The 254,362-nt window shown below is 40.4% G+C and overlaps 18 protein-coding genes, 1 long non-coding RNA gene, 1 other non-coding gene and 2 pseudogenes across 36 annotated transcripts; 11 read left to right on the forward strand and 11 right to left on the reverse strand.

Annotated features, from left to right (window-relative positions):
* Nucleotides 1–8,129: 8,129 nt before the first annotated feature.
* LOC115754735 (myosin-2) lies at nucleotides 8,130–19,221 on the forward strand. Of its 3 annotated transcripts, none has more exons than XM_030693874.2 (25): nucleotides 8,130–8,493; nucleotides 8,682–9,589; nucleotides 10,033–10,134; nucleotides 10,229–10,372; nucleotides 10,454–10,604; nucleotides 10,697–10,724; nucleotides 10,872–11,043; nucleotides 11,193–11,256; nucleotides 11,392–11,405; nucleotides 11,485–11,569; nucleotides 11,763–11,866; nucleotides 11,975–12,113; nucleotides 13,305–13,423; nucleotides 13,544–13,696; nucleotides 13,786–13,875; nucleotides 14,401–14,478; nucleotides 14,783–14,941; nucleotides 15,608–15,808; nucleotides 16,155–16,360; nucleotides 16,505–16,640; nucleotides 17,284–17,413; nucleotides 17,568–17,684; nucleotides 17,756–17,871; nucleotides 18,015–18,248; nucleotides 18,395–19,221. In XM_030693874.2, exons 2-25 carry the CDS (start codon nucleotides 9,125–9,127, stop codon nucleotides 18,854–18,856), a joined length of 3,669 nt encoding a protein of 1,222 aa, XP_030549734.1. In that variant the 5' UTR covers nucleotides 8,130–8,493; nucleotides 8,682–9,124; the 3' UTR covers nucleotides 18,857–19,221. The 3 variants fall into 3 exon arrangements, with proteins under 3 accessions (XP_030549734.1, XP_030549735.1, XP_048130061.1); XM_030693875.2 differs by having other exon boundaries at nucleotides 9,049–9,589; XM_048274104.1 differs by having other exon boundaries at nucleotides 8,130–9,589.
* On the reverse strand, nucleotides 16,396–35,713 carry LOC125313796. The gene is made up of 3 exons (XR_007197410.1): nucleotides 35,479–35,713; nucleotides 29,397–29,401; nucleotides 16,396–16,410 (listed from the first exon to the last, which is right to left on the reverse strand). It is a non-coding gene; the product is annotated as an uncharacterized LOC125313796 (long non-coding RNA).
* LOC115754793 lies at nucleotides 20,236–26,372 on the forward strand. Of its 7 annotated transcripts, none has more exons than XM_030693965.2 (7): nucleotides 20,236–20,424; nucleotides 21,231–21,295; nucleotides 21,395–21,424; nucleotides 21,523–22,366; nucleotides 22,679–22,930; nucleotides 24,686–24,762; nucleotides 25,416–26,372. In XM_030693965.2, exons 1-6 carry the CDS (start codon nucleotides 20,386–20,388, stop codon nucleotides 24,758–24,760), a joined length of 1,305 nt encoding a protein of 434 aa, XP_030549825.2. In that variant the 5' UTR covers nucleotides 20,236–20,385; the 3' UTR covers nucleotides 24,761–24,762; nucleotides 25,416–26,372. The 7 variants fall into 7 exon arrangements, with proteins under 7 accessions (XP_030549825.2, XP_048130066.1, XP_048130067.1 ...); XM_048274112.1 differs by lacking the exon at nucleotides 25,416–26,372 and adding an exon at nucleotides 20,567–20,718 and having other exon boundaries at nucleotides 20,287–20,424; nucleotides 24,686–25,261; XM_048274109.1 differs by lacking the exon at nucleotides 25,416–26,372 and having other exon boundaries at nucleotides 24,686–25,261.
* Nucleotides 33,991–44,003, forward strand: LOC115754720 (cyclic nucleotide-gated ion channel 4). Its single transcript, XM_030693848.2, has 7 exons — nucleotides 33,991–34,669; nucleotides 38,799–39,014; nucleotides 39,953–40,266; nucleotides 40,626–40,734; nucleotides 41,834–42,070; nucleotides 43,106–43,192; nucleotides 43,434–44,003. The coding sequence occupies exons 1-7, from the start codon at nucleotides 34,073–34,075 to the stop codon at nucleotides 43,947–43,949; spliced, it is 2,076 nt and encodes a 691-aa protein (XP_030549708.2). The 5' UTR covers nucleotides 33,991–34,072; the 3' UTR covers nucleotides 43,950–44,003.
* LOC115754723 (dynein light chain 1, cytoplasmic-like) lies at nucleotides 43,964–44,831 on the reverse strand. The gene is made up of 2 exons (XM_030693851.2): nucleotides 44,439–44,831; nucleotides 43,964–44,313 (listed from the first exon to the last, which is right to left on the reverse strand). Exons 1-2 carry the CDS (start codon nucleotides 44,574–44,576, stop codon nucleotides 44,113–44,115), a joined length of 339 nt encoding a protein of 112 aa, XP_030549711.1. The 5' UTR covers nucleotides 44,577–44,831; the 3' UTR covers nucleotides 43,964–44,112.
* Nucleotides 44,832–55,330: 10,499 nt separating this feature from the next.
* On the forward strand, nucleotides 55,331–58,191 carry LOC115754721. Its single transcript, XM_048274115.1, has 2 exons — nucleotides 55,331–55,914; nucleotides 57,588–58,191. The coding sequence occupies exons 1-2, from the start codon at nucleotides 55,492–55,494 to the stop codon at nucleotides 57,942–57,944; spliced, it is 780 nt and encodes a 259-aa protein (XP_048130072.1). The 5' UTR covers nucleotides 55,331–55,491; the 3' UTR covers nucleotides 57,945–58,191.
* Nucleotides 58,192–58,381: 190 nt separating this feature from the next.
* On the reverse strand, nucleotides 58,382–58,992 carry LOC115754724. The gene has a single exon (XM_030693852.2). It carries the CDS (start codon nucleotides 58,782–58,784, stop codon nucleotides 58,512–58,514), a length of 273 nt encoding a protein of 90 aa, XP_030549712.1. The 5' UTR covers nucleotides 58,785–58,992; the 3' UTR covers nucleotides 58,382–58,511.
* Nucleotides 58,993–60,674: 1,682 nt separating this feature from the next.
* On the reverse strand, nucleotides 60,675–61,301 carry LOC115754725. The gene has a single exon (XM_030693853.2). It carries the CDS (start codon nucleotides 61,159–61,161, stop codon nucleotides 60,895–60,897), a length of 267 nt encoding a protein of 88 aa, XP_030549713.1. The 5' UTR covers nucleotides 61,162–61,301; the 3' UTR covers nucleotides 60,675–60,894.
* A 3,489-nt stretch (nucleotides 61,302–64,790) lies between these two features.
* Nucleotides 64,791–71,925, reverse strand: LOC115754781 (diacylglycerol kinase 5-like). 7 transcript variants are annotated; one of them, XM_048274105.1, is made up of 14 exons: nucleotides 71,530–71,921; nucleotides 70,981–71,037; nucleotides 70,652–70,862; nucleotides 70,093–70,215; nucleotides 69,840–69,968; nucleotides 69,195–69,280; nucleotides 68,573–68,696; nucleotides 67,940–67,988; nucleotides 67,693–67,775; nucleotides 66,531–66,598; nucleotides 65,857–65,931; nucleotides 65,594–65,681; nucleotides 65,347–65,463; nucleotides 64,791–65,196 (listed from the first exon to the last, which is right to left on the reverse strand). In XM_048274105.1, exons 3-14 carry the CDS (start codon nucleotides 70,847–70,849, stop codon nucleotides 64,993–64,995), a joined length of 1,344 nt encoding a protein of 447 aa, XP_048130062.1. In that variant the 5' UTR covers nucleotides 70,850–70,862; nucleotides 70,981–71,037; nucleotides 71,530–71,921; the 3' UTR covers nucleotides 64,791–64,992. The 7 variants fall into 7 exon arrangements, with proteins under 7 accessions (XP_048130062.1, XP_048130063.1, XP_030549805.1 ...); XM_048274106.1 differs by having other exon boundaries at nucleotides 68,600–68,696; nucleotides 70,652–70,872; XM_030693945.2 differs by having other exon boundaries at nucleotides 70,652–70,872; nucleotides 71,530–71,920.
* An 889-nt stretch (nucleotides 71,926–72,814) lies between these two features.
* LOC115754780 (tRNA (guanine(37)-N1)-methyltransferase 1) lies at nucleotides 72,815–79,018 on the forward strand. Its single transcript, XM_030693943.2, has 10 exons — nucleotides 72,815–73,802; nucleotides 73,910–74,005; nucleotides 74,247–74,366; nucleotides 74,451–74,617; nucleotides 74,937–75,007; nucleotides 76,336–76,478; nucleotides 77,143–77,254; nucleotides 77,356–77,468; nucleotides 77,615–77,972; nucleotides 78,877–79,018. Exons 1-9 carry the CDS (start codon nucleotides 72,927–72,929, stop codon nucleotides 77,765–77,767), a joined length of 1,851 nt encoding a protein of 616 aa, XP_030549803.2. The 5' UTR covers nucleotides 72,815–72,926; the 3' UTR covers nucleotides 77,768–77,972; nucleotides 78,877–79,018.
* A 1,453-nt stretch (nucleotides 79,019–80,471) lies between these two features.
* On the reverse strand, nucleotides 80,472–80,553 carry TRNAS-AGA. The gene has a single exon. It is a non-coding gene; the product is annotated as a tRNA-Ser (tRNA).
* A 191-nt stretch (nucleotides 80,554–80,744) lies between these two features.
* LOC115733898 lies at nucleotides 80,745–90,816 on the forward strand. Its single transcript, XM_048273526.1, is given in 15 exon segments — nucleotides 80,745–82,176; nucleotides 82,260–82,352; nucleotides 82,436–82,650; nucleotides 82,729–82,939; nucleotides 83,041–83,278; nucleotides 83,400–83,547; nucleotides 83,732–84,039; nucleotides 87,424–88,766; nucleotides 88,843–88,944; nucleotides 89,029–89,243; nucleotides 89,328–89,538; nucleotides 89,631–89,819; nucleotides 89,822–89,867; nucleotides 89,976–90,123; nucleotides 90,288–90,816. Coding segments are annotated over 15 exon segments (5,103 nt in total). The 5' UTR covers nucleotides 80,745–80,849; the 3' UTR covers nucleotides 90,597–90,816.
* A 396-nt stretch (nucleotides 90,817–91,212) lies between these two features.
* On the reverse strand, nucleotides 91,213–107,349 carry LOC115754738 (G-type lectin S-receptor-like serine/threonine-protein kinase At4g27290). Of its 2 annotated transcripts, none has more exons than XM_048273941.1 (7): nucleotides 105,797–107,349; nucleotides 105,521–105,661; nucleotides 104,958–105,115; nucleotides 104,631–104,841; nucleotides 104,229–104,466; nucleotides 103,993–104,143; nucleotides 91,213–91,433 (listed from the first exon to the last, which is right to left on the reverse strand). In XM_048273941.1, exons 1-7 carry the CDS (start codon nucleotides 107,106–107,108, stop codon nucleotides 91,263–91,265), a joined length of 2,382 nt encoding a protein of 793 aa, XP_048129898.1. In that variant the 5' UTR covers nucleotides 107,109–107,349; the 3' UTR covers nucleotides 91,213–91,262. The 2 variants fall into 2 exon arrangements, with proteins under 2 accessions (XP_048129898.1, XP_030549742.2); XM_030693882.2 differs by lacking the exon at nucleotides 91,213–91,433 and adding an exon at nucleotides 103,585–103,898.
* On the forward strand, nucleotides 99,603–100,748 carry LOC125313775 (G-type lectin S-receptor-like serine/threonine-protein kinase At2g19130). The gene has a single exon (XM_048273943.1). It carries the CDS (start codon nucleotides 100,074–100,076, stop codon nucleotides 100,560–100,562), a length of 489 nt encoding a protein of 162 aa, XP_048129900.1. The 5' UTR covers nucleotides 99,603–100,073; the 3' UTR covers nucleotides 100,563–100,748.
* LOC115754766 lies at nucleotides 101,613–103,133 on the forward strand (annotated as a pseudogene).
* Nucleotides 107,350–110,557: 3,208 nt separating the features above from the next.
* LOC115733500 (G-type lectin S-receptor-like serine/threonine-protein kinase At4g27290) lies at nucleotides 110,558–166,573 on the reverse strand. The gene is given in 7 exon segments (XM_048273942.1): nucleotides 110,558–111,051; nucleotides 111,132–111,282; nucleotides 111,361–111,598; nucleotides 111,897–112,104; nucleotides 112,613–112,770; nucleotides 113,578–113,730; nucleotides 165,769–166,573. Coding segments are annotated over 7 exon segments (2,007 nt in total). The 5' UTR covers nucleotides 166,562–166,573; the 3' UTR covers nucleotides 110,558–110,745.
* On the reverse strand, nucleotides 119,975–124,091 carry LOC115732765 (annotated as a pseudogene).
* An 11,847-nt stretch (nucleotides 166,574–178,420) lies between the features above and the next one.
* Nucleotides 178,421–182,409, reverse strand: LOC125313923 (G-type lectin S-receptor-like serine/threonine-protein kinase At4g27290). Its single transcript, XM_048275149.1, has 7 exons — nucleotides 180,989–182,409; nucleotides 180,699–180,842; nucleotides 179,942–180,096; nucleotides 179,503–179,710; nucleotides 179,106–179,343; nucleotides 178,871–179,021; nucleotides 178,421–178,801 (listed from the first exon to the last, which is right to left on the reverse strand). The coding sequence occupies exons 1-7, from the start codon at nucleotides 182,256–182,258 to the stop codon at nucleotides 178,511–178,513; spliced, it is 2,457 nt and encodes an 818-aa protein (XP_048131106.1). The 5' UTR covers nucleotides 182,259–182,409; the 3' UTR covers nucleotides 178,421–178,510.
* A 19,757-nt stretch (nucleotides 182,410–202,166) lies between these two features.
* Nucleotides 202,167–202,968, forward strand: LOC115732982 (calcium-binding protein PBP1-like). The gene has a single exon (XM_030663661.2). It carries the CDS (start codon nucleotides 202,271–202,273, stop codon nucleotides 202,790–202,792), a length of 522 nt encoding a protein of 173 aa, XP_030519521.1. The 5' UTR covers nucleotides 202,167–202,270; the 3' UTR covers nucleotides 202,793–202,968.
* Nucleotides 202,969–222,057: 19,089 nt separating this feature from the next.
* LOC115727552 (G-type lectin S-receptor-like serine/threonine-protein kinase At4g27290) lies at nucleotides 222,058–226,162 on the forward strand. Of its 2 annotated transcripts, none has more exons than XM_030657779.2 (7): nucleotides 222,058–223,514; nucleotides 223,623–223,739; nucleotides 224,208–224,374; nucleotides 224,472–224,682; nucleotides 224,786–225,023; nucleotides 225,099–225,243; nucleotides 225,417–226,162. In XM_030657779.2, exons 1-7 carry the CDS (start codon nucleotides 222,227–222,229, stop codon nucleotides 225,720–225,722), a joined length of 2,472 nt encoding a protein of 823 aa, XP_030513639.1. In that variant the 5' UTR covers nucleotides 222,058–222,226; the 3' UTR covers nucleotides 225,723–226,162. The 2 variants fall into 2 exon arrangements, with proteins under 2 accessions (XP_030513639.1, XP_030513640.1); XM_030657780.2 differs by having other exon boundaries at nucleotides 222,060–223,514; nucleotides 224,217–224,374.
* A 4,706-nt stretch (nucleotides 226,163–230,868) lies between these two features.
* LOC115727554 (NAD(P)H dehydrogenase (quinone) FQR1) lies at nucleotides 230,869–234,619 on the forward strand. The gene is made up of 4 exons (XM_030657784.2): nucleotides 230,869–231,027; nucleotides 233,127–233,220; nucleotides 233,712–233,974; nucleotides 234,065–234,619. The coding sequence occupies exons 1-4, from the start codon at nucleotides 231,005–231,007 to the stop codon at nucleotides 234,294–234,296; spliced, it is 612 nt and encodes a 203-aa protein (XP_030513644.1). The 5' UTR covers nucleotides 230,869–231,004; the 3' UTR covers nucleotides 234,297–234,619.
* A 3,160-nt stretch (nucleotides 234,620–237,779) lies between these two features.
* On the reverse strand, nucleotides 237,780–241,229 carry LOC115727553 (transcription factor bHLH123). The gene is made up of 7 exons (XM_030657782.2): nucleotides 240,576–241,229; nucleotides 239,836–240,358; nucleotides 239,564–239,674; nucleotides 239,346–239,411; nucleotides 239,123–239,188; nucleotides 238,953–239,003; nucleotides 237,780–238,479 (listed from the first exon to the last, which is right to left on the reverse strand). Exons 1-7 carry the CDS (start codon nucleotides 240,908–240,910, stop codon nucleotides 238,330–238,332), a joined length of 1,302 nt encoding a protein of 433 aa, XP_030513642.1. The 5' UTR covers nucleotides 240,911–241,229; the 3' UTR covers nucleotides 237,780–238,329.
* Nucleotides 241,230–254,362: the final 13,133 nt, after the last annotated feature.

The following is a 254,362-nucleotide window of genomic DNA, read 5'->3' on the forward strand; positions in this document are numbered from 1 at the left end:
GAGTTCTCGGAAGTGAAAGTGACGCCCGATGCGATGAATGAATCCCAGGAAAAAAAACCAACAAAAATTCATCGCACGACCCTTCGGACATGCTTGGCTTGGGCTCGATCTCCTTTGTCGGATCAGCTCATGTGCACGTGACTTGGGAATGAAGCATCCTCGTCAGTTCCCCAAAATTGCTGTCAGGCTCTGGCCAGAAGCGAGAGAGGACCGCTCCGAGTCAATGGATCGAATCATGGCTGTCAACTATTTCCAATGAGAGCTGTGATGGACCCAGTTGCATCATTCTGCACGGACATTCTAATGATCGCTCACCAGCCAGAACCAGCTACATTCTTGTGTGCTCATGTTTTTCCAAAAGGTGTGCGGATCCAAAGGAGAGGGAAAAAAAAAGGGTTCAACGGGCGATGATCATTTTGATGAACTAAAGCCACCCAACTTGATCTAGCTTTTGGGAGACAAGATGCTCGCTGATTCCGGGCATAAATTCGACGATTAGACTCGATAGCAATTGATCTCCGAGAAAAGAAGGAAGCTGATTGACATGCTGTTAAATTTTAACTCGAGATTTGAGGGGATGTACTATGAAAGAGAAGATGACACAACAGCAGAAGCTTGTGGAAAAGCTAGCGTCCAAATGACTTGATTTTATTGCGCGATGGAGAGATCTTCTAGTATTTTTGTAAATCGCTTTAGAAACGACACAATATCCAGCATCAAGAGTACGTCTGCTTCACAGAAAATAAAGGATTTGAAAAACATTTTGACAAAAAAGTGATGGCTTCTTGAAAAAACCAATGAACGAAAACTATTCATCGCCAACGATTATATAAAATTTGTTATTAACGATAAAAATATTATTTACTAGCTAATTATTTCAAGCGACATGAGGTAATATTTTTTGAAAAAAATATTTTTCAATTTATTTATTTTTCACAAAACAAATAGAGTTTAAGGGCGTGCATGGCAACACTTTTGTTTCAGAAATCAACTTCTAGCAAGAAGTGGGTTTTTCTACTTCTCCTCTAGAAATTAATTTCTGATTAGAGAAATTTATTTGATAACACGACAAAATTTGTGCTTCTAGAACAGAAATTCATTTGGTAACGATTAAAGATTTATACTTCTAGAACATTATTAATGCCAAATCTTTTGCGAAAAGTGATTGATCCCAAGCTAAAGTGTGTGTTATTCAAGAAAAGTAAAATGCAAATAATGACGGATTTACGTATAATTTATTATGTAATTATTTTACGTAAATGGGGGCAATTTTATGGGAAAAAAATCTTTTAATGAATGTGATGGATAAGTTGATATATCAACGCTAAAAGTGTGGGTAGTTTCGGTGCTTCCTCGCCTATGTCTCTAGCGTGGTTCGCATCGCATTGAGCACGAGTATATAAACTTTTTGTGCCTAAACTATCTCTAGTTCGGAGGTAGATCATGATACATTCAATAAATCATACCATTGAACGAGTTGGTTTATGACAAACAACAATGCTTTCCAACAATTTGGTCTGATACTTATTGAGAGCCTAAACAGAAATTCCAAATGAGTGCATTTAAAAATGACATTCATAAACCCTATATAGTGCTTTGAATGGTGTGAAGAATATCGACAAAAGAACATGCGTGCATTTTGCCTTCTCAACATCAAATTTCCTTACTTTCAAAAATCTTAGAAACAGGACAGATGACTTGAGAAATCCAAAGATGGCAACAACAATAGTATAATTCTGTCTCTGTCGTAGTGCTTGGTCCACTTTAAAATATTTGCGGGATGCCATTTAACCAACTTGGGTCGATTGCTCGATCCACTTTGCCATGATTGTGTCTTTTCGAAATACGATAAAACCAAATCATGGAACATTTATTTTTTTATAATTTGTTAAAAAAATGATATTGTTAAAACACTTTCATACAGTACAAAATTTAGTAAAAAAATCGTACTAATTTTTCTTTTAAAATTTTATTATTTTTATTTAACGGTCGGAGGAGATCGGCGGCGGCAGACGGCAATCACTAGTGGTAGTGGACGATGATCACAGGCCTCGGATTGTCTCTTTCTGATTTTAACTTTTCGAGAGAAGTAACTTTTTTTTTACTTCTAAAAGTTGCTCAAAAATAACTTCTAAAGCAAAAAGTTGCTTCAAAAGTAGAAAAATAAAGTTGTATAACCAAATGAATTTCTACTTTAGAAGTTGCGTTATTGAACGGATTTCTGCTTCAAAAGCACTTATGGAGCAAAATTTATACTCCAGAAGTGTTACCAAGCGTGCTCCAAGAGCGCACATGACAATACTTTTGTTTCGGAAATTAACTTATGATCAGAAATTAATTTTTCTACTTTTGCTTCTGAGTAGAAATTCATTTGGTATCGGAGAGCATTATTAACACAAAATCTTCTACAAAAAATTATGGATCATAACCTAAAATGCATGTTGTTCAAGAAAAGTGAAATGCAAATACCGACGGATTTACGTATAATTGGTCATTTAATTATTTATGCAAATGGGGATCAATTTTATGATGAAAATAGTATTAACGAATACAATGGCCGAGCTCATATATCCACGCTAAAGTCACGGGTAGTTTCGGTGATTCCTCGCCCGTGCTTAGAAGTGTCAAATAGGTGGTTTGGGTCGGGTTTTTGTCGGGTTGAATATAGTTCAACCCATATTGATCCATTTAATCCGCTTCGACCCATTTTCATACAATACAAATTTAACTATCTATACCTGATCCGACTCATATTACTTAAATACTTTTATATTTAACCAAATCATATAATATTTATTTCTTATAATTTATTGGAAAAAAGATTTTGCTAAAACATTCTCATGCAATTGAAATTATTTTATTTTTTTAAAAATAAAATTTTAATGTTAGAACATATTATTTATTTTTTAAAAAGAAATTATTTATTTTTTACTCCAGTAGTTGGAAACGGCAACCTAGCGACGATGGGGGGTCGGCAGAGGCCCGCAACGGTGGTGGTTGCTAGCGATGTTCGGCGGTTGGCGGCGATGAGCGGCGGCTACGGAAGTGTGGTTACGAGTGAATAAAGAGAGTGATTCGCAGCGAAGAGAAAAAGAGATGCGCTTAGAATGAAAGGAGGCCGAAGTAAAAGAGACATTGATGTCGAAAGATTTTTACTTTTGAAAGAGAAGTAATTTTTTTTTTTTTACTTCTGAAAATGGGTCAAAAATAACTTCCGAAGCAAAAAATTGCTTCAGAAATAGAAAAATGAAGTTGTGTAACCGAACGAATTTATGATTCAGAAGTTGCATTACCAAGTGGATTTCTATTTCAAAAGTATTATCACGCGTGTCCTAAGCAATTAGTCAATTAATTACTTCCATGGCTATGCTCTCCTTTTAGCTTACCTGGATCTATTAAAGCTTAGTTCAAAATACTGGTCCCAAAGTCCTAAGGACATAAATGCCAATGATTGCCGCCCTTGCTGATTGGCGCTTACCAACTTCCTTCTGCCAAATCTCGACCCAAAGAAAGATTTTTAAGGCTAGTAAACAAAACTTGCACAATCCGAGGGTTCAAACAGGCTGACGAGGTCGAAGATGATTTATACAGTGTGCTTCGTGGCGCGAGCAATGACACTAGGCTTAAATTACGAACGTGATAAAAAATACAGCGATTTTCTTTCCCAAAGCCTCTCGCCGACTGAACTATATACGTTCACCACGAAAAATTACGTGTCTAGACCCGAAATTTACACTGTAGAGTTAATTACAATCGATGATCGATCAGGTGGACTTCACGCATAGGCATGGTCCGAGAAGCATTTGCTTCGTTTGCATATGAAAATGTCCTAAGACAGATTTCATTTTCGGACTAGTCTGAAGTAAAACAAAAAAAATAGCTCGATTCGAGGACAATGTTCTCTTCTTTTTAACTGATTTCTTTGCGGGCGCTTGGTGACGACCCAAAAAGTGTCTGTACACATACGATAAAAGATTAAAAAAAAAAAAAAGTTACCTCTCTTACAAGACATCACCACCGTTCGTGGCTCAACTAGTTGGATACATCAACCGTAACGTATCCCCGTAAATACTACAATCGTTAAGGCCGACGGATCTCGCAATAAGTATCACTTGAAATTTTTCAAAGAGAAAGCACAAAACAAAAAGTTGTCTTGACCATGGGTCTCTTTTATGGCTACCGATCATGTAAAAAGTTGGACATGCCCTGGTTGAGGCGCTCTTTGAGTGGGTCGGAAAGAACGACCAGTGGATCTACCAATCATTTCAGACATCACAGTTCTCGCTGCTAGTATTTTGATACAAAAAATTATCAAAACAGTCATAAACCTTTTACACTTGTGCCAATTCATTCTTAAATTCTTTTTCTGTCCATTCCGTCTTAGACTTTTTGTATTTGTATCAATTCAATCAATGGCAAATTTTTAATAGTATTTGTGCTCTTTTAGTGGTCGGAAGGAGCGACCGGTGAATTTACTTATCATTTCATAGACGTCATAGTTCTCAACCTGTGTATGCTAACATTTCAACGTCTTTATATGTTCACATGAATGACGTCCCAAAGATGTCAAGAAGTGGTAGCAAATTTTCTCTCGCCTGATTACGCGGCATCGAGATATGACGTTTCGAGGATTGCTCGGCTCTTAATAATTCGGTGTTCGTCCTCAGTTTTTATTGCCAAGATGGCGAAAGCTCCTAATCTCTAGACGATTGGATTGGGGCATGCAAAAAGAAATGCCTTGAAGGAGACCATCATGACCTTCTAATCCCAAAGACTATCTTATAGCTTGCTGTTAGGTTAATATAATGCTGGATACGAAATGTTCATTCACATGAAGTAATCATAAGACTTTTCTAAAAGACACGTAATAATTACTCTTTTTCGAAATTTAATTCTTGGATGTTTTTACTTCGACTTTCCCTAAAGCCGATTTGCGTAAACTTACTCCTTATTTTTTTATTCAATCGCTACCCATTTATACATAGGATAATCGCATAAATGATATCCGAACTTTGGCCCATTGTGTGATGTGATTCCTGAACTTAAGTTCAATGTGCAATATCGTTCCCGAACTTTTAATTCATTCAATATTGAATATTTTCATACAGTTTATGGACTAAAATTAAACATGTACCAAAAGTCTAGAGTTACATTAAACGAATTAAAAATTCGGGGACGACATTGCACATTTGGCTAAAGTTCAACGACATATTATGTTGTTTATTATATATATAATAATAATAATAATAACCATCATCAACTGTTCTAAAAACTTAATTAAAAGCGGGGATGATCGGTTCCCTGGCGATCTAATTATTGGATCGGTCACATTTTTTTCTGTGATTTGTCGTTAAATTTTTCTTGTTAACGACATATTTACTAGACCACCTTTCGCTAATTGCATCGCATTGTTGCTAAACCCGAAAGTCATACTAAGTATCATAAGCATATTAGGTTTATGTTTACATTTATGATTTATTTGAAAATAATATTATTATTATGTCTGGTCCGATCGATTCGATTCCTCTTGAAATTGGGAACCAATTCGACCATAACCAGTTTCAATTTTATGAAAACAGGAATCAGACTGGAGCCACAAGGAATCGGACCCAATCGGCTAGTTTGGTCTTGTTCGGACGATTTCCGATTTGGCGACCTATGACGGGCCAAAACAAACCCTACCCATCATTATTATCAACGACCATTATAGATTGTTTGGAGGATAGAGAGGTGACCCCTCTCGTTGGCGATGATTGAGGGGGACCCTTTTGCGACCGAAGGGAGCAAACCGGGGTCCCCAACTCACCATGCCACCACCCTTTTTGAAGCTTTGCGAGTAGGAAAATACAAACGACTAAAGTTTCGGAAAAAGGAAAGAGGGAAAAAAGAAGACCCTCGAAAGGATTAGGTTTCGATGGATTAGGAGGAGGTGCTGGGGTCCTGATCGTTGTGGCCTACAACTATCTTGTTGACTCTTGTGTGCTTCTTCGCCTTTTCTCCCCCATTAGCGCGGGCCACGTTACCGTTGGGACTTTGATTGACACCTATATTAAACTATATCTATACTCTATACCCCTAGTTGAAAAAAATATCACATGTTTACTTTAATTAGGAACCCCGTCGATACGTACCTGTATAGATATATCGCTACGCTAGCCATAAGAACCGATCGGCTCTCGACTCGTACTCTGTTTCAATTTGAGGTCTAAATGATAGGGATAACTTTTGCTCTCTCTTTTTACAAAGAATGGGAATTGAATCCCACATCTATGATACGGGGTATCTCCATCCTTGATATTTTTACTGGTAGAGCCGCATGTCTATTGGATGAAGTTTTGTACTTCACAAATGCAATAATAAGTGAAATCGACATATAAAGATTCGTTTTTCGCTTTTTAATGTAAAACCTCGTGTTGATAAAGCAATTGGATATTATATCTTCTTATCCGTAGGATACGTCACTTGCACTGGAAATCGAGATTTTTTTTTTTTCCGTAATTGCTACGCATAATTTAGACAAAATAGGATTTTTTTGTTTGTTTGTTTGTTCGACATCGATTAAAACACGAAGTATTTTGTTAATTGTCCTATTAGAACTGTACTATCCAAAGCTTTTATGAAAAAATTCGTGTGCGGGTGTGATATGTCAGATGCTTCGGGTTTGAAAAATTTGAACGTACATCTGTCACGAATTCTAGATCAAGCAAAGAATAAACAAAATGAAATCTAGACACGATCCTGGACAATGCAATATTTATGTGGGGCCGAAGACGGAACATGTAACTTCAAAATATTTCAAATTTCCCTCCAACATTGGTAGTAGGTTGGAAAAACAAGAAGAAAAACGTTTTGACTAGAAAGATCACAGCCACGTCATGCTTTCTTTCGGAAAAAAGAAATATAAAAAAATTCTGGTTTTAGATTTTTGTTTTTTTTTGGGGTTTTAGTATGACTGTCCGAAATAAATCTGAAAAAAAAATTATGGGCTATGTCGAGTCTATTATTTGATCTCATGAGAGAGAATTAAATGATAGGAAATATATGATATTCTTCGCGGCACGTCCCATCTAATCACTCAGGCCATTGCATAATTTTGAATAGCATCGTAGATATGCCTTCAATAGAAAGCTATTCACAGATATGCCATCCATTTAATCACATAACACTCACACAATTTCCACGGTCTGGAAATTAGTTGAATACACCAATTGTTTAGTGAATTAATATGACCAAGATCATATCTTTCGAATGCCCATTGAAGATTTAGCTGTAAAAAAAAAAGTTGTCTCATGTTGTTTGGAGTTTTTTCGAATTGGGTGGTTTTAATACGATGTAAGATAATCCAAACACGAGTTCTTATCTGCCAAAAACAATTTAAAAATAAAATATAAACTGAGTTTGATATCTCTTGATCTTTATTTAGGAATAAAAAGAAAGGAATCAAATATAAGGCAAGTTACCTTAAATTACTTCGTACTTATCCTTAAAATTATTTGATTGTTTTTCTCGAAGAATTCAAAAAGGAGCATTTTGATTTCGATTGCCTCCTTGACATCTTAAGTTTAAAATAATAATTTCAAGCTCAATTTCGAGGAAATCAAAGAAAGGGAACGAAGCATGGTTCGAGAGCTCGGAGGGCATTACCAACCGTGATTAGCTCAATTTATCTTTCACCATAGGAAAAGTTTGATCGGCGTATTCATTACCCCAAAAATTAACTATTTCTAATGATTTAGCCAATCGAAAATAGTCTCTATCATGGGTATCAACATAAGCATGAATATTTCCTTGTGGATAATTTCAATATTTTTCACTAATTCATTTTTTAAGCGACGCGGATGATCAATTTCAAGATAGCGTCTTTTCTCAAAATTGCTGATTTTTTAAGAAACAAACGCGCTGGTGGGAATATAATTTGGGAAAAGAATGGAAATAAAAATCTTGGAGGGAGGTAATGCAATTGAGCTTAGAAAATTTTGTTTTCTCGTCATAATAATAATAATAATCTGGAGAAATTTTCAAATACGAGAATATTCCGACATTCAAGATTACCACCAACGATGTTTTTTTTGAGCGGATGGAGGACCCAACACCCAAGTGTCAGAACTTCACTCTTTTTCCTCGTCTATCGTTTCATTTCGTGCTCCTTTTTTTTTTGTTTGTTTGTTTTGTTGTGGGTGTGTTCTCTTTAAGCGCCCCCATCTTCGCTTTTGATACATCTCGTGGTTTGCCACATCCACATGCCACCACCCTCCCTCCATCTCGATCTTCGATCTTCTTCTTCGTCTCTACACTTCGACCTCTTCTTCTTCTTCTTCTTCTTCTTAGTCTCGTCGGATCCGCGCAACTGAAAACCGCTCCGCACGGAACGAATGTGGAGCGCCAGCCCACCTGCGAAGCATTCGAGATTTCCTTCGACAGAAAAGAAGGGGAGGATAGAAATCGAAGGTTCAAGCAAACCACAACGAACCCCGACGTCTCTTCCTCATCGAAGTAAGCTCTGCCTCTTCTGCGTTTCGTGTTCTCGCCAAAGAGAAATATCTAGAAGGAGCCAAAAGCAACGGCTTATTTTTATTTTTATTTTATTTGATTTTTCGGGTTTTTTCGTTTGAAATTGTTTTGGCTCTTATTAATTCGTCGTGCTCGCAACAACCTTAGCCTCCTCCTCCATCCCCGTGCAGACTTGACGTCGTAACTCGCGCTCTTCAGTTACAACAAAGGAAAAAAGGAATTTTGCGGAGCTCCTCGTTTTGGCGAATGCTCGGCCGGAGTTTTGGTTTTTTTTTTTTTTTTGGGTTGCCGTAGCTCCGTTGAAATCTCAGCTACAATTCTCTTTGAGTTTTAGACGCTCGGATTCAGGGGATTTGGAATCAAGTTGAGGCAGGTTTCGAGGGGCTTGAATTGGGGTTTTCCTTGGCGAGCTTCGGAGAGCGCCGTGTTGTGGCTTTTTCCGTGAAACTCGTAGGACGAGTTGTTGGGTTAAGTGCCCGTGATGATTTTGTTGGAGAAATCTGCTTAATGTTGCATGAGGGCTGGTGTTGTTTTCAGGAAGTTGGACAAGACACCTTGAGGAGAACTGCTGTCGGAGGTATTTCTGGGGTTAAACTGAGCCTGTGCTTTCGAAATGATGCTTTCTGCATCGCCCAATTCAGTGGCACGGAGCTCGCTGGAGGAAATGCTTGATTCGCTCCGCCGTCATGACGAGGTCGAAAAGCCCAAGGATTTGCCACCAGCATTGCCTGCTCGGCCCTCTTCGAGGGCCCGGTTACCATCGGCTAGGCGTTCTTTGCCGGTGAACTTCGCTGTTGGCACTGCTCCGTCTCAGGAGTGTACATCGAGCCAGGTAAGTACTGGAAAGGAAGATGCAAAGAGAAAAGAGAAAGATTTTACACCCAATAGAAGCAGTTTTGGGAGCAAGAAGATTAAGAAGGACCAAAACTTGGATTCGCCATACACAGCAGTTGGAGAACAAGAGGAGAAAAGTTATGAAGTTAGCCATTCTCATTGTGGTATTACCTCTCAGTCAGGTGTGCCACCGAAAGTGTGCGAGCCAGAATGGGGTGATAACATCGGTTATTTCATAAAAAAGGTAATTCTTATGGTCTAATTAATATTTCCTGCTTTTGAGTTGCTTTGGTGTCACTGGGTATGACTGGGTTGAGTTTTAAGTTTCCTGTGTCTATGCGTGCCTTGGCGCCTAAGATCATTTACTCTGTAGCTGAGCAAGATAAATAAGAGCGTTTAAATGGTAACCTGTCAGCTGATGCAACTTTTTTTTTGTGATAGTTACGGAATGGAAGGACCAGGTAAAATAGAGGTTATGCTGTAATGTACACGTGTTCCATGACTAATTAACTCGCTCGCCATAAAAAAACTTTATGTCAATTCATGCCAAAGTGACCTCTTCTCATCATAAGCTCAAGTATCAGAAATGGATGCTATGTATATAGTTCTGGTATTTATGCCTATTATCGGCATGTGCATTTTTTGTGGTTGTGTAATAAATTTTAATCTGATTGTATGATGTCTCAGAAACTTCGAGTGTGGTGCCGACTGGTCAATGGGCAGTGGGATTTGGGAACGATACTTTCAACTTTGGGGGAAGAAGCTGTTATTTCACTCCCAAATGGAAATGTGAGTTCTCCGTCATGCCTTAGGCTTATAAGACAAATAGTTTGGCACCTGAGTCAATTTTTGTAAATACACTGACCTGCTGTAATCTGCATAGGTTGTTAAAGTGTCTACAGGAGAACTTCTGCCAGCAAACCCTGATATCCTTGAGGGTGTTGATGATCTGATCCAGCTTAGTTATTTGAATGAGCCATCGGTTCTTCACAATCTTCAGAACAGATTTTCTCGTGATATAGTCTATGTGAGTACATATTCTTGAGCATTGATGCAGATTGAGGATTCTTCTTTAGCTTCTATTCATTCATGTTTTTTTATTGTATAGAGTAAAGCAGGGCCTGTCTTGATTGCAATCAATCCTTTTAAAGAGGTACAACTTTATGGGAACAGTTTAGTAACTGCTTACAAACGGAATGCTGCAGAGAGTCCTCATGTGTATGCTGTGGCAGACACTGCTTATAATACAATGATGAGAGGTTATGTCAGCTTTATTGTCATGTTTTGTTCTTATCAATCAATCTTTGGTGGGGTAAAAGTGTTATATTTACAGTGGACTTCTATTTTGCAGACGAAGTAAATCAATCTATCATCATAAGGTGGGTTTGATATCTTCTTCTTCTTCCCCCCCTTTTTTTTTTGTGGGACGCCCCTTTAAAGGGTCTGCTCTTGTTTTGCACTTTTATACTTCGATGAGATCAACTTGAGATGACTAGTTGACTGTAGTAAAAAATTTTACCTTGCAGCGGTGAAAGTGGGGCTGGGAAGACAGAAACGGCAAAGATTGCAATGCAATATTTGGCTGCTCTTGGAGGTGGCTGTGGTGTCGGGATAGAGGATGAGGTTCTTCATACCAATGTTATACTTGAAGCATTTGGAAATGCAAAAACATCTAGAAATGGGAATTCTAGCAGATTTGTATGCCTCCCTTACCTTCTCTTCATTATACAAATTCATATGTTCTGCGCAGTCTTTTACCATCATCATGAGCTGATAGTTTCCTAGATCTTTGTATTTTCTTATGCACTTCAAGATTGTGATTTTTGAGAGTCAATTGGTTCTTTCAGGGGAAGTTTATTGAGATTCAATTTAGCAAACCAGGGAGGATTTGTGGTGCTAAAATCCAAACCTGTAAGCATTTTAAATTGATCGAAGCCAGTTGATGAACTTCTAGTTAGCTGATTAAACTGTTGTAACTAACTTATTGTCCTGTTGCAATGTCATGTACATGTCCATTGCCAATTCTCGATCATTCATGCGGAACAGTTTTACTAGAAAAGGTGCTTTTCTGCAATTTGTCAACTTTTAATAATCATGGTTATTTGCCACTTACTGAAGTAAAAGCTTGATATCATGCAGTCCAGGGTGGTTCAGGTGGCAAATGGAGAAAGGTCTTACCATATATTTTATGAACTTTGTGCTGGCGCTTCACCAGCTCTTAAAGGTGCAATATACTCTTCCAAGGTTAAGCTGAATATGCCTTTACAGCTGTGATGGATTAATCCACCAAAGTTAAACCTATTTTGTTAACTTTGCACATCTGTTGTGTTGCTACATTGCCTAGAACATCAGTGCAGTCCTTTATTATTTCATTTTTTTAAACTTACATAATGTGTTGGTTCTTCTATTATATGCAGAGAAGTTGAATTTAAAAGTGGCCTCTGAGTACAATTATCTGAGGCAGAGTGACTGCTTGACAATTGATGGCGTTGATGATGCTAAAAAGTTTCAGATGCTTCTGGTAATGCTTCTTTTGCTACATTTACTTCTTGTGGGGTGACTTAGTTTACTTTTGCCCATTGAGGTCCTATTGATGGTTGCATCTTTCTTCTTTTTCCTGGATGTCCAGGAAGCTCTAGAGATGGTTCGGATACCTAGACAAGATCAGGAGCATGCTTTTGCAATACTTGCTGCAGTACTATGGCTAGGAAACATATTGTTTCGGGTTACTAGCCATGAAAATCATGTGGAGGTCGTAGTTGATGAAGGTACTTTTACATGCTTACTTTTGGAAGGCAGCAATATGATGATTTTATACTAAAGATATCATAGATATGCTAGTCGTTGATTTTTCCACATGTACTATTAATTCCTCGTTTCTTCTCATAAAGGTGAGAATGAAAGGAAATAAATCCATTTCCTTTTTCACCACTTCTTTTTTATTCCAATTGCTGTGGGCATGCTTTAGGGCCTTACATCTAGTTATTTGCTTTACTTCTATATCTGTAGATTACATTAGGGCAATAGTGAAAGAAAGTTAATGGAGACAGATATCATTTGCGGATAGGGTGCTTAGCTAAGCTGTTGACCTATGCAGCAAAACTAAGTTGAAAAGTTTGGAGATGAATGGTTGAGAGTTGTAAGGTGGCTGGGAGGCTTGCCCTGCCCGTGGTGAGGACCACAACTACCTCCTTGGAGTAAGTGATATTTTTATAGAACCTATAGAATACCCTACCTGGGTAAGACAGACTATGAAGAAGGGTGACTTCTTAAGACCATTATAATCACCACACTGATGCCATCATCAGTTCCCTATTTAACGGACGTACTTGCATTTTAGGGCAGCTGAAGGGAGAGCAGGAGGGGGTTGTCTTTGGAGGTTTAGTGATCTTCAGTAGGTTCTGAAGTTTTTTACTCTTTTGTTGCGACTCCTTCAACTTTCGTCCTCTTTCCATTTCCAGCATCATTAAATTCCATCAGCCAATTTTGTTGCCTGTAGTCACAAGAAGTGAAGACATAGCAACAATCAGTAATAAGAGAACTGATGCACATGATTCCCGAGGTGAGATAATATGCAGAAAGAGAATTATAGTAGGGGTCTAATGAAGTTGTTTCCGCATTTGCCCGCAACTGCTAAAATTGGCCATAGAGGACTTAGGTTTGTCAGTTTTCTTGCAATGAAAAGATGCGGACTGTTATGCTCACTGGTTTAATATACTGAAGATATGTGGACAATGAACCAATCTGGATTACCTACCTTGCACCTTTGTTTCTTTGTTTTCTGTTAGATTTATCATTGGAAGTGAACTTCATGTTTTCCCTCTATATTGCATTTACCTCCGTTGCTTCACTTAATTGAGATTGCTTGCTTTACAGTCATTTTGTATCCTTTATTAGAAGCTGAATATTTTAACTTTCAATGTGGAAACAGTGTCGCTGATTCTCTTTCTTCTTAATAGCTGTCACCACTACTGCTGGCTTGCTGGGCTGTAGTGCTGAAGATCTTGCAGTAGCGTTATCTTTTCGTAAAATTAAAGCCGGCAAAGACAGTATCTCTAAAAAGTTGACTTTGCAGCAGGTCTGTTGTCGAGCTTGTTTTTGGGTTCAACTTTATTTCTGCAGTTTAATCTAATTTAGCTTCTTGAACAATTTTTTTGTAATTGCTTTTGGGAATTATGACCTTAACTGTGTATTTCAGGCAACTGACACAAGAGATGCATTGGCTAAGTTCCTGTATTCAAGCTTGTTTGACTGGCTCGTAGAACAAATAAACAAGTCACTTGAAGCTGGCAAACCAAGTGCAGGGAGGTCCATAAATATCCTCGATATTTATGGGTTCGAGTCATTTCAAGTATGTATTAATATTCTATGCACATGTCAGCTAATTTTTGAAGTGCGTCATAATTTTGTCTCATACTCCTGACAATCTATGATTTGCAGAAGAACAGCTTTGAGCAATTCTGCATAAATTATGCAAATGAAAGGTTGCAACAACATTTCAATCGGCATCTCCTAAAACTGGAGCAGGAAGTGAGCATCTCACATGGACTGTGTATTTAGTTTTGTCTAGTATTTATATGATGGGTATTGTGCATTGCCATACTTTTCCAAGTGGTTGCTTTAGATGCATTGAGCATATCATCTTCTCCAGGAGTTCATATACCGTTATCGTCATTGTAGCTTCTAGAAGATAGAAGGATATTCTTTTTTGATTCATTTTTGTTGTTATCGCTTCTTTCTGAAGTAATGGAATTGAGATTTCATTTGATGAACCATGATAGAGATAAAACATTTGCATTATTGTGGCTTCTGCCTCCTAGATTATGCAAATTAAAACTCTGGACTTTTGTTGAAATCAATCAGTTTGTTTTGTCTTGGTCGCCCTTATATATTTTCTTCTGTTCCCTGAACCTAAGTCCCTAGGTGTATGTGCTTATTTTGTAGCTGGAAAAGTACTTATTCTAGAGTGTGGATAAACCTTTCTATTTGCTACTTATTATTATTATTTCTGCTTTGATCAATTCTGAAACTTATTGCTATATTCTGTGTGTCCAGGAATATCAGCTGGATGGTATTGACTGGACTAAAGTAGATTTTGAAGACAATGAGGATTGCTTGACCCTAATTGAAAAGGTACCCTGAGTTTAACCTTTTCTTTATTTTTAATTTCTTTCTTCGAGATGTGTATAATTGATAATAATGTTGGAGCAGCAGATTATTGGCTCGGTATTTACTTCTATAGATAATGTTGTTTTTCATGTATATCAATATTTTGTTCATCTTATTTTTTTCCAGATCAACTTTTATGCCGTGACTCATCACTTTGGGTCTCTATGTACTGAGGAAAAAGTTTTTGATAAAGTTGAGGCAGTCAATCCTTAATTATTTTTTTTCGGTCGAAGAAGTCGATCCTTATTTGCATGCCAACTTTTTGCAGAAACCTTTGGGGGTGCTCTCTTTGTTGGATGAGGAATCAAACTTTCCCAAAGCCACTGATTTGACATTTGCCAATAAACTTAAGCAGCATTTGACTTCTAATCCTTGCTTTAAAGGAGAAAGAGGTGGGGCTTTCGGCATTCGTCACTATGCTGGAGAGGTTTGTCTTTTACTCTCCTATAGCAAATGTCTTGCTCTCAGTCTTGCTTATTGGGATATGAATTAGAAGCCACCTTAAAATATCTTGATGATTTCTGCTTATACCCCTTTTGGATTCGAGCTAGTATAAGCAAATGCTACCTAAACAGTTCAAACTTAACAAGCCCTTAGAATTGCCTTTTTCTTTGGTTTTTTGTGCTAAAATCTTGGACTTGGAAAGTTTGGTACTGTTTAGTTGTAAGTCAGGCCAGGACCCTGGACCAGTGTAAGTTCATAATGCATGAGTTGCTTTTCTTAAACCATTATTATTATTATTATTTTCTTTTTGTGATTTTCTGCAACATCACCTGTTATTGCATCTTTAAAGGTTCCATAGGTCTTGAAGATGTTTAAGTGAGATAGTTACTGGTCTTAAACCGACATTGTTCTCCGACGATGTCCCCTGCGTGGCCCCTTCAGCCAAAACCAGATGATGCTTTCTTTTTCCCCTTTTCTTGGCAACCCTTACTTTTGTTTCATTACTGCTGATTTGACCATAATAAGCAACTAGAATTAATCCTCCAGAAAAGTTATCTTCCGTTACGGGCTTGGTAGTTTCACTCTATACATGTGTCTAAGCAGGAATGCTTATTACCACGACTTTCATTGACGGAGGATGTTTTGTCAGGTTCAATATGATACAAGTGGCTTTTTGGAGAAGAACAGGGATGCTCTTCCTTCTGATTCTGTCGAACTCCTCTCATCTTGCAGTTGCCAATTGCCTCACTTATTTGCCTCGAGAGTACTTGAGCATTCGACAAAATCAGCAATTCCATTAAATCGCGGTGCAATGGAGTCACAGAAGCAAAGTGTTGGTACAAAATTCAAGGTAAGCAAATTGTTATATAGACACATGTATCCTGATCTAGTGAAATAAAGATCATAGGAAGCTGTAATCTAGTGATATAAGTGCGCGCGCGCGCGTGTAAATTGGAGTCGGCCATTTCTATTAATTTGGAGGGAAGGGAAGTCCTTCTTGTTCTCTCTATTTCTATTTAATTTGCTAAATTATCTGGGTCTATGCTATCTGAGGCAAGGATGTAATTTCCATTTTATGTCCTCCTCTTCTCTCTTAGATATACATAGATATGAAACACTAATAACTGCCTCATTTTGAGGCGTTTAATGGGCTCTTTGAATGATTGATTCTAATCCAAGTTTCTTTACCGTTATAGGGTCAGGTTTTCAAACTAATGCATCAGTTGGAGAGGACACAACCTCACTTTATCCGATGCATAAAGCCAAATAGTAAGCAGCTTCCTGGTCTTTATGAAAAGGATCTTGTCTTGCAACAGCTCAGGTGTTGTGGAGTCCTTGAAGTTGTCAGGATTTCCAGATCTGGATATCCCACGCGAATGACTCATCAAGAGTTTGCAGAAAGGTAAGCTTTCTTTTTTCTTTCTTTCTTTTTCTATATGAAAAGGATCTTGTCTTGCAACAGCTCAGCTGTTGATTTCTCCCTCTTTGTTTCCTTTTTATTTGGAGAACCTTGAGTAATTTACCTGGTCTGTGGCCTTTGTTTTAGGTACGGGTTTCTGCTTTTGGACGATAGTGTATCAAGGGACCCCTTGAGTGTATCTGTTGCTGTCCTACAACAATTTAACGTCCATCCGGAAATGTATCAAGTGGGTTACACAAAACTGTATCTGCGAACAGGGCAGGTTAGTTCTGAAGTAAGCCTGGAATGTTTTTTATTATGCTAGTCCACTGCATCTAATTTCAAGAGATGATGCTTCTATCAGATTACCATATAAAGGTCTTACTTCTTAGCGAGAAATGAACTCTAAAAAGAGATCTTCTATCTCTATCATCGTTGGTTGTTGCTGCTTATTGACTGCACAAAGAAGCAATGGCAGTTTAGCATTGTAGTTATTTGGACATTTTGGGTGGGATTTATGTTTTTAGTCTGGTGCAAGTCCATTTTAGAAAATAAAAAAGCCTAAAGAAATGAGCTAAAGGGGAGCGATCCTTTTCTTTATTCCAGATCTCGTCTTTCCCTGAAAAGGGAGGCTGTCAACTTAACTGATTGTTGTTTTCTTCCACCTGTTATATGTATGTTTAATAGTCACCAATATATATATATTGGGAATGGCACCAGTCCATGCGATATGTCGTTATTATCTTTGAGGTATTTCAAAGTTGTTTATATTGTTCTATTGTAAAATAAAAGCTGCTCAAGGGGGAATTTTTCTCTCTTTTCCTTTTTTTCTTCTGACTCCTCAAGCTCCAGTTGACCAATGACATTGTCCTCTTTTTCATGGCGATATTTTCTCTTCTTGAGTTTTGTGATGTTGTGACTCACAGATCGCCGCATTGGAGGCCAGGAGGAAACAAATTCTGCAAGGCATAGTTGGGGTTCAAAAATGTTTCCGTCGTCACCTAGCTCGTCATCAGTTCTATGAACTTAAGAATGGAGTGACTACTTTGCAATCATGTATGCTTTGCTTGTTTCTGTGATTTTCAAATTTCAGGTCTAATATTCTGTTTGCATTGGGTCCTTTTACTGCCTTACAGGCGACATTTTGCATTTAAAAATGCTTGAGTTGATTCTCTCTCTCTCTCTCTCTCATGGAGCATGTTCTGTGTAGTTGTTCGCGGTGAAGTTACTCGAAGAGAATATGGTACCGTACGGGATAGCTGTTTAGATGGTGCTTCCATGTTAGGGACCGATGAGGAACTGAGGGTAATCATAGGTTTACAGTCTGGTAAGTCTATGCTTCTGATGATTAAAAGCGAGGCCAGATTATTCATCCTCTGATACTAAATTGTCTTACAGTAATCCGTGGGTGGTTGGTTCGGAGAAAGTTCAATGATTTGCTCGAGGTGAAAAGATCAAGTTTGGAGACTTCAAAGTCTACACATAAGTCAGGCAGGAGATTTTCTGGAGTGAAGGTACTGTAAGCATCATCTTTCATGGAAAGAAAACCATGTTAGCTGACTTAGAGAGTGCATATGATTTTGGAGATTCCTTGCAGGTGAAAGTTCTGAATGCTAATTGCATCTACGATGAACTTAAAGTAACTTCTTCTTGGCAGGACAAGCCACAAAAGCGGGAGGAGAAGCCTCAAAAGCAGATTGAGGTCATGCCTGCAGTGTTGGCAGAGCTTCAGAAACGGGCTCTAAAGGCAGAATCAACACTGAAGCAGAAGGAAGAGGAAAATGCTGCACTGAGGGAGGAACTACAGCAATTTGAGACTAAATGGTCTGATTACGAGGCAAGGATGAAATCAATGGAGGAAACATGGCAAAAACAGATGGCGTCATTGCAAGTGAGTATGCATGTTTTCTGGTGATTTTACTTAAATGTATATACAGGGTCAGTCATCTGAGAGAGAACTCCTGCTTTGAGCTAATGTCTCGATTTTGGTGATTTGAATGCCCACATTTCCTAAGAGGGGTGCATGATATGGTGCAGATGAGTCTAGTGGCTGCCAGGAAGAGTCTTACGACGGATGATAATGGAGGTCCACCCAGAAGACCCGATGTTGCCTTATCGCCTCGGGATTATGACTCGGAGGATACCACGTCTATGGGCTCTCGAACTCCTGGTGGAAGCATACCTGTGAAAGTTTCTAATGCCATTACAGATGGCAGAGCAGGGAGGGACACTAATGGAACCCTGAATGCTGTCAGTGATCTTATAAAGGAGTTTGAGATCCGGAAACAGACATTCGACGATGATGCCAGATCGCTTGCTGAGGTCAGGTCGGAGTTGGCTCCCAATACAAGTCCTGATGAAGAACTTAGAAAACTGAAAGTTCGGTTCGAGTCTTGGAAGAAAGAATACAAGGTGAGGTTACGAGAGACTAAAGTAAGGCTGCGGAAACTTGGGCACTTTGATGCTGACAAAGGCCGTCGAAAATGGTGGGGAAGATGAGACGGTGCTGCCAGGACGTTTTGTTTGAAGTGATGCTCTGGTGGTCAGCATAAGGCCAAGCTGGAATTCAAGAATTTGGAGAGGGGCTGAGTGGCTCTCCCAGTTTCAGCGGCGGGGGACCACCTAGATTTAGATTTAGTAGCGTCAGCTCAGTGAAGAGAGGGACGTGTTTATCAAATCTGCCGATTTTGTCACTTGGCAGTGTTGCTGAATGTGTATAGCTAGAAACAAGAATGTAGAGACTGGTGAGACTTTTTAAAGGTTTTCCTTATCCCCCATTCGTAGGTGTATATTCTCCAATCTGTTATCTGTACTGTGTATTCCCTCACATGAAGTAGAAAATGTTCATACAGCTTTCCATCGAATTCTTGACCTGTTTCTTTTGACCTCATCCTACCTGTTGTACCCTGCCCTATGCTCTGTTCTTTTTGGGTCAAAGTATACTCTGTTCATTTCTTGCAATATCATGGGAAAAAGGGTTTGACATTATTGGGATCGTGGCAAGTTGCCGTCTACATGTCAATTTTTCAAATTTGCCCTGTCCTTTTGAGATCTTTGGTAACGTGCCCCTTAGCATTGACTCCAGGTAGATTTTTCTCACATATATTCATGATAAATGCTCTACGTAAGTGAGAATATTTATTTTCAAGAACTGTATATCGATGTGCATTTGGCATGAATTCTGATTAAATTCTCCTGGAAATTTGAGTCAAATGCTTCCACATGTAAAATATTTGTGAATTATTTTTGTATGTACATACGTAGATGATAAATTAGTCACGTGATTAGAGCTCCAAGTAAGCAACATTTGATCAGTGTCGACACCAAGAGAGAACGTCTCAGTTTGATTCCTCATATTTATATCTAATATTTACACGGCATATCGAGAAAATAAAAACTTCCGAGGGTAATATGCTACAACAACTAAAATTTGGTCCGAATAAATGTTCTCTTATCTAACATGTTCAAAATAAAAATCCAACCATCTCCTCATTCATCAGTTACCAACTTGACGTATCTGGGTGACTTTTTTAATTATTTGCTTCTTGCTTAATTTATATTTCGCGGTGGACGCAATTCTCACATTTTCCTATCTTGACGATGGCATTTTCACAATGTAAATGCAAAATTTAAATATTTATAAATATTATTTTATAATTTATTGGAATTGATATCATGCTATAGAATTTTGACGAGAAAATGAAAAAGTTGCTTTTGACTTTTCAGAAAACTTGAACAAATGGAGCCATTCTTAAAAGAAAAAAAAAAGGAGAAATAGGGAAGTGAAAAGTTTTAATCTGTACCGGAAAAAAAGTTTGAAATCCAAAAGGGAAAAATCACCCGTATGAAGGTCAACGTTCCACAGCTCCATCATCCGACGTCGTCTCCATCGTTCGCGACCCTCACGGTCACTGCAACGCCTAGTAGGAGCAGCAGAGCCAATCTCAAGAGGGAAAGGCCAATGGAGATGGACAGTCAAAACCTCGTTCTGTGAACAGCGCGCTTTCAAAAAGGTTCGGAGCGAAGCAATGATCCGCCGCGATGTCAGTGATCACTGTTCTTTTCTGGTAATGCGTCCTCGCTGCATTTTCTCAGGTCTTATCGGTTTCCAGATGGATTCTTCAAGCACGTTAGATCAGCATTTACGGCTCTTCGTTTCTCGTTTTTGTCGGGCGCCGCGATAGCTGGTCGTTGTTTGGTTTCGTCTAGCGAGGGTGTCGTGGTAGAGCGATTCGGGTTGCGCATTTGGGAACCGGTTGTGTTGGACTTGGACTGCGATTGATGCCACGGTTTCGGTAACACGAATGACTGCATTTTAGTAGCTCGATTAGTGTGCCTGAGTTGTTTGTGCATCCTTTCGGGTGACACTGAGATATTTTTTGTCACTCATGTTAGCTCATTTTGGTGATACGGAATTGGGTTCTGCATTTGGGTTGTTTGGGGACTGACAGGTTTCGGATGCTTTGATATGGCTGTGTGTCGTTTGAATGACGGCTTGTCGAATTGGTATTGTAGATCTACTCTCAACTGATAATGAACAATTCTTAAAGCTTTTACCCCCAGCTGCGTATGGCATTTTGCCACGATCTGTATGACTTGGAACAGAAGAGATGTCTTGTGGCCAAAAATTTGAAAAAAGAGAAAAAGAAGGAAGTCGGAATATGTCATGCCATGTCATGACAAAAACTATTGGAACTTGAACAATCCAAGTCAAATTAGGAATTTCTGTCTATGTCTCTCCTGATTTTGTCCACCCAGCTAGCAATGTGGTGATGAAGGGGTTGGATACTCATTAACCTGCATACATTCTGCTGTTTGAGATGATTGGTTTCATTGGTTTGTAACATGCCGGCCTCCTTTTACTTTTGTGCAGGAAGAAATTGAGGCACCCATGTGGGTGGATCTCACGTTAGAAGTTAGCAATAATGACCAAGAAAGGTGATTATTGCAACATCAGTTCTGATGTTGAAGATTAGAGTGCTTTTGATATATGCAAGATCCAGGATCTCGCTAGTAAAACTTCTTTTGCTATTGCAGGGCTGAGGAATGGTTCAATGAAAGTCACCTGTAAGATCATCTGATCGTCTATAGTTTCATTCTGTTAAAGTTCCACGATAGCATATATTTTGTTGTTTAAATCTTGTGCACTCAAATACTCTGTTCAGGTTCCACCAATATTCCTCTCGCCAATTGAAATCCACTTTCTCTCATTTTTCCGAGGAAAATGGGAGCTCAGACTTCTGCCTTCAAGGACCCTCTTCACCAAAGCTTCCGTCCACAGTGTCCAAATCAAGAGGTAAAGACTACAGGGGCAAGAAATGGGAGAAGCATAAGTCTGATCCTTCAGTTCATCAGAGTCATCCGGTAAAAGTTCTAAGTGCAACATCTTCAAGTTCCAATGAGTGTTCCTATCTGCAAAGCAAACCAAAGTCGAGGTTAGTTGATTTGAGAGGACCCTCTGGCTTGAAGAAGAATTTAGTAACAGAAAGGAATTCTGACAAAAATGGCAGCAGGCTTTCTTCGAAACCCACACTCCCTGGCTCTACATCAAACAACACGAGTCAAACAAAGCAGAAAAGTGGCATTTCATTTGAGAGCCATCAACAAGAAGAAAAAATGGTTGTTCATGTTTCGGGGCAAGTTTTTGGTAATTCAACTGGACTTTCTTCAATTATTAGAACGAGCCTCAGGAAAAGTTGTGTTACAAGACAAGCATCAAGGGTGGAGATTACTGGTGATACGGGTCATAGAAGTGGTCATAAATCTTCTGGAAAGTCCAGCGTTGGTTCATCTTCACACCCCTTATATGATGCAAAGCTCTCGACGTCTAGTCAAGTTGAGGACAGGGAGATTACTCCTAATAGCAGACACATGGCGAGGACATATCAAGCACTTCCCAATAAAAAAGAGAGAGTGATCTCGGGCGTCTCAAGTACTATATCTAATAGATATAAGAGGGGTAAAAGCCACCTTGCAAAACCAGGCTGCCCAGAAGTTGCAAAACCTGAGGTAAGTAACTTTACAAAAATCGCTATGTAATATTTTCTGATGTTTCTTTTCGACAAGGAAGCATGATTGTTACATAGATAAATATAAAATAGTCTGCTGAGCTGGATGTTGGGGCCTTTTCAAATATCTGCTGATACTTGGCCCTTTCAGTTTACCCTTTTTCCTCAATCCTCTCTCCACCGTCAAGATTACCTGTCTCTCATTGGTAACTAGACTTAGCTTATGTGTAGTTTGGATATTGATCCAGTGTTCATATTTTGTAATCTTTACTTGTTGCTTTTGGCACAATAAATTGACTCGGAAGTATTTTAGGTACAGCATCGAAATTGTTGTTCAAAGGCTTCATTGCCTCTTCGAGTTAATGCACCAAACTCTTTCGCCAAGGAAAAGCCTAAGGGAATGCTAGAGGTTTCAAGGCTCAATAAATCTGTATCCAAAGAAAAGGAAAATTTAAGGAGGAGGTCGCCTGAGAGTCGGACTAAGGGCAACACGGGCAAGTTTCAGAGAGGGATAACGGGCAACATGTCACAAAAGGGAGATCGAAGAGTATTAGTTGGTTTGAAGGTATGTCATGTCGACAATTTTCCTTTCACTTTAATTCTTGAAAATCATCTCCTGGTGAGTAAGGGCGTGTATGGCAATACTTTTGCTTCAGAAATCAATTTTTGGCCATAAGTTGATTTTTCTTCTTCTCCTTTAGAAGTTAATTTCTGATCAGAAAAATTCGTTTGATAACATGACAAAGTTTTTGCTTCTAGAATAGAAATTCATTTGGTAATGGTTGAAAATTTCTACTTCCGAAACATTATTATCGCAAAATCTTTTACAAAAGATTATTGATCCTAACCTAAAATCATGTTATTCAAGAAAAGTGAAATGCAAATACTGATAGATGTACGTATAATTTGTCATTTAATCATCTTATGCAATGGGGACCAATTTTATGGGGAAAATTCTATTAATGAACGTGATGGTTGAGCTGATATATTCACACTAAAAGCATGGGTAGTTTTGGTGCTTCCTCGCTTGTGCCTCTAGCGTGGTTTATGTCGTAATAGACATAGTATATAAACCTTATTCGTTCTTAAACCGTCTCTAGTTCAGAGTTGCTGCATGATACGTTTAGTAAATCATACTATTGGACGAGTTGGTTTATGACAAGTAACAATGTTTTCCAACAATTTGGTTTGGTACTTGTTGAGAACCTAAGGAGAAATTCTAAGTGAGTGTATATGAAAATGACATTATAAACCCTGCATAGTGCATTGAAGGGTGTGAAGAATATCGACATATAGAAATATAAATGCATTTTGCCTTCTCAATATCAAATTTCTTTGCTTTCAAGAATATGAGAAGCAAGACAGATGACTTGAGAAGTTCAAAGACGGTAACAACAATAGTATAATTGTGTCTACGTGGGATTGCTCGTTCGACTTTAAAATATTTGCGGGATGCCATTTAATGGGCTTGGGTCGATTGTTCGATCCATTTTACCATGATTGTGTCTTTGCGGAATGCCATTTAACCAAATCATGGAACATTTATTTCTTATAATTCGTTAAAAAAAATGACATTGCTAAAACACTTTCATACAGTACAAAATTTAGTGAATAACTATAGTAATTTTTCTTTTAAAAAACATATATTTTTGTTTTTTTTTAATTATTATTTTTATTTAATGGTTGGAGGAGACTGGCGGCGGTGGATGACAGTCACCGGCAATGGCGGATGATGGTTACCGGCGTGAGATTGTCTCTTTTTTATTTTAACTTATGGAGAGAAATAATTTTTTTTTTTTTTTTTTTTTACTTTTGAAAGTTGCTCAAAAACAACTTCTAAAGAAAAAATTGCTTCAGAAGTAGGAAAATCAAGTTGTGTAACTAAATAAATTTCTACTTCAGAAGTTGCGTTACGAAACGAATTTCTGCTCCGGAAGCACTTCTAGAGCAGAAATTCTGTTTCAGAAGTGTTACCATGCATGTCGTAAATGTGCATCCTTCTACATACATTCTTTTGTATAGTGTCCATCTTTCAATTCGATCATATTACAATAGAATAAGGAGGTGCATTGGGCATTATCCCATATCTTTTCTGTCTGTTGCTTTGCTTTTACGCTTTGAAATGGTGGCCCAAATCTAATTAAGTTGTTTGGATAAATATCTTTTCCAGTGCCACACTTCCATTGAGACAGTAATCATGCAAAGCTCGAAGAGATTGCAATGCATACATGTTCTGCTAACATTGCAGTTGCTCATCTTTAAGATTTCCTGTCCCTGATTTTTTTTCTCTATCCTTTATTGGGTTTCCCAAATTCTGCAGCTTGGTGATGTCCGTGGAAATGAAGGAAAAGCTATCAAGAATGTTTCTCAGAAGGGTCTACTCTCAATGAGATGATGGTACCTGAATGCATTTTCGGTAATTTGGCCCCTTCTCTGTTTTTTGACTGGGCATTATCTTTTGGTTCTTTTGCCCTGCATGGGCTAACCAGTTAAAACTCTTCATACCACCATCGTCCTGTGTCGCCAGCCTCTCTGGCTAATCCTGAATATATTGCTTTTCCTCAGAAAAGTTGGTTCTTTGGCACTCCCATATCAGGGTGAACTAATGATTTAGTTTTTAAACAACCCCCATTATTTAGGAGGCTGAGTGATTATACATGTAATAGATCATAAGTAAAGCTTTCCTTGGTACGGCCAATTCAACCCCTGGCTTCTAAGACACGTGACATGAACATTGACAAGCAAATTCACCCTCATGCACATAAAATGTATGTTTTGGTGCTCACTGCGTAACAAGTGATGCACTTGGTTCCCCAATCTGAATGTGTCTGGGTTTGTAAAAGCCCAGTACCTGATGGACTTAAGCAGTAGATCGGGCCTAATGGTCACAGGAAAATGAGCTTAAGGCTCGTTCTTCCACTTTGCTTCTTTTCTTTCTGATATTGGTCTTTCATTTCTTTTCCAAGATAGAGCAACTCAGTGAGTCCTCTTTATGGTGTCACGAAATGCATTCAACAATAATTGATTTCTTTTGGAGGGGGCATGTGCTGATTCTTAATGCCAGTGGTTTTGGAGTGGGATTCTTGGATTGAAGTTCACAGCATGTATCATATGCATCACTGAGTACCTTTTATTTCAATAAAAGATTACCTATGGTGATAGCAGGAAATTGCTCTAAACAGACTATCCATTGCGGACTCCTAGATAGCCATTTTCCTTCTTGTTTTGATTATATTCATTAACTTAACAAATTGCCCAGGCATCTTTTCTTAATCAGCTAGGAGTTTAGGACTAGAGAGAGAGCTTTCTAGTGGAACGCGAAGTTTCTTCATGTTTGTTTCTTTCCGCCCATTTTTGGTTTTCTCCTGGCAACTTCCACATAACAGTGTAATTGGAAACCAGTCCTGCAACCATTGCCACATGCGGCGCCAAAATAACTTTGGACCACATACCACTTTTTGGCAAATCTATTTCTTGAAAGATTTGAAGAAAGATTTCCCCTTCGCTTTTTGGTTGAGCAGAAAACGAATTCAAAGGAAAGGTTATGTGATCATAAAGAAATTACATTCCTAGTAGGACCCGTTTTCATCCTACGTATGGATAAATCAACAGCTCTTGTCGCACGAGATTGAAGATACTGCTTCACGGTACCACAAGCAGCTTTTCCAGGAAATTACCAATGTAGATGCAGCGAAAATTGCAGTGGCTATGTACAACAATGGAAACGCCAAGCCAGCCTTCTTCTGTGGTCGTGCATGCTATAATCCTCTTCTGGCGGTCCTATTGTCCATGGTATCTTTGGAGTTCATTTCCCCGTGTAGTCGCATGGACTCAGGAAACAGCACATTAGAATAATCACCGTTTGAACTGGCTTTGCACAATCATTTGACCACGGTCAGGCAGCAAGGACATCATATGTCCGATGTATCGTTTGTTTCAAATGTCAATGCTGACTGATATCAACCCTGTAATAGCATCTTGTGATCAAATCATTGATCTTTGTCCAACACGCTACAGACGAATGAATTGCCAGCCCCTAAATGGTGCAAGGTGACAGCTCAAGATTGATCGAGTCAGTCATTGTTGATCCTTCTCAAGCCACTAGATGTGGGCAGTCCGACCAGTCACCACTCTAAGAAACGAATAGTACGGAGTTCAATATGACGAGACCTGTGTATGAAGCCCGGAGTTAGGTTTTGCCGTTCAGGAAATTGCATCAAGTTCATATGTTCTAATCTTTTCTTTCTGTGGAATTCTTGCGAAGGGGAAAAGAGATAAGGAGATTATCCTGAACAAGAAATGGGGCATCACAAGATCTGTGTACACACGAATGATTTCATCGCGATTGGCTGATTGCGATTACTCTCTTTACTCTTTAGGACTGCCACATCAGTACATGCGACTCGGGAAATAGATCAGAATAGAACCTCAATAATGTTGAAGCAGGGAAAGGCCATCGCCTTCCCTTTGTGGCTCCTAACCCTCAACAGCTGACATTCGCATTGTGAATTTGTGGATGTGAAGAAAGTAGATTCAGAGTCCACGATGATACGCTTGTGACTCCACCAAAATGTAAAGCCAGTCGAGACAAAAAAATGTATTGGGATGTATGCGAAATATGATTGTGGTCTGAAACGCCATTTCTTCGGCTTTCACAGCAGTTGTCCACAGACTCGAGCTTGAGCTAACCAGTTATAGAAACCACATCTGTACATTAACCAGTTATGGGAACGGGTCTTTAAAAATCAAAGTAGACCACACAAATTTCGTCAACACCATTCTGGTCTTACACCAGGAAGTAAATTGTACAAGGTCATTTCAGATTCCCCTGTCCGGATGAATATGCCATCACCCTGTATAAATTTTTCGTCACGGGCCATTGCTTTCACGCAGTCCTGTACCATGGATCTTCTTCACATGGGGGGGACTTTCTGGCACAGTCACGAGCCATGGAAGAATAAGGCCGAAGGAGTCCAGGAGGGTCCATTAAAGAGTTGTCGAGGCCCCCCTTCTCGATGGTGGACCACAGTTTAAGCAAAAAAGCACAAGGGAAGTCTCTCAAGGAGAGGGGGATTTGCTTGTCTACGTTGTCTTGAACGTTCGAAAGAACAGTTCAGCCACGAAAAGACAAAGCCTTCTGAAATTAAACAGCGTGTTTTGTTCTTTGTTACTTAAACCGTGAGATTAGTTTCTCTTGTTTTTTGTTGTCTTTCCCTTTCGTGCTTTCCTTGGGACAAGCCCCCACTTCTTCCATGTCGGGCTTCAGACTGCAAAAATTTAATCACACGAAGCTATCCACCAGTGCCTTTTCCCTCTCCCTGCGGACTAGAATATTCAGCATCTTTCTTACGTTTTTCTTGGAAAGTTTTATATTTTGTCGGTGAGTGAAAGTATAGTGGCAATGTACGTTCGTTAAGCAGATGACTAGTCAGATAGAGCAAAATGAAACACACCCATCTCTCCTATCGCTTCAAGGGCCGCGGTCCTTGAACGAAATCGCGGGCCATTTCGGTACCGACGTTGTATCTCGATCAAGATGGGATTTTGTCGTGAAAGCAACTGCCGCAAAATGCCAACGTGGGGTGTAACTTGTAAGAACTCCATGTCCTTGTGTAGGCTCTCTTTCTTTGGTTGCACGTTCTTTCTCTGATCACATCACCCCTCCCCCAAATGAACAGTATCCAGCCGTGAATCTAGCATTAATTGGACGCCCGATGCAAACGACAAGCGATGATTAATGCGATCGACCAAGATCGAGATCGATGCTGGGTTGCGTATGGGGCAGATGTTGGTAGCGAGTGGCGAAAGAGACTCCAGAGGTCACGCTCGACAGGGAGGGGGGAAGAGCAAAGATCGAAGAGAATCGAGAAAAGGGTTGGGGTGTATTGATATGATTGCTGCATCAATGATGAACAAACCAACAAAATGGAACGAAGCTGCATGGAACCTCGGTTTTTCGAACTTATTTGCGAATCATGCCTCTTCCCTCGTCCCTTTCCCTTACCTTCTCTCTCTCTCTCTTTCTCTCTCTCTCTCTCTCTCTCTTTTTTACGAGTGTGGAAAAAAGGACTTTTGACCTGAGGACTGCAGATTTTATTGAATCGTGATTTTAGAAACGAAGTGACAATCAAGTTCCCAACTCGCCATCAGTGGAATTTAGAAAATTGGGACTGGACACGTGGATATATATATATATATATATATATATATATATATATATATATATATATATATATATATATAGACACACCCACTCAATTGATCAACAGCCAAAGCCTTAAATCTCCTTCATGAACTTATCTCATTTTTAGCTAAATCAAACATTCAAAATAAAATTATGATAGAATATATCTCAGTATTCTTATCCACGTTAGTGTCGGTCGCGCCACGTAGGACTGCAGGTTAGTGATTTCTATCTAAAATTAGTCATATGGATCGAATCAACATAAACACAAAATGTTTAGGACTCAATTGACAAAATAAAAAAGTGACACAATTACAATATCTACAAGATTTTTTTTGGGAATTTTCCCGGAGCATGACATATGAGAGCGTTTTGTATCCACGGGTAATGGAGATTATTGAACTTTAAAGATAAGCGGTCTAGGACTACTCAGCTCCTCTTGCTTTTTTTTTTGGTCAAAACTCTTCTCTGTTTCTCTCTCTTTCCATCTAAAAACACCTATGTATTTTCTCCGGAGAGAAATTGATAATTGTATCATAAATTTTTTAATTTTTGTTCATAAAGTGATCCGGAAAATTTTAAATTGGCTGGTTAATATGCAAAACAACTTTTGTATTTCCTTCAAATTTTTGAAAAAAAAGGAATGTTTAAAAGTACTATAATAGAATATGTCTCAGTATTCTTATGTTATGTGTTGAAAGGTTTTTTTATTTTTTTAAATCTATATAATATAAAGTAATGTAAACATAAGATGCTAAAAGACTTTGATCAAAAAAAAAAAAAAAAAAAAGATGCTAAAAGACGAAAAAAGTGAAAAAATAGGAAATAAAGGTAACTCCGAAAGAACAAAAGCTAGGACTATTCTTTATTATGTGTGCATCTTTGGCACAAAAAGCATCAAGGCTAAACAGACTTAATTCATCGTATGTACGTTATAATAGCAAAATATCATATAGACTCATTCTATACGTGACGTGGTTATCGGGACCACATAGAATACAATGGATGCATCAGAACATGCTATTTTCGCGGCATTAGTATTGGCATGAGCTTCCCCGGCTTCTTGATATGTCGCTAAACCGCTGCAAAAAAAACGGGTTCAGAGGATAACTATTTGATATTATCGTAAACCCTACCTTTCGTATGTGCTCAGCAAAATCCCAGTGCAGCTTCATAATTACACAGCAGCGAGCAACTGAACATGTTACTGATTAACTACGAAGCCTGAGCAGGAAAACTTCGAGCTGAAAGTTGTCTCTCTGGTCATCAACCTTTTGAACAAATCCCTCTTCACTATGTGAGAATTCAGTCAACAAGAGCGTCGCCCTGCAACGCAAAATATCTAGAACAGGTGAGGAGTACGTGGTTATTAGCTTCGGCTTCACCCAAATGATTTCAGTGGATGCCACAATGAGCCAAAAAATCTTTTCAAAAAAGGGAGCTGATGTCCCGTGCATGGAGCCAAACATCATGACGATGGGAAGCGGGTCCCGCGATTGAAAATCTGCAGTTTCTTCGCCAATGGTGCTATCGCTACTCCTCCATCATGCATGTGGTGCTGTACATGCTGAGATTCGAAGCTGAAGCTGAGCTTTGCTACTTAATTCACTCCTCCAATCATGGTCCATCTCTGCCAACTTTCGGTCCGCGGCAGATGTTTATATCATTAGAGAGCGTTGTACTTACTCGCGACCACCGTGTTCTTGATTGATATTATCGATAACTTGACTTCCTCTCTCTCCCTATCTATTCATGGTTGGAATTCACAGATAGAGTTTATGTACATGTAATGATATGAACATATTTTGACATTCATGGGCCACCTAATTCATCAATTGCTTTCATGATTATCTTTGCCATAGGCACATAGCATGATGCATGGGAGCTCCCAAAGGGTCATGATGGGAGGATGCAGAATCCAAGTCTTGTAGGGTCATGACAAGACGGGAGTGCCAAAATCTGCAACTTTCCAACTCTTCAAAGCCAATCAATTTCTTCACTCGAGTGTCGTTTGGACAGTAACGTTTGCTCATCATCATTTCACCACCGCTAACCTAGGCGGTTTTGTCGAACCGTGTGTTTGCAATCGCACACTTTTCCAGGAAATTGATTTACCGATATCATCATCCATGATTCTTTAAATAAGGACAAGTGAAGCATGATTACGGAAGGGCTTGTGCATTGAGTATAAATGCAAGTTTTGGTATCTCGGAAAGCATTACTACTAGCTCTTTGGGCAGTGACAACTTTTTTTTAATTTTTATATAACTCGAAGCTGACGAAATTTTCACTTCATTCAGCGCATTACCTATTGGATTTTCCAGTAGACTTGTCTGGAAGAATCTGCTGTTATCAATGCTATATGTCTCATGTGCTTGAACAGGTGTTGGAGACTCTGGCAGCTGCAGATGATGATAATCCTCGATCAACTTTTTCTTTTGGCCTCAGTGATTTCATTGTCCATAGGGAGAGATTACGAGTAGGGCCGTTAAACGGATGAGTCGGGGTCGAAAACGGTTCTACCCAAATTAATCAATTTAAGCCATTCTGACCTATTTATAAGTCATATAAATTTAGTGACTCATACTCGACATTACTCATTTATTAAAATACTTTCATAAATAATCCAAACTATGAAAATTCATATTTACCTAATTAAATTACTTTAAGCTCTTTATGTGTATATGTCATTGGATAAAATTGCTATTTTGACTATAAAATGCTAAAGAATTGGCTTTCAACATTGCATATAATTTTATGATTTAGTATTGATTCGCAATGAAGAATAAGAGAAAGTTAGTACTTGATAGTGAATTTGTAAAATTACAGCAACAAATAACGGGGCCGAATTGAATGTAAGATATTAAAGAAGATGATTTATATTGATTATGGATTACAATGACAAGAGCTAAGATTAGAATATCACGTGAAAATAATAATGCCAAATGCAACCAAAGAAAGATATACTCAAATAACTAACAATGGGAACTTACAAAATTAATAAAAATAAAACATAACTGGGAAAAGGAAGCCATCTTGATTTTTTTTAATAAAAGTGAATTCAGGCTAATCTTGTGGGTTCACCAAGACTTCTCTAAACTTGGAACAGTCTAAGGAGTCCATTATTTTCCAATGGAGAATAAAGAGAGTCACAAATATGGGTTGAGTTTGGGTAATTTGTGAACCTTTTTGTGAACTCATTTAATACCCATGTAATTTTAGGCTCTGCCATTATAAACTCATTTATAACGCATTTACTAGACAACTAACCAATATAATGACTCAGCCCATAAAATATGAGCTAAGAAATGCGTCTATAACCCATGTTGACAAGTCTAATTACGACCCTATGTTTATATTAATATATCACACAAAAAGGCGAACATTACAGAATCAATCAAATTAAGTTTTTGCTAGCATAACAGTTTTTAGGTGACTGTAAGAGTAACATAGTCTTTGTTAGCATAACAGTTTTTTGCTATCATATTGTGAGCTACATAGTCTAGAAGGATTAGACCCCACAACAACTTCTAATTTCTTTGTTATTTATTTTTTTTGGGATCAAAATATGTATTAATCTCACAGTACATTAACAACAATCACATAACCCTTTCTCGTCAGACTACCATATGAAATGGAAACATTTTTTTTTTTTTACAGAAGGAGGTGAACAGGATACAACAGAAGTCTGTAAACTTCCTCTCCTTATTCCCGTCCAAATGGTTAAAAAAAGGAGGACATCACGTTGATCCTCCTATTCTCCTCTCTCTCTCTCTCTCTCCCCTTATAAACAAAGTGAAAAAATTTACCACACGTCGAACCATGCAAAACCCCGTTAATCTGACTTTGAAGCTTTCACGTGCAAAACCAAACAGTTTCCCGTAGGCAAATGGCAAATGTTTAATGGTATTTTAATTAGGTGGATCACATGCAACATCAACAGTGATTACATCACTAACTATATCTAAATCATATAAATAATTTAATACGCTTAACATTTATCTTTGCATTCCAAAACATACATTTTTTCTATTGTAAACATCAGATTCATTCAAAAGGTTTAAGGCTCTTTTTTCATGCCGTGCGATGGTTATATATAATTACCGGAAAAGATTTACTCATAATTTCTACAGTTATTTTGCTATCGTTTCAATTATTTATACAATAACAGATCATATACACCGCTTGCCTAAAAGAGATGTTACATAAACAACCTTATTTATTAATGTTTAGATCTATCAAATGGATGGATTGGGTCGGATCATAAATGGTTCGACCCAAATTAACCCATATATTTTTCGACCCATTTATTACGATACAAGTTTCTCGACCCATATCAAACCCAACACATACTTGATCGACCCAACTCGACCCATATTGCTAAAACACTTCCATATTTAATCAAATCTGGGGATTTTTTTAATAAATTTTTAAAAAATTATATTATTAAAATATTGTTGACAACTTTTATAAATTTTAAAAAATAGATAATTAAAAAATTTCAGTTTGGCAAAGGCTGCCCAACCCTTGTTGACCACAAGTGAGGGTCGGGCCCTCGCACATATCTGACGAGGGTCACGGTCCTTGCCTTGTGGCCGGTGAGGGTCGGCCGGCTTTCTGAGAAAAAGAAAAAAGAAAAGAAAATAAATAAAAATAAAAAAAATGATATGTATATTATAACTCACTTAAGATAATTAGGTAACATATTTATGATCTATTTAAGATTTATTAAGTAACTCATTTATGACCGGCTTAAGCTTATTTTACAAATTTAAGGCGACCCATTTTGACTCACACTATTAAATATGTATTAAAATAGGGTTAATACCACGAAAAACTCCAAATTGGTACACTTGTGATAAATTTACTCCAAACTATTTTTTTGACTACGAAAAACCCCAAACTGGTACATCTGTGACAAATTTACCCCAAACTATTTTTTTTACTATAAAAAACCTAAACTAATACATCTGTGATAAATTTACCTTAAACTAATTTTTTTTACCACGAAAAATCCTAAATTGGTACCCCTATAATAAATTTATCCTACTTTAAATTGGATTAATATCATGAAAAATCTCAAATTGATACATCTATTATAAATAGAGGGTAAAAATTTCCAACTGGTACACCCGTGAACTGCATGTACCATCCAACCTAGTAATTTGATTGTTAGATTTAACGAAAACCAACAAATGATAAATTTGTCACGGATGTATCAATTTGGGGTAAATTTGTTACAAGTGTAGCAGTTCAGAATTTTTTATAGTAAAAAAAGTAAATTAAGGTAAATTTATCATAAATATATTAATTTGAGATTTTCCGTGCTATTAAACTATTTTGTGGCCTCTAATCTTGTTACAACATCCCCGCCCCCCCCTCTCTCTCTCTCTCTCTCTCTCTCTCTGCATATATGTTCGCCTCGAGTGAATTCAGCCCCCGGCTTCCATTCCAATTTTCTATTTAATTCCCCAACCCAACGAAACACGCTCACACTCTCTCTCTCTCTCTCTCTCTCTCGCCATGTCAACCGAGCAAGAAATGTCGGATGCATCACACATCCACAACTTTACGAACGACAACACAGACGAAGATGATTATGAAGAGGACGAACTCCAAGGCGTAGAAGAGGAGGAGGAGGAGGATGAGCAAGAAGAGACATCATCAGGGCGTGACTGCAACATCCTCTACGGCGCGTGCCGAAGGAGGCCGAGCGGGTGGTCGCTAGGGCAAGTTTTGGACCCGAGGTCCAAGTGGGTCCAAGAATGGAGCAGGGTCTTCCTCCTGGTGTGCGCGACGGGCCTCTTCGTCGACCCCCTCTTCTTCTACGCGCTCTCCATAAGCGACACCTGCATGTGCCTCTTCATCGATGGGTGGTTCGCCATCACCGTCACGGTGCTCCGCTGCATGACCGACGTGCTCCACGTGTGGAACATGTGGCTCAGCCTCAAGATGGCCAACCGGCGCTTCTCCCCACACGACGCCGCCGTCAGTTCGGGTGTCGGCGGAGGAGGCAGGGGCAAGCTCCACGACGCGAGCCATCGCGCTGTGGCTCTCCGGTACCTGAAGGCCCGGAAGGGTTTGTTCTTCGACCTCTTCGTCATCCTCCCTCTTCCTCAGGTAAATTACACTCGACCTGCGATGAAGTTTGTTTCTCTACGCATAATTTTCTTCTCCTACAGTTCCTTCCATATTCAATCACCCACAAAACCCGAAAATCAAAACTTTCAGCGGACATCATCGACAACATCTTTCTTGAGTAATCTGATGATGAATCCCGCTCCGGTTAGACGCTCGTCGCGGTAGGGGAGAGAGGGGTAGGCACGTTTAGATTGCTGCAAAGTGTACGGTGCCGCGCGACATCGTCGGTTGCTGTCATCACTACCTTACAAAAGACTTAAGAAAAAGAGTTACGGAATCGAAATGATTCGTCGTTAGCTTAAGGAGGCTGGCTTTGTACACTAGCAAGGTTGGTTCTGTTCGAGGAAGGTGACCAATGCATGTCCTGTACTTGTCCTTTTGCGCTCTCGAAACGTTACATGGTATCGGCGAAAACAGATGATGAACATATGGTATGCATGTGAATCATCTCTTGTCTTTTCCATTCGGTCAAATCGGGAACGGATTCCTGGTTGCGTATGGCACTTTGAGGTGGTGAGAGGTCGAGCGAAGGAATCAAATGATGTCTCTTTCGTAACTTCAAAGGGAGTGTTTGTGTTTCTGAAGCAAGGAGATCTCTGCGAAGATTTTTCCACCTGGACGGATCCCTTGTGATAGAAAATTTCTTACGTCGACTCAGGTTCCTTCTTCTTCTTTTTTTCCCTTTCATGTTCCCCACTCAATTTTTTTCAAGACATTATAATTCGGTCTGTCGAAAGCGAATCACTGTTACCTCTTAACAGATATATATCTACGTCATGCTGTTTAACAAGTAAAGGATTTTGTTAGTACACATTGGTCAATGTGGAAGTTTGGTTTTTTTAATTTTTCTGAACCGTATGTGTTTGGATGCAAAATTGTTAATCGTGCTTTCAAGCATGATTTTCAGAATATGGAAGTTCATGTTTCTGAAATGATTCTTGTGAACAAGATGTACAAACTAGAAGTCTTAAACTAAGAGCTGCACGAGATGGCGTGCACCTATCACGTTATGCAATTCTTGGTGTAAGGAAACTCTAATAAACATGATTAATTTCCTTACCAAAAAAATAAAATAAAATAAACATGATTAATTTGATTTGTTGTGTTGCTCTGTTTTCCCTTTATCCCTCCTGTCTCTATCTAGTAACTTTTTGTCTGTCGTCCTTACAATATATGGAGACTTTTCATGCCCTTTTGACGCACCAACTTTTTGGAACCGAATTGGGTGAGAGATGTACCTCTTTTTTTGGGTGCTCTCTTAGAGTAAGTTAGGGTGGTGAATAAAGGTGTCGAGTGCCATAGTTATTCGGATCTAACTAAGTAAAAAAACCTCGATTCCAATGGCGTAGAAAATGTCCATTCTCACAAGTCTTTTCTTTTGGAGCACTTACCATAAGACCTATGCAATAGTTATTCCATAGAAAGAGATATTCATATAGGTTTCTATGATATATTTTGTGTCAATAGAGTAATACAATAGCTACTTTGATCTAACAAGAGAAAGTGAATGACCATATTCTATATTGTCTTTGCAAAGGAGAGAAAAATGCACTTTCATCAATACATTGATCCCATTCGTTTAGAGGGTAGTTGAAGATCAATTTACCCTATTTAAATAGATTATTCATAACCTATGCTTCCTTAGCTTGTGTCCTCCCTTTGACAATAAACTGATTTTTATCCGCTTCTTCATTAACAGAGTGATGATATATCCGTGATAGCTAAGCTATATGATCTAACAGTGTAACTCTAAGTTTTTAACGACTAACGTTTTTCGAGGACGAAGGCCATGGGAGAACATTCTATAGAAGAGATTTTTCAAAACACCCATCTTACTTATAGAAATTACCCTTATATAGGCGGAGCCCAAGGCTATACCTATAATAGTACTGGCATACTAGTACAATAATATAAACACGCTAGGATCACTGGACAAAAAGTATCTGGTAAGATTTTTTCAGATGTAAGGACGATGTAAATGCATCCAAACTTAAGGACAATGATAAACTCTTTGGCCAAACACAAGGACTACACTTTGGCCAAAAGTAATGATACTAACGAGATGGCTTCTAGTGGTCTTAGTGTGTTCCTATTATTGTACTAGTGTGTTTGTATTATTATAGGTATTACCCTTGGCTCTGCCTATATAAGGGTAACTCCTATAAGATTTTGGAAAATAAGACGAGTGTTTTTTTTTTTAAATCTCTCTTCTATACTATGCCTCCATGGCCGCCTAAACACTTTCCTTCTTCCCTGAAGACTAATGTCATTAGAAGCTTAGAGTTACCTTGTTTGTTCAATATGATAAGCTAGATTTGTGAGTATGTCTTCATTTATAAATAATAAAAAAATTCTAAGACTTGAGAGTTTTATGCTATAAATATTAATTTACACATTCATTCTACAATTAAGTTTTTAGAATAGTTAGAAGTGGTCATACAAAATCTCACATGATATTAGAGTATGGTATTCACATGATATTACAATATGGTATTAAAGTAGGAGATGCTGGAGTTCAAATCTTTCTAAACCCATGTTTGCCTCTCCTGTTACATTTTGCCGATCTTTAGTCTTCGGCCAAAGTAACAACATCAAAGGGACAACTCAACTAGTTAAGGCTAGGAGCGTATCATTGGTAGAAGAGATGAGCCAATCGGTGCACACCGCAAGGAGGACCGATTGACCCAATCCAAGGTTCAACTACGAGTTCTAATATCCGTTATAAAGTTTAATCTAAAAACTTAAGCTACTAGATGAACATATGATTTAATATTCAAATCTTTTAATAAAGAGAGGTGGAGGCACAACAAGCTTAGTGATTGATGACAATAGAGCTGGGAGATTAATGATGGAGGAATTGGTCTACAGAGTAGAGAAATAAAATGAACTCAGGTAGGGTTTTCGAAGGATGAAGTCAATTTGATTAGGGGTTCTTTTTTAAACCCTTAGATAGATTTTGCTATCATGTCATCCATTTTAGGAGGATAAAGTAAATCATCTATTTGGAGAGAGGGTAAACTCAAGAAGGCAATACCCCCCTAGATAAAGAGGATCCTAATCTGGCCTTCAACAATCTATGCTATAGGAGCTTTAGGGAGCCCTAGGCTGGTCGAACAACTTGTTTCTACCCTATCCAATATTCAAGTGAAATTATGAAAACTAAATCATGATAATATACTCTATCAGTGGAAAACATTGACAGTTAATATACTTGTATAATGTATATCTTGTCGCGTATGTGGTTAAGACTTCTTTATGAATTGGAGTATCTCTTGAGTCTTAGACAAATCACAAAATATGTGATTTTCGGGTCCTGGAACGACTTCAGTTAGGGCACCAGAAGCTCTAGAGAGATGATCAATATAGGTTTGGTTGGGAACTAGCATTCGATCAAAGCGGGACATCCTGGAAAGGTCAGGAATTGTATGAATATTGCTCTATAATGTCCAATGTCCGATAGGCATAGAGTGATACTTCATTTGCTGCGAATGTGCAACCACTTGGGGATGACATCCAGACATGCTTTAAGCGTAGGTTTTACGGGATTTTATGTCAATACATGTTTTTTTTTTCGTCTCTACGGAGTGATTAGCGTCCACAAACTTTCCATGAGCATTGAACGTTTTAAAGTAGGACATCTAGCTACAGCTCTCTTCCAGGGACCAAATGGTTGCTAGAGGTGGACCACCTAGCGACCAAAGACCTACTTTTGGTGATACAATAAAAAATTTGGTCGCTAATAGTTATCGGGACTAGGCTCTAGCGACCAAATAGGGACTTCTCTCGACCAAAATAAAAGGTTGTGAGAAACTATTTTTCTATTCGTGTGTCGTTAAATTCATTGCAATTTCTATTTTGTTTCCAAGAAGAATTGTGTTGGTCTGTCGTTAAATTCTTCTTGTTAACTATTACTTTCGCCCTTGCAATGCATCACGGAGTGAGAAGAGATTGGCCTGGATTTAAATTGCAACGTGTGACCACCTTTTATTAGACACCACCTCCCCACTGATAAACGATGAATGGAATCAAAAGACAGAAAAGCAAATCGATGCGGTGAATCATTCATATGAAAGGATTTCTCATAGCGAAACAAGAAATGTGATCGCAGGTGGTGCTGTGGGTGGCAATCCCGTCTCAGCTGGAGAGAGGGGAAACAACGAGAGTGATGACGGTGTTGTTGATAATGTTCCTCTTCCAATACCTCCCCAAGATCTACCACTTCGTTTGCCTCCTTCGCCGCATGCAAAACTTGTCCAGCTACATCTTCGGCACCGTTTGGTGGGGGATTGCTCTCAACATGATCGCCTATTTTGTTGCATCCCATGTAAGCTTACTATTTTTCTATGTCTCTCAATCATTTATTGATTAATTAGAAGTATATCCTTTCTCTGCCTTGAAAGCTATATCCCTTTTGGCTCCTAAAATGATCCGTCATTTTGTTTTATCACCTTTAAGGACGGAATGTACTGATGGCCAGAAAGAAAAAGGAGAGAATGTTGGGATAAAAGTGTGGAGTCTCTAAATGTGCTTGTGAAGTCGGCATACGAAGATCTTGTTTTTCTTCTTCCTTTCTCCCAAAGGAACACAAGGATCTCAAATTCTTCTTTTTCAAAAGTTTATGCCCTCCTTCCCAATCATGAACATCCAGATGTCATCGTTGAGCTTGAGGGACTTCAATTGACATAAAAGAAGAAAGAGCTTGCTTTAACATTTGCGCAACCGACAAGAAAACAAGATAAAGATAGTATAAGCGATTTGCAAGTTCAAATTTTCAACAAGGTGGGGGTGAAAACTACAGGAACTTGTCACAACAGTGATCCATGTGGGGGCTATATAGTCTTCTTTGTTGGTGGGATGGATTTAAAGAGAGATCAGATGATGCTTGAACCTTCTGTTCTAAGGAGAATGGAAATTTGTGCATTATATACAATAGCCGGCCCCACTAAAAGACGTCGCTTTGCATATATCAGATTGATGTTGTCTTCTTTGTTTTGATTTTGTCATAAAGGTTGTCACTTTCCATTTCCAATGGGTGTTGCAAATTTCTTGCTGCATGAGCTGAGAGCTGATAGGAATGCTGCATTAAGGTCCAGTGTCGCTTAGTAAAATAAATGAAAGCATCCACAATTGTATTTACTAGGTGATAAGAAACATTTAAGCCCCTGATCATCTTGTTATTAGCTAGTGGAGCTTTGCAAACGGATCACAGGAGTAGTCATTCATCACTTGGTAACTAAGAAATTCATGTCATGACTTGATTAGGCAGCGGGAGCGTGCTGGTACTTATTAGGGATCCAAAGAGCAGCAAAATGCCTGAGGGAGCAATGTGGATTGATGGATGGGTGCTTCCCAAGAGTGCTGGCATGCAAAGAGCCGATCTACTATGGAACCACCACCATGGTCCGAGACCGAGCCAGACTCGCCTGGTGCGAGAACCGGCAAGCCCGGTCCATGTGTTTGGACTCCTCCAATAACTATGACTATGGCGCTTATAAGTGGACCGTCCAACTTGTCACCAACGACAGTCGCTTGGAGAAGATCTTGTTTCCCATCTTTTGGGGCTTAATGACTTTGAGGTACACATAACTAGTCTCTCTTCAATTATTCTTGATTGAGCAGATGAAAGGTAACCGGATTCTTGAAAGTCATGTGATGGCTCACCCAACTTTTTATGCCTAACACACTAATCTTGCGTGATCAGTAAAGTTGTCACGAAGTCTTCTTAATCTATTTTCTCATTATTGGAGGTAGTCGGAAATCAGTGATCTCCACTGAAATGAATATAACAATACAATAGTACAATGGAAACAAGCAAGTAAAAGGGTTCGTGATTAACTTAAGTGTGCCTGGCTCATCGCATGAAATTCATAACTCCAACGCTGCATCACATGGCCTTTATGTCTTAAGCTTGCATTAATTTTTGTCCAATGTGCAGCACTTTCGGGAACTTGGAAAGCACGACAGAATGGCTAGAAGTTGTCTTCAACATATTTGTTCTGACTAGTGGCCTTCTCTTGGTCACTATGTTGATTGGAAACATCAAGGTAACTCTACATTTTCTTACGCTGATTAATTTTCCCTGTGACATCAACTTATTTAAAGAGATCAAATGGCACTTTAGAATCATCTTGGGCAATATTGATATGCATCCAAACGAAAGTTTGTATGTCATATCGGGCAACTGATTCCCGATTTGATGAAAGTGAAATTCAATTTCAAAAGATATTGTGTAACTATCTCATTAAATCTTGTGCTAGCGGCTTATCGTGGAATACCATCTTAAATGGTCAATCCTAAAATACTATAAGAATGGATCGATAAAAGCATCCGATTCATCAAGTCTTATCTTTATGTCGGTGCTAGGCAATTTAGGCAATCAATCTCAATATTTACCATTGCTTGTTGAGCCCACCATTTCGGTCAATAATACTGTGCATAAGCACATCAATTGGAATCATCTTTAAGCTTTTGAACTTGGGCTATGCAGTCGTTGATCAAATCTAGCCTAAAGGCCAATAATGGTGGTGAAAGCAATCGATCTCTGTCAACAATTTACGGACCCACAATAGATCATTAGGCACCCAGGGAATCACTAAACTAATGATTATGGTTGTCCCCATCATGCTTTAAAGCTCACTGTACTCTAGGATACAGTGTCCGACTTTTGCTGCATTGTAGAGGAAAATTGTGAGATTGATTGGCTGAATTGCCCAGCACCCAGAACTTTTCACTGTTCCTCATTTGAATTGCTATATGACTATTCATTTTGCAATTGCATTATTTCATCGCAATTATGAATTGCAATCATTAAGCTGATGAGGGATAGATGAGGTGGTTATTTGCGTGAAAAAACCGTTGTTAATGATCCTAAACGATTACTTAAAGCTTCGTAAACTCTAAATTCGAGCAATTCTAAAATTGCAAAATGACAATAGTTAAAATTCACATTGACTTTTGTTGGGTAGAGTATAATTTAGTTGATGGCACGAGGAGAGATTAAGATCGAATCTCATGACTTAAATAGATGGAATTGTGAGCGTATACGAATCAAATTGTCTGATACACATCTTCCTTTTTTCCCAAATTCCGATTATGCCTCTTCTTCTATGACTGTGTCCACTTGTTTTTGGTGTGATACGAAAGGTGTTTTTGCATGCAACAACGTCTAAGAAGCAGGCAATGCAACTGAAGATGAGGAACATAGAGTGGTGGATGAGGAAGAGGCACCTCCCTCCAGGGTTCCGGCAGAGAGTGCGCAACTACGAGCGGCAGCACTGGGCCGCCATGCGCGGCGTCAACGAGTGTGAGATGATCCAGAATTTGCCGGAGGGCCTTCGAAGGGACATCAAGTACCACCTTTGTCTGGACCTAGTCAGACAGGTAACAGCAATTCTAATTATTTTTTTCCCCATGTCACATTTCAGGCAATACATAAGAATCTTCCCAAGCTAGGCCCACCATATTCTTCTCTCATCACTTACTATTTGCCCCTTGTGGACCCACCTTTTGGCGTTCTCAAGACTACCACGTGAAGCTATAATAAAGTTTTACTCACATCACATCAACTCATTTCAAATTTTTCCCGAATCTAGTCCTGAACTTGTTGGCATTTTGTTCGGATTTCAAGAAGAGGCTAGGGCTTGATATAGGGACCACAGAAAAAGATGAACCCGTACTCCTTTTTATTTTTTTTGGCAAACCCTCAAAACTAGTTGATCAGTTCATGAACAGCATAAAGCTACAACCAAAATCAACATGAATAGAGGATTAAATAGTTCTTCCAATAAAAGATTACAGTGAACATAAAAGCAAAGACTATGGATTAAAAGCTCTCTTGAATTAGATGGAAGAGTTACTGATCTACTTTTTCCATGCAGAGCTTCACGTGTGACTTATCTGGCCTGACCGAATTTTCATTCAGTTCTGGCCAAAAACGTAAAATGAAGATCTTGCACTCCAATCTTGAAACAATTAATTTAAGCCCAATGAGTATCTACCTCTTTCTGAGTTTATGGGCTGCTTCATCTTGCTTCAAGCTAGCCCGCATGGATACTAGTGGAGCTCGAGGTTTCCCACACTAGTAATTAGCATCGATTAGTCTTAATATATCTAGCATTACTCGGTGTCGACATGAGTAGGAAAACCTTGGACTCCACGAATGCCCGTGCGAATCGGACCGGTTTGAAGCACGGGGAAGAAAGCCCATGAAATGATGAAGGGTTGGTACTTATTGGGCCTAAATTAATTGTTTAAAGATTGGAGCAAAGATATGAACAGACCCAACTCTACAATATGCAGATGTCGGGAAACATGTCAGAATCATTTCGATTCTAACTACTAGTTCATTTTCTCTTCGCATGTAGCATCTCTTGACATATATTGACATATATTTCGTGCCGTATGCTTAATTTTCAGGTGCCGCTTTTTCAACACATGGATGATTTAGTCCTCGAGAACATTTGCGATCGCGTGAAATCCCTTATATTCACGAAGGGAGAGACTGTGAGTGCCTAATTGATAAAATTCTTTCTTTAAGGGTAGTTTTCATCTTTATCTTCATTATCATTGTCTACATTGATTATAATTAGGAACATTTTTTCTTTCGATGAAAAAGAAAGGAAAAAAAATGCTCGCTTGGATAAGACTTCTCATGGAACTTCTAGACAAAATAGACTACCTTTTGCCCACTGTTGGATTGAAGTGCAAACCCTAACTCTCTCTCTGACTCTCATGCATGGCGCAGATAACAAGAGAAGGTGACCCAGTCCAACGCATGCTCTTCGTAGTGAGAGGCCACCTCCAAAGCAGCCAAGTCCTCCGCGACGGCGTTAAAAGTTGCTGCATGCTCGGCCCCGGCAACTTCAGCGGCGACGAGCTCCTCTCGTGGTGCCTCCGGCGGCCTTTCATCGAGCGCTTACCGCCGTCTTCCTCGACCCTAGTCACCCTCGAGACCACGGAGGCGTTTGGGCTCGAGGCCGAGGATGTGAAGTACGTGACTCAGCACTTCCGGTACACGTTCGTGAACGACAGAGTGAAGCGGAGCGCGCGGTACTACTCGCCCGGGTGGAGGACATGGGCCGCCGTGGCGATCCAGCTCGCGTGGAGAAGGCACAAGCACCGTCTGACGCTGACGTCGCTGTCGTTCATACGGCCCAGGAGGCCGCTGTCCCGGTGCTCCTCGCTAGGGGAGGATAGGCTCCGGCTGTACACGGCTTTGTTGACATCTCCGAAGCCGAACCAGGATGATTTCGACTTTTGATGAAGCGCATAAAATAAGCAACGATAATAATGTTATGCTGGGCTTTCATTTGTTAACTACTTACATAGATGTCTAATTAATATTCACCAGATGACCAACTAAGGGAGGATATGTAAGATTGGACATCAAAATCATGAAAACTAAGAAGTGATGGAACGCATCATCAAGCTGTGGCAACACTAGTCTCTAAGGCCGTCATGAACTGGTTAGGCTCGGCCTCTGGTCCAGATGAACCCCTGAAGAGCAAGATTGCGAGGCTTCCGACGCAGAAGTAAATGAAGCAGCCAGAGCAGTGGGTGACGAATGAACCAAAATCTGTCCCCACTATGCATTGCCATCCCCCCCCATATGTCCTGTCAAATTCCTGAGCAGCACGCAAGAAGAGAACCTCAAACAATTACCTATCACAAGCTAAAGCCTGAAACATCAAGAGAACTTCGATTTTCCATTAAGGGGCTGTTTGCAAGAGTTAAACCCTTTTGACGATACCGTTTTGATGAAGCGCGCGATGTCGGTGGGCTCAGTGATGTCGAAGGAGTCGAGCGCCTTGGATGCCAGATTGAGAGCCTCCTGTTGCATCGCCTGGAGCATGTCGGTCTCGCCGACGACGGCCTTCCCTTCTAGCATATCTGAAAACAAATAATCGCCGGGGAAAGAGTACTCGGAAAAAGATGCGCCAACTTAGGGGACAATTTAGAACTGAGAGATAAGTAACTGAGGAGGGTGAATAGAATAATGATACAAGGGAGGAAGGAGGAGTGCTAGAGAAGCCAGAAGACAAGTAGATGTGAGGAGATGTGGATGATGTTGAAGAGTTGTGGTTGAAGAGGGAGAAGGAATACTACGTGGATTTGATCGGATGGGAATAAAGGGGTGTGGTGGAGAATTAACTGATGGGTTTCCTGGAGCCTTCGAATCGTATCAGTCGGCACTGTTTTTCTTGTTTGTTTGTCAAGAATAAGATGTGCAAATAAAGCCATTTTGAGAATTGGAAAAGTTGTCTCTTGGGAGAGAGAGAGAGAGTGGGCTTTGCGATGCCAGGTTCTCTTTGGCATTAGATCCACTGTCGTCATATGAAAATATAGCTGGATAAAACTTGCAAAGCCTTAAAAAAAAAAAAAACACTCCGCTTAAATCTCGTCATGTGTACCGACGGGTCCCCCTGCAGAACGCACTCTGCGAAGGATCGTCAAAAGAAAACCCAAGTTCGATTCTGTCAATATATTCAATTGGACTCACTTTTACTCAAAAGTTTAAGTTAATGAGTTGTGGGCCAATAATAATATATCAACTATTTAACACCACACCAATTATCCGATGTGAGACTGTTGTAATATAACGTGCGGAAGCTAACCCGGATCTTGCAAATAAGTCAATGCGAAAAGCCACGAGAAATAACGAGGAACGATAAATGACACCGGGAATTACGTGGTTCGGTCCGAATATCGGTACCTACATCCACGGGAGAGCCAGCAAGAACAATCCACTATAATCGGAGAATCGGAATTACAATCGCTCAATACGCTCGTGTTTCCCGCACCTAGATTATACTCAAACCCAAAGTGTTTACAAATAAACAACTTACTTGGATATAACAAAATATAAAGCTCACGAAGCACAAATCCGTCCGCGTGTTCAAGCCCAAGCAACAGCTCGCGCACGGCCAAGAAACTAGAACGTCTCTTGCTTTCTTTCTCGCGCGGCTTTTCTCTACTTGGTCTTCTCTTCTTTGTACGGCTCACTCCATCACTCCTTTTGGGTGCTCATTATTATATATGAGAAAACCCCTTCCTTCCTTCTCTTCCTCCTCATCTTACGAAGGCTTCTGCTAGGGATAGATTAAAAGAAAGAAAACCCTCTTTCTTTTACTCCATGGGCTCCACAACAAAATATATTATTTAAGCCCCTCTCTTGATCTACCATTACTCTCTTGATCTATCATTACTCTCTTGATCTATCATTACTCAAGAGAGAAGTGTCGAACCAAAATCTTGAGCAATGATCAAACGTGGTCTCCATATTATGTCTTGTGGTGCCAATAACAATTTTAAACTCGAGACATATTTAACAATTCTCCACCTTGGCTCGATGTTTGAAGCCAAGTTAATAATGCTCATCATCCATGTTGCTCTCCCAACGCCCCCACGGGCGTTCACTCTCTACAGACGCCAATAGTGCTCAAGCAAAGCTTGAGCTTCGCCAAAGGAACAGGCTTAGTCATCATGTCCGCAGGGTTCTCTGCTGTAGCAATCTTTTTCACAACAACCTTACCCTTCGCTAAGACATCTCGGATGAAGTGGTACCCGATATTGATATGCTTCGTTCGCTCGTGATAAACCGGATTATATACCGGATAAATCGCACCTTGGTTATCACAGTGTATATCAACACTTTTCTGTTCTAACCCAAAGTCCATGAGCAAACCTTGCAACCATATCGCCTCTTTCGCTACAAAGGTCGGTGCCATGTACTGCGCCTCGGTTGACGACAAGGCCACGTGATCCCGTAAGGACGCCTTCCAACTAACCGCACCACCTGCAAGCGTAAACACGTACCCGGCTAAAGACCCGCACTCATCCAAGTCACCCGCATGATCGGAATCCACAAAACCAGTGGTCTCACTACCATTATCGTCCCTCCGGTATACTATACCAACGTCGATGTCCCCTTCAAATATCTCGAGGATCCATTTCACAGCCTTCCCAATGAGTTTTACCCGGACGCTTCATATAACGACTAACCACACCGACACTTGTGAAATATCGGGCCTAGTGCATACCATAGCATACATAATACTACCCACGGCACTAGAATAAGGAACACGAGACATATGTTCCTCTTCTTCCTCGGTTGCGGCGATAACTTAACCGAAAGTTTAAAGTGCTTTGCTAATGGCGTACTCACGGACTTCGCTGATCGCATATTAAAACGTGCAACAATTTTCTCAATATACTTCTTTTGAGACAGACGTAATAATCCTGCAATCCCGTCACGCAAAATCTCCATACCCAATATTTTCTTCGCAGCACCTAAATCTTTCATCTCAAACTCAGCACTCAATCGCCTCTTCAAAGACATCAATATCGGACATATTTTTCATTGCTATCAACATATCATCAACATATAACAGAGATATATCAAAGACCCGTCCTCCAATCTCCTAAAATAAACACGGCTATCCATCTGACTCTTTGAATAGTCTTGACTAGCCATGAAAGCATCAAACCGCTTGTACCATTGTCTAGGAGATTGTTTCAGCCCATATAAAGATTTCTTTAATAAGCAAACATGATCTTCCTTACCCGGAATAGCAAATCCCTCCGTCTGCCTCATGTAAATCTGCTCCTCCAACTCACCGTGAAGAAACGCCGTTTTCACATCAAGCTGCTCCAACTCGAGATCCTGTGCAGCAACTAAGGCAAGTAAAACACGAATAGAAGTATGCCTTACCACGGGAGAAAACACCTCACCGTAGTCAATGCCTTCCCATTGGGTAAACCCCTTCGCAACAAGCCTCGCCTTGTATCTCGCCGCCTCGATACTAGGAATGCCTTCTTTCCGTTTGTAGACCCATTTACTTCCGACAATCTTCTGGCTCTTGGGTACTTTAACTAACTCCCATGTCTGATTTCGATGGAGTGATTCCATCTCTTCGCTCATAGCCCCTAGCCACTGCGACGACTCAGAACTAGCCATCGCCTCAGAGTAAGACGAAGGCTCATCTGTCTCCACCTCGTCACCTACAGTCAAAGCATAAGCAAAGTCTGTATAAGCATAACGTACCGGTGGTTTAATTTGCCTTCTCTGTCTGTCTGCGGCTATACTACGCTGCTGTATTGGTTGTTCATTATCACCGATTTCGGGAATTGCGGCCTCATCTCTAGGTCTCAACATCCGTTACCTCCGAGGTCTCCTGAGTCTCCACCGAAGCTCCACCTCACTACTAACACCATGATCATGCCTTTCCGCTGGTTGTGTCTCGAACTCCTCGTCGAAGCATTTCGGTCTCGTCGAAAATCACATCTCTGCCGATTAGAAAACCAGGTGATCCGGGATCGGTGCACCACAGCCGTAGGTAGCCTTTCACCCCATGTGCATAACCCCGAAATATGCACTTCTTCGACCTCGGCTCAAGCTTACCATCACTCGCATGAGCATACGCGGAGACATCCGAATATTCGCAATCCGGAGTAATCAACGGGTTTCCTCGACCATACTTCCTCGGGAGTCTTCCACTCGATAGCAGATGATGGAGATCGATTAATCGGGTAACATGCCATGTTCACTGCTTCGGCCCAAAATTCCTTGCCTATTCCAGCATGCGAAAGCATGCTCCGAGCCCGCTCAAGTAAAGTTACGTTCTTCCGTTCTGCCACGCCATTCTGCTGTGGTGTCCCGTGTATTGTGCGGTGTCTCACAATCCCTTCTCTCTCGCAGAACTCGGTAAAATCTTTACCACGGAACTCCATGCCGTTATCGGTTCTCGGGCACTTGATCTGTTTATCCGATCGCTTCTCAATCAATGCCTTAAATTTCTTGAACCGATCAAACACATCAGATTTGTGCTTGGAAAGTATACCCATACTTTCCTGGAATAATCGTCGATAAATGTCAGCATATAACGAGCACCTCCTTTCGAAGGAACAGGAGACGGGCCCCAAACGTCTGAATGAATATATTCTACTGGTTGCTTGGTCGAATGAATACCTGTAGCAAACTTAATCCCGCGTTGCTTCCCAAAGATACACGAGTGCTCACATAAGTCTAACTTACTTGTCTTCTGACCCTTTAACAACCCTCTATCACTCGGCATCGTCATACCCGCCTCACTCATGTGCCCTAGACGCATATGCCATAAACGAGTTAGATCAGAATCTGACTCACCTGATGAAACTGCAGCAGCTCCTGTCACGGTCTCTCCCAGTAGATGATAGAGAGAACTCACTTTCTTCCCTTTCATTACCGTCATAGCACCTCGAGAGATCTTCAGCACTCCACCTTCAGCAGTGTACTTACACCCGATATCATCAAGTGTCCCCGGAGAAATAAGGTTCTTCCCGAGCTCTGGTACATGCCTCACGCCTGTCAATGTGCGCACCACACCATCGTGCATCCGAATCCGAACTGTCCCTATCCCCACAACCTTGCAGGCTGCGTTATTCCCCAACGTAACTCTACCACCATCTGCAGTCCGGTAAGTAGTAAACCAGTTCCTATGAGGCGTCATATGATAAGAACATCCCGAATCTAGCACCCATTCATCTCCCGATGAACCTGCGGTCACACACAAAACAGCCTCTGCATCACTAGTGCTCTCTTCAGCAACATTCGCCACACTGGTTGTGGCTTTCTGCTTATCACCTCTATTTCTCAACTTAGGACAATCTCTCCCGATGTGCCCCTCTTCGTGACACTCAAAGCACTTCACGCGTCCCTTGGACTTTCTATGGCGTGACTTAGATCCGCTTTTACCTCTATCGCTCTTGGACCCTCGTTGTTGCTCTCTACCCCGAATCACTAGTCCTCGCGCTACATCTTGCGCTGGACTGTCATCTCGCAACTTTCTCTGCCACTCTTTAGAAAATAAGGCGGACTTTACCTCTTCCGAGGTAATCGTAGTACGCCCCTGCAATGATGAATCGGTAAAGTGCTCCCATGACTCTGGTAGGGAAGCTAACAACATCATGCCCTGCTCTTCATCATCAAGTGTCTTACCGACGTTCTTCAAATCCATCATGAGTTTATTAAATTCATCTAGATGGGTTCTAATAGACGTACCTTCGGTATATCCGAACCGGAACATCCTCTTCAACATGTATAAGCGATTGTTCAAACCCTTCGTTACATAGAGCGCCTGAAGTTTTGCCCACATTGCTGCGGTATCCTTCTCCTCACCAACCTCTATTAACACTTCATCCGATAAATTCAACAGGATTAAACTTCTAGCTTTCCTCATTACCACATCCTTTTCAGCATCTGTCATCGTTTCGGGCAACTCGGCCTTGCCCTCCAATGCTTCTGCTAAACCTTGAGTTGTCAATATCGCCTCCATCTTGAGGCTCCATAACCCAAAGTTGTTCCTCCCGTTAAACTTCTCAATTTCAGCTTTCCACTCAGACATAATTGCAATAACAGGATATCCCGGATAATAATCGGACAAGCAAAAGCCCCAAATCACAATCTAGAATATCCGAACCTGGTGCTCTGATACCAATTGTTGTAATATAACGTGCGGAAGCTAACCCAGATCTTGCAAATAAGTCAATGCGAAAAGCCACGAGAAATAACGAGGAACGATAAATGACACCAGGAATTACGTGGTTCGGTCCGAATATCGGTACCTACATCCACGGGAGAGCCAAGAAGAACAATCCACTATAATCGGAGAATCGGAATTACAATCGCTCAATACGCTCGTGTTTCCCGCACCTAGATTATACTCAAACCCAAAGTGTTTACAAATAAACAACTTACTTGGATATAACAAAATATAAAGCTCACGAAGCACAAATCCGTCCGCGTGTTCAAGCCCAAGCAACGGCTCGCCGCACGGCCAAGAAACTAGAACGTCTCTTGCTTTCTTTCTCGCGGCTTTTCTCTACTTGGTCTTCTCTTCTTTGTACGGCTCACTCCATCACTCCTTTTGGGTGCTCATTATTATATATGAGAAAACCCCTTCCTTCCTTCTCTTCCTCCTCATCTTACGAAGGCTTACGCTAGGGATAGATTAAAAGAAAGAAAACCCTCTTTCTTTTACTCCATGGGCTCCACAACAAAATATATTATTTAAGCCCCTCTCTTGATCTACCATTACTCTCTTGATCTATCATTACTCTCTTGATCTATCATTACTCAAGAGAGAAGTGTCAGACCAAAATCTTGAGCAATGATCAAACGTGGTCTCCATATTATGTCTTGTGGTGCCAATAACAATTTTAAACTCGAGACATATTTAACGGAGACTTCTCTAACATAACTTACACGTGTATCTCAACATCCTCCCCCTCACGTGTGAGTTCAATGTTAGGTGTGCTCCTCCTTAATGTTAAGCATCATTCAGCATCAACATATCTCAATTTGAATATTCAAGTTATTGCAATGCACCCACAAATATGCACAGCAAACAACAAACATCAACCGCTAACTTGGGATTGCATTACCCACGGTCTTATCTTGCGTCACCAAATTAACCTATTGTCCATGGTCTCTTCTCCCCAAATCAACAAGCGATAGCAATTTTCACTCGACGTAAGCATTGATCGTGAGATTTCTTTCTTGATATATTCATCAAACATCAGAATACCTTGGATGTGGAGCAAGAATAAAATATTGACTCTGATACTATTTGTTGGGAGCACACAACAGAAGACCGATACCTTTATCGGAGAAGATCGCCAAGAGGGAACCCAAGCCCCAGCCCGTCAATATATCTAGTTAGATTTACCCTTACTCAAAAGCTTAAGCCAATGAATTATGGGTCAATAATAATATATCAAATGTTCAACACCACACCGATTATTCGACGTAAAACTTCTCTAATACAACTCATACGTGTATCTCAACACTCTCCTCTCTTTCCCTTACTTATAGATAAGAGCTACAAATTTCATGAGCGACGTGGTTAATGAACTGCTTCTCATTCCCGATTCAAGAACCAGACAACCGAAAACTAATTTGCTCTCGTTGGACCCCGAAAATAGATCGGAGCCACCAAGAGGTGACGGCGGAAGTAGGGGCAGCGACGTGGTTCATCCGAAGCCTTCGCAATATTAAGAGGGATGAGATAGATGCATTCCTTCTCTGAAAGTTTTTAGAAAAAGAAAAAGAGGAAGACAATGGAAAAGTAAGGGAGAGAGAGGAGAGATGGAGTTTCGGCAGAGTGTGCCAGAACGTGATGGAGGCGATGAGGCAAAAGTAATGGAGCGAAGGAGATTCGAAATTTCTGCAAAGTGGGATCCATTGGCAAACATTGGGGGATTTGAGTGGAGTGTTCTTTTGGCAGTGGTAATCGCGTCGGGCCCTCTTCACTTGATGTTTATTATTACTTTTGAAAATTATAAATCTTACGTGAATTTTATTTATCTCGTCTTTCCTAATATAAGCATTGCAAATCATTTAAAAAAATTATCAAAAAAATCCTAAATCTATTACAATTGTGTTAATTGAGTCATAAATATTTTACATTTGTGTCAATTCAATCTTTTCAATCAACTTTAATAAACCGGCGTTGATATAGACATTAGCGCTAACATTGATAATTTTTAACAATATCTTAATATTTTAAAATTTTCCCTTTTTTTTTGCTTTTTGTTTTCTTCTCCACTTTCCTCTGACAACCGGCCAGAGCTAGTGAGGGCGAGGTTAGCCTCGCCACTATCGCTAAGCGACCTTGCCGGGAACAGCGAGGCTCGGCCTCGCAAGATTTGGGTGAGACCGAGCCTCGCCATGGCCGGGGGACCTCGGGCTCGGGCAGTCATCCAAGGTTGACCTTGCCTAGATTTGGCGAGGCCGAGTCTAGCCATCACAAGGGCTTCCGAAGAAGCCACGGTTGCTAGCGCAGAGCCTAGCACCAATGCTCTTTCACTTGTTTTCTTCCCGGACTGTCAACATCTAGAACTCAACCTTGCCTAACCATTGATCTACAAGTCTTACTTTGCGAGGGTGAATCGAGGAGCCCTTGCGACAGCGAGGCCGACCTTGCCATAGCCGGGCAAGCTCGGGCCGCCATGGCTGCCCGTTGCCGGCGAGCCCGCCCATTGACGATGGTGAGACTCGGCGAGGGCGAGGCCAACCTTGCCCTCGCCGCTCTAGCTAGTTCCCGGAGGAAAATGGAGAAGAAAACAAAAGCAAAAAGAAAAAATAAAAAAATAAAAAAATTTATCTACATCGGCGATGATCGGTCAAAATTAGCCGGAATGACTAAATTGATACAAATGCAAAAGGTTTAATACTGAATTAGCACAAAAAAAAAGATTTAGTACTGAATTAAGTTTTAGAACTTTTTTTGGTAATTTTTGCCAAATCTTTTTGTATCTCGTTCCGAAGCTAGGTTTTTGAATCTTTCACTAGAATAATATTCGATATTCTGCACATTAATAATGAGGATGTTGCATTTAAATCGGGAACACAACTAAGGCGATTTCTACAGCTAAAGTACATTATAAGTATTAAAATTTGTGTACGGTGCTCACTTTAGTGCCAAAACTTTTAAAACGATTACTTAAGTGCCAATTTTTTTGAAAAATGTTCACTTCAATGCTAACTCCGATTTGAGCTAATGTGGCTCACAGGAAATCCAGCATGACCTATTTTTTTTTATTAATATTTGAGCCGACGTGGCTTGCTAGAGTTGGCATTGAAGTGAGTATTTTTCAAAAAAATTTGGTACTTAAATGATTGTTTTGAAAGTTTTGGCACTAAAGTGATCGTTTTTCAAAAATTTGGCACCGAAGTGATCGTTTTGAAAATTTTGGCACTAAAGTAATAGTTTTTCAAACAGTATACAAGTTTTAGCACTTATAGTGTACTTAAGCCGGATTTCTACACTAATTAACTCCCCAATTCACTTTCTCTTCTCCTTCTTCATCTTCATCCAAAGAAACCCAATTTCAACAATTGGTTTGTTCTGGTAATACGTTGATTCCTCTACTTCGTATCTATTGTTCGTCCAATTCTTGATCGGAACATGCTTAATTTGGCAATGTTCGTCCTGCTCCTGTTCTCATTTAATTTTGCTCCAATTTCTTGATTTAAATTTGGGGCAAATAACACACATAGACGACATCGTTAGGGCAATTCACGTCAACTCATTTTGTCGATGAGCCACGTTAGACGGAAAAATATTAAACTATTATCACGTCGGATTTTCCAGCAACTCAAAATCCCCGTCATTTTTTTTACGAAAGTGGCATTCAAATGATCACTAGAAAAGTGTTCACGTCAGATAATGAACAAATGGTCAATGAACCTTGACTCAATATGTAATCCAATTCATGACTTTTAACTCAATGTAGCCCATGAACTTGCTATTTATTCAATATGGTCCCTAAACTTTTGGTATATGTTTGGCTTAGTCTTTGACTTATATAAAAATGTTCAATATTGTCTTTCTATTGATTCAAGTTCAGGGGCAATATTGATCATTTTTATATAATTTATGGACTAAATTGAACATGTATTGAAAATTTAAGAATCGCACTGAACACATCATAAGTTTAGAGATCACGTTACATGCTTGCTGGGCCAAAATACACAGATCATTTATGCTATAATCCCGGTACTGTATCTCTTCTTCCCTTGAAGAGAGAGAACCTCAAAAGAAGCACATGCACCCAATAAGGAGCCAAATGTTCCTGTCCCATTGTACCGGGATCGAGTCATGGAATTTTGTGCTTTCTGATGATACACGTCACGGATTCCGCGTATTGTTAAGACAGTTGCGATGGAGGTGGGAAGTGACCGCCGGACAGATCGAGAAAGCCTCCATCAGATCTGGACTGAGGCGACATCATTTGGATAGGGGCCCCACTATGTGAACGTGGTACCAACGGAGAGGATTGATGAGCTGAGATGAGATTCCTTGTCAAACCTGCCGTTTCTGCTTTAGGTGAGATGCCGGTGGCGGTGACAGCATAACCCGTCACCGACTTCCAACCACACCACCCCCCGCCCGCCACCTGTCCTTTCATATATACATATATACACATATATACATATACATTATGTATATGTAACAGACACTTTTTGCTTTCATTTTTACCGGAGAATGCTAGAAAAGATTTACAAATTCAAAAAAATAAGAGTAATTATCTGTGTGTTCCGCCAGAAGTGGTGTGCGTCGAGTCGTAGGATGTTCGGCTTTCGGAGTGAATCGGGGTTCAACGGAGCTTCGGACAGAATGTGATGGATAATAGTTGCGTTAAGAGTCAAATAGATAAAGTAAATAAAGAACTTAATAAAAGAATTTGTAAGATAAATTGCTGAGAAATTAATAAGTATTAGTGATTGCGAATTCGTTATAAATATTCTTCTTCAACTATTTATAGTCAATTACATAAAATAATCATCCGTAGCGATTACTTTTTAAATACTAATCTATTACTAGATATTTGAGAAGAGTACCCTCTACATGCTTTATATCTGAGAGATTCTAAGGTCCGGACGAGATCTCAGACGAAGCGGTTTAATGATTTATTTAGGTTTAAATTTGCCTTCAAGCGACCAAATTACATTTCCATCATCTTTGTTTCCTTTGTTTGTTCTTTAATCTTATTGGCCACAAAAAATAAATGACAAATTATTTAAAATAAACTACGAGTTTCACTCCTTCAAAAAAAATTGCGGCCTATGGATATATTGTTACTTTCAGTCATTGATCTTTCTTTTTTCTCTCTGCATCTGCCTCTGCCTCTGCCCCTGCCACCTCTGTCTCTCTCTCGATCTCTCTCGATCGAGACCTTCAAACACCAACGCAACCGCCCCGAAATAACCAACCGCTTCTCCCCTTCTCAGGCGGAGGGACACACGCACACGGCCCCCCACAATGCCGCCTCGCCTCTTCGCCTGCTTCGGCAAGCCCCACGTCCACTCCTCCGCCGCAACCGCGTCGGCAGAGGATCAGAGAGGGGCGGTGCTGGTGGAGCTGTTCTCGTCGCAGGGCTGCGCCACCTCTCCCGAGGCGGAGCTGTTGGTGTCGAGGCTGGGGAGGGGGGACTTCGAGGTGGAGGCTCCGGTGGTGGTGTTGGCGCACCACGTGGACTACTGGGACTACATGGGGTGGAAGGACCCGTTCGGGTCGAGCCAGTCCACGGTGAGGCAGAAGGCCTACGTGGAGGCGCTGAGGCTGGACACCATGTTCACGCCGCAGGTGGTGGTCCAGGGTCGGTCCCAGTGCGTCGGCACCGACCAGGACGCCTTGCTCTCTGCCATCGCGTCCGCCCCTAAATTCCCTTCGCCGGCGCTCCAGGTTCCTTTTTTTCTTTCTTTCTTTCCAGAAATATGCTTGATATTCACTGATTAATTGATTGGCATTGAAGATGTTGTAGAGATCGAATGATGAAGTTTTCAATCAATCTCGATTCACGAAAACCTTAGGGACCAGTGCTAGTACTATTAGCGTTGATTAGTGGGCTGTGGTGTACTAATTGAAGTACTTAGGCTGCAGTGGCGGATCTTATGATCTTTTAGCTTTTGCAAGGGACGGTTTTCTTCTAGATTAAGGAATTTCTATACGTGGATTGATAACCCAGAAAGCATTAGATATATATGGACTTCGGTTTTCGTATCGCAGCGTATGTTATTCATCATCCTGTTCTCAGATCACAAGAATTGTCAGTTGGAGAATTTGTAATGTTAAAAGTTAGATAGGGTCCCGCTTAAATCAAGAATGGGTTCTGTGAACTTTTGTCGGATAAGGCTAAGTTGATGTTGCTGTAGTTTTTAGCAGCACAGGGATTAATAGTTCCGAATGTTGATTAAATTTGGAAAACTAGGGTAATAACTTCAACGTCGTAGGAGCAAGTTTATCACACCTAGCGTGAGTAAAGATTAGGATTTGAATGCTCTTGAAGAATATTATGTTAGAAAGAAATGACCAAAAACCCTGAGGAGTCTGTGGTGTAATACAGTGTGATGTAGACAAATCTTTGTTACCAGAGAGAGTAGTTCAGATCCGTTCTAGATTGGTTCGCTCGCTTGGATTTGGTTTGATCTGCGGAGTCCTAGCCATTCTCAGTTATGGTGCTATCACTATACATGAACTTTGGTTAATTGGTCTGGTTTTGAGTGCCTTCTGATTTATGTTTTCGGAAGATGAGGAGGGTTGTCTGCCAAAGTTAGTGAAACTTATAGGCCATTATCTTTTCTCTGCCCTTGACAAAATCCGCCAGTGGCACATAGATCTGAGAGGGACCAAATTACGGAACAGGTCTGAAGGCAACATTGACATTAAAAAAGCAGAGCTACAGAAGGGAAAAGATAAAGAAGCGAAATAAATTAAAAAGACGGTTCAACAGAAAGAAGATAGGTAGGTGGGAGAGATCCACTCCACCAGCTACAGAACCGTATTCAATTCCTTTTCCTTTTCCAAGGCATGAAGAAGCAAAGTCATAAGCAACCTGTCAGTTGATCTTTATCATTCGTATTCACTTACACATGTTTGATGCACTAAAAGTAATAATCAGTTGCTAATTTTCCGTGGTTGGAAGTTGTCGTGTTCATGGCACAACAGGATATATTCTATGACTTCGATAACATCTAACACCCACTTTCTCCTGACTGATGTTTTAGTGGAGAACGAAATCAGCTCTGTTCTTTCCGTTTGAAGAAAGGAAGGATCCCAAAGAATCGATATTCTTTTAGTTGTTTTAGTTGTTCAATCTCTCTCTAATTGATCAATAGATGTAATCGGTAGTATGAAGAAAGTTATCTGTAGATCTTGAAAGTAAGTCCTGGGAAAACCATATTTCTTGCCTAATTTTGCGATTTTTCTGGTAATACTGGGAGTGCTTAATTCAATGGCGCCGCCATTTCTCATCGAGAACTTCAGGATCCTGGAATGATGTCATTACCTTTCTTTTGCATTGAATTCTGGATTAGCAAATTCCAATTAATTGAAGATGCGTATGTGCATCTACACAGGCAAATTTCCAGAGGCCGTCACCAGATTCTTTACAAGTGTTGCTATCCGGAGCATTGAAGATGAAGGTGGAAGGCCAAGCTAATGTGATGGTGGCGCTCTGTGAGAATGGATTGCTGACCGACTGCTTGAAGGGAGAGAATAAAGGGCGGGTCTTATCGAACGACTTCGTCGTGAGGAAGCTGGAGAAACTGTGTACCGTCAAGGATATTTCGGCAAAGAAGACGGTTTCGGGAACTGTTAATTTCTCATTGTGGCAAGGTTTCACAAGCAGCAAATGCGGGATTGCGGTCTTTGTTCAGAACAGTGCTCACCAGATCTTCGGATCGCAGAACATACTACTGCCAGATAATATGTGAAAGTCGGACGAAATCTTTCATTCTATGTCGCAGCATCAGGGCCTCGAGTTCTGACTATCATGTACAGGGTGTTGTGGTGGTTGAGCACCATTTTTTTTTTCACCTCTAAGTTTGCTCCTTTGTTTTCAGCTGCTGGTTGGACTTTGTTTTGTCATTGATTCTTTTAGGAGATAGAGCATATCCGACTTTCATTCTCGAACCATTTGAATTCTAAGTTGAGGATCCTGCGATTCTTCAGTGTTTGGAACTCAATACATACTGTGATGGTATTGCTTCTCTTAGTGTTCTGTCATCAGGATTTGAAAAGTCTACTGGACTTGTAGGATTATTGAATATGGCAGAACTACCCATCATCCGTTGAATTATTACCCACCCGTTGATTATGATTGTGCAAGAACGCATCCGCATTGAGTCAAATTAGTTTAAGAGATCTGATAAAGAAGTTGGATGAATTGGAGTGCCTTGAGTGAGCATCCATCCACTGTAAATCTGATATCGCTAGGAATGCATCCAATATCTGTATTTATAGTCTAACTACACTCCTCAATCAAGATGGAAGGAAGCGACTCAACAGGGTCCCCAAGAACTCAAGTACAAGACTTGTCTGAAGGACTCCTCAGATTGCCGCAGCTTCTCTTCACCGATGGCCCTGTTGACCGCAGAGGAAGCAGCGGGGGAAGAGAGCTTCCTGGCCTGGGAATAAGATCCGAGATTGGTGGTCTTGGCATGGTGGTGGAGGGATCGGAGAAGATGGTTCCATCTGCAGAAGCCTTGGTCCTTGAGTGCTTCCACAGTTCCAATGCTGGCCGCAACGATCCAAGCTCTGCTTGTCGAACTCATCGTCGTCTCTGGTCCTTTTCGGTGGTGATTTGCTGTAATGGAGATGTGGTCTCGAGATTTGGGTGTAGAATAGACTAGTGGGGTTGAACTCCAATGGTGTTGGGGAATGGATTGGAGGGTATTGGTTAATATAGTGAGGAGGGGGGAAGGTGAGGGAGAGTGGAATCTGAGAAGAAGCAAGGAAGGGCAGCCAGAACCCAAAACAAGAGGCAGATTTTACCAGGGACTTGGGAGACATGCCCATGGTTTGAGGTTTGGCAACACCTAAAACCACAGGCTTCCCCTGTTTTGGCTGCTTCCTGGATCCACGAGCTTGAAAGTGGAGAGGAGAGACAAATTGGCCCACCAGGAAGAGAGAGAGAGTAGGGGAGGACCCGGCAATCTTAGACTTTATTTAAATCGATCCCGCACATGACAGATGAAAGACCAGGCAAAAGAAGGTCATAATCTATACTAGGATCCAAGCCAACCTTGCCTTAATAACCGAATTAACATTGATTGAACCACAAATGGACGTAATAGCTTAGATGGATCGAAAAAGCTGGTGAGGTGAAGGGCGCGCGGTCTGACAGAAGGATCTCATTGGTAAAGACTAGTTACCGCCCCGGGGGTCCTGTTCAAACCATCGAGCAGCACAGGAAACATCTAAACATGAAGGGAAATATGCAGCGGTCTTGTCTGCCATAGCTTTGGCAAATTGGCCAAACTTCCCGTAACTCCGAGTGCACTTGTTGTTAGTAACATTTTATAACAAATTGGGACGATGCTTTATACTTTGGAATTTTAGGATTTTCGTCACTAGTAATTATGCGGTAATATCATCCTTTTAATTGAACATTTGTAACTGGTAGTTCATTATGGTTAGCAAGTTTCTATCGTTAATAGTAACTTCTTTTCATATGTCGCAGCTTGATTAATAATTATCTTAACAATATCGTAATGTTCTCCCATAGATCATAACTTATAATTCCTGTTCTTAGTAATTACACCTATAGAAACTGTAATTTGCCTGAAGTCGTTGTAATTATACCAACAAAAGCTCCTAATTATCATAACTAGAAAATTCTATTTATGGTAACTTTATTTTCCCTTATTTTTAGTAAATTTGTTTAAATGGTAATAGCATTCCTTTTCAATTCATGAACAAGTTAATCAATTGTAAAATTTACTATCATATTTCGGTCTCCGAGTATTTCGGTCTCCGAGTTATGGGTTTGAGAGATCGAAAACTCGAAAGGGATTTTTGAATTTAATTCTTATGAAAATGGAATCCCAATCTAAATACAAACATGATCGAAAATATCCATGAATCATAGTCGAAAAAAAAAAAAAAAAGATAGACCCATCAGTTAATTCATTACAATTCATTGATTAAATTCCGTTAAGATAATATCATATTTTCATGAAATTTTTTTTATCTACAGGAAAGGTTTTTGATGAAAAGTTTTTATTTTATTTTAGAATTTTATAATTAATTGTCCACAACTATCTAAGAATTGAGTACTAAATGACTCGGTATTTATTCGGTTGCCGGGACATAATCATAATATAGGAGAGATGGCCGAGTGATCTAAGTCATGGCTTTGAAATTGATATTTAGGCTTTTATTTACCGAGGGTTTGAACCCCTCTCTTTCCATGCCTTTAAACTAATTTGACATCCGACCCAAAAAAAAAAAAAAACTAATTTGACCTAATGGATAAATGAACTACAATGTCGAAAATGAATTGGTCTGTGTATTTTTCTCCTCTAAGTAAGGATAACACTTCCAATATGTGATTTACTCTAATTCCAATGAAAAAGAGAGTTACTTCTATCTGCTAAAATGAATCTAAGTGAACCAACTTTGCTTTTGAGGTTAGCAACACCAGAATTTGTTCACACCATCCGATAATTTTAATCTCTGTAGTTGAATTCCAACCTCATTATCAGCAAACGTTACAGCCGTAGAATCAGAGGCAAGAAATTGACATTCATTCAGGCTTCTCCATTCAAAGGTTCCAACTTTAAACCCAAATTGCCATTGCCAACATTTTAGCAATTCAAGAATGCAAATCTCTCTCTCTCTCTCTCTCTCTCTCTCTACTGCAATGACCAGAGTCCCCAATTCCTAAAACCTTGTAGACTCAGGGCCCCAGGAGTTAAGATGCATGATCTTGCCGTGGGACTCCTCCAGGCGCTTCAAGCCCCTGGCCACCGCCGCCGAAGAAGAAGGGGAAGAGAGCTTCTTCGCCTGAGAATAGGACCTGAGGTTGCTCTTCGCGTGCTGGTGGGCCGACCTCATCGCGTAGTTCCACCTGGCGAAGCCCTGGTCCTTCAGCGCCTCCACGGCCGCTATGCTCGCCGCCACGATCCACGCTTTGCCTGCTGAACTCATCTTGCACCTCGATTCCTTGGAAGAGGAGCCAAGAGAAAGAAAATGGGGTTTCCTCTCTCTCTTGTGGGGTTTTGGAAGGAGGGTGCGGGTCTTGCTATAGAGCTTCGTGGAGGATCTGAAATGGGGTGCTCCTCCTTATATAGCACGGAGAGAAGAAAACCAGAGGCCCAGTAATCAAGGAAGGAGCCGTGGTTTTGCTATGACCGGCAGCGATTAGCTTGCCCCAGATTGACGCGTGAAGGGAAATCAAATCGTGACCTCCAGAAAGGCCCAAAAAAAAAAAAAAAAAGGAAAAGGAAAAGGGGCCAGCCATGTGTAAAATTAACTAAATACAAATATAAATGATGTTAGTGGTTGTAGTTTATCAAATGACTGTTATTAGCAAAATCGCTTTTAAATTAGTTTATTTTGCTTCATGTTTTCATTTTCACAATATTTATTCCGATATTGTGGTACCTCCATTTTTTCAAAACAAAATAATAATAATAATTGTTGATAAATTCTAGGTTTCATTTCTGTAATTTCATGCCTCTCCCGACGAAGTCCTTTTAATTTCAATTTATTTAATCACGTTCTTTTACCATCACGTATTTTTTAATCAAGCCTATCTGACGCCGAATTCGGTACCTTTAAAAATTATTCCCCGCATAGACATTGACATTGCTAAATTTTACTTACACCATATTCCTATTTTGTGTCGCCTACATTATTCTTTTTGTGGTGTCTATGTCGCCTTTGCCTTGACTAAATTTTATTCATACCATATATATATATCGTACAATAGCGTCGTAGGTTGATCTCGTCAGCTGAAACTGGTCAAATGGGTTTTGCTGAATTTCTTGTGAGTTGAAGAACTTGAATAGAAAGGGAAGGAAAGGTGAAAGTGCAAGAACCAAATATTATTTTCCCGAATTTTTTTTCCTTAATTTGAAAAAGAGACATTGGATAGAAATTGATGAGGCAGGCCGGACTTTCTTGTTGTCTCGAGCCTGCCTGTGTGAACCGTTGGGCTTGGAGGGATGAGCAGGAGGCTACTGGCCCAATGTCAAATTCGAAATAGGTGCGGTCAACGGTCGTTTCTGAAAGTAGAGACAAAGCTTTTTTTTTTTCGAAAATGAGAATTTCATTTCATTAAACCCGAGTCCACCTACAAGAGTAGGGGCATCAAAACATAGGATTTCTCAAAGAGGGAAAGGGGGAGGGTGGTTAAAAACCCAGTTAAGAGGGAGAGCATGGTATCTAGAGGCCTTTACAACCTAATCTGCCAGTCTATTTGAGACACGGGGATAGTGAACAAAATCTAGATTCTCAAAAAGGGCCAAGAAGCTCAACATCCCAAGGACAGAGGGAAGAATCTTTCAGACAGCTTATCAAGATTGAACAATTGGACTCTAGCATTGGTTTCATTCGAGGTTGATCAACAAAGTGGCAGAGAGCATGGAGACAGGTTAGAATTTTAGCTTGAAGGGTAGATGATGCTTGGATTGGGCAGGCGATACCTTCAATCAATCTTCCTTCTGAATCGCGGCACATGCACGCAATTGCCCCTTCCGTGGTCCTCGAGAGGTGTGATCCATCTATGTTTGTTTTCAACAATCCCGGGTTAGGTGGTCTCCATCTCGGTTGAAAGTTCACCGATACTTCCTTTCGCTTTAAGTTGCTTCTATTTCACTTCACATAATTGTGATGCATGTCTAGAGTAGGGTGGATTATGCCGATTGGGTTCAACTACTTGTGTTGGAAGACGAGGGAGTTGTGCGCTAACTAGATATTCTGAAGGGTGACAATGATGATATTAAACGGTATGCTCTTCTGAGTTATATCATTATAGTTTAGCAATAATTCCTTAACTCTAGGGACTTGTTGGTAAGAAAATTGGATATTGACTTCGGAATTTGGCTAAACCTATTTTGTCTTATCACAGAGGAGGAATAGATGCTCGACTATCACATGCTCTTTTTGACATTAGGGGCAAAATAGCTCAGGTAATACCTTTCTCTTGAATAAATTTACCCTAGTTGTTAGTGCATCCTGGTAGATGTTCCATACAAAAAGTTGGACTTTTGAAAGTATTTTCAGCCTCCAAATTTTACTCCAGAGAGCTTTGGGGGTTTTAAAAGCAATTTATTGCGTTGCAATTAAGAAATAAGTTAGAGGGACCATTTAAGGAACGTTTGTTTCCGAAAACTAAAAAATAGGAAAATGTTTTTGGACAAATAATTAATTATATCACCTAAAAAATTAGTCAATGAAAAATACTTTTATTATTGACAATAATTTATGACTAACTATCTTCGTGAGTGATGGAAATATTTTTCATTCATTCTTATAAACGGTATAAACAATCATTTTTCAGAAAATATTTTTCAAATTTTGAATTTTTATTAAATAAATGCACCCTTATTATCTAAACATTGAAACGTAAGAAGATCATCGACTCATGTTCAAAGCACTTCTTTGAATAAATTTATTGGCCCAATACACAAAAAAAAAAAAAACTTTAGAATCTGTCCCAATTATATTCGAACTTTTTTGTCTAATAAAAAATCTTCAATTTTTACTTTTTTTTTTCAATTTTACCGGCTTAATACCCAAAATCCTCAACTTTAGCGTCTATCCTAATTATATCTAAAACTTTTTTTGTCTCATAAAAAATCTCATACTTTTACTTTTGTCCCTGTTTTAACACCATTGACCTTCTGTCTATAATCACGTCCATAATCATTAACATTTTCACATTGTTAATAAATTACACGTCAACAAAACTGGCATGAGAAAAAAGCCCCAACTTTTCTTCTTTTGTCTGCTTCTTCTACACATTATTGGGAGATACATAGCCACTCAAGATGGCACGTTTCATATTCTCTTCGGTACTCAATAGCTCAAAAAATGACTAGATGTGGAGATTTAATTATTTGGACGAAGAATCTTAAATCTCTCTTTTCTTGAAACTTGTTCCCAAATTTCAAAAATTCATTGGTAAGTTCAATGAGAAAGTTCGAGCTACGAAGAATTAATTAACAGTGATTATGGATGAAAGGCCAACATTGGTATAATTGGAACAAAAGTAAAAGTTGAAGATTTTTATGAGATAGAAAAAATTTTGAATGTAATTGTGACATATACTAAATTTAGGGTTTTTTTTGGATATTAGGCCAATAAAATTGGGGCAAAAATAAAAATTATGAATTTGTTATGAGACAAAAAATATTTTTGGATATAATTGAGACATATACTAAAGTTGGAGGTTTTTTTTTGGATATTAGACCTAAATTTATCAACACAAGCGACATAGACATGAATGGTTGTCACAGTGATTCCCACGCCTTCTGATCCTAGCAACATAAACACAGCAGAGAAGACAAGCCAGCAGAGAATGTCTCGGTTTGATCTGTATGGTTATTAAGGTACCTCCTAGTCGCAGACTTTTCGGAAGAGAACTCCTATTAATCAATCAGACGAGAAAAGATGGTAAACGATCGGCACACCGACTTTTCTTAATCGTACTTGCTAGCATATCAAGTCTGTTTGAAATCCGGCGATTCAGCATCGCGTTACAGCTCATACACGTACATTGCCTTCACAAGAGTTCATAGCTTAGATATATAATCTAATCCGGTAGCAGGTTCTGCCGTAACGCTTCTTCCATTGGACAGGACTCGGCTAGACAGAACAGGCTCCAATGCATCAATCTTGAAGTTGAAGTTATTCTAGAGGTTCAGGCTCATCAAATAAACTTACCAGCAAAAATGTGAACTCTGCCGACATTATGCCTTCTCTTCTTTTCCCACTTTCCTGAGCATTTCTTCAACCATTGCCCCCTGCATTCTGTTAACTACCCGATGAAGAAGGTTCATGTATACTTTTAGACCGGCAAAATGGGGTCGCGAGCATTTTCACTTGACCCGCATGGGAAATCTCCACAGTGACACTTCCATCATCCACTGGCAATGGTTGTTTCCAGGGTTCCCCATCAATTCTCATGGAGGTATGATCTGCTGCTCCTTTTCTAAACTCGAAACGAACTGCATTTGTCTACAAGGAGAAGCAAGAATTTTGGAGGGAAAAAATGAGGCACATCCACACAAACACGGGTTGACCTAGTCCAGCAGGTAATAGCTTCCCAATGCAGCCAATCAATGTCGAATAGTTTGTGTAATTCGAACATATATATGAAATTTCTACCTGTGCAAGGCGAGTTCCATGTCCTTTCGGGAGTAGTAATATTAGTCCATGCCAAGCATCTCTAAAACCAACGATCTCAATTAGGCCATCATCAACATATGGAGGTGTCAAGTCTCTCTACAAGTTCAGGCCAAAAAATAGTCTTTCTATGAGAATTAGTGAATCCAGAGCATAGAATGCACTGCAAATGAAATTTCTGCAAATCATGCTGTAAAGTAATAGAGATAGCAATAAACTGAAAACCAACCTCAAGTGATTTTTTAGGGTCTGGCGTTCCCCATGGATCAAGTCCTCCAGAAAAGCTGGGCAAGTTGAGGCACACAATGGACCGGATACTGCAATTTATATGGTAATACACTAATATGTTGGTATTGAATGACGCAGTAAAAGTTCAGATATAATTTCTAAAATCATTTGACTGAAAAATGAGTACAAGCTCATAAGAGTGCATGAAAGTGCATTTTGGGCATGTAAATACTTCCATGCTACAGGTAGGTAGAGAGGAATGACCTCCGAGGTACATAGAGATCCTCCCACTGACCTTGTCTTCTCATTATCCTGACATTTGCCAGCTGTGCTATGTTCCTGTATAAAATTAAATTATATTGAATGGCATTGGCAGTAACCAACAAAGGGGAGGAGAGCAATCAGATAAGCAGATAACTAGGTTCTAAAAGTCATATGATACAAATTCACAGAAGTGCTGGCTGTTAAGGTATGACCACGATTATAAGAGCAATGTGAACAATGTCAACAAACAGAGTAGAACTTTATTGGTAAATAAATAGTAGCCATGGCTTTCCAAAAGAAGGTGGATGCATGATACCATCGCATGGTTCCACCTAGCTAGAATTGTAGTCTAGTACGCAAAAGGCCGGCCTAGCTAGAGTTATAGTTCAGCAAGCAAACGTAAGGCCAAGTTCCAGGCAAGACAGCCACATCTTCAATAGACACATGCCTCAACGTTACATCCTCAGAAAATCTTGCGCTTTCAATCATTCAAAACAGTCTCGAATCACTGAAAGGAAGTACCCTCCATTTTTTTTTTATAATGCCATCGGGCAGGTGTTTATGTTGAACTCCAATCTTTAATCACTCAAAAATCAAAGGCAAATGGGAAATGGAAGCAGACAGATGATATGAAACTGTAGAGCATCTCTACAGAAACTAACTAAAAGACTCACCGTGAAGAAGGGTGGAAACAAGATGTGCAAAACCATCCCTGAGTACATCCAAGCTTTAAATAATTGCTCTGCCAAGCCAAAAACAGAAGCAGTAGGCAGTAAGTCTCACCATTTGCTCCTTGAGATCAAGAACGGAAAAAATAACGTAAAACTAGTTTCAAATGCTTTCAAATTGAAACATTCTAGCTTCAGTGCCTTGTCTGTGAATGATCAACTCCTCGTTCATGCATAGGGGACCTTTATATTTGAAGACACCATCAAAAGTGATTACAGGCAAATAGATCATTATTTCTCAATGATACCAACTAAAATAGGAAATGGTATCTGAATCAGTGGTTGGACTGATGTCCATCGAATGTATTGGAAGACAATAAAAATCACAACACAGGGAGTTCTTCCACGTAATTTCAATCAGTAACGGTGGCAACTGGTAGGTGACATTTGACCCCCAATGTGGCAAATTAAGCGAAATTGGATAATGGGAGTTGCTTAAACTGTAGATACACTTTCCAAACTAAACGGTTTCTAGTCCTTGAGCTTGACAAAGAAAACGCATTGCCTTTATCGTTACCTCAATCTTATGCAATCCTTTTTCGGTCAGAGTAACAATATTGGAAAGATTATACCAGAGAAGGAACTCTACAGCCAAATAAAATATAACAACTGGGATCGAAAACTAGATCTAGTACGGGGCTGAAACAAAATTGGATTCATTACACCGTATGGAGTAAAAGGTCGCGCATCGAAACTTGACAGCTAGCTTTGAAAATGGCTAATAGAGCAGTAAGGTGGATCAAGCCACATGGTTTCATGCTAATACCATATGTGCACTTCTACAGGTGAAGCTTGAATAAATGGATTGCTAGAACAAGAAGAAGGCTTCACTGAGAAAAAGGCAAGACATGTTGTATCGTTTTTCAGCTGCTTACAACAAATGTTTGTCTTGAGGATTGCATTTGAGTGTCTAGTGAAATAAGTATAATCACCTCCAACTGTCGTGAGACAATCAAGTCTTGAATTCATAAAAAAAATCACTGTGAACTCAAAACTATTCAAGAAAAAAATATGTCCTTCAAAAAGAAAAAAGTGCAACATATCCGAAGATTTCGCATGCAAGACAAACGGTGTCAGTTTATATACTAGTAACAAGTGAGAAGAGTACTTGATTAACTAACTGGTTCTTAAACTTCTCTGGGTGTAACTTCCGGTCTGAGTGAAATGCATATGATACTTGTGCATCCATTCCTGACAAGAAAAATTAGTTGCTAAAGAGATGAGTAGCTATATTCATCTTTTACTAATACAATCAAATAGGCAGTCAATCTATACTCAAGGCCTCGGATGAGGGCTAGCATTTTTTATTTAGCTATTAAAGAACTATAACATTTTGATGTAATTCTGTTTCTTACCCATGCTAAAGTAGTTCCAAAATCTTCCACGAAATGTGTGGAACCCATCCTGATAATCATCAGTGAAATATTAGCGAGTAAATAGCAGCAAATTATCCAAATGAATCCAGAAGAGCAGGATAGATGAATTAGGCAAGCAGAGAGTCAGTGATAACCTAGCCTGTTGACCTACCAATTTCATAAAGGCAGAAGCTGTCCTGCTTTAAGCAACTCATTCAGTTCATACTCTTTTGACTAGCAAACTTATCAGATCAAGCTATCAAAAATCTCGTGTTACCTCCGTTACTTTGAGACTATTGCTAAGCACCTCGTGTAAAGATTACACATCAGGAATTTAGGCAAAATATGTCTATACACCTATGTTTTTCATCTACTATGCAGTAAGTTAAAGTCTAGCAAGAAATGCTTGATGATGCAATCAACAAGACAGTCAAGTTGCATGGTGAAAAGGAATTCAGTGAGATAAATTCATAGTCTGGAACGGTACATTATACAGAATTTTTCTTTATAAAAAAAGTAAATTCAGTCCGCATATACTAGTATACATTTAACAGGTGGAAACTTCTAATATCGTTTACGCTCTGCATCATCAATTAGGTCATGGCACAGCTTATAGTATAGACAGAAACTTGCCATGTATAAGGTATCTGGCTTAAAGACCTGTCGGAATGCATTCAATGACTTGGTTTGTCCACTTGGTGCGATTGGATCATATGAACCTTCCTTAAGAGCCCTCATTCGCATGACCAAATACCAACTGAAATTTAGTGAAATTCATTATTAACATAATGCAGTTCTGAGGATGTGCCAAGTGGCAACCTCCGAATATAATTTTTATCTTCTGACTGGGCAAATCAGTCCTTCAGGAAAGTTCAAAAGGAAAGAAAACAGACAAACTTTCTGTGCACTTCATTTCTCAGGCTCATGAATCTGTTAATCGGCTCTCCACTAACACAACTCAAAAGTTCAATGCAATGCGGCTTGATTTTTTGTTTTAACATGTGACATATTGCCCAATCAAGACTTCATAGGATGACAAAGCATACAGCATCACAGCTTGAGAAGTAAGAAGCAAGGGAGTCCAAAGACGCAATGAAGCTAAAACAGCAGGACACGAGATTCGTCGACACAATATTTCGGCCACACCAGGAAAAAAGGATACTCATAGTGTTGTCTGATGAGCTTGCCTAAATACATCCGCCGCTACTGTTCTCTTGTAAGTCAAATACAACATATATAAACTCAAAACATTTACCCATCTATCTTCATCTCTTTTGCAGTCTTCACTTGATTGAGGAAAGACATCACAGATTGCCTATCTATCCCGGGATTTTTCTTTCCCTGTAAATTAGAAAAATAAATGTCATGAATTCTCAGAGTCACAGCTCCTACAAGAATGCTAGATATCACAGTTCTTTCAGGGTGGGTGCAACAAAAAAAAAAAAAAAAAAATCAGCGAGGAACTTTCAACCCAATAGGTAGGCAATATGTGCAGCCCATTTTAAAGTGAAAGAAAAATGATAATTTTTAAGGTCGTATCCAGATAATGCAATTTCAAATGAGGTCACACGTAAAAGCAAACAAAGACCTAGAAGCATGCCCATCCCTACACTCTAATACTATGTTTGGGAAGCTAGAGAAAGGTGGGTAAAAACTTCAAGGAGAAAATTATAAATTCCCCTTTCTTCCTCTCTCACAAAAACAAAATCTCTGCCATTTATCACCCCAATTCCCTTCCCTTCCCATTTCTTTAGCTTTCCAAACGGAGCTTAATAGAAAGTTATGCACCATATCCAGAAGGACGAAAGCAGGCAGTTGTTTCTGAGACTTGAAAGGAAAGACATTTCAAGACTAGGAAGTCCATTTACTTGCTCCAATAGTACTGAACATGAAGTCCTACCCAGCCAAAGGAAAATGGAAGGTTATTTCCGGTTCCAAGAGGCACAGTAGCAACTGGAGGTGGTGGAGATAATTTGAGATCAGAAACTACCCCAAGAAGCCAGTTAGCTGTGCCGTCCCCACCTGCAACCTAGACATTTAGCAACACCACACTATCATCCAATGGGGCAGAAAGGACAAGGTACGCGATGCCTCTGCACAAGGAACATAAAACATCTTTGCGCATTGTGCTTGGAACTGAATAAGTGACTTACAATCAGTTTCAGTCTTTTCTGGATTTCACTGGCCAAAGGATCACCATCCTCTTTCAGATTTTCTATATTTTCATAAAGCTGTTGTAGCACCTCTTCAGGAGCTGTCTCTACCAAATCAAAAACCTGATAAACCGTACACATCCCACATGACCACAGGGAAATAAGTAAATTCAATTAAACAAGGGAATAGATGGCCTTGGAATTGACTCTCTTCTGTAAATAGTAATATAAGCTATTATGACCTGTCTCATAATAGATTTTTTGTTCCATTGATTTTTGAAGGGATATATATCGACACAGCTTATTGCTAACTCAGTAAAATCAAGTAATGCCGAGCCTTTTTCAATTATCTTTCCGTGATTGTCTTTAGAGCTGCTTCTCATGATTCCGATTTATTCATCTTCCAAAGTAACTTCATGTAACTTGTGCAATGCTGTGAATCTAAAATATGATTTGATGAGCACAACATCGACATCCTTGTGCTCCATCTGTCCTTACTAGCGATGAAGTGTAATGGTGACACTAATGAATTTAGCCATAGAGAAGGCACGAAGATTACCTGCTTTTTATTAAGGAGAGTCCTATAGGTAATAATAAGATCTCCACCTCTCTGACCACCACTTTTGGAGTTTATGAACACTATGACTGGACAAGCAGGTACATGGGACAAATCCCGGACCTTTTCTGATCCATGTCCTAGGATGTAATCTGGCATGTAGAAGTCCTTCAGAATATCCTCTGAATCGTAGTCGCCCATGACAAATTTGCAACTGCAGGTAGCTATAAACGAAAAATCAAATTCCAAGTTCAAAACAACACTAAAGAGACAACTGACGATAGGGACAAGCAAATAAAAAGCAACTAATATTATCCCAACATAGAACTCATCCGAACTGACATTCACCAGCAGTATGGAGACGAGCAAGACATGCTTGGACAATTTTTCTAAACCACATACTCACGAAAAAAGAAAAGAAAAGGAAAAGCGAGAGAACATCAGAGGAGAAGATGTCAGAATCGCAGTTGATGTTTCAAAAGCCAACAGCCCTTCGCTTAGCTTATTAAATTCAGCGCCATTAGCAAACTACAACCGATTTCAGTAAAATGTCCCGGTATATCTAAAAGAAAAGAGCCAAACAACAAATTTCCCAACGCATGAAGCCAGCTCTAGCGACTGAATCAGGCGACACCAACCGGACGATCAATATGCTTGCGCGTATCAGCACCAACACCGAACCAAAACTACGGGGCACGAAATTGCAACGTTGTCCAGGCATCCTCCGCGTTGGTCCCCGCAGGAAATCAAGAAGAAGAAATTATCCACGAACGCGACATGGTGCAAGTGCAACATCATGAACGCGAGAGACAGCCGATGATCCGGTTCGATAGAATGCTAACAAGACGGCGATGTCAAGGCTGAGCGAGAGATGCTTTCACCTGGGAGCCGAAGATGCTTTGAGTGAGCGGACTGGAGAAGATAGATGCTTTCAGACGTCGCACAGCTTGATCAATACTGAAAGGACGTCATCGAATTCGAGACCACCATTGTCAGCTAGATTGAATCGCATAGTGGTTAAAGCTTAATCTAGTGGTGGGAAAGAGAGAGAGAGAATGACAGGTTATCAAAGTTGTGCCACGTAACGAAACACGCGGCAACTCCCGCGCTGCACCTGAATACGAAAGGGAAGCAAAACTCAGCTTTTTGAGTTCGGGCAGGCGCCTAATGAGTAGTAATGGCTATGAGCACTCCCCAAACCGTAAATTCTTTTGTTGGCTCCAAGGGGTCTTTGGATGAGATCGAGATCCTTCTCGAATGGAAATGGGATATTAGGTTTAAAGTAGAACTGAGCAAAAAAATTGAGATACATCCAAATCGGATAGGACCGTACCCAATTGACTGATTTCGATTCCCGATTCAAATTTCTTTAAACCGGTGGGTACCAATTTGGTTTTCGATTTTATGTAAAAACCACCCAATCTTACAACCGGATTGAACTTATTATATAATACAGATATATATATTTTTATTTTAAGCTATCTCACTTGAGGCCCACTCCCATGTCCAGCTCGGTATTCCCAGTTCTCACGATGATGAGGTTTAATCCATAGGATCTAATTTGCCATGAAATGACATTTTATGTTATTAGGAAAAAAAAATGGAGAGAAGCAGTTTTACTTTTACAAGATCTTATTTTCCATTTCATGGCATTTTATGTTATTAGGACCAGTTCCATGAATTCAATTGGGAATCGGATCGGATTGATTGTTCGATTCTTGGATGAATTCATAAAACGAGCAGGTGGTTTACGGTTTTATTTTGCGAAGCCAACCATTCTTAGAACCCATCACCCTTATTTTAAAGGGCCAACGAAAATCAAACTCGAGATGGACCATGTTTAGAGTATAAAAATGATTAGTTTGTAGGATTATTTTCGAAATTAGCTATTAATGATGATGACATTTACCCAGTTTCATAATGTGATCCATTTTGTTCGCCAATTGATTTATGAATTACTTTTTTAAAAGAAGATGATTTAGGAAAATTGAACTTCTCGTAAATATTAAAAAATCTCCAATTCAGACAAATTAGCTCCTAATTTTTATTTTGCGCTTTTCTTTTATGTTCGCCTGTCACCAACATATTTCCTTTTTCTAAACTAACCCGTTGACTCAGGGTAATAGTCAACGCCAGCAAAGGCTCTGGCAATAGCACTTTCTTCTCCGTCTTCTGCTTTGCCCACTCTAGCCGTTCGTTTGCCTACAATAAAATCTCCATCTCCAAACCCGTCTACTCTTCGGACGCGACGACGACGACGACGACGACGACGGCGACAATGGTCGCTAAATTCTTGCTTAAACCTTATCACCGCCTATCCTTTCCCATTTTACCGTCCACAATCCGCCTCGCTCCTCACTCTAAACCTAGCTCAATCCTCTTCACTATCACCTCACGCGCCGCCGCCGCCGCCGCCACAGATATCACTCAACTCCACGCTGCCGGATCACCTCTCCCCTACGGACCTTCTCTCCAAAAAGGCACCATACCCTCCCAATCCTTCAGAGACTTCAACCAGGAGGAAGCATGCGAAGATTCGCTCGACGAAGAGAGCTTCGCTCGTGTTTTCAGAATTTCCGCGCTGCGTGTGCCGTCCAAGGACTGCTTCGCCCTCGAGAACCGCCTCCGCGGGCACCTCCTCAACTGGCCTCGCGTCTGCAACGTTGCCCGGGTTCCAGGCGACGAAGTCGAAGACGATGTCGCTGAGCTCATCGGAAGCCGAAACGGATCCCGGGAATCCGGTGAGGTAGAGGGTTTTGAGACGTTAGGAAGGAGAATTTATGGGAAAGCCGAGGGTGATGGTGAGCCATTGAGTGGTGTCCTGTACAGGGAGAGGCTTGCGAAGACGTTCAATTCACAAGGTTTCGTGAATTTTAGGAACTTGGCCAAGATTTCACGGCCGAAGAAGAGGAAGAAAAGGGAGGCTAATGAGAACAGAGATGAGAACAGAGATGGGAACAGAGAAGGTGGTGTTAAGAGGAATAAATTTGCTGTGGTGGAGGTGATTGAGGATGAAGAAAGAGAAGGAGAGGATTTGAGGGGGTTGCTAGGGGATGAATTTAAGGGGAGAAGGTGGAGGGGTTCGACCAGATTGTTGCTTCTGGATGACAGTTATGCCGAAAAATGCTTAGAGGATTTGCCTGAAGCTGTCAAGGTGGATTCTTTTTGGTGCTTAAGAAACTTGAAGTCAGTTGAAGTTATTTAGTTTCTTAATTGTATTTCTCCCTTCATAATGAAAACATCATTGGATTTTTATGCCAGGCCGTGTTGAAAGAAGGCCAAAGAGATGGCACCAGCTCAGTCGAGCTTGTGTCATGCACACTGACTTTGTTCTATGATTACTGGTCGATGAATGAGGTGATTATACCAACACCGTTGCACGTTCCTGTTTGTGCAAGGAGTAAGGCTATATAGCACTTCTTTGTCCTAGCCAACAGTTGGATGCCTTTTTTTTTTTTTTGTGTAAGAATAGGCTTTTATTTTGATTTAAGTGATTTGGTTAATACATGCTAGTAGCTCATTATTTTTAAAAAATGGAGGACATATGGTACACGTACTTCGAATTAGTTTTCCTCTCATTCTATGTTAATATAAGCAGATTTTGGAGGCCTTGCTACCTAAGGGGATGATCGTTCCTTCAGCTTTTGAAACTGTAGGACATATTGCACATTTGAATTTGAGAGAAGAACATTTACCATACAAGAAGCTCATAGCAAAGGTGTTTCCTGCTCAGTCTCGGATATTAAGGTTACTATGGGTTAATATTTGGGATATGTAATAACAGTATCATGTTCTCTTTCAGGTAATTTTGGATAAAAACAAGCCGAAGATTCAAACAGTTGTCAATAAGATTGACATGATTCATAGTGATTATAGGACGATGCAGCTTGAGGTTTTGGCTGGAAACTATTCCCTAGTGACTACTGTTGTTGAAAATGGGTTGAGATTCAGTGTTGATCTTGCAACTGTGTATGTTCTCAAGTCCTTCTAAGTCGTTTGTTTAGATTGAGCTTCAGAAGTTGAATGTTAGCTAAATACAATAACAGCTACTTCTCAGTGAGGTTTCAATAACCTTTACTAATTAAAAGTTAATGAAACTGTTGAGAAGCTCCATCTTGTGTCCCGGCAACTATGACCAGTACTTTTATGTCAGTCAATGTAGATAAACTACTAGCTTCCGTTCAACAGCAATATTCCTGCATTTGGCAATGATACCTGGAGTGGAAGGTAGAATTTTTCAGTTTCATTCTGGCACTGGGGGGACATTATCTTTTCCTAACTCATGCAGTTACTGGAATTCGAGGCTAGCGACTGAAAGGCAGAGACTTTTGAGTGGCTTCACCCGCAATGATGTTGTTTGTATGTTCTTTTTTCAGTTGCATTTGCTGTTTTCAATATTTGTGATGTTACACTTGAGTCTACACTGTAATGATAGTTCAGATGCAATCATGATTTTGGCGTGTGTTATCTGGTTACTAACTCACGTATTTTGTTGTCACTTATACTTTCAATGGTGAAAGTTCATATAGAAGAAGATGCAATAGAAAATCTGAAGCAGTTATAAGTAATAAGTGGGTCTTGATGTAATTATGTGTTGCCATTTCTTTATTTTCTGGCTGAGTTCCTTTGTCCCTGGTCTGATTCTGACTTTTTGACGTATAAATGACTGAAATGTTCAGGACTTGTTCGTTAAGAAAAAAATTTAGAATTAAGTCTCCCCTTTAAAAAAATTTTAAAAAAAAAAAAAATTTTGGGGGGTTTTTTTTTGTTAAAAAAAAAAAAATTTTTTTTTTTTTTTTTTTTTTAAAAAAAAAAAAAAAAAAAAAAAAAAAAAAAAAAAAAAAAAAAAAAAAAAAAAAAAAAAAAAAAGGTTTTTTTTTTATTTATAAATGTTGAAATGTTCTTATGTTTAGGACTTGTTCCTTAAGAACTAAGTTTTAAGTTAAAAGTACTTTTTTCCCTCAAAATTTAGAATATAATAGAAATTTCAAAAGATTACGAAAAAATAATGTGAACCTATGTGTCAATAAAATATTGTGAAAGTTTCAGGTGTTTAGGGTTAAAAAAACAATGTGCGTCTGCTGCAAGATTTAGATCCAGCAAAAAGTATAAGTCTATCCAGACACGACGCTTGTTAGCCACCACAATTAATCTTGCCTGGGAAAAGGAACAGTTCATTTATATGTAGATAATTGGTTGAGAAGGTTGGAAGTTGCCTGCAGCAAGGAAAATGTACTAGTGTAGCTGCTTGTCAATAATGGATTGCAGGTTGCACTTTCTCTATGGATTAGGGCAATGCATCTTCTAGGTTCTACCATGCCTTGTCAACTAAAGAAGTATCTCACATCTCGACTATAGTTTGATTGGACAATAATTGAAGCCAGAGTGTGAGTCCTTTGTATTGTTTTGTGAAAAAGAAGTATCTCACATCTGAACTATAGTTTGATTGGACAATAATTGAAGCCAAATTGTGAGTCCTTTGTATTGTTTTGTGAACTGTCGTGGTATTTCTGGAGCATTTTATTTTGTATACTTTTCCCTTCATACTCTGTAGTAAAATAAAATTTCTTTTCTTGATTTTGCTTTCTGTGTTGCCCTGCTGGGGAGATCTTCACATTTGTGACTACAGGTCTGCTGATAATCTCCCTATTCTTGGTGGAAGTGCTTAATGATTTTTTTTTTTCCAGGTGATGTGTTTTGTGGTGTTGGACCAATAGCCATTTCTGCAGCAAAGATAGTCAAACGAGTCTATGCCAATGACTTGAATCCTGATGCAATTGAATATCTGGAAAGGAACATTGTACTCAACAAACTTGACAGGAAAATTCAGGTATTAAGCCAATGACAAATACTAGAGCTGTTGAAAAGCCTGAAAACAGATTTTACTAAACAAATTCAAGCAGAAAAAGTCTGTAGGCCTAAACTCAGATAGGAAACCAGTTTTAATAATCTTGTTTGTCAGTTTACCCTGGTATCTTTTGAGATCTAACTTTGTTTTGTGAGTCTAAATAGAGGTGTCAGATAACTTGACATGTCTAGCTTATCAACATGATTTCTCTCAGAAACTTGGGTTTAAGATTGCACGAGGATAGGGATGTCAGATTGCATCAGGATCCTTCTTTCTTGATCTTTGACATCTTGCAACAATTGTCGGCATTGTTGTACATGTTGTACTCGATGATATAATTAACTGTGGTTTCACATATCTTGTTTTTGTTATCAAACCTTAGTGTATTATTGATGATTTACTTTTGTATTGTCAGTATTACACATAGATAAATAGGTTTATCATGCTAACATTCACAAGGAAAGTTATATTAAATGGTGTTGAATGTGTCCATAATTGTCATCTCATATCATCACCGCTGATAGAAGCCACAACTGGGCGCGCACTGGTACTTGCTGAATGCACATTTTAGTTCACTGCCAGATTAACCAATGTGTTTCTCAAGGTAAAATTATGAATTTGCAGCATTGACTTTGATGCCTTATAGGTTTTCAATATGGATGGAAGAAGGTTTATCAAGTCTTTGTTTGCAAGCGAGAAAGCTTTGTCCATCACACAGGTTGTTATGAATTTGCCAAATGATGCTGCTGAATTTTTAGGTATGTGATTTAGTGTCATTAAAGTAATGGGGAAAGGTTTCCATACTATGCAGGCATGTTTCTGGTAGTGTAATTTTTATTATTCCTTGTATCTCCAACAGATGCATTTAGGGGAATATATGGAGATAAACCAAAGGGAATGATGCACGCCCTACCTGTGATCCATGTGTATGGATTCTCGAAAGCTCGAGATCCTGAGTTCGACTTCCATGAGGTTGGTGCCTCTCAGATATCTCTCTTACGGTTGCCTTGCAAAAGGGCAAGGCGTACGCATCTTTACTTGTTGCTTGCTATTTTGTCCATCTTTTGTTCTCTTGTTCAATGATTCTTTTCCTTTTCGGTTTTTTAATGTGAATGCAGAGGATAAGAATTGCATTATCGGAGGTGGCAGTTCAAGTAGAAATGCGTAGGGTTCGCCTTGTTGCGCCGGGTAAATGGATGTTGTGTGCGACGTTTACTCTTCCTCAGAGTGTAGCATTTGCGAGAACAATGGCATTCAAAGATCAAATTTAGACTGAGAAGCTGAAAGTTCTCACTGCATGCACTTCTTTCAAGGGTGAATAGTATAAGATGTATATAACACACCCATACTTGCACAGTGAATTGTGAGTCACACCAAAGGAAGGTAAGCTATGTCGAGGATGACGTGCGAATAAATTATATCGAGGTTTCTGTGTATTGGCTGGCCAAGATCTGGAAGGACGTCGAGTAAACTAAGGTTCCGTTTGTTTAAAAAAAAAATGTTGTGCATTTGGAATTTTTTTTTTTTCAGAAAATGATAATATTTTTTGATATTTGTTTAAAAGGAGTGGAAATTTTATTTTTCCGTTGGGGTAAGAAAAATCAAATTTTACCATACATGTCTTTTAATAGTTTTTAAATTTATTTTTTTAAAAGTTTATTTTTGTCATTATTTTCTTTTATCCTTTTTTTATTTTATGTTTTGTCTTTTTCCTTTCTTCTTCGGCTAGCAATTGGCCACGGCAACTAGCCGCCAAGCCTCGTCATCGGCCGTCGAGCTTGAGCTTGCCAGATTTTGACAAACGAGCTTTGCTGGCCTCATTGTTACTGTGACGGTGGGCGGATTCGTCCTTGGCTGTGTGGTTGCCATCCTTAAACATCTTCCTTGACTAAATGTAAGGGGGAACGCCAAAGCGAAGTGAAATCGAACAAAACAAGGATCGTGAAGCAAACCTGCGAAGAGCAAATAGAGGTTGTTGGCCACAGGTGAGCTTGCGCCCTCGCTAGTGACCAATCATTGGAGGTGTCAAGAACGGCGATTGACAGAGGAAGGAAAAAAAAAGAAAAATTAAAAACTGAAAAAAACAACAATTAAAAAATAAAAAAGTAAAAGAAACTCGAAAATAAGAAGAAATAAAAGAAAAGAAAAATAAAAAAAATGATTAAAAGAAAATGAATGTGGAGGAGTGGAGAGAGGAAAGATAGGAAAAATGTTTTTATCTTTTCAAAAAGAGGAAAATATTTTCTCCATTTTTAAAGGTATTTTTTTCATGGGTGGAAAATGTTTTCTTTGTGTAGCTGAGTTTCCGCAAACCAAACATCGAAAATTCCTGAAAATAATTTTTTAAAAGTTATTTTTTGCGAAACAAACGAAATTTAAGGTTGCTTTTGGATAGCTTTGGCAATGAATTTGGCAACTTGTCCTTCACTCCACTTCCTTTTTAAAGGGGTTGTCAAAGGTTTTACCAAGCGATCTCTCGGGCATGAGGCATATCGGTTGCCCAAAAGGTTAAAAGTTTAGAATTTCACGTGCTGGTGCTTACTGCTTTAGATGGACATCGCTCGCAAATTGTCTTGTTTTATGGATAATCTTTGCGTTTGTTCGATGTTTACCTACGCCCTTACAAATGGCATGGGTTATCATGGCTGTTGAAATTTCTTGTCCGATAAAGTTGCTTGAATTTCTTAAGCTCCTTTGATCTCTTTTCACCTCCATATGTAGTGCGGAAAGATCCAGGGGTCCAGTGCATCAGATCAGACGCTGTGCACTCTGCGTGCATTTGAGCGGTGTGCTGCCTTCTCCAGCATCACATTGCTCTCGATGGTTAATGCGTCCCCTCCAGATTTAAGCTTTTCGAACCATTCAACTGATGATCCTAGAAAAAGCTCGATTGTGTCCGAAAATTTTGAAGGTTTGCATTGGAATTACGATTGAGAGAGTTGACATTTGGTCCTGCGAGGTAACAAGATCCTCCTAGCATATATGGACGTGGTCGAGAGATTGGTTTGGCAATCCTCATCATTTTATGAAAAAATTCTAAATAAGAGCATGAAGTGCCCTCATTTTTTCAAATGAAAATCTATAGTAGACCTTGTTTCAAAGAATGGTCTAAAATGCTCCATTTGTTTCAAAGAAATGCCTAATCAAGGACATTTTCGTTATTTATTATTATATTTTTCTTTTTTCTTTTCTGTTTTCTCATTTCCTTTTTCCTCTTTTTTTTTTTTTTTGCCCTTCTCGAGTGGCTAATCTCAAGCAATAGCTGGTCACCAACAAGGGCCGAGGGGGCTAGGCGAGACAAGGGCCGCCCTCGCTAGCCTTGCTCGACCCTCGCCTAGGCAAGGCGAGGACTATGAGCTAAAATCGCTGCTCCTTGATTCGTAGTTTCGAATCTCGGTTGGATCTTCATAGTTTTGGTCGTACCTCCCCGTTTGATCTCTAAGGCCTACTATTGAGAAGTTCAGTGTGAGCATGAAGCGAAATTTCAGATTTGGAAACACACATGCACAAGATTGGCAATCATCAAAGTTAAAAAAAAAAATCATCGAATGCTAAAGTATAGGATTGTTATGTAAGTTGACCCTCACTGGCCTCGCGTAGGCGAGGAGGGGGAAAAAAGAAAGATAAAAAAGGAAAGAAAGAAAGAGAAAAGAAAAAAAATGATAAATAAAAATAAAAAAAATCAAATGACGAAAATGTCCTTAGTCGGGCTTTTCTTTGAAATAAGTAAGGCATTTCAAGTTATTTTTTGAAACAAACTCCACTTTAGACCCTTAATTGAAAAAATGATGACACTTTAAATCATTATTTAAAAAAAATTTACCCTCATTTTATTTGATTCACTAACTTAATCATGTTCAGCATTAAATACGAAGAATGTGATGCTAGAAAAGGAGAGTGAAAAGTGGAGCCATTAATTATAATTACTTCGTAAGGTTTGAAGTAGTAAAAGAAAACCAAAAAAGAAAGAATGGCCGTGAACGGCAGGATTCGAACCTGCGCGGGCAGAGCCCACATGATTTCTAGTCATGCCCGATAACCACTCCGGCACGTCCACAAGGTTCAATAGGTTCCGCTAAATTATTTATATATATATAATTTCACGTATGCATATGATTTTCTTCTAGAGTGCCGTGTCTTTGGGACGACGTCTAGCTCAAAGGCTAAAATAATATTATTGGTTGGTCGGATTGCGGAGCGCATCCAATCCATTGATCTTTTCAGTAAAGAAATATTCTAAAGTGTGCATTTGTTGACTTGGGACTCTGCAGGTGTTTGGATCCGTCGGTCATCACTTTCCATGGAATTGTCGCCAGAAGAAGACCCTCTTTGTTTCTTTGGCAATACCCGACTATGAAGCTGATCCTCGTCCTCCTGTCCTTGTGGATGTTCTCGTGCCGCTGCATTCGATTCTCTGTTGTTCTTGCTGCTGCCACGAGCACAGTTTCAACGGGGCAGAGCCTCACGAGCTCAGACACTCTAGTATCTTCTGGTGGGATATTCGAGCTGGGTTTCGTTTCCCCAGGGAATTCTTCTTACAGATACCTCGGAATATGGTACAAGAAGATTGAGGTAAGGACCATTGTCTGGGTGGGTAACAGAGACCTGCCTCTCACCACCTCCTCTCCTGCTCTCGCCGTGGACGGAGCCAATCTTGTGATCCTGGATGGCAGAATAACCTACAAGTTGAGCAATAATTCCGTCGGCGGCAACGCCAGCGCCACGCTGTTGGATTCGGGGAATTTTGTATTGAGGGAGGATAGCTCGGAAGCGATCCTGTGGCAGAGTTTTGATGAGCCTTCGGATACTTTTCTGCCTGGAATGAAGCTTGGATACAGCAGAAAGACTGGAAAGGTATGGGCGCTGACTTCGTGGAAGAACGCCACGGACCCCAGCCCTGGGGATTCCTCCCTGAGGATAGATTCCGAAAGCCCAGATGAGTTTGTTATCCTGAAAGGTAGCCAGAAATATTGGACTAGCGGGCCTTGGGATAGAGATTCCCAAACATTCTCTCTTGTTCCTGAGATGAGATTAAACTACATTTTCAATTACAGCTTCATTAGCAATCCAGATGAGAGTTATTTCACATATTCGCTTTATGGTTCGTCCGCTGATATAACCTCAAGATTAGTTATGGAACTGTCTGGACAGATTCAACAAATGACCTGGCTGGAGTCTTCAAAGGCATGGAATCTGTTTTGGAGTCAACCACGGGACGGATGTGATGTCTTCAAGTTCTGTGGATCGTTCAGCAGATGCAGTGAAAGTACTGATGATTCTTGCGAATGCTTGGTTGGGTTTAGGCCCTCCGATCCGGACAAGTGGCCACAGTATGATACATCTGCAGGGTGCGTGAGGAGAATACCGCTGCAGTGTGAGCAAATGGGATATGGGAATGGTGATAAGGACGTTTTCCTCAAGATGGACCATGTGACATTTCCGCTGAATTACAAAACCTTGGAAAAAATATCCAATGAAGCATGTATATTGGCCTGCTCAGGTGATTGTTCTTGCACTGCATATGCTTATATTGCCGGTGGCAGTGGCAGGTGTTTACTGTGGCACGGAGACCTCTTAAATCTGAAGCAGGTCTATGACGGTGATTTCAGAAGTGAAACAGTATACATCAAAGTTGCCGCTTACGAGCTCCAAAACAAGACGCGCCAAAGCTCCACCCCAGGTAGAAGCATTATTCTAATCCTATTGATATATGATGTTACTTTTCTGCAGAAGACTTTATTTTCTTCAAATGCTTGTTTTCAGGGACGCTAAAGGTAACCCTGGCTTCTGTAGTTCCTCTCACTGCTCTCGCCCTAACCACCTACATCTGTTGCCGATGGAAAATGAAACAGAAGGGCAAGTCCCCTGATCCTTTTTCCCTTTTTATTGTTTTGAGGTCTCTCAAGGTATCAAAAGCATTATGTGGCTTTGGTGAACAGGTAAAATGGGACCGACTCAGGACATTTTACTGTTTGATGTAGAGATGAGCATTGCTGCTAGTGCGGGTGAAACTTCTCGAAAGGGAATTGGAAATGAAAATCATAAGAAGGATGTTTGGTTGCCTTTGTTTAGCTTTTTGAGTGTAACTGCTGCGACAGAAAACTTCTCAAATTCGAACAAGCTAGGAGAAGGAGGTTTTGGACCAGTTTACAAGGTAGCAACTTTAACCGTCTTGCGAATTCCATTTCGGAAATGGCAAGTTCGCATTACTAAAGGCTGTGCAATTGTCCAGGGTAAATTACTGAACGGCAAACATGTAGCAGTGAAGAGGCTCTCCAAGAAGTCTGCCCAAGGGATGTTAGAGTTGAAAAACGAAACAATGCTTATAGCCAAGCTACAACACAAGAACCTTGTTAGACTCCTGGGCTGCTGCTTAGAGCGAGATGAAAAGATTCTAATCTACGAATATATGCCCAACAAAAGCTTAGATTCCTTCCTCTTCGGTACGCTGTTTTGCTCCCGTCAGGAATTTGCATCATGACTCAATGCAACTTTTATATTGATTCACTTGAAATTATTTCTTGGTAATATCAAATTTGAACAGATCAAACAAAAGGACATCTCCTAAATTGGGAAGTGCGTGCACACATTGTTGAAGGAATCGCTCAAGGGCTTATTTATCTTCATGAGCACTCCAGATTGCGCATTGTCCACAGAGACCTCAAGGCTAGCAATATTCTGTTGGATAGTGATATGAACCCCAAGATATCTGATTTTGGCCTAGCAAAGATGTTCGGGGGAAATGAATCTGTGGCAAACACAAATCGAATTGTGGGAACATAGTAAGTGCAATATTTACCTACCAAAGCATTTTTATCAGACCTTGTACTGACTATGCGTGTTCTGCAAAGAAAGATGCTCTTGTGGTAATTAGAGAACCTGACCCCATTGATTGATATCTAGTGGCTATATGTCTCCGGAGTATGCCTTGGAGGGAGTCGTCTCCACAAAGTCGGATGTGTTCAGCTTTGGAGTGCTGCTTCTGGAGATAATAAGCGGCAAAAAGAATACTGGCTTTTATCAGACCGATTCGATGAATCTTCTTGGATATGTAAGAAGCTTTGTGCTCATAGTAAAAGAAAAGAACCAGCTTTGTACTTCTACTCTTTATATGCATTCGCTTCTCTAGTTTGGCTATTCAATTGGGTCAGGTGCCTCTTGTGTTTCATCAGAAAGCAGCTCTCGCTAAGCATTTTCTTGACAACATTAACACATCCCCATCTCTTGCTTTTCAGGCTTGGCAGCTGTGGCAAGAAGACAGAACTCTCTGCTTGGTGGATTCGGTGTTAGACCACCATGAATCAGATACTATGCTTATGAGACATATTAATGTGGCTCTTCTGTGTGTTCAAGAGATTGCAGCTGATAGGCCAACTATGTCAGAAGTATTGACGATGCTCACGAATGAGCTTTTGATTCTACCTTCTCCAAAGCAGCCAGCTTTCTCATATATAAGGACTCAGAATATCCCAGAACCTCCTCTTTACAGACCTGATCTGGATTCAGTAAATGATGTTACGGTCTCTCTAATGGAAGCTCGATAGCTTTTCAGACACGACATTCATCTTGTTTCGTGTGATTCTATGCTAAGGGCTACACTTGAGATTTGTATGTGCAAAAGCAAAAAGATTTGAGCTTTATTGCATAACTGATTTATCAAGAAACGGGAAGTTCAATTAAATTACGGTTGATTGTGATCACCATAAAAGTAATAGAGCTGGAGCTTTCTCTGTGTTCTGGAGTCTCAAATTTTTTGGCCATTTAGCCTCCTATGTGCCGTCGTGAGCGAGCTGGACGTACAATTGCAAAAGGGATAACACTGGCTCTGATACCATGTTAGAAAGTCCAACCCAAAAGCTTAAATCGATAGGTGAAGGGAGACTACATGAATATATATAGCATATAGGACCCATTGTCAAGCAATGTGGGATAATAACTTCAACAGTAATGTTGCAACGGAGAGCTCAGTAGCATTGCCAGCAAAGATCTAAACTCACATATATAGGCTTATGACTTGAGATGCCACAACTTGCAAGAACCTTCAATTAGTCAGCCTTGATAGACAGTACCAACTTATAGTGCAGGAACACTATTTCCCGTTCCTTTGGAATAGGGGAAACATAAGGATTACAACAGATAAAAGGGCCTTGTTATGTGCTTGTTCTCTCTCTAATGAAATGCTTATTTACATTGGAACTACCAATAAATCTCTTCCAATCTGTGAATGTCAACTATTTAATTGTGATCAAAACAACAAAGCATTTTGGTGCATGGAGCCTTTGAATTTTACCTGGCCTCTATTAAAGTAACTGTCATTGTATTGTTTGAAGAAAGGTCCTACTTGTTTGATGAGTATTCCATATCAGACAGATCTCTTTCATTGAAGAAGCTGGGCTCTTTAGGTGGAGGCAATGCTATGTCGCTACTCAACAGCAGAACTACTTTTGACATATTAGGCCTGCCGTCGGGACTTTGTTGCACACATGATAGAGCCACATGGATTGATCTTAGCACTTCGGATTTCTTGCACGAGTCTGCAATTGATGGACCAATCACTTTCACAATATTTCATCTCCTTGGACAGTCTCCATGCCTGGTGGGGGGAAAAACAAAACAAATAATCGCAGGCTACATCTGTTTTTCTAAATTTGAATGTATAAACAGTCTGTTTATCCGTGCAGATAGTGCAGAGATACTCTCATACTACTGCAGAAGAAAACTAATTCCGTATATTTGGTTCCAAATGGGGCTCATATGGCGACAGTCAAAGTGAAAATCATTCAAAACACATTCAGAGGAACCAACAACTGACTGGAATTTTAAAAAATGCTTACCTTCTCTGCTTTACCTCTTCTTCCTCCTTTTCTTTAAGATATTCAAGATCAGGCATGGGCCGATGAGAAGTAATCCTGAACATTATACCGGGATAACTATGATCTGAACTCGTCTTCTCCCTTTTGAGTTTCTATTTGCCATGGCATAGTGACAATAAGTCCAGATCAATCAGCATCAGACATCATACTCAGAACAGCTAAATGATCTACAGTGTTAATAATACATGCATTTATAAAGGATGTCATAAGCACAAAAGGCTCGAGTGATCTAGTATGATAATCGAATCTTTACATAATTCAGAGGCAGCTAAATATCTTGCCCATCGTCAGCATAATCTCTGATATCTATCAGGTCACCGAACCAAAGTATGCATCCAGCGCCACCTCCACCACTATTCATATTCGAATACGCAGTGCTAAGAGCAGTTTTTCGAGCAGACCTTCTCGCTCTCTTCGAGATTCATCACCTTGTTATATCATGAATGCTGTGTGTCTGGCAGTTTCAGGCCAGAGTATTTTAGAAAAAAAAAAACCTTCTCCTTGCCGGCAATCCAGTGACATCTTCCTCACGCACCCTTCCGACCAGTCCGACATTTGCCCATTCAAGCATCCACAGGCTGTTGGTTGCAACTTCCATAGGCACCTCACACTGAAAGCCTATCAAAATTATCCATCTGAGCCGTCAAATACAGGTTCCACCCTTGAGTGCGGTCGATCCACGCGAACGTTGGAGGACGCCATCCTAGTTCAAAACCATCATTGCGTCGGCCGAGCTATCCGTAAGATCATAGCTGAAATAGACCTCCTCCTCAATGAATATGAACTCCAAGGTGTCAACTGGGTTCGGTTTGAGATTCGGCATCCAAATAAGAATATTGACGAAGGCTACTAAAGGCGCATTTGTTTCGCGAAAATAAATGTCATCGAATATATTTTTCTTGAAAGAATCACTTGTATGGCTTTTAGAATTTCATCCACGAAAATGTTTAGAGATAAATGAGAAAATACTAAAAAAGGGCTTCAAGTGCTCTCATTTTCTCAAATAAGAGCATGAAGTGGATTTTGTTTCAAATAAGAGCACGAAATATCATTATTGTCTCAAAAAAGGCCTGAAGTGGCTATGACTATTTCAAATAAGGGCTTAACTTTGCCATCCGGTTGGCCAGCCAAATTTTCCAGCCTATTAAAAGCATTTTTGTAAAAATATAAATTTAATATAATTTTTTGTTAAATTAAATTTAAAAAAACAGAAAGTTAAAATAAAAAAAAAAAGAACAAAGGTAGGAGGACCTTGGCCGGACACGGGCGAGGGCCGGCGACCCTCGCCCGGATCCGGGAGGGAGTTGCGGCCCTCTCCTAGCTCCAGCAAGAGCTAGCGGGCCCTCTCCTACCGGTCGCCGGACCTCACCGAGGCACTGATGACCGCAACGGCCACAACTGCCACCCCACCAGCCGTGGGTGGCTACCACAGGTGGGAGGTCACTCCCCCCCGCTTGTATTCTTTTTTTTTTTTCCTTCCGTTTTTGTTCTTTTTCCAAAATATCTTAAAAGCAGAAAATGGGAAAAATAAAATAAAATGGTAAAATACTAAAATTCCCCTATCTAGAGTAACTTAGGCCATTTTTTAAGGCTAATATAGTCACTTTAGGCTCTTATTTGAAACAATGTGCACTTCAGGCTCTTCTTTGAGATAATGATGGTACTTTAGGCCCTTACCACTTCAGTCCTTTATTTGAGAAAATAATAGCATTTAGGGCCTTTTTTTGAAATTTTCTTGAGATAAATTATGGCTGCAATGAAATATTTTTAGATCAATTATTTTTTGTAAAATAAATGGAGCCTAAAATGATATTCGTAAGAAGTAAACCGTGTCGTGCTGAAGAAAAGTCATCGGGTGCCGAAACTTGGGACTTGGAAGTCTTTGGACGTCTCTCGCTGAATAGTATTCGTAGGACCAGGAGAAAAGTCATAGGGTGCCAATACTTGGATTTGCAAGTCCCTCAGTCATCACTTTCCATGAAGTTGTCCGTAGAAGAGGAAGTTATCTTTGTTTCTTTGGCAATCCCCCAACCATTATCAGCCTGAACTGCATGCAGTTCAATGGATTCACCATGCAACATGAATTTGTGGACCATGAAACTGACCCTTGTGTCCTTGTTGTTGATGTTCTCGTGCCATTGCATTCGATTCTCTGCTGTTCTTGCTGCTGCAAGGAGCACAATTTCAACGGGACAGAGCCTCCCGAGCTCAGACACTCTCGTATCTTCTGGTGGGGTATTTGAGTTGGGTTTCTTTTCCCCAGGGAATTCTTATACATACCTCGCAATATGGTACAAGAAGATTGAGGTAAGAACCACTGTCTGGGTGGGTAACAGAGATCTGCCTCTGACCACCTCGTCTCCTGCTCTCGCCGTAGACGGAGCCAATCTTGTGATCCTGGATGGCAGAATAACCTACAAGTTGAGCGATAATTCCGTCAGTGGCAACGCTAGCGCCACGCTGTTGGATTCGGGGAATCTTGTATTGAGGGAGGAGAGCTCGGAAACGATTCTGTGGCAGAGTTTCGATGATCCTTCGGATACTTTTCTGCCTGGAATGAAGCTTGGATACAGCAGGAAGACTGGAAAGGTATGGGCGCTGACTTCGTGGAAGAACGCCCTGGACCCTAGCCCTGGGGATTTCTCCCTGAGGATGGATTCCGAAACCCAGGATGAATTTGTTATCCTGAAAGGTAGCGAGAAATATTGGACTAGTGGGTCTTGGGATAGAGATTCACTAAAATTCTCTCTTGTTCCTGAGATGAGATTAAACTACATATTCAATTTCAGCCTCATTAGCAATCCAGATGAGAGTTATTTCACATATTCGCTTTATGGTTCGTTTGCTAATATAAGCACAAGATTAGTTATGGAACTGTCTGGACAGATTGGACAAATGACCTGGCTAGAGGCTGCAAAGGCATGGAATCTGTTTTGGAGTCAACCATGGGACGAATGTGATGTCTTCAAGTTCTGTGGTTCATTCAGCAAATGCAACAACAGAACAAGTCCTCCTTGTGACTGCTTGGATGGATTTAGGCCCTCAGATGCGGAGAAGTGGCAAGAGCATGATACATCTGCAGGTTGTGCGAGGAGAATACCATTGCAGTGTGAAGAAATGGGATATGGAAATGGTGATAAGGACGGGTTCCTCAAGATGGACCATGTGACATTTCCGCTCTATTACAATACCTTGGACGGAATATCCACTGAAGCATGTAAATCAGCCTGCTCAGGTGATTGTTCTTGCACTGCATATGCTTATAGTGGCAGTGGCAGTGGCAGGTGTTTGCTGTGGCACGGAGACCTCTTAAATCTAAAGCAGCTCTCTGAAGATGATCCTACCAGTAAAACAATAAACGTCAAACTTTCTGCTTATGAGCTCCAAAACTCCCAAGGTAGAAGCATTATTCTAATCCTGTATGTTAGTTTTCTGCAGAAGACTTACTACTTCCTTCGAATGCAAGTTTTCAGGGATTAACAAAACACTAAAGATAGCCCTAGCTTCTGTTGTTCCTCTTGTTGCCCTAGTCCTAAGCACCTACATCTGTTGCCGTTGGAAAAAGAAACAGAAGGGCAAGTCCTCTGATCCTTTTTTCCCTTTTTGTCGTGTTGTGGCCTCTCAACGTATAAAAAGCATTATGTGGCTTTGATGAACAGGTAAAATGGGACCGACTTGGGACATTTTACTGTTCGATGTGGACATGAGTATTGCTGCTAGTGCGGATGAAATTTCTCAAGAAGGAATTGGAAATGAAAAGCATATGAAGGATGCTTCATTGCCTTTGTTTAGCTTTTCAAGTGTGACTGCTGCGACAGAAAACTTCTCGAATTCGAACAAGCTAGGAGAAGGAGGTTTTGGACCAGTTTACAAGGTAGCAACTTTTATCCTCTTGCAAATTCCATTTCGAAATGGCAAGTTCGCATTACTAAAGGTTATGCAAGTGAATCCTCTCCAGGGTAAATTACTGAACGGCAAACATGTAGCAGTGAAGAGGCTCTCCAAGAAGTCTGCTCAAGGGATTTTAGAGTTGAGAAATGAAACAATGCTTATAGCCAAGCTACAACACAAGAACCTTGTTAGACTCCTGGGCTGCTGCTTAGAGCGAGATGAAAAGATTCTAATCTACGAATATCTTCCCAACAAAAGCTTAGATTCCTTCCTCTTCGGTAGGCTGTTTTGCTTCCGTCAGGAATTTGCGTCATGACTCAATTTAACTTTTATGTTGAAATTATGTCTTATTGATATCAAATTTGAACAGATCAAACAAAAGGACATCTCCTAAATTGGGAAACGCGTGCACACATTGTTGAAGGAATTGCTCAAGGGCTTATTTATCTTCATGAACACTCAAGATTGCGCATTATCCACAGAGACCTCAAGGCTAGCAACATTCTGTTGGATAGTGATATGAACCCCAAGATATCTGATTTCGGCTTAGCAAAGATGTTTGGGGAAATGAATCCGTGGCAAACACAAATCGAATTGTGGGAACATAGTAAGTGCAATATTTACCTAACATGTTCTGCAAAGAAAGATGCTTTGGGGTGCTTCATAGTGTCTCTTGTGGCAATTAAAGAACCTGACCCCATTGATTGATATGTAGTGGCTATATGTCTCCGGAATATGCCTTGGATGGAGTCGTCTCCATAAAGTCGGATGTGTTTAGCTTTGGAGTGCTGCTTCTGGAGATAATTAGCGGTAAAAAGAATACTGGCTTTTATCAGACTGATTCGATGAATCTTCTTGGATATGTAAGTAGCTTTGTCCTGGTATAATAAGAAAAGAAGCCGCTTTGCGCTTTATCCTTTTTCACTCCTCTAGTTTGTCTATTCAAGTCGAATAAGGTGCCTTTCAGGCACTCTTACTAAGCATTGTCTTGACAGATATTAACACATTCCCTTCTCTTGCTTTTCAGGCTTGGCAACTGTGGCAAGAAGACAGAGCTCTTTGCTTGGTGGATTCAGTGTTAGACCACCACGAATCGGATACTATGCTTATGAGACATATTAATGTGGCTCTTCTGTGTGTTCAAGAGATTGCAGCCGATAGGCCTACTATGTCAGAAGTATTGACGATGCTCACGAATGAGCTTTTGATTCTACCTTCTCCAAAGCAGCCAGCTTTCTCATATATAAGGACAAAGAAAATCCCAGAACCTCCTCTTCACAGACCTGATCTCAATTCAGTAAATGATGTTACGGTCTCTTTAATGGAAGCTCGATAGCTTTTCAGACATGAGATTCATCTTGTTTCATGTGATTCTACGCCTAAGGGCTACGTTTGTGATTTGTAAGTGCAAAAGAAAAATGATTTGAGCTTTATTGTATAATTGAATTATGGTGGAATTTGTCTTCATCAAGAAACAGGAAGTTCAATACGAGCTCAGTTAAGTTACGGTTGATTATGATCGTTATTAAAATAATAGAGCTGGAGCTTTCTATTGTCATGTGGCACTTTCAAGATTTTTTGTGTTCTTCGAATCTCAATTCTTAGCCATTTAGCCTCTCTGTGTTGTTGTAATGTCGCAACGGAGAGCTAAGTTGTTATTCTTCACAACTGCTCAAAGGGCCTTGTTATGTGCTCATTCTCTCTCTCTCTCTCTCTCTCTCTCTCTCTGTAATGAAATCCTTATATACATTGAAACTGCAAAAAAATCTTCCAATCTGTGAATGTCAACTATTTGATTGCAAGATTTCTGGTAGTATAACTGTGATTCAAACAACTCAGCATTTGGATGAATGGAGCATTTGAATTTTATCGGTCCTCTAGTAAAGTGACTGTCATTGTATAGTTTGAAGAAAGGTCCTGCTTGTTTGGTGAGTATTCTATGTCAGACATATCTCTTTCATTGAAGAAGCCGGGCTCTTTAGGCGGAGGCAATGCTATGTCGCTACTCAAACAGCAGAACTACTGTTGACATATTAGGCCTGTCGTCGGGACTTTGTTGCACGCATAATAGAGCCACATGGATTGATCTTAGCACTTCGGATTCGTTGCACGAGGCCGCAATTGATGGATCAATCAGTTCACAAGATTTCAACTCCTTGGACAGTCTCCATGCCCGGTGGGGGAAAACAATAAAACTACATAATTGCACGCTGCAAAAATGACAGAATTTGTATAACAGAAGGTTGCGTGGATAATGAATGCATACATGGCCAAGTAGGTTAAGCTTGTGATCAGGATGGCTGAATTTCCTGTTTCTCCTCCCACTAACAATCTCTAGCACCAACACACCAAAGCTGAACACATCGGATTTTACCGAGAACAGGCCATCAATTGCATACTCTGGAGACATGTAACCACTGCACCATGCATTTCGAGTTACTCCACGATTTTTTTGTATGTTTTAAGTTGAAAGAAAAGAAATTTATGAGCGCAAGTGCTTACTATGTCCTGACAACTCGGTTAGTATTTCCTTCACTTTCATCTCCTCCAAAACTTCTAGCCATGCTGAAATCTGAGATCTTTGGGTTCATCTCGTGATCTTGTAGGATGTTGCTAGCTTTCAAATCTCTATGGATAATCTGAGATATAATAGTCCCCAGGCAATGCCATTTATGATCTGAAAGCGCTTCTGCCAATCCAGTAATGTTCTTCGGTTTTGATCTGCACATGTTTTCTCATGCAAGTCAGTCAGTTGTGGTGCCGCTGGAAATTGTGCACGTCTAGTTTGACGTGAACCTGTATCTAGACTGGAATCTAGAAGCTCAATTTGGTGAGGGACATGTCAGAGGTTTATAACTACCTAGGCTGTCTGACAATACATTGGCCTCATTGAGTTGAGTTTCTATAGGTTTTAAGGAGCCTACCAAATGTGAAGGAGTCCAGGCATTTGTTCGACATGTACTCATAAATCAGCATCCTTAAATGTGAAGGAGTCCAGGCTTTTGTTCGACGTGTACTCATAAATCAGCATCCTTTCTTCTTCTTGAATGCAACACCGTAAAAGCTTTACCAGATTCCGGTGCTGAAGTTTGAATATGCCTAGTACTTCACTCTTGAACTCATTGAGTCCTTGTCGAGAACTTTTCGAAAGCCTTTTCACAGCTATTTCTTTTCCATCTTCCAATAGACCCTGCAATATTTTGGCAAAAGTTTGCACGTTGATCTAACTTAGCAATTCAGTTTTCTTAACCAGATAAAAAGCATCAACATATGCTAGGTAGTGTTTTGGTATTAAACATGTTAATACCGTGTAGACTGGTCCAAAGCCTCCCTATCCCAGCTTATTGTCAATAGAGAAATGGCTTGTGGCAGTAATTATTGTACTGAAATCACACAACGTTAGTTCCAAACCTGTGTTCTCATTTACATTAGTTCTGTCTTTCTCCGGATTCGGTGTGCCAATTCCTGCAGAGGAGAAAAATCAATTCCTATAGCAATTTCAGAGTTCTTAATAACAGCTATTGGGACATGAGAATAAGAATACAGAATGGTTTTTATTCTTGCATTCCCTAAATAACAAGAATTCAATTGATACTATGGATAAATATTTCCGCTTCAAGTCTTTCTTGAGCCAAAAGAGTTCTAGGAAAATGTATAAGACAGTTATTCATGCAGATAGTGCAGAGATACTCTCACACCACTGCAAAAGAAAACTAATTCCGTCTATTTGGTTCCAAGTGGTGTTCATATGGAAAAATCATTCAAAACACATGCACAGGAGCTAAAAACTTAATGGAATTTTCAAAAATGCTTAGCTTCTCTGCTTTTCCCCTTCTTCCCCCTTTTAAGATATTCAAGATGAGGCATAGGCCGATGATAAGTAACCCTGAACATCTCTTCTCCCTTTTCGGCTTCTGTATGCCATGGCATAGTGACCATAAGTCCAGATCAATCAGCATCAGATATCATACTCAGAAATGGATTAGCAGCTAAATGATCTACAATGTTAATACATGCATTTGCGAAGGATAATTATCATAAACACTAGAGGCTCGAGTCTTCTAGTATGATAGTTAAATCCTTGCCTAATTTAGAGGTAGACAGCATAGTTTAATATTTATTTATTTCAACACTCCCTCTCAGGCTTAGTAAGCTTAGTCTGGTTTTTTGCATGGTACTAAGCGTGAACATATTTATTGGGGAGGCAAATAGGGGCTTGGTTATTTTGCCTAGTACTAAGGCAGCAAATAGGGATTTGGAAAGATTTGAACTCAAGACATCCCGCTTTGATACTATGAAAGATTTGATGGGACCATAGTCAACTGCTCTAAAAGCTTAAGCTGTTAGAAGAATGCGTGGTTTAATATTTATTTATTTCAACATTAGCATAATCTCCGCAGGTCACCGAACCAAAGTACGCATTTGGCATCACCTCCCCTAATATCCATATTCGAATACATAGTGCAAGAGCAGTTTTTCAAGTAGACCTTCTCGCACTCTTCAAGATTCATCATGTTGTTATACCATGAATGCTGTGTGTCTGGTAGTTTCAAGCCATAGTATTTTAAATGAACCCTTCTCCTAGCTGGCAATCCAGCGGCATCTTCCTCATGCACACATCTAACCGGTCCGGCATTGCCCAATACTGAGGATATTTGGGCACAAACCCTTTCAAGCATCTATAGGTTGGGGATTGCAGTTGTCATGCCCCAATCCTCGAGCACGTGGCATCCCACCAACTCGTCCTCTCTAGTCGTAAAGGATAGTGTCTCCGGCACGCTACCGACCTTTAAGATCAACTACGCATGCGGAAACATATAACATTCCCGGACAATATCAAATCATAGGGATAGAAAAGCATGAAAATATGTTAATGCAAAAACATCATTTGATTGACAGACTTGTCTTATCCAATGAGGACAATACACTATTTAGCTCTATGCTTCGGAGCGGGTAGGGTTAACTCGTATCTACTCTAGGTAAGGGGCTACGTCAACATAGCCTTCAGCATCAATTCTAACAAAACCCTAAACTCCATCATTTCGGACTTGAAAAAGGTTAACCATGACGGGGTAAGAAATAAATCTTAATGAGTCAACGCCTAAGCCCAGCTAGGGCATTGATTTGTCCGTAACGTCCTATCACTCAATCATATCTCACAATACGGATATCTCAATGTTGACACCTAAATTTTGATTTTTAGAAAATCATTCATTTAAGTATAAAATGAGAATTATCATAGTTCTCACGAAAATTAATTTCTCATCGTATATTTACTTTTTTATCATGCATGTCACTACATTCAAGCTAGAGGCAATGCAATTGAGCTCAATTTGAAGGACTGGACTAGGCTTAGTTTGGATTTTTCGATCCAAGAAGGAGTGTGTGCCGAAAATTAACAAGGCTATTGGAATAATTTTGAGCTTAAATCAGCCCATTTATTGTTTAATTTGGGAAAATCCTTTTAATTAAAACTATCCATTAATTGAAAAAAAAAAAAGGGGCTTCATGGATGAATATTTTATCTCCGGATCAAATTGCGATTAGCACAAGTTGAGGGACAATTTTGCAAATAATGAAAATGACACGTAAACCCTAGCTCACCATTATAAATACACACGTAGGGTTTGCATTGAGGGGGGGCCACAGAATTGAGAATATACGGCCACAAGAGAGAGAAGCCATGGATTAGTAAAAATAAAGTGAGGAGATAGGGAGGTGTTGTCTTTTGGCGTGAGTTTCTTTGCCCATGAATAGTGTTGTCTATGTCTTCATGCTCGAAGCATTTCCATGGACCGTTTTGCTCCTTGATCCAAGGTGTCGTTGTTGGTGCGGACTCGGTGACGACGAGATGGCCAATCTGTGATCCTTAACAAGAAGTTGCTGCTTCGTCCACATCAGCTACACTCTAGACCAGAATCGATCTGTGGCCGAGTTCCAATGGTATTTTCAGTCTTTGGTTCAATATAAACCTGTCTTCGGCCGAGAGTTTACTCATCTTGCAGGTTCAATAACTGTTCCAAACAATTCTTCAAGCAAGTCTCGGCTGAACATCCTCCAAGAGCCACAAGACACCACAGCCGGCGAGTCGGACCATAAGCCTGTCCTTGTTCGTACTGTCCCTCGCCATCATCGTTCGCCACTATTTAGTTGTGCCAAACACCACCAACAACGTCAGCGTCAACGACATCCAAACTTCACGATCGTTATCTGCTATTTTTTGTTCGGTATCAAATCTAGAAGTTCATGCCACCACATCAGCATGGTGACAATTCTTCAATCAAGTCCAAGCGGTGCCTTTCCTTCCTTGAAGTCCACGGTCAAAGAAGGCAACTAGAATTTGGCCTCATTAAGTTTACATCCTGTATCTATTTTCTTTGTTTTATCTTGGTCTGACAATGCTATTATGGGTTCTGTGACTTCATATAAGTCAAGCAAAGTTAGAACAATACACTAGGGAGACTGTGCAGATTTATGGAGAATTCCACTCAAGCATGCCTACACCAGACAAAAGACAAAATTGTCAGCAAAGTCAACATGTACGTGGGTCTTTGATGTTGCACCAGATCATTGCTTGATCGACGTCCAGTTATTTTGGTTCTGGAGATACAAACTTGGCGAATGTCGTCGAATTGTTTGGCATGCCATTGTGAACACCACTGCCGAGCCGAGCACTGCCCATCGCCGTTCAACTCCAAGCTGATTGTTTGAGATCCCGAGCACTACCGAAGCCGTGAGCTTCCTCCCGTCGAGCCGCAATCTGTACGTCTTGTCCGAGATTCAAATTTGGCAATCCGATTGGCCTCCTTTTCGATTTGGGTGTTCAATCTTTGAACAAAGTTCAATTAGGAAATCGCAATCGCAAGATAAGGTAAAATTCTATCCCTTGAATGTTAAGATTATCTTGTTTTCCTAATTTGATTTATTTGAATTATTCGAGCATATCTACAAGAAAGACTGTTGCTTAATCATGCATGTTTGAAGTTTGAATAAATCTTGAGATGTCATGCTTATCTTTTGAATTCTGGCATATCTTGTGGTAGTTTTATTTTGAGAAATCTTGATCTTGATCATATTCGATAAGATATTTGCATTTTCTCAAAATTTAAGTATATCTTCGATCAAACTTAAGGTTTTCGAAATATCGAGCATATCTTTTTGAATTGGGATAATTATCAAGATATTCATTGAAAATCTTAAGATAACTTTCCTAAAAGATGTTGATATCCTTTGTGGATAGGAGCTTATCTCCTTGAAAATTCTAGAATCCTCTAAGGATTTTCGAAAATTTAATAAATATTTGCACATCTTTAAACAAAACTCGCCTATAATGTATGCTCCTCGTGCCTAGTCCAGTCGGAAAATTAAATCACACGCCACGCCCATGATCTTATGGGATGGGATGGTGATTTAAATATAGAAATTGTCTTGGAAGGGACGTTGTATTTCTATATATTTATCCACATCCGGCTCAATTTTCAAGATGTAGCGGATAAAATCTCGCCGCCCAATCTTCGAAATGAGAAGATTTATCGGAAAATTGGATTTAAAGGTATATTATGGGCATTGTTGTTTAATTTTGTTCAAATTCGCTTCAATTCAAAATTTGAAAAGAAAAAAAAGGGAAAATTCGAAAATAAAAAAGGGAAATCAAAATCACAAATCATCAATCGAAAAAGCATTTTCATGAAATTTTGAAAAGGGTGTTAATTAAAAATTAACATAACCAAGTCGTTCGAAAATAAAGTATTCTCCTACTTTATTTAGGTATCTAATCTACCTACCAAAAAGATTAGTGGCGGCTCCTAAATTAAAAATCAAACCTAAGTTGCGAATTGGTAGGGCTTGGGAGAGTCCGTATTAGGTTAGTTAATTCATCTAATTAACCTAATAATTCATTAACCTATAAATTAATTTTAGGTCGCGACACTCAATCACATGCAACTTACCTACCAGGAAGCAACACAAAGTATAAGGACAACTTGATAAGACAGTCGCACAAATTAAACTCATTAACAGAATATCATATAGCTATCAATCCACAGAGTACAACACACAGTTCGGTCAACATAATTAAGGCTATTTAGTTAGGCACACTAGTCAATAGGTGCCAATGCTCTAGTCAATCGATGCTCTTTTGGGCAAGACAAGGCATCGTTCCATTTCTTTCGACCATGGCAACCTATAGTCCCTCCTGGTACCCCCAGGACGGACATGAATTGGTCTCCCGGTACCCCCGGGCCGACGATCATAATCCCCCTTATTACCCCCGGAACGGATATAATAAATATACTAGGTATCGTCCCATAGCACCCTCGGACCGACGATAATGATCCCCCTGGTACTCCCGAGACGGATACATTAGATATGTTAGATATCGTCCCCTAGTACCCTTGGGCCGACAATAACCATCATATGGCCACACAAGTATGCCAATCGATCAAGCCGGTTTATCAACTTTCCTTATAGGCGGATGCTCGCACCGTAGTGCACAAAGCCTCAACCCAAGGTCTGTTTCACGTCAATACATGCAATTGATGTTAAATATAGTCATACGAATGCACGAAATCATCCGCATTGAACTTTACATGTATCACGAGGCAATTTTACCCCCAAATCAAACATTCAATCATTTCAATCATGAATATTTGATCGAAATATGCACATTTAAGCTCAATTCAAGAGACAATTTAATTTTAGCCGATTCAATTAGTCAATCGATCGTACGCTCGTCTCTAGTCTATCGCTCGCTCACAATTAAACAATAACAATCATTCAATCAATTAATCTCATCCAATTAGCCATAGAATCCTAGCTAATTAGACTAACTTAACCAATTAGGGCCATTGAACTTAAATCAACTTTCTAATCTAAACCGGCTTTAATCGAGCTACTTAAATACAATAATCTAAATAAACTAATCCGAACGTAGTTAGCGACCTAACCAAGGATTAGAGGTCGATTCACGAGTCAAATGTGCGAGGCTAGTATGACGGCGATCCTTAAAAATCCTTCGGACACGAACTTGGGATGTGGCTTGGACTCAAGGGCACACGCACTCGGTCACTTGGGTTCAATTCCTCGGACACTCGGGCACACTTCCTTAGCCACTCGACCCACGGTCTCGGCACACGGGCCCGGACGCATGGGCACACGAGCTCGGCCACTCGGCCCAGGCCATCTCGGCCCAGGCTCGGCCAACTTGCCTGGCACACGGCCCAGGCACACTAGGCACGGCCCGGGACCAAAATAGGCCACGGCCCAGTATGTTGGCCCGCGAACAGGGTGCCGCGACGAGAAACAGAGCAGGCACGGGCGGGGCTGTTCTCAGCTCCTTGGGGTGGCCAACGGCTGGGGCGGCGATGGAAATGACTAGTGGGGTCTGAGGAGGTGTCGAGGGAGGTGGTTGGTGGCTCACGGTGGCCGGAGCAGCAATCGACAGCCAAGGATAGAAGCTGAAACAGAGGCAGAACCGGGCTGGAGCTTGGAACAGGGTATACCGAAGCAGAGCAGGGGCTGGGGCGACTGTTTCCGGTTCTTTGAGGTGGCAAACAGCTGAGGCGGCATCGGGGTTGGTGGCAGTGGTTCGTGGGACAGTTGAGGATGGCCGGAGGCCGGCTGAGCTGGCTGGAGGCGACCAGGACAGCTGCAGCAACAGCAGAGCAGCAACGGCGCAGGGTAGGAGCAGAACAGGGGAGTTGTGGGCTGCAGAGGCGTCGGGCTGCTGTCCGGGCTCGTTCGCGGTGTCAACGTTGTGTGGTTGTGACTGGAGGTAGTGTACGGTGATGGTGGTGTCGTTGGCCAAAAGAAAAAATGAAGGTAAAAGGAAGAAGAAAGAAGAAAAATCAAGAGAAAAGGCAGAAGGAGGGAGATAAGTCGGCAGCCAAGGGAGAGAGAGGGGAGATGTCGCCGCCTTTGACCATGGGGGAATAGATAAGAATGGGTCTCACCTCACTTATTTCATTGTCTTGGCATTCATAAAGACCTAGGGGCAAAATCGTCATTTCCGAAATTAGCTGGGGCATTTTGGTAATTTTATGTCTAAGGGTAATTCGGATATTGAATTTCTAGGGCGTCACAATAGTTCGTCAGAGAAGTCTCCGTGTCAGAAGAATATGTTGACAGGCTTAGACTTGAAATACCTAAAAAAAAGAGTCCCTTGTGTCGCTCAAAAAGATGAACGAAGACGAAGAAAATTTCATCCCCGAAGATGCTTAGAACTTGCAAGTCTTTGGACGTCTCTCGCAAAGGGTAAGCAGCGTTCGTAGGACCTACTTTTTTGGAGGGCATCCATTGATTTGTCATCATCAAAAGAAAAGTCATCGGGTACCAACTGGACTTGGACTGGCAAGTCTTTGCACGCCTCCCTCCCACCAGTCATCTCTTTCCATGAAATTGTCCGTAGAAGAGAAGTCTTCTTTGCTTCTTTGGCAATTCCCGAACCATTACCAGCCTGCCTGAACTGCATGCAATTCAATGGATTCACCATGCAACATGAATATGTCGACCACGCGGCTGACCCTCCTGTCCTTGTTGATGTTCTCGTGCTATTGCATTCGATTCTCTTTTGTTCTTGGTGCTGCAACGAGCCCAATTTCAATGGGGCCAGAGCATCGCGAGCTCAGACACTCTAGTATCTTCTGGTGGGGTATTTGAGTTGGGTTTCTTTTCCCCAGGAAATTCTTCTCACACATACCTCGGTATATGGTACAAGAAGATTAAGGGAAGAACCATTGTCTGCGTGGGTAACTGAGATCAGGCTGTCACCACCTCCTCTCCTGCTCTTGCCATAGTCGGAGCCAATCTTGTGATCATGGATGGCAGAATAACCTACCAGGTTAGCGATAATTCCATCAGTGGGAGTGTCGGCGCAATGCTGTTGGATACGGGAAATCTTGTATTGTGGGACGAGAGCTCAGAAGCAGTTCTGTGGCAGAGTTTCGATGATCCTTCAGATACTTTTCTGCCTGGAGTGAAACTTGGATACAGCAGAAAGACTGGAAAGCTATGGGCGCTGGCATCGTGGAATTCTTCCACGGACCCTAGCCCCGGGGATTTCTCCTTGAGAATGGATTCCAGAAGCCCGGACGAGGTTTTTATCCTCAAAGGGAATATGATGTATTGGACTACTGGGCGTTGGGATATCGATAGACAAGCATTCTCTCTTATCCCTGAAATGATGTTAAGCACCAGTTTCAATTTCAGCTTCATTAACAATCGGAATGAGAGTTATTTCACATATTCGCCTACGAGTTTGGTTGGTAATGCAACTACAAGATTTGTTATGGACCTGTCTGGATAGAGGGTGCTCACCTGGCTAGAGACATCGAAGCAATGGAGCCACTCTTGGAGTCAACCACGGCAAGCATGTGAGGTCTACAAGTCCTGTGGTTCATTCAGCATATGCAACGGCTATCCTTTTCCTTCTTGTGACTGCTTGGATGAATTTAGGCCCTCAGATCCGAAGAAGTGGCGACAGAACGATACATCTGCAGGGTGTGTGAGGAGAATACAGTTGCAGTGTGAGCAGATGGGACATGGAAATGGCGATAAGGATGGATTCCTCAAGATGGACCATGTGAGACTTCCGGATGATCCCATTAGCTCGGACAGAACATCCGCTGATGCATGTGAATCAGCCTGCTCCGATAGTTGTTCTTGCACTGCATATGCTTACAGCAGCATTAGCGGGTGTTCGCTGTGGCATGGAGACCTCTTTAATCTACAAAAACTCACTGAAGATGAATCTGGAAGTGAAACAATATCCATCAAACTTGCCGCTTATGAGCTCCAAAATAAGATGCTCCACAACTCCCAAGGTAGAAGCATTATTCTAAACCTGTTTATATATCATGTTACTCCTCCACAGAAGATTTCTACTTTCTTCAAATGCATTTTTTTCAGGGATTAACAAGCCCTCGCTTCTGTTGTTTCTCTTGTTGCGTTCTTCCTAACCACCTACATCTGCCAATGGAAAAAGAAACAGAAGGGTGAGTCCTCTGATCTTTTCTTCTCCTTTTCATTTGTTTGAGGTCTCTCAAGGTATAAAAAGCATAATGTGGCTTTGTGAACAGGTAAAATGGGACAGACTCAGGATATTTTACTGTTTGATGTGGACATGAGCATTGCTCCTAGTACAGATGAAGCTTCTCAAAAAGGAACAGGAAATGAAGAGAAAAAGACGGATGCTTGGTTGCCTTTGTTTAGTTTTTCGAGTGTAACTACTGCGACAGAAAACTTCTCAGATTCGAAAAAGCTAGGAGAAGGAGGTTTTGGGGCAGTTTACGAGGTAGAACCTTTAATTGTCTTGCAAATTTCATTTCCAAACTGCAAACTCGAATTTCTAAAGGCTATGCGAGTGAATTCTCTTCAGGGTAAATTGCTGAATGGAAAACGTGTAGCAGTGAAGAGGCTCTCTAAGAAGTCTGCTCAAGGGATGTTAGAGTTGAGAAATGAAACGATGCTTATAGCCAAGCTACAACACAAGTACCTTGTTAGACACCTGGGCTGCTGCTTAGAGCGAGATGAAAAGATTCTGATCTACAAATACATGCCCAACAGAAGCTTAGATTCCTTTCTCTTCGGTAGGCTGTTATGCTCCGCTCAGGAATATTCGCCATGACTTAATTTAACTGGTATGTTAATTCGTTCAAAATTGCATCTTAGTAATATCGAATTGGAACAGATCAAGCAAAAGGACATCTCCTAAACTGGGAAACACATGCGCACATTGTTGGAGGAATCGCTCAGGGACTTATTATCTTCATGAGCACTCCAGATTGCGCATTGTCCACAGAGATCTCAAGGCTAGCAACATTCTGTTGGATAGTGATATGAAGCCCAAGATATCTGATTTCGGCCTAGCAAAGATGTTCGGGGGAAGTGAATCTGTGGAAAACACAAATCGAATTGTGGGAACATAGTAAGTGCAATATTTACCAAACAAAGCATTTTTATCAGACCTTGTATTGACTATACATGTTCTGCAAAGAAAGATGCTTTGGGGTGCTCTATAGAGTCTCTGCTGGCAATCGAAGAACCTGACCCCATTGATTGACATGTATAGTGGTTATATGTCTCCGGAGTATGCCTTGGAGGGAGTCGTCTCCACAAAGTCGGATGTGTTCACCTTTGGAGTGCTGCTTCTGGAGATAATAAGCGGCAAAAAGAATACTGGCTTTTATCAGACCGATTCGATGAATCTTCTTGGATATGTAAGAAGGTTTGCACTCATAGTAAAAGGAAAAAAAAAAAAACCAGCTTTGTGCTTCTACTCTTTGTACGCTTTAGCTTCTCTAGTTTGGCTTTTCAATTGGGTCAGGTGCCTTTTGTGTTTCACCACAAAGCAGCTCTTGCTAAGCATTTTCTTGACAACATTAACACATCCCCATCTCTTGCTTTTCAGGCTTGGCAACTGTGGCAAGATGACAGACATCTCTGCTTGGTGGATTCGGTGTTGGAACATCATGAATCGGATACTATGCTGATAAGACATATTAACGTGGCTCCTCTGTGTTCAAGAGATTGCAGCAGATAGGCCAACTATGTCAGAAGTCTCAACGATGCTCACGAATGACCTTTTAATTCTACCTTTTCCAAAGCAGCCAGCTTTCTCATATATAAGGACTGAGAGAATCCCAGAACCTCCTCTTTACAGACCTGATCTGGATTCAGTAAATGATGTTATGGTCTCTTTAATGGAAGCTCAATAGCTTTTCAGACATGAGATTCATCTTGTTTCATGTGATTCTTTGCTGAAGTGCTACACTTGTGGTGTGTAAGTGCAAAAGAAAAAGGATTTGTGCTTTATTGTATGATTGAATTATGGTGGAATTTGTCTTCATCAAGAAACAGGAAGTTTGATATGAGCTCAGTTAAATTACAGTTACAAAAATAATAGAGCTGGAGCTTTCTATTGTCTTGCGGCACTCTCAAGCTTTTTTGTGTTCTGGAATCTCAAAATTTTGGCCATTTAGCCCCTATGTGTTGTCGTAATGTCGCAACGGAGAGCTCAGTAGTATTGCCAGCAATGATCTAACCTCACATACAAAGGCATTTTGTCTTGAGATGCCACAACTTGCAAGAACCTCAATTAATCAGCCTTGATGGACAGTACAAACTTATAGCAGGAATGCTAGTTTCTGTTCCAAAGGAAAGGGGGGAACACAAGGATTACAACTGTTCAAAGGGGCTTGCTATGTGCTTGTTCTCTCTCTAATGAAATGCTTAATTGCATAGAAACTGCGAATCTCAACTATTTAATTGCAAGATTTGTGGAAGTATAACTGTGATTCAAACAACTCGGCATTTGGATGAATGGAGCATTTGAATTTTATCGGCCCTCTAGTAAAGTAACTGTCATTGTATTGTTTGAAGAAAGGTCCTGCTTGTTTGATGAGTATTCCATGTCAGACAGATCTCTTTCATTGAAGAAGCCGGGCTCTTTAGGCGGAGGCAATGCTATGTCGCTACTCAACAGCAGAACTACAGTTGACATATTAGGCCTGTCGTCGGGACTTTGTTGCACGCATAATAGAGCCACATGGATTGATCTTAGCACTTCGGATTCATTGCACGAGTCTGCAATTGACGGATCAATCAGTTCACAAGATTTCAGCTCCTTCGCCAGTCTCCATGCCTGGTGGGGGAAAACAATAGAACAACATAAGGTGCATGCAGCAAAAATGACAGAATTTGTACAACAGAAGGTTGCTCGGATAATGAATGCATACATGGCCGAGTAGGTTAAGCTTGTGATCAGGATGGCTGAACTTCCTGTTTCTCTTCCCACTTACAATTTCCAGCACCAACACACCAAAGCTGAATACGTCGGATTTCACTGAGAACAGGCCATCAATTGCATACTCTGGGGACATGTAACCACTGCACCATGCATTTTGAGTTACTTCACAATTTTCTTGTGCGATTTAAGTCGAAAGAAAAGAAATTTACGTGCGCAAGTGCTTACTATGTCCCGACAACTCGGTTAGTATTTCCTTCACTCTCATCTCCTCCAAAAATTCTAGCCATGCCGAAATCTGAGATCTTTGGGTTCATCTCGTGATCTAGTAGGATGTTGCTAGCTTTCAAATCTCTATGGATGATCCTCAATCTGGAATCTTGGTGAAGATATAATAACCCCCGGGCAATGCCATTTATGATCTGAAAGCGCTTCTGCCAATCCAGTAATGTTCTTCGGTTTTGATCTGCAATTTCCCCAGCAAGGCAGTCAGTTCGACGCCAGCCTTCCAGACTGAAATCTAGAAGCTAAATTTGGCAATGGACATGTCAGAGGTTCATTACTAATTAGGCTGTCTGAGCTTACATAGGCCTCATTAAGTTGAGTTTCTATAGGTTTTAAGGAGCCTACCAAATATGAAGGAGTCCAAGCTTTTGTTTGACATGTACTCATAAATCAGCATCCTTTCTTCTTCTTGAATGCAACATCCTAAAAGCTTCACCAGATTCCGGTGCTGAAGTTTGGATATACATAGTACTTCATTCTTGAACTCATTGAGTCCTTGTCGAGAACTTCTTGAAAGCCTCTTCACTGCTATTTCTTTTCCATCTTCCAATAGACCCTGCAAAATTTTGGCAAAAGTTTGCACGTTGATCTAACTTAGTAATTCAGTTTTCTTAACCAGATAAAAAGCACCAACATGCAACGGTAGGCTTTTGGTATTAAACATGTTAATACCTTGTAGACTGGTCCAAAGCCTCCCTGTCCCAGCTTATTGTCAAAGGAGAAATGGCTCGTGGCAGTATTTATTGTATCAAAATCATACAACGGGAGTTCCACATCTGTGTTCTCATTTACCTTAGTTCCGTCTTGCTCTGGCTTCTTCCTGCCAATTCCTGCAGTGGAGAAACATCACTGCCTATAGCAATCTCCGACTTCCTAATAACAGGTATTGGGACATGAGAATAAGAATGCAGAACGGTTATTGTTCTTGCATTCCTTAAATAACAAGAATTCAGTTGATACTTTGGAACAATACTTCCACTTCAAGTCTTTCTTGAGCCAAAAGAGTCTAGGTTGGACTCTTTTTTTTTCCTGTCCAAAATCTGAGAATAAAATATGTATAAATAGGTTGTCATCCATGCAGGTAGAGCAGACATACTCTCACACTACTGCAGAAGAAAACTAATTCCGTCTATTTGGTTCCAAGTGGTGCTCATTTGGCGACAGTTTTAAGTGAAAATTCATTCATGACACATTCACAGGAGCCAAAACTTACTGGAATCTTAAAAAATTCTTACCTTCTCTGCTTGTCCTCTTCTTCCTCCTTTTCTTAAAGATATTCAAGATCAGGCATAGGCCAATGATAAGGAATACTGAACATGATACTGGGACAACTATGATCTGAACTCGTTTTCTCCCTTTTGAGCTTCTATATGCTGCTGCAGAGTGACCATAAGTCCAGACTAATCAGCATCAGACATCATCCTCATGGACTAGCAGCTAAGTGATTTTCAATGTTAATACATGCATTTACAAAGGATCTGAGTATTCTAGAATGGTTATCGAATTCTTACCTAATTCAGAGGCAGCCAGCCTTATGTAAATATCTTGCCCGTTGTCAGCATAATCTCTGATATCTATCAGGTCACCAAACCAGAGTATGCATCCGGTGCCGTCACCACTAATGGCCATATTCGAATATGCAGTGCAAGAGCAGTTTTTGAAGCAAACCTTCTCGCACTCTTCAAGATTCATGGTATTGTTATACCATGAATGCTGCGTGTCTGGCAATTTCACGCCAGAGTACTTCAAAAACCCTTCTCCTTGCTGGCAATCCAGCAGCGTCTTCCTCACACACCCACCAGACCAGTCTGACGTCGCCCAATACTGAGGATATTTTGGCACAAACCCTTTCAAGCATCCACAGGCAGGGGAATTATTTATGTCGCAACTTCCATAAGCGCCACACAATGCATACCTATCACAATTATCCATCTGAGCTGTCAAATACAGGTTCCACCCTTGAGTGCGGTCGATCCATGTGAAACGTTGGAGGACACCATTCGAGTTCAAAACCATCATTGAGACAACCGAGCTATCCGTGAGATTATAGGTGTAATAGACCTCCTCCTTGGTGAATACAAACTCGAAGGTGTAAGTTGGGTTTGGTTTAAGATTTGGCATCCCGCTGAAGCGGAGGCCGTTCCACGGTCCAGAACGGAACTCAATGACGGAATCCTTCCTCAAGAAGAACTGGGGCACTCCACTAGGGTCGAGCCCGTTTGTGTAATCACCCATAGAGGGATCATCCAGACTCTTCCAGGATGTCAGGATGCGGTTAAGGCCCGTCCCTAAGTCTATACCGTACTTCATACCTGGAAGAAAAGTATTACCCGGGTAATCAAAGCTCTGCCACAGGTACTTACTTGGATCGGTGTCATTTTCAGGTCTCAGGACAAAGTTCCCTGAATCTAGGAGCTGAGCCACAACTGCACCTGTTGCAGCTAAAGATGAGTCTGAAGACCAAACAGTGCGGTTATCTCCGCTGAAAATGGCGAGAACAGCAGGATCAACAATCTTAAGGACTCCAGAAGAATCATTCAGGGGCAAGTCTCTATTGGCAACCCATACTACCGTCGGATAAGATATTTTCTTGTACCATATTCCAAAATAGCGTAATTCAGAATTGTTAGGGCTGAAGAATCCTAGCTCAAAGCTCCCGCCGCTCGAGACTATTGTATCGCCATCTCTGATTGATTGGTTCTCTGCAATAGAGTCCAGAGCCGCAGATACAACAAAAATGCAGCACAAAGTGGACAAAAGGATGAATTTGGTAGAGCCTACCATGAACGTCCTCAATCTTCTCATCAATCTCCTCGATGACATTGGAATTTCATATCATTACTAGAAGAATCCGAAAAAAAAGAACTCTTGACAAACCCCACGATCTTCCTTCTGAACTATGAATGCCCAAAGGTAGTTCCTTTTCCAATGCTTCTTCAATGTTTTTCTCCTTTTGCAAGTGGTGGGCACGTCTGGACTCCTGCCAATTTTATTGGTCGGAGCACTCAGCCATATTTAGTTTGAAGAAATCTGGCCAACCTGGCGAGTGTTCATTCTTCCACCAATTATGAGTTTGGTATTGATGCAAGTTCTCATTTTCAGTTGACTTTTGTTCCTTCTCGTGAGTTGACCCTGATGAAGGAACAATAGCAGAACATGACGAAGGTAGATATCTGATCTTTGAAGGCATCTTATCTTATTAATGTGAAAGGTCTTGAAGATTGTACTTCTTTTTAAAAAAAAATGCCAAATCCTGATTCATTGTGAATATAATTACTCTTGACTATGTCCTATCCCCACCAACCCAATGCCAACTCCACTTGTATCCATTAATAAGTAGTGGACAGTCAATTCTAGGAGTTCGCTCATGAAAGAAAACTGACTATTTAAATCAAAGATAGGCAGCTGATGGAGCATTAACTTGAGTCATTGGTAGTTGGTATGTATGATTACTAGTTCTCATAGCTCCACTAGCAAATCTTTAAGAATAAATCTCTACTGTTCCATTGCGTACAGGTTTCGAAAATGGGTGGTTATAAGTCTAGCAGGATTGATTTTCCTAGACGGCAACCGGAAATTTACTGAACAACATTTTACGAAGGAGGATGAAATCAAAAAACCCATTTCACATCTGCTGATCAATCTGAATTGTCCGGATAACAAGATGTATATAGGCTCAGGAGAGAATAATGGACTGTGAATGAGATCTAATCATGTCCTAGCTTATACACCTAACCGTTCTAACCAAGAATATAAGTTCTGTGATACGGTGGGTCCAAACATACTTTAGATTAATACGTTTGACTAATCTTGTTTTCTTTTCTTTTTTTCTCTTCTATTGGTGACCGTTCTTGGGTAGCTCTCAGAGGTTTTGGTGGAAGCAAGTCGTTGTCATCCAACCTGGAAATTATTGCCAATGGTTATGTGGGCAAAAAATCAAGAAGAAAAGGTTCCAACTTCCAAGCAAGTAGAGTATAAGTTTTTGATCGCGGAGCATTCTGCTACACATTAATCGTGGCGCATCTGTAACAATGAGAAGGTATCATGAAGAACAAATTCTGATCTTATATCGGTATGGTTTGCACATTAATAGGGACCATGCTGTCAAAAGCAGGAGAATGACACTAGAAATGCCAAAAGATACGTAGGGCACTCATTTTAGGGCCAAAAGTTTTTGCTGGCTCACTTAAATGCCAAATCGGAGAAATTCCGGCCAAATTGATTACATGGCATTTATAATTAGAATTTTAATATGATGTTCCATATTTTTTTACCCCCTGTAACAAATATACTCCAAACTAATTTTTTAACCAAAAAAAAATCTCAAATTGGTGCACTTATGATAAATTTACCCTCTGTTAGTTTTCGTTAAATTTTACGGTCAAATTGTTGAGTTAGATAACATGCAACAATTGACAAATGTACCAATTTGGGGGTTTTACCCTCCGTTGAGTATATTAGTTTGGGATTTTTTGTGGTATTAACTAGGGGTGGGCAAAAAAACTAGTATCCACCTGAACTAGACCAAACCGGATTCTAACCCAGCTGGTTTTGTGTGGTTCCCACTAAGTATCGCTTCGGTTTCCGCTTCTAGCTTACTAGAATTGGCGGGTACAGGTTCTCGGGAGGAACCAACCACCCGGACCTATTTATATATGCATATGTTTTTTTAAAAAAAAAAAATAATTGAAGCTATCTCTCTCAAATTCTCAATCTCATGCCTTCCTTGCGTACCTCATCCACTCATTTGAGTGCCTTATGGGACTTCTGATCACGTGACTCCCCGGCTCAGTTTCATGAAAATACAATAAAAAGGTAGCTAAGAAGCAATAGGTGGTGATTGATGTTGAGAAGTCACATAAGATAAAGGGAGATAATGTTTCTGCTTGGGCTATGAAAGGGTTGATGAACGTCATTAGCGGGTTGGGGCTGTCGACTCTTGCCGAGAGCCTCGAACAAATTGATGACGAGGAGGCAAAGCAGCAAGATAGGGAGATCACTAATGAATGGGAGGCCAAAGCTGCTGCTTATCAGACATTCAGTAAAGTGGCGAAGCCCGGGAGCAAGTGAGACGACATAATGTCCGATACTTCTTGTGTTATAGAGAGATTTTTGTCTCTTTTTCCTATGGGAAATTGGGAATGGGGTCATCGGTTCACTCGCATACAATCTTTTTTAATTGATGTTGGTGCTTGATAGGACAGGTTCCAAGGATCCACCAGGGAATCGGACCGGACCGGTGGTTCCGTTCTCGTGTGATTTCATGGAACAAGCGGGTGGTTCACGATTCCCATTTTGCGGAGCCGATCCCTAACGGGTGGTTCTCGGTTCTAGGTTGGGAACCACCCAACCTGGAAATGATCACCCCTAGCATATTAACACAATTTAACGAAAACTAACGGAGAATAAATTAGTTAGAGTTGTGGCGGTTTGGGATTTTTGGCGGTTAAAAAATTAATTTGGAGTAAATTTATCATAAATATACTAGCTTGGAGTTCGTGATAAAAAAATTTAATTTGAGCTAAATTTTTCACGTATACTAGTTTGGGATTTTTCATGAGATTAACACTTAATCAAAAAGGAAAGGTTGACTAGTTTAACAGCAACTAATTCCTCAATGTGATTATAACTTTTTATTCGTGGTGTTAACCCTTATTAAAAAAGAAAAAAGTGGATTGGTTTACCAACAACTAATTCCCCAATGTGATTAATAAATTTTAACCTAGAAAAATTGGAACATTACGTGGGAGACCATATTTTTCATAATCGGGTAATACAAGTCCAAGCCTGTTGATATATTCTTTTTGACCCACCTTCACTTACAAATTTAACTCAATAAATTATGGACGATGTAAGATATATTAATTACTCCACACTAGGCCAATTATTCGATGTGAGATTTTTCTAACACAACTTATAAGCAAACTTGAAAAATAAAAAATATCATCTCTACTTGTTCTCTCTCAAAGCGGAACCTCTGCCGCCCACTGTAATGCTCGACCTGCTGTCTCCGAGTTCGAGTCGCCCCTGCCAAGCTTCTCTCTCTCAACCCAAAAATCGCGACCTTCGTTAAGACTATCGATCTTAGACAGCAACCTCAGATGGTCGCTTGAGGCTACGTAACAATGCGACCTCTGTGCAACCCCAGAGAGAGAGAGAGAGATGTGTGGTCTCATCAGCAACCGATGGCATTGCAAAGAGGGGGGCAGATAGATTAGAGAACAGAAGCAATGTGGTTTCATCATTAGCGTGTAAGCTATCTATGTAGACATAGATAACACGACCATTATGTGATTAATAACAATTTGAGGGAATGAAGAGTTCCGGGATGCCGTATACATTACTGGTGATGCCTTTCTCTCACATTCCAGCACTTGATTCTGCCAGTCTTGACAAGGTGTACATGTTGCTATAGCACATATAATTTCTTCAGGTCAGAAGATCATGGCACAAGCATCATCTACCGAGCAGATAACGCTGTCAAGGTAACTTCATTAGGAGAGCATGGTTCAGGCTGGCTTGCGCCAGCACCTGCATGAGGCCCTTTTGTTTCGCTGAAAAAACCGGGCTCTCCTGGGGCAGACAGCGCCATCTTGCTTCCCAGCATCAGAATCACCATGTACATGGTTGGCCTGTCCTCTGTCCATTTCTGGACACATAAAAGGCCAATGTGTATGATCCTCACGATTTCTGCTACGTTGTACGAGTTAACTACCACCGGATCAACAAATTCAATTGATCTGCCTTCTTGAAATAGTTTCCACGCCTGACCACCTCAAGACCAATCTATTAATTAAAGGGTACTGGCGGACCAAAAAAAAAAAAAAAAGGAACTTCAAAACTTACATGTCCCAGAAGATTCTGATGGTGATTTGGATGAGAGAACCCTCTGTTTCTTGTCCCACTCACTATCTCCAGCATCAAAACACCGTAGCTGAACACATCCGACTTTGCCGAGAAAACTCCGTTAATTGCATATTCCGGGGACATGTAACCGCTGCACAAATAAATACACCAACGACAATGAGCCTTTTTGCAATATGATCACAAACGTCGCTCTGATTTAAGTGCTTACTATGTTCCAGCTACTCGCTTTGTACATGCTTCTGTCTCATTTCCTCCAAAACTTTTAGCAAGGCCAAAATCAGATATCTTAGGATTCAACTCACAGTCTAGCAAGACATTGCTAGCTTTTAGATCTCAGTGGATTATTCTGAGTCTGGAATCCTAGTGAAGGTAAAGAAGTCCCCGAGCTATTCCGCTGATGATGTGAAATCGCTTACTCCAATCAAGCAGCTTCCTCCGCTCCTGATCTGCAGAAGTTCAATTTATGTACTTCATGTAAAGGCCAGCATAGTTCAGTACTGCATTTTGAAGAAGACAGATTAACTGATTCACGCTAATGAATGTCGCTCTTATAGAGTTCAACAATCTTAATTCTATTGGTAAATGACCAGCTATTCCAAATGCAGTTTTGTCAGATCTTGTGTCATAAGGATGGAGACATCAGTAAAATCATCTGTGATTACTATTTTCAAGGTCTTAGAAGATATTTTCATTATAGCATGCTTAAGAGAGATTGAGCATCATGAACCACGATAGAAAGCGAACCAAAAATGAACGTATCCAAGCTTTTGTTGGGCATATATTCGTATATCAGCAACATTTCTTTCTGAATGCAGCATCCTAGAAGCTTCACGAGGTTTCTGTGCTGAAGCTTGGCAAGGTGTAAAGCTTCACTTTTGAACTCATCTAGTCCTTGGCTCGAACTCCTTGAAAGTTTTTTCACAGCAATTTCTTGACTGTTCTTCAACATACCCTGAAAAATAGCCGTAAATTGTAAGGATACTTCTTTTGTTTACAGTATTTTTTGGCCTTTGACACTCAATTCATCTCGCCTCTTTTTCTACATTTTCAAATCATGTAGAAATTTTCCACCCTGTTGAACCTAAAAGTTCACAAAAAGTGATTATGTTTGTATTGGATTGACAGAATCAGAAGCTTAATTTCATCATATTCTTGCAACGTAGTTAAAATAGGCGAATTATCCTTCCAATGCAGTTACATTATGCCATGTCCCAGGTTGCAAGGTAGCGAAACTTCTCCAGCATCTGCCAAGAGAGTTGAGGATATGCAAAATGAATTCTTTTCTAGGACTGATCAGAACTGATGCATTGCTGAGTGTCTGACGTGTAAGTGCAACAGCTTTTGAGCAATATGTTGAGATAGTGTGTCCGTGCTATTTACCACAAGAGGATAGATAGGTACATATTCAATCCATGGATGGCATAATGTATTTCATACAGATGGCTTGCACTACTTATTACCCTGTAGACAGGTCCAAAACCGCCTTCTCCAAGCTTATTGTCTGTTGAAAAGTTGTTCGTAGCATTAGCTATTGCGGCAAATTCAAATAGCGGTAGCTCCGGATCTTCTCCTGAGCATTCGACATTTTCATATCCTCCCAGTAATTCGCATTTCCCACCTACATTTAAGAAAATAAAACTTTTTGCTCAGTAACCTCACAGAGGAAGAAGAGCAAACCAATCAAGAATTCAGTGGATTTGAACAGACCCAGAAAACAAAGCTATCCATGCATACTTCCCCCTTGTGCTCCAAAGAATTTTTTCCAATTTATGGAAAAGCCGTTTAACCAATTTGAGACAATTGACCCCTTCTGGTCGGAGACTGTGATCATATATATATTCATTTTCAAATCGGCTAGAATAATAGATATCTACATGAAACGAAATCTTCAGCTAGTTGCATATTTTCAGATTCTTCGGCCATGGCACAACATAGGGCCTGCACAATTATTTTGGTCGAACCGATTCCATCATTCCAGTCACAAGTCCTTCGAGCAACTCGGCATTTAGCCCAGTGACAAGGGTGGGTGGAGGGGTGGAGTCAAGGTCGGGGTCAGTTTCAGAACCTTTTGAACGGAAGTTTGTGCAGGAAAAAAGGGTAGATGTTCTCCTTCTTTTTTTTCCTTTTGCATAGCTGTATTTACCGAAGAAAAATCAAAGTATGGGGTTTGGAACATTGCTAAAAATGGGTGGCAAGCTGAGGTACGCATGGTTGTAAATTCTTTAGCCATGGTGAACCCTTTTCTCTAAATTCCACACGCCGAAATAGATGCATATAGATAAAGTTTCCAATAAGCGATATTCTTGAGAAAGACTTCATGGATATCATTGTTCTGCATCATAGCCATTTGAAAGCTAGAAGAAAGCATCGATCAACAGTCTAACACATTACCAGAGAAAACTGAGTTATCACTGAAAATAATTACCAGAGAAAACTGACTGGCGAAGTCTAACTTGCACGTGCTTCATCACTGCCTTCTTTTTCCAAACATACACCATTAGACTGAGACCTAGGAATGGCAGCAATGTTAAAGCTGTCAAGCCTAACATCAGCTTCTTCTTCTTCTGGCTTGAGTGACCTGGACCAAAAAGAGCCATTGGAGTGCGAAAAATCGAGACTCAGAACTGTTAAGGCGCACATGTGAGGTTATCGAACAAAAGAAGTCTCCCATCGAGGATGTGGTGTAATTGGGATGGTGAATAATCCTAAATGGATCCATAACTTATTGGTTTAAGCTTTTGAGTGAAGGTAGGTTTGGACTATATCTTTGTTGTCTCTCAATTGAAGGAATCAGGCTCTGCTGAGCACCTAACAAGAACTATGATTTATTGAATGTTAAAATAGAGTTATTCGGTGTGTGTGTTTTGTTCCTGAGGCTTTCCTGTCCATGTTTACCGACCAGCAAACTTTCTCGTAGATAGCAAAATAATACCTGGATCCAGAGCAAACAACCTAACATAGAGGTCTTGTCCTCCTTCATTGTATGCTCTCATATCTATCAAGTCCCCAAACCACAGCAAACAACCATTTCCTCCACCTTCGGAATCTATATTAGCGTATGCCATACAAGAGCAGTTCCTTTTGCAAACCATTTCACAGTCTTGAAGATCCATGCTCCTGTAAATCCAGGACCTCTGTGAATCTGGCAGTTTTAAACCAGAGTACTTTCTGAATATGTCTCCTCTACAGTCCAAAGTGTTTGTCCTAACACAACCAAGCCGGTTCAATGTACTCCGTTCTTGTGGGACCTTCGGTGAAAATCCATTCAGGCACTCGCACAATGGGGACTTATTGATGTTGCAGATAGCGTAGGCTCCGCAATATGCGTAAAGGTCACAATCACCTGATGGTCCAGCGAGAAATAGAACCCAACTCTGTGTTTGGTCAACCCATGTGAAGCGCTGCACAGCACCGTCTGGATTCAAGTACAAACGGGATACTACTGACATGTTGAGGAATTCGTAGTGGCAGTACATCTCCTGCTCAGTCAGAACGAATTCATACTTGTAGTTCAGATTTGGGTTCAAATTAGGCATTCCACCATATCGGACGCCAATCCATGGTTCTAAACTAGACTTGATGGTGGAACGCTGCATGAGAAGTATCTGGGGAAACCCATTCGGGTCAATTTGGAATGAGAAATTTCCTGGAGAAGGATCATCTACACTCTTCCAAGACGTCAGATACCGATCAAACCCCGTGATTCTGTTCCTTCCTAACTTCATTCCTGCCAGAAAACTATCTGTTGGATAGTCAAAACTCTGCCATAGGAAATTATCAGAACCAGTATTGCCTAAATCTCTCACTACAAGATTCCCTGAGTCCAGAAGCTGAGCAACTGGATTACGTGAGGCCATTGATGAGTTGGAAGACCAGATTTCACTCTCATTTCCATCAAGAAGGATGAGACTTCCCTGTCTAGTGATCTTCAGAGTACCAGATGAATCAGTGAGGGGACTGACTCTGTTGGCAACCCATACTACAGTGATTGGATTTATTTTCTTGTACCATATTCCGAGGTAATGCTTTGGTGGATTCTGGAGGCTGAAGAATCCTAGTTCGAATGTACCCCCAGCTGAAACTATGCTCTTGCCATGTTGCATCGATTGATCCGCAGTTAACGTATCAAGTGTGCCGGAAATCCCCATGATAGCAGATGATGTGAATTGCAAGAGAATAATCAAGGCTCCTACCACTGTTCCCATGCAGATTGAACCTGCAAATTAACCAGAGAATAGAAATGATTGAAGACTAGACTGCAGACTGCAGTCTCAGAAAGTTCGATAAGGATCACCGGGTCATCCTCATCATGTTTGGCTTTTGGAGGTCATTAGAAAAGGTTCTTCAAGAGGCCATCATTCCTAGAATAGAAAAGCCGTGCATAATAGTCCCCTCTGCAGATCGAGCACCCACCGTGGATATGTATAAAGCAATACCAATACTCAATAACCAGAAATCAAGTATATAAAAACCAGATAAAGCATTTCAACAAAGGTTTATGCATAATAAAAATACTGCAAACAAATATGATCCGAAATCTATATCAACAAAACGAATCAAATGACAATGAGTGGATCAATCTCAATTCAATATAAATGGTCCTTATGCAACAAACAGGATCTTTCATAAATCATAATGTATCGAATCTCTATTTCTTTCAACACATGATTCATAAATTGATAGAAGAGATAGCACTACTCACTTGAGAATGCCCAAAATCATACAACGTAGTTATACGTGCCGACAATCTCATAATCCTATCAATTGAACGAGAATCGACGTCAAAACCAAGTAAAACATTACTTTAACGAACAACTCGACTAAACTATGCTTAATTGCCAACAAAACAACTCACACATGCTCACAAATTGCTTGTCTGATGCGATTATTCAAAGCCGCTTGCAACCCGGAGCTTGTGCGTCGAACTTGGTCACGCCACAACTCTCTTTGCTGAGCTTCTTTACAAGTGAGCTTATAGTCAAAAGAAAGCTCTTTCGTAGTATTTTTAGAAGGCCCAAAGCTTGACCAACCCAAAATATAGCCCGCAACCGACAAAATTCGGCTCTAAAGCTACTGGTCGAGTACTCTTCATCACTCGCCCTCAACTTCGAAAATTTCTTTTGGGCAAACCGTAAGTCCAAATCGAGTTCCGTAAAATCCTACGGTGCTACAACACCCTAAAATATCAAACCCTCATAATTTCTTAGATTAACAACTTCTAAATCGGACATCGCAATTCAAAAAAAATCGGACATCGCAATTCAAAATTCACTTGACTCCCAATTTGAGTCCTAATTTCGAAAACCACTACGCTTAAATCCTTACCGTTGCGAAACGAAGTAAATCTGGCTTCGTGAGGCTCCCCAGGCGTCTGCCCCTTTACCTTTTCTTTCTTCTTTCTCCTTTCGTTTCTTTTTCTTTTTGCCTTTCCTTTCTTCTTTTTCCTGCGTGCTCGTGAATGTTGCTTCCTCTTGACAAAGTCAAATATTACGCAGGAAATTGTGTAGTAAACTAACTCGAGAAGTTGAACAGATCATCTGGACCGTTATCTTCCGAAAATGACGTGAAGACTTGTAGTTATAGAAGACCAGTCGACGCTCCTGAGCTACGAGTCATTATGCGGGTGAATGAATCTAATTGACTGATGCCGGTCATTGCTAAGGATGGCCATCGAAGCAAAAATTGAGTTCAAGTAAAGTTGACGGGCTTAAGGTCGTGGACTCTGATAGCTTCCCTCTTGGCCCCCCCAAGAGAAAAACAGTCCCCAGAAAACGGAGTGAAAACAGAGGCAATTTTACTGCTTCCTCACCTTCCACCACACCATTCTGCCATCTTCATGGGTAGGCCGTAGGGGTGTGGAAACCGAAACTGAACCGAACCGGCGGTCCATTGAAAAATAACCGTTCTTTTTTTCGGTTTGGGCTTTCGGTTTGGTTCGGTTAACCGAACCGAACTGAAAATCTTCCTTATTCTTAATATTAGCAGTTCTGGAAAAAATAACCTTTTTTTATTTTTCCTTTTTTTTTTTTTTTTTGTAAAAAGGGCCAGTGAGGGGCTGCGACCCCGTACACCATGTGAGGGCTCCACGGCGCTCTACCAGTGGCTGGCCGCCTCGCCGCCCCTTTTCACCAAAAAAGGAAAAAGAAAAGAAAGGAAAAAACCCAAATAAAGAAAAATTGAACCGAACTGAATCGAATTCTTTATTAGGTTCTGATCACAATTCGGTTTGGTTCAGTCATTCACCTTAACAGTTTGGTTTGGTTCGGATTGAACCGAACCGAACAGGATTTTTGGTTAGGCTCTGGTCACAATTCCGCTTGGTTCAGCCGCTCATCTTAACGGTTTGGTTCGGTTTGGATTTTTCTGAAAATCCGAACCGTTGAAAACCCTAACGTATACAGGTCCCCAAATTCGTCAAAAAAGAAAATGATGTTGACCAGTCACGATAGATAGTGCCAAGACCATGAGCAGCTTATGCTTCTTTTGGTTCGTCTTTAGTTGATCTAAAAGGAGGAGGAGCATACAAATAACAGTCAGGACTAGTTATTGCAAGGATCTTAAAATGGGTCACTACCTGATTCCGAGGCAGCCATCCTGATGTGCAAGTGTTGCCCGTTTTGATTGTACTCTCTTATGTCCATAAGACTCTCCAAACCACAGCAAGCAACCACTTCCTGCGCTTTTGACATTCTAGTTTGAAAAGTCATACAACAACAATTTTTTCTTGCAAATTACTTTGCATTCTTGAAGTTCCGTTGGCTTATCAAACCAGGAACTGCGTGTATCTGGCAATCCACACCCCGGAATTCTTCACAAATATGACCCTTTCGCAATTCAAGGGAGTTCTCGCACGCCCATTTGACCAATCCGAAATTTCCATTGTTGAGAATACTTCGGTGTGAAGCCTTTCAAGCAGCTACACTGGAGGGACTCAGTTTTGCGTTGTAAAATGCCATTTGAATTTGATACCAGAACGAAAACCATCGAACTGTGTTATGGTTAGTATTCAAATTAGGTGTCGACACCACTCCATGGTCCTGACCTGAACATGATAACAGAAGCCTGCCTCAATAGGAGCTGTGGGAATCCATTTGGGTCAAGTTGGAATGTGGGATCACCAGGAGCAGGATGACAATTAGTGTTGAAGTGTATATGCAGGAGAATCAAAACTGTGCCACAGAACACTTCCATCCGCACCTCTCACCATAAGAATTTCTACGCAACCAAGAGCTGTGCAACTGGGTTTCGGGCATGTACGGATGAGTTGAGGACCAAATTTGGGTTCCGTTCCCGTTCAAAGGACAAGCCCCTGGCTAGTAAACTTTAAGGTGGCTCTATTGACAACCCATACTTCTGTCCTTGGAGGTTCTTTAGTACAGTATCATGCGGTATAGCTTCGGGGAATCTCCAGGGCTGAAGAATCCTAATCCAAATGTCGCACCAGCAGAAACTAAGCTGTCGCCATCTCGTTTAGACTGATTTGTACTCATGGTATCTAATACTTGAAAATAGGAGCAGCATACAACAAAGAGAAAAGAAGACGGGAGATGAAAACTATCACTGATGCTCTCATATTTGTTCACTGAATAGCTGATGTTGACCAGAAGGAGGAGAGATTGCAAAAGAGCGAAGGACTCAAGTGTTCTTAACTTGTTATAGCTGATCCGTAAGTACAAGACATCACAATACCATCATTATCGACTGTAAATCATTGGAAAAATCTACTACTTCCTAGTCATCACACCGACAAAGTTGCCCATGGTAACATTAATACAATCCCTATCTTTCAAATCATCGACAATCGTTCACGTTGAACACCTTATGCTTAGGAATCATTTGACAAGCTGAGAAAGCTAACTGAAACAACCATGAATAAAAGACAAGGTGACCTATATATTTAATCATTCTATTCCTAATAACTTAAAGAAGGGGAATTTTCAGGATTCCCACAATCTGGGGTTAAGTTTTTGACAGTGAATGCTAGTAATGTGCGTACTTGCAGTCAGATTTATCTATGGAGAAGTTGGCTCATCTCGGAGTAGCTCCTTGACAATGCTCTTGCATCAATAAGAATTATCCGGAGTGGATGTGAATTCTTCCCAAACCTCGAAAGAACTTGTTTTCATACTGGTGCGTTTCCTAGGTCTTTTAGACTGTTTTTTGAATGCACAATTAATGAAAAGTTTGGTTTCCTGGTGCACATTTTCTATTTTCTATTTTCTATTAACAGTTGTTAATGGAACCAAACTGATCGGTTTTCGAGTTAGCTACTTTTAGAGCCAAGGTGTCTAAGCTCCCAATTCCAAGTTTAAAATCAGGCTTAGTTCTAGATTGTAGCCATGCAAATGACCAACATGGCCGTGCACAACTCCAGCCAAAGCTACTTCCTATCTTTCCAAGAAACGGGTGATTATTCCCCTATTCCTGTTTTGTGTGAAGTACGACCCTACTAGACTAATAGTAGGACCCCCTCTTTAGCGCAAAGATCATCGTTACACAAATTTTCATATGAAACCAACATAGACTAGGTTCATGTGCCAAGTCCATCCCATCATTCTTGAAGGAAAGTGATTTCGATGGTGATAGGGAACTCGACGTGGAGATTAAGTACTGAGCTTATGGAAGATACAAAGTCGTTGAGATTTTTCTTTTCGGGCTAACGATGCAAAATTTTAGGGAGAAGATGCCCTTGAACGGGACCTCATGGCCTTTCAATGATGATCTGTCCGTTTCCCCGTGTTTTGTTTAGCAGAGTTTTCGGTGTATTGCCTCGTGGTTCTTGCTATAGCTTACAAATTTGTAAAAGAGGATGTCGGAATATGTGGACTTCAGACATTCCATGTACATTCAACCTGCAGCCAAATGAGAGATGCGGTACTTTCGGAAGCATAGCTATGGGAGGACATTAAAGAACTTCTACATTGATTTTCCACATGGGGTGTAAGATTCACAGAAAGAGCAAAAATTGCAATTCCTGGCCATAACTCTCTTATCGAGCAGATAACACTGTCATGGTCATTTCGTTTGGTTGACTGTCTGAAGTGTTTTCTTGGAGTAGATTCCTTTCATAGAAAAACCCTGGCTCTTTCGGAAGAGGCAATTCGATGTTGCTTCCCAGCATCATAACCACCATGGACATACTTGGCCTATCATCGGGGCATCGCTGCACGCACATTAGGCCTATATGGATAGACCGTAACGCTTCTGAAGTACTGCATGAGTTCTTGACCAACTTATCAAGCAATTGCATGGACCTGCCTTCTGTGAATAGTTTCCAAGCCTGACCACATTGAAAACAACCATTAGGGGCAGTTCTTGTGGTTGGAAGGTGAACAATATTATGAACTTACGTGGCCAAGAAGATTATGATGGTGGTCTGGATGATGAAACCCTCTGTTTCCCTTCCCGCTTACAATCTCGAGCACCAATACACCATAGCTAAAGACATCAGATTTTGCCGAGAAAACTCCACCAAGGGCATACTCTGGAGACATGTAACCACTACAGAAATTGATGTATTGAAACCATCAGTTTAAAAGCGAATTGAGCACAGAGGTCATCACTTTCTGCATTAAAAGCTCTTACTATGTTCCAACCACTCTGTTAGTATTTGCATGTGTTTCATTCCCTGCGAAGCTTTTAGCCAAGCCAAAATCAGAGATCTTGGGGTTCATCTCGAAATCTAACAATATATTGCTAGCTTTTACATCTCTGTGAATAATCCTGAGTCTGGAATCTTGATGAAGATAAAGAAGCCCCCTAGCAATTCCATTGATGATGTTGAAACGTGCTGACCAGTCCAGTTGCTCCCTCTGCGTTGGATCTGTCAAAAATTCATTTGACTTTAGTTAACTCTGCACGGTTTGTAAGTCACAACAAGTAAGGTATCAATTGAGTCATTTGCTAATTTGCTACTTATGCGACAGTATTTTGGAGCTTTCACAAAGTTCATGCTTCTAAGGGATTGAGAAAGTAAGCAAACCAAAGAGAAATGAGTCCAAGCTTCTGTTGGGCATGAGTTCATAGATTAGAAGATTTTCTTCCTTAATGCAACATCCTAGAAGCTTCACTAGGTTCCGGTGCTGCAGCTTGGAAACGTATAGAACTTCGTTTTTGAATTCATGCAGCCCTTGTCTTGAGTCCCTTGACAGCTTCTTCACCGCGATTTCTTGACCACCCTTCAACACACCCTGCATATGGGCAACTTGTTTAGTGAAAATAATTCCTTGCCTACACTTTCCTTTGCTAGACTTTCCACTCACAGTAACTTAACATTTTGCAATCAAGTTATTCAGCCTCCGATCTACATATTCAGGAATATTTTCTTAACGAATTATGCAATTGCAACAGCGAGCATTACTTTACAATCCTCAAATAGCAACAATGTCCTTCTCGAGAATAGCATGCACAATTTTAGTACCTTGTAGACAGGTCCAAAACCACCTTCTCCAAGTTTATTGTCGGTTGAAAAGTTACTGGTAGCCATAGCTATTGTAGACAAGTCAAACAGTGGCAACTCAAGATCTTCCTTCTGGCTTTCATAGTTGTCTCCTGATTCAAACCTGTCCTTTTTAACTGCAGCACAAATTATATGGAGTTGATTTGCTAGGACAGCAAATATCTGTATGGCTTCTGCATTACTTCAGACTTCCTTCAATCATGATGCTACACAATCATGCTAATTTGCTAATAATGAGAGCATCGAATTGCGAACATATTAGGGAAACATGATCGCGATTATATCTAGTAGTTTGTCACCATTTTGTACGCCTGACACCGACACACAAATGCCTTGAACGATATTGGTTTAGACTAACTGATTTTGTCAGTTCATCATGGAATCTCTTGTGTGACCTCTCATTGGTCATGGGGAATAGTACAATACAAATAATCGTAAACCTTGTAACTGTTGGGCTGGGTGAGGATGAATGCTGAATGTGACGTGAATGCCGGATCCGCTCTGATAATAGTCTAATTGAAAAGAACTTTACTTCTACCAGAGGGTAACTACTGAATGAACGCGAGACAAGAAATTCTCGGGCTCCATAATAGGATAGGTATTGAGAGGTCATGTAAAGCACCTACTTGTATGTCATGAAATGGATAATGCAAACACTGGGTATGATGAGAACCAGAATACAGAATCTGACAGTACTGTATCATAAAGTACAGTTTACCTTCAGGAAGCCCCATTTTCTTCTTCTTGCATTGTAGAATGCAGATGGTGAGAACCAGGCCAAGGAAAACAGACCCGAATGAAATTGCCAAGCCGATGACCAGCTTATGCTTCTTTTGGTGTGATGGACCTGATGGTAGCAAAGCTAAGAGAAGAAGCAGGAGCATATACAGGATCAGGAGTAAGAACTAGGTGTCACTGATATTACCCTTCCCTAAGCTCTCCTTCAAAGATGTATGTACATTTTCCTCTTCAGTATCTAGCAAATTCCAGTCTATAATAAATTAATACCTGATTCTGATGCTGCCATCCGGATGTAGAGGTCCTGCCCGTAATTGTCGTACTCTCTAATGTCAATCAGCTCGCCGAACCACAGCAAGCAACCACTTCCTCCATCTCTGATGTCCATGTTTGAATAACCTGTACAGGAACAATTTTTCTTGCAAACAACTTCACATTCTCAAAGATTCATGCTCGCATTAAACCAGGAAGACCGAGTGTCCGGCAATTTTAACGAAGAATACTTCACAAATATGTCATCCTGACAATCCAAAGGATTTCTCCTCACACACCCATTTGACCAATCCAAAATATCCCATTCTTGAGAGAATTTGGGCACAAACCCTTTCAGGCACCTACACACTGGGGAAGTATCGACCCTACAGGTACCATAGGCACCACATGATTTATAGTTGTCACATTGGTCTATTGGTGCGGTGAGGTAAAAAGTCCAACCCTGCGTTTGGTCAAAACAAATGAATCGTTGGACGATGCCATTGGGCATCAATATCTTCCTGGAAATGACCGAATTGTTGAGGAGCGCGAAGCGGTAGTACATCTCGTCCTCATTTAACACGAATTCATAACTGTAATATGGGTTCGGATTCAAATTAGGTGTGCCGGCCCATCGAAGACCATTCCATGGTCCTGACCTGAACTTGATGTCAGAACCCTGCTTCAAGAAGAGTTGTGGGTAGCCGTCAGGATCAAGTTGATACGTGAAGCTGCCCGGAGAAGGGTCATCAACGCTCTTCCATGATGTTAAATAACGATTGAAGCCCGACGTTCTATTCCATCCTATCTTCATACCGGCTAGAAATGTATCTGTAGGATAGTCAAAACTCTGCCACAGGAAATTATTGGAATCACTGCCATTGGCATCTCTCACAACAAGATTTCCTATATCCAAGAGCTGCGCGACTGGATCCCGCGCTGCTGTCGGCGGGCTGGACGACCAGATTTTGCTTCCATTCCCGTCGAGAAGGACGAGACTTCCGCGACTAGTGACCCTCAAAGTACCCGACGCATCCGCCAGGGGTGCGACTCTATTGGCAACCCACACTATGGTCATTGATGTTATTTTCTTGCACCATATTCCCAGGTATCGCTTTGGGGGATCGCCCGAGCTGAAGAACCCCAGCTCAAATGTCCCGCCAGCAGAAACCAGGCTCTCGCCATCACGAATCGACTGGTTTGTTGTTATGCTATCTAGTGTACTGGAAACAAGAGCATCACACGAGAACAGAACAAGACACCAGGAGAGTGCCACAAAGGCTTTCATACTTGCCTGAAGCAGTCAAGATTTTCACAATGGCCAGCGAATCTGGTGAGTGAGCTGAGAAGACAACAAAGGAGAAGAGAGACGGCTGAAGAGTGAAGACCCCCCCTGCGATCTCAAGGCTGATCTTCAGCCATTGGCTTCTTTGGATGATCTGTTAAAAAGCCATCAGGAAAGAGCCACTTGTTCCAAGTCCATGCACCGATAATACTGCCAATTCTGACATCCACATAAAAAATCCGTGCCTTGAATTTCTTGTGAGTCTCCAAAGTTGAACCCCATGTTATTGAGTTTGACTAGTTCCAACTTCCCATTGATTGCTGACCAAAACTCGTTCAAAATCTCATCATCTCTCTATACCATGCAACAGAAATCTTTAAACATGACAAGAAAGATGGAATGAATTCACGACGAAAGGCTTTGGAATTATGAAGAGAAGAACAAAGATAAATACGACACGTCCAACTAGAACATACTCCGTTAATGAAAATCTACGAAAAAGAGCAGGTAAAGAAAAGATTAAAATTTATCGCCTGGGTCATTATTGTTATTTTTCTTTCGCTTTTGTAAGAACAAGATTGAGCTCTCGGTTGCCCGAACTTTTGTTTACAAGTTGGAGGACTATTTTTACCCCCGTATGAAGTTAAGCTGGAAAATTGTACAAAAAGCCCCGAGTCTATTGCACTGCTAATTTAGTTTTAAATCTTTTAATTTTTTCAATTGAGTCTTAAACCTTTTTACGTTTTGCCAATTGAGTCCATAAAAAAATCGTTGATGTGAACTCCAGTCATCCTTTGTGGCATGGCCGACGCTAACATGAACAATTCTTAATAATTTTTAATACTTTTTCAAATTTTTTTATTTACCTTTCATTTGTTTTTTTTTTTTTTGTCTTTTGCTTCTATTTTCCTTCTTTAATTTTTCCTTTTTATCCTTCTTTTTCTTCCCCCCCGGCAGCCATCGCGGGCATCATCAATGGGTGGTGTCGCGACCTAAAAAATAAACAAGTTAATTTCCGGGCTAATGGATTATCAGGTTAATTAATTAACTAACCTAACTCGGACTCTCCCAAGTCCATACCAAATCGCAACTTAAGGTTCGAATAATTAACAAACAATGTAATTTGAATTTGGAGTCGCCACTAATCATTTTCGGTAGGTCGATTAGAAACCTAAATAAAATAGCGGGAGAAAACTATCTTATTTCTACGAACCAGAGATTTTGAATCCGGGGATTTGGTTACGCTAGATTACTCTAACGCCTTTTCGGTACTATTTTCATGAAAAATGTCTGATTTGGCAATTTTGATAGATTTTACTTGAAACTCAAAGGTGCAGTTTTTTGGTTTTTTCCTTTTTTTTTTTCTTATGTGAATGTAAGACATTGAACTTTATGCGATATATATCATGGATGATTTAGAAAGAAAGAAAATGCAGCCAGTCATGAGTATTCACAAAAATAAATTAACATGTAATAATGCTAAACTTTGGAACACGTAGCATATTCAAAATAAACAAACAAATGTTAAAACCAAACGATTACATCTTTATAGATCGAGATGGAGAAGACTGCCTTCTATTACACAAAATCTTACTCACGTACACGTTATAGTTTCGTTTAAGTTCTCGGAGCTGGAAGAACGTGGCTGTCGTCGAAAATGACAAGCGGTGACGTTGTTGGGTGGTGAGAGGCGAAGTATGTGTCGGGACTCGTCGAAGATGATGCTCGACTAAAGCTCTTTTCTTCACTCTCGAATTTTCTCTTCTGGTTTTTCTCAAGAACTCTCTCAATTCTTTTCCCCTCCAACAAACTCCCCTTCTCTTCAAGAACTCTTCTTCTTTTATAGGCAAAGTTCTTCATCCTTTATTTTTCATCTTCATTTCTTCATCTTCCATTTTCATCTTCTCTTCTTCATCTTCATTTCCTCATCTTCCATTTTCATCTTCTCTTCTTCATCTTCTCTTCACCATCTTCCTTTCATTATCTTCTCTTCTTTATCTTCTCTTCACCATCTTCCTTTCTCCATCTTTTTTTAGTATTTGCAATACGGTCCCCGAAGTTCCAAGTATTTGCAATACAGTCCCCGAGAAAATATTTCTTTCAAGCCCAAATATTCTTGGTACATTTTTCACCCCATGTCTAGTCTAGATGCATGCTAAATTAAGTGTTCTATTTGCCCAATTATATGCCAATGCAATGTACGCTAAAAATAAATATGTGAGATGATTTTTATTTAGAACTAAAATTAGTTCTAATTTTTATGCAAAAAAATATATTAGTCAAAATTTAGGTGTCAACAGCTGCCCCTCTTTGAGTGGAGGCTCGTAGAGGTTCCGCTCAAAGACAAAGTTGAACCCTAAGTTTTGACGGTGTAAATGATGAATGAACCTCTTGGTAGGAGTTTTAATCCTTTTTTTTATATTATTTTTATTTTTTTTGTAATGAAGTGATGCATGATATGCAAGACTGTAAATAACATGCGCCAAAACTTCTCTTTTCCATGTTAGAGAAACTTGCACGTGGATCGCATACGAGAATACTTGTTGTACCAAATACCTCACAATGCTGATGATTTCCTTAATTTCCAAGTTTCTGACGCGAGGATCTTAAGGTATTGGTGCTTTATCCATTACCGGAGATTTCTTTACGGTGTGAGACAACACAAGATATGTGTGTGCTTCGAAATCACAATAGCTATGTCGTTGTGAGTCGAAAGAAGTGAAATCAAGTTCACAAGAGCTACGTCGTTGTGAGTTGATAAAATGTCAAAAATTGCCAGTGCATATGTCTTCACAATTTGACAAAGGGGAACCAAAATCATAATAGCTACATCGTCATGATTTGGTTTGGATCAAAATCATGGGTGCTTATGTCATCATGATTTGATAAAAGGGCCGAGAATCATAAGAGTTATGTCATTATAAACCGACTAAAGGTCAAGATCACTAGTGCATATGTCTTTGTGATTCGAGGCTGAGATCATAAGAACTACGTTGTTATGATTTGGTAAGATGTCAAGATCGCCGGTGCATATGTCTTCACGACTCGACAGAAGAGGCATATTGCCCGAGTTGAACAATATTTGATAAGAGCACCATCGAATGAAATCGATAAGTACGAAAGGGGTATATTGCCTGAATTGAATCATAACAACTATCATCAGAAGAGTTGTTAATTGGAAAAAAGGGTTGAGAAAACTTACATGGGTTCTCCGAATGATTAATCAAGGAACGAGACGGATCGCTTGTATCGTACCTGGTAGGCATTTGCCAGCAGAACTTGCTCATTCAATAATCCTTGGATGGATTTCAAGACCTTGGGAGGGAATCATTGGGAATGCATTACCTATCTTAGAATGTCAGAGGTAACATGTGCAAACATATTCAACAATGAATTCATGCAAAACTATTCTCATGAGCTTGCAATGATTAGAAATAACATATGTATAATACCATCACTCATACTATGGTTCATGCATAACCATTCTATCAAGTTTGCATTACCAATTCTGTCCGGGGAGGTTCTCACATTATGAATACCTCGAATGTGAGCTGAATGGGGGGGACTTCGATCAGAAAGGGTTTTCTCTCACTCTCAAGAAAGGCCATTTATCCTGTCTGCAGGATTCAAAAGAAATCACTCAATCTTTCCATCATCGCATTCGATAAGGATCCGAGTAATCTCGCAATTGATACGACCGAGCCGATCGGGAGGTCTTGATTAGGACCGTAATGACGGTTAGGTCAAAGGTTTACAAAGCGGACTCTAGTTGATTCAAGGCTGCTGAAATGAATTCCTTCATTATCTGCTATGGGTTTACAAGTCAAAAACCCTGCAAAAATGAGAGAGAAATAATTTTGCTCGAACTTCTTCGAGCGATGCTTCAAATAATTGAACTCTACGTTAACTCAAGTGCCCTAGTCGAAAAAGACTTTTGAAGGGTTGTATCGTGGGTTATGATTTGGGGACTTGGAAAAGAAAGGATTCGTTTTGGCTCGGAAAATGTATGAGAAGCAGCTTGATGTTGGTGACCATTGCAATCTTGTCACCTATCTTGGCCTTTTGGGGTGCCACCATTGCTTTGAGGATGGTATGAGCAGAGGATTGCATTTTGCAACTTGACACTTAATGAGAGCCCCTCTTGAAATGTACAAGAGAATTGTGCATTACAGACGAACAATGAATTGAATGGGCATTGGCCTTACTTTTGGTAGACACTTTGCTTTTTAAATGTCCAGGAATTTTCTGTAGAATCAACCTTTGCTCTTTTTTTTTTTTCATCTCTATTTTACTGCTGCATATTTCAGTATCTTGATGAGTTCATTCGGGGATTTTCTATTGATCCGACTTTTCAAGTCCTACTCAAAGATGGGCCGTCTTTGCTTTGGGACAACAATGGTCACCAATAAGGGCTTTTAGAAATGCATTTGCAGGTTCAAATGGGTTGTGCAAATGGATATAAATGTGTAGGATAGAGGAACAAATGCTTTTCGTCATCTTAAGACACTTGAATTAAAGTGCAAGTACAATGCAAAGAATCACCCGAAGATTAATGTTAGTCCAAGCAAGAAAATTTCTAACCATTTTGTCTCGTGATACTGATGGAATTACCTCTGTTTTGCCCCAATGTGGGGTGGTTCTTGACAGGGTTGTAGAAGTGAAATCTCCGCTCAAATGGGTTAATCAACGGATAACTTGTAGTGTTTAGGATAGAGAAATGAACGCCTCCGTCACTTCGGTTATCGTACTTTTCGCGAGAAAACTCTTTACCTTGGGGAATGCGGAATTTTGCCACCGTTCATCTCGCTTGAAAAAATTGGACGTGTTTGGAAAATGATTGCCTTTCATCATCCTGTCATGCCCCCTTCTATACATTCAATGTATGTTATGCAGTTCATACTTCTTATTTAGAGTTGGTAAATTAAACATGATGAACAATCATGCATAAACCATGCGATGTATGAGTGTTTTCGAGCATACAAAATACAGCAACTTTTTATCTTGGCAAACAGAATTCGCAAGCACGTAAGAAAATTCTTAGGGGCGTGCAGATGAGTCGCAAAACTGTATTGTTTACTTCAAGACATGAGATTGTTAAAGGCTTCAAAAATTTCTCATTTCATTAATTTTTTGGGAGAAGGGATCCTTCCCTATCCGGAAAGGCAGTGACCCCTATAAAAATCAAAAGGGAAAGCGTCAATGTACGTTCTCATGTTCTAAACGAGTTGAAACGATACCGCTTTACCCTTGTACGAATTTCTTGTGAACTTTGAATTGAAAAGATTGACTCATCTGGATCGGATTGTCCGTCCGAGATGTTATCTCTCCGGTTTTGTAACTATCTAGGCCGAGCTTCGATCGGCACTAAACTGCGAAGCAAAAAGTTTTTATTAATCTTTGTACATTGATGCCAAATCCCGGGATCGAACCCGGGACGCCTCGGACCATTGTTATTCCCCCAACCACTAGGTTGTGGTGTTGTTGGCGTCCACGGGTGGTTCGCTTTTTGTTATATTGTTCTCAAAGCAATTGGCAATCCCCTGTCGAGAATAAAATAAGCTTAATTTAGAGTTTGAAATGATTGAGAGCCAATTGGGACGATACGGAGTTACCCATCTTTGAGCCCACTTGGTCTTTTACTCGTATTCTCCCAAGTAAGGCTATTCGGAATCTCTTTTTACGGCGTTCAGGGGCGTCGTCCACAAATTGATTTGCTACAGGCCTAGCTTAACAAGGAACTTATGCATTTGATGAGAGAGGAGAAAATTCGCCCTTTAACTCTAAACAAATTCTAGACAGCTAGAAAGTAAAAAATATCCCACGCAGGGGAACTATACATGGAATTAAAGAAGTATTCATGCAAGATTGGTTCCACCTCTTTTGCTGGCCATTCCAATGATCGACTGATTTTGTCTTGGATCATACACCAACGATCGTTGTTTGAGGATTCATAATCACTTGCTTCGGATCACAACTCGGGAGGTCCTTGAGTTCCGAACTAGGCGATCAAGGTGGTGAGCTCATCATCAAAGTAATCTTTCGATTTTTTGAGCAATTGATACTCGAATTGGGCATTGTTACTTGCTAACACCGGCGACAGATTTCCCACTTTGTTTTCGCCGTGAGCAGTCTGATTCCTTGAGCTTGAGCCCCGCCGTTGCTCGGGAACTCGTAGGGATGATCAACTCGTCTGCTACTAGAACCACCAACGGAAGGTTGGTATGGCCAGTATTTTTGATTGGGAAGTGGCCGGGTACTTTTTACTCCGTAGGTTTTCCTGGTATTGATCTTCCAATCAACTTTGCTCGGGTCGCCTTGCTTCCAAGCTGCATCGTGCTTCTTCAGCTTATCTCTAAATCTTTGAAGGTGATTCGTGACACTTTGTATGGTGAGTCCGTCTACATTCATTATTTTGAGTACAGCCGTTGGTCGTGTTGAATTGATTCCTAGCCGTCGAGCTGCATCAATGAATATAGAATGAAGTTCGGTGGACCAAAGGGGCCTTTTCTTTAGGACAAAATCGTCGTCGTCAACTTGGCTATAGTTTTTTTGTTCGAGTAATTGCTTCCTTACAACATGCTGCCAAATGTTTTGGAGCACTCGAGCGCAGATTGGCTTCTCTAGGATGTCTCGAGCACCATACAATATGGCCCTCGTTATGAACCGTTGATCATCACTTGCTGATGCTACGATGACCGGTATGTCCAACTCGGAATCAATGATCTTTAAGAGACCGAGACCGTCCATATCGATCCCTACCATGGCTGTGACGACGATGTCAAAATCATATTTGTCTTGCCTCAGCACTTCTAAGGCTTCCGTTGCTTTCGCATAAGCTGAAATCCCGTACATGCACCTTCTCAAGATAGCAACGAGGACCGAGAGGGAAACGGGGTTGCCATCAATGGCCATGACTCGCAAATCCTTAGGATAGAAAGCTTCCCATACTTCCTCTTGGAATGAATGTGTACTTGTTTTTTCTTTAAAACCTTCCATATGTAGACCGAAAATGGGTATTTCGACCGGAGACCGGGCTTTAGATGTTCTTGGACTTACAAAAACAAATTGCCCGAAAATCACAAAAGCGATTATGGCCTTTCGTGATGAGTTCTGGAGGTCATTAGGTACATGGAGACTTCAAGTTCTTTATAAACTTTTTCCGATCCGTTAGTCTCGCATATAGGTTCTTGCTTTCTCTACGAAAGAGGATAGCTTTTTCTCTCCTTTCCGGTCTTAGTGCCTTGGATCCATTTTGTAATAACTCTTACCTCTCACTCAATCTGTCATCTTTTTTCTTTTCGATATGCGAGGAGCCCTCAAATATTTTCACTTTCTCTACGAACGAGGCAGTTATTTCCCTCCTAAAATCTTTTCGGTTCCTCCTACGAATGAGGCGGTTATTTCCCTCCTCAAATCTTTTCGCTTTCTCCCACAAACGAGGCAGTTATTTCCCTCCTCAAATCTTTTCGCTTCCTCCTACGAATGAGGCAGTTATTTCCGTCCTCAATCTTTTCGCATTTACCTATGTGAAGGCTTTCAATGCTTTTCTTTTTGACGTTCAGTCAAATCTGACAAGGAATTCACACATTTAAGCATGATGATATTCGTGGATAGTACTGTTCTTTGCCCCTGGATTAACTCTAGGCGTAAAAAGAAGAATGTCTCACATGGGGACTTTGTAACAAACAGTACATTCATTCGTGCATGGCCCTACTTCTCTTGAGGATTCGTAAGGGCTGGCTAGTAGTGCTCAAAAGAGCGATATTTTGAGAGCCCATAATCAACAACTCGAGCTTCATGTAGGCTATAGATTCGGAGTTCCATCGGCGTTGAACTGGCGGATCGTGACATTGAGCTCATCATCAAGGAAGCTCCAATTGTAGTGCTGCATATCTCTTCCCTCGAAGGGCATCGGTTCTGCCTCCGCAAGACCGATTTTCTAGGACGTATCCCCAACAAAATCCGATTGTGCGAGAACTTGCTCTGGGGGATGAATCGATAAATGAGCATTTTCAATGCTCAAATGTGGCTCATCGAGGAACATGTCACCAAAGGTGATGGGACTGCTACAGACAAGGCAAACGGCGGTGTTAAGAGCATCCTTATACCTCTTGTTCTCTGCTCAAAGCTTTTCATTTTCCTCCTTTAGAACCGTAAGTTCATGACTTTCATTTTGAACTTTCAATCGGGCCCGCTTGTTTTGAAACCAAAACTTGACCTTCAAGGGTTCCATTCCTAGCTTCCGGCTCAATTCATTTTTTCGTTTCTTGTTCACGTAAGGGCACTCCTTGAAGGAAGCTTCAAGCTCTCTGATTTGATGTTTTCTTTTCTGGGGTTGGCTGCGGCTCTTTTTGCTATTGTTGTTGCTGTCGAGATCTTAAATTTCATCGCCAAGGGAATTGGGTTTTACGACTTCAGAGCTGGATTTGGCCTCGAAATCCAGCGGTTCGCTCTCTGCGATGTCTAGGTTGGTTGCCTCCGGTAAGTGCTGGTAGCCTCTAAACATGTTGGATTGAAATACCTATTACTGCCTTTTGTTCACTCTACTCTCCGCCGTATGCTTACTCTCTCTAAATTCTTCTCTTCTTTTTTCTTTTGAGTAATCGGGTATCTTCCAAAGCCTCCCTTTTAACGTGGATGAAAACCACCAAGCCGGCGCTTCTCCCAAGATTTCGTGTTTCCCGCTCTGTCTTCTTCCTTTCCTTTTGACATGGTGGGACCCTTAAATCTTTTCTCGAGGAGTAGACTTGTCTCTCTCTTAATTTTTCAATTATGGCGGGACCTTTAAGTCGTTTCTCAACTTTTTCGGATTTGTGAGGCTCGAGATGGTAGATACGTGATTCACGGACGAAACGTTTGTAGTTTTACCCAAATAATTAACTCGGCCCCCACAATAATTATTATTATGACTTTTCCTGCCCTTTAAATTAGGATTTAACGCCGAGACGATTATCGCTTTCATATCTTTATCTCCAACCTTCTAAGCACTCTTTCGCATCCATTCTTTTTCAGCCGCTTCAATAACAATGGCCTCCCTCCCCGCACACGTCTTCTCGGCTGAAGTTTTGGCCAAATGGGAGAAACTTTATAATCTCCCGGGCCAGGGCTACTCTTATATAGCCAACCATCTAGAGGCCAAAATCGAAACCCGTCTCATGTTTACGGATATGGACACCTTTTCTATTCAAGGTACCAAGTTAGAAGAGGAATACGGGATCTTCCCTACCCTCTTCACTAACTTCCTAGAGGCTTACCATCTTGCTCATCAAGATGTTACTTTGGCCCATCTTGTGAGGGCACGCTATCGGGATCGATCGGACAACTTGGTGTTGGCCGGTCTTGTAGCCGACAATTATAAGAAGGCCCTTGACTACGATAATGAACAAGTTTCCCTGTTGATTCGTGAGAGGCGGAACTTGGTGGGACGTTTGGCCATGTCCCGGACCCTCTTCGAGCGCGATCCGCTCAATATTGTTTTGAAATTCCAATGCACCTGGCTGGAAAAAAGACTTGACCATCCGACCCTGGATATAGTCCGCGGGAGAATGCTGATCCATGACCTGAAGTTTGCTGCCGAGTATCACGAGGACTAGGTAGCCAGGCTTAAAGAGAAATGTGAGCTCCTCCTCTTTAAGCCGGCGGATCTCGATTCTCAAAGCAATTGGTGTAGGCAGAGCATCAACCGTATAGAGAGTCGGTTAAACTCTTTTGTGATGCTCATTAGGGCTCGGTTCACCTTTACGTTCCCACCCCGATGATCTATTTGTAAGGTTTTTCGCTGAATGAAATGAATGCAAGTTTTAACTCATTTCATCTTGATCGTCATATTTTTTTTTTTGCAAGATAACCCCTTTTACTATGTGAATATGTAAATCTCATGCTCCTAATGGTCAATTCAATTGGGCTAGAGATACTTCCTCATTTGAAACAATCTCTTAGCAAAGATTAGTAGTGAGGAAACAAACGAATGCCCAAATGTGAATAACTCGTGAATCTGCATTAATAGTATAACTCGATTATGAAAACATCAGAGTGAATCAAGTATAATATTTCTTTACAGCGTCGAATTGGCCTGGGTTGGTAAAGAAACGACCATCCATCTCGGCTAGAATCAAAGCACTACTAGGGAAGCACCTTCTTTACTATATATGGACCACCATAGTTTGGAGCGAATTTCCCTTTTGGGAGTGGGACTATTGGCAACAATTTTCTCAAGGCTAGGTCATTGATATGAAAATATCGAGGCTAAACTTTTTTGTTGAATGATTTAGCAACCCTCTGCTGATAGCACTGGTTATGACATATAGCCTTAAGTCTCTTTTCGTCGATCAGATTCAATTGGTTTACCCTCTGCTGGATCCATTTAGCTTCCGTCGCCTTAGCTTGAGACAGTATACATAAGGAAGGAATTTCCACTTCAACTGGTAGAACGACCTTCATTCCATATACAAGAGAATACGGGCTTGCCCCAATAGATGTCCGGATCGAGGTCCGATACGCCATAAGTGCAAATGGCAACCTCTCATGCCAATCGCGATAATTTTCAACCGTCTTCGCTAAGATTTTCTTAATGTTCTTATTGGCGGCTTCTACTGCTCCATTCATTTGAGAACGATATGGGGAAGAGTTCGGATGCTTGATCTTGAATTCCTTAAACAATTCGTCCATTAGTTTGTTGTTTAAGTTTGAGCCATTGTCGGTGATTATGGCTTCAAGTGAACCGTATCGAGCAATGATATCCCTAGAGATAAATTTCATGATATTTCGTGTCGTGACCGCTAAATAGGATGCGGCTTCGATCCATTTGGAGAAATAGTCAATTGCTACCAAGATGAATCGATGCCCATTGGATGCTTTAGGATTGATAGGGCCGATAACATCAATGCCCCACATAGAAAACGGCCATGGTTCATATAAGCGATGCAACTCGTTCGGAGGGACATTAATCTTGTCACCATGAATCTGACACTTGTGACAGCTTAGGACATGCTGAATACAATCTCTTTTAAGCGTGAGCCAATAATAACCCAACCTCATAATCTTCTTAGCTAACAAGTGGTCGTTCATGTGTGGACCACGGATCCCTTCATGTACTTCCATCATCAAACGAGGCGTTCGGTTGAGTCAACGCATCTTAGCGGGACAGAATCGAATGGCCGCTTGTACAAATTCTCTCCGTTCAAGAAGAACTTCGAGGCCATCTTCCTTATGTACTTTTGTCAGAGACGGTACTTTTTTCAGGAACTCCCGCTTCTGAATATAAGTCTTGATGTCATGGTACCACGGCTTACCATCGGGTTCATCGATCACGGCCATACAATATGCCGGCTTTTTTAATACCTCGATCTTCGGTGGGTCAACCTCAAGCCCATTGGTGACTTGTAACATTGAAGACAAGGTAGCTAATGCATCAGCGAATCGATTATGAGTCCTGGATAGATACTCGAATGAGATATCCTCAAATTCCTCCACCAGTTCATCTAGATACTCATGGTAGGGTAGCAATTTAGCATCTCTCATCTTCCACTTTCCAACGATCTAAAGGATAATCAAAGCGGAATCCCCGAACACCTTGAGTCGGGCTATCCCCATTTCAATCGCGGCCTGCAGACCGAAGATGCATGCCTCATATTCCGCTATGTTATTTGTGCAAGGAAATACCAATTTTGCTGCCACAGGATAATGCTAGCTACCAAGGGATATTAGAACCGCTCCAATGCTCGATCTAGATAAATTCACAGCTCCGTCGAAATACATGGTCCAGACGTGATCATCTACCGACATGATTCGACCCTCGGGATAGTATGCGTCATAGTCTTGCCCTAGACTCTCGCCTAAAGCATTTGCTATGGCTCGTCCCTTGACTGATTTTTGAGATAAGTATTCAACATCAAATTCAGAAATGAGGATCTGTCATTTAGCGAGTCTACCGATCAAGGTAGGTTGATTCAAGAGATATTTGATAGGATCGCATTCCATCACCAAGAACACATGATAATGTAATGTATATTGGCGAAGTCGTGTAGCACCCGAGACTAATTCATCTTGGAATAATTCATCTCGAAAGCCGTGAATTTATTGCTCAAATAATAAATGGCCCGTTCTTTCCCATCCTCCTACCTTACTTGAGCAAGCATGGCGCCCAAAGACTCGCTATGGATTGTGAGGTAGAGGATTATAGGCTGGCCAGGTGTTGGCGGAACAAGTACGGGCGGATTCATGAGATGTCGTTTCAACTCTTCAAAAGCTTCCTCGCACTTGCTATCCCAATTGACTAGCGCGTTCTTCTTCGATAACTTGAGAAAGGGCTTAGCGGTCTCGGATAGTTGTGAAATGAATCGAGCGACGTAGTTCAATATACCCATGGGGCCCCGAACCTCTTTAAGCGTCGTAGGCGACTTGAGCTCACAAATGGCCTTCACCTTAGATGGGTCAATATTGATTCCCTTACTACCGACAATGAATCCGAGCAATTTGCATGATCTAGCACCAAAGACGCACTTGGCCGGGTTGAGCCGCAACCTGAACTTTCGGAGTCTATCAAACAACTTAGTCAGAGTCTTTATGTGATCCTCCCCCTGCCTTGTCTTTGCGATCATGTCATCGACATAGACCTCGATCTCGTTATGTATCATGTCGTGGAATAGAGTGACCATGGCCCATTGGTAAGTAACACCGGCATTTTTGAGACCAAATAGCATCACTTTGTAGTGGAACATCCCCCACGGAGTGGTGAATGTAGTTTTTAGTTTATCATCCACGTTCATCAAAATCGATTATAACCTCGAGAAACCATCCATGAATGAAAATAAGTCGAATCCAACTGTGCTATCCACGAGTACATCGATGCGCGGGAATGGGAAATCATCTTTGGGACTAGCCTTATTCAGTCCACGATAGTCAATACGGACTCGAACCCGTCCGTCTTTCTTTAGCACTGGGACAATATTAGCAACCCAATCAGAGTATTGGGTTGCCTCAATAAATCCTACATCGAGGAGCTTCATGACTTCATCCTTAATCTTCATTTTGAGCTCCGGTTTAGCCGGCCGTGTCCTTTGCTTTACGGGTTCAACCGAGGGATCGGTCGGTAGACAGTGTTCGACGATGGATCGATCAAGTCCCGACATATCCGCATAGGACCAGGCGAAAATATCCCGGTAATCCCTTAAGAGTTCAATCAAACGTTTAGCCATATCGTCGGAAAGGCTTGCCTCGATTTTAACCTCTCTAGGGTTTTCTGTATCGCCCAAGTTGATCAATATAGTCTCTTCACCCGTCAGAGGTTTAATCATTTCATGCTGCTCAAAATCTCTGCGTATTTCCTCATCGTCGGGATCAGACTCGCCTGAGTCATTCGCCTTACATACTTCAAGATCCACCAGATTCCCCTCCTCACGGTCGCCCCTGAAACATAAAGTGGCGAAAATCAGAAAAACAAACAGGATTTAATTGCGGTGTGATTTTTTTTTTTTGAAGAACTTTATTTATTTATTATTTTTATTATTTTTTTTTATTTTTCAAAACCGTGGGACATGAATTCTTGAAAAAGCCCAACCCTCGGTTCTTACCATGATGACAAATTCGTTGGTCATTGGTTATCGTCATCGGGTTGGTTTGGGATACTTCAACAAGATTCGAAAAATAGTGTCATTTTATTGATATGAAATTATATCTTCTAGGAAAGAAAATCCGAGAGTGCAACACATAATAGGAATCCAAATGCGACCCAAAACCTAAAGGAAAACAGAAAATGTCCCACGTAGGGGATTGCATAAACATAAAGATGTTACTCCGAATCTAAACCCTCCAGTGGATCATCACATATGGCATTGACGAATGATTTGGAAGGTTTAGGCGCCATGTAAGATTCATCCTCATGCATTCCACCTTCGGATATAGCGGCAATGGTTACATCGTCAAAACAACCGGCGATATCGAAGACCCCTTCATCCTCTTCAAACCCTATTGGCTCAACTGGAATACCTTGATCCTTCGGTGTATCGAGGAACACAATCCCCAAGTCATTTTCGAGTTGGGTCAAATTATCGTAGCCTCCGACCACTCTAGGCGATCGGAAAGTGGTATATAGAGATGGGGGTAAATGACTGCATGTCCGCTTACCGGCTGTGTGAGATTGGCCTTTCGGTTCAATTGGGGTGCGAATCCCTTGGCCATATCGACCTAAACCCATACCGGGCTTAAAGCCATTGTCCACCATTATCTTAGCCACCATAAGAGAAGTGGTTGACATTTCGAGAACTAGCAAAGGACTTTTCGGTGATGCATGGATGATGTGTACTATCTCAAAAGCGTTGTAGGAATCTTCTTCATCATGAGCCGGCTCGATGTAAGGGATGACCGTTTCATTGAAAATCTGGTGATCTTCCTCTCCATGGACAATCACCAAACTCTGTTTGACCACGAACTTAATTTTTCGATGAAGGCTTGATGGGACAGCTCCGGCGTTATGAATCCAAGGTCGACCTAGGAGAAGGTTAAAGGTCGAAGGAATATCCAGTACCTGGAAGAGAATGTCAAATAAAGAAGGCCCGATCTGAATCTCCAAGTTGATCCGCCCCAAGACATCCTTCTTTACGCCATTGAATGAGCAGACGGAAGTCTTGGCCGCCCGCAACCCGGCCAGGTCGATTCCAAGACGATTCAATGTGGCTAATGGGCAGATATTCGGTGCCGACCCGTTGTCAATAAGTACTCGAGCTACGTGAGTTTGCTTGTGTTTGATCGTTATATGCAAAGTTTAGTTATGACCCCATCCTTCGAGCGGAATCTCATCGTCGGCGAATGCGACCCGATCCTTTAGAAGGATCGTCCCTATAAAGTTCTCTAGTTTGTCCTATTCAATATTCTCGGGTACGTGAATTTCACCGAGTACCTTCATTAAGGATTCCCGATGCTTCTCGGATGACTGCAGAAGTTCAAGTAGGGATACCCGAGCCGGTGACTTCCGCAACGGGTCGACAATGCTATACTCACTCGCCTTGATTACAGCCAAGAATTCCTTAGCATCTTTCTCGGTGACTTGCTTAGTCGGTTGGTAATTGCTATAAGCGCGTCCCGATCTTGTTATCGGGGCAAGATCGTAGGACCAAGAAATCGCCTTGTCACTAACATACGGAAAAGGTCGGGGCGAGGCAATGATTATTCCAAGTTCATCGTCCGTTGCATCTTCCAGGGCGGGCATTTCCCCTAACTCTGGGTCATTCTTGATCAAGTTAGTCACATTGGCATCTTCCACCCGAGACTCTTGAAAGGTCCGAGGTTGAGTCAAAGCCGCGAGCTCTCGATCCCGGCCAATGATAATCTGGGATATAGTGGCCACCGTCCCGGTTTGACTTGCCCGGACTATGAATCCGTTCTTCATGAGAGCGGAGACCTTTTCTTTCAACCGATCGAGTGATATCAATTCACCGACCTTATAATATCTTGCCCCGATCGGAGCGTTGAGAACATTGGCTACTTCAACCTTAACAGCACCAACCTGTCTGATCCCTAGCCCGAATACAACATTAACTTTACTTGAATGATCTGGCAAAGGATTATTACGGACATTCGGCTGTTTGTTGCCTTGGAACAAGAATGCCTTAGAATCGAGAAGATCTTGAATCCGATGCTTCAATACAAAACAGCTATCGGTGTCATGTCCAAGCTCCCCGTAGTGGTAATCACATTTCTTTGATGGATCATATCTCGGCGAGCTCGTGTTCTTGGGTCGTAGAGGCTCGGAAGTCGGTAAACCTCTCTTACGTAGAACCGCGAGTACCTGCGATGGGGTTCCTAGTAGAGGGGTAAACCGCCGAGGGGACCGTTAATTCCCTCTTTATCGTTGCATGCCGAAATTAGCTTGCTGTTGATTAGGAATCTGTACGACCGGCATCTAGGTCGTAAGTTTTTGGCTATAGGTCATGTTGACCTGTGGGGCCGGCTCCTTGTCTTTCCTTACCGCAAACCTCTTAGTCGTCGTGGCGACATCACCGTACCAAACTTTCTTCATGCCGTTCTCGATTTCTTCAGCCATTGCGATGAGATGGCTGAATGACGTGGCGACGGATCTCAAAATTCGAGTTCTCATAACTTGCGGCAGTGTATAAACAAACAATTTCATGAGTTCCCTTTCGAGAGGGACTGGTTTTGAGATGCCACGTTCCTCCACCTGGTGGCATACCGCTTGATTGTTTCTCCCTTCTTCATCTCAAGCTGTTCAAGATCTTCTCTGGTGGTGAGCACGTCCAAGTTAAAGCTAAAATGTTTGATGAAAGCATTAGCTGCCTTCTCCTAATCATCCATCCGATAGATTTCGTAGTCCGTATACCACCTCATGGCAGCTTCTTTTAAACTAGCCTGGAAAGTCCGGACCATTAGGGGGCCGTTGGTCGCATGCTTGTTCATTCTTGCTTGGTACATTTGGACGTGCTGAACCAGGTTGGAAGTCCCATCATACTTCTCGAAGTCGGGCATCTTGAACTTCTCGGGCACCGTGACCTTTGAAAAGACAGACGGGTCAATCTGGGGTATCTTGTGAGTCCCCTTGACCTCTCGGATCCTTTTTTCCGTTTGGGCCAACAGCTTGGCCATATCATCATTCAATCCGCGGGCCGCATGGCTGACTTGGGGGATTGGGACTATGGGTGGCGTGCTCGAGCTCATACCCGTGATGATTACATCTTTTAGCGGTATTGTCGGATAGGGAGTAGCTTCCAGTGCTTTACCGAAGTTATCGGTAGGAGGAATAAGAGCAGGAATGGTTAGCGGTGGGCTAGAGGTGGATGATTGAAGTTTGGCGGTGAAGGCGGCCATCATTTCTTCCATCTTTCGGGACATCATCCCTTCAAAGCGCTCAGTCAAGGAGCCAAGTTTTTCGTCCGGGGCAGACCGACGGTGGACGTTGATGTCGGCCATCCTCTTTGCGATTGATTGAGTAATATGTGGAGGATCCGTGATAAATTACCTGTACGCAATAACAAACCCAAAATGAGTACAGGGAGCAAGAATAGCGACCGGCCCATGGCGTCCCTCTAGACTCAAACGAACAAAGTGATTATGACTAAAGGATTGAAACATGTAATTTTCAGTTTGTCCGCTTTTACGAAAAAATCCGTATTAATTCGTACTTTGAACAAAACACGTCCAAATTTTACGAGCTTATAGTTGAGAAGATGATGAACAACTTTTATGTTGGCCAACCGAACTAGAAATGCATGGATCAAATCAGTTTAATGTGTCTTTCCAAAAAATTACGTTCAGAAAACTGTTATAACCGCATGCTGTTGAAAAAATGAAAGGCCATCTTAAATTATGAATTTATTTCTGAAATTTTGTAGGATAATAGTTGAAACATAGGTCTACGACTTTTGTGTTTGGCACTTACTCAAAGCTCGATCGTAGAATTTAGTAAAAATCGCACAACAGGAACAAGCCAAATCAGAATTGAGGACAAGCGATGAAATTGTAAAAGCTACGGAAGCAAAGTGTGAAATTGGAAACAAGACAATGAGATTCCTAAAAAATCATCCCATGAAAGTAAATACATGACTCAATTTAAGCAAACCAAGAAATCAAACGGTCTTTTATTTTTAGAGGCCACGTGATCTATAGACGAATGGGCCTTCAAGGCACGCCGTAATCGTGCATTCTCCTTCGCTAAAGCATCTGCCTTTTCTTTGGGCCTTCATCGCCTTCTCTTCTCTAGCTTTGAGTTGAGCTTGACGGGTATGCTGCATTGTCACGATCGGGATCTTCGGGAGTATCTCAGCAGAGGAGAATGCACAATTACGGCGAGCTGTGGCAAAGTGACTCCTCATTTTTCCGGTGAGCTCCTCTATGGGCCAAATCAGTTTCTGATTAGAACACTCCTACCAAGCCTCGGAATGACGTCTCGGTTCCGCTCTATAGTTCTCGTCCTTCTCAAATTGAACTTGGAATTCGTTGAGCCCATGTGAAGGCGGGATATCCCGTAGAACCCGAAATTGTCGTGTAACCCGAAGAGGCCGATAGCTGGTTGCTCCATAAATGCCCATCAAAGGCACGGGCTTCTGATCGCCATGGCATAGTCGAGCTTCCACCACTCGGAACCATGCAGCTTGCCAAAGGAAAATCTTAGGATTTGGATTCTCGAATAAATGGACCCACTGCGTATAGTGCAAGTTTTTAGTTCGATCTTATATTTGTTTAAATCTTAAAATAGGGTTGTCAGTTATACCCATTTTAAATACAGTCATGTTTTCCCCGAATTGAGAAAGGTGTGAGAAAAATTAGATTTGTAAAAGCTCAATTGGGGCTCGAAAAATCTTATCTTTTTCTTTCTTGTTTTCTTTTTTGGAATGAGCGAAACGTGTTAATGAAATGAAAGTTTCAGCAAGAATGACATTTACAAAATTGTCCCCGCCACAAACTTGTTTTACCGTCCATGCTATCACGGGATCTATAGCATTCTGACGGAATGGAAAAATGATAAGTCCGAAAAAGGTTAAGATAAAAATCTTAGATCTCATAAGGTCGGAGTTATTTTCAAAACATTCAATGAGGAAAGATAATGGGCAAGCCCAGCAGTTACCCTTCAGCACTTTTTCAATTTCTTTTTTAGTCAAACCCAAAAATTCAGCAAGCACTACCACCGAATCTACCCGAATAGGTGGTTCAACCATATCCAACTCAATTGATTTTCCAATGGCAATATCGTATTCTTCCGGGGTGGGTGTGAGCTCAAACTTACCTCCTAACACAAATGTGGTCGCCTCGGGGCGCCAAAAATAAGCAAGTGCTTGCATGATCCCGCTTTGAACATCGATCTCAAGAATTGGCAACATGAACCCGATACGCTTGAGCACGCACTGCTGGCCATCCGGCTTCAACTTACCCCATAGCTTCTTGAGCTCTAGCTTCGAAGTAGGCACGAAACGGATATTGTTGCGACCCATTCGTATATAGATCACGTGCCAATTAAATCAACCTAAACCATGGACCAGCCCAAAATAAAAATGAGATAACATGGCATAAGAGACAAGAAATTACCGCTCATAGGAAGAAAATGTCAATCACAAGGACATGCGCATGAAGTGTGGATTCAGATTTTAGTTCTTTTAGCAAAATGAAATGAAAGACGGAACGACATGTTGCAGCCTCGCGCACGTTCATCATGACTAGTTGCCGCCTCGCATACATAGTCACGACTAGTCGGGTCCAATCATCTCGGCTTGGTTCGGTCAACAAGAGCAACTCTCATGCATCATAGCCTCACGTGCATGAGAATAACTCTTGAGCCATTTTTTGAAGAATTCGGGATCCAAGTGGGATAACCTTTAGCGAAGCCTTACCGCCAAGGTTAAAGAACCACATAAATACGGGAAAAGTACACTAGAAGTGCCATAACTTTTGTACGGCGTTCACTTGAGTGCCATAACTTTCAAAACGTTCACTTGAGTGCCATATCGGAGTAAAAGTGTGCGGTTGAGTGCTAATTCCGGCCAGTCATCCTACGTGTAAATTTGAATTAGTTTTTAATTCCTATGTGTAATTTGTGGAAAAGGCCTAATTTGCCAACGTGGAAAATGTTATCCACGTCGACGGGAAGAGACGACGTCGTTTCTTCCCGTAATGAAGACGATGTCCACCTTCTGCGGTGCAGCAATAGATTTAGGGCAAAATGGAGAGATTGGGGAGAGAATTAGGGCAAATTTGTGTTCATCATTCTCTGAACACATCCGTTGGTCTCTCGCGCGAATTTGGGCTTCCATTCTAACAGTGAAAGCAAAGGTCTATCAATCGCTGTGGATCGTGTGTTTGAATCGACCTCGATGTTTGAAAGTCTCAAGCAAATGGGGCTTCTCACGCGAACGAATCTCGGTTAATCGAAGGTAAATGTTAGTCATTTGTTGTGTTTGAATCGACTTGCATCGTGTGTTTGAATCGACGTCGGTGTTTGAAGGTCGGAAGCAAATGGGGCTTCTCACGCGAACGAATCTTGGTTAATTGAAGGTAAATGTTAGTCATTTGTTGTGTTTGAATCGACCCGCATCGTGTGTTTGAATCGACGTCGGTGTTTGAAGGTTGCAAGCAAATGGGGCTTCTCACGCGAACAAATCTCGGTTAATTGAAGGTAAATGTTAGTCATTTGTTGTGTTTGAATCGACGTGGATCGTGTGTTTGAATCGACGTCGGTGTTTGAAGGTCGCAAGCAAATGGGGCTTCTCACGCGAACGAATCTCGGTTAATCGAAGGTAAATGTTAGTCGTTTGTTGTTTTTTGTCCATTGACGATAAAATAATTGAAATGTTATTCAATGTCGTGTTGTTGACAGAGTGTAAAAGCAGGAAAAAGAACATGTTTGTCCATCCGTTGAGAGCCAAAGTTAGGGGGTAAAGGTTAGTAAATTTTTTTTTGTTCAATGGAGAAATGAGTGAAATAAAATTCAATATCGTGTTGCCGACAAAGTGCAAAAGCGGGGAAAACAACATTGACCACAATGGGGGTTGCTGCTGGTGTGTAAAGGTGAGTGTTGAAGTTGTCCTGTATCACATAATATATTGAATGTGTAAAGTTGAGTGTTGAAGTTCTGTTGAAGAAAGTGAATATAAGGTTCCGAAAGTGGGTCATATATCTCGTAAGTTAGTGCTTATCGCATCAAAAAGTACTGCAAAATCCAAATGACATTTGTCTCATAGATACGACATTTGGTATCATTAGCATAGTCTGACAAATGCTTAAATTTGATTTTATGATAATTGAGTGTCATACTCTATAGGTACGCATGTGGCATGAGCATTTTGGTTGAATTATGAACGTATTCTTGTGCAGATATGTAGAGAAAACCGGATGAATCCTTTTTACCTCAATTAGTGGCAGAACCAAACTAATTCTCCTATTATTGCAGGTTGCTCTTGAAAGGGGTAAAAATGTGTAAGCATATGTAGGTGGGAGCATTGATGAATAGGGAAGACAGTGCTAATATGAAGTCGAGTTAATGAAGAAGAATTTGTGAAACCACCGACAACTCGGATGAATGACCTCACTACATCTGCAAATGCTACTGGAACCATCTCTTCCTCGGATGCACAGGAGAGAAGTAATCTGAACTGCCCAAGTGAAGATATTGATAAAAGAATTCGAGCAGTTAAGAAGAAGTTTGTGAACAAGATACTTCTAAATCATCAAGAAGACAAATGTCACTAAACTCCATTCTTGTGCACCGAAACTCGTTTCTTGTTTGGTCTCATATGCATCTTAGGCATGTAATTTTCTATGGTGATGACTGCTTAATAATGTGGTTGTAGGTTTTTATTATAGCCTAACGGCAATTAGCCATGGCTTAACTTTCTGCTTTGTGAGATGCTATGCTTGGGCTAATTCATCTAAGGTCAACACTCTGAGTTCTTGTATGCTATTTGAAAATTTATCTGGTAGTCTCTATTGCTGAGGCTTTGATTTCCTGTTTTGGTTTAGAAACTTTGACCCTTGTAGGTGTGTGTCATATCCTTAGGCAAGTTCATCCATTTGCTTCATCTATGTAATAGTATCATGGGGTAACATTAACTTGTCCCCGTCCAAGGGACCTCGGATGCTGAAGCCCTTTCGTACGTGCCTCTATTGCATTTGTCGAGAGCATGTATTTAGGTTTGAACAAGTGATCGGTGTCTACATGTCCTTTGCTGTAAGCATTAGGTTAAGATCTTCACATATGAATGACCTTTATGATTTGATCATGCAAGGAGGGTTTTGGGGTGGGGGGGAAGGCAATTCTTTTTCGCATTATGCCTTGTCATCTTTTGCTCGTACACTCGAAGAGGTCTCCTTTCATTAGTAGAGGACATACGAGTGATGAAATATATATGGCTGGATAGTGGTTTGTAGTTCAGCTGGTGACATTAATTTTGGTCATTGTTGCATTACTTTAATGATGCTGCGTTTTTTGTAGGTTAAAAGAAAATAGAGTGAGGCTGCAGGAGTGAGTGAAGGAACCAAGTAGACCAAAAATAGAAAACGGATTGAAATGAACAATAGAGTTGCCGAGTGAAGTAGGTGATTTAGATGGCTGAAAATTATGCACATATTGTAGTGGTGATGTCGATATAACTGCTGAAGATGGAGACTACGAACACAATGTCATCCCTGTCCAATGAGCTCGAACATGCGGACATCGCTCTCACATGTTCGAGCTAGAACATCCGAGAGAGATGTCTGCATGTTCGAGCTCATTGACGGGGATGACATTGTGTTCAGAGTCTCCATCTTCAGTAGTTATATCATGTGCATAACTTTCAGCCACCTAAATCACCTACTAAAGTGTACGTTCCCGGATTATTTTGATGTGGAGGGGTCTTCGTTTTCTGTTTTTGGTCCAATTCGGTTCGTATTGCAACCTGGGAGGAGTTCAGCGATGCGGATATCTTCAACATTTCCAACTGGACAATCTGCTCCAAAAAGAATAAGAAGTTAATAGGTGTTGATATATGGAAAGCCTGCGAGGGTTTTTTGCTTTTGATAGAAGGGGGGTTGGTTGTTTGAGGTTTCTGTTTTTAATGGCAAAGGGTTGCGTCTTTTGTGTTATTTTGGTACATTATGGATGACTATTGATGATTGTTAAAGGGGATGCGGTTTAATTTAACAAAGCACCATGTTGTTGGTCCGTTGGAGTATGTGCAATTGGTGAGTTTCATGATGTGGAGCTATGTGTTTGACAAAGTCACACCAACGTCCGTGGTCATTACGACGTTCATGGCACTTAGCTGTTTACTTTGACAAAGTTAAGGAACTCAAGTGTTTACTTTTACAAAGTTAATGAACTCAAGTGTTCACTTTTTACAAAGTTAATGAACTCAAGTGTTCACTTTGACAAAGTTCGTGAACTTAAATGTTCAGCGGAAAAAAAGGGGCGACGTTGGCCAAGTTGAACTGTCCGAGGCTCCTCCACTTGTACAGAGTGAACGCGGTTTTGTTTTTCTTTTTTCCCGAAAATAGTGCGAAACAAGTCAAATATTTATGAATGAAGCCCAAAAAAAAAAAAAAAAAAAGCAAATGCGAGACCTGGAGGGCACATATTTCATATGTTTTTGAAAGGCGAGTAAATTATCTTTGTTGGTGTAAAAATATAAAATAATTCAAAATTTGAGAAAAAAAACTAAAATATTTACGAAGGAAGAAAAAAGAAATGGAAAGGCGAGACCTGCGGGGCACATATTTCATATGTTTGTTAAAGATGAGTAAAATATATTTGTTGGCCTAAAAAAGTATAAAGTAATTCAAAAATTGAAAAAAAGTAACTACGGAAAATTACCGATGAAAAATAGTTTATCGCTAATTTCCGACGAAACATAAAATTTGTACCAAATTTCGTCGCAATATTACATTTCGAGCGACACGTTCGTCGCTAATTTCAAGGGCAATGCGCACAATACTTGCAACGCTAGGAGAAGTTTCTTTTTTTTTCCTCTAAAAATATGAATATGAAATAATTCAAAAACGTTAAAAAAAAAAAACATGTCATTTGAAAAAGAAATAAACAAAGAACAAGTGCCTTGTGCGGCATGTCTTGCCGCACAAGGCAAGTGGCTAAAGAACCCAGCAAACGACGCCGTGGCCTTGAAATAGCTCGGTACGACGTCGTGTTGAAGCGGCTTAAGGTGGATCGGGACAGGCAAATTAGGGCAAAATCAATTCTTCTCCCCAAATTTCGAGTTAGAGCAAAATCGCATCTCTCACCCGGCTCTCACCGTCCTTGGCCGGGTTTCGATCGGTCAAGCAAGTTTAGTCGAAGCGCTCAAGCGAAGAGGGCTTCGGAGGCGCACCAATCTCGACTCTACACTGGTGAAGGTTAGGCATTTTTATGGCAATGGTTTTTTTTTTTTTTTTGTTGAATCACGACGAATGAGTGAGAAGGACATTGATCGAACGCCCAAAATAGGGGTTACTATGAGAGTGTAAAGGTGAGTCACAGATTATGTTGGCCATTGAAGTTTGTGGTTTTGGGTCCACCGACTGTCGCCTAAATTATTGTTTATTCAAAGTATTGCGGTTGTGGGGACCGAAAGTTAAAGTTGTCGTCTTTATTTAAAGTGTGTTGTGGGGACATATTACAAGTTGTCCTCTATCTCATTATTTCTTGAAAGTGTTGCCGTTCAATATTGTTAAACTTGACAATGATGTTTCTGTTGTGCTGCTTGCTATTGAAATGATTATTTGTCCTTCTCTGCAGTGTCAATATGGGTGATACAACAGCTGCCTTTAGAGTTTGGACAGGTGGTAAGTTTATTTTCGGGGAACAATGCGATTATGTAGGAGGAAATATGGATTTTGTCCTCGTCAACATCGAGAAGCTGTCTTATAAAGACCATGTCAAGGCTATAGCTGAACAAGGCAAATGCACAGTAGAAAAAGTTTACTATCAAATTCCTGGTAAAAGTCTTAGGGATGGTGTGAGACATGTGTTTGATGATAGCGGTTTGGGAGATATTGTCTACCAACATCTGCATGGTCATGAAATTTTTCCGTATGTTGAACGCAATGGTAATGGACATCGGGAAACACCGTTGGAAGCTCGTGCTGAAAGCGAAGTAGCCGATGATGCATGTGATGGAGATCTCGGAGGGCGGGAAGGCGAGCCTTCTCACACAGCTCGTGTCTTGGAGTTATGTGCGCAAGCTCGGGTAAGTGGTGGTATTGTCGACGGTGATGGATCGGTACTTGATGAAGAGACTACAAGAAACCCGCCATACTAGGATGTTGACGATGAAGATGATGAAGGTGAGGAAACACTTGTGCATACACTTTCCACAAGTGATGTTGATGATGAGGATATGCAACTAGCTAGGGCACGGGTGAGGGGATATCACGCAAAGATTAAACAACCATTTCGGGTGCTTGATGAGGCCATTTCGATGAACCGGAACGACAGACCTCCAACATCATTAGATGATGATGATGGTGAATATGATGAATGCGATGATAGTAGCTCGGAAGGTGAGGATGATGATGTTGCAGTCCAACCACAAAGGAAAACTAACTTTCCCATTTATGATTCAAGTCTTGCAAGTCCAGTATTATGTGTATCCATGAAGTTTGATGATGCCAAGCAATTTAGATATGCTATTGTAAGGTACTCAATCGGTGAACAGAGGAATATCAAATTCATTAGAAACACGAAGGATTATGTTCGAGCAAAGTGTGCACAAAGCGGTTGCCCTTGGCATATATATGCTGCAATGAGCAAGAGGTCTCGGTCATTCCAGATTCGGTCATTGCGGGAGGAGCACACCTGTAGTATTGCTTTCGATAATAACAGAGTGACTAGTGTGTGGCTGGCCAAGCATTTCTTCAGCACCATTAAGGCCATGCCAAACATTAAAGGTCCTCATCTGAAACAACTAGTTAAAGAGCAAATAGGTGTGAATGTTTCTAGCGATCAATGCAAAAGGGCCAAGTACAAGGTGATGCGTACATTGATGGGTACATACAAAGAAGAATATGCACAAATGCGGGAGTATGCTAGGGAATGCGGGTACCAGAATCCTCCTAGTATAATTCATGTTGAAGTTGTGGAGAAGCCATTGCCTAGTGATGGGACACGGTTTAATAGGATGTATGTATGTTTCGAGGCATGTAGAAAAGGGTTCCTAGCTGGCTGCGGGAAAGTCATTGGTTTAGATGGGTGTTTTACGAAGGGGTTATGCAAAGGCGAGGTCTTGGCCGCCATTGGCAGAGATGGAAACAATCAAATGTTTCCAATAGCATGGGCTGTTGTGAAGGTAGAGAACAAAGACATTTGGTGTTGGTTTTTAAAAAATCTAATGGCTGACCTTGAAATAAGCGATGGAAGAGGGTGGGCATTCATCGGTGACCAACAAAAGGTACTGTCCTTGAACTTTTGCATTTCTATTGTTAGTTATTAACTAGCTCTTACACATGCTTGTTCAATGTGTAGGGACTTGTGCTAGCAATTGCTGATTTGATGCCGTATGCTAAGCACGGAATGTGTGCTCGGCACATATATGCTAATTGGGCTAAGAAGTACAAAGGAGATCAATTGCAGAGGCAATTCTAGCTGATTATGAAGAGCACAAATATGGCAGATTTCATAATTCAGAAACAAGCTCTATTCGCATTGTCAGCTGAAGCTTTTGAAGCATTGTTCCAAACCGATCCAAAGCATTGGTGTAGAGCCTTCTTCGGTGAAGAATTTAAGTGCGATGCCATCGATAACAACCTTTACGAGGCATTTAATGGCGGGATTATAGGAGCTAGGTCCCAGTCAATTATCGGTATGCTAGAAGACATTAGATTAATGGTGATAACAAGATTGCAAAGGCTGCGGGATGAATGTTCAAAATGGCCTACACAATGTGGGCCTAGGATTGTCAAAAAATTGGAACAGAGCATTACTGCCAGTAGGTTTTGTCATGCAACTTGGAATGGAGACGATGGGTTCGAGATATTGAATGATGGTGACAAATATGTAGTTCATTTGGACAGAAGAAAATGTTCGTGTCGAGCATGGCAATTAAGTGGAATACCTTGCTACCATGCCATTTGTGCCATCCAAAGCCAGCAATTCAATGCAGAAGATTATGTGGACGATTGTTACAAGAAAAATAAGTATCTTGCTTCATATGCATTTATGATGCAGCCTCTAAGAAGTAACAAGTTTTGGGAGAAAACAAATCATCAACCCCCGTAACCTCTCCCAATGAAGAAGCAAGTTGGTAGGCTTAAGAAGAAAAGATGACTGGAGGATATTAAGCTCTCTGCTAACAGAATGAGCGGGGCTGGTGGAACAATTCACTGCTCATTATGCCATGGGGAAGGGCATAATAAGACTGGTTGTCCAACAAAAAAGGGCCAACAAGGACAGCAAGTCAACACACGGACGAGTAATGATGCGGGGGCAGGTGAGGGCACCGGGGAAAGTGCTGGTGGAGGACAAAGTTTCGGGACAACTCATTCGACCTAGAGAAGCAAACTTGAAGTAAGTTCTTTAAAACCCGTTGCACGAAAGCATTTGTTTGTTGTTGTTGTTGAAATACATCAATCATGCTACGTCATTTGCGGGTTAGAAGTGTTGTTGAAATACATCAATCATGCTACGTCATTTGCAGGTTAGAAGAAGACAGTCTCAAGCAAATGGGGCGGCCGAGGACAGCATAAGAAGCAATCTTTGAGAACAATGCGCGGGGACACCTCGGTCGATACACGGGAGCAATGTTGGAGTAACCTATTTCATTGGTCATTTTCCTTTTATATATGTGTTGTTGCATTACATTAATTATGCTATGTCACTTTGCGGGTTTCAAAAAATCCAACTCAGGCTGCGGGGGTAGGTGAGCGCACCAGAGAAAGTAACGATGCGGGACAAAGCGCGGGGACAACTCGGTCGGTACAGAGGACCAAAGTTCAGGTCGGTAGGGTCATTGCTTGCCTTTGATGTAGTTGTTGCTGCACTTGATTAATTATGCGAAGTCCTTTTACAGGTTGCAAAAAGACAAAGCCAAGCTGCGGGGGCAAGGGTTGCTCATTCATTAGAGCGGACCAAAATTCAAGTAAACTTTGCAATTGGTCAAACACAATTTCTTTTTTGTTGTTGCTTTAGTTTAATTATGCTATGTACTTCTTCAGGTTAAAAGAAGACAGAATCAAGCTACTGTGGTAGTTCACGGCACCATAAGCACTAGTGGTGCGGGACAACGCACGGGCACACCTCGGTCGACGCAGAGGAGGAAAGTTAAGGTGAAATATTTAATTGGTGATTTTTTTTTTTTTATATACGGGTTGTTACATTATATTAGTTGTGTTTTTTTCATTGTCCAGGTGCAAAAAACACCAAGCGATGTTGCAGGAGCGTGTGAGGGAATCGTTGAAAGCAATAATGCCGAACAAAGCATAGGGCCAACCGAGTCAGATAGTGTACAAGAGACGGGGCCCAACGATGAGGTGCAATAAAAATTAAGTTGAAAAGAATGCAGCGTGTGTGCTTAGTGCATGAAGTAATTACGTGCCTTATGTAGGTTAGAAAAAGTACAGAGGTTTTACAAAGACAGGCACCAAGACGAACACATGGTATAATTGGGAAAAGGATAAGAGAGCATGGCTATGGATTATTTACGGACATGAAAAGTGGCATGGTTATTTTCAATGTAAGGAATAGTTGTATGTAATATGCATCTCTCAGTTTTTTCATCACATGCTAACTAATAATATGGTTGTATTGAAGCCCGGGAGGAGTTCGGAGGTGCTAATATCTGAAGGACACTCAACTGGACAAGCTACTGCAGCAAGAACAAGAAGTCAAGTGCATGCACCGATAAGAAATTCAACAATAACAACTCGTGCACAATCGAAGAAGCTGCCAATGCGAGCTCCAAAACCGAGGGTACCAAGGCCACCTCTAAAGCATGCACCAAAAAAGACCCCACCCCCAACATCAGCTCCATCTCCATCAAATGATCCTCTAGCAGATAAGACAGTTGAAGAAGAAATACCATGTAATGATGATGTGCCTAGAGTTCCAGTCCGAAAGAGTGCAAGACTCATGAATCATTTGAAGACGGTTCGATGTGATCGCGTTATTGATCTTGTATAATGGAGATGATTTTGAAGGGCTTGCAATTTATGCTATGCCTGTTTTTTGGTGGGAGGGGGTTGGGTTTTTTGTTTTTGATTGGACCTAACTGGCAAGTTTCTATTTTTTTTAATGGCAAGGGCCGAAGTCTTTTGTTGGTACATTATCGATCACAACTCATGTATAAAGGGGATGCTGCAGCGGCATGGTTTGATGCAAATGTAAGCTGCAGCAACATGGTTGTATTCTGAAAATTTTCCTCCTATATTGTAAGCTACAGCAACATGGTTTCATTTAAGGAAGCACGATTTTATGGTCCATTTTGTGCAATTGGTGAGTTTGATGCAAATGTAAGCCATTTGGTGTGAAGTTGGGATCCTTAATAGGATATTGCATATCAATTGCCACGTTTCACAAAGTGATACCAACATAACCGATTATTAACAACTTAATGAACTCAAGTGTTCGCTTTTACAAAATCTACGCACTTAAGTGTTCACTTAACAAAAAAATTACAACTCATATGACCATTCGCAAAGTTATTTGCAACTTGTATTGCACTTGACCAACCATAGCAACCAACGAAAATCCACTACCAGCTGCTGAACAGAAATGGGAAAAAAGCATCTGTTGTTGTTGCAGACAATGTTCCACGCGTGCATTGCATCAATTTCTCATCTATTGAACAATATAATGCATATATTGGACCACAAACTAATTGCTCAGTTAGTAAAATCATAAAGACTGCCATTTCCACCAAAGAAATGCAAAATCTTTTAACACAAAATGCAAAGAACATATGTTCTTGCTGCAGCAACTATTGCGGACATGATACAAGTCATTTATATTCCTGTATAAGCTAAAAGTTATGCACATATTACATCATCAATATCCAAACCAGCCCTAGTATCCAAAGCAGCCCCATTGCTCGGTCAATGAGATCATCAAGCCACAAAATCGACGACAACGCCATCTACTGAAGTAACATTCCAAAATAGACCGCTTTCACTGGCCGGTTTAGGAACAATATCCAAAAACCGACAATCGTTGCTCCGAATACTAAAACTCATTTCATTGTCCTTCTACTCCGGAAGACGAAGTTGTTTCTCCTGCGAACTAATCTTGCTTTCAAACACAAACCAAACCACAGCCGTTACCAACAACACAAGCAACACTCGATAAATATCCCTTTCAATTTTCATCTTTGAAACTTGTTTTTGCAAATGGTTGACCACAGATTGCAGACCCTTCATTTCTGCTTGCATTGAATCAGCATCGTCCACCTCATCTTGCGACACGGGTCGAGCTTCGCCACGACCTTCCAGCAGCTGCAAGATGACCTTCATTGTTTGGTTTGGAAATTTTCCATCTACCCACCTGAAATATCCACAATTGAAGCCTTCTCTATAACTACCGCATCCAACAAACCTTCGCCGGGATTCTCTCGCGTCCACGCTGTTCTTGTGGGACTCCGCAGCCCACAATAGCAGCAACTTGGACATTCATCTTCGTTTTGCTTGTAAAATCGTGACCCGCTTCTCCTACTTCGGCTTGCCATTGCGAATATAATGAGGTGAAAAGCTCCCAATTTCGAAGAATTTCGAACCGGAGGTGCAATTAGGGTTAGGGTTCTTCATTGATTTCTTTTCCATTTGGCCCCAATTGTTAAATAAGTTCACTTCCTCTTCCATACGACCTCGTTTTCCATCTCTAGTGCTGACTTCATTTTTCCGGCAAGCCACGTACGCAGGTTTAATGTTAAAATAAGTCCACATCGGATTTCCGACGTGCCAAATCAGCGAGTGGCACTTAAGTGAACACTTTTAACAAGTTATGGCACTCAAGTGAACGTTTTGAAAGTTATGGCACTCAAGTGAACGCCGTACAAAAGTTATGGCACTACTAGTGTACTTTTCCCCATATATACCATCCTGAAACTATCGGGTGACCCGGGTTCAGTCACAAGTCAAGATGGTGTAGTGCAATTATATAGGGGCATGCACGACATTTTAAAAGCAATCAGCACTCCGATAGTTCAAAAATTAAAATTCTCATCACCAAGCTTGCAAAACAGAGGTTAGCCACAGACTCCTTCCCTTATAACTCCCTTTCCGCCAAAACCATTTCACACCTAGGGATTAAAATTCAACCAAGATTGCCAAATCAAGTGATTTTATTTTTCATGAAATTATTCTGGCCTAAGTCCTCTTTGGATCTCCAAGTGAGTCGCCAAGCTGTCGCGACCTAAAAAATAAACAAGTTAATTTCCGGGCTAATGGATTATCGGGTTAATTAATTAACTAACCTAACTCGGACTCTCCCAAGTCCATACCAAATCGCAACTTAAGGTTCGAATAATTAACAAATAATGTAATTTGAATTTGGAGTCGCCACTAATCATTTTCAGTAGGTCGATTAGAAACCTAAATAAAATAGCGGGAGAAAACTATCTTATTTCTACGAACCGGAGATTTTGAATCCGGGGATTTGGTTACGCTAGATTACTCTAACGCCCTTTCGGTACCATTTTCATGATGTCTGATTTGGCAATTTTGATGGATTTTACTTGAAACTCAAAGGTGCAGTTTTTTGGTTTTTTCCTTTTTTTTTTTCTTATGAGAATGTAAGACATTGAACTTTATGCGATATATACCATGGATGATTTAGAAAGAAAGAAAATGCAGCCAGTCATGAGCATTCACAAAAATAAATTAACATGTAATAATGCTAAACTTTGGAACACATGGCATATCTAAAATAAACAAACAAATGTTAAAACCAAGCGATTACATCTTTGTAGATCAAGATGGAGAAGATTGCCTTCTATTACACAAAATCTTACTCACGTACACGTTATAGTTTCGTTTAAGATCTCGTAGCTGGAAGAACATGGCTGTCGTCAAAAATGACAAGCAGTGGCGTTGTTGGGTGGCAAGAGGCGAAGTATGTGTCGGGACTCGTCGAAGATGATGCTCGACTAAAGCTCTTTTCTTCACTCTCGAATTTTCTCTTATGGTTTTTCTCAAGAACTCTCTCAATTCTTTTCCCCTCCAAAAAACTCCCCTTCTCTTCAAGAACTCTTCTTCTTTTATAGGCAAAGTTCTTCATCCTTCATTCTTCATCTTCCATTTTCTTCTTCTCTTCTTCATCTTCATTTTCTCATCTTCCATTTCATCTTCTCTTCTTCATATTCATCTTCTCTTCACCATCTTCCTTTCATTATCTTCTCTTCTTTATCTTCTTTTCACCATCTTCCTTTCATTATCTTCTCTTCACCATCTTCCTTTCTCCATCTTCTTTTAGTATTTGCAATACAGTCCCCGAAGTTCCAAGTATTTGCAATACAGTCCCCGAGAAAATATTTCTTTCAAGCCCAAATATTCTTGGTACATTTTTCACCCCATGTCTAGTCTAGATGCATGCTAAATTAAGTGTTCTATTTGCCCAATTATATGCCAATGCAATGTACGCTAAAAATAAATATGTGAGATGATTTTTATTTAGAACTAAAATTAGTTCTAATTTTTATGCAAAAAAATATATTAGTCAAAATTTAGGTGTCAACAGGTGGTAGAGGTCGCCGGTCTACGGCGAGGGCAACCCTTTGCCAAATCAGGTGAGAGCGACCCTCACCCAGGCAAGGGCAGCCCTCCCTTGGCCGGCGAGAAAAAGAAAAAGGAAAAATAAAAGAAAAAGAAAGAAAGAAAATTAAAAATATTCAAAAATTTTATCGTAGATAATTTAAAATAGATGCACATGTTAAAAATATTATCATGTCATTATGCAGTTACTTCGAACTTCGTTGACTAGTTAAGCAGCATTATTTAGAGAGTAGGACGAAATTATTTTAGTTTCGACGGATACGGATGGGTGACGACATTATTTGCAATTTAGGATTCGGGTATGGCGGGGTTGAGCGGTTACAATCACTCGACTTGGGAAGTTGACCAAACCCCACGTTTAATCTGGTAATTAACTTTCTGCTTAAACCCCCATCATCTCACTCTTTCGCTCCTTTATAAAGATGGCAATGAAACCTCGTTGCTGATCAAATCCAACCAGAGCTTCGTTATCATAAACAAAGACTTCGATCGGTGTTGATTCGGGAAGGAGAAGCAGATGCATGGGGACCGCCGTAATCTTGGATTAGCATACAGTACTCACAAAGAGTAAACCCTAGGCTCTAATACCATGTTAACGCATAGAGGTTTTGAGAAAAAAACGTTATTCCTCGATTTTCTGTATTCCTTTTTTTTTATATCTATTACAATGACATATATATATATATATATATATAGAGAGAGAGAGAGAGAGAGAGAGAGAGAGAGGGGAAAGACTCATAAAAATGCATAACCTTTAATTTAGCTAATTACAACTCATACACATATTTTACAGCTCATTCTCACACTACGGAGATTAGAGGTGTCAATATGGGTCTTTAACCCATTTTTTTAACTCACTTTTATTTATTTGGGTTAAATATGAGTTTAGGCCTATAAAACCTATTCAAATATGGGTTTTAACTCAACCCATTTTTGACTCATTTTAGACCCGTGACCTATAGCTTCGCAAGACAACTTTTATTCACTTGTAATACGCCACCCACTACCTCCCGCCGGCCACAATAGCCCACTCGCTGCCCTCCTGCCCGGGCGAGTGACTCAAAAGCGAGAGCCCAAGCCCTCGCACGCCCTTCTTGATGAAGCACGGGAAGAGGTTGTGGGAGTATGCGGCTCCGGACAAAGGGCTAAACCGGTCCTTGAACGAAGTGATGGTTAGCCATAGCCTGGTGATTGCGAGGCTGATGGCGGCGGCGGTGGGCGTGCCACGATTGCAGCGATGGTAGCGGGGGACGGGCATCGGTGACGGCAGGCGAGTGGGCCACAGGGGCGGCGATGGGCGGGTCACGATGGCAGCAGGCGAGGGGGCAACGGGGGCCGGTAGGCGGGCGAACCACGGTGGCGGCGGCAGGCAATCGGCGGTAGCGGCAAGCGATTGGCGAAACAGTTTTTACATTTTTTTTATTTTATAAAATAGATATTTCATGATTTGGTTAAATATGTAAATATTTAAATTATGCGGGTCGGGTCAGGTTGGGTATGGGTCGTAAAATTTATACTACGTGAAAATGGGTTAAATGGATCAATATGAGTCGGATCATATTCGACTTGATCCAAATCCGACCCGACCCACCCATTTAACACCTTTAGCAGAGATGCAAGAACCTGCTTATGAGCAGTGTTGTTGAAGTCCAAAACTTTCACTTACTAGTTGGGGATTAGTTGAAGTTAAGAACGTGGAATTCGCTGCATTATCTAGGGAGTTCGTAAGTTCTCCATTATAAACGGATGAGAGTGGGGGTTCCAAGAAATATAACAACACTATTTGCCAGTTGTTACACGAGAATTGCTCGCTCAAACCCACATTGATGGAGCAGATACCAATCACAATCGTCAAACGGTGACATCTAGAATTTTCTACATTAATTGATAATATTTAGAATGTAAAGATCCATAAATAATTTACCTGGATGATACTCTAGACAATTTGTTTAAATAGAAAAAGTTAGACTTTGTTGCATAATTAGTTTTAAAGTGTGCTGTTTTGGTAATTTCATAAAGTCCGTGACCCGTTCATAGTGTCAATAAAGTATTCACGTGTTTTCAGGTAACGAATAAATGGCATTCTGTATTTAATTCAGTGTCACTTTCTACACGAAAAAATGCCAAAAGATTAGTGTGATATTACATGCACTGTAATTACATGGCAGTTGTTATGTATTAATGATTTGCATGTGATGAGACTATGTGCCGAATGACGGTGGTTTTATGAATAAGAGTTTGTGGGTTTGTAAATGATGATAAATCGAAATTTGGTTTTCGTTGTCAATACGGGACATGCCAAGAGACAGTGATGATAAAACTGTACATGGAAATTGTTATGTTATGATGATTTGCATGTCGGTGATGCCGGCATACTCCCATTGGATCCACTCCTCTTTATGTGCTATCTGCTGTGAAGCATCCCATTTTGCTCGCTGTTGTGCCCTACCCATAAGAATGGACTTGGCACTGCCTACTTCTCCTCGAAATGTGGTGGATATCTTTGCACAGCCTATTCTCCATAGACTGAACTCCCTTGTATGTGCATGTATGTAAGGCTTTGAGAAAAGATCGATACTCTACTGTCTAAGGTGGGTCTCTACTAGATTGAGAGGGCATAAAATCCTATGATTATACCCGAGATAATATGGCTTGTATAGTCAAATATGAATTGAGTTACCTGTTATGAGAATGAGTATGAAATAATTATCATTATGCAGTTGCGCAGTAGTTTATTTATCCCCGCTGATAGAGAGCACACTTGTGATTGACGGGGTTAAGGCGTTTATGATTCCATCCCCCATTAATTAGTGGTGACAATACCTCATTAGTTGTCCTGGCTAGATACTCCCTGTGTATATTAGTGAGTTACTATGTGGTAGTTGCGCAACTTGAAATAATACGTCTTATGCTTGCACTTGAGTGAATAATTCTATGCCACTTTGGCCAGTAATTTTCTTTTTCATATCATAGAAAGACTCGTGTGTTTACTCGTATTCAATTTGTGTATACAAATATTTTAAGCTCAGTCTTGCATTCGTGTAGTTTTGTTTGATACCGGCCAAGTTGTAAGATGATCTCTGTCTTAAATGTAAAGATTTCAAAATGAGCGAAGCTCATCTCGAGATATTTTTGAGAATGATCGAGTTCAAAGTTTAGGGACATTCAGATAAACATTTCAGAAGACTCTTCAAAGACCGGATCAGAATTCACAGTAAAAGCAGGGGTGCATTTTCAGTATTGGGAAGTTTTCATTCCGTATAGTAATGAAATAAAACGATTGTGTACATCATTTAAGGTTAGATTACTTGTACTTTTCTGGGTTTAAATTGTACCAAAATTTTAGGGCGTGAGATTAATTGTGGAGATTCATCTAGAGGATTGGTGGACGGATGTATCCTCATTAAGACCCATTCACCATCGTCGCTCTCCTGATTTTCGTTTTGTGTTATTTTTTCCTTTTACTAAATTACCCCCCTCTTTTTTTGTCTTACTAAATTACCCTTACACCAGGAGAAATGCCCAAAAAAAAGCACCCAACTTGCGACTTTCCAAAGTTCGATTTGTACACTGTGCCATATAAATAAGTAAGCCCGTGGTTCATGTTGTATGTGGTAAATGCATCTAAACCGCAAGCTAGTGGGAGCCACATTGGATCCGGCCTATTCCATAGTCCATAGAGAAAATTATCAAAAAAAGTCCTAAATTTATTGCACTTTGACCAATTCAATCCTAAACTTTTCAATTTTGTAAGTCCTAAACCTTTTGAAAATTTGTCAATTGAGTCCAGCCGGCCAATTTTAGCCGGAAATCACTAATGCGGATGTTGGACGTTGGACGTTCTACGTGGCACAACCGATTGACTGGCGTGGACAGGGTGAGGGTCGCCGGACGGCCCTAGCTATTTACAAGCAAGGGATGGCAAATCTCATCGGCCATTGGGTGAGGCCCGCGAAATCCTTGCTAGTCGCGGCCCTCGCTGGTCGCAGCCATTGGACGAGGGCCTAGACCTTGCAAGCGGGAAGGGCTTCAAGGCTCTCGCATTGGCCAAGTCATGGATTTCGGATTAAAATTGATTGAATAGACTCAATTGGCAAAGTTCCAAAGCGTTTAGAACTCAATTGATAAAATTAAAAGGTTTAGAGTTGAATTGGCCAAAATGCATTAAATTTAGGATGGAATTATGTTAATTCCGATGTATACGAATTGGTGTCAAAGTTATGTGCAAGGAATGGCTGGGATTGAGCAGTTCCAATGACAATCAACTGCTGCAAGAAGACCCATCGCATTAATGGCGGAGATCCATGCAAAGGCTCGGATTCGGGTCGGATACGCATCAATGGCGGAGATCCAGGAGAAAAGAGGCGCGTCACTAGAATTGGGAAGTTGACTGGTGATTAAGGATTTGTATGATAACGTTTCTGTTTCTGGGAATATATTTAGAACAGAAACATTTTTTTGTGTTTCTGTTCCCGGCTACTATTTTTAAGAACAAAAACGCATTTGGCTAGTAAAAAAAAAAAAAAAAATACTTTTTTCACTAAAAAGAAGGATCTGCAATTGGGGGCCGGCGAGGGCGGAAGCCGGCGATTGGTGACGGTGGCGGCTACCGGGGGGGGCAATGGCAGCCGGCGACCGATGGTGGTGGCGGGGGGCGGCGAGCAGCGGCGGCCGATCGGCGAAGGGTGGGCGGCAACCGGCGGCGGCCGGCGACCTACAACGGGAGGCGGCAGCCGCGTCAACTCCTCGCTGACGATGGTGGGCTGTGGTGACTTGCACAAGCTCGCCCTCGAGTTGTTTCCAAAAAGCATTCCGAAGAACAAGAAACAAGTTTTTTTTATTCCTTAATTTTGCTTCAAAAGTGTTCTTTTTCTCAAAAGTATTCTACGAAACACTTTTGGAACACTTTTTTATCATACACGTTTCTGTTTCGAAAGTGTTCTCGGAACAATTTCGGAGCAGAAACACTTTCCAGGGAGTGTTACCATACAGGCCCTAACTTTCTGCAAACCCTCCATCATCTCACTCCCTCACTCCTATATAAAGATGGCAGCCAAACCTCAATGCTCATCAGTAATGAGTTCCCAGTTCCAACCAGAGCTTCCTAATCATAAACAAAGACAGAAGCATAATGGATAGTAGATGCATGGGGATGTTCCTACTGTTGATCCTCGTACTGGCTCCTGGTAAGACCCCACTTGCCATCGTCACTCTTCTGCTTTTCATTTTTGTGTGTTTCTTTATTTTCCTTAAGTAGAATCCCTATTCAAGAAGAGATGCCCGCATCCCTCTCAATCCCATCCACGTGTTAATTTATTTGGAACATTGCTGCGACATAAAATTCGAGAACCTTAGATTAATGAATTATTAGGTTAATTATTCAACTAACCTAACTCGGACTCTCCCAAGCCTATACCAAATCGTAACTTAAGTTTATTTATGAAAAAATTATTCAATTGGAGCCACCACTAATTGTTTACGGAAGGTAACCTTAATAAAATATCAGGAGAAATATCTTATTTCTGCAAATCGGAGAAAATGAGTTCGGGGACTTGATTACATTAATTGAAAAAATTAATGCCATTTCGGTACCAATTTTGATGAAAAGTCCCTTTCTGATTGATGATGTGAATTGAACGAATTTGATTGATTTTCTTTGGAAATATGCAAATGCAAACTACATAAATGACATGAAAATATTCATGAATGCCAACATAGCAATGATATGCAATAACAAATGATTTTTTTGTATTTTTGGATTTAAGGACCACCACTATGAAAACATGCCTTAAAATGCAATAACAACCAATTCAACTTAAGAAAATGATTTCTCAAAGTCTTAACTTGTATTAGATGTTATTTATGACGTGAAAATGGACCTTCGATATGATTAACCATAGAAAAATGGACTTTATTTACATAAATTAAAATAAAGCAAGTATGAACAAAAATAAACAAAAATGCCCATAATGTACCTTTTTTCGATAAATTCGCTCATTTCCAAAGATTAGGCCTAGAGTAAAATCCCCTACATACTTGAAGATTTGAGTCGGTATGCGGATAAAGGTATAAAATAACATCATCCCTTTATACAAAGGGCAGAACATGAAATTCTATACTAAATTATAATCTTATTCCATAAAATCATGGCTAGGGAAATATAATTTATTTTTCAAAAGGACAAGGCCCAAGGGATCATATATTATAGGCATGTTTGTTTATAAAATTGCAAAATATATAGAAATAAAACAATCAAACAAACATGACCAAAAAAGGCAAGAGTGGACCAACTTGTTTAAATTTTTGAAAATGTGGAAACTGTTGGCCGAAATTGTGAAAGTGGGGGTCCACCTTTCCTCATCCAAAGTTCGATTTAATTTGAGAAGATTATCTTTAAAATTTGAAAATTTAATTTCAAATAATTCTCAAAATTTGGATAATTATCCAATCCAAATAAATCTCATCCTAATGCCATTCAAACAACTCAATAAGCAAGAGATAATTACCTAGAAGAAAGTTCATCCACAACGTGGAGGTAGCATCAAATAAAGATATGTGCAATCTCTTCAAGATAATGATCGGGATTCGGATTTGCAAATCAAACCACAATATGCTCAGGATATGCAGAATATTCAATGAGACGTGTGAATCGACCAACTCGAAATAACGAACGTTGAAAATATTCTGAGATAAGGAAGTCACCTGACTTGGTGAATTGATTGCCAATTTTTTTTTTTTTTGAAGCACACGTCCTCGTGGATCACATACCGAACGTGGACCAGTTCTGCAAGGCACTTCCCTCAGGACTTTGTTGCTTGTGAATGCTCCAAAAGGCTTCACTTCATTCACGTAGCTTTGGCTTTCCCTGACTTCAATCTTCAACTAAACTCGGTGAGATGTGACGAGAAAAGACAAAACTTGGGTCCACAGCCTCCAAATCTTGAACTTGGAACACCGTGCAAATGAGCAGTAGCTAGAGATGCAATATGTCAGGGCCTTGATAGTGGACCGAATTGTCCAGGTAATCTATTTCAATTCCTCTTTGACTAAAAGACCAAATCTGCTCCCTTTGATCTCCTCATCAATTCTCGGGTAGTAACGCGTCAAGAATGATCGTGGCGTTTTGGGACAGAAGACCTGCGAAAACAAACTGAAAAAAACGTGATATTCGGTCTTGCAAATCCCCAGTGTACGCTGGTCCGCTGGTGCAAATGTTTAGACCCGAAGTGAATGTATTATTATGGTCTTTTGACTATGGAGAATGTGGATCTCCACTCCTGGCCACTTGCCGACTCCTCTCTCTGGCCGTGTGAATAATGAAGTGGCCCTCTTGTGGACATTGCAAAGGAAGACCAAAAGGAAATCGTTTCCGTGAGAGTCACGTAGCTAAAAAAATCAATACAGAGAAAGGACAAAACAATGAAAAGAAAACTTCCCCCCTTGTTGCTTTTTGGACCGAGAGAAAGAGTTGATGGTCCAAGTCTTCTCCTCTCAGGCATGTTCTCTTTTTGGACGAAGCTCTTTGATGAAGACCGAAGCTCTCTGATGAAAACTCTCACGTGGCCGTGTTTGACAATTGTGTGGCCTCCTCCAACCCTAGGCTATAAGGCTCTATTTACAGGCAATAAGGACCTCAATCCTTATCAAGGTAGGATTCATTATTGACCGTCGGATTTAAAAATTTTGAATATGAAGAGTCTTAACCTATTAAAACACTTCAATATTTTTGTTCATGGAGGGAGTCATTGGCCTCCTCGAATTTTTATTGTCTTGTGGACTTATCTGTACAATTCCGGGCTTAAATCGGGCTTTAATTAATTAAATAGACAATTAATTAAAAGCCTCGCACATTTAAATAATAAAATATGTCCATACCCACATCAAAATTCGGCACACTGCATGTCATGCCTTGGACGAGATTCCCAATCAAATCGTGGGCTTGATTCACTCAACTCGGGCTCAATTAAGGCTTTTTTCATATAATGGATATTTAATTAAAAGCCTTAATTATATAAATGAACTTGAACGGGCTTGAATTGAGCTCAAAATAGGTCCAATTGCCTTGATGATTTTCGGCACTGCCTCATCCCATATTATCGAAAATTTTCGCTTCAAGTCTGGTCTAGTCGCTTGTCAAATTAAGCTCAATTGGCTCACCTCTGGTCTACATGCAAGGATGACTGAGAGAAAAATAAAAATGCGATACATCATGGATTAATTTTTGGTGAGAACTAAGGCTAATTCTCATTTTATGCTTAAATGAATAAATTAAAGGAAATCAAAATTTAGGTGTCAACCGACATGTTGTGAAATCGAGAGTGCGTAAAAATCTTTTGTCAAACTATACACAAATTCAATTATCGTGAATGACGAGGAGACACCATTCGCGAGTGTAACGTCTTTCACACCTATTCGAAAATGGCGTTTGTGTCATGTGTATTCCTACAGACAGATTCCCTCATAAAATTCTCGGAAAAAATGACTCGTGTCATGTGCTTTCTCATGGACGGATCGTCTAACAAAAGTCATCTTGAGTACTTGCTATGCTTTTGTTGCAAATTCGATAACAGACCGAGAGATAGAAGTACTAAACAGATCGCTGAAAGTCACAATCATAACGGGAGACTACTTTCTTTTTTTTTTTTATTGTAGACTAAAAATGTATAGATCGTTAGATTTAGCAAGATTCACATGAGATCCATCAAATCTGACAGTTGTTAAGCATTCTAATAGATAAAACACATTCTTCGAATTGAATACTCATGCATGTTTGCGTGTCGGGTCTAATAAGGATATGTGGTGCAGAGGAAGTTGTGGGGAGCGATAAAGGACGTAGCGCTATTCTGAGGTAAATTTAAATAAACTGTACAATCTATTTTTCTATTATATGTGTGATTGTTTTGATTCAGATTAAGATACAACCCATCAATCCAAAATTTTCGTTTACTAGTTGGGGTACTAATCTGTACCCCCGCAGTAGATGACGTCAAGAAAATAGAATGTGCTGCATTATCTAAACATTTTCAACGGATAAGAAATATATTGACATTATTTGCTAGTTATAATACGAGAATTACTTGCTCAACACGTTGATGGAGCAGACATACCGATCACAATAGTCAAGCGGTGTGGAGACCATCACATTACTTGGGAAATCTAGAAATTTCTATATTAGTTGACAATACTTAGAATGCAAAGATCCATAACTAGTTTACCTGGGTGATAATGTAGACAATTTTTTTAATTAGACAAAGTTGAACTTAATTGCATAGTTAGTTCAAAAGTGGGCTGTTTTGGAAATTTTATAAAGTCCGTGACATGAGCATAGGATAAATGAAGTATTCACATGTTTCAGATAGCAAATAAATTGCCTTCGGTATTGCCACTGTCTACACAAGAAATGCCAAGAGATTAGTGTAATATTATTTGTACTATAATTACATGGCAATTGTTATGCAGTATTGATTTGTGTGTGACGAGACTATGGGTCGATTGATTATTGTTTATGAAGAAGAGCTTGGGGGGTGTGAAGGTAGGTTTGGACTATATCTTTGTTGTCTCTCAATTGAAGGAATCAGGCTCTGCTGAGCTCCTAACAAGAACTATGATTTATTGAATGTTAAAATAGAGTTATTCGGTGTGTGTGTTTTGTTCCTGAGGCTTTCCTGTCCGTGTTTACCGACCAGCAAACTTTCTCGTAGATAGCAAAATAATACCTGGATCCAGAGCAAACATCCTAACATAGAGGTCTTGCCCACCTTCATTGCATGCTCTCATATCAATCAAGTCCCCAAACCACAGCAAACATCCATTTCCTCCACCTTCGGAATCTATATTAGCGTATGCCATACAAGAGCAGTTCCTTTTGCAAACCATTTCACAGTCTTGAAGATCCATGCTCCTGTAAAACCAGGACCTCTGTGAATCTGGCAGTTTTAAACCAGAGTACTTTCTGAATATGTCTCCTCTACAGTCCAAAGTGTTTGTCCTAACACAACCAAGCCGGTTCAATGTACTCCGTTCTTGTGGGACCTTCGGTGAAAATCCATTCAGGTACTCGCACAATGGGGACTTGTTGATGTTGCAGATAGCGTAGGCTCCGCAATATGCGTAAAGGTCACAATCATCTGATGGTCCAGCGAGAAATAGAACCCAACTCTGTGTTTGGTCAACCCATGTGAAGCGCTGCACAACACCGTCTGGATTCAAGTACAAACGGGATACTACTGACATGTTGAGGAATTTGTAGTGGCAGTACATCTCCTGCTCAGTCAGAACGAATTCATACTTGTAGTTCAGATTTGGGTTCAAATTAGGCATTCCACCATATCTGACGCCAATCCATGGTCCTAACCTAGACTTGATGGTGGAACGCTGCATGAGAAGTATCTGGGGAAACCCATTCGGGTCAATTTGGAATGAGAAATTACCTGGAGAAGGATCATCTACACTCTTCCAAGACGTCAGATACCGATCAAACCCCGTGATTCTGTTCCTTCCTAACTTCATTCCTGCCAGAAAACTATCTGTTGGATAGTCAAAACTCTGCCATAGGAAATTATCAGAACCAGTATTGCCTAAATCTCTCACTACAAGATTCCCTGAGTCCAGAAGCTGAGCAACTGGATTACGTGAGGCCATTGATGAGTTGGAAGACCAGATTTCACTCTCATTTCCATCAAGAAGGATGAGACTTCCCTGTCTAGTGATCTTCAGAGTACCGGATGAATCAGTGAGGGGACTGACTCTGTTGGCAACCCATTTTCTTGTACCATACTCCGAGGTAATGCTTTGGTGGATTCTGGAGGCTGAAGAATCCTAGTTCGAATGTACCCCCAGCTGAAACTATGCTCTTGCCATGTTGCATCGATTGATCTGCAGTTAACGTATCAAGTGCGCCGGAAATCCCCATGATAGCAGATGATGTGAATTGCAAGAGAATAATCAAGACCACTGTTCCCATGCAGATTGAACCTGCAAATTAACCAGAGAATAGAAATGATTGAAGACTAGACTGCAGACTGCAGTCTCAGAAAGTTCGATAAGGATCACTGGGTCATCCTCATCATGTTTGGCTTTTGGAGGTCATTAGAAAAGGTTCTTCAAGAGGCCATCATTCCTATAATAGAAAAGCCGTGCATAATAGTCCCCTCTGCAGATCGAGCACCCACCGTGGATATGTATAAAGCAATACCAATACTCAATAACCAGAAATCAAGTATATAAAAACCAGATAAAGCATTTCAACAAAGGTTTATGCATAATAAAAATACTCGTCTTATCAACGAATCAAATGACAATGCGTGGATCAATCTCAATTCAATATAAATGGTCCTATTTCATTAACCAATCTCGTGCTCAGATATCTAATCATGATCACTTATAATGTCCTGTGACAAGGCGACCAAGATTCCTCTTTCCTAGGTCTCCACCTATATTGCCTATGGCCAACCCATAATGATATCCTAACATTAGTATGCGCACCCACAAGCCCCTTAATGGGCTCTTAGAGATACTGCGCACCAACACAAACCCACAACAACATCCTCCGAAATCCAAAAAGCCAATCCGAAATCTATATCACAAACAAAACAAAGCATATGATCTTTCTCAACTCCGTTCATTAATCAGAATACATTTCACAAGACATTTCTCAAACCATTTAGAACTCTTCATAAACCAAATTCACAGGTCAAAGGTTTTCACATAACGTTTCTCAAACCATTCACAAATAACCTCAAAGTAGTAAATATTTGATCCATATTTTTATGCAACAAACAAGCTCTTTCATAAATCATAATGTATCGAATCTCTATTTCTTTCGACACATGATTTCGTAAATTGATAGAAGAGATAGCACTACTCACTTGAGAATGCCCAAAATCATACAACGTAGTTATACGCGATGACAATCTCATAATCCTATCAATTGAACAAGAATCGACGTCAAAACCAAGTAAAACATTACTTTAACGAACAACTCAGACTAAATTACGCTTAATTGCCAACAAAACAACTCACACACGCTCACAAATTGCTTGTCCGATGCGATTATTCGAAGCCGTTCGCAACCCGGAGCTTGCACGCCGAACTTGGTCACGCCACAACTCTCTTTGCCGAGCTCCTTTACAAGTGAGCTTATAGTTAAAAGAAAGCTCTTTTGTAGTATTAGAAGGTCCAAAGCTTGGCCAATCCAAAATATAGCCCGCAACCGACGAAATTCGGCTCTAAAGCTACTGGTCGAGTACTCTTCATCACTCGCCCTCAACTTCGAAAATTTCTTTTGGGCAAACCGTAAGTCCAAGTCGAGTTCCGTAAAATCCTACGGTGCTACAACACCCTAAAATATCAAACCCCCATAATTTCTTAGATTAACAACTTCTAAATCGGACACCGCAATTCAAAATTCACTTAACTCCCAATTTGAGTCCTAATTTTGAGAACTATTATGATTAGACGAACAAAAGTCTTAAATCCTTACTGTTGCGAAACGAAGTAAATCCGGCTTGGTGAGGCTCCCCAGGCGTGTGCCCCTTCACCTTTTCTTTCTTCTTTCTCCTTTCGTTTCTTTTTCTTTTTTCCTTTCCTTTCTTCTTTTTCCTGCGTGCTCGTGAATGTTGCTTCCTCCTGACAAAGTCAAATATTACGCAGGAAAGTGTGTAGTAAACTAACTCGAGTAGTTGAACAGACCATCTGGACCGTTATCTTCCGAAAATGACGTGAAGACTTGTAGTTACAGCAGACCAGTCGACTCTCCTGAGCTACGAGTCATTATGCAGGGGAATGAATCTAATTGACTGATGCCGGTCATTCCTAAGAATGGCCATCGAAGCAAAAATTGAGTTCAAGTAAAGTTGACGGGCTTAAGGTCGTGGACTCTGATAGCTTCCCTCTTGGCTCCCCCAAGAGAAAAACAGTCCCCAGAAAACGGAGTGAAAACAGAGAGGCAATTTTACTGCTTCCTCACCTTCCAGCACACCATTCTGCCATCTTCATGGGTCGGGCCGTAGGGGTGTGGAAACCGAAACTGAACCGAACCGGCGGTCCATTGAAAAATAACCGTTCTTTTTTTCGGTTTGGGCTTTCGGTTAACCGAACCGAACTGAAAATCTTCCTTATTCTTAATATTAGCAGTTCTGGAAAAAATAACCTTTTTTTATTTTTCCTTTCTCCCTTTTTTTTTTTTTGTAAAAAGGGCCGGCAAGGGGCTGCGACCCATACACCATGTGAGGGCTCTACAGCGCTCTGCCAGTGGTCAGCCGCCTCACCGCTCCTTTTCACCAAAAAAGGAAAAAGAAAAGGAAACTAAATCGAATTTTCGATTAGGTTCTGGTAACAATTCGGTTTGGTTCAACCACTCACCTTAACGGTTTGGTTCGGTTTGGATTTAACCGAACCGAACATGATTTTTGGTTAGGCTCTGGTCACAATTCGGCTTGGTTCAGCCGCTCATCTTAACGGTTTCGTTGAAAACCCTAACGTATACAGGTCCTCAAATTCGTTAAAAAAGAAAATGATGTTGACCAGTCACGATAGATAGTGCCAAGACCATGAGCAGCTTATGCTTGTTTTGGTTCGTCTTTAGTTGATCTAAGAGGAGGAGGAGCATACAAAAAACAGTCAGGACTAGTTATCGCAAGGATCTTAAAATGGGTCACTACCTGATTCCGAGGCAGCCATCCTGATGTGCAAGTGTTGCCCGTTTTGATTGTACTCTCTTATGTCCATAAGACTCTCCAAACCACAGCAAGCAACCACTTCCTGCGCTTTTGACATTCAAGTTTGAAAAGTCATACAACAACAATTTTTTCTTGCAAATTACTTTGCATTCTTGAAGTTCCGTTGGCTTATCAACCAGGAACTGCGTGTATCTGGCAATCCACACCCCGGAATTCTTCACAAATATGGCCCTTTCGCAATTCAAGGGAGTTCTCACACGCCCGTTTGACCAATCCGAAATTTCCATTGTTGAGAATACTTCGGTGTGAAGCCTTTCAAGCAGCTACGCTGGGGGGACTCAGTTTTGCGTTGTAAAATGCCATTTGAATTTGATACCAGAACGAAGACCATCGAACTGTGTTAAGGTTAGTATTCAAATTAGGTGTCAACACCACTCCATTGTCCTGACCTGAACGTGATAACAGAAGCCTGCCTCAATAGGAACTGTGGGAATCCATTTGGGTCAAGTTGGAATGTGGGATCACCAGGAGCAGGATGACAATTAGTGTTGTAGTGTATATGCAGGATAATCAAAACTCTGCCACAGAACACTTCCATCCGCACCTCTCACCATAAGAATTTCTACGCAACCAAGAGCTGTGCAACTTGGTTACGGGCATGTACGGACGAGTTGAGGACCAAATTTGGCTTCCATTCCCGTTCAAAGGACAAGTCCCTCGCTAGTAAACTTTAAGGTGGCTCTATTGACAACCCATACTTCTGTCCTTGTAGGTTCTTTTGTACAGTATCATGCGGTATGGCTTCAGGGAATCTCCAGGGCTGAAGAATCCTAATCCAAATGTCGCACCAGCGGAAACTAAGCTGTTGCCATCTCGTATAGACTGATTTGTAGTCATGGTATCTAATACTTGAAAATAGAAGCAGCATACAACAAAGAGAAAAGAAGACGGGAGATGAAAACTATCACTGATGCTCTCATAGCTCTCATATTTGTTCACTGAATAGTGTTGGAAATATGGGACAAATTGAAGGGTGGATGAATGATAAATTGATGCTCAAAGAACACCCTTGAGTTGGAAGTGGGAAGTGGGAAAACACTAGTCCCACATTGAAAAGAAAGAAGGCCTTATAGTGCTTTATAGATAGTTACCCTCCTTTTGAGTAGTAACTGTCACAATACAAGTACTATGCCTCGCGCACAGGCTCAGGGGGGGTGCAAATCCCAGGCCCAACGAGCGCACGACCTGCGTACACGAATGCAAGACCGAAAAATGGGCCTTGCGAAAACCCAATTTTGCCTTCCGATTTAATTTTCCAACTCAAATTTATTTTATAACGGTAGATTAATGGCATTGCCTTTACGAAATCAACATTATAACGACAGATTTAATCAGCCGTTATAATACATTTTCCGAAACGCCCCCCATCCGGCTAATATAATTCTATCTTTTACCGGAAAGGCTAGTCGCTTTTTCCCTCGGTTTCTTTGCATTACCTTTTACGAAAGTGTTCGTTCTCGTTTGGTTCAAGTTCGCCGAGAGCTTTGAAGCGTTGTGCTACCTTCTTTGCTGCCGACCGTTGTATCTTGGGAAACAGACGTTCACGAGACCTCAAGCACACACCAGAGGGGGTGAATCTGTTTTAAGGAAACCGTGCCTAGCACAGGCCTCGGTATTTGTTTGTATTGAATCCATTCCCTTTCATTTCGGTTGTTTTGCTACTATAGTCTTCAATTTTGCGATCATTTCCTCAATTTGTTTATGTATGATTATTTTCGCCAATTTGTATACTGTGCATAGCGTACACTAATGCCATATTGGATTGCTACAATCTTAAAACAGATTTCGACTCGTACTTGAAATTCAAATGGCTACTGGAAACGAAGTTGTTGAAGTGCCCGCCGACGACATCAACCAAAGCACTATTTCTGCCTTAGCCGTTCAACTACCCGGATCATCCTCTGCCCCTGCTGCGGTTTCTGTCCACCATGGTGAGAAACCTGAAAAGTTCAACGGATCGAACTTTAAAAGGTGGCAGCAAAAGATGCTGTTTTACTTAACAACCTTGAATCTTGCAAGATTCTTGATCGAGGAAGCTCCTAAGCTATCCGAGGGACAAACGGATAAGCAAGCCTTCAACGTTGTTGAAGCCTGGAAGCACTCTGACTTCCTATGTAGGAACTATGTCATGAACGGTTTACATGACTCGCTGTACAATGTTCTATTGTGCAATAAAAATAGCAAAAGAGTTATGGGAATCCTTGGACCGGAAATATAAAACACAGGATGCCGGAGCAAAGAAATTTGTTGTCGGTCGATTCCTTGATTATAAGATGGTGGATTCTAAGACTATGATCAGTCAAGTGCAAGAAATTCAAGTGATCTTGCATGAGATTCGAGCTGAAGGCATGATCTTGAGTGAAACCTTACAAGTAGCTTCTATTATTGAGAAGCTACCTCATGGGTGGAAGGATTTCAAGAACTACCTCAAGCACAAGCGAAAGGAAATGAACCTAGAAGAGCTGATTGTTAGATTTCGAATCGAAGAAGATAATAGGGGTTACGAACGCAGAGGGTTCAATCCTACTACGACTAAAGCAAATGTTGTGGAGCATAGGCATGGCCCCAAGAACAAGAAGATTGCCAAGCCAAAGTTGGGACCAAAAGGAGGAGCTTCCAAGAACAAGTTTCAAGGAAAGTGCTTCAACTGTGGCAAGATGGGTCATAGATCTGTGGATTGCGGACTTCCGAAGAAGAAGAATTATGAGACAAATATGGTGAATGACATGGCTCGAGACGTGTCAAACATAAACCTTTCTGCAATGGTTTCTGAAGTGAACTTAGTTGGGTCCAATCCGAAGGAGTGGTGGATTGACACTGGTGCCACTAGGCACGTATGCTCCAATAAGGACCTGTTCACAACTTTCGAACCAATTATTGGGGAGAAAGTTTTCATGGGAAACTCTGCCTCTTCTGCCGTCGAAGGCCAAGGGAAGGTACTGCTGAAGATGACGTCCGGAAAAGAGGCGACTCTGAACAATGTCCTATATGTGCCAGAAATTCGAAAGAACCCGGTCTCCGGGTCTCTGTTGAACAAGCATGGATTTCGTATGGTGTTCGAGTCGGACAAAGTTATTTTGTCTAAATCTGGAATGTATGTGGGGAAGGGATATGTAACCGATGGGCTTTTTAAGCTCAATGTAATGACAATTATCAATAAAGATAATAAGTCTTCCGTTTATTTGCTTGAGTCTTCCAATTTATGGCATGGTAGACTAGGACACGTTAATTATGATACATTGCGTAGATTAATTAACTTGGAACATATACCCTCATTCCAAATTGATTCAAAACATAAATGTGAAATTTGTGTTGAGGCAAAATTAACCAGATCATCGTTTCAAATAATTGAAAGAAACACCGAACCCCTTGAATTAATTCATAGTGATGTTTGCGATTTGAAATTCATGCAAACAAGAGGTGGTAATAAATACTTTATTACTTTTATCGATGATAGCACGAAATCTTGCTATGTGTATTTGCTTAAAAGCAAAGATGAAGCCTTAGAGAAATTTGTTCTCTATAAGAATGAAGTTGAAAATCAACTTAACAAGAAAATTAAAAGAGCGAGAAGTGATAGAGGTGGTGAGTATGAAGTACCAATTGGTGAATTCTGTGCACAACACGGAATTATACATGAAGTAACCGTGCCTTATTCACCTCAATCAAATGGTGTTGCTGAACATAAAAATCGCACATTGAAAGAAATGATAAATGCGTTATTACGGAGTTCGGGTTTACCTCAAAATATGAGGGGTGAAGCTATTTTGTCAAGCAATTACCTTTTAAATAAGGTACCTCGAAAGAAAGAGGATAAAACCCCTTATGAGTTATGAAAAGGTAAGAGACCATCCTACAAATACTTACGAGTGTGGGGTTGTCTTGCAAAAGTGGCTGTTCCAACACCAAAGAAAATAAAGATAGGTCCTAAAATGGTGGATTGTATCTTTATAGGCTATGCACATAACATTAATGCATATCGATTTCTTGTACATAAATCGAAAATTTCAGATATACACAAGAATACGATCATAGAATCTAGGAATGCATCATTCTTTGAAGATGTATTTCCTTGCAAATCCAATGATGGATCAAGTTCGTCTAAACGAACGAATGAAACTATAAATGGAAAAAGTCATGATTCGGATCATGAAAGTCATGATTCGGATCATGAACTAGAGCCCGGACGTAGCAAAAGAGCAAGAGTGGAAAAATCATTTGGAAATGATTTTCTAACTTATTTGTTAGAAAATGAACCATTAAACTATGCAGAAGCTGTGAATTCTTCCGAGGGACCCCTATGGAAAGAAGCAATAAAAAGTGAAGTTGATTCTATTTTGTAGAATCATACTTGAGAGTTAGTGGATCTTCCTCCTGGTTGTAAACCTTTAGGGTCTAAATGGATCTTTAAAAGGAAAATGAAACCAGATGGCTCCATTGATAAGTATAAAGCCGGACTTGTAATCAAAGGATACGGACAACGAGAAGGCTTAGATTACTTTGATACTTATTCTCCTGTGACGAGAATAAACTCCATCGGAATGATACTTGCAATTGCAGCATTGCGAAATCTAGAAGTACATCAAATGGATGTAAAAACAGCTTTCCTAAATGGTGATTTGGATGAAGAAATCTACATGGAACAACCTGAGGGTTTTATAGTTCTAGGACAAGAAAGGAAAGTCCGTAAATTGGTGAAATCATTGTATGGCCTAAAACAAGTGTCAAAGCAGTGGCATGAAAAATTTGATTATGCAATGATTACCAATGGATTTAAGATCAATGAATGTGATAAATGTGTCTACATTAAAGAGACGGAAAATGGCTATGTCATTTTGTGTCTTTACGTAGATGACATACTCATTATTGGTAGTGATGACAAAACAATCAAATCTACCAAGAATATGTTGAATTTAAGATTTGACATGAAAGATATGGGACTTGCTGACGTGATTTTAGGAATTAAAATCATAAGAATGTCAGAAGGTCTTATTTTAAACCAGTCACACTATGTGGACAAGATTCTTGGAAAATTCAACATGAATGATTCCGGTATTGCTAGAACACCATTAGACAATAGTCTTCATCTGTCCAAAAATAGAGGAGAGAGTATTTCTCAAGTAGAGTACTCTAGAGTTATTGGAAGTCTAATGTACTTAATGAGTTGTACTAGACCGGATATTGCCTATACGGTTAGTAGATTGAGTAGATATACGAGCAATCCGAGTGCTGATCACTGGAAAGCAATAGTGAGAGTACTTAGGTACTTACGGTATACTCGGAATCATGGCCTACACTATACCGGATATCCAACTGTTTTAGAAGGATATAGTGATGCGAACTGGATATCTGATATAAAAGACTCAAAATCTACTAGTGGATATGTATTCACATTAGTAGGTTCTGTTGTATCTTGGAAATCCTGTAAACAAACTGTTATAACCGGATCCACAATGGAATCTGAATTTATAGCTTTGGATAAATGTGGTGAAGAGGCTGAATGGCTACGCCATTTCTTAGAGGATATTCCAAAATGGCAAAAACCTGTGCCACCAATCTGTATACATTGTGACAGTCAATCTGCGAGTGGAAGAGCACAGAGTAACATGTACAATGGTAAGTCTAGACATATACGTCGTAGACATAATACCATTAGACAACTACTCTCAACTGAATTATCTCTATTGACTACGTAAAGTCAAAGGATAATATTACGGATCCGCTAACCAAAGGGTTAAATAGAGAGTTAGTTGAAAAATTGACAAGAGGAATGGGACTGAAGCCCATGAAAGAATAAGTTAATATAAAGGAAACCCAACCTAGTTGACTGGAGATCCCAAGATCTAGGTTCAAAGGGACAACCTAATTATATAAACTTAGTGATGTCACCGTGGGGGTTTATCCCTAAAACCATTCCTATAAAATATCGGTGATATTATAAGGAAAAGGATAGCAATTTTTGCTTTAATGATTCTTAAGTAGAGTAAACAAATTACTCAAAATTAAGTAATCACCTATGTGAGAGAGAAGTGGGGCCGCTTCAAAGGAGAATTATTTAGGGCTATATTCTTTAGAAACTCTTGCGTAACCAGGTTGATGTTCATGGCCAAAACGAACATAATCACGAGAACCGAACCGACGTTTGGATGATTCCTGTGTGAAGTGTATGGTTCATTTACATAAGAAAGCGGGACAGTTCAAGGACATCATGTCTACTGGACAGCTAGTAAAGTAAATACATTTTCACAAGGGAAGGTTCAAAGGGTAACACCTACCTATCCTATGCAGGTTTCAATTGTTGAACACTATCACAGAGTCAAAACTAAAACAATTTTCATTCATGTGGGGGATTGTTGGAAATATGGGACAAATTGAAGGGTGGATGAATGATAAATTGATGCTCAAAAAACACCCTTGAGTTGGAAGTGGGAAGTGGGAAAACACTAGTCCCACATTGAAAAGAAAGAAGGCCTTATAGTGCTTTATAGATAGTTACCCTCCTTTTGAGTGGTAACTGTCACAATACAAATACTATGCCTCGCGCACAGGCGCGGGGGGTGCAAATCCCAGGCCCCGACGGAGGCCCAACGAGCTGAAACTTGGGCGCGAGCGCACGAATGCAAGACCGAAAGATGGGCCTCGCGAAAACCCAATTTTGCCTTCCGATTTAATTTTCCAACTCAAATTGTTTTTGTAACGGTTGCCGAAATTGATATTATAACGGCAGATTAATGGCATTGCCGTTACGAAATCAATATTATAACGATTTAATCGTTATAACTCATTAGTAGGTTAATGTTGAAACGGCTCCTAAATTAATTCTGTTGTTAATCGGCCGTTATAATTCATCAACAAATTAATGTTGTTCAGCCGTTATAATACATTTTCCGAAACGCCCCCCATCCGGCTAATATAATTCTATCTTTTGCGACCGTAAAGGCTAGTCGCTTTTTCCCTCGGTTTCTTTGCATTCCAACATTACCTTTTACGAAAGTGTTCGTTCTCGTTTGGTTCAAGTTCGCCGAGAGCTTTGAAGCGTTGTGCTACCTTCTTTGCTGCCGACCGTTGTATCCCGGGAAACAGACGTTCACGAGACCTTAAGCACACACCGCAGGGGGCGAATCTGTTTTAAGGAAACCGTGCCTAGCACAGGCCTCGGTATTTGTTTGTATCAAATCCATTCCCTTTCATTTCAGTTGTTCTGCTGCTATAGTCTTCAATTTTGCGATCATTTCCTCAATTTGTTTATGTATGATTATTTTCGCCAATTTGTATACTGTGCATAGCGTACACTAATGCCATATTGGATTGCTACAAATAGCTGGTGTTGACCAGGAGGAGAGACTGCAAAAGAGCGAAGGACTCAAGTGTTCTTAACTTGTTATAGCTGATCCGTAAGTACAAGACGTCACAATACCATCACTATCGACTGTAAATCATTGGAAAAATCTACCACTTCCTAGTTATCACACCGACAAAGTTGCCCATGGTAACATTAATACAATCCCTATCTTTCAAATCATCGACAATCGTTCACGTCAAACATCTTATGCTTAGGAATCATTTGACAAGCTGAGAAAGCTAACTGAAGCAACCATGAATAAAAGACAAGGTGACCTATATATTTAATCATTCTATTCCTAGTAACTTAAAGAAGGGGAATTTTCAGGATTCCCACAATCTGGGGTTAAGTTTTTGACAGTGAATGCTGGTAATGTGCGTACTTGCAGTCAGATTTATCTATGGAGAAGTTGGCTCATCTCGGAGTAGCCCCTTGACAATACTCTTGCATCAATAAGAATTATCCGGAGTGGATGTGAATTCTTCCCAAACCTCGAAAGAACTTGTTTTTCATGCTGGTGCGTTTCCTAGGTCTTTTAGACTGTTTATTGAATGCACAATTAATGAAAAGTTTGGTTTCCTGGTGCACATTTTCTATTTTCTATTTTCTATTAACAGTTGTTAATGGAACCAAACTGATCGGTTTTCGAGTTAGCTACTTTTAGAGCCAAGGTGTCTAAGCACCCAATTCCAAGATTAAAATCAGGCTTAGTTCTAGATTGTAGCCATGCAAATGACCAACATGGCCGTGCACACCTCCAGCCAAAGCTACTTCCTATCTTTCCAAGAAACGGGTGATTATTCCCCTATTCCTGTTTTGTGTGAAGTAGGACCCTACTAGACTAATTGTAGGACCCCCTCTTTAGCGCAAAGATCATCGTTACACAAATTTTGATATGAAACCAACATAGACTAGGTTCATGTGCCAAGTCCATCCCATCATTCTTGAAGGAAAGTGATTTCGATGGTGATAGGGAACTCGACGTGGAGATTAAGTACTGAGCTTATGGAAGATACAAAGTCGTCTAGATTTTTCTTTTCGGGCTAACGATGCAAAATTTTTGGGTGAAGATGCCCTTGAACGGGACCTCATGGCCTTTCAATGATGATCTGTCTGTTTCCCCGTGTTTTGTTTAGCAGAGTTTTTCGGTGTATTGCCTCGTGGTTCTTGCTATAGCTTACAAATTTGTAAAAGAGGATGTCGGAATATGTGGACTTCAGACATTCCATGTACATTCAACCTGCAGCCAAATGAGAGATGCGGTACTTTCGGAAGCATAGCTATGGGAGGACATTAAAGAACTTCTACATTGATTTTCCACATGGGGTGTAAGATTCACAGAAAGAGCAAAAATTGCAATTCCTGGCCATAACTCTCTTATCGAGCAGATAACACTGTCATGGTCATTTCGTTTGGCTGACTGTCTGAAGTGTTTTCTTGGAGTAGATTCCTTTCATTGAAAAACCCTGGCTCTTTCGGAAGAGGCAATTCGATGTCGCTTCCCAGCATCATAACCACCGTGGACATACTTGGCCTATCATTGGGGCATCGCTGCACACACAGTAGGCCTATATGAATAGACCGTAACGCTTCCGAAGTACTGCACGAGTTCTCAACCAACTTATCAAGCAATTGCATGGACCTGCCTTCTGTGAATATTTTCCAAGCCTGACCACATTTAAACAACCATTAGGGGCGGTTCTTGTGGTTGGAAGGTGAACGATATTATGAACTTACATGTCCAAGAAGATTATGATGGTGGTCTGGATGATGAAACCCTCTGTTTCCCTTCCCGCTTACAATCTCGAGCACCAATACACCATAGCTAAAGACATCAGATTTTGTTGAGAAAACTCCATCAAGAGCATACTCTGGAGACATGTAACCACTACAGAAATCGATGTATTGAAACAATCAGTTTAAAAGCGAATTGAGCACAGAGGTCATCACTTTCTGCATTAAAAGCTCTTACTATGTTCCAACCACTCTGTTAGTATTTGCCTGTGTTTCATTCCCAGCGAAGCTTTTAGCCAAGCCAAAATCAGAGATCTTAGGGTTCATCTCGAAATCTAACAATATATTGCTAGCTTTTACATCTCTGTGAATAATCCTGAGTCTGGAATCTTGATGAAGATAAAGAAGCCCCCTAGCAATTCCATTGATGATGTTGAAACGTGCTGACCAGTCCAGTTGCTCCCTCTGCGTTGGATCTGTCAAAAATTCATTTGACTTTAGTAAACTCTGGACGGTTTGTAAGTTACAACAAGTAAGGTACCAATTGAGTCATTTGCTAATTTACTACTTAAGTGACAGTAATTTGGAGCTTTCACAAAATTCATGCTTCTAAGGAATTGAGAAAGTAAGCAAACCAAAGAGAAATGAGTCCAAGCTTCTGTTGGGCATGAGTTCATAGATTAGAAGATTTTCTTCCTGAATGCAACATCCTAGAAGTTTCACTAGGTTCCGGTGCTGCAGCTTGGAAACATATAGTACTTCGTTTTTGAATTCATGCAGCCCTTGTCTTGAGTCCCTTGACAGCTTCTTCACCGCAATTTCTTGACCACCCTTCAACACACCCTGCATAAGGTCAACTTGTTTAGTGAAAAATAATTCCTTGCCTACTCTTTCTTTTGCTAGACTTTCCACTCACAGTAACTTAACATTTTGCAATCAAGTTATTCAGCCTCCCATCTACATATTCAGGAATATTTTCTTAACGAATTATGCAATTGCAACAGCAAGCATTACTTTACAATCCTTAAATAGCAACAATGTCCTTCTCGAGAATAGCGTGCACAATTTTAGTACCTTGTAGACAGGTCCAAAACCACCTTCTCCAAGCTTATTGTCGGTTGAAAAGTTATTGGTAGCCATAGCTATTGTAGACAAGTCAAACAGTGGCAACTCAAGATCTTCCTTCTCGCTTTCATAGTTATCTCCTGATTCAAACCTGTCCTTTTTAACTGCAGCACAAATTATACGGAGTTGATTTGCTAGGACAGCGAATATCTGTATGGCTTCTGCAGTACTTGAGATTTCCTTCAATCATGATGCTACACAATCATGCTAATTTGCTAATAATGAGAGCATCGAATTGCGAACATATGAGGGAAACATGATCACGATTACATCTAGTAGTTTGTCACCATTTTGTACGCCTGACACCGACCCACAAATGCCTTGAACGATATTGGTTTAGACTAACTGATTTTGTCAGTTCACCATGGAATCTCTTGTGTGACCTCTCATTGGTCATGGGGAATAGTACAATACAAATAATCGCAAACCTTGTAACTGTTGGGCTGGGTGAGGATGAATACTGAATGTGATGTGAATGCCGGATCCCCTCTGATAATAGTCTAATTGAAAAGAACTTTACTTCTACCAGAGGGTAAATACTGAATGAACACGAGACAAGAAATTCTTGGGCTCAATAATAGGATAGGTATTGGGAGGTCATGTAAAACACCTACTTGTATGTCTTGAAATGGATAATGTAAACACTGGGTATGATGAGAGCCAGAATACAGAATCTGACAGTACTGTATCATAAAGTACAGTTTACCTTCACGAAGCCCCATTTTCTTCTTCTTGCATTGTAGAACGCAGATGGTGAGAACCAGGCCGAGGAAAACAGACCCGAATGAAATTGCCAAGCCGATGACCAGCTTATGCTTCTTTTGGTGTGATGGACCCGTTGGTAGCAAAGCTAAGAGAAGAAGCAGGAGCATATACAGGATCAGGAGGAAGAACTAGGTGTCACTGATATTACCCTTCTCTAAGCTCTCCTTCAAAGATGTATGTCCATTTTCCTCTTCAGTAACTAGCAAATTCCAGTCTATAATAAATTAATACCTGATTCTGATGCTGCCATCCGGATGTAGAGGTCCTGCCCGTAATTGTTGTACTCTCTAATGTCAATCAGCTCGCCAAACCACAGCAAGCAACCACTTCCTCCATCTCTGATGTCCATGTTTGAATAACCTGTACAGGAACAATTTTTCTTGCAAAAAACTTCACATTCTCGAAGATTCATGCTCGCATTAAACCAGGAAGACCGAGTGTCCGGCAATTTTAACGAAGAATACTTCACAAATATGTCATCCTGACAATGCAAAGGATTTCTCCTCACACACCCATTTGACCAATCCAAAATATCCCATTCTTGAGAGAATTTGGGCACAAACCCTTTCAAGCAACTACACTCTGGGGAAGTATCAACCCTACAGGTACCATAGGCGCCACATGAATTATAGTCGTCACATTGGTCTATTGGTGCGGTGAGGTGATGAGTCCAACCCCGCGTTCGGTCAATCCAATTGAATCGTTGGACGATGCCATTGGGCATCAATATCTTCCTGGAAATGACCGAACTGTTGAGGAGCGCATAGCGGTAGTACATCTCGTCCTCATTTAACACGAATTCATACCTGTAATATGGGTTTGGATTCAAATTAGGTGTGCCGCTCCATCGAAGACCATTCCATGGTCCTGACCTTAACTTGATCTCAGAACCCTGCTTCAAGACGATTTGTGGGTAGCCGTTAGGATCAAGTTGATACGTGAAGTTGCCCGGAGAAGGATCATCAACGCTCTTCCATGATGTTAAATAACGATTGAAGCCCGACGTTCTATTCCATCCTATCTTCATACCGGCTAGAACTGTATCTGTAGGATAGTCAAAACTCTGCCACAGAAAATTATTGGAATCACTGCCATCTGCATCTCTCACAACAAGATTTCCTACATCCAAGAGCTGCGCAACTGGATCCCGCGCTGCTGTCGGCGGGCTGGACGACCAGATTTCGCTTCCATTCCCGTCGAGAAGGACGAGACTTCCGCGGCTAGTGACCCTCAAAGTACCCGACGCATCCGCCAGGGGTGCGACTCTATTGGCAACCCACACTATGGTCATTGATGTTATTTTCTTGTACCATATTCCCAGATATCGCTTTGGGGGATCGCCCAAGCTGAAGAACCCCAGCTCAAATGTCTCGCCGGCAGAAACTAGGCTCTCGCCATCACGAATCGACTGGTTTGTTGTTATGGTATCTAGTGCACTGGAAACAAGAGCATCACACGAGAACAGAACAAGACACCAGGAGAGTGCCACAAAGGCTTTCATACTTGCCTGAAGCAGTCAAGATTTTCACAGTGGCCAGCGAATCTGGTGAGTGAGCTGAGAAGACAGCAAAGGAGAAGAGAGACGGCTGAAGAGTGAAGACCCCCCCTGCGATCTCAAGGCTAATCTTGAGCCATTGGCTTCTTTGGATGAACTGTCAAAAAGCCATCAGGAAAGAGCCACTTGTTCCAAGTCCATGCACCAATAATACTGCCAATTCTGACATCCAAATCAAAAATCCGTGTCTTGAATTTCATGTGAGTCTCCAAAGTTGAACGCCATCTTATTGACTTTGACTAGTTCCAAGTTCCCATTGATTGCCGACTAAAACTCGTTCAAAATCTCACCATCTCTCTATACTACGCAACAGAAATCGGGGTTTTTTTTTTTTTTTCCAAAATAGGTGTAAAAAAAATAATTTACCAATTTAGGTAAAAAAAATATTTACCAAAATGGGCGTGGTGCAGCAATCAAAATGCCAAATGTAATATCTATGGTGGCCATATGGAAGACACCACCTTCTATCTCCATTGCTCTTTGAATCCCGATATATCTATCTGATATTACGCAAATATTTTCTCTGCTAGTAACATATCTCCGCAACAGCTCCATAAACCAAGTATAATTTTCAACATTCTCCCAATGGACCACAGCAAATGCCAATAGGAATATATGATTGTTGCCATCTAGTGAGGCCGCACAAAAAAGCGTTCCTTGGTATTTCCTGTACAAAAAAGTGCCATCGACAGAAGCCTTCAATCGTCTGCTTGAAAGTCCAGAATATCTTGTTGAAAACCATGCAGCCCTGATCTAGGTTCATGCAATGATTGATCACAAAATGAGAACCCCGATCTAGGTTCATGCAATGATTAATCACAAAATGAGAACCTGGATTCTTTAACTTCATTACATTCATGTACTTCCTCAACCTACCATACGATTCATAGATATAATTCATCTAAGAAGCAGTAGACTTCCGAAGTTCAGGAGAAGGGGCCAAAGAAATAGGAGATTCATGAAGGACAGGAGCAGGTTCAATTTCTGAGAACGTTTCCATGAGTACAAGTTTCTTCTCACCATATGCATGTCCCGACCTAGAATTATAATCCTAACTTGGGTTCGACGATGAATGGCTCTGATACCAAGAAGGAAACGGATACAAGCTTGAATCTGAAGCAAGTATGCCAAAGCATACGGCCCACCTTGACTCTTGTATCGACTTGTATCATATCAACATTGATCTCTGAATAAGGCGGTGAATGTACCAACGGCAAAATGAGATTACCGCAATGGATATTGTAAGAAGCCTCAATATTGTCACCTCCGTCATCTTCTTCGTCACTGTCATCACTATCAATCAAATAATCATTTTCTTCATTACTATCATCATCATCATCATCATTATCATCGGACTCTACATACCGATTATGCATATCAACGTCATCTTCACCAATATTGGAAATCCCCCAACTAAATCATTTATCACTTGGTGTTCATTTACGGTTACATAAAACCGTAAAAACCCCCCATAGAACCACTCCTAAGTGCAAACCGCTAGATCACCCTAACTGTACCCATCATTATCCACTTCCACAATGTTATATATGACACGATCACGTGTTAGAACCGGGTGTCTATACATCAAGCTATGAATATACTAGTTTTCTGTTATATTTAACACGCTCTCAATCGTAAAACGTAACTCATCAAATATGGATATGTTTCCAAACTCGAACATAGTAGATTGTCCACTTTCGTAATCATGTCCATAATCATTTTGTACTATGCTACATCTCTAGTGCACAATCGCAAAAGATGTATACGACATTCCACCAAATAAAGAAATTACAAATTATTTTGTATCTACAATTGAGTAAATATTGTCCCTTACATATTAACAAATTAACATTACAACTATCAATATATCAAATGAAATAAATGTCCTAGTATAGCCCAAAGGGCTTAGAGAATGTGTGATCAAGATCCAAGGGCAAATCGGGAAAATTTGGATGCAATTTGCCGGAAGGGCAAAATCGTCATTTTCAAAGGCACGGGGAAATCAAATTACCCAAATTAGAATTTGACCAATTGATTGTGGCTATTTCCTAATTTTTGAGATTTTTTTGAGAGATAATTTGTCAGAAGGGCAAAATCATTATTTTTTTGAAAAGTCGGTAGCCAAAACACCCAAAATAGTTCATGGTCAGTTGATTGTGGCTATTTACTTTTTTTTGGAATTTTTTAAGAATTCTTCTGATTATTTTTTTTTTTTTGGAATTTTCTATGATTTTTCTACATTTTTAATCAATTTTCTATTTTCTGATTTTTTATTATTCGAATTTTGAAATTATTAAAAAAAAAATTCGGACCAAGTCAACCCCAAAATTTTGTTATTTGCATATCTTATAGTTTAGAGCATATTATTGCTATGTTGTCATTCATGCATATTTTCATGTCATTTAGGTAATTTGCATTTGCATATTTCCAAAGAAAATCAATCAAATTCGTTCAATTCACATCATCAATTAGAAAGGGATTTTTCATTAAATTTGGTACCGAAATGGTATTAATTTTTTCAATTAATGTAACCAAGTCCCCGAACTTATTTTCTTTAGTTCGCAGAAATAAGATATTTCTCCCGATATCTTATTAAGGTTTCTAATCATCCTTCCGTAAATGATTAGTGGTGGTATCATGAAGGTTGATTAGAAACCTTAATAAGATATCGGGAGAAATATCTTATTTCTGCGAACCAAAGAAAATGAGTTCGGGGACTTGGTTATATTAATTGAAAAAAGGGTTAATACCGTGAAAAACCCTAAAATGGTACATTTGTGACAAATTTACCCCAAACTATTTTTTTGACCACGAAAAACTCCAAACTGGTACATATGTGACAAATTTACCCCAAACTATTTTTTACCACCAAAAACCTAAATGGTATATTTGTGACAAATTTACCTAAACTAATTATTTTGACCACGAAATACCTAAGGTACACATGTGACAAATTCACCCCGTTAAATCGTCACTTTGTTTTGGCTTTTGCTCCACTACGGTATGGGAGGACACAACCCTTGGTGCTCCACCCATCCATGCGTATGGATGGTGTCATCGTACAGAAGAGACTGCGAAGGAAGGAGGTTCGCGATTTGACATAAATAGGTAAGCCTTAGGGGTAGCCGGCGGCGAAGATCCGACCATGGAGACCATGGGGATAACCGGTAACAATGATACGGAAGCAAGTCTTGATCTTACAAAGAATTGCGATGGCTCAAGACCTCGTCTCTAATGCTTTTGCCTTCCACGAGCCTTTCGGATGAAGATCGCCTATCTCAAATTGATAAACCTGTAACAAATAGAGGGTTAAAACCCCATATTGGTATACCCGTCAACTATCACATGTCACTAAATCAACAATTTGATAGTTAAATTTAATGAAAATTAACGGAGGGTAAATTTGTCACATGTGTACCGGTTTAGGGTAAATTTGTCCATGTGTAGGTTTGGGGTTTTTGTGGTCAAAAAAATAATTTGAGGTAAATTTGTCACAAGTGTACCACTTTGGGGTTTTCCATGGTATTAACCCTTGAAAAAATTAATGCCATTTCGGTATCAAATTTGATGAAAAATCCCTTTTTGATTGATGATGTGAATTGAATGAATTTGATTGATTTTCTTTGGAAATATGCAAATGCAAACTACCTAAATGACATGAAAATATGCATGAATGACAACATAGCAATGATATGCTCTAAACTATAAGATATGCAAATAACAAATGATTTTTTTGTATTTTCGGATTTAAGGACCACCACTATGAAAACATGCTCTAAAATGCAATAGCAACCAATTTAACTTAAGAAAATGATTTCTCAAAATCTTAACTTATATTAGATGTTATTTATGGCATGAAAATGGACCTTTGACATGATTAACCATAGAAAAATGGACTTTATTTACATAAATTAAAATAAAGCAAGTATGAACAAAGATAAACAAAAATGCCCATAATGTACCTTTAATCCAATTTTTTCAATAAATTCACTCATTTCCAAATATTAGGGCTAGAGTAGAATCCGCTACATACTTGAAGATTCAAGTCAATATATGGATAAATGTATAAAATAACATCATCCCTCTATACAAAGGGCAGAACATGAAATTCTATACTAAATTATAATCTCATTCCATAAGATCATGGCTAGGGAAATATAATTTATTTTCCGAAAGTACAAGGCACAAGGGATCATATATTATGGGCATGTTTGTTTATAAAAGTGCAAAATATATAGAAATAAAACAATCAAACAAACATAACTAGAAAAAGGCAAGAGTGGACCAACTTGTTTTAATTTTCGAAAATGTGGAAACGGTTGGCCGAAATTGTGAAAGTGGGTCCACCTTTCCTCATTCAAAGTTTGATTTAATTTAAGAAGATTATCTTTAAGATTTGAAATTTTAATTTCAAATAATTCTCAAAATTTGAATAATTATCCGATTCAAATAAATCCCATCCTAATGCCATTCAAACAACTCAATATGCAAGAGATAATTACCCAGAGCAAAGGTCATCGGCAATAAAGATGAGTACAATCTCTTCAGGATAATGATTAGGATTTGGATTTGCAAATCAAACCACAAGATATATCCATTAAAATTTATAACGAGTAATATCCACAATCTGAAAATGTACGCTCAATACTCAAAGATATGCACAATATCCACAATATGCTCAGGATATGCAGAATATTCAATGAGACGTGCAAATCGACCAACTCAAAATAACAAACGTCGAAAATATTCTGAGATAAGGAAGTCACCTGACTTGGTGAATTGATTGCCAATTTTTTTTTTTTTTTTGAAGCACACGACCTCGTGGATCACATGCCGAACGTGGACCAGTTCTGCAAGGCACTTCCCTCAAGACTTTGTTGCTTGTGAATGCTCCAAAAGGCTCCACTTCATTCACGTAGCTTTGGCTTTCCCTGACTTCAATCTTCAACTAAAGTCAGTGAGATGTGACGAGAAAAGACAAAACTTGGGTCCACAACTACCAAATCTTGAACTTGGAACACCGTGCAAATGAGCAGTAGCTAGAGATGCGATATGTCAGGGCCTTGATAGTGGACCGAATTGTCCAGGTAATCTATTTCAATTCCTCTTTGACTAAAAGACCAAATCTGCTCCCTTTGATCTCCTCATCAATTCTCAGGTTAGTAACGCGTCAAGAATGATGGTGGCGTTTCGGGACAGAAGACCTGCGAAAACAAACTGAAAAAAACGTGATATTCGGTGTTGCAAATACCCAGTGTACGCTGGTCCGCTGGTGCAAATGTTTGGATCCGAAGTGAATGTATTATTATGGTCTTTTGACTATGGAGGATGTGGATCTCCACTCCTGGCCACTTGCCGACTCCTCGCTCTGGCCGTGTGAATAATGAAGTGGCCCTCTTGTGGACATTGCAAAGGAAGACCAAAAGGAAATCGTTTCCGTGAGAGTCACGTAGCAAAAAAAAATCAATGCAGAGAAAGGACAAAACAATGAAAAGAAAACTTCCCTCCTTGTTGCTTTTTGGACCGAGCGGAAGAGTTGATGGTCCAAGTCTTCTCCAATCAGGCATGTTCTCTTTTTGGACGAAGCTCTCCGATGAAGACCGAAGCTCTCTGATGAGGACTCTCACGTGGCCGTGCATGACAATTGTGTGGCCTCCTCCAACCCTAGGCTATAAGGCTCTATTTATAGGCAACAAAGACCTCAATCCTAGTCAAGGTAGGACTCACTATTGACCGTCGGATTTGAAAATTCTGAATATGAAGAGTCTTAACCTATTAAAACACTTCAATATTTTCGTTCATGAAGGGCGTCATAGGCCTCCTCGAATTTTTATTGTCTTGTGGACTTATTTGTATAATTCCGGGCCTAAATCGTGCTTTAATTAATTAAATAGATAATTAATTAAAAACCTCACACATTTAAATAATAAAATAGGTCCATAGCCACATCAAAATTCGGCACACTGCATGTCATGCCTTGGACGAGATTCCCAATCAAATCGTGGGCTTGATTCCCTTAACTTGGGCTCAATTAAGGCTTTTTTCATATAATGCATATTTAATTAAAAGCCTTAATTATATAAATGAACTTGAACGGGCTTGAATTGAGCTCAAAATAGGTCCAATTGCCTTGATGATTTTCGGCACTGCCTCATCCCATATTATCGAAAATTTTCACCTCAAGTCTAGTCCAGTCACTTGTCAAATTAAGCTCAATTAGCTCACCTCTGATCTACAAGCAAGGATGACTAATAGAAAAATAAAAATGCGATACATCAGGAATTAATTTTTGGTGAGAACTAAGGCTAATTCTCATTTTATGCTTAAATGAATAGCTTAAAGGAAATTAAAATTTAGGTATCAACCAACATGTTGTGAAATCGAGAGTGCGTAAAAATCTTTTGTCAAACTATACACAAATTCAATCATCGTGAATGACAAGGAGACACCATTCGCGAGTGTAACGTCTTTCACACCTATTTGAAATTGGCACTTGTGTCATGTGTATTCCTACAAACAGATTCCCTGATAAAATTCTCGTAAAAAATAACTCTTGTGTCTTGTGCTTTCTCATGGACGGATCATCTAACAAAAGTCATCTTGTGTACTCGTTATGCTTTTTGTGCAAATTCGATAACAGACCGAGAGAAAGAAGTACTAAACAGGTCACTAAAAGTCACAATCATAACGCGAGACTTACTTTTTTTATATTTTCTATTAAAAATGTATAGATCATTAGATTTAGCAAGATTCACATGAGATCCATCAAATCCGGCGGTTGTTAAGCATTCTAATAGATAAAACACATTCATTGAATTGAATACTCTTGCATGTTTGCATGTCGGGTCTAATAAGGGCATGTCGGGTCTAATAAGGATATGTGGTGCAGAGGAAGTTGTGGGGAGCGATGAAGGACGGATGTGCAAGTCAACGAGCCGGGAATTCAGAGGAATGTGCATCGTAACCGTAGGCACAACTGTAACGCTGTCCCCGAGAAGGAGGGCTTCCAAAGCGGAGAGCGTGAAGGCCTCCGACGCCGCTGCATTTGCACGAAGCTTTGTCAAGAAGATGAACCATCACCACCTGGAGAGGAGTCACCACCAGCGCTGGTTAATTAGGAACTGATAAGTGTACTAGCTAATTATGATGTAATAAGTCCATGTAAAATCATATGTCAAACGTAGTCGAAGATCAAAATGTGATATCACAAACGACATCTAAATATATTGAAATGTTTGGCAATGGTGTCAGTGGAACCCATGACCTGGTGAGGGCTTTTGTTTGGATCCCTTTCAAAGAATGAAAATAATGCCAATGCAACTAAGGACATAAACTTCCAAGTTTAGTGCATAGGTGTTGGAGTTGGCGAATACTTCGAGAGCCCTTGTTTCTCATATCGGGCACACTCACGTGAGCTTAGAGAAACCGAAGTATAAACCGACGACATATGACCCCGCCCATGGAATACGGGGATTCAGGGGCAGCGCCCCCGAAACAGGGGTTTCACCTGCCTAGTCGGCAGGCGGGGGTTCCACTCCCCGATAAGCGGACGGCTGCCTCGCTTGCTAGTGAGGGGGCAGGAGTTTGGGGGCAGCACCCCCGAAATAACAATGAGTTTGGGCTTGTGTTTAGGTTGGTCCGTTTGTTCTGAAATCAAAGGGGTTTTAGATAGGCTTAGGTTTTGGACCTATTTTTAGGTCATATATATTGTGCTCATATGAGAGATCATTATAACAAGTTGTGCGGCTCATAGTGAAATATTTTTATAGGACGTAGCCCTATTCTAGGGTAAACTTGGATAAACCATGCATCATCTATTTTTTTATTATATGTGTTGACACCTAAATTTTGATTAACCTTTTTAGTCATTTTTGCATTGAAAATTAGGGACTAATCTTAGTCCCTAGCCAAAAATATTTAATCATTTTAACATCCATTGCATTACTTTTGCATTAACATAATTGGACCGGTGGTAGAGAATTGAGCTTAAATTAACAAGCGATGAACCCAAGCCCACGCAAAATTCAGCAATGAGGGAGTAAGTGTGCCAAAATTGACATGGCTCTTGGACTTAATTCAACCCGCTCATGTTCGATTTAAGAAAAAGGCTTTCAATCCCAAAAAATAAATTAAATAATTAAAAGCCTCAATTAAGCCCGAATAGCTCATGAGAGGCTCACAAAATTCGGCTGAGCCCATTGTTATAGCCAAAATTTATATAATGCCAATTAGCAAAATAAAACTTGGAAGATGATTCAGCATTTTATTATCAAATCTTGAGATTTCTTTAAGAATATCCTTTACCTCAAGATAGGAAATGAAATATTCACTTGAAGCTCTAAACCTAGCATTATATAAGACTCATGTTCACGTGGAAACGAGGGATCCAGGATTGCTCAGAAAATAATAGAGACACACGTGAGATTGAGCCAATAAAAAACGACGTTCGTGAAGTAGCAATCGTCCACCCCTCTCTCTACAGCTCACGTTGAAGTTCAAGTTTTGTTCACATGGTTTCAAATTCCATCTGCATAGTGGAGAGGTTTGGAAAAAGTGAAGATTGATTTTGTCCATATTCAAAAAATCTGCAAGTGTTACTGCCTTGGTGTTCGCTGGTCCAAATCTGATGATTGCTGTTGTTGATTCGCCAGTTTGTTGACAAATCCTCTTGAGATCAACAATTTTTTTTGTTCTTCTTTCGTGATCATATAACATTGATGTCAACCCATTGAGTTTGGACAAGCAGAGATTAGGAATAGCCACTGCAGTGATCAAATCCTGGGTCTTCACCAAAGGAGCCAAGAGAAGCCATTGAGATGTTCATCAGAACCGGAGGTCCCAGCTCGTGTCCCCTTTGCCCTTGATCCAAAAGTCCAAGGCTTGGTCGTCAAGTTTCGGTGCAAGTCCAAAAGAGGAAAGCATATCTTGCAATCTAGGTATTTTTCCTCACTTTGGCATATTTGAATATTTGATTACTTATTCTATGCGGATTGAATATTTACTTTGCATATTTTAAGAAATTATATTGCAAGATTAAGATGTCCGAAAATTGCCTAATTGGAAAGATTGCATGTTTAAATTTGGATATTGAATATTTTTTGAAAGATTATGATTCATTGTAAATATTTTTTGGAATTTTGTGATAATCTTGTGATAACTTGAAAATTTTCTGAAGATACTCAAAGATATCCAAAATATTTCACAATGTAATCGATTAGGAAAAATTTTCTAGCGGGTATTTCGAATTTTAGGGTCGATCTATCAGGCTTTAGATTGAAACTTAATTCGAAAAAAATAACAGTGATTATCTTTTCATTAAAAGATTTGCAACTTTAATTTAAATTCACTCCATAAAAACTAAAAATCACAAAAAAAAAAAAAACTGAAAACTCGAAAAAAAAATTTCTTGTCTCATGTCTTTAAATTTCTTGTCGGAAAATCAAAGAAAAGAAAAAAAGATTAGGAAGATATGGTTTCTCAAAAACCACATCTTATCATTTTTAGAAAGATGGGATTTTTCTAGAAAGTCCTATCTTATGCATTATATTCAATGAAATAAAATCTTTGGAATCCATTCTAACCTTTTCTAAAAGATGTAGACATAGGATAAAAAGATTTTCTTGAATATCTTGGGGCTTAATGCAAATTAAATCCGAAAACTTTAAGATAATCTTGAACCAATTCACCTGCATTTTTCATTAATTTTAATTTCGAAAATACATCAAAAAATTAAAAAAATCATAAAAAGAAAACCCAAAAAATTGCACCAATTAGAATTCATCAAAATTGCCAAATCAAAATTTTTTCATGAAATTGGTATCAAAAGGGTATTAATTGAAAAATTAATGTAACCAAGTCCCAAACTTAAGATCTTTAGTTTGCAGAAATAAAATAGTTTTCTCCCGCTATTTTATTTAGGTTTCTAATCAACCTATCAAGAAATGATTAGTGGCGACTCCATAATATAAAAATCTTTTACAAAATAGTCACTTAAACCTTAAGTCACGATTTGGTAGAACTTGGGAGAGTTCTAGTTATGTTAGTTAATTTAATTAATTAATCTGGTAATCCATTAACCTAAAATTGAAAACCCGATTTTAAGGTCACAAAAATATGTGTGATTGTTTTGATTCAGATTAGGATACAACCCATCAATAGGTAACAAGCACTTGAAATAATATATGACAAGTCTATATGGTATATAGAAAACAAAAGGTAGGTTACTAGTAAGGCCTTATACTTAGGCTGAGATGATTTCTTTTCTTTTTAGGTTTACTTGAAAACACAACGTTTTTGTGGTTCAATAATTCAAGAGTGGGGATGTATCTCTAATACTTCGAAAGCACCTAAAACTTCTTGAGACTCAAAAGGGTAAGAACGCCTCCATACTTTCTGATATCGTACGACAATGCTTGTGACTCCTATTCTTGTTTCTTTCGTCTTGAACTGGCTCCTACGACATAGGAGTAGCAATTTTTCATGCAAGATAAATCTTTAAATCCGACATGAAAGATGACAACGTACCTATAATGAAATGCATTCAAATTATAAAGAGAAGAGCAAAGATAAATACGACACACCTGATGAGAACATCATCAGTTAAGGAAATTGTACTCTGAATATATGATTGAGCTCAGGAGAAGTGTTCTTTCAGTCCAAAACTTTTGTTTACTAGTCGGGTACTAATTTGTACCCCCGGATTAGATGAAGTTAAGAAAATGGAACTTGCTGCATTATGTAAACATTTTCAACGGATAAGAAGTATAATGACATTATTTGCTAGTTATTTTACAAGAATTGCCCGCTCAACACGTTGATGGAGCAAACATACCGATCACAATAGTCAAGCGGTGTGGAGACCATCACTTTAATTGTGAAATCTAGGAATTTCTATATTAGCTGACAATGCTTAGAATGTAAAGATCCATAACTACTTTACCTGGGTGATAATCTAGACAATTTATTTAACTAGACAAAGTTCAACTTAATTGCATAGTTAGTTCAAAAGTGGGCTGTTTTGGAAATTTTGTAAAGTCCGTGACATGAGCAAAGGATAAATGAAGTATTTATATGTTTCAGATAGCAAATAAATTGCCTTCGGTATTGCCACTGTCTACACAAGAAATGCCAAGAGATTAGTGTAATATTATTTGTACTATAATTACATGGCAATTGTTATGCAGTATTGATTTGTGTGTGACGAGACTATGGGTCGACTGATTATTGTTTATGAAGAAGAGCTTGGGGGTTTGTAAATGATGATAAATGGCTATTTGGTTTCCATTTTCAATACGGGTGATGCCGAGAGACTGTGATGATAAAATCGTACATGGAAATTTTTATGCTATGGCGATGTGCATGTCGGTGATGCCATGTGATGTATATCTTTGCGACGGCTTATTCACCATAGAGTAAACTCCCTTATATGAGCATGTGTATAAGACCTGAGAAAGATAGGTATTCTATCATCTAAGACGGATCTCTATGAGATTAGAGGACATGAAATCCTATTATTACACCTGAGATAATGTGGTTTGTATAGTCTATATGAATTGGGCAACCTCTTATGAGAATGAGTATGAAATAATTATCCTTATACAGTTGTGCCGTGGTATATTTATCCCCACTGATGTAAAGCACACTCGTGATTGGCGGTTTAAGGCATATATGATTTTGTCCCTCATAAATTAGTAGCGATGATACCTCGTTAGTAGAGATGAGCCCTGGCTAAGAGACGAGTTTGACTAGGTATTCCACGTTTATATTAGTGAGTTACTATGTTTAAGTTGCGCATCTTGAAATAATACGTCATCTCCTTGCACTGAAGTGAATAATTCTATGTCACATTGGCCAATAATTTTCATTTGCGTATCATGATAGAAAAACTCGTGCATTTACCCATATTCATTTGGTCTATACAAATATTTTCAACCCATCTTGCATGTAGTTTTGCTTGATACTGAGTCAAGTGATAAGATGATATGCTACCTTAAATCTAGAAATTTCATTTACTGAGCTTAAGCTCACCCCGAGATATTTTTCAGATTGGTCAAGTCCAAAATTTTAGAGACATTCAGGTAAGTGTTTCCGAAGACTCTTCAAAGTCTGCATCAGAATGCGCAGCAAAAGCGGGGGTGCATTTTCTGTATTGGGAAGTTTTCATTCTGTATGGTGGTGAAAAAAAATAATTATGTACATCTTTTGAGGTTAAATTTCTTGTTTCTTTTCTGGTTTAAATTGTATGAAAATCTTACGCATTCATCTAGAGGATTGGTTGACGGATTTTGATGAAAATATGGTTTATCCTCGTAAAACCCATTGAATAATGTCGCTCTCCCGATCGGTTACCAAATATTTACGGTGACATATTCGGTCTTAAAGGATGAGAGTGTGCCTTTAACTACATATTGTGTTTTGTTATTTCTAACTTGTTGTTATGTACCTCTTGACCTCGTTGAGTTTTATTCTAATATATAAATGGCATCTTCTTTCTATAAAAAAAAAAAAAAATAGCACCTACACCAGGAGAAATGCCCAAAAAAATTACGAGTATAATGGAACAGGATTTAACGCACAACTTTCGACTTTCCAATGTTCAATTTGTATGTACTAAATGCATGTAAACCACTAGCTAGTGGGAGCCACATTGGATCCGGCAAATTCGATAATCCGTTGAGAAAATTGTCAAAAAAATTCCTAATTTTATTGCATTTTGGCCAATTCAATTATAAACCTTTCAATTTTGTCAATTAAATCCTAAACTTTTCAACACTTTGCCAATTGAGCTCACCGTGTCAACTTTAACCAGAAATCATTAACGTGAACGTTGGACATCCTATGTGGCATGGCCATCGATGACATGGACAAATTTTATGATTTTTTTAATAAATTTCTGAGCTTCATTTTTTTTCCTTTTTGTTCTTTTCCTTTTTTTTCTGTCAAGTCCGGTAAGGATCGCCAGCCGACCCTAGCCAGTCAAAGGTGAGGGCTGGCCAACTCTCACCAATCACAGGCGAGGGACGACAACCCTTGTCAGCCATTGGGCCCATCAACTTAGATAATCACTTATTGTTTGTCAGATCATCTAGTAAACCCATCAACGTTTGCGTTTTAGGACGATTCTTACAAAATCGCTTATTACCATGCTCATGAATAAGGCGGCTTTCCCGATCCTGTATTTGTACAAAACCGCATATGATTGTGTTCACAAGTTTAGAACGATTAGGAAAAAGGCTGGCTAACCATCTATCCGATTCACTAAAATTATTCGTATTCCCATAAGATAGCCTAGCCTGCTGAAATTTCACAAAAGAAATCAAACTTATCTCGCAATTTATTGTACAGGAATGGCTGGGATTGAGCAGTTACAAGGAAAATGGTCAACTGCTGCAAGGCCCATGCATTAATGGCGGCAGAGATCCATGCAGAGGATCGGATTCGGATCGGATACGCATCAATGGCGGAGATCCTGGAGAAGAGCGGTGCTGGGAAGTTGACCTAAACCCCACGTTTTACTCTGGTAATTAACTTTTTGCTAAACCCTCCATCATCTCTCTCCATCACTCCTATATAAAGATGGTAACCAAACCTCATTGCCAATCAGTTCGTTCCAACCAGATCGAGCTCCCTTATCATAAACAAAGACATCGGTCGGTGTTGATTTCAGGAAGGAGAAGCATAATGGATAGTAGATGCGTGGGGATGTTCCTGCTGTTGATCCTCGTCCTGGCTCCTTGGGACATGTTGTGCAATCGAGGGGGTCTTTGTTTTGCGAGAATTCGTTTATCAAAAAACTATATGTAAAATCAATTATCAGGGATGAAGAAGTCACACCACTAGTGAGGTAACCTCTTTGACACCTTTTCAAAAATGACACTTGGGTCATGTGTTTTACTGCAGACATGAGACAGGTCCCTGATAAATTTTTTGTAAAAAAATGGCGCTTGTTTCGTGTGTTTTCTCATGGATAGATCATCTAACAAAAGCCTTCATGAGTACTTTTTTGTGTGTTTTTTTTTAATAAAATTGGAAAATATGTGCAAGATAAATAATAGATCGAGAAAAAGAAGTATTAAACAGGTCGTCAAAAGTAACAGTGTTAATGCTAGACTACTTTTTTTTAAATATTTCCTGTTAAAATGCATATGAATCGTTAGATTTAGTAAGATTTACATGAGATCCATCAAATCTGACGGTCCTTAAGCATTTGAATAGATAAAACCCATTCATTGAATTGAATACTCTTGCGTGTTTGTATGTTGGGAGTCTTGGGACTAATAAAGATATGTGTGCAGGGGAGGCCATGGGGAAAGGTGAAGGGACAGATATGCCAGGCACGGAGCCGCAAATTCAGAGGAAGGTGCAACAGTAGCTACAACTGTAGAACTATCTGCAAGGAGTGCTTAGGTTTTGACAAATTCCCTTAGCCGGACTGAATAGTGCAAAGGAGAATACAAAAAATTTAAATAAAAAAAAAAAAAAAAAAAAATTTTTAAAAAAAAAAAAAAAAAAAAAAAAAAAAAAACTTTATAATATTAATTCTTGGCGCCGACTGCATGACTGTTTGTGTGTGAAAACTACCAACACACGCTTTGTCGAGGACCAGGAGGAGAATATAATAAATGATAAATTAACTTTAATTCATACGTGAATAGTCGTACTGTTTTGAGAGGGTTCAACATTTAATTATTATTACCATTTCAAAAATAAAATATAAAAACAATTGCTAAATAGTGCGAACGGACGCGAACCACCGCCACCTTGGGACGAACCACCACTGCCCATTTCTTTATTTTGAAATACTATAATAGTCTTCTAACTGATGAAGAAACTTACACTCTTCTTTCTATCCTATGTGAGATTAGAAAGGCAACTTTTTTTTTTTTTTTTTTTTAAAAAAAACTTCAACAGATGAACCACCGCCACCTTGGGACGAACCACCCCAGCACTGGTTAATTAGGAATTGATAAGTGTATTAGCTAATGATCATGTAATAAGTTTATGTAAAATCATATGTCAAACGTAGTCGAAGAGCAAAATGTGCTATCACAAACGACATCTAAATATATTGAAATGTCTTGGCAATGGTAGCAGTAGAACCCATGACTAGGTAAGGGCTTTTGTTTGGATCCCTTTCAAAGAATTAAAATAATGCCAATGCAATTAAGGACATTAGCTTCCAGGTTTAGTGCATAGATAACAAGCACCTGGAATAATATATGGTAGGTCTAATTCCTATGGAAAATAAAAGGTAGATTACTAGTAAGACCTCATACTTAAGGCTGGGATGATTTCATTGTTTTTAGGTTTACTTAAAAACACTAATATTTTATGGTTCCCTAATTCGAGAGCGGAGATGTATATGTCGTGGATCATTAGAGAGGAATCCAAAGCCGCAATACTACGAAAGCACCTAAAACCTCTTTAGACTCAAAAGAGCCACCGTAGTTTCTAATAAGGTACGACAATGCTTGTGAATATTGTTCTTGTTTATCTCCTCTTGAACTGGCTCCTAAGACGTAGGAGCAGCACTTTTTTTATGCAACACAAAACTTTAAATCCGACATGAAAGATGGCGACGTAACTGCAATGAAATGCATTCAAATTATAAAGGGAATACCAAAGATAAATACCACACTGAGCTCATGAGCAGTGTTTTTAAAGTCCAAATCTTTTGTTTACTGGTTGGGGCACTACTTTTTACCCCCTGCATTAGTTGAAGTTAAGAAAGGGGAATTTGCTGCATTCTTTGAAGAGTTCGTGAGTTCTCCATTTTAAAGGGATAAAGAATGGGTGTCCCAAGAAATATAAGGGTGAGTTTGGTTCGACATTTAGAAGTAGCATTTGGCCCCGAATGCTCATTTGAAAAATGTTGAACCGTTTGAAGATTCGAAGGAGCATTTGGCCAAATATTCCTTTGGGAAGGCTGAAATAAAGAATTAGTGCTTTGATTCCCCAAGCTCTTCAAATGTCGAACCAAACCCACCCTAACGAAGTCATTTGCTAGTTATCACAGGAGAATTGCTCACTCAACCTCACGTTGATGGAGCATATACCAATCTCGGTCGTCAAATGATATGGAGTCATCACTTTAATTGTGATATCTAGAACTTTCTACGTTAGTCGACAAAATTTAGGCTCCGTTTGTTTCGCACAAAATGTGACGTTTTTGAAAAATGTTTTCCTTAAAGTTTTTTTCTAGAAAAATGACAATATTTTTCATTGTTTGGCTGAGATGTGAAAATGAAGTAGAAAATATTTTTCGGCGTTTTGTAAGGAAAATCTAATTTGATTTCCGGCATCATTATTTTGTCGGAAATTGCTGATGTGGATGTCAATCGTCCTACGTAGCATGGTCGGCACTAACATGTACAATTTTTGTAATTTAAAAAAAAATCAAACTTTTTAATACTTTTTGGCCGTCACCGAGGCTCTCAACCGATGGAGGAAGAAGGACAAAGGAAAAGAAAGAAAAGAAAAAGAAAAAGAATGAAAAGAAAAAAATCACAAAGAAATTAAAAGATTTTGGCATCGATGGATTAGGGCACGTGAGCCAAGGACCCAAGGCCCGGCCTTGATATGGGCACCTGATAAAGTCATGATAAAATTCAGGATAGGATAAAGTCTATCATATCCAGTGTTTGGTGCCTATTTAAAATGTGATAAAATCGGATATAAGAGGGATACAACGTAGCTAATATTATCCCACAGGAGAAGTAACATAAAGATGGATAGGATTTCTAATATACATAATATAAAAGTTATTTTTCTAGAATAACAAAATTCTTAGATTAATAAAATGAAAATGATATATGAATATACATTAAAAAAATTAAAAATTTTAAAAATATATTTTTATTTATTCATATTTCTATATGCATATTTTAATTTCTCTCTATTTATAAAGTACATTCAACACATATATTTAGTATTTTGGTATTTTAGGTATATCATTATAGTTTATCATTTAATAAAATTTTATAAGAGAGTGATGGAAAGGGAAAAAGAAATAACAAACAAAAGAATTAAAAAGAGAGGAAAAATAATAAACAAAAGAAATTGTGCAAGAACGTCACTAGAGATTCTTACAATCTTCATTTGTGCATTTTTTAGGTTTATTTATGCTATATGAATTTTGGGTTATGCTTTTTACACTCCTCCTTTGGATTTGGCACTCCTTGTTTTAATGTTTTGATAATATTGTAGCCCACCACTTTAATTACAATTCTACAAAAGTGAACTACTCATTTTATTCTATCAACTCTTTGTTAATTCTTTTTTTCACTTGCGGGTCCCACGTTCCTCCTTCTTAAAGCTCTTATTTTCAATTGCACGCGGTTCTTTTGCTCTTCTCACGTTCAACAGAATTCTTTCACAATTCAAGCTTTTTTTTTGACTTGGGATGTTGTGTTGCTTCTCTGAATTTCAACTTTACAATCCTATAAAATCTCACACTTAGATTACATTCACATTAATAAAGATTGAATGCACAAAGACAAAGTAAACATTCAATGGCAAACCTTGGAAGCGTCTCACTCGAAAGATCTAGGTTCTATCAAGTCTTCTTAGCCCTCTTCATATGCTTAAGTAAAACGATTTGATATGAATTCAAATTTGTAAAATCATAATTAACTTCAAAAAAGGTCCCTTCATTTGAGCACTCTACACACGACTATAGTCTAGGGTTAAAAGCAACCGTTGCAACACAAATCAAAGAACAAATGCAGCATTGTAGCAGTGTGTTTTGACAAATTAATCTATGAAAGCATAATTTTTATTTGAGCACTCAACACTACACTGAAAACTACAATTAAATCAAAACCCTAGTTTGAATCTCGCTTCGTATTTTCTAAAAGCAAACAACTCGCAATTGCCCTCGACTTGGAGGCACCTTTTTTTTTTTCCTCTACACTAACACTCAAGAAGACTAGAGAAAAAACTCAAAAAAGGAAGAGACAAGGGGCTTCTCAATATTACCTTCCATAGTGCAAGAAGAATTTTTGTGCGGCTAAGAAAAGGGGCTCGTTGGGGAGGTCAATAGAGAGCCCAATGCCGGTGCCACCGAAAGTGTGGAGGACGATGGGGTTGGCATCACTGATATTCACCTTCTCAATGCCCTACGACTTGAGGAGTAGGAAGGCGTGGAAAGAAGATAATGGCTAGCAAGAAAGAAAACAAAGAGACGACAATGGTGTTGTAAGAGCTTAGAATGTCAAACACGTGGGAAAGAAGAAGAAGAAAAGTGGGATTGGCGAGGCAAAGAGGAAGAAACAAAAGAAAAAGGAGTTACAAATAAAAGAAGGGGATGGCTTTTGTTAAATTACAATTAAAGTAATGGGCCACACAAGGGATAATATGATCAAAACATTAAAATAAAGAGTGTCAAAGCCAAAGAATGAGTGAAAAAAGCGTCACTCATAAGTTTATACCAAATAATGAATATGATAGGATATCAAAATATATGATTTTATTACTGTGATTCATCAAATAGTTAGTAAAATCAATGAATTTCATATCAAATACTATCCTAACTGAAAATTCAGAAGACCAAAATGATTATCGCCTCAACACACATGGGTATCCTTCATGGTAAGTAGTATTCTGAACAATAAATTCCCCTAATAATTTGGCGACTCTCCATATAAGGACAGTTGAGCGCCCAACATTCATCGCTCAAAGGACTAATTAATTACTTTTCAATGTCGAAAGGAAGGTTTAGCCGGAAAAAATATGTTTAAAAAAATAGGGAGAAGGGAAAGGAAAATAATCAAATGGTTTTTGTTCTTTTGGTTAGAAAACCATTGTATAATTCAGGAGGAAATTTTCAAATAAGGATCCTAAGTGGCCTGATTTTCTCAAATAATGACATAAAATGGATTTTGTTTCAAATAAAGACATGAAATGCGCTTATTATTTCAAATAAGGGTCTAAAATAGATATTATTTCAAATAAAAACCTGAAGTGACCATATCAATCTCTTAAAGGACCTCTCACTAATTATTTATGGGTATTTTCATCATTTATTATTTTTTCTCCTTTTTTTTTCCTCTTTTTTTTTACAAAAATTTAAAAAACTTTAAAAAAAAAAAAAAAAAAGGAACGATAGGCGGGAAGCTACCCTCCCTCCTATGGAAGTTGCGCCACCGACGGTGAGACAACATTGATGGCCATTGGGGTCATCGGCGCCTCGGCGGGGCCTGTGGCCCCGCCGACCAGCGACAAGGGCCAGCAAGCCCTTGCGGAAGCTGGGAGAGGGCGGGGACCCCCTCCCAAATTTGGTGAGGGCTAGCCCTCGCACATGCAAAAGGGAGAGCCGCGGCCCTTGGCAAGACTAGCGCCAGAGCCGTCGACCCTCACCTAGGTTCGGCCTAGGGCGGCGACCCTCACCTAGGTCCCATTGAGGGCCGCGATGCTCCCTTGAATGCGGGCAAGGGCCGACGACCCTTGCCCATATCTGGGAGGGGGTTGTAGCCCTCACCTCGGGTCGGTGGCAGGTGACCCAACGGCCACCAACGTGGCTTCAATAGTCCTTTTTTTCACTTTTATTTGTTTTATTTAACTTAACTAAAAATTATGTTAAAATTATATTTTGATGAAAATATCCTCCATCGGGTGAAAAATTTGCCTATCGGCTAGCCAGTTAGTAGGGTCAAGCCCTTACTTGAAACAACAATGATCACTTCAAGTCATTATTTAAAATAAAAAGAATATTTCATGCCCTTATTTGAAATAATTTTCACTTCAAGCCCTTATTTGAAATTTTTCTATTTTTTTTTTGAAGAATTTTCTCTAATTCAAAAGTCGACATGTATCTCCGATGTTAAAGTACAATTATACCCCCGATCATGGGTCGTCTTCCCCTTCCCCTTCCCCGAAACCTCTTCCAAGTTGCTTTATTTGCAGAGAGCCTGGCCACAATTGACTTGGATTTGCTGCTCTCTTCTGCCTGAACCTTCCTCATGGCCTCTCTTTCTTCGAAATCCCCACTCACCCAATTTATATATCCTCTCACCCCTCTAGCGTACCCATCTCATCTCTCCTCCCCACCGCCTCCTCCGATCTCCCAGACCCTCTCTGCTTTCTTCGCAGTTCTTGAGTCTTTGCCAATGGGGTCGTCGCCAGTGTCGCGCAACCCGACTTTGGCTCCAAGGTTCCACGACTTCTTGCCGGCCATGGCCGAGAAGCTCGGCGGAGACGGCCTGATCAGCGAGCTGTGCAAAGGGTTCAGCCTCTTGATGGACGGGGATAAGGGGGTCATCACGTTCGACTCTCTCAAGAGGAACTCTGCTCTCCTGGGGATGCACGGTCTGCGCGATGACGATCTGCGGTCCATGCTGAGGGAAGGCGACTTCGACGGCGACGGGGAGCTGAATCAGATGGAGTTTTGCGTTCTGATGTTCAGGCTGAGCCCTGAGCTCATGGAGGACGCAGAGTCGTTCTTGGAAGATGCTCTTGAGCAAGAACTCCAGGCCTTTAGATGATGATCTCTATCGCTCTTCTTCTTCTTCTTCTTCTTCTTCTTCTTTTTCCCCCCTTTCATCCTTTTTTGAGGTGAAGATTTAAGGGCTGAAAATGGCTGCGCCGGGCGAGCTTTTACAATAAAACCTACAGCTGCAGAGCTTGCACCCTTTCGTCAACGGTGGATTCTTATACTCTCTCCTCTCTCTCTCTCAAATAATTCTCTTAGCTTTTCTATTGGCTGAAGGCTTTGTGCATATCATTATACAAAACGTGTGCTCCGATGTTCATATCAGAAATCCGATAGTCCATGTTCGCAAAATCCGCCGGTTAATAAAGGGTGACGGAATGAGTGACGTACAGGCTTTACGGTAGAGCTTTCCCAAAAGTTACAATACAGGGAATGTTTTGAAGATTAAAATTCAGAAGACGGCAATTCAAGTCCTACGCAAAGAGTAACTTTTTTTTCTTTTATGTTCCAACAAAGAGTACTTAGGATGTGTTTGGATGCTAAGTTGTTTGGCAAATATTTTCAAGGGCCATCGAGCCAAATGCCAACCTTGAGAAGGCTCAAAGCCCATTGCTAGTCCTACTAACATTGGGCTCTTAGTATTTTTGGAATTTTGAAAGCCTCATTAATAAAAATGAGTCATTTACCTATTATGCCCTCAACACCTTATTAAAATTTTATTTTTTACCCCCTTTAAAAAGTGAAACCCTAGTTTCTGTTCATCTACTTCAGTGGGGTCGGCGGAAGAGGGCGGAGGGCTAGCGAAGGGCCGATGAAGGGGGCAGCAGAGGGCCGTTTGTTGACGCCTAAATTTTGACTAATCTATTTTTTGCATAAAAATTATAAAAAATCATCTCACATATTTATTTTTAGCGTACATTGCATTGGCATATAATTGGGCAAGCAGAACACTTAATTTAGCATGCGTCTAGACTAGGCACGGGATGGAAAAATATACCGAGAAGATTTGAAACTTCGGGGACTGTATTGCAAATACTTAAAACTTGAGGATTGTATTGCAAATACTTGAAACTTCGGGGACTGCATTGCAAATACCAAAAGAAGATGGAGAAAGGAAGATGGTGAAGAGAAGATAAAGAAGAGAAGATAATGAAAGGAAGATGGTGAAGGGAAGATGAAGAAGAGAAGATGAATATGAAGAAGGGAAGATGAAGAAGAGAAGATGAATATGAAGATGAAGAAAAGAAGATGAAAATGGAAGGTGAAGAAGTGAAGATGAAGAATGAAGGATGGAGAACTTTGCCTATAAAAGAGGAGGAGAATTGAGAGAGTTTGGAGGGGAGTGGAAGAGAATTGAGAGAGTTTTGAGAGAGTTTTTGAGAGGAATTTTTAGAGAGGAAAAAGAGAGTTCTTGAGAAAAATCGAAGAGAAAATTCGAGAGTGAAGAAAGAGTTTTAGTCGAGCATCATCTTCGACGAGTCCCGACACATATTTCGCCTCTCGCCACCCAACAACGCCATTGCTTGCCATTTTCGACGACAGCCGCGTTCTTCCAACTCCGAGATCTTGAAGGGAACTATAACGTGTATGTGAGTAAGATTTTGTGTAATAGAAAGTAATCATTTCCATCTCGATCTACAAAAATGTAATCGTTTGGTTTGAACATTTGTTTGTTTATTTTAGATATGCCACGTGTTCCAAAATTTAGCATTATTACGTGTTAATTTATTTTTGTAAATACTCGTGATTGGCTACGTTTTCTTTCTTTCTAAATCATCCATGGTGTATATCGCACAAAGTTCAATATTTTGCATTCTCATAAAAAAGAAGAAAAAAACCAAAAAATTGCATCTTTGAATTTCAAGTAAAATTCATCAAAATTGCCAAATCAAATATTTTTCATGAAAATGGTACCGAAAGGGCGTTAGAGTAATCTAGCGTAACCAAATCCCCGAATTCAAAATCTTTGGTTCGCGGAAATAAGATAGCTTTCTCCCGCTATTTTATTTAGGTTTCTAATCAACCTACCGAAAATGATTAGTGGCGACTCCAAATTCAAAACACATTGCATGTTAATTATTTGAACCTTAAGTTGCGATTTGGTATGGACTTGGGAGAGTCCGAGTTAGGTTAGTTAATTAATTAACCCGATAATCCATTAGCTCGAAAATTAACTTGTTTATTTTTTTTAGGTCGCGACAGCTTGGCGACTCCATTGGGGATTTGAAGAGGACTTAGGCCAGATAATTTCATGAAAAAGAAATCACTTGATTTGGTAAACTTTGGTTGAATTCTCATTCTTAGGTGTTAAATGTTTTTGCAGATTGGGAGTTATAAGGGGAGGAGTGATCGGCTAACCCTTTGTTTTGCAAGCTTGGTGAATTGGAATTGTGATTTAACTTTTGAATCATTGAAGCGGTGTTTGCCTTTAATTGTTGTGCATGATTTATCGTATTTGCACTACATCGCACACAACCCGTGACCGGACCTGGGTTACACTAATAGTTTTAAGATGGTATTTAGATGGTTCTTTAACCTTGGCGGTAAGGTTTCGCTAAAGGTTATCCCATCCGGATCCCGAAAATTTTTCCAAAAAATGGCTCAAGGGTCGTTCTCATACACGTAAGGCTACGATGCATGAGAATTGCCCTTGTCGATTGAACCAAGCCGAAGTGATTGGACCCAACTAGTCATGACTATTGTACGTGAGGTTGCGACTAGTCATGATGATTGCGCGCGAGGCTGCGACATGTCATTTCGTTCATCATTTCACTTTGCAAAAGCCTTTTGGATAGATAGAATAAGATTTAAACTCACGATTCATGTGCATGTCTTTGTGATTGACATTTTCTTCGTATGAGAGGTAATTTCTTGTCTCTTGTACCTTGTTATCTCATTTTTATTTTGGGCCGGTCCATGGTTTAGGTTGATTGTTTAGAAGTTTCATTGTCTTATTTCCAATTTCGCACTTTGCTTCCGTAGCTTTTACAATTTCATCGGTTGTCCTCAATTCTGATTTGGCTTATTCCTGTTGTAAATTCTACGATCGAGCTTTGAGTAAGTGCCAAACACGAAAGTTGTAGACCTATGTTTTAACTAATATCTTACAAAATTTCAGAATTAAATTCATAATTTAAGATGGCCCTTCGTTTTTTCAACAACATGCGGTTATAACAGTTTTCTGAACGTGATTTTTTTGGAAAGACACATTAAACTGATTTGATCCGTGCATTTCTAGTCTGATTGGCCAACATAAAAGTTGTTCATCACCTTCTCAACTACAAGCTCGTAAAATTTGGACATGTTTTGATCAACGTACGAATTAATACGAATTTTTTCGTAAAAGCGGACAAACTGAAAATTACATGTTTCAATCCTTTGGTCATAATCACTTTGTTCATTTGAGTCTAGAGGGATGTCATGGGCCGGCTCGCTATTCTTGCTCCCTGTACTCATTTTGGGTTTGTTACTGCGTACGGGTAATTTATCACGGATCCTCCACATATTACTCGATCGGTCGCAAAGAGGATGGCCGACATTAACGCTGCCGTTAGTGCTGCCCTAGACGAGAAACTTGGCTCCTTGACCGAGCGCTTTGAAGGGATGATGTCCCGAAAGATGGAAGAAATGATGGCCACCTTCATCGCCAAACTTTAACCATCCGCCGTCAGCTCGCCGCTTCCTACTCTAGTTCCTCCTACGGACAACTTTGGTAAAGCCCTGGCACCTACTCCCTATCCAACAATGCCACTAGATGATGTAATCATCACGGGCATGAGCTCAAGCACGCCACCTGTAGTCCCAATCCCTCAAGCCAGCCCTGTGACCCCCGGATTGAATGGTGATGCGGCCAAGCTGTTGGCCCAAATGGAACAGAGGATCCGAGAGGTTGAGGGGACTCACAACATACCCCGGATTGACCTGTCTATCTTTTCAAAGGTCACAGTGCCGGAGAAGTTTAAGATGCCCGACTTCGAGAAGTATGATGGGACTTCCAACCCGGTTCAGCATGTCCGGATGTACCAGGCAAGAATGAATAAGCATGCGACCAACGGCCCCCTAATGATCCAGACTTTCCGGGCTAGTTTAAAAGAAGCTGCCATGAGGTGGTATGCGGACTACGAGATCTATCGGATGGATGATTGGGAGAAGGCAGCTAATGCTTTCATCAAACATTTTAGCTTTAACTTGGACGTGCTCACCACCAGTGAAGATCTTGAACAGCTTGAGATGAAGAAGGGAGAAACAATCAAGCAATATGCCACCAGGTGGAGGAACGTGGCATCTCAGTTGAAACCAATCCCTCCCAAAAGGGAACTCATGAAATTGTTTGTTTCCACCCCGCCACCAGTTATGAGAACTCGAATTTTGGGATCCGCCGCTACGTCATTCAGCCATCTCATCGCAATGGCTGAAGAAATCGAGAACGGCATGAAGAAAGGTTGGTACGGTAATGTCGCCATGATGACTAAGAGGTTTGCGGTAAGGAAAGTGGAAGACGAGAGATGCTAAATTGATGCCCTACCATGACCATCTGGATGAACTGGTGGAGGAATTTGAGGATATCTCATTTGAGTATCCGTCCGGGACTCATAATCGATTCACTGATGCATTGGCTACCTTGTCTTCAATGTTACAAGTCGCCAATGGACTTGAAGTTGACCCACTGAAGATCGAGGTATTAAAAAAGACGGCATATTGTATAGCCGTAATCAATGAACCCGATGGTAAGCCGTGGTACCATGACATCAAGACTTATATTTAGAAGCGGGAGTTCCCTGAAAAAAGTACTGTATCCGACCAAAAGTACATAAGGAAGATGGCCTCGAAGTTCTTCTTAAACGGAGAAAATTTATACAAGCAATCATTCGATTCCGTCCCGCTAAGATGCGTTGATTCAACCGAAGCAATTCGTTTAATGATGGAAGTACATGAAGGGATCTGTGGTCCACACATGAACGGCCACATGTTAGCTAAGAAGGTTATGAGGTTGGGTTATTATTGGCTCACACTCGAAAGAGATTGTATTCAGCATGTCCGGAGTTGTCACAAATGTCAGATTCATGGTGACAAGATTAATGTCTCTCCGAACGAGTTGCATCGGTTATCCGAACCATGGCCGTTTTCTATGTGGGGCATTGATGTTATCGGCCCTATCAATCCTAAAGCATCCAATGGGCATCGATTCATCTTGGTAGCAATTGACTATTTCTCTAAATGGATCGAAGCCGCATCTTATTTAGCGGTCACGGCACGAAATATCGTGAAATTTATCCGTCGAGATATCATCGCTCGATATGGTTCACCTGAAGCCATAATCACTGACAATGGCTCAAACTTGAACAACAAGCTAATGGACGAATTGTTCAAGGAATTCAAGATCAAGCATATGAACTCTTCCCCATATCATCCTCGGATGAATAGAGCAGTAGAAGCCACCAATAAGAACATTAAGAAAATCTTAGCAAAGACGGCTAAAAATTATCGCGATTGACATGAGAGGTTGCCATTTGCACTTATGGCGTATCGGACCTCGATCCGGACATCTACGGGGGCAACCCCGTATTCTCTAGTATATGGAATGGAGGCTGTTCTACCAATTGAAGTGGAAATTCCTTCCTTACGTATCTTGTCTCAAGCTAAGTTGACTGAAGCCGAATGGATCCAGCAAAGGACGGCCCAATTGAATCTGATCGATGAAAAGAGACTTAAGGCTGTATGTCATGGCCGATGTTATCCGCAGAGGGTTGCTAAATCATTCAACAAAAAAGTTCGGCCTCGACATTTTCATATCAATGACCTGGTCTTGCGAAAATTGTTGCCAATAGTCCCACTCTCGGAAGGGAAGTTTGCTCCAAACTATGGTGGTCCATATATAGTAAAGAAGGTGCTCCCTGGTGGTGCTTTGATTCTAGCCGAGATGGATGGTCGTGTCTTTACCAATCCAGTCAATTCTGATGCTGTAAAAAAATATTATACTTGATTTACTCTCATGTTGTCATAATCAAGTTATAATATTAAGACAGATTCACGAGTTGTTCACATTCGGGCATTCGTTTGTTTCCTCACTACTAATCTTTTTTGAGAGATTGTTTCAAATGGGGGGTCTCTCTGGCCCAATTGAATTGACCATCAGAAGCGTGAGATTTACATATCCACAAAGTAAATGGGTTATCTTGCAAAAAAAATATGACGACCAAGATAAAATCTATCAGCATATAGAAGATGGAATAATGCGAAAGCAAAATGCGAATGAGCAAAAACTTGCATCCATTTCATTCAGCGGAAAACCTTACAAACGGATCATCGGAGTGAGAACGTAAAGCCAAACTAAGCCCTAATGAGCATCACAAAAGAGTTCAAGCGACTCTCCATACGGTTGACACTCCGCCTACACTGATCGCTCCGAGAATCAAGATTCGCCAGCTTAAAGAGGAGAAGCTCACATTTCTCTTTAAGCTTGGCTACCTTGTCCTCGTGATACTCGACAGCAAATTCCAAGTCATGGATCAGCATTTTTCCGCGGGCTATATTCAGGGTCGGATCGTCCATCCTTTCTTCCAACCATGTGCATTGGAATTTCAAAACAATATTGAGCGGATCACGCTCAAAGATGGTCCGGGACATGACCAAACGTTCCACCAAGTTCCCCTTCTCGCGAATCGGCGGTGAGACTTGATCATTACCGTAGTCAAAGGCCTTCTTATAATTGTCGGCTACAAGACCGGCCAACACCAAGTTATCCGACTGATCCCGATAGCGTGCCCTCACAAGATGGGCCAAAGTAACATCTTGATGAGCATGATTGTAAGCCTCCAGGAAGTTAGTGAAGAGAGTAGGAAAGATCCTATATTCCTCTTCTAGCTTGGTACCTTTAATAGAAGCAGTGTCCATATCCGTAAACATAAGAAAGATTTCAGCTTCGGTCTCCGGATGGTTGGCTATATAAGAGTAGCCCCGGCCTAGGAGATTATAAAGTTTCTCCCATTTGGCCAAAACCTCAGGTGAGAAGACGTGTGCGGGGAGGGAGGCCATTGTTGTTGAAGCTGCTAAAAAAGAGTGGATGCGAAAGAGTGCTTAGAAGGTTGGAGATGAAGATATGAAAGCGATAATCGTCTCGGCGTTAAATCCTAATTTAAAGGGAAGAAAAAGTCATAGCAATAATTATTGTGGGGGCCGAGTTAATTATCCGGGTAAAACTACGGACGTTTCGTCCGTGAATCACGGATCTACCATCTCGAGGCTCACGAATTCGAAAAAGTTGCGAAATGACTTAAAGATCCCGCCATATTAAAAGAGGGACAAGCATAATGCAGAAAAGATTTGAGGGTCCCACCATGTCGGAAGGAAATGAAGAAGACAGAGCGGGAAACACGAAATCTTGGGAGAAGCACTAGCTTGGTAGTTTTCATCCACGTTAAAAGGGAGGCTCTGGAACATACATGTTTACTCAAAAGAATTTGGAGAGAGTAAACATACAGCGGAGAGTAGAGTGAACAAAAGGCGGTAAGAGGTATTTCAATCCAACATGTTTAGAGGCTACCAGCACTTACTGGGGCAACCAACCTAGACATCCCCGAGAGCGAACTACTTTGGATTCCGAGGGATTTGAGCGCGTAAAACCCAACTCCCTTGGCGGTGAAATTCAAGATCTCGACCGCAACAACAATAGCGATGCACCCATACCAACCCTAGGAAAGAAAACATCAAATCGAGAGAGCTCGCCTTCAAGGAGTGCCCTTACATAAACAAGAACCGAAAAAATGAATTGAGTAGGAAGCTAGGAATGGAGCCCTTGAAGGTCAAGTTTTGGTTTCAAAACAAGCGTGCCCGATTGAAGGTTCAAAATGAAAGTCATGAACTCGCGTTTCTGAAGGAAGAAAATGAAAAGCTTCGAGCAGAGAACAAGAGGTATAGGGATGCTCTTAACACCGTTGTTTGCCATGTACGTAGCAGCCCGATCACCTTTGGTGAGATGTACCTCGATGGGCCACATCCGAGCATTGAAAATGCTCATTTATCGGTTCACCCCCCAGAGCAAGTTCTCGCACAATCGGATTTCGTTGGGGATACATCCCGGAAAGTCGGTCTTGCGGAGGCAGAACCGATGCCCTTGGAGGGAAGTGATATGTATCACTACAATTGGAGTTTCCACGATGTCACGATCGGCCAATTCAACTGATGAAACTACGAATCAGAGCCTACATGAAGCTTGAGCTTTTGATTATGGGCTTTCAAAATGTCACTCTTTTGAGCATTACTAGCTAGCCCTTACGAATCCTCAAGAGAAGTAGAGACATGCGTGAATGAATGTACTATTTGTTACAAAGTCCCCATGTGAGATATTCTTCTTTTTACGCCTAGAGTTAATCAAGGGGCAAAGAACATGACTATTCGCGAATGTTATCATGCTTAAATGCGTGAATTCCTTGTCGGATTTGATTGAACGCCGAAAGGAAAAGCATTAAAAGCCTTCACATGGGTAGATGCAAAAGGATTTGAGAAAAAATAGCCGCCTCGTTATTAGAGAAAGCAAAAAGATTCGAGGAAATAATCGCCTCGGGAGGAAGCGAAAAGATTTGAGGAGGGAAATAACTGCCTCGCTCGTAGGAGGGAGCGAAAAGATTTGAGGAGGGAAATAATTGCCTCGTTCGTAGAGAAAGCGAAAAGATTTGAGGGCTCCTCCATATCGGAAAAGAAAAAGATGACAGATTGAGTGAGAGATAAGAGTTATTACGAAATGGATCCAAGGCACCAAGACCGGAAAGGAGAGAAAAAGCTGTCCTCTTTCGTAGGGAAAGCGAGAACCCGTATGCGAGACTAACGGATCAAAAAAAAATTTATAAAGAACTTGAAGTCTCCATACACCTAATGACCTCCAGAACTCGTCACGAAAGGCCATTGTCGCTTTTGTGATTTTCGGGCAATTTGTTTTTTGCAAGTCCAAAAACATCTAAAGCCCAGTCTCTGGTCGAAATACCCATTTCGGTCTACATATGGAAGGTTTTAGAAGAAGTACACGTTCATTCCAAGCGGAAATATGGGAAGCTTCCTATCATGAGGATCTGCAAGTCATGGCCATTGATGGCAACCCCGTTCCCTCTCAATCCTCGTTGCTATGCTGAAAAAGTGCATGTACGAGGTTTCGGCTTATGCGAAAGCAACGGAAGCCTTACAAGTCGAGGCAAGTACAAATATGATTTTGACATCGTCGTCACAACCATGGTAGGGATCGACATGGACGGTCTCAGTCTCTTGAAGATCATTGATTCTGAGTTGAATATACAGGTCATCGTAGCATCAGCAAGTGATGATCGGCAGTTCATAACGAGGGCCATATCGCATGGTGCTCGATACATCCTAGAAAAGCCGGTCTTCGTTCGAGTGCTCCAAAACATTTGGCAGCATGCTGTAAGGAAGCAATTACTCGAACAAAAAAACTATGGCCAAGCCGGCGACGACGATTTTGTCGAAAAGAAAAGGCCCCTTTGGTCCACCGAGCTTCATTCTATATTCATTGAGGCGGTTCGACGTTGGGAATCAATTCAAACGGCCAATGGCTGTACTCAAAATAATGAATATAGACGGACTCACCATGCAAAGTGTCACGAATCACCTTCAAAGGTTTAGAGGTAAGGCGAGGAAGCACGATGCGGCTTGGAATCAAGGCGACCGGACCAAAGTTGATTGGAAGATCAATACTGGGAAAACCTACCGAGAAAAAGGTACCCGGCCACTTCCCAATCAAGAATACAAGCCATACCAACCTTCCGCTGGTGGTTCTAGCAAGCGGACCGGTTGATCATCCCTACAAGTTTCCGAGCAACGGCGGAAGCTCAAGCTCAAGGAGTCGGATCGCTCACGGTGAAAACAAAGTGGGAAATCCGTCGCTAGTGTTAGCAAGTAACACTACCCAATTCGAGTATCAATCGAAGATTACTTTGATGATGAGCTCACCACCTTGATCAACCGGTTCGGAGTGAAAGACCTCCGGAGTTGTGATCCGAAGCAAGTGATTATGGATTCTTGAACAACGATCGTTGGTGTATGATCCAAGACAAAATCGAGTCGATCATTGGAATGGCCAAAAGAGAGGTGGAACCAATCTCGCATGAATACTTCTTTAATTCCATGTATAGTTCCCTGCGTGGGATATTTTTTACTTTCTAGCCGTCTAGAATTTGCCTAGAGTTAAAGGGCGAATTTTCTCCTCCCTTATCAAATGCGTGAGTTCCTTGTTAAGCTAGGCCTGTAGCAAATCAATTTGTGGACGACGCCTCCGAACGCCTGTAAAGAGAGATTCCGAATAGCCTTACTTGGAAGAATACGAGTAAAAGGCCAAGCGGGCTCGAAGATGGGTAACTCCGTATCGTCCCAATTGGCTCTCGATCATTTCAAACTCTAAATTATGCTTATTTTATTCTCGACGGGGATTGCCAACGCTTTGAAAATAATATAGCAAAAGCGAACCAACCGTGGACGCTAACATCACCACAACCTGGTGGTTGGGGAATGACAATGGTCCGAGGCATCCCGGGTTCGATCCCGGGATTTGGCATCAATGTACAAAGATTAATAAAAAACCTTTTTGCTTCGCAACTCAATGCCGATTGAAGTTCAGCCCGGATAGTTACAAAACCGGAGAGATAACATCCCGGACATACAATCCGATCCGGATGAATCGATCTTTTCAAATTCAAAGTTTGCAAGGAATACGTACAAGGGTAAAGCGGTATCGTTTCAACTCGTTTAGGACATGAGAACGTACATTGATGCTTTCCCTTTTGATTTTTAAGGGTCACCGCTTTCCGAGATAGGGAAGTATCCATTCTCCCCGAAAAATTAATGAAATAAGAAATTCCTGGAGCCTTTGACAATCTCATGTCTCGAACTGGATAATGAAGTTTTGCAACTCATTTGCATGAGCAGGGGCAACTCCCAATCCACGCCCCTAAGAAGTTTCTTATGTGCTTGCGAATTCTGTCCACCAAGATAAATAGTTGCTGCATTTTATATGCTCAAAAACACTCATACATTGCATAGTTTACGCATGACTATTCCTCATGTTTAATTTACCAACTCTGAATAAGGAACATGAACTACATAAGATATATCGAATGTATGGAATGGGGGGGGGCGGGATGATGAAAGGCAATCCTTTCCCAAACACGTCCCATTTTTTCGGGAGAGTTGAACGGTGGCTAAGTTCCGCATTTCACAAGGTAAAAGGTTTTCTCGCAAAAGGTACGATAGCCGAAATGACAGAGGCATTCGGTTCTCTATCCCAAACACTACGGGTTATCCATTGATTACCCCTTTTGAGCGGTGGTTTCATTTCTTTACCCCTGTCAAGACCACCCCACATCGGGGTCCAGGCGAGTTAATTCCAGCAGCAACACGAGGTAAATGGTTAGAAATTTTCTTGCTCGGACTAACATTAATCTTCGGGTGTTTCTTTACATTTATACTCGAATTTTAATTCAAGTGCCTTAGGATGATGAAGAGCATTCATTTCTCTATCCTATACACTTCATTCTTTGCATAGCCCACTTGAGCCTGCAAATTCATTTCTTAAACTCCCGTTGGTGATCATTTGCTCATTTCAAAGACGAAAATAGCATTTTCCCAAGGATTAGAATTAGAGATGGTCAGGTCAACAGAGAATTCCCGAATGGACTCATTTCTTGTATGCTAGATTTTTTATGTTTACATAATTTTTCTTTGTAAATGTTTATGTTTGTTGTAATTCCTGGTTCAAAATCATGGGATTGTAAAAAAAAAGGAGAGGTAAACTCAGCTTAAAGGAGAAGGGCCCGCTCTCGAAAAAAAAAAAACAAAAAAAAAAGCAAAATAAAGAGATGTCAAAGAGCTCTCAAAGAAAAAGGAAAAGAAATCTCTTCTCGAAAAAAAAAAGAAAAAAAGGAAAATGAGAGTCGGGAGTAAGAAAAGCAAAGGCCGATTTCATATGAAAATTTCAAGCATAGGAAAAGCAAAGTGCCTACCAAAAGTAAGGCCAATGCACATTCATTTGTAAAGTACTTCTGAATTTTGAATGTACATTTTTGCATGTTAAATTGTAAATTCCATGTACATGTTTGCATTGTGTCTCTTGCAAATCCTTGACAGACACTTGTTGTGAAGAAAACTCCCCAAGAAATCGGTTTGCAAAGTGCAATTTTCAGTAGAAAACTACCATCCCTCATTCAATGATGGTATTCTTTCTGAAGACATTTCCGGAAGACCAAGATCGGTGACTAGTCGACGATGATCACCAACGTCAAGCCCTTTCTCATTTAATTTCTGAGCCAAAACGAGCCTTTTCGTTCCTCGGTCCCCAATCCTAGCCTACGTTATAACACTCCAAAGTCTCTTCGATTAGGGCACTTGAGTTAACGTAGAGTTAAATGATTTTAAGCATCACTCGAAGAAGTTCGAGCAAGATTATTTCTCTCTCATTTTTGCGGGGCTCTTGACTTGTAAATCAAGCGGATGATGAAGAAATTCATTTCAGAGCTCGACTCAACTAGAGTCCCCTTTGTAAACCTTTGACCTAGCTCTCATTACGGTCCTAATCAAGACCTCCGGATCGGCTCGGTCGTATCAATTGCGAGATTACTTGGTTCCTTATCGAATGCGATGATGGAAAGATTGAGTGATTTCTCTTGAATTCCGCAGACAGGATAAATAGCTTTTCTCAAGAGTGAGAGAAAGCCCTTTCGGATGAAGTCCCCATTTAGCTCACATTCGAGGTATTCGTAATGTGAGAACCTCCTGGACAAAATTGGTAATGCAAACTTGTAGAATGGTTATGCATGAACCATAGTATGAGTGATTGCATTATACTCATTGTTGAATATGTTTGTGTGTGTTACCTCGACATTCTATGATAGGTAATACATTCCCGATGTTTGAGTTCCCTCCCAAGGTCTCGAAATTCATCCAAGGATTATTGAATGAGCATGTTTTTTGGCAAATGTCTACCAGTGTCGATACAAGCAATCTGTTTCCTTCCTTGATTAATCGTTTGGAGAACCCAGGTAAGTTTTTGAACCCCTTTTCAAATTAACAACTCTTCCGATGATAGTTGTTATGATTCAATTCGTGCAATATGCCCCTTTTGTACTTATCGATTCCATTCGATGGTGCTCCTATCAAATATTGTTCAATTCGGCAATATGCCTCTTCGTCAGTCGTGAAGACATATGCACTGGCGATCTTGACATCTTATCAAATCATAACGACGTAGCTCTTATGATTTCGGTCTCGGATCACGAAGACGTATGCACCGGTGATATTGACCTTTAGTCGGCTCATAATGACATAGCTCTTATGATTTTCGGCTCCTTTATCAAATCATGAAGACATAAGCACCCATGGTTTTGATCCAAACCAAATCATAATGACGTAACTCTTATGATTTTGATTCCCCTTTGTCGAATCGTGAAGACATATGCACTGGCGATTTCGACATTTAATCAACTCACAACGACGTAGCTCTTGTGAACTTGATTTCACTTCTTTCGACTCATAACGACGTAGCTCTTGTGATCTCAAACGACACATATATCTTGATTGTCTTGCATTAGGGAGAAGTCTCGATAATGAGATAGGCCAAATACCTTAAAATCCTTGCATCTGCAAAAAGAAGCTTGGAAATTAAGAGAACTATTAGCTTACGAGAAATTTGGTAAAACAGTATTCTTGTATGCGATCCATGTGCGAGTTTCTCTAACATGAAAAAGGGAAATTATGACACATGTTATTTACTGATCTTGCATATCATGCATCACTTCATTACATAAAAAATGGGATTAAAACTCCCGCCAAAAAGTTCATCCATAATTTGCACTGTCAAAATTTAGGATTCAATTTTGTCTTTGAGCGGAACCTCTACGAGCCTCCACTCAAAGAGGGGCAGCTGTTGACGCCTAAATTTTGATTAATCTATTTTTTGCATAAAAATTATAAAAAATCATCTCACATATTTATTTTTAGCGTACATTGCATTGGCATATAATTGGGCAAGCGGAACACTTAATTTAGCATGCGTCTAGACTAGGCACGGGATGGAAAAATACATCGAGAAGATTTGAAACTTCAGGGACTGTATTGCAAATACTTAAAATTTCAGGATTGTATTGCAAATACTTGAAACTTCGGGGACCGCATTGCAAATACCAAAAGAAGATGGAGAAAGGAAGATGGTGAAGAGAAGATAAAGAAGAGAAGATAATGAAAGGAAGATGGTGAAGGGAAGATGAAGAAGAGAAGATGAATATGAAGAAGGGAAGATGAATATGAAGATGAAGAAGAGAAGATGAATATGAAGATGAAGAAGAGAAGATGAAAATGGAAGGTGAAGAAGTGAAGATGAAGAATGAAGGATGGAGAACTTTGCCTATAAAAGAGGAGGAGAATTGAGAGAGTTTGGAGGGGGAGTGGAAGAGAATTGAGAGAGTTTTGAGAGAGTTTTTGAGAGGAATTTTTAGAGAGGAAAAAGAGAGTTCTTGAGAAAAATCAGAAGAGAAAATTCGAGAGTGAAGAAAAGAGTTTTAGTCGAGCATCATCTTCGACGAGTCCCGACACATATTTCGCCTCTCGCCACCCAACAACGCCATTGCTTGCCATTTTCGACGACAGCCGCGTTCTTCCAACTCCGAGATCTTGAAGGGAACTATAACGTGTATGTGAGTAAGATTTTGTATAATAGAAAGTAATCATTTCCATCTCGATCTACAAAAATGTAATCGTTTGGTTTGAACATTTGTTTGTTTATTTTAGATATGCCACGTGTTCCAAAATTTAGCATTATTACGTGTTAATTTATTTTTGTAAATACTCGTGATTGGCTACGTTTTCTTTCTTTCTAAATCATCCATGGTGTATATCGCACAAAGATCAATATTTTGCATTCTCATAAAAAAGAAGAAAAAAACTAAAAAATTGCATCTTTGAATTTCAAGTAAAATTCATCAAAATTGCCAAATCAAATATTTTTCATGAAAATGGTACCGAAAGGGCGTTAGAGTAATCTAGCGTAACCAAATCCCCGAATTCAAAATCTTTGGTTCGCGGAAATAAGATAGCTTTCTCCCGCTATTTTATTTAGGTTTCTAATCAACCTACTGAAAATGATTAGTGGCGACTCCAAATTCAAAACACATTGCATGTTAATTATTTGAACCTTAAGTTGCGATTTGGTATAGACTTGGGAGAGTCCGAGTTAGGTTAGTTAATTAATTAACCCGATAATCCATTAGCCCGAAAATTAACTTGTTTATTTTTTTTAGGTCGCGACACCAGCAAAGGGCCGACGAAGGTCGCCTGGGTCATTAGGGGCTCATTGATTCCGTTTGATGCATTGAATCACACATAGATCCAATTCCTCACGCTCGGATTGTAACACGTAAATTAATGTTCATTCAAATCATATAATGCCCAGAAATAGCTCGAGGCACATGCGTTTGTTGTTAATTGTGTTGTGAAGAACTTGAGGTCGAAGGATTATCGCCGTCTTCGGGTCGCGAGACACCCCTCGTTGTATCCCTTGAACATCCTCATGCTCTTTGCCGGCAAAGTGCCTGGCAAGGGCCGACGAAGGCTGCTTAGGTCATTAATGACTCATTAATTCTATTTGATGCATTGAATCACACAAACAGATCCAATTCCTCACGCTCAGATCCTAACACGTAAATTAATGGTCATTTAGATCATACAATGCCCAAAAATAGCTCAAGGCACATGCGTCTGTTGTTGATTGCATTGCGAAGAACTTGAAATCGAAGGATTATTGTCATATTTGGATCGCAAGACACCCCTCATTATATCCCATGAAGAGCCTCATGCATCCAAAATTCTCTTACTTGGAAACCCAAATCAAACTTTTGAGTTATGATTGAAGATAATGAGACCCATTTTCCATGGAATTACTGCGTTCGGCGTTTGCTTTGCTAATGGATTGAATATTCAAACTTATGAGAAAAAGTACCAAAAAAGTCTTAAATCTATTGTATTTGTATCAATTTAGTCTTAAATATTTCAATTTGACCAATTTAGTCCTAAACATTTTCACATCGGTTCAAATTTTGGCCGGAAATCGCCGACATAGATGCCGGTCGTCCTATGTGTCATGGCCGACGTTAACATGGCTATTGTTTATAATTTTTATTTTTTTTTTTGCATCTTTTTGCTTTCCTTTTTTTTTCCTTTCCCTTTTCTTTTTGTTGGTGGCTGGTACAAAAAAAAAGATATGAAATATATATTAAAAAATCATCCGCTCCAGTGCCGACTTTGCCGCATAGGAATGGTCAACGCCTACATCGGCTATTTCCTACCTAAATTGGCAAGTATTGACTAAATTAGTATCATTGTAAAAAGTTTAGGACAAAATTGATCCAATTGAAAGATTTATGATTAAATTGGTATCAATGCAATAGATTTAAAAAAAATTCATACTTTTCCCCATAAGTTTGAATAATCAATTCAGTAGCAAAGCAAACGCCGAACATAGCAATTCCTTAAAAATGGGTCTCATTATCTTCAATCACAACTCAATAGTTTGAATCATGTTGTGAGCGAACCTCTCAGTAACTAATGACTTAGGCACTTGTAGCTTCATGTTGAGAGACTTCCTAACTTCCGACACACTAATAAAGCTACAATAAGGAGTTCACATACCTACGGAGAGATGAGTAGTAATGAGAAATCAAAAACTTGCGTAAAAGATGTGAGAACTTATGATAACCCCTAGAGGAATAGTTATGTTGGTCATTTCTCCTCTTCCCTTTTCACCCATAGAAAATGGTAACTCATTTGCTTAGCTGAAAAAAAAAAGAAAAAAAAACTATCAAATATATATACATTTTGCCAGCGAATTTAAGAAAGTTTTAGTAAAGCATTGGATTGTTAAATTCCTTTTACCGTGAGTTTCTGGAATTCGACAATCATTCGGAAACATTTTGATCCAAAGTCTACTCCAAAGTAATTGCATGGTTCATTATTTAATGGATTTTTCCGTTCTAATACTCCATCCGAGAGAATCGTTAGTATTTATCAAATCCGTTTCTATCCAATGGAAGGCTATTGGATTAAATGACAAAGGCATTGTTGAGAAAAAGTCCTTTTGCGAAAGTAAACTCGGTTTTGGTCTTCTAGAAGTGACGTTGTTGCTTAGGGAAAAAAAAAGAAAAGCAACAATAATAAAACCAAAAAGAGACAAGAGAGAGAGAGAGTCTCCGTCTCCGTCAAAAAGTACAAATGGAAACTTCTTAGGTCTATCGTTGTCCTTGTCAGGAACCAGGCACAAACGTGTTAAGAACTAAGGGGTGCTTCTCTTCCAAGCACCCATGGGAAGGAACCATTGCTTGGATCAAACGTGTTGGTTAGTCGAGTGCCGAGGTAAGAAGTACAGTAGGCCGCTCATCATCGGGCTTCCGATTATATTCGATTCTGATACACGGCTACAACGGAAAAAAAAAAGAAGGGAAAATTGCATAGGTCACATCTGAACGTAATGAACATAATTGACCACGAACACAAAAATGAATGAGAAGGAAACACGTATCCTAAATGACACTTAGTAATAATCGTCAGGCTATTCACTTTAGAATCAAATTCATCTACCATCTTGGTGCTGGTACCCTGCCCATAAGTGTAGGTTCTTCAGTATTGTTCAGACCTCTCTGGTCCACACGGACACATCCAGGATGAAACTTTGGCCTCATGTGTTTTTTTTTTTTTTTTGGGGGAGGGGGGGTCAAAGCCTCGTGTGTTGAGGGGCTGTGGGACTTGGCTACGATCTTGACCTGTTCCCGAGATTGGATGTCAATTCAAGTCGACAGGAAGATCGTAAAGTGCCGACCACGTAGTTGCCTTTTGACAGCTGACACCCATCACGCATGCAGTCGCCGTGTCGATGTTCAAGCCTTATCAAAGACTTCTTGATTGATCCCAGAGACCGAATGCGTAATTAAGCGTTGCATGCAAAGAAGAGTAGAAAATTCTTGTCAAACATGTGCGCTGAATATTGCTAGGCAGAATTAGTCACTTATTGATCTCCTTGTTCTCAACCTTCTCGACTTGTTTCATTTGGACACAAGGCAAGGCATGGAGGGTTGACACCGAGTCAACTCGGAATCGGCTCATAAATGGACCGATCTCCTGAACGACTATAAGTTCGGAAAAAAGGAACAGACACTTAACTCCGCGACTGAATAGCACACCTATGAGCTGGTCTGGTGGACTCCACTGGTACAAAATACAAAACCCAAGTCTCATGCAACTTTTGAGTTGGTTCCACTTGCGGTCCCACTTTCAATTTGAACTTTGCTTCCCCAGCAGACACCAGGAAGAATCACATCGTTACAATAAAGAGGTGGTTGGGATTAGGTAATACACTGGGCAATAGTTTTCCAGGTCTCAATGTTAAATGCTTTTGTCATGTGTCGGTTTTATCTAGCGTTCCTAACCCCGTACGGCCTTAGAAAATGAGTTCCCAAGTTAGCCTCAGCAAACACAAACTCACTCACCCAGAAATTCGCCCAAGCAAGAAGAGAGATTGCAAAGGAAGCTTTTTATATTCAGATTCAAAGTGTATCAATTACAAGGGGCTCCCTCCCCATAAAGCTTGTAAGACCTCGAGGATCACATCACTCAATCACACTATTCATAGCAGTTCAGCCACTCTCCTTATCATTTTCGAAGACTTTTAGGAGCTCCAAGTCTCAATGCAACAACTTGGATATCAGCTGGCAGCTACTTGGATTCGCGGAGCCCAGAACAGTCCATGTCAGCTTACTCGCTGATCCTGCCTGGCCATCTGATCGGGCGCTGATCCTGCCTTCGCCTGGCCATGCGGCATGATTCATGCATCGTATGCTTGGCTGCCCTGGTTGATTCACACCTTGTTCATCCATCAGCTCCTCATGATCTTTGGGTCATTTGTTTAGTCGCCTTGCACGATCCGTGGGTCGATCCCGTGGTCGTGCAGCATTGCTCATACATCGGTCCACCGACTGTTTAGCATCTTTCGCGGATTGATTAGCCGGCTGTTCTGTATCAATCACGGATCGATCACCTGATCTATCATATGATCGCTTGGCTACTCTTGTACACAATCCCACCTGATGGACACATCGCAGCATATTTTGTATGAAAATTCGACGGACCACGATACTTTCGTGCCAGTCTTTTTCAGTGGATTCAATTTTTTCAAACATGAGGATGGGTTTTCATTCCCACAGATCCAGTCACTGTCAATCCTAGTTTTCCCATTGTCATCTACCTTTCACTATAGGTCAATGTTGGTTTTGTCCCATCTGAAAAAAGTTTGCTTTGCTTTCTCATTATGTGGCTCGTGGCAAGACCTCCTTCTGGATTAGGTATTGGGTCATTTTCATACTGTGATTAGCTGGTCTTATTTGGTCTTCATCTTGGGTGTGATAAATCTCATAAACAAATACCTCAATTCAGGCAAGAGAATCAATCAATGGATGCTCTTTATCTGCTCCTGTTTTTCAGCATCAATACCCTTCGTCACCTCCCAGGTCTCTGCGCTGCGGCGGACACGATCACTCCATCTCGGTCGCTCAGTGATGTTAATGGAAGCACCTTATCTTCCCAAGATGGGACCTTTGAACTGGGCTTCTTCAGCCCAGGAAATTCCCAGAAACGTTTCGTGGGAATCTGGTACAAGAACGTCCCAGCAAGAACTGTTGTCTGGGTTGCGAATAGGCTCAATCCGATCAATGACTCGTCCGGGGTTCTGATGATTGATGGCTTAGGAAAGCTTGTCATCCTCAGCAGCAACAGCGCCGTTGTTTGGTCTGCAAACTCTAGTGGGACTGCACAAGATCCAGTAGTGCAGCTTCTTGACACTGGAAACCTTGTCCTCAGAAATGGGGATGATGGGGATTCAGGCGCAACTTACTTGTGGCAGAGCTTTGACTACCCGACGGACACGGTCATAGCGGAAATGAAGATCGGATGGGACTTGAGAAGGGGTATCGATCGCCGGTTAACGGCATGGAAGAGTGCGGATGACCCTTCTCCAGGCGATTTCTCGTGGGGATTGGAGCTCCACAATTACCCTGAAGCAGTTGCCTGGAAGGGAAATCAGGAATATTTCCGGAGCGGCCCGTGGAATGGCCTCAGGTACAGCGGCGCGCCAGAGCAGAGGACCAATCCCCTTTTCTCATTCAACTTTGTGAACAATGAGGATGAAGTTTACTTCATTTTCCACCTCAAGAACAAATCTGTCCTCACTAGGAGTATCCTTAACCAATCAAACTATGCGTGGGAGCGGTACACTTGGAGCGAAGCCACTCAGGCGTGGAAGCTCTCAACAACGGTTCCTAAAGACTACTGCGACTATTACGGCCTTTGCGGTGCATATAGCAATTGCGACGTGACTGAACTGCCGGTTTGTCAGTGTTTATCGGGGTTCAGCCCTAAGTCACCTGAGAAATGGAACTCGATGGATTGGTCCGAGGGATGTACGAGGAATAAGCCCCTAGAGTGTGGAGACAGAGATGGGTTTGTCGAGTTTGGTGGATTGAAATTGCCGGACACCAAATTCTCTTGGGTGAATAGGACTTTGGATCTGAAAGAATGCAGGGCTAAGTGCTTGCGCAACTGTTCTTGTATGGCCTACACGCATTCGGATATCAGCGGGGCTGGCAGTGGCTGCGTCATGTGGTTCGGTGATCTTGTGGATATTAGGCACTTTGCGGACGGCGGGCAACATCTCTACATCCGAATGCCCCGGTCAGCGCTAGGTGATTTGCTTGCTTTCCGGTTTTTTTACTAGTTCCCGTGAACCTGTAGACGCAGAACAATGCTTCTGAAATCTAACTTGTTGGTTTCATTTGATTGACAATTTGAAGGCTTGAAAAGCAGACATTGGTTGAAAATAGTGGTCATAGTCGTAGCCGTGACACTTGCAGCTTCAGTGTTGCTCTTAACCTGCTATAATATCCGCAGATGGAGGAAGAAACTCAAAGGTAAATTTGATGCCCCTGCACTTTCTAATGGCTCTTTGTCGTTTATCCTTATCGAAAGAGACTCAGTTGATTGCATAATTGGCTTAAACCAGACATCCTTGCAAGTTTGTCATTCGACCAAATTTCATGAGGAAATTAACTCTCATTCCACTATGATATCTGCTGTAGTTACAAGAACAAATCTATCTTGCCATGAATAATTTACTTAGTTTCAGTTCTTTTCAAATTGCCTCAGCTATTATGTTGCTTTGATGCTAGGTAGTAAAAAGCTATGAAAGTTAAAAAAACATCTCAAATTCTAATCTATATTTTAAAGTCCAGCGTGGATTTTAAGTAGAAAGCTTATGGACTTAGAAAAATATGCCTGCTGATGAATTCACCTACTATTTTTATCCTGCAAAATATAATTTAAGGACTTGCTTAGAGTGTATTTCAATGATGTGATTACCTGCCAATCCTCACTTTCAATCACCGCAGAGGTGAAGATAGACGAAGAAAAAAAGGAACCCAAAAATGAAAGCTCTGAGGAGGACTTAGAGTTACCAACATTTGATCTATCCACAATTTCGGATGCGACCGACAATTTTTCATTAAACCAGAAGATTGGAGAAGGAGGGTTTGGACCAGTATATAAGGTACATTTTTTATGTACTAATTCCAGGACTGTAGAAGCAGAGTAGAGATTTCCCTAGAGTTCAGATTGCCGTAAAAAGATGTATACTTGATATTCAGGGTATGCTACCAGATGGACAGCAAATCGCGGTGAAGAGGCTTTCAACCATCTCTCGACAAGGAACGAAGGAATTCAAGAATGAAGTGATACTGATAGCCAAACTTCAGCACCGAAATCTTGTAAAACTTTTGGGCTGTTGCATTGAAGGAGAGGAGAAAGTGCTGATCTACGAATACATGCCTAACCGAAGCTTGGACGCATTCATTTTTGGTCTGCCCAGTTTTTGTTTTTCCTGAACCATTCTGTAGCTTTCAAGTTTTGTCAAAATAAACCATGATCTATGTATTCAATTGACCTGTAAGCAAACTTGCAGATGGCACAAGAGGTAAACTACTAGACTGGCAAACTAGATTCAACATTATTTGCGGGGTCGCTCGGGGCCTTCTCTATCTTCATCAAGATTCAAGATTGAGGATAATACACAGAGATCTAAAAGCAAGCAATGTCCTACTTGATAACGAAATGAACCCGAAAATATCAGACTTTGGCATGGCCAGGACTTTCGGAGGAGATCAGAGTGAAGGGAATACAAACAGAGTGGTTGGAACTTAGTAAGTATCCGACTCAATGAATTTTGACAGGTTTGAATTGAGACATGAGTGCCTGACTGAAATGATGCCTTGCAGTGGCTACATGGCACCAGAATACGCCATTGACGGCCTATTTTCGGTAAAGTCTGATGTATTTAGTTTTGGAATACTAATCCTGGAAATCATCAGTGGAAAGAGAAACCGGGGTCTATTTCATTCAAACCAGAATCTCATTGGACACGTAAGTTTCAAATTCAAGTACAAATTTCACATGGTGTTTGTTCAGTACTTCTGTGAGTGTATTCTGCAGTGGTCTCGTACATTTCGAATTGGAATCCATGGAGTTTCTCTAAAATCACCAATCAGCAAAAATAATAATCTCTTGAATTTAATGATGTAATTGCAATGGTTCAGGCCTGGAGATTATATGCAGAAGGGAGGCCTCTAGACCTCATTGATCCGTGCTTGGACCGATCGTGCATCCTATCAGAGGTACTGCGATGCATCCACCTGAGTTTCCTTTGTCTACAACATCATCCTGAGGACAGACCGAGCATGGCATCCGTGGTCGTGATGCTAGGAAGTGAAAGCGCTCTGCCTCCTCCCAAACAGCCGGGCTTCCTGATAGACAGGAACCCTTTTGAAGGAGACTCTTCGTCGAGCAAGCACGAGCTAAACTCAGTTAATGAAATCACCGTCACGCTGGTGGAAGCAAGATAGACTACTCACCAGTGAATTCTGCAACTGTTCATCGTTACGACGCCTGATGAAATTGACCTTTTTGACTAGCTCAACTAACTTGCTGGGAGATCAATCAGCATTTGAACTTAATCAGAAAAATATACAATCTGTAACTGTTTGTCCTAGAGAATGTGCATTAATCAAATGTCCTCTTCTCAAAATCAATAGGATTTGATTATGTCACCGAGGAGGATGACAAGAAGGTACTGTGGATCTATGATTGCGAGTTCTCTCCAGGAAAATTTGGCTCCACTACACAAACTATGCCTCTCCCTTTTTCCATGATGCTTGTGGAATCAATTAGAAGTGAAGATCTGGTCAGGAAAATACTAGCCTTTTCAAGCAAGCAAAACAAAAGAGATTGGAATGATAGGATGTTGGACGGAGTGAAGCAAATGCTTTTTTCAACTTTTCATGCATTTGTTTGGGTCTTGTTCAAGAAAATCTTGATGTGGGATGATTACGTTTCTCTCTCCTGAATATTTATTTATTTCCTTTCCTTTTCTTTTTCTCTTTCTTCCTTCCTCTAGCTAGTCGCGGATCCAGCTGGTCGTAAAATCAGCGACCTCTAGCCAGAGGCGAGGACTGGCGAGTTCGTCCTTGCCCAACGATGGCGGGGGCCAAGGCTAACCTTACTCTCGTCTCTAGCCGGTCACCGAGAAGGAGAAGAAGAAAGAAAAGAAAAAAACGGAATAAATCATAGATAATTCGAAAAAATATTAAAGTATTATTAAAAATTATCACGTCAACGCTGGTTGGTCAAATTTGATCAAATAGACTAAATTGGCATAAATGCAAAAATTTACAACTCAATTAGAAAAAAAAATCAATCAAAAAAATTTGAAGAAAAATTAGGACTAAATTGACACAATGTTAATAGGCTTAAGGATTTTTTCACAATTTTTTTTTAATCTTCTAAGAATCAAGAGGAATGGGATTATTGAGGACTTTGATAAAACGTAAGGTCTGAGATCCATCTTTAGATCTTGAATGGGCTATTATCGATGGCTTGGTGTTAGGTGGGAAGGGGAAATTGGAAACAATTGCAAGAGTTGTGTCAAATCAACGAGGAAAGCTTAAAACATGGGACCTTCCTTGTCCTAATGCACCAATTTTCAAGTTTGTACCATCAAAAGGAGACGTGGAGGGTTGGATCTTCTGGACCCAGAGGAAAATTATCTTATTATGGATGATGGCACGTTGATTTAGCCAAATAGTGTAAAAGTTTAGGTCAAATTTAAGCCACCTTCCCTTTCCTTTCTTTTCTTTTCTTTTGGTTGAACCACCCTTTCTTTAACTCTGCATAGGATCAGTTTGAATTTGGACAGAAACTAGAACACAGGGATCGACAATATCAGCATTACAAGTGAACCAGAAAACTTGGTCCATATAGAGTATAATCTGATGCTACTTTCGATTGGCTCCAACGAACCAGAAACCTAAAATGTCATCATGCTCGGATATGCATGATTAAGGATGCTTGGTTTTAGGGTGGGTAAATTCCAGACATTGAAGTTTTTTTGAACTAGGAATTGCTCGGGCCTTTTTTTTTTTCTTCCGTTTAATTTCATTATATATGCAATGTGCATATCTCAAACATAGATCTGATTTTTTTCTGTTTGAGGATAATATATTAAACATATTCAATTTCTTCAACCGGTTCGGTTCCAGGTTCTACTTTGAAACGCTGTTTCAAGTTCTTGGGTAGAACCAATCGGTTCAGGATATAATTTTCCAAAACCGAACCAATCAAGGTCATTTCCTAAATTTTAGAACGGGGAACCAAACCAGTCCCCTTTTGAACTGGCCGGTAAGATCGGCTCCCGGATTAAACCTGCCCAGTTGATCGCCCATATGCATGGTCTTGTCACAGATTGTCATATTTTTAAGCAAAGCGAAAAGTATAGTGCTAGAGAACCGATGATAATATGTTACTCGTATTCAATATCTAAGACAATTTAGTAATATTAGTTGGTACCAGAGTTCTTGTGATCTGATAGCATGGCAAGGGACAAAATCATTGATTGACCTTGTAAGACAAGATTGACAATTGACAAAAAAGTAGTGCGGGCGGATAATCCACAAGCAACCATTGTGGAATTTCATGTCCAAATAATGGTAGCGGGTACTAAGACATTTAGTTAAATCATACTTTACAATTACGTGAAATATTTAAATTCTAAACCAAGCACGACTCGTGCAATCTCGCTGCCTTGTATAAGTTCCTCACATGATCTTGTTAAGGGCATACATGGCAACACTTCTACTTCGGATATCAAATTCTAGTCAGAAGTTGATTTTTCTACTTCTACTCGGAAGTTAATTTCCGATCAGAGAAATTTGTTTAGTAACAATTGAAAATTTCTACTTACGGAACATTACTAACACAAAATCTTCTATGAATAATTATTGCCGGTGGCCGAAAAATTTCTACTTCATTTTTAATTTTTTAAAATTTCTTTAAAAAATAGTTTTTGTTATTAAAAAATATTATGTACTTTTTTTTAAAAAAATTATTTTTTTTTTACTCCTATGGCCGAAGATGACAACTTGGCAGCGATCACGAGGGCAATGTTGCGGTGGTCGATAGCGAGTTGTGGTTGGTGGTGGGTGACGATGGTTAGCAATGGGCGGCAATTGGCGGTGGCGGGCGGTGGTGCAGCAATGTTCGGAGGCGGCGGCGGCTATGGGCGATGGTGGGCGGTGATGGCCAGCGATGGGTGACCGGTAATGGGCTGCGGCAATTGGTAGCGGGCAGCTGGCGGCGATGGCGAAAGGCGTGGTTGAGAGAGAGAGGCGCCGAAAATGAAAATAGGCCAAAATGAAAGAGATATTAACGTCGAGAGATTTCTACTTCTGAAAGAGAAAGAAACTTTTTAACTTATGGAATTGGCAAAAAAATAATAACTTCAAAACTAGAAATTTACTTCACAAGTAAAAATATAATACTGCGCAACCAAACGGATTTCTATTTTAGAAGTTGCATTACCAAACAAACTTATGGAGCATAAATTCATTTCCAGAAGTGTAAGTTGCTCTAGGCTTGCTTTATAGAACTGAAAGTTCGAACACTGAATTTAAAGTGTTGAAAACACAAACGATAATTTGTTTTGTAGTTGAAAATCGATTGCCAAGTGTAATAACTTTCTTACAAATACGTAAAATAATTATCATCATTGGTAGGTCTTAGAGTAATATTTGGTGTAATTCCCGGAGCTAGGTCATGACAAAGTGTTTTTTGAAATATTCTCTAATCTCGCGAGGAGAAAGATAGCTCGAATTTGACATGTGGGAAACATGTTGTGCTCTCCGAGAATTGGAAAATGCCGAGCAGTAACCAAAACTACTGATCAAAAAATAGCTTCGTCCATTCATGGAGATAGTACTTAAAAAACAATATTGTATGATCTTTAGACCACGTAGAATAAATCCATATGAACCATTGATTGTTACTATTCAGAGCTCACAAGAAAACCCGCATAATTAACAATTCAAATGATATACGATTTGCATGATACGTAACTCATGCGACAACTTCTCGTCGTACCTTATCTACAACGACGAATTGTATTAGCCATTCGAGTCCTTTAACTACAAATTATTTTGTCCTACTTGGATCCCGAAATGAGGCGGTCATGGTCCATTACATGCCCAAACTTTCTCAATAAACCAAAACCAATCCAAAATTGCTGACCACATTCATTGACCTTGGACATCAAAAAAAGACTTCAACATCGGAAAAAAAAAAAACAAAAATTGGAAGAACTTCAAGATATTCGGGCGGTTCGATCAGCATGTCGTGTGCAATGCGTCATCACAAATTGATTAGATTCGGCCCAATCGATTAGACCCTAAGAAGGGCCCCAATTTGGCGGTTGAGGATTATCACGCCCCCGTTCCGAAAGAATCGGACGGCTGTGATGAGAACATGAGAATTCCCCGTTAATCCACGACCCTCGCACGCCGTTGATTAGACCACTTGCCCTTCCAAGATTCTACGCATCAAACGTCAACGCCACGTCCACGTGTTCATACCATCGTTGTCGATCGAAAGAATACGGATTGGACATTTGATTAGGATAGAAACTTCGGTGCTTAAGCTAAACCTTGTTTTACGCAAGATATTGGAGACTCGACTTTGTGCATTTTCCTTATTGGCTCGAAGTGATTACTGATTAGTCGTGCAATAGATTGTAAATTTAGGGTTCGTGTTTTAAAGAGCTCGGCAAGAATTAGTTTTTCGAAAACTCATTTACGATTTAAAAAAAAATCACACTTAAAATTAGAAAAATAAATTCCCGTTTCCTCAACGGATGAAACTATTTCCTAAATATTCGGGTCTCTTACCAATTGCCCTTATCTTCTTGAATACCAATTATTTCAAAAGAGATTCAAACACTCTACTTCGTTTTCAGAGTACCACCAAAATAAATTAAAATTAACTATTTTTTTCTTGAAAATAATTTGCATGAAAAGCATACACGAAACAAATGCATCCTTAAATTCTCTCTTTCTTTTGTAAATTAAACGATGATGGAGTCACTATTACTTACGATCGCGTTCTAACTTTCTTGTCGCGATTATTTTGCAATCCATATAATGGTGCTTTACGAAAGCATAGGAATAGAGGTAGCGATGATCTCTTGTGCTTAGGGAGTGATTAAATGGGTAAATCGTTTAGGAACATTAGCGCATCAAAAGAACATCATGCCTGGCTCATCAAATTGGTACAATTTTGAGAAATTCTTTCTTGGGCCTTTTTGTAATTTTTTGAACTTACGAAAATCCAATTTCTAGTGTAGGAAACAAGAGGAAAGAAAAAGGGAAATTAAAAAAAAAAGAAAAGAGAAAGGAAGAAGCAAAAGCAAAATAAATAATAAAGTGAACATCTTCTAGAGAATTTAAGGAGTTCGCAACGACCACGATGATGATGATAATGATGATGATGATGGGCGTGACAACAACCCACCATCATTAACGACCCCCCGCACTCCCCTCAAATCCCCCAGACAAAAACGACGCCGCTGCGGCGTCGTCGCCATTAGCTTGACAATTAATCCTCCGCTAATTAAACTAATTAACCCCGCATTAAGGAGAGCCCCACCTTTTCTTTAAGTGGTTTCAACTGTATAAAATGGAGGCTCCTCCTCCCTCGCTCTTCCCCACTTCTGTTTGTCAACGTTTTCCGCATCAGCCCACACATACAGTCGCAGGCCACTGAGGAGAGAAGCTGAGCGACTCTGTGAGGACTCGTTGTTTCAATGGCGACCAAAGTTTACATCGTGTATGTTCTCCATCTCCTTCGCGATCGATCCGATCGAATTTCTCGCCTGTTCGCTCGCTCGTTCGTTCGTTTTCCAGTTCGATGTCGTTTCGCCTGCTTTTCGTGGCCTCTGAATTGCGTGCGCCTCGTGTCCGGCATTGGATTCGATTGGATGGATCGGTTTAGCGATAGCTTCGTTTTCTGTGATGGCTTCGCCTTTTGATTGTTTTTGACCGATGCCGTCCGGTTCAAGTCGCCGTGAAAGTTGTTTTCGGCTGGTGGTATCTGGTTTATAGTGTTTTTGCCTCGGCGGTTGCGTTCTGGTGTATGATTAGCTTTGTCTCTGTTCGCGTGGCATTGGATATCGGTCGTGTTCCCTCGAAATGAACTGTTGGCCGTTTGATTGCTCGAACCGTGTGGGGTGCTTGGTTCAGTTGAGCACGATTATGTAAGATCTGTTGGTTAGACTAATAATTTGCTAGATATCATCCGTTTCGATCTGATGCATAGCGGTCGTGTTTTCATTTGTGATTATCCTAGTATAATGAATATTGGCCGTGTTTCATTACTCTTGGTTTGATTTATTTTGAACTCGTGACATTTGATTGAGTGAATACAGATGGAAGTGAGAATTTCGCCGATCTACAAACTGAATTTGTAGTTAGAGTTCTGATTTAAGTGCTATGATGTGCTTCTACTAGATGATCTTTGCTGAAATTAATAGGGTCAGATTATTCTGGTTTTGGATCGCAAGTCACATTCCTAGCTCGTCTTTTGTTAGTTTCCATCTTCTATTTGTTGTTAACACAGATCTTCTGTCTAATACTGACATGTGAATTAAGGTGGAAGTTGGGGGTATATGTTGTCAGTTATACTACAATTAGAGCCTTGATCTACAAGAAAGCTTGGAAATGTTGTAAATGGGCATGCAGTTGAGTTGTTCATACTCCTACATTTAGAAATTACTTTTGACAGATCAAAGTAAAATATTCAAATCTAAAGCCTGTTTGCTTGTGCTTCTTATAAACTTACAGTGAGTCAACAATTTATTTTTTACTATGCTAAGTAGGTTTAACAGTTTAGGGTGTAGATTATTGTCTTCAGTTAGATGGTAAGCCACATTGGTGATCATTGGTCATTTCGGCATTCACTGGGATGTGCAATTAATTGGTAGAGATACTTTCTAAATCCCATTAGTCAAATTGTTCAGATTGGTCTACTGAAAGCACATATAACGAATTTAGATTGATGTTTTCATGTTGTTGACTGCATCCTTCATTTATTTTTTATGGAAGAAGTGATTTTGTTGTGGTTGCAAATGCAACTGATTGTGATGCCCATGAACTGGCAGAGTGCATGGAGTTCAGGGGCACTCAATCATGAGTTGAACTGTCTTTCGTATCGAGGCTATGGTACTTGTATAAGTGCCTGAAATATCAGGTTAGTTTCGGGTATAAGATGTTAGTCTTTCTATGAGCCATGTTTACGTTGTTTCACTCCGTAACTTCTGTATGAGTTGGAACCTGCATTGCCTAACTTGGGGAGGGCTATCTGAGTATACACCATCCAAATGATTGAAGGGCCTAGGTGTTGGTAGAGATGCTTTTTCATCGAGTTGCTGTACGTGTTACAATTTCTCTGGGTGAACTTTGTCTTAATCTAGTTTGTATTTTTTTTTATTACCCCCATTTCTGGGATGAATTTTTATATCCAAGTTCAGTCAAAGTTCTATTAACTGAACTTTGTATTTATTGGTCTTATTCCATTGATTCGGGGTGAAACATTCACATGTTGAGCATTTAGCCAGAAGCCAACAGACAAACTAAGTACACCGAGCATTTTCTACTACTCTTCTTCATGTAAGCTCTTATAACTTTAGGATGCTGACTTGGTGATCACACAGTGGACTCTAACTGTATTGAAACAGAGAGAAGAGAGCATGATTCTTGCGTGCGACACTAATCTGATGTTTTTTGAAGCTATTAAAGTGTCATATACCGGAATTTTCTGTCCAGAAAATGGGGAGACAGGACATTTGGATCTTTTTCTTTGGCTTGTAAAATGATGTTTGCTCGGTGGTATGTGGTTCTCATGTTTGAAATGGTCTGATGATTTAATAGGTACTATTCCATGTATGGACATGTGGAGAGGCTGGCTGAAGAGATAAAGAAGGGGGCTGCCTCTGTTGAAGGAGTTGAAGCAAAATTATGGCAGGTATTTTCATTTTACTTTCTTTTTCTTCATTTCTCTTATTTTATACCTGCTAGATTCTTACTTTTTTGTGAATTTGCCCAATATCTTTGGGTATGCTCCTGCCTGAAGAATTATATTTAGCACAAAAACTTATATCTTCTGCTGAATCATGGGTTACTCTAGGTTCCACATTTTAGAGGTTTTCATTGACGGTTTTGTATGCATGTGCTTCAACAATGTTACCGTGCTTTGTCTTGATGAGTATAGAGAATGGATGAAGTGCCATCGTTTTTTCTATTCGGCGTATGCGTCAATTTGCTGTTTGACAGGATAGGTAAGTTTTTGAGTTACAAAAGATGATATGGATAACAATGCGCTTTAACTTCTGGTATCATTAACTGTCATTGGTTGGAAAGTTTCTTGTTGGTAATTTGCTCGCTTATTGATAACCACTTTCATTTCGGTGTGAAATGAGGCAAATTACTGATAAGTTGAATTGGGGTGTGGAATAGGTGGCTGAGACGCTGCCTGAGGAGGTGCTTGCAAAGATGAGTGCACCTCCCAAGAGTGATGTACCAATCATCACACCAAACGAACTTGCTGAGGCCGATGGATTCGTTTTTGGTTTCCCAACAAGATTTGGCATGATGGCTGCTCAATTCAAAGCCTTCCTTGATGCAACTGGAGGTTTGTGGAGGACGCAAACGCTTGCAGGCAAGCCTGCTGGAATATTCTATAGCACTGGATCTCAAGGCGGTGGCCAGGAGACTACAGCGTAAGCGACCAGTCCAATCATCTTTTCTAGTGAAAGAAATGACCAAGGTGGGAAAATGATGATGTCTGAAAACTTGAAATCGTGTTGCAGGTTGACCGCTATCACGCAGTTGGTCCACCATGGGATGATTTTTGTCCCCATAGGATACACATTTGGGGCTGGCATGTTTGAGATGGAGAAAGTAAAAGGTGGTAGTCCATATGGCGCAGGGACTTTTGCTGGTGATGGCTCGAGACAACCCTCCGAGCTCGAGCTGGAGCAAGCTTTTCATCAAGGGAAGTACATTGCTGCCATCACAAAGAAGCTCAAGGGAACTGCCTGAAGTGACCCGCATGATTTGCCGAATCATTGTACTAGTCCTATATCTCGATTCTTTTTACAAACGATTTCAGATCCTACCTTAAAACTCATTCCAGTCAATAATCCTGTTTTGCGAAGTATATTCTCCCTGTATGTGTATTGCAAAGTGAAGTGTTTTTCTTTTCTTGATATCAAAGTTTTTAGTAGCTTGATCTGTCGGGTCACTCTTCATGTTAAAGTGCACCGTATCATCCGGAGTCACGGTGTTATTCGTTCAAGTTGTTGGGAATCTGCTCTACTTGAGGAATCGAATATTGAACTATGATGCCTATTGTGCCAGTCAAATGATATATGCTCATTACACTACAGAGATGTGAATGAACAGCCTCGATCTCCCATCTTTTGCGTGCCTACGTATAATTCAGTACGGCACGGGCCCTTGATCTTTGTCCTTCTCTCCTAATTGTCGAGGAAGTCTCTCTCAGGTGGATAGACACTAATTTAGGGAACCCCACATGAGATGCAAGCCCAAGCCGAAGCCCGAACAAGTGCTTCAAAATAGGCCCTTCATCTCCAATCTCTCACTAGACAAAAGTCGAGCGGCGGCGGTGGTGGCGGTGAAGTAGACCCATCTGCCGCCGCCGGTGAAGTAGACCCGTCCGTTGTAAAACGATGCTGGTACCCTGTGTGGAAAAGAAATGATAATACTCGATTCTCGCTGACAAAGTAGATGCCGTTACTTTCAGTTAAATGTTCTCGTTGGGTCGAGCTTTGGTCAAAAGGTCCATGTTGCTTGATAACGCAGGAAAATTCCAGGGTGCGGTCAGCGAGAGGACTGTGGTGAGCGAGGGTTCTGATTCTCTCATCTTTCCAGGGGTCCGTCTGGGGTTATTACATATTAACACAGCATCAGCATGTACCCTTTTCCACGGATTCGAACCGTACAAAAGGAACGAGACCAAGAGCTCAATCAGTACCCCCTAAATATAAAATCGACTAAGGGTTTCTCATGGGAAAAATTAAAGACCTTGAGCTTTTCCGATTGTTCGTTTCTCTCGATTCCTTTAAAGCCCTTTGGTGCCATATTCGTCGCTCTCTTTATCTTGGTATACATAATATTTTAGAGGTGTAGAATCGGCATAAAGTCGATCATGTTCAGTCAGTTTTTTCGGTTATTTTACGAGAATTATATATTGCTTTATACTTACATGGCGTGTAAATTTAGCTAAAATGATTCCAAAGAGGAATCAAAACAGATCCATTTAATATACACCTATCTTGTTTTTCTCTTTTTTTTCATGATTCTTTATAAAAGAAAAGGAAAAGAAAGTGAGGAGGGGCGAAAAGAACAGTTGCTCTTCTGGGCATTATCCTAACCATAACTGTCTTACATTCGTTACAGAAGGTCCAATCTGAGCCATTATTACTAGTCCATCGGTAGCCGTGCGACCTCGTTACAGCAGTCCCCCTACATGCCAGAAGTCACAAATTCTCTTCACGTAAGGTAAGCCAATACCCATCCCACGATGGATGTATCGAATGTCAATGGCACAGGCTGGCCTGAATTTCGCTCACAACATTACTTGAACTTGTGATCTCATGGATATCAATGTGACCTTATACATACGTAATTGAACACCTAAAAAATCATAAATCGACTAATCACAATACTGCAGTTTCTTCATTTAAGGTAGCAATTACCCATGGCACAAGGTTTCAAATGCCAAAGGTAAAATTTGGCCAGAGTTTTGCTCACGGCATTGCCTGAAATTGTGACGTCGTGGATATCGGTATAACTTCATATGTACATATGTACATATGTATCTATACATGGTGATTGGGTGGTGAATAGTGATTGATCCGTCATGATTGGACATTGAATGAACAGTAGCTTGTTCGCAATTGCTAGTACTGTGTCTCGCGGGTAATCTTCTTTCCGCGATTTCATTCTTGTACATCCGACGGGTTGATTTCGTAATGGACATCTTTATTAGTATGTATAATTAAACATTTGCAAATCCTAAACTGACTGGCCATAATACTACAATCCAAAAGCATGAAAGTTATTCCGAGTTTATGAAGACATGAGTTCATAATAGAGAATACGGAATACCATCGTGAAAATTGCGTTCAACAAAATGAAAGAAGTATTCAAGGCCAGGAATTTCGAGTTCCGAGTTTGGGAAGAGTGGGGTCGTCCATGACCACCGCTTTAATTTTGGTTGCCGTTGCCGCCACCTTCCGCCCTCCATTTGCCGCCACCATTCTTTCCTTTGAAGTTTATTTTCCCCTCCTCTTTCATTAATGTTAAGGTTGAAATGATGATGATGATGATGGTGATGATGATGATGACTATGATATGATGGTGGCATTTTTGTCAGGTAATGGTTCCTAATGATCGTGACAAATATAATGACCAAAGTCGGATGAAAAAGAAAGAGAGAAGAATGGACAACTAATGTATAGCGGCAGCGAAATCAATGTCAGTTTATAGAAAATTTTCTCCAGAGCCAAGTGCATCATTTTTTTTTCTCTTTTCGGGGAAAAGTACACTAGAAGTGCCATAACTTTTGTACGATATTCACTTGAGTGCCATAACTTTCAAAACGTTTACTTAAGTGTCATAACTTTTAAAAATCGTTCACTTGAGTGCCATGTTGACGTGGCAGCCGGAAAGGCTGACGTGGCAGCCGAAAAAGTTACTGTAGACATCGAAAAAGTTACTGTAACACGCCGGACAAGTTATCGTAGACGCCGAAAAGATGAGGTGGCACGCCGGAAAAGTTCTTGTAGCACTCAAGTGAACGATTTTGCTCCGACGTAGCACTCAAATGAACGATTTTTGAAAGTTATGGCACTTAAGTGAATGTTTTGAAAGTTATAGCACTCAAGTGAAGGCCGTATACAAGTTATGGCACTTCTAGTGTACTTTTCCCCTCTTTTCCCAAGGGAAAACCCGATTTAAATGAATAAAAATCCAATCACATCAGTTATCGTGCCAATCTCACGGCCCGGAAAAGGAGTGAACAGCCACGACGGAATCGAAGTGTATAACCTGTTACACATGCTACAAATGATGGAACGAGCAACGCCCGAAAACCCACGTATCCTCTGGATCTTCGGTCACCAAACCAACTTCGAAAAGATGTTATCGTATTCTCAATAGTTGTTCTCTCTCTATTATACTTTTGCCCCTCTTGAATTCGGGGTGTATATTTCGATTTCTCTCCACCTCCCAACGTAACCCACCATTGTGACCAATTGGATCAAAGGCATAAAGAGGAGAGGAGAGGATAATCGACTGCTGAAATCCTAAAGGAAGAAGGGGGGCGTGGGGCAGGCTCTGACCTCCACTATCATATTCCCAAAACGTAAACAAATGAAAAGTGAGATTTTCCCGATCAAATGACATCTCCCACCACGATCGCTCATCTTCTTTTCTATTCCCAGACTTCAATTATTCCTTCCATGTCTTTTCTCTCCTCCTTCTCTCACACTCTCTGTCATAAAAATAAAAGGTATTGCCATTGCCATTGCCATTGCCAGCTCTATTCACAATGCAGGGAAATAACAGGAATAATTAAAAAGAAGCTCCTTTCCTTGCTCTCTCTCTTTTTCTTGGAACTAAAACTCAGCTAATGACAACAAAATGTTCCCTATAAAGGTAAACCCCTGCCCTACAAATTAGCACCTGTTCTCATCAGCCCCTACTAAACCAACCCCCCCAAGTCATAATAATTCCTCAATTATTAGTACAAATGTTGCTTTTTCTTTCTTTTGTTTCTTATGCCCTTGGCTGGCCCAACAGTGGCCTCTCCTTTGGATTGCCATTCCTTTTCCATATCTCTCCCCCTCCATTTATGTTCTTGGGTTATTTCCTTTACTTTTACAAACTATATAAAACTACACGAACTGGGGACACATCTGGGTCTTCTGATTCTCCTATTTGGCATCATCATCCTTACCTGTGGTGTGGAATACAATTAGCCCCTCTCGTCAACTGAGTGTCGGGATGGGTTTTTTTGTCGTTTTGGGAGAGGATCTGTTGATTTGAATCATCTGAATGTTCCTCCGAATGTAGGAGTCCAGAAATCAACGGTCGTCTCGTGCGTGACTGGATAGGTGCTCGAGACTGGTACGAGACAAAGACCTCGGCTTCTAAGATCGGGTCTAGGCCCATCCGTGTCTTCAGATTTATCGGGAGCCTGTAACAATTCAGTTTCGTTTGACATTCAATACATTCTCAAATCAGATAATTCGACAATGTATTTATCATACGTAGTGAAATATGGTGAATTTTTTCTTAATGTTTCTATAAGCAATCCTTTTTCGTGGCAACTACACGAGTTTCAATATGTGTAACTATATATGAGTAGCAAACAGTGAACCGTGATCTTTCATTTTATTTTCCTTCTTAGGTTGCATGCCATGTATCTTCCTGAGTGAACTTTGGCATACCAAAGCATGGTCACGACTGATCCCATGTGGTTTTTAAATCATGTTATCGCCAGCAGAGAATTCCACATAGATCAAGGTTTAGGCATTCGTATTCCAAGAAAAATCTTAGAACCTAAATTCTAATCCATAGACCCTAAAGACTGTCTAATTAACAACATCTAAGACATATAGTTGAGACAACAAATGGATCTTTAGAGAAGGGTTAAAAAAAGGAACATACCTGCTGATGTTGCATGGCACCTCCATTTTTCATGTACGGGGTACTTAGAACCTGCGATTTGAAATAACAAGGCAAAACATGTTTTTTTTTTCTCAGAAGAGGCTTCAATTGGATTCCCACAATAATCTCAAGTAGCCTTATTTTCTAAATAATGTAATGTTGGGACTTACACTGATTTGGTCGTGGAGGAACTTGATGTAGTCGATGGCCTCGGTGAGCACAGAGGCTGTATCAGTCTGATGGACAAGAAGAAAGGAAAGATTAACAGCAAAATCTCCATCGTAATCTCCAATGGTCTCTTCAATAATGTTTCAAAATAGGGAATGATATCATATCTTTGGGTACTCATATGTGAAGGCAAAAGAGAGATCTCATGGAAATGAACTCGTTTACCTTTCCGAAAGGCGAAACCAATTGTTGGAGCGCAGTGATTCTGTCCCCCATCTTCTCTTTCCTCACCTGTATTTAGTTCACAACCCTCTCTTTTTTCATTGTCTATGCAAGTTTTTAAAAGCTTAGAGGCAAAGAGAAAAGAATAAAGGAAAAGCTGAAGATGTCTCTTTCTTATCTTCCAAAAGATTTGTTAAATCTACTCACTCGAAACTTTGTACCTTAAAAGCTGGCAATGGCGAGGGGGTCGTCTCGTTTCGCGGCCTTTTCCCCGCGGGCTCGCCGCTGCTTTTCTTCATCACGGCGCCCGGATTGGCAACATCCGTTAAATTCTGCGCCACACAAACGATGATACGAAAATCGGATGATCCCGCCATGGATACTCGAAACCCTAATCATGACCATGCATAGCAATTCGACACGCCTGTGCAATGATGTCTCTCTCTCTCTCTTTTTCTTTTTGTGTGCTCTCGATTAAAGATGTCTTGATTACCTTTGGTTTCTCGTCGAAGCCTGGCGGGGGGAATTGGGCTTGGGACGGAGGGAAGTAGGTGGTGGTCGTCGTGGACCGGACGTCGTTCATCGCCGTGGCAGACGCGGTCCAGAACGGCGCGTTGTTGGAGAAGTGCAACTGGCTATGATGGTGCGGCGGCGGAGGTTGGTGCTTAGGCGGTGAGATTCTCAAGAACTGAGGCACTTTGTTGGACCAATTAGGAGGCAAGAGCTCACTAGAGCTCTGAGCGTTGTAGCTTGTTGGGTTATAACCAGGATAGTTCACATTTTGCTGTTGCTGTTGACTGTTTTCTGATGATCCAGTCAATATTCCTTGCAAGAAAGTCGAAGGACTACCGTACAAGGAGGAGGGTGATGAATCAGCAATCTGGGGATGAAAACCTTGGCATGTCGCTGTACTACTGTGATCACCTGTGTTCGTGCTTTGGAAGCTTGCGTTCATGTTCAAGTTCTCCTGAAGCATCGACCTAAAGCTGCTCTCGGTCCCCTTATGATCTCCTCTTCTAGAAATATTCCAAAAGAGAGCACACTTGTAAGTGAGAGAGGCTTTCGTATGCTTGAGCTATGATAAAATCTGACTGCTAATACACGGAAGAAATGTTTACCCAGAATTACACATGCTTTATAGATTGAGAGCACGATAAGATCATATTAAGATATGAGGGAAAAATTTAAACTTTCTGCGAAAGAGGGGAAAAGTTGTAAACTTGACAGACTTACAATAAGTTCTGGTTGTTCCAATCCATGGCTTGAGAAGAGAGGCCCAAATTCATCATATGCAAATTGGGATCAACCAAAGATCCACCAGCGTCGCCCAAAACAGCAGAGTTGTGGGGTTGCAGCTTCTGGGTATCATGATAAACCACCGAAGAACCGCCTGCAGACTCCATTGAAGACCTTGCAGCTTTCATGTCGCCGCCCAAGTCTGTGAGCCACCCACCAAAGCTCCCCAGAGAGCTCAGCCCGGACGAGGACGAGGACGACGTCCCGCTCTCGTACCGGTTCCTCGACGCGTCCCACCAGTTCCCACTTGCATGGAATTGATCTTCTGCCATTTAGCTTGGATGATGGCAAAGATATTTTTAAAGAAAAGCCTCTTGCAGCTTTTCTTTTGTTGCTATCTTTGTGGCTACTTCCTCACCCAAAATGAATCTTGACCTTCTCTCGATGGCTCGGCTTTGTCTTCCAGTGGATTGTTTTGGTAGCATAAAATGATAAAAAGCGATTTGCAGCATTTCGGTATTTATATATAATTCGGCAAGAGACTCTGCGCGTGTGCGTGTGCGTGTGCGTGGGCTTGCGCGTGTGTGGAACATCAGCATCAATGGTGATGGAGAGCTCAGGAGGAGTGAAAAATGTGGTTGACATTTCAGGGGCTGATTAGACATTGAGGTACTGGTCAATTTGAAATTGAATTTCTCTCTTGTTTGATGCTGTGTGTTATTATTCTCTTTGCTCTACATTTTTTCTTTTTTCCCCCCTCTGAAATTTCGTTCTTCTGGCAATTTTTTCTCTTCTGGTAATGATGGTCTTTTGGATTCTTCTGTCCCCTTCCTAAAAAAAAATCATTCTTTGCGCCGTTCTGCAAAGGGGGAATCATACAACAGCAGCGTAAGGAAGGACACTTGCGCCACTTACGGGTACACAGATGAACATGCTAGTTGTCTCTGGAAAGCTCAAATCTTAAGCCGGATTAGAGAATGGACATTGGCTATATGCAAGTGTCGCCTCTGTATGATCATCAAAGTACTGGTTTGATAGATACGAGTAGAATCACATTAGAAAGGTTAAAGTTTTAGTTAGGGAAGAAAATCAGGTGATAAGGTCCGATGAAAAATTGTTTCAGCGATGAGGGCGTCCACCAGTTTTCATGTTGTAAGTTATCTAAAAAGTATCGAGGTAAGACCGTCGTGGAATACAAAGATGAGGATATCGGTAGACGAGCATCTATAAGGGTAATTTCAAAAAGAGAGCGACAAAGGTGACTCGAAACTCTTAGCCAACTCGTAATCGAAAAGTCGCTAATCTTTGGCGCTCGTATAAATGTGTGATTCATCAAACCTCCTTCTCTGGACCTGTTAGTATTGTAGAAAATTGGAACTTCCGGATTCTCTAGCGACGAGTTTTGCAACTTAGAGAAATTTCGGAGATTTCTCTCTTTTTTTTGAAAGACCTAAATTAATTACATCAGGAAAGAATAGATTGACACCCTCAACCTTCTTCATGCACCCTGATCTTTCTTCATCCATACCCAAGGAATCCAGCCCCTTTTAACTTAGATGGACAAGAATTAGGTTGCTACATATTATAATGTGATCCCATAAGCCAAACTAGACACCCCCCCAAAAAAAAACAAAACAAAAAAAACAACCACAACAACAATCGAAGGTAAAAATAATCTTAATTTTCCGGCCTGCCTAGACTGCCTAGTTGAAGCAATTAAAATTCAAAAAAAAAAAATTCTCTATCATGGTTCATGCGAGATTGACTAAGGTAATGGACTAACTGACCTCATCAATCAAGTGAGAAATGGAATTTGACAGGCGAGGTTGACTGGGGGAATGAATCAGCTCATCCAGAGTCAAAAGGCGTATCGATGGCGTGAGGGGATTAAACAAACATTAGATTATGTTAAAGTTGACCGGTTGCGTTTGATTTAAGTTAATCAAATCCCTCCCTCAAGGATAACTCCCCGTTGACTTTAGGCGTAAGTCAAGAAAAATCAGATATTGTTGGAACACACATTTTCCACTATGGTTAATTTCCAAACCCCCTTCTTCTTCGTCTTCTTCTTATTCTTTTGCGCTAATCCATCGTGTACGTAGGAGATTTTATCGATGGACACATTTATTGAGAGATCCACACATTTTTCGTAAAAACAAATCCAATCTAAATCAATCGCCAATCAAATAAGATAATCTGACCTTCGAGAAAATCGCGTATTTTCTTATCACGTAAAGTCCGGAAACACATCAGAATAAACTATCCTTGCAATTTCTCTTATGAGCAGGAGAAACGAGAATAAAATCATCGAAAAGGTGTAAATTAATAAAGAGTACATCGAAAGGCTATAAAGAAATTTTCTGTGAAGCATAATAAACGCGAACAATCGAATATTATTTCGCAACATGACATTTACGGGTTTCTTGCTTTGATATTTTGTTAATTTTTGTACATAATAGTTTGGGTGAAAAAAGAAGAAATGAAGAAAAAAAAAAACAAAGGATGGAGGGCGATTAGGTTTTGACTTAAATAGAGAGAAGGCGGCAGAAGGGAGAGGGAGTGGCGTCATGCTTAGAGAGAGAGAGCGCGCGCCCGCGCGCTTCGACAAGAGTCAACGACTGGGGTCCACGCGGCGTGCACGCGTGGGAAGACATGTGGAGCCCACCTTTCCTCTCTCTCTCCTCAGAGTCAGAACCCAGAAAACGACCTTAGTTTTTGATGATTTTGATGGATTTTGATTACACCTCCTTTCCTTGTAAATATAATAATATCCGACCAATGCCGATGTTTTCAGCTTCAGCTTCTTTCTTCAAATGCTCATCATTTTGGCCCACCCTCCCTCCCGCCACCCATGCTTGCTTTGTTCCGGGTTCGGCGAGCCCCGACTGCTCACTCGCCCTCATATCTCAGATCAGATGAGACTTGCGCGTTTCGGTCTCGTAGGCGCGACTCTCGCTCTTTTTCCCCCTCTCTCGCTTTTCAGTATGGGCTCTTTAACCTTACGAAATGGACACGTCGTTACACCGCGGATAACTCGGACCCAAACTTGTTTCAAAAATATGTCGAGAAGCTCTTCAAATGCAGGTTCAAACACAAAATCATATCACAAGCGCGCTAGATTTACAACCATATGTGTACGTGCGCAATGATATGATCTGTTTAATCATGTCTCACGATACTTCACTATTTATGGGAGAAAATTTTTCAAAAAAGCCCTAAATATATTGCACTTTTGCCAATTGATTCATTAACATTTTCACGTTTTGTCAATTAAGTCCATCATGTCAATTTTGGCTGAAAATTACTAACGTAGCTATCCAATCAGAGTCGATCGTCCTACGTGATATAATCGGCTAGGACCCGGGAGAGGCCTCACGACACCCTCTCCTAGGCCCTTACCAAGCACACCGAGGGGCGCAAGGGCTGGCCACACTCTTGCCGACCACGATAAGGACTCGTAAACCCTACTAGATCCAAGAGGCGAGGGCATGGCGGCCCTCCCCCGGGCCCTCGCCGGCCAAAGTAAGGGTGAACGAGGACCACAACGCCCTCATTATGGCCCGCAAGAGCTTGCCACACCCTCACCTATCTTTGTGAGGGGCCACAAGCCCTCGCCTGCAGTTAGCAAGGGCTTCGAGGCCCTCAACCGGGGGAAAGCAGGGGTCGCTAGCCATTTAAACGAAAAAATAAAATTAAAAAGAAGGAAAGGAAACGAAAAATAAAAAATAGATAAAAAATCAAAAAATATTATAATATTATTACAAATTGCCGATATCAATGCTAGTCTTGTCACGTAAGACGATCGGCTTCCAACCAAAATTAATCAAATTATCTCAATTGGAAAAACGTAAGAAAGTTTAAGATTCAATTAGTAAAATTAAAAAGTTTATGGCTGAATTAGCACAAATGCAATAAGTTTAGGACTTTTTGGATAATTTTCCACATAACTAGCTACATGTCAATTATTCATTTTAAGGTCAAGGCTAATTGTCATGAATCGCGGCCTCAGAGCTAGATTTTGTTAATTAAGTTCTCAAAAGAGGATCTACATCCAAGTTATCCTCTCTTTGAATAGACATGGTTCCTTACAGTTAGGGTTAAATTAGTTTCCAATAGACTTACCGAAAATCGAAAACTCAAACCTTTCTCCTCCCTCTCTATCTCTATTGTCCCCTTCTGCACCAGTCATTGCCGGGGTTGACTCACCCCAGCGTCGCACTTTCGTCACCGGTTGCTCCTTGCGGCCATCGCACCTTAGTGTCTGTCTCTCCCCCCCTCTCTCTCACTCTCTGAAGCAAGGCCCGCTTGTGGCAGTCGAGATCGTAGAGATCGCTACCATTGAACCTAGTGTCATGCTAACTTTACCCACTTAAGATATTATTCGTTTTTTACTCCTTCCACGCCAAATCTCGTGATTCTTTTCCTTTTTTGCACATGCAATCGTTTTCCTAAGTGGCCATCCCTTCCTATAGTGGTCTCACATGCGTGCCAAAGGATAAAATCATCAGGCTCGGTATAACAAAGCACACACTGCCCCAAGTAAGTTAAATCGTGATGTCATAACTCGGCATCAAAGCAGGATGCCCTCCGAAAAATAAAAACGTGTGATTCGAAGTCGCTAGACCTATAATAACCCCGGTCCAATAAGGACGAAGAGTGATGACGTGGTCAGGTGGCCCGAACAAGGTGTTGCTCCTAATAGGCTTATTCTAGAGCAGCGAAAATGGCAAGAATGAACCGAACGGTACATCAAATACGGGGGACGAAGATCACTTTATTTTTAAAGTTATTCAAAGGATCTCAATCCAGAAAGTATAAAACCAGAACTCCAAACCAACAAGGTATAAGGGTTTCTGCTCACGGTATCGAAAGCATAATCGCAAACCACTTGGCTTACGTCCAGAATTAAATCTAGCTTTAAAGTATTCAACAAGGCTCTCGCTCCTTCAGCTTTTCTGCATCTTCTCTCCATGTCTCAGTTCATGTGTTCTCATGATGAGATCATGGACGAAGGTTACAACATTTGGTGGGACTCATCCATCAATGATTAGGGTTTCACATGTGGTATAAGATTAGATTGACGAGAGCACCGAGACATCCGATTCACTCCTCCCATTTATTGCCCGTGAGAAATAATCCGTGCATGATTATCGCCTGAGATTTGTTTGTGTAGGCATTCCCACCTCAAACAGCACTGAAGCTACTAGTTACTCCTATTTCTTTTCAACCCCTATTATTGTAAAGTGAAAAACCATTGGTAAACATCCAAGAATGTCACCAATGGACCTAGAATTGGACAAAATCCAAGTACAAAGTGCACTAATTCAAATGTGGATCATCTAGCTAGCATGCATATATAAATTGCATGCGCAGTCATTGGCTGATAGATCGGTGATTTGCTAAGGCTGCGTCCTCCTGCCCAAAGTAATCATCGATGTATTGTTGAATTGCTTTTGTTTCTTTATTGTACAGGGTATTCGAATTTTCTGCTCGACTCAATGTATCGCTAATTTTCCCTTGATGACTTCTCCCCATCTTGGACCTCTCCTTGCTTTGGCATTTTTCCATCGTATTAACAAACAAGTCAATGCCCTAAGGATCGACGATCTCTGACATCCTGACGTAAGTTAAATTGTGTTGAAACTTAATTGGACTTAGGTCATTATCTAGTAATCTTCAGCGACATTAAACTTTCGAGTTTGAGCTTGAAGATCATTTATGAATCATATTCTTTCTCATTTACAGACTTGTGTTCTTCTATATGCAACTGACTTTTTCAGTGTGCAACTACAGGTCTTATTTTAACATGAGATGGTCATGAGAGCGCCAAGAAAAGAATGAAGAAGTTGACGTCATGATAATGTTAGCATGTTGTAAGCAATCTGAAATAGAATAAACCGGGTCTTTTTCCTCCGCACAACACGTGTGAATGTGTGTGTGTGTGTGTGTGTGTGAGAGAGAGAGAGAGAGAGAGAGAGAGAGAGAGAGATATTTTATTCTTTGGGTAGAATGAAGGACAAGCTGACCATGTTTAGAGCCACGTGTTCTTGGTCATTTCGAAATCGAAAATAACTTTTATATTATATGCTTTTTATCGAAAAAAAAGAAAGGAAATAGATTGGGGGTCGACCCAAATTGATTCACATGTATACGATACAAACACCGAGTAGAGTGCACCCGCTTGTGATCATGGTAGCTCAAAAGTGCGGTGAGTTCAATATATACACATCTCGAGCAACAACCTCGATCATTATAGAGTAGTTTCGCCTCTGTTTTCTCTTGTTCAAATCAATCCTTACATGTGTTGCACGAGAAATAAGAATTCACGAGATCGTGGGTGACGAACTAGACTTGTTAGGGTTTGTATTGTCACGCTTAAAAACCCAAGTTCTTTATCTGTCGAATTGAGTCATATACTCATTTCTTAAGATATGCATATATGTATGTATGTATGTGTGTGTGTGAGTGAGTTGTTATATGAATTAGTTGTATTCAATAAATAAATCATAAATAAGTTTAAACATAACATGGGTATTAAATAGGTCATACATGAGTTTATAATTTACTTAAAACTAACTCACTTCTATGACTCTCTCTTTATTTTCTCCCACTTTTATTCACTCCGCACTCACACTACAGTTTAGATTTGAGTTTTTCTAGATTGAGTTAAATATGAAAATGCTTTATACAGATTCAGGTATGAGTCACTAGATTTGCATTGCATGAAAATGGATCAAAACAGATTAATCGTATCTATTTGGGTCGAATCATTTTCGACCCGACTAAAACCACCTATTTGGTGGGTCTAACCATACCCTAACAATGCTAAGCTTTAGCAATGCATGTAGCTGTAGCAAAACGAAGTCAATAGCTAGACAACATCCACAACACGACAGGGTTCAGCGGAGAGTGTTTCAATTGTATTAATGGCGAATGGAACCCCGTTGACCCACCTGAAGATTGATTTGAAAGATCGATCTGCCAAGGGATGATGTTTTCGCCCCCTCCCCCCAAAAAAGTCAAAACGTCCTCGCCATTAATTTGAGAGAAGTCGACTCACATGATTTTGGAGATTGACTTTGAGCAGAGGGATGAGGCAGCAGCATCACGAGCACTTCCAGTGGCTCAAAGCGAGCCTTCACTCGAGTCCAAATTGAGATTTTAACCAATTGGATCTTGGGAGTACTCATTCGACTCCCCCCATTTTGTCGCTTGGATTTTCGACCAAAGTAAGTGCTTTGGTCATTCTAATCGCCCATCTTTGGTCATCCTTGAAGCCTTGTGAGTTGTGAATTCGATGTGGGTAAGACTTTCAGTTTCGGTAAGTGAGATTCGTAAGATTAATTGACCGTCATTTTGACTAACAATGGTTTGTTAACAACTTCGGAAAAGCGTCGGGAAAGTCCCAAACCTATTGCATTGATGACAATTTAGCCCTAAACCTTTTAAGTGTGACAATTTAGTCCTAAACTTTTTTACCTAGAGCCAATTCAGTCATTTCTGCTAATTTTGGCCGAATATTGCTAACTTGAACGCCGACTAGCCTAAGTGGCACAACCAACGCAGATGTAGACTTTTTTTAATATTATTTTAATAATTTTCGAATTCCTTTTTTGTCATTCTTTTTTTCTCTATTTTTTCTCCTCTTTCCTCTGTCGACCGACACGGCCATGGCCGACGACAACCGGCCCCACCTAAATGAGGGTGGCTCTCGCCATATCTAGCGAGGCCGGGCATCGCCTAGGCGAGGGTCGGCACCCTTGCCCTCGCCGGGCAACGCTCGGCGAGGCCATCCCTCACTGGCAACCAGAGGAAAGAGATTAAAAAAAAATAGAATGGAAAAAAAGAAATAAATAAATTGGAAAATTATTAAAATACTATTAAAAATATCCACGTCAACAACGGTCGTGCCACGCAACCCAATCGACATCCATATCAGCAATATTCGGCGAAAATTAGCCGTAAGTACTTAATTGGCTCTAAGTTAAAAAGGTTTATAACTAAGTTGGCACAGTTAAAAGTTTTCGGACTAAGTTGGCACAAATGCAATAGGTTTAAAACTTTTCCGACACTTCTCCCTTAAGAACTAAGAGATCAAGAGAAATGCCCAAGATCACCACCTGGTTGATAATTTCAACTGGTGTCTAGGATATTGTAACATGCACACACGCCCGTCATGTATTTGAGCCAGTAAAATAAAGCATAATATCTAGATCAAGCTACTTGATGATGAGTAGAATATCGCCGCTCATTCATCGGAAAACAGAAAATTGCTATTATAATTTGCCCTACCGCCCCACTTTCTGGTAGATTATATATAGTCCATATAGGTTAGCAATGAAACCCAGCTAAGACTTCCACTTTGTTCAGCTGGACCAAGCTCTTATCCCTTGTTATAGATGAGCCAAGAAATGATATTTTCCAACAAGAAAAAACGCAAACAAAACCAATTGTTGCTTTGCTTTCCAAAAAGTGGGCTGCAAGAGGGACAGACAATGGAGTATATGAAAGAAATTTCGAGGCCTCGTACGCGAGGGGTCAATTGAAAGTGGCATAAAAGAGGAGGACACATTATGGCGACAAGACATTCTCGTTGCGAAGGTAAAACCCTTGGTATGTACACTGTTGTATTTGTGGCGATTTAGTTTGGTACAAAAACCCTAACGCGAGAAAATTGAGCAATTACTCTTAAGCGACCCATTGTTCATGTCACAACGTGAGCGATCGATCCGTTTTCCCGATTCATCTTTGGTCACCTTCACATCCATCTGGATTCGGTTAAGAATTAGTACATGAGAAACCAATAACGGGTAGAGAGGTAGGTCATTAGCACTGAGATTCGAACACGTGCATGATCAAGCTTCCTCAGCTTCAATACCGTGTGAAATCGATATTTGAATTCCTCTACCAAAAAAATTCAAACGTTTCACATACTCTAATGATTACAACCCCTTGACTTCCATGAATGAGGAAAACGCACGCATCACGACTCTTTCCAACTTTAATAAAAATCAGATATTTAACCGTGGACGATCTATAGCGAGTAGGGAACCAGGATCCGTCACTCCTTTCATTGACTTCTGTCCGAATCCTCCTCTCTTTTCTGGAAATAATTTATGTTAACCTCTGACAAAGAAAGGAAACCCCCCTTCCAATGGATGATTAGGGCGAATAAACAAGTTGACTTAGTGCGTTTGTATGCTGGGTCACCAAATTGGTCATCCCACCTTAGTGGGTTGACATGAATTTTGACCCTCGTTGATGCAACATTCCTTGGGTCATCGTTTGGTCCCCACGCTCATCGCCCCCTTTCTTTTTAAATTTCAGGGGCGAGCAAAAAGAATCGATCGGATCGAGAACCACCTCGCACGGATCGAATCGACCAATTCGGTCCGATTCCCAATTCCAAGGGAGAAACCGCCTGGACTGGACCGGACCGACTATCTTTTTTATTTTAAATTTTATCTCTTAAAAATATTTAAAGAAACAATTTATACTCTTAATTATTAGGCAAACTTCTATACATTTAAAATGTGAATATGTGTTTCAACCGGACCGGTTCGATCCTCGATTCCGAAATCTAGGAACCGGTCCCTCCTGTCCAATTCTCGATTTTGAGATGAGATCGGACCGGACCGGAAACCAATCACCCCTATGAAATTCCTACAAGCATGTAGAAGACCTAAGGTCACCGTTGAACAATTCGAAAACTGTTCCATATTTTGTCCCCATGTGCCGGCTTGCTGTTTTGAAGAAAAACGAGAAGAAAGCCCGTTTATAGATTAAAAATTCTGAGCTCGTCAAGGATTCAGATGCACGTTCGTGTCACTGATCCGGTTCTCTAGGGTTACCGGCTTGTTCTTCCTCTTCTTCTTTGTTTTTTTTTTTTTTTTACATTTTTTTAACGTTGACCTACTCTATTTTGTCCTCTCTGGCAAACGTCAAGTTGTCGGTCCGATACTTAGACCTTATACAAATCAGTAGGGTTGAATCTGCTTCGTGCGCGTGTTGGGGTTTCGTCTCTTCTTCTCTTTCTGCACCAGGAATTGGAAGGTGACGCAAACTTCCACTATCCGCCACCGCAAAGCTCCAGATTGTTGTGATAATATTCTCAGAAAAGGTGTACCATTCGGCTACATAGAAAAGGGGCTTCCTTCCTCTCCATCTCTCCTTTCCTCAAACGTCCGGACTTATGGCTTCTGAGTTTGCATGTGCGAGAAGCGTGCCGAGTCGGTCGACCATGGAATTAGATCGTGAACGGCTATAATCTATACGTCTTGGACACGTGAACGTGATGATTCGTACGCAAGAAAGACGGTGACCTAAGACGCGCATCATCATTGAGTATGTGCGTACACACACATAGTCTAGGGTTTACATTATTCGAAGGTTGAAGAAGAATTTCAGGACGGCGACCCTACGGCATCGTGCATCGGAGAGTTAGTTTAGGGTTTCATCATTGTAGCAAGAACAATGGAAAGAGAAAGGAAGGGGCCCTACTCGGATATATATGGCTTCCTTTCCACATTTATCATGATTCACTCTTCATATTTGTAAACGAGAGAAGCATCTTTAGCTGAGTTTAGTAAAGCTTTTACCTTACGAAATGAAGAAAGGCGATTTTTATATATATTTGGTGATTGCCAGCCACTTTTTCCTGTTGTGTCCAACAAAGAAAAAATTGATCTACTTAGCCTTAATAGGATTTATCCATCTTAAACTTTCATTAACCCAATCGCAGTTTAACTACAAAGTAAATCGGCTTGCTTTATCGCGCCATCATACGACATGTTTTCTCCTTGATTGATCTGGTGATTTCTAGCTTAATGGTGGTATGAACCCTAGACCGAAGATATAATCTTGCTTCGGTTTCGTGATCGAGTCTTGCTTGAGTTGGGGGGAGTAGAGGAAAATTTTGCATAACTTGATGATTTTGAACCAAAAAAAGGAAAAGAGTTGAAATTGAGCACTCCTTCTGCAGTATTTATAGAACATAGTAAAGTAGAGGGGAAATGTTTCACTTACAATACTATCGGGGAAAGTACAATCTCAACCGCAGATCAATACATTATTGCCGTGTGTTTTGCATAAAACACTCAATAATTAAGAGATCGTGTGGTCAGAAATAACTGACTGTACTATCAGATCGTTGAGCTAGTAGCTTCCAAAACAAAAATAGTGATAATAATAGGATTAACACTAAGTGAAGGCTACATTGATCTTTCCTTTTTTCTAAACAAGTAAGATTTTATTGATGGCACAAAAAACAGGTGAGCAACCTGTTACAAGCTCACGTTTCTGATCTATTGGGAAATTACATAACAAGAAGAAGAGAGCATCTTTTGAATCTTATCTCGGTGGCTTTTTTGCTTTTAGGAATTAGAAATTCATTCTTGACATATGGGTCCACTATTGATTTCCGTTTATTTTTGGTATCGACATGCAAATGAAAACTGAAGATGTAAAATTTTTTTTTTTTTTGAAGATACGGATGTGAAAGAATTATCCGACTTCAATAGTCGACACGGTTGAATCATACGATTCGGGTCGGAACCAAATAATTAGAGACGGGAGATAAGAGGATGATCTGCCAAGAGAAGCCTAGGAACAAAGTCACAAGTGGGTGTTTAGAAATTGCAGCGCAACACGATTTCGATCTAACAAAGGGCTCTCTCTAGGAAAAACGAAGGGCGACCTTGCGAAAGATCGAAGGATGCAATGCTTGATGGGAACTTTGGGAAGATGGTGGAAATAAGAGGAATTCGAACAATATCATTTTCTAGGCTTGGGCTTGAAATGATGTCAAGATGGGCCTTTACTCAGATCTTGGTGCTGGGGCCCAAAAGAAGCTCTCGTTTTGCAAGTGCATTTTCCTTGACTATTAGTAGTGGGAATGCCCAAGTCAATGACGAAGCTATTCAGATGAGAGAGAGAGAGAGAGAGAGAGAGAGAGAGAGAGATAAAGGATCAATTTATATCGAAATAGAATATGCCAAGTCAAATCTCCTTGACGGTGCGACCTTTTCATGAAACTGTTAAGCATCGAAACACAACTTTTATTGTATGAATATTTTCGAATTTAATGGATATTGGATTACCCACATATGTATCACCGGCAAAATAGTTTCGTTTACTGCAATCTTCAAGTGACGTATCTACTCATCATCATCAATGACCAAAACCCTTTTACAACTACAATGACCAAAGCATATTTTCTATAAAATAAAATAAAGATCTTGATGAATTAGGCATCTTTAATGCACAAAACCCACTTACTTTTATATGGATGTACATGGAAGATTACAAGTTATAGATGTGCGTATGCTTAGACCATTTTAATAATTGATGGAAACATTTTACCTCAATGACATATGGAAAAAATATTTTTAATTGGTGAATTTAATAAAACCTATAAATGAAATTACATCCAAATCGATAAGTAAGGCAAAATAACGTTGATTTATTGTTGTAAAAGCATTATATCAGATCCAATGAGATGATTAACGTTTTTTCTAAGTAATGCAAAGAGACGTGTCTAAGTAAAGTTAAGAGAATTGAGAGAGAATGGAGCTCTCCGATGATGTGGCTCAACCACCAAGTGTCGTACTAGCCGACTTTCTTATTAGATATGGATGTCGATTTCGAGTGCTTGAAAATCTAACCCCTTATTATGATGTTCGATACACGCGTGCTGCTGTGATATAATTGTGAAAAAAAAAAGGATGAAATTTATGAGGGAATTCATTAATCACGGTCAATAATCAGTAATTACTAACGAAAATAATTATAGCTTGATGTAAGACTTGAAATTTATCACAAAATACAACGAAAAACAAAGGGTGGCGTTTTTTTCACTCCTACTATGGCTAAAATACTCCCTAACATATTGTTTTGACACTTTCTCTTTTTTGTGCCGCTTTCTTTCTTCTTATTTATTTCTATGTTCTCTCTTTCTAAAGCACCCCTCTCGTGCCTATGATAGGCAAGTTTTTGATGGCCCAACATCCATCACTAATAGAAGCTATTAACGTACTTGAAGCCCAGATTTGCACAAAACCTATTCCTCACCCAACTAATCCTATTCCATATCCACTTCTTCAATTCAAAACTCAATCATAAGTATTTTTTTAAATTAAAAAAACCCTTCTCATCTCTCTTTCTCTCTTCAATCTTCTCCCTTGTTCAATCCCTTTCGCTCTTTGTGTTATTCATTTTCCGATTTCACATCAAACACTTCGATTGATCGATCATGAAAACCAGAAAAACCCCATTAAAATTCAAATCTAGGAGCCGAAGTGCTCACCCAATCCTCATCAAGCTCATTAGCGATGTCTACTTCTCCATCTTAGTCTTCTTGGTCTTGATCATCACCATCATCGCCGATTTGCCATCACTTACCAACCTCCAGATCCATGACTTGAATTTGCCCCTACTCTAACACAAACCGAAAATGCCACCTTCAAGAACAACAATCCTCTAGACTAGTGAGGATTTGGCCCTCCTCGCCCCCATTGTCTTTCCTATTGCCACTCCGATCACGACCGCCGAGTTGCCATCGCAGACGATTGAGAGGGTTGATGAGATGATTGCGAACTCAACCCTCAAATCCAAGCCCTTGCGCAATGAGGAGGCTCTATTACATGCCAATTGTTCGAATCCCCGCATTCTTATCGCCTTTAAGGAATTCAATGCAATAGCCTTTAGGTCTATTGTATTCTTGGGTATCAAACTTCGATTAAAGATTCAAAAACCAATAAGTGCAACGTGGCCTGAAAGACAAGTGA

The sequence above is a fragment of the Rhodamnia argentea genome, chromosome 2 (assembly GCF_020921035.1).
Source record: "Rhodamnia argentea isolate NSW1041297 chromosome 2, ASM2092103v1, whole genome shotgun sequence".
Lineage (NCBI taxonomy): Eukaryota > Viridiplantae > Streptophyta > Magnoliopsida > Myrtales > Myrtaceae > Rhodamnia > Rhodamnia argentea.

Bases quoted from the DNA above. Each gene is read 5' to 3' on its own strand.
- LOC115754735 (XM_048274104.1), top strand. From the start codon at position 9,125: ATGATGCTTTCTGCATCGCCCAATTCAGTGGCACGGAGCTCGCTGGAG. The intron at 11,867-11,974 runs GTAATGCTTCTT...CTGGATGTCCAG, and splicing joins AAAAGTTTCAGATGCTTCTG to GAAGCTCTAGAGATGGTTCG. The intron at 17,685-17,755 runs GTAAGTCTATGC...ATTGTCTTACAG, and splicing joins AATCATAGGTTTACAGTCTG to TAATCCGTGGGTGGTTGGTT.
- LOC115754793 (XM_030693965.2), top strand. From the start codon at position 20,386: ATGATCCGCCGCGATGTCAGTGATCACTGTTCTTTTCTG. The intron at 22,367-22,678 runs GTAAGTAACTTT...GAAGTATTTTAG, and splicing joins CAGAAGTTGCAAAACCTGAG to GTACAGCATCGAAATTGTTG. The intron at 22,931-24,685 runs GTATGTCATGTC...CAAATTCTGCAG, and splicing joins GAGTATTAGTTGGTTTGAAG to CTTGGTGATGTCCGTGGAAA.
- LOC115754720 (XM_030693848.2), top strand. From the start codon at position 34,073: ATGTCAACCGAGCAAGAAATGTCGGATGCATCACACATCCACAACTTT. The intron at 39,015-39,952 runs GTAAGCTTACTA...TGACTTGATTAG, and splicing joins CCTATTTTGTTGCATCCCAT to GCAGCGGGAGCGTGCTGGTA. The intron at 40,735-41,833 runs GTAACTCTACAT...GTGATACGAAAG, and splicing joins TGTTGATTGGAAACATCAAG to GTGTTTTTGCATGCAACAAC.
- LOC115754723 (XM_030693851.2), bottom strand. From the start codon at position 44,576: ATGCTAGAAGGGAAGGCCGTCGTCGGCGAGACCGACATGCTCCAGGCG. The intron at 44,314-44,438 runs GTATCGTCAAAA...CGTGCTGCTCAG, and splicing joins TCGCGCGCTTCATCAAAACG to GAATTTGACAGGACATATGG.
- LOC115754721 (XM_048274115.1), top strand. From the start codon at position 55,492: ATGCCGCCTCGCCTCTTCGCCTGCTTCGGCAAGCCCCACGTCCACTCC. The intron at 55,915-57,587 runs GTTCCTTTTTTT...GCATCTACACAG, and splicing joins TCCCTTCGCCGGCGCTCCAG to GCAAATTTCCAGAGGCCGTC.
- LOC115754724 (XM_030693852.2), bottom strand. From the start codon at position 58,784: ATGAGTTCGACAAGCAGAGCTTGGATCGTTGCGGCCAGCATTGGAACT.
- LOC115754725 (XM_030693853.2), bottom strand. From the start codon at position 61,161: ATGAGTTCAGCAGGCAAAGCGTGGATCGTGGCGGCGAGCATAGCGGCC.
- LOC115754781 (XM_030693946.2), bottom strand. From the start codon at position 70,849: ATGGGCGACTACGATTCAGAGGATATTCTGAAGGACTTCTACATGCCA. The intron at 70,216-70,651 runs GTAATCTTCGTG...ACGGTTTATCAG, and splicing joins CTCTCCTTAATAAAAAGCAG to GTTTTTGATTTGGTAGAGAC. The intron at 67,989-68,572 runs GCAAGTTTCTGT...GATGATTATCAG, and splicing joins AGCCAGATACCTTATACATG to GATGGGTTCCACACATTTCG.
- LOC115754780 (XM_030693943.2), top strand. From the start codon at position 72,927: ATGGTCGCTAAATTCTTGCTTAAACCTTATCACCGCCTATCCTTTCCC. The intron at 74,006-74,246 runs GTGATTATACCA...TAATATAAGCAG, and splicing joins ATTACTGGTCGATGAATGAG to ATTTTGGAGGCCTTGCTACC. The intron at 76,479-77,142 runs GTATTAAGCCAA...GATGCCTTATAG, and splicing joins AACTTGACAGGAAAATTCAG to GTTTTCAATATGGATGGAAG.
- LOC125313775 (XM_048273943.1), top strand. From the start codon at position 100,074: ATGGATGGCAGAATAACCTACCAGGTTAGCGATAATTCCATCAGTGGG.
- LOC115754738 (XM_030693882.2), bottom strand. From the start codon at position 107,108: ATGTCATCGAGGAGATTGATGAGAAGATTGAGGACGTTCATGGTAGGC. The intron at 105,116-105,520 runs GTAAGAATTTTT...TCTCCACTGCAG, and splicing joins GAAGAGGACAAGCAGAGAAG to GAATTGGCAGGAAGAAGCCA. The intron at 104,467-104,630 runs GTAGGCTCCTTA...GGGAAATTGCAG, and splicing joins CTTGGACTCCTTCATATTTG to ATCAAAACCGAAGAACATTA.
- LOC125313923 (XM_048275149.1), bottom strand. From the start codon at position 182,258: ATGAAAGCCTTTGTGGCACTCTCCTGGTGTCTTGTTCTGTTCTCGTGT. The intron at 180,843-180,988 runs GTATTAATTTAT...TTCTTCTCTTAG, and splicing joins GATGGCAGCATCAGAATCAG to CTTTGCTACCAACGGGTCCA. The intron at 179,022-179,105 runs GTAAGAGCTTTT...CGATTTCTGTAG, and splicing joins AACAGAGTGGTTGGAACATA to TGGTTACATGTCTCCAGAGT.
- LOC115732982 (XM_030663661.2), top strand. From the start codon at position 202,271: ATGGCCTCTCTTTCTTCGAAATCCCCACTCACCCAATTTATATATCCT.
- LOC115727552 (XM_030657779.2), top strand. From the start codon at position 222,227: ATGGATGCTCTTTATCTGCTCCTGTTTTTCAGCATCAATACCCTTCGT. The intron at 224,375-224,471 runs GTACATTTTTTA...CTTGATATTCAG, and splicing joins GGTTTGGACCAGTATATAAG to GGTATGCTACCAGATGGACA. The intron at 224,683-224,785 runs GTCTGCCCAGTT...GCAAACTTGCAG, and splicing joins CTTGGACGCATTCATTTTTG to ATGGCACAAGAGGTAAACTA.
- LOC115727554 (XM_030657784.2), top strand. From the start codon at position 231,005: ATGGCGACCAAAGTTTACATCGT. The intron at 231,028-233,126 runs GTATGTTCTCCA...ATGATTTAATAG, and splicing joins GCGACCAAAGTTTACATCGT to GTACTATTCCATGTATGGAC. The intron at 233,221-233,711 runs GTATTTTCATTT...GGTGTGGAATAG, and splicing joins TTGAAGCAAAATTATGGCAG to GTGGCTGAGACGCTGCCTGA.
- LOC115727553 (XM_030657782.2), bottom strand. From the start codon at position 240,910: ATGGCAGAAGATCAATTCCATGCAAGTGGGAACTGGTGGGACGCGTCG. The intron at 240,359-240,575 runs GTAAGTCTGTCA...GAATATTTCTAG, and splicing joins TGGAACAACCAGAACTTATT to AAGAGGAGATCATAAGGGGA. The intron at 238,480-238,952 runs GTATGTTCCTTT...GAATTGTTACAG, and splicing joins GTGCCATGCAACATCAGCAG to GCTCCCGATAAATCTGAAGA.